The sequence below is a fragment of the Panthera onca genome, chromosome A2, assembly GCF_046562875.1.
Source record: "Panthera onca isolate mPanOnc1 chromosome A2, mPanOnc1 haplotype 2, whole genome shotgun sequence".
Classification (NCBI taxonomy): Eukaryota; Metazoa; Chordata; class Mammalia; order Carnivora; family Felidae; genus Panthera; species Panthera onca.
The window spans coordinates 5220132-5442270 of record NC_138340.1 but is presented as its reverse complement, the minus strand read 5'-3'; the positions used below and the strand labels follow the sequence as shown (position 1 = coordinate 5442270).

The following is a 222139-nucleotide window of genomic DNA, read 5'->3' as shown; positions in this document are numbered from 1 at the left end:
GAACACCTATTGTATGCCAATCACTGTCCACGCCCACCACTGTGTGAGCTCATTGCCTGTAATGATCTCCACTTTACAGATGAGAAAATTGAGGCACTGGGAGGGCAAGAAACTTGGTTTAGCTCCCACCTGCCCGGCAGGGGTGAAGTTGGTATCTGATCCCAGGCAGGTGGGTTTGTTCTAGACACTGGATACATAGAGAGGAGCCGTCCCCTCCCTCCAAGGGCTGGCATTATAATGGCAGAGACAGACACTACACAAATGAGTAAGTGATAGAGACAGTGATAACGGCCCTGAATTTAACACAAAGCAGGATAAAAAGGGGAGAGTGTGAATCAGAGAAGGGGTGTGGTTATTTAGCTTAGGGGTCAGAGGAGGCCTTTCTGCGGAGGTGACTTTTGAGGAGACCTGAAGGATGTGAGGGAGGGATATCTGGTACAGGCAGGGAAACAGCCCATGCAAAGGCCCTGGGGCAGGACTGGGCCTGGCAGTTGGAGGAACAACGCGGAGGTCCACGTGGCTGGAGCAGAGTGAGTGAAGGCGGGAAGAGGGAGGAGGGGTGGAGGGTAGAATTTGGGCTTTTACCCTGAGGAAACTGGGAGTCCCCGAGAGCCGCAGACCTGTCTCAGGTGCTCATGGGCGCCCTCTGGCTGCTGCCGGGGGACTGGGGACCAGGACTGGTCCAGGTAGGGCATGACAGGATGGACCAGGTGGGGCTAAGGAGGGGGAAAGTGGGTTGATCCTGGCTAGCTTTTGAACCGGAGCTCCTAGGGTTTGCTGGGGGATTGGCTATGGGGTGTGGAGAGAGGAGCTGAGGGTCCCCCAGTGCTCCTGGTCTGAGTGAGCAAAGAACGGATGTGTCTGACACTGAGCCGGGGAAGCCAACCAGGTCACGTGACCTTTGACATGTTGCCAGGGACCCCCCGAGGCTGCAAACAGAGGTGTCAGTCTGGGATGGCATGCGGTGATTTTTAAAAAACTTTCGGGGCACCTGGGTGGCTCAGTCGGTTAAGCGTCCGACTTCAGCCCGGGTCACGATCTTGCGGTCCGTGGGTTTGAGCCCCGCATCGGGCTCTGTGCTGACAGCTCAGAGCCTGGAGCCTGCTTCGGATTCTGTGTCTCCCTCTCTCTCTCTGCCCCTCCCCCGTTCATGCTCTGTCTCTCTCTGTCTCAAAAATAAATAAACATTAAAAAAAAATTAAAAAAAAAAAACTTTCAACTTGGTTTTCATCATTGCTTGGTCAGATTTGTCTCGTTCCTCTGGATGTGCAAATGGTTCCAAGCTGGAAAGAGTGTGTTTCAATAGCCAGCGCACTGAGTTTTGTTCTTTTTACATCAAAGGTAACCTCTGCCAACAATTAACGCAATGCCAAGGTCACGACCGTCAGTGTCCCTTTCGCAGTCTGTTTGTGGCACGTGCCAAGCCGAAGGAGAAGTATCGGAAAAGATCTCACACCAGCATAAAATCGTTTAGATATCAGAATGTGGTCCCTCCCTGGTTGTCACTGTTCACGAAAGTTCCTGAAATTGGTATAATTGTGTTTCGATGGAGGATTCAGTGTATTTAACCCATAAGCGATTGTGATGCATTTGCATTTGCTTTTCTCTGAGTTTAACCCGTACCCGTTCTATTTTCCCCAAATGATATCTCTTTTTGAGATATAACTGACATATAATGTGGTGTGAGTTTAAGGTGTGCAATGAGGTGACTTCATACACTTGTATATTGCAGGATAATTACCGTGATTACCCCCATTGTGTTAGCTACCCCCTCCTGCCTCCATCACCTCACATAATTATCTTTTTTTTTGACAGCGAGAGAGTGTGTGAGTGGTGCAGGCAGGGAGAATCTTAAGCAGGTTCCCACCCAGCATGGAGCCCAACTTGGGGCCCGATCTCCTGACTCTGGGATCATGACCTGAGCTGAAAGCAAGAGTCAGATGCTCAACAGACTGAGCCACCCAGGAGCCCCCCCCCCCCCAATTATCATTTCTTACTTGTGGGGAGAACATTTAAGATTTACTCTCCTAGCAAGCGTCCTGCTTGTTAACCAGCCAATGCCGAGGTCACTCTGGCCTCTCCAAGGCCCTGGGTGCTGACGTCAGTGACTACACCTGTGTCCCATCCTAGCAGCCCCTCCCATCCCCAGAGAGTGGGGTATATCGGTGTGCACCAGAGTGCGTGGACAGTCCCCCATTCTCCAGCCTTTGTGACATTTGGAGTTACCGAGTCACCATCCGTGAGGCCTCCGTTTATGGCTGGATGCCCTACAAGGCAAGCAAGGGCTGGGTGGGAAGGGTCGGTGGGGGGTCTGGCTCAGACGGGCACGCTCACGAGTGGCTGCTGGGTCTACGCGCCGGGGAAGGGGACCCGCTGAGTCCCCCGCCGGACCTGGAGCGGAGAGAGGCCCAAGCCAGCTCTCCCCGATGCCTGGTGCCCCGTCAGCTGCTTCCCAGCATGACTCTGGCCAATGCAGCCACATCCAGAGGCCCTCACCCAGTGTGTGGCCTTCTCAACTCCGCACCTCGGGCTCTCTTAGGTCTGTACTCCCCAGCGCACTGCCCGGTGGGCCCGGACCCACACACTCCGTGTGCGGACGCTTCCAGAACCTTTGTGAGCCAGCATCTGCAATCTGTGTCCCAGCAGCTGGCATCCAACACGTTGATCCCACAATGCTTGCACCAAAGCCAGCATCCCCTCACGTGGTACCAACTCTCAGGGCATAGGAGAATCTTCTAGCCTCGAGACTCCTGCTTTCCCATCAGCCAGTGCCAACGCCTTGATACTCAGGCCAGTTCTGAAGACGCCAACATCCCGGGCACGCAGACTCCCCACCGCTGGGCTGGGGGAACCCCAACTCTCACCCCTTCTCATCAGGCAGTAGGCGAGGCGCTCACCCAAACCGGGTGCTGTGCTCTATCTGGCCATGTGACACGTGGGCGTCCCGACACTCGGTCCCTTTTGTGTCCCAGATCCTGGCCGTCCTCTAAGGTGCTGACAGCCAAACACCGAAATAAATGGTCCGGCACATGGACGCCCTGCTGGGCCGTATGTCCCATCTCCAGCGTCTGTTAACCAGCCTCAATCAGAAAGCACCCGGCTCCCCCCAGCAGCCGAGAGGCCTGCCTCCAGCACCCCGCACGGTGCATGGGTATCCACAGCCGTTTCTCTAATCGCCGTCTTCCCACTGGCCCCACGCGCCAACCTTCCACTGGATATGGGACGATGCAGACCGGCGCCTGGCCCTTGGTGTGTATTCCTTTTTTTTTTTTTTTAATGGTTATTTCTTTATTTGTGAGAGACAGAGAGAGAGAGAGAGAGAGAGAGAGGGAGAGAGAGGGAGACCGAGGATCCCACGCAGGCTCAGCGCTGTCAGCACAGAGCCCGATGCGGGGCTCGAAGCCTTGAACCATGAGATCCTGACCTGAGCCAAAATCGAGAGTCGCACGCTTAACGGGCCGAGCCCCCCAGGGGCCCCTCTTTTCCTTTCTCCAGCACTCAGCAGCCGGCTCCCGGTGCCCTGTCGCCCTGACACCCGGTGAGTTCTGTCCCCCAGTCCTCACCGGCCAACCCTCAGTATAGGGTGGCCCCACCATCCATGTCGAGAGCTCCACCTGTGCTAAGTTGACATAGCCGTGGCTGAACTCCCCACTAGGCTAACGTCCAGTGCTCTCACACCCGAGACTCCCTTTGTCACCCAGTACCCCGGCATGCCACCACTTGAGTGTTCGGCTCCCTGAGGGCTGTGCTTTGTTCACGCCCTGGTTATGGCCAGGTTCCGGGGGTGTGGGCTGTGGCCCGACTCTACTTGGTCCTGCTGTCCCCGGGGGCGGGGATCGTTCAGATTTCCTGACGGGGGGGGAGCAGTATAATTTGGCTGGTGAGGCCAAGGGGCCCAAAGGGCTCGGACAGGGGGCCAAGAATACCTGTGTCGTGCCCCAGCTTAACCTTCTCTGCCTCCCCTTAACACCCAGGACTTCACTTTGGCTGGGGCCAGCTCAACTCCTCCCCTCCCCCAGGCTCGGCAGCAGTAAGGGGGATGGCCTGCCAGGGCTCTCCAGGGAGATAAAACCAATAGTGTATATATTAAGATATTTATTTTAAGCAATTGGCCGCAGCAATTGTGGGGGCTGGCAAGTCCAACGTTTGCAGGGTAGGCTGGAGACTCAGGCAGGAGTGGACGCTGCAGTCCTGAGGCAGAATTCCTTATTCTCTGGGAAACCACAGTTTGGGCTCTTAACGCCTTCAACTGATTCGACGAGGCCCACCCATATAGTGAAGGTAATCTGCTTTACTTAAAGGCAGCAGATTGAAGGCATAGCACCACAGCTACAAAATGCCTTCACAGCAACTCATAGATTAGCATTTGATGGATTGAATAACCGGGGGCTTTAGCCTAGCCAGGTTGGCACAAAACTACCCTTCACATCACTCCTCTCTGTCTGGGGCAGGAGGGATGTGAGGGGAGGAAGATCTGGGGTAGATAGGTCCTCTTAGACTCACCCAGGCTGTGTAGCCCGGTCCCACCCTGGTGTTTTGGGGTCCCTCTGGAGCTGAGGGGGTGTTCCTGCTACTGAGGAACGCTCTTCCTCTGGCCACCGAAGGAAGAGGACTCTAGGAGACCCCAGACAACCACTCACAATGCCAAAAATAAATTCAACTTCTGTCTTGTGTGAGCTGCCTCATTCCTCCGCGGGGCAGGGTGATGAGGGAGGGAAGCTGGAAAGAGGGTGGGCCTTGGTGGGGGGGATGATATCAATGAGAATAAATACCCAAAAGCGACCCCTGGGAGGGTGAGGCTGGTTTCCCCACGTCTCTGCTCTGGAATCAACTTGATGTGAAATGTTGGGGCTGGAGTAGAGTAGGGAAACTGAGGCACGGTGGGGGACTCTCCAAGACTCCAGCATGGAACCCATCAGGGCAGGTGAAATAGAGCTAGGACCCTGACTTTCTCTTCTGACCATGCACCGCCCATCCTCGGCTGTGATTGGCTGCAGCCCCAGCTCCCAGCCACTATCTCCTCTTTCTGGCCACAGCCCTTCCTTGGCTCAGGAGCGGGCTTGTAACTCACTCAGAGCCAGTGAGAGGCGAGGAAACTTGCTGGGGATTCTGGGGATGCGTGTCTCCCGCTCCCTCCTTTTTTTCTTTCTTTGGGGCAACTGGAAGAGGCCTTCAATGTGGCCCTAGATAGCGTGGTTTGAGGATGGGGGAAATGGCAGTGGCCATATTGTGGACCACAGGGTTGGGACGGGGGCTTTTGCTGCAGTGTGAAGCCCGAACGTAAAGCCCAGGCAGCCTCAGATAGCAGAGGGAAGACACCAGAGCCTTGGTGATATCATGTGATCGCCTGAATCAAACCTCACCTGCCGCTGTCGGGCTCTCACCTTTATTGTGATAATGAAGATAATGATACATGACATTATGTACCCCTTACTACATCCGGACGTTCATTCCAGCCATTTGGCATGTATGAACCTACTTAATTCTCCCAACAACCCTCCAAGTTAGGTACCGTTATTATCCCCCTTGTGCAGATGAGGAAACTGAGGCACGGGGAGGGGGAAAGCAATTCTCCCAAGGCCACATAGCTGGGGTGGGCAGGGCCATGATGCCTGGGCCCCCCATTCTGTGTGAGATCCAGCCTCTTCTGTCATTTACACCCAAAGGGGTCCCGACTGATTCCAGGTGATGCCAGAGTCACTTCTCTCTTGCATGGGGTCCCCGAGGCCCTACAGGAGGTGGCCCCTGCCACCATCTCTGTGTCGCGTCCCCACCGCTGTCCTTACCTCACTCACTTCCAGCCCCATAGGCCTCCTCCCTGTTCCTCCGAATCCCTGAATTTACTCCCGCCTCAGGGACTCTGCCCTCAACTGCTGCTGTCCCCTCTGCCTGACATGCCCTCTTCTCCTCCTGGTTAACCCAGCCATGTCCTCAGGGCAGTGGTCCTCGACCACCTTTCCCCTGACCTCAATCTAGGCCAATAGAGCCCGGAGGTCAAGAACACATGCCCTGTGGGGTCATAGCTAGTTCCGTCCCTTCCTAGTTGTGTGACCTTGAGCCATTACCTTGATCCCCTTGTGCCTCAGTTTCCTCATCTGTAAGATGGGGTAATGATAGTACCCTGCCTCACAGGTTTGATGAGGAATAAGGTTACAAAGTGTAAAGTGATTAGAATAGTGTGGGACATTGGGAATGCCATCTGGTGCAGCCACTCTGGAAGACAGTCTGGAGGTTTCTCAAAAAACTAAAAATAGAACTACCCTACGACCCAGCAATTGCACTACTAAGTATTTATCCACGGGATACAGGTGTGCTGTTTCAAAGGGACACATGCACCCCCATGTTTAAAGCGGCACCATTGACAATAGCCAAAGTATGGAAAGAGCCCAAATGTCCATCAATGGATGAATGGATAAAGAAGCTGTGGTATATATATACAATGGAGTATTACTCGGCAATCAAAAAGAATGAAATCTTGCCATTCGCAACTACCTGGATGGAACTGGAGGGGATTATGCTAAGCAAAATCAATCAGAGAAAGACAAATATCATATGACTTCACTCATATGAGGACTTTAAGAGACAAAACAGATGAACATAAGGGAAGGGAAACAAAAATAATATAAAAGCAGGGAGGGGGACAAAACAGAAGAGACTCATAAATACGGAGAACAAACTGAGGGTTACGGGAGGGGTTGTGGGAGGGGGGATGGGCTAAACGGGTCAGGGGCATTAAGGAATCTACTCCTGAAGTCATTGTTGCACTATATGCTAACTAATTTGGATGTAAATTAAAAAAAATAAAAAATAAAACAAGTTAAAAATAAAAAAATAATATAAAAATGAAAAAAAAAAAGCAATAGCGTGGGACGCTTAGCAATCATGCAGGCAGCACATAATAATATAATACTAATTAAGATATATATTATATACTAATATACTAATAATGATATTATTATTCATATTATTATTTTGTATTTTTCTGCGACCACTTGGAGATTATATTTGTGTTTATTAAAACAGCAAAGTGTGGGAAACCATGAGATATTTTTCATTGACAAGTGTAAATATTATTTCATACATGAACGATAGTGCTGATGAGTTTGAGTAATATCTTAAACATGGAAAGTTATTCTTTTTATTTCTTTAATTCTCCTTCTTCAGCTTTATCGAGGTGTAGTTGACAAATAAAATTGTAAGGTGTGTGACGTGTACAAAACTTCTTTTCAAGAAATTCTTCCTTGTTGTAACACTAATGAATGAATCAAGAAAATAAAATGTTACATCAGTGCTACGACTTGGTGCCTGCCAAACCTGTACGGCGTGTGGATATTAAAATTCACTTAGTGACTGGCCACTTGTTACGTAAAATATTTTTATTTATTAAAATTTTTTTCTTAAACGTTTATTTATTTTTGAGAGAGAGAGAGAGAGAGCCAGAGCCAGACTGGGGGAGGGGCAGAGAAAGGGAGACGCAGAATCAGAAGCAGGCTCCAGGCCCTGAGCTGTCAGCACAGAGCCCCACGCCGGGCTCGAACCCACCAGCCGTGAGATCAAGACCTGAGCCGAAGTCGACTGACCGCTCAACGGACTGAGCCACCCGGGCGCCCCAACATAAAAACATTTTTATATCGGACACTAATGAACTTTTCACCATCTGCATTTATTTCGTGGCTATTATCATTTTTTCACTTCAGGATTACTGCCGAAGGTGAATTTGTTTTATAGGAGCGGGGAATTAAAAAATAACCCCATTGCGGGGGGGTCACGTACTCCGGGAACGCGGCTGGGGCGGCGGTGAACGTCTGCGGAGTGAACCCGCGAAGGAGGGTGCAGTCCCACACCGTGCCCACCAGGCGGCGCTGTCCCCAAGTCGAGGCCCGCTCGATCCCACCTGGGCGTCAATCCTCAAAACCAGCGGGGTCTGGGGGTGGGAGCGTGCCTCGGGCTTCTGCGCACCTGCAGCCCGCCCCCCGCCCCATCCGGTTCACCCACCCCGGGGGCCACGTGCGAGGGCTTTCCTACCAGCAGCTCTGACCACCTCTCCCAGGATCCCTCGGAAACACGTCCATGCGGATCCTTACCTCTAAGCCTTTGCCTGTGCTGTTCCCTCTGCCTGGAATACCTGCCGTCCTCATTCACTCTTGTCCGCTCAGGAAATTCATACTGAAGTTAAAGATCCGGCTTCACGTTCCCCCGGGGGCACGTTACTAAATTGCTCTGTGCTTGCTTCCTCTGGTAGGTAGACTGGACAGAGGGCGTATGTCTTTGGGGAGAAGGATTAGGAAATCTGAAAGGCAAGGAGGAGCCACAGAGGGTGTTTGAGCAGGGGAGTGTCCTCAGTTGGAAGAGAAAGGGACCTTTGCTTTTGCTCCTCTGATCTTTCCAGAAGGGTCTTAGGGGGGTGGAATGACATTCTGTAGCTTTGGCCAGCCAGACCACCCGCTTGCTGGGCCCCCAGGGGGCAGACCAGCAGGACCCCCCCCCTCCCTTGGCACACGCCTGGTGGTGAGGTTTGCTCCCCAGTGACCCCCCCCACCCCCACCCCGAGTTGAAGCCAGCCCACAAACAGCTGCTCCCCGGGCAGACACCAGGTGGGGGGACCGCTCTGCAGGGAAAGCCACGAGCTACAGGCTGGGGGCCGGGGTGTCACCTTTACGGAAGCGCTGGTGGCTCCCTCCACCGCGGAGGAGTTTGGAGGCCCCACGCGGCTGATGTGGCTCGTGGCTCGCGCAGGACCGGCTGGGGAAACAGCGACCCGGGAAGTGAGCCCCGTGTGCAGGTAGAGGTCCACCTGGGCTGGCCGACATCCAGGGCACCGGGGGAACCCTGGGAACAACCCCCCACCCCCACCCCCAGGCCACCTCCTGCTGCCCATCTCAGTCCCTTTCTCTGTCTTTTTCTGCCCCCCTCCAGCTTTCCTGCCCCAGCTCTCTCTCTTTCTGTGTCTCTCCCTGTCTCGCTGGGTCTCTGGCTCTCTTTGGGATTCTCTCTGGGTGTCTCCCTACCTGTGTATCTCTCTGTCTCTGTCGGCCACATCTCTGTTGCCTCATCAGAGCCGGGCTCAGGGCTGGGTGAGGAAGAACAGGCCTTTCTCCAAGTCAGAGGGACCTGTCCTCCCCCTGCCCCGAGGGAGACCCGGCGTGGCCCCGGGGAAGGGACGGGGCGGGCTGGCCGGCGGGGTGGGGGCCAGGGCCAGCCGTGTGCGGGACCATCTGGCTTCAGACCCCAATGCCCGCCTCCATTTTGGGGGGCCTCCTGCGGCCACCTCCTCTCTGTGCCCCAGCTTCTGCTGGCTTCTGTCCTTTCCCTTTCCCCTCCCGGCTCCCGCCCTCCTCTCTGCTCCTTCCACTCGTGTGGCCCCCACACCCGACCCCTGTTCCCCACCTCAGGAGGCTGACGACAGCTGTTGTCGCCTTGTCAGCACTTATGGGACGAAAATGTACCGGCTTCGTGTAACCCTGAAAAGGACCGGATAGTGCTGGTCCCCATGGGTGGCTACGTCTGTTGGTGTGTGTGTGTGTGGGGGGGGGGGGGGCGCTGAGTGGGAGGTCGAGGTCCCAGAAGAGGATGCCTGGGGACCTGGGAGGGTCTGCTGTGGTGTGGTCGTCTAGGGGTCTGGCTGTAGGAGAGGGTGGGGTTTGTCACGGGGTGAGGGGGGTCCCACGTGTTCCGGGATCTGGTGGTTAGGTGGGTCCAGCAGCCATGCAGACCAGTGTGTGTGCATGTGTGTGTCTGTTGTGGGGTCTGACTGTCGTGGGGAGATGCACGTATGCTAAGGACTTGGGGGAGTTGGGGTCCAGTGGCCGTGGGGATGGGAGTGAGCGTTTGTTGCGGAGTTCGTGGTCACAGACCTCTGGCTGTTGTCTGCTGGGGTCTGCTGCGTGTGTGGGACGTCGTTCGTGGCTTAGTGGCCATCTGTGCTCTCTCTTTCTCTTTCTTTGCTGGCCTCCGTCTCTCCTTCCCTCTCTGCCCTTCCTGCCTTTTCTGTTTCTGTATCTCTTTCTCTTCCTCTCTCTCTCTCTCTCTCTCTCTCTCTCTCTCTCTCTTCTCTGTCCCTCCATAATGCACTTTCATCCACGTGTTTATTGAGCAATTGTTTTGTGCCCACCATATGGCAGTAGCAGGTGCCTGGGGGGCTCTGGGCCCTGCTCAGATGGGAAGAGGAGGCGAGACATGCCGCAACGACCCACGGTTGGCCCTGAGGGTGGAGTCACTTAGCGCAAACCACCTGGATGTTGTGTCTCTGAGACCACGCGCTGCTGGGTCGGGCCTTGTTCCCCAAACTTCAAGTCTGACATAGAGGGGATTAGGTGGGCGCAAGCACTCTGTCCTTCACAGAGGGTTACGGGCATTGAGAGAGGGGATCAGCCATATAGATACTGAAGTGGGAGGGCATTCCAGGTAGAAGGCATATACTGTGCAAAGGTCCTGGGGTGGGACCAGGCCTGGCATGTCAGAGGAACAGGAAGGAGGCCTTCATGGCCCGAGTGGAGTGAGCAAGGGGGGAGATGGGGAGGAACAAGGGCAGGGAGGGAGAGGGGCAGGTGGTACAGTGCCTTCTGGGCCTCTGGAGGACTTGGGCTTTCATCCTATGGGAGGTGGGAGCCCTGGAGGGCTGGACATGTCTGGGGTTCTACAGACATGCCAGCCCATGCTTCAGACATGACCGCTTGCTCTGGGTCCCTCCCTCTCCCCCCCCCCCCCCAGTTTTTAAATATTTTGGTAAGATACACATAACATAAAATTTGCATCTTAACCATTTATAGGCATAGAAGTCAGTGGTATTAAATACGTCCCTAGTGTTGTGCACCATCCGTCTCCAGAACTTTCTCATCTTTCCGAACTCAATCTCGGTCCCCGTGAAACGCTGACTCCCCTTCCCCTCCCCTGCCCCTGGCTCCCACCATCCCCCTTCTGTCTACGTCTCTGGCTACTCCGGGGACCTCATTTCAGTGGATTTATACAGTATTTGTCTTTTTGTGTCTGGCTTATGTCACGGGGCCTAGTGTTTTCTGGGTTCTTCCATGTTGTAGCAGGTGTCAGATTATCCTTTCTTTTTAGGCTAAGTGTTCCATTGTGTGGACGGACCACGTCTTGTTTGTGCATTCATGTGTCGATGGGCGCTGGGTTGCTTCCACGTTTTAGGTATCGTGAACTGTGCACTGAACATAGGTGTGCAAATATTTCTTAGAGTTCCTGCTTGCTTTCTTTTGAGAGAGAGGGAGAGGGAGAGGGAGAGGGAGAGAGACTCTTAAGTAGGCTCCATGCCCAGTACCAAGCCCATCCAGGGGCTGGATCCCACGACCCTGGGATCATGACCTGAACTGAAATCAAGAGTCGGACGCTCAACCGACTGAGCCACCCAGGCGCCCCAAATCCCTGCGTTCAATTCTCTGGGGTATTGACCCCATAAATACAACTGCTGGATCACATGGTGGTTCCATTTTTAAGTTTTTGAAGAACCCCCGTGCTGTTTTCCGCAGCGAACAGCCGTGCCGTTTTATATTCCCACCAACAGTGCCTGAAGGTTCTGGTTTCACAACATCATCGCCAACATTTGTTATTTTCTGTGTGTGTGTGTGTGTGTGTGTGTGTGTGTGTGTGTGTGTGTTTTAACAGTAGCTGTCCTCAGGTGTGTAAGGCCGTATCTCGCACAGTTGACGCTTGAAGACAGGAATTAGGGGCACCGACCACATCCCACAAGCCGAAAGCCCACGTACAGCTTTCGGCTCTCCGAAACCTAACTGCAGTCAGCCTACTGTTGGCCGGAAACCTTAGTGATAATGTGGACGGTCCATGAATGCATGTTTTGTATGTTCCATGTACGTATTTTGTATGTTCGGGTATTAGGTGCCGTGTTCTTATAATGAAGTCATTGTGAGAGAAAAGACAGTGTTGTTAAGGAAGTCATAAGGAAGAGAAAATACGTTTACGGTCCTGGATGGTATTTATAAGCAATTTGCGGGTCAGTGGAACCACGCAGTCCTAACCCGCGCTGTGCGAGGGCCCGCTCCCGTTTTCCTGTGCGTTTCCTGAATGATCAGTGATGCTGAGCCTCCCCTCATGGGCTTACTGGCCACTTAGGCATCTTCTTTGGAGAAATGTCTGTTCAAGCCCTTTGCTCAATTTTTAATTGAGGGTTCTTTTTTTTTTTTTTTTGTCATTGCTGAGCTATAGGAGTTCTCTATATGTTTTGGATATTAATCTATGATTTGGAGATATTTTCTTCCATTCCGTGGGTTGCCTTCTTGCTCTGTGGCTTGTGTCTTTTGATGGTGACTTTCTTTTTGTTCCTTCCTTTCTTTTCTTCCTTTATGTCCTCCTTTCCTTTCCTTTCCTTTCCTTTCCTTTCCTTTCTTTCCTTTTTCTCTTCTCTTCTCTTCTCTTCTCTTCTCTTCTCTTCTCTTCTCTTCTCTTCCCTTCCCTTCCCTTCCCTTCCCCTCCCCTCCCCTCCCCTCCCCTCCCCTCCCCTCCCCTCCCCTCCCCTCCCCTCCCCTCCCCTCCCCTCCCCTCCCCTCCCCTCCTCTCCTCTCCTCTCCTCTCTCTTTTTCTTTCAGCTGAAACAGTGGCAGCTGGGTCCAGGTGAAATCTGTCCGGGGAGCTACTGTTCACAGCTATCCCTGGTTCTGATCAGATGGCCCCGGGCCCAGGCCCAGCCAGTCTTTATCAGTCAGGCTAGGATGTGGCCACTTCTCCCGAAGCAGACTTTCTGCACCACACAATGACATTTGAGGCTGGATAATCGTTTGTGCTGGTCACTGTAGGGTGTGAGCAGCATCCTTGGCCTCTACCCACGAGATGCCGGTAGCATTCGCCCCCTAGTTGTGACAGCCAAATGTGTCCCCAAACTTTGACAAACGTCCCCTTGGCTTTGGACCACTGCCCTAAAGCTGGAGGAGGGGGTTAGGAGGCTGCTTGGGGGGCTGTGGGGGGCAGGCTGTGTAAAAGAGAAGTCAGGAGCGAGCCTCAGTCTCCTCACCTGTAGAATGGGAGCCTGGGGGGATAGTGGGATTCGGCCCAACACTCATTCATGAGTATTTATCAAGCATCTACTATGTGCCAGGCCCTGGAGTGGGGATATATCTGGGGTAAGAAACAGGACTTGGTCCCATTGGAGAAAGAGAGATGTTATTATTTTTTTTTAACGTTTATGTATTTTTGGGGAGAGAGAAATAGCGAGTGGGGGGAGGGGCAGAGAGAGAGGGAGACAGAGAATCCCAAGCAGGTTTGGCACAGTGAGCGCAGAGCCCAGTGTGGGGCTTGGACCCACGAACCGTGAGATTGTGACCTGAGCCGACATCAAGAGTCGAACGCTTAACCGACTGAGCCAGCCAGGCGCCCCAAGAAAGAGAGATGTTAGTGAATAAGTTACACAAATGAATGTAAAGTTGTTTGGGGGAACCCCAAGCCCCACGTGGGGCTCTGCACTGACTGTGCGGAGACTGCTTGGGATTCTCTCTTTCCTCCCGCTCTGCCCCTCTACCTCTCTGTCTCTTCCTCGCTTCTCAAAATAAATAAATAAACTTTAAAACTTATTTGGATAATAAATGCTAAGAAGCAGAAACACCTACTGTTTCTCCCTGACTTCTTTCCTGGGAAGTCAGGGAGAGCTTCTCGGAGAAGTTGGCAATCAAAGGATGAGAATGAGGATACTGGGAGAGGGGAGGCGGAGCGGTCCAGGCAGCAGGCCTGCAGGTGCAAAGGCCCTGTGGTGAGTCCCAGTGGTTGGAGCATGGAGGGGACCAGCCCCATCCGGACTGTGTGGGAGGCCCCGTTGGTAGGGCAAGGGAGTGTGGTCTTGATCTGCGGAGGATTTTGAGCTGGAAAGTGGCATAATGTGATTGTGTGGTGAGGAGATCCCTCTGGCAGATAGTGTCTGTAAAGTGCTTAGCACAGGCAGAGCTGGGCACCCAGAAAGGGCTTGGATGAGGCCAGTGGGTGTTTCAGGAACCCAGAGAAGTCACAGGGTCCAGGCCCTGCCCCCTGAAGGCCCCAGGGACACAGCCTGTCTCCGGGAACCATGGGGTGGGGGCAGGGAAAGTGGGATGTTTCTTTGAGTGCAGTTCCGCAGATAGAGGAGGGAGAGCCACCCCTGGCATGGAGGGCAGGGCTCGCAGAGCCGGAAACTCTCTCAGGGCACCCCTGGGCCCATTTCACAGAAGGGAGCCTGCGGCCCTGGAGCTCCTTGTACACAGAGGGGAGTGGGCCCTGTCATCAGGGGCTAGCATTCTGGTGGCAGACGGACACGGAGCAAGTCAATCGTCACTATTGAAAAAGTAACGGAGTGTGGTAAGCGCCCCGTATAAGCACGAGGCCCGATAAGAAGGAGAGAAGACGGATGGGGTGTGTGGGTGGGTGGTGACTTAGCCTAGGGGTCAGGACAGACCTTGCAGGGGAGGAGAGACCTAAAGATGGTGAGGGAGGTACCATATGTGAGTATCTGGGGGAACAGCATTCTAGGTAGAGGGAACAGCCCGTGCAAAGGCCCTGAGGCAGGACCATGCTTGCAGTGTTGGGAGAGCAGCGAGGAGACCCCGTGTGGCTGGAGCAGAGTGAGTGAGAGCAGCCACAGCCTTGAGACTTGGAGCAGGATTGATGGGATGTGTGGGTAAGGCCTGGTGGGCTTGGATGGTGTCTAGACCCCTGTGTGTGTGTGTGGGGGGCGGGTGGATTTGGGCACACAGGTGCCCAGAAGAGAGACCCTTCTGGCCGGGGGCTGGGTGGGTCCTGGGCTTGGCTGGACACGGGGCACCTCTGGGGTGCTCTCCCTCACCCCTTCCTGGTGACACCACCCCCAGGCTGATTAGGGGGCCTCAAACTTCCACCAGGCAGTGGGGCCCTGGCCTGCCTGGGCCCCAAGGATCTGAAGCATTTTGGGGGTTTGGGCTGGATAGAGCGGGGAGATAGAGCCTGAGGGATCCGTCTGGCCCAGGGCCGAGATGAATTTTGTGCCTCGTCAGTTATAGGAGGTCGATTTCCACTGAGCTGACAGTCATGTGACACTTTCCTGCCATCGGATCAGACCCCCATGAGACCCAGGGACCTCCCTGAAGCTCATAGAGTTGAAGAACAAAACACCTACTATGTTTTGGGACTAAGCACGTAACCAACGTTACTTGACCAACCCGGGCACCAATCTTGTACCCATTTGACAGTGAAGACACTGAGGCTCAGAGAGCAGCTGGCCCTTGTCTAAGGCCACACTGTGTGTCACCAGCACAGGAGGGATGGCAGACACCCTGTCCCCTGGCCCGCCCCCTTCCTGCCTGTCAGTCTGGTCCCCGCTCTGGGACTATAGCGGGGCTTGTGGGTTGGGCACAGAGGTACCAACGGCTTCCGGCCTCTTCCCGGGCCTTGGGAGGGGGCTCAGGGGAGGGGAGGGCTCGCCACAATCCCATAGTGCCTTGCATTTTCCCCTTGAAATCTGAGTTCCCACAGAGGGCTCTCGGTTTTAGAGGTCGGTTTCACTGGGGCTTTTATGAGGCGTGGGTTTGCTCAGAGTGAGAGGGCCCTGGGGCTCCATCGGGCTCCCTGAACCCCGTGAGAGTGTAGCGTCTTGGGACTCTGTGGGCTTTCTGAGGAATGGGCTGGGCTGTATCAGCTCCGTGGGAATAGTCTCTGCGGGTCCAAAGTCCTCCCTGGGCAGTTTTCTGAGTCACAAGAAAGCCCCATGGAACCACTTGGGGAAGAGGGCATCTCCTTCAAGCCCCTCCCCCCCCAATTCTGGCCAGGTAAGGGTGGGGAAGTCACAAAGAAAGAGAAGTGGTTTCCAACCTCCTGCTTGCACACCTCCTGTGATGGGCAGCTCATCACCTATCGAGGCAGCTTCTTCTGCGTTAGTGAGCTGGACTTCTTAGAAAATTATTTCAGACACTGGCTCCAGCCTGAACCTCTACCCCCCTCCCTCCCACCCCAATCTGTGGTCTTGGCTCAACCTTCTGAGACCACACAGAGCACACCCTCTTCTCCAAATATTTCACTTCTATATTTGTCAAGTACTTGTGAATATCTGCAGATTGGGGTGGTGGTGGGGGGGGGACACACCCAGGGTCATCACTGTGGTGGTGGTGGAAATCCACAGGACCCTGGGAGCCCAGGAGAGACTCCTGGCCTAGCGGAGAGGGGTCAGTGTGGTGGGCTTGCTGCAGGAGGTAACACGTAAGCTAAGTCCTGAAGGATGAGTCAGATTTGGCTGGGGAAGAGGTGAGAGAAGGTGCAAGATGTTTCGGGCAGAAGGCACAGCGTGCGTGAATGAAAGAACAGCTTTCTGGGAAACAAAAGAGGTTCTAAGTGGCTGGAATGGTGTGTTGGAGGAGGGATGTTGGGGCTGCTAAGGCCAGAATAGAGAGATGCTTGGAGCAGGGATCCAGGTGGGAGAGAAGTGACATCTTTATCCCTCAAACGGGGTAGGAGTCCAACTCTGCTTCAGATTGCTTAGTTGCTCTGCCAGGAAGCAGCTTATACCTTCTCTTTCTAGGTACACAAGTGCCCATCTCACCACATCCTTGCTAGCATTGGGTTTTATCGTTTTTAAATCTTTGCCCATTTCAGCCAGAAAAAAATGGTATCTCATTGTGTAGGTGAAAACGAATGAGTATTTTTCTTGTTAAGGGAAAGGGATGAACAATTTTTCCAGATGTGAATTGACCACACAGATGTCACTTGTTGCCTGTGAGTGTTAAGAAGGCTTATACCCACCGGAGAGTTTGTGGTCATTTTTAGTTCCCCCATAACACGGTGGAAAGGGAAAAATTGTGGGCTGCCTTCTGACCATGTAGGTGGGGGATTTGTAAGTCAGCCTACCCTCTCTCCTTTGATTCATCTTTTTTTATCACCTATTTTTTTTTTTTTGTCCTTTCAAGGTTTTAAATTTCTCTCCTATGTTGGTGGCCTAAGTGACTGTAGCTTTGTCCTCATCTGGGGTTTCTTTGGGCTCAAAAAAGAGGGTTGTTGAGCCCCAGAAAGGTGTTCCATGGGAGACCTTGGAACGCCAGATGTCTTGTGCATACAACTTTCTATCCTCAAAACATCAGCATGTGACAGGACCCGTCAAAGCCATTTTATAGATGAGGAATCTGAGGCTCAGAGATGTGAAGTCCCAGATGTGCCATTTTGGAGGAGAAAGCTGGCCATTTCTCCATGGCCCCACCCGTTTCTCCATACCCATGGTCCCACCCAGACCAGTCAGGGGATGGAAACTCCGTTCTTCATTAGGGGGGAGCTGCGGAGTTCAGCTCAGCAGCAGTATTATGGTACAGGGGAAAAAAGAAAAAAGAAAGTGGGGGAAGGAATCGCAGAACACCCTCAAAAAGAGTTTCCACAAATGGCCCCAGGACTCAGCTCCCGAGTTTGACCTTAGTTCTGATCTTCTAAAATCTGGGTTCTGTGTTCTGGTACCATGTGCCTCTAAAATCCCATGTGACCTTGGTCAGTCCCTTCCCAGTTCTGGGTCTTGTTTTCTCCTTCAATCAGGCAACTCATTTCTGAAGTGTTTTAGCAATTATATTTTTCTTTTTATTTAAAATTTTTTTTCTAAGTTTATTCACTTTTGAGAGAGAGAGAGAGAGAGGGAGAGCGAGCAGGGGAGGGGCAGAGAGAGAGAGGGAGACACAGAATCTGAAGCAGGCTCCAGGCTCTGAGCTGTCAGCACAGAGCCCGACACGGGGCTCGAACTCACGAACCACGAGATCATGACCTGAGCCGAAGTTGGATGCTTAACCGACTGAGCCACCCAGGCGTCCCTAGCAACTATATTTTTCATATCAGAGCTCTGATTGGTTCTTTTAAAAAATCAACCTGTTTTGGGGCGCCTGGGTGGCTCAATCGGTTGAGCCTCCGACTTCAGCTCAGGTCATGATCTCACAGCTCGTGGGTTCAAGCCCCGTGTCGGGCTCTGTGCTGACAGCTCAGAGCCTGGAGCCTGCTTTGGATTCTGTATCCCTCTCTCACTCTGCCCCTATCCCACTCATGCTCTCTCTTTCTCTCTCTCTCAAAAATAAATAAAGATAAAAAAAATCAACCTGTTTTTGTTCTATAACCTTCTGTTCTTGTCTAATGGCTATCATTCCATCCTTTGTCTTTCGGAGTTCCTCAATCTATTCATTGCACAACTCCTTTCACATCGCACCAGTCATCTCTATTTCCTCTGATGTAAATTCTTCCAGTGGGAGAGTATGTGAGAACTTCATGAAGTGGTTGTGAATTCATGTCTTCAGGATATTTCTCCTTGCTCAGAGTCTTTTGAGAATGTGCGCTCTTGATCTCCTATATTAGGCAGCCCTGTACGTACAAGGGTGGGCACACCCTTGTCATAGGGCACTTCTTCTTTGGTCCCTCATTCAAGTTAACATTTTCCTGTCATTTCTAAGTGTTGAGGGGAGGAATGGGAAGGTCTCAATGAGTACTTGGTGCGCCATCTTGAAAGGAAGTCCAATTTTGTCATCTGTAAACCGATACAGGGTGTTGAGTGGTCTCTGAGGGTTCTCAGAGGTATTTTCGACACAAATAATCGTGGGAGCAGCGTGGCAGAAACCTAGTGGGAGAGGGTTCTAATACCACCATCACATAAAAAGTGGCTGCGTGGCAGAAACCTAGTGGGAGAGGGTTCTAATACCACCATCACATAAAAAGTTAACTATTATTACGTACTGGCTTTTAACACCAGGATCTCTGGGATTTATTCTTTACATGACCAATGAACTAGGTACTGCTATTATCCTCATTTTGTTTTATTTTTTTTAATGTTTTTATTATTTTTGAGAGAGAGCACGAGCAGGGGCAGAGAGAGAGGGAGACACAGAATCCAAAGCAGACTCCAGGCTCTGAGCTGTCAGCACGGAGCCTGATGCGGGGCTCAAACCCACAAACCATGAGATCATGACCTGAGCCGAAGTCGGATGCTTAACAGACTGAGCCACCCAGGCACCCCTAAACTAATTAAAAAAAATTTTTTTAATGTTTATCTATTATTGAAAGTCAGAGAGAGTCAGAGTGTGAGCAGGGGAGGGGCAGAAGGAGAGGGAGACACAGAATCCAAAGCAGGCTCCAGGCTCTGAGCTGTCAGCACGGAGCCCGACGCGGGGCTTGAACCCACAAACTGTGAGATCATGACCTGAGCTGAAGTCGGACTCTCAACCGCCTGAGCCCCCCCAGGCACCCCTATTATCCTCATTTTAGCTGAGGCATCGGAAGCTCATAGAGGTGATGTGACTTGCCCAAACATGCTTAGCTAAGAAGGAGGATTTGAACCCAGTTCAAGCGGGTTTAAGGTCTTAGCTCTGTCCGTCCTTTGTACATCCTGGTGGCTTGTATGCTCATCTAAGTCCCGCCCCGTTGTTAGCTGTGCAGTTTCTGGACCCTTTTTTCCTCTGTGGGTACTGATCTCTACCCGTCAGAGGTGCCGAATGAACTAAAAAATGTGTCCTCAGTGGAAAGAGCGGGAAAGGCCAGGAAGGCTAACCTGCTGTGTTCAGAAGGCGTGGGCCCGGAGGCCATTGCCTGCATTCTGGCCGTGCTGACTCAGGCAGGTCGTCAGTCACCTGACTCCTCAGGGCCTCTTTTCATCCGTCAAGTGAGGGTAATGACCGAACTTTCTTCTTGGAGCTTGGAACGGCGGTAAGTACAAGGTGAGGCGTTCTTTGCGTCTGGCACCTCGTAGGCACTCAGCAAACACGACTGCTTTCCATGGAAAGCAGACCCGAGGAGGGGCTGGGGGGATGTGAACATCCATCTGCCCAATTCTCAGAGAATCTAGGGGCCAAAGGGAGGAGGGGTGTTTCACCAACAGAGAGAATGAATTCTAAGGGAAAAGGTCTAGTAAAGGTGGGTGTTAGTTCTGTTGCAGGGAAACCTGGATGGTGAGAGCTCACCCAGCCTGACAGCAGCTTAAGTTAACAGTGAATGAGCTCCCCGTCACTCCAGAAAACCAAGCCGGGCTTTGACGGCCACTGTCAGGGAAGCTGTGCAGGCTGATGGGGCTGGGGTGGAACTGGCCTGGGCCGTCTTTGGGGGAGACCCCTTTCCTGTTTCCTTGCTCGCCGCTGCCTCAGGCTGTTGCGCACGAGTGCCCCTGACTCACTGCCTCCCATTAGTGCTTCCCCGGTGACCACAGGAAGGTTCAGCCCAGCCCTCGCTGCGTCTTCTCTAAATAAATTCAGGCAGCTGAGCTATCTGCTGCCCCATCTCCCTTTGGGTTCCTGTGGAGGTGGGGGTCGGTGGTTAGGGGGAGCTCAGGCCAAGCCACAGGGAGGAGGAGGGACTCAGGAAGGGAGCTGCACAGTGGCACTTGCCCTCTCATACCCCACTGGCTGGCTCTGACTGCCAGCCCACGCTGTCTTCTTTCTTGGGCATCTGCTGGTTTTGACTTTTCCTTGGAGGATCCCTGGTCTTCGTCTGCTCCCTTTCCAGCCTGTCTGGCCCCTGCTCCAGTCATCCCTGGGTTTGCCTGCCCCCCACCCCCCCCTGCTTCTGTCCTCTCTCCCTGAACCGGGATGGTGCCCACGGGCGCTGGCCCCAGGGCCTTGGGATGTGCTCCGTGCTGGCGCATATTAACTCCTGGGCTCCTGTGAATATCCTTGAAGTTGGAATGGTGCTCAGGACCCCCTCTGAGGCCCCCCCACCCCCTGCCCCGGACAGGGCCAGGTCGGTGGCAGCAGGATGCTCTGGCTGGTGGGACAAAGGACCCTGAGCGAGAGCCTGTCTGGGGGCTCATGTTGGTTGGGTCTCAGATGAGCCGTCTGGGCAGTGGAAGGCCCAGGCCCAGCCCTCTTGGGGGGGGGGAGAGAGGATTCACTCAGGCTTACTGTACCCCACTCTCAGGGCCCTGCCCCTGGGGTATTTCTCTGTCTGCTTGCTCACTCATACATTTTCAGGTCACTCATTAACTGGTTCAAATACTCACGCATCCACTGGTTCATTCCAAAACCCATTCATGCAGCGTCGGCCTCCGTTCGCTCCCCAGCCCCAGGGTGGAGAAGGGGGGGGACCTGAGCTGCACATGAGCACTGTTTTCAGGGATCATTTTGAGTGCTTTCATAAGTGCACCCCAGAGGTTTCTAACCTGAGGGTCAGTGGGGTTTTGAAAAAGACTCCTCTGGGCTGCTGGTGGGTTTGGAGGGACCGGGGTGCAGGCGGGTGTGGACCCAGGGGGGATAGGAGACGCCTGGGCTGCGGCCGGCGCTGCGAGGAGAGCGGAGGGGGTGCGTGCACGTGTGGACAGAGAAGTGGTGGGAGGTGGGGTGAGGGGGCAGGGGTGTCAGCAGTGGCTGTGGGGCTGGGGGTGGTGGTGGTGGCAGTCACCATGCTGGGAGGAAAGGATGGGAGGGAAAATCAGGCCGACTTGTGAAATTGCCGACACCCCCAGGCCAGCCGCGGGAGCTCCTGAGCCTCGGTTTCCTTCTCTGTAAGCAGGACGATGCACTCCTGCCAGAGGGTGTGTTGGCCTCAGACTGCTGAAAGGGGCCAGGGAACGTGGCCTCCTGGACAAGGATGGGATAGGTGGTCTGACCTCCAGGAGCAGACATGAGGACTAGGCAGGTGCAAACCCAGGGCCCCCCACCCGGGTCCTGTGCAGCAGGGTCCACGGTTTGCAGGCGCTTCTCCAGCCCGTGCGACACGGGCCAGCATGGGCCACCTGCTGCAGCAGGTGGGCCGGGGGCCAGGTGGCCCCAGATGCCTGTGGGGCCTCACAGGAGGTCTTGGGCCTCGGTGCTGGTGTCCCCCTCGTAACCAGTTCTCAGAGGGGGTCCCAGGCAGTGGTACTGGAGTCCCTCTGGTGACTAGGGGTTCTTGCTGACTCAGGTGACGGCAGGGCCCCGCCAAGCCTTTTGTTCCAAGCCCAGCCATGACTGCAGACATAGCAGCCCCTCAGACCTGTAAGCAGAACGGACCCACGCATTAGACAGATGGCATTCAAATCCTCATCCTGCCGCTAACTTACTGTGTGACTTGGGCAGATAGCAGACCCTCTCTGGGCCTGTGTTTTCCATTATATCTCACTTACCTTTACCATGTGACTGGGGGCTTTGTGAAGGCACAGGGCTGTTTGATTTTCCTCTGGTAACCATCTTAGGACCTGGCACAGTGCTGTATGAATGAATGAATGAATGAATGAATGAATGAATTTGCATCCCAAGGTGTTTTGTAAAGTAGATATTTTGTGAGTTTGAGAACCTCTAAGTCAAACAAAGTTAAAAAAAATTTTTTTTTTGCAGGACTTCTCAGAGTCTTTAACAATCTTTTAAATGTTTATCTATTTTGGAGAGAAAGAGAGAGTGTGAGGAGGGGAGGGGCAGAGAGAGAGGGAGACACAGAATCCGAAAGAGGCTCCAGGCTCTGAGCTGTCAGCACAGAGCCCAATGTGGGTCTCAAACTCATGAACCACAAGATCATGAGCTGAGCTGAAGTTGGACGCTTAACCGATTGAGCCACCCAGGTGCCCCTGAGAATCACCAAGATTCTCAGGTAGGGTGTAGGATATACAGTATTTCTCAAATGTATTGTATTTTTTTCTCTTTTTTTGGGCAGTGCACCCTTGGCACTGGGGTTCCTGACAACATACTTTGGGAAATGTGGACGTAGAATCATGATCAGAGTTTTGAAGAGTGTTTTCTTTTGATCTCAATGATCTTGTGCAGCCAAGACACTAAGGCCAAGAGCTGTTAGCACAGAGAAAAAGACTAAATTCAAATAATAACACTGCAGAAGAAAATGGCTTTCCCAATCAAGAAGGCTATTATAGCTTATCTTCAAACTGAATGCTGAGTTTCCTGGTGGCCAAAGCAAAAAGGGAAATGTGGTTGGCTTCATGATTTGGGGCTGGCAGTTCAGCAGGAGGACCAAATATTTTCTGTGAACAAAGTTCTGTTTTGGTTCACCTGTTCGTTCATTTGTTCATTCATTCATTCATTCATTCATTCATTCATGTTTATTTACCACTTACAGTCTACAAGCACAACATTAGGTACCAGGATTACAATTGTAGACAAAAAAAGACACATACCCGCCATCATGAAGGTTAGTCATGGGTTCTCTGAGCAAGGATGCCAGCTCTCAATGCCCACTCTTTCTTGGAGCCTGCTTTGACTTCTCGGGCAGAAACCCCGTGTCTTGGGCACACAGATGAATGAATGGATTTGTGGGAGGCTGACTGGTACATGGAGGGATGCTTACTGGATGGTTGAGGGAACGGCCGAGTTGCGGGTGGATGAAGGGGGACCAGTGAATGGATATGTGGATGGCAAGATGGCTGGCGTTCAGTAAAGTTACGTTAGTATTATTAAAAAAATTTTATTATTAAAAAATTAAAAATACACATAAAATAACACTTATTGTTTTAACCATTTAAAAAAAATTTTCAGAGACAGAGAAAGAATCCCAAGCAGGCTCCACACTCAGTGTGGAACCCACAGTGGGGCTCGACCCCACGACCCTGGGATCCTGAGCGGAGCCGAAACCCGGAGTCAGACACTCACCTGACTGAGCTGCCCAGGCGCCCCTGTCTTAATCATTTTTAAGTGTATGGTTCAAGAATATTAAATACACTCACGCTGTTGTGCTACCTCCCGCACCACTCATCCCCATACTGTTTTCATCTTGTAAAGGAGAAACTGTACTCATGAAAGCATAACTCCCCATTTTCCTCTCCCCTCGGCCCCCGGCACCCACCATTCTGTTTTCTGTCTTTGCAATGTTGACTATTGTAAGCACCTCTTATGAGGGCATCGTAGACCATTTGTCTTTTTGTGACTGGCTTATTTCACTGAGCCTCAAACCTTCAAAGCTCATCTGTGTCGTAGCAGGTGTTAGACTCTCCTCCCTTTTAAAGGCTGAATCACATTCCATTGTATGGATGGACCACATTTTGCTCCTCTGTTCATCCGTTCACGGACACTTGGGCTGTTTCCACTTCTGTGAACCTAGGCGTGTGGCCATCTCTTTGAGACCCTGCTTCCAATTCTTCTGGGTGTATATGCCCAGAAGCGGAGTTGCTGAATCACAGGGTAACTCTATTTTTAATTTTTTGGAGGAAACGCCATACGGTTTTCCACAGCGGCTGCACCGTTTCACATTCCTGCCCACAGTTCGCGAGAGTTGTAATTTCCTTACCTCCTGGTCAACACTTGCCATTTTCTGTTTTGGTTTGTTTTAATGGTAGCCATCCGGATGGATGTGAGGCGCTATCTCGCTGTAGTGTTGATTTGAGTTTCCTTTAATGATTAGCGCTGTTGAGCCTCTTTTCACGTGCTTGTGGACCAGCAGCGTATCTTCTGAGAAATGTCTGTTCAAGCTCTGTGACCATTTCTGAATTGGGTTATTTTTATTTTTATCTTGTTGTTGTTGCTAAGTTGTAGGAGTTCTCTGTATGTTCTGGGATATTAATCCCTTATCAGATCTATGATTTGCAAATATTTCCTCCCATTCTGTGAGTTATCTTTTTACTTTGCGGGTGGTATCTTTTTTTTTTTTTAATTTTTTTTAACGTTTTTATTTATTTTTGAGACAGAGAGAGAGACAGAGCATGAACGGGGGAGGGTCACAGAGAGAGGGAGACACAGAATGTGAAACAGGCTCCAGGCTCTGAGCTGTCAGCACAGAGCCTGACGCGGGGCTCGAACCCACGAACCATGAGATCATGACCTGAGCCGAAGTCGGACGCTTAACCGACCGAGCCACCCAGGCGCCCCTGCGGGTGGTATCTTTTGATGCACAAAATGTAAACATTTTTATAGAGTCCAATTTTTTTTTCTATTGTTACCTGTAGGTACAAAATTATAAAAAAATGACTCGGTGAATGAATGGACAGGTAGGTGGATGGGTGGGTGTGTGAGTGGCAGATGTGTAGATGATTCTGTAGTCGGATGGGGGATAGATGGAATGTTTGAGCAGAGGGATGGACAAATCAGATGGTGGGTGGGTGGTTGAGGGGATAAATGGATAGATGGTGAGTTGGTTGAGTAGGTGGGTAGAGGGATGGACAAATGGACAGTTGAGTGAGTGCATAGATGAATAGATCATCTTATGAATGTGTGGGTAGGCGGATGGATGGATGGGCAGATGCAAAATTCTGGCCACGTATCGAGGAGGTCTTGGGACATAACCTAGGCACAATTCAGATGACTACTGGCTTATTTTCTGAACCCAGCTTGACTCAGTTTAACTCCATGGACACACATTCTTTCTTTCCAGGTTCAGCCCTCTTTCATTCTCCCTCTGGGTCTCCAAGGATCTTAACCTAGAGCTCAGACCAGACTGAGCTCTAGGCTTATCAGCTGACTTCTCAGAGGTAAGAACCCCGGGGAAAGAGCCTGCATCCTCTAAGGACACGGTCGGTGTCCCACCGGCTCTCCGTGAAGACTGTGGTCTGCTCCTAAGCTTTTCCCAGCCAAGCGGCCTCTCTGGAAGCCTCCCCCACTCCTCTGCCAGACACCCAATGGTCCCACCAGCTCCTCTCCTCTTCCTCTCCATTACATCCCTCTCTGCTTCCGTCCTGGTCACCCCCCACCCTCCCCGCTCCCACTCCACCTGCGCCCTTACCTGTCTGTGATGGTGGGGTCACAGGATAAATTAGAGGGAGGGCCATCCTGGTCAGCCTCCTGCCTCCTGTCCAAGACCCCTCTCTTGTGTTCCAGGTGCCCCAGGCAGCCATGGACGTGGGTCTCTCCAGCCTGCCAGTTGTATCTCAGGGTTGCAGCAAGACCCTGCGGGGAGCACGCGGCAGGGGTCCGGCCATCCGGAGGCAGCGGGAGTTCATGCCGGAAGAGAAGAAGGACACAGTTTACTGGGAGAAGCGGAGGAAGAACAACGAAGCCGCCAAGAGGTCCCGGGAAAAGCGGCGTCTCAATGACGCGGCCCTCGAGGGCAGGCTAGCCGTGCTGCTGGAGGAAAACGCTCTGCTCAGGGCTGAGCTGTGGACACTGAGGCATCGCTTTGGCCTTCTGCCCTCCGTCGCTGGCTCCCGGGCCCTGCCCCTGCAGGCCATGCTATGGGAGGCCCCCTGGACTGGGGACCCCTGCTCTAGGGCCGAACCCCTCCCCTCCCTCTCTGGCTCCCGTGGCTGCTTTTTGAGGCCATGCGCCCTGGACACTGGGGTTCCGGGATGCGGGGGCTGTCTGGTGGCTCACAAGTGGACTGGTCTGGCCACCTCCCCCAGGTGCCCCCAGGACCCTGCGCCCCCTGCCCCCAAGAGAATGGACATGGCCTTGCAGGCTGCCCTCCCAGCTGCCTTATTCAGTTGTCACCTCCTGGATGGGCATGGGGGGACCAGACCGGAGCTCAGGCCCTTCTGGAGGCTGTGGTCACCCATGCCCACTGGTTACCAGGCTTCGGGGCCCTCAGATATGTTGCTCACACCCTCTGCTGACCCGATGGAGCTGCCTCCTGGGGTGGCCTATCCTGTCCCAGGGAACGACTCTGAGGGTCAGCCCTCCCTGCCCCACAAACTGCGCATCAAGTCCCAAGCCTTGGGCAGAGTGCCTCCAGGGTGGGCGGATGGCCGGGGCCCCCTCTGAGGGCTCCCCGGGGGCAGGGCTGGCCTGCAAGGGGATTTTGGGACTGAACATGGGTTTGTGCGGTGGAAGATGAGTGGCTTGCCCCTGACTCAGCTCCCAGCACTGGGCGAGGCCACGGAGGGGGTCCACTTCTCAGTGTCCAGGTCTGGAGGAGGGGACAGGGTTTCAACTTGGATCATACGTGGTTCCCATCCTGCCTAAAGTATGTGCTTTGGGTAGTCCCTTTCCCTCCCTCCCTTCCTTCCTCCCTTGCCTTCCCTCCTCCCTCCCTCCTCCCACTCTCCTCCCTCCTTCCTTCCTTTCTTTCTTCCTTCCTCCCTCCCTCCCTCCCTCCCTCCTTCCTTCCTTCCTTCTTTCCTTCCTCCCTCCTTCCTTCCTTCCTTCCTTGCCTTCCCTCCTCCCTCCCTCCTCCCACTCTCCTCCCTCCTTCCTTTCTTTCTTCCTTTCTTCCTTCCTCCCTCCCTTCCTTCCTCCCTTGCCTTCCCTCCTCCCTCCCTCTTCCCACTCTCCTCCCTCCTTCCTTCCTTCCTTTCTTTCTTTCTTCCTTCCTTCCTTCCTCCCTCCCTCCCTCCCTCCCTCCTTCCTTCTTTCCTTCCTTCCTTCCTTCCTTCCTCCCTCTCTCCTTCCTTCCTTCCTTCCTTCCTTCCTTCCTTCCTTCCCTCCTCCCTCCCTCCTCCCACTCTCCTCCCTCCTTCCTTTCTTTCTTCCTTTCTTCCTTCCTCCCTCCCTCCTTTCCTCCCTTGCCTTCCTTCCTGCCTCCTCCCACTTTCCTCCCTCCTTCCTTTCTTCCTTCCTTCCTCCCTCCTTCCTTTCTTCCTTCCTTCCTTCCTCCCTCCCTCCTTCCTTCCTTCCTTCCTTCCTTCCTTCCTTTCTTTTTCCTTCCTTCCTTCCTTCCTTCCTTCCTTCCTTCCTTCCTTCCTTTCTTCCCTCCCTTACTCCCTCCCCCCTCCCTGACTTCCATCCACCATTCATTCATTCATTCATTCATTCATTCATTCTCTTACACATTAACTCTCACAATTTCCCCGCCCCCTCACCCGCCCACTCATGATCTTTGAACCCTCCCTCTGTGCTCAGCTTAGTGGCCGGTGTGAGGACACCCTCCCGGCTTTGGGATTCCGATTCCGGAGGTAGTGGTGGGGGTTTGGGGTTGGACATACTGAGGGCCATGCTCAAGAAGGAGGTAATGTCTCAGGATGTCTGAAGCCTTGTGTCTTGGGGGCTTACTTACCAGCTAGTTTGGGAGCCAGACTTACCCAGTTCAGATGGCTTCCCCTTGTGTCTTGGGTCAGGGTCTTGAAGCATCGGAACACGTCAGCAATATCGGGGGAGGGGTGGGAGTCCATTTCTTCTCTCTCCCTGGCTGCCCATGGCCGCTGAGCACGCACACTCCCAGCTGGACAGGAGAAGGGACCATTCTGCGGGGAAGGTCTCCCAGGGACCCTGGAGCCCCACAGCTCATGAAACCTTCCTGCCTCAGTTTCTCACTCAGTTGGATAAAAAGCCCCCAACTTCGACTGTGGGGAGAACTGGGTGGGGGGGGCCCTCCTCCGGGCAGATGCGGTCTCTGAGTCCTGCATGCCCTTGGCTAGCTAGCTCTGGGTCATTGGGCCTCAGGCACCCCACCCCTCTCCCCAGCAGCCTCAGGGGCTGGGCCCTTCTTGGCCACCCTGGGTTTGTCACGGTCACAAATGTGTGCCAGCCGAGAGCACTGCTCCTATACTGGGCAGCGTGGGGGACTCGCCCGTCACTGCCCAGCCCCTCTCTACCTGCTGCCTCATTCGTTCTGCTTCCAGGCCAGGATTGGGCAGGGTCAGCCCACCCCTGCCCTGTGCTCCGCCTTCTAGTGGGAGCAGACAACAAGGGCCCGGCGAGCCTCCCATCCTGCTGGGCACAGCTTGGCCAGCACTGCCCCTCTGAGGAATGTGCTGCTGGCTCAACCACTGCCCTCGGGCACAGACAGGTGGGAGACACCCAACAATGCCTTTGGTCTTGGCTCAGAGACTCACATCTCCCAAGAGTGTCCTGGGGAGGCAGGAAGGAGGGCTGCCTGGAGGAAGCGGCACCAGCCTGTCTCTCCCCAGCCAGTGCCCACAGCTGGGACGGTGGAGCCTGAGCGTGCACAGGAGCTGACGTCCAACGCAAAGGGACCACACAAGCTGTGGCTAATCCTGCACAAAGGCCTTTAGTGAAACTCTGGTCCTGACTGACCAGAGGGATATTTTAAAAAGCTTAAGGGAGAGGGAACAAGGAATGGGGGTGGCTGTGTGGCCACTGCTGGGAGATGTAGGTGGCTTGGTGCTTCCTCCTGACAGGGCCACCTGGTTGGTGTCTGAGGTGTCTGGGACCAGCTCGCCCAGGCCCTGTGGACTCAGGGGAGCGGGGGCTGGCCACCCTTGGGTCACTCAGGCCCCCTTTAACCTCCCAGCCCCAGCTGGAAAAGCCCAGAGAAGAATCTTCCTAAAGCAATTCATAGAATTGCCCTATCAGGAGGGACCCCTGGAGTCTCTTGATGGCTGCTCATCCAGTGTCTATTTGAATACCTCCGGGGATGGAGAACTCACTTCCTCTAAAGCTCATCCCTACTTCTCTAGAGTTAAAACCTGCTTCTTGCACACCTTCGACCTCTGACCTTGCTCTTACCCCTGGGGGAGCGGCTCGGAAGCCCCTCCCGCCCTCCTGCTTCCCTCCCTCGGCTTGGAGGTAGCTGGCGGTAGAAGATAGCTTGAGAAGAGTACATCTCACTTACCGTGTGCCTAGCACTTTATAGGGCGCACGTGTTCAACAAATGTTAACTCCCCTCCCTTCCTTTCTTTTTCAGAAAGCTCTCATGTTCCCAGCCCCAGAGTAGTGCTTTCCTCAGGGAAAATGTCCTCTTGGTCTTTAAAATTCCTTCCCTTTGTCCTGGTCTGCCCCTCCCTTCCCCGCCTTTTTTTTTTTTTTTTTTTTTGGCCAATGCTATTTATATATGACTCTTGGAACTGACTATGAATCATTTCTTCATCAAATACATATTTTTTTCCAAGAAATATATTTTTGAGCTCCCACTATGTGTCCAGTAGGAACCGGAGGAGAGAAACGGTGCTCCAGACTGAAGAGTTTGCCAGGGGAACCTTGCACAAACATCTAGAACATTCACCCGAGTCATGTCGATCACGCTCCTGTGCTGGGCTCTGGGACCACAGGTGTGGCCTCTGCCCTCTGTGAGCCGATGGGCAGCTGGCAGACTTCCATGGGGCTCCAGGGAGCTGCGGCTACAAGAACTTTAGTGCCACCTCCCCCCTGGGGTCTCCATGGGCCCCTTGGGTTATGTCTGTCATGCTCAAGGGTCACTTGGGGGCCAAAGTTTAGGGCACAAGTGTATGTTGTGTTTCCTCTTCTGCCCGTCCTTGGAGGCTAGTGAGATCTACGAATGCTTGAGATTCCCTTCCTGCTTCAGCTATGTCTGACCCACGGCGAGTGTGTGCAATATCCACGGAATGAGTTTCTGCCCGCTTGGCTGGTGATTCCCGGGGGGCGGGGGAGGGGGTGGGGAGGGAAGAGATAAAAGGAGTTGAAGATGCTGATGAGGCCATGTTTCTCTATCTTGTCTATTAAGGATTCACAGACGCATCCTGGCTGAACTCTGTGTTGCCTGGATCCTGGATTCTCAAATTGTGGTCCAGGGACCAACAGCCCAGCATCACCTGGGAGCCCTCTGGAAATGCAGACTCTCAGGCACCTCCCAGAACTGCCGAATCAGAACCTGCATTTTCATGAGATTCCCGAGGAGACTCACGCACACGTGAGAGTTTGAGAAACGCTGGTTCAGAGCAGAGGTTGGCAGATTTTCTTTACGGGACTGGAGAGTAAATGCTTTTGGCTCTGTGAGTCAACAGCCACTGCATTGCTGTGTCTGCTGTGCTCTTTGTAGCGGGAAAGCAGCCACAGACAATATGTAAAAGAGTGGGTGTAGCTGTGTTCTAATAAAACTTTATTTCCCCAAACAGATGTGGTCAGATTTGGCCCGTTGGCTATACTTTGCTGATGGCGTATCCCCAGGAGTAGAACCTAGGATCTTAGGGGTGCTTGTCTTCAACCTTGATATTGCCAAAGTGTTCTGCAGAGTGGCATTGCCCATTTGCAATCCCTTGCATGTAAATGAGCTTTGTTTTCTGCCAACCCTTGGTTTTTGATGGGCTGTTTGATTTTTGCCTATGGGGGGGCACATAAAATGGTTTAACCTGTGTTCCTCTGTTAAACATCTTTGCCAAAATTGGTTGGCCTCTTGGATTTCCTCTTCTATGAATTGCCTGTTCTGTCGGGATAGTTACCTTTTCTTGTTGATTTCTCAGAGCTCTTTATATATTCCAGATATGCTTCTGTTGTCACATATGAACATCACAGACTTTTCATCTGACTTGCCTTTTCATCTTATTCCTGGTGTGTTTTATTTCAGCAAAAGTTGGAAAATGGGATGTAGGCAAATTTATCCATCTTTTTTTCTGGTTTGTACATTTTTGTCTTGTTTATGGATCCTTTCATGTCTCAAGGTCATAGAGATAGTCTCTTAAGTGTTCCTGTAAATGTTTCCAAGTTTTACATTTCACATGCATTTAGCCCAGCCTCTTTCTGTCTCTCTCATTCTGTTGCATGAAGTGCCATTATTCAAACTTCCTTGATCAGAAGAATCACCTAGAGGTGCTCGTTTAGGTTATAGACCTCTTGAATCAGACTTTCCAAGAGACAGGCTTTGGGATCTGTACTTTTTACTAGCATTGAGGTGATTCTTCTAATAGGGAAATGATGGTGCAGTGGTGAGCCAATGGGTTTGGGAGCTGGGCAGCACCCCATCCTGGCTGGGTGGTCTCATACATAGCACGGGGCCTCCCTTGCTTACCAGTAAACAGGGATTCCAAAGGCTTCTTGTGAAATTAAGTGAGAGGCAGTCCGTATATGGCTTGGCACAGGGCTTTCCCCTGGGAACTGAATTGTTTATCCCCATGGAGACTCTAATCCCATTTCTGGTTTTGTTTTGGTCACCAGGGGTTTCGGGGCTAAGCTTATGGCTCAACCAGAACAACCATTCATTCATTCATTCATTCATCTGAAAGATTAGTTTACTCACGTAGCAAATATTTATTGATCATCTACCATGTTCAAAGTGCAGAAAAGAGCAGTAAATAGAATAGATGTGGTTTCTGCCTCCGTGGTGCTGGCAGCCTAGTTGGGGAGACAAATAAACAAGAAAAGTAGGATCCATGCTGGTAAGTGTCATGGAGAAAAAAGAGGCGGGATGGGGGAGCTTGGGAGAGGTGGCAGGTGGATGTGTTACAATAATTGAAACAGGGAGGTGGGGGTCCCTTTTCTCGCTGAGAAGGTGATATTTGAGCAGAGGCTTGATGGACCCGTGTATGTATTGGAGGAAGATCACTGCCCAGGCAAGAGAGAGCGGTCCATGATAAGGCCCTGGGGCAGGGTGTGCCTTGTGAGAAACAGGGAGGAGGCCCGTGGGGGTGAGGCAAGAGTGAGCGAGGGGGAGAGAGGGAGGAGGTGAGGACAGGGAGGTGATGGGGAAGGTCATGCAGAAGCTGTGGGTCGTGGCTTTTTCTGTAAGTGAGATGGGGGTGCCGGGGAGTTTCTGAGTGTTTCTGCTGTAACTGTCCCTCCTCCCCCCTCCCTTCCATCCTGTGGTGTGTGAAGCTGAGTGAAAATAAATAAACCCACCACATCGGTGCAGGGGAACTGGCTCAGTGTCTGAGAAAGGGGGTGACTGACCACATTGTCAGTGTGGCTCATCTCCCCACAGGCAGTCACGTGCTGCCTCCCCTCGGAACCAAGGTGTCCCTTCCATCCCTGTTTCTGAGTCTTTCTGAGATCTGAGGGGTGGGCAGGAGGGCTGCTCCATGGGTGTGTGTGTGGGGGGGGGGTTCATGCCGCCTTCCACTAAAAACCACTTGAGACAAACATGTGGGGACGGGCTCTCAGGCGTGTATGGGGGTACCGGAAAGCCCAAGGTCCGCTGAGGTGGGGGAGGTCAGTGAGGAGGGGACCAGGGACAGCTGAGGTTGAGAGAGGTGCTCAGGTAATCCAGAAGAGCTGGGAATCATCTGGAGATAGGTGGCTCTGGCTGGCGACAGTGGGGAGGACGGCCCTGCAAGGCCAGGAGGTGTGAATGCCCCATAATTACCATGATCCCAGGGGTCTGTCGCTCAGGACAAATGGGCTTGTTTTCTGGCCGCCTGGCTTGAGCCAGTGCCTTGAATTTTGTCTCACTTGCTCTTTGCGAAAGACTTCGTTATTATTATCCTCATTGACAGATGGGGAGACCGAGGCTTAGAGAGGTACGCGCCTTGCCTCGTGTCCTGCCCCGCCTCACTGTGCCCGCATCACGGCCAGCTTTCTCTCCCAAGATCTCTGCCTCAGATCTTGGTATTTGCTCTTCCCTCTGCTGCAATGCTTTTCCCCGCATTGAGTAAGCGCGACTCTCTTTTTCCTTCTTCAGGTCTTGGCTCAAACGCTACCGTCCCAGCAAAGGCTTTCCCTGAACACCCACTCTAACACACCTCTGATGATTCGCATTGACCCCTACACATAGTAGGTGCTCAATGTATATTTGTTGAGTGAGCAAACCTAGCGGAAAGGAACAGTTGATTCTCCCGGGGACAGCTTGGACTGCCGTGAAATCCTGCGTCACCAGGTTTGATGGTCTGTCCCTGCCTGGAGGACAAAGGCACGGCCTCTCTGTTGTGTTCAGTACCGTGCCCTTGGTGTTTGGGATGGTTTGTGGGGCCTGTCACACAGTAGGTGGATGATAAGTACTCTCCAATTGAATCGAGGCTTGACAAGGAAGCAGGACGATGTTACATGGGCGGTTCGTCCATTCATTCATTCACTCACTCATTCATTCATTTATTCGTTCATTCGTTCGCAACTTTCCAGAGAGAATGAAGCGAATCCCTCCCTACCTGTTGGCCCCTGCCCTTTCAGGAAGGAGCTGGACAGACTCTGGGTGAACGGGTAGACGGACAGGTTATGTCAGATGATGCTGAGGGCTGTGAGCTGATGACCAGGACGTGGGGGCAGACAGGGACCGGGGGGCAGTGGTGGTGGTCGGGGAAGCTCCCCTCGGAGGACCTCTGGACTGAGTCCCGGCAAACATGCGTGAAAAGAAAAACATGGGCCCCCAAAGGCCATGTGTTGTGTGATCCCCTTTACAGGAAATTTCCAGAATATGCAAATCCCTAGAGACGGAGCAGTTGGTGGCTGAGGGGGCTGGGAGTGGGGAGCTGGAAGGGGCTGTGTACTTGGTATGACGTTTCCTCTGGGGAGGATGACAGTGTCAGGTGACTGCCCAGCCCTCTAAAGGTGCCGGACGCTGCTGAATTGTTCGCCGTAGAATGGTGAACTTTTTAAAAATAATTTTTTTAAGATTTTGCTTTTTTTAAGTATTCCCTACATCCGACACGGGGCTCGAGCTTACAGCCCCGAGATCAAGAGTTGTACGCAGCTCTTAACGAGCCGGCCAGGCACCCCTAAAACGGTGAATTTTATGTTGTGAGACTATCACCTCAACTTAAAGCAATGCCAGTGACCTGCCATGCCCGAGGACAGAGGACACACGGGCCTCTGGGAAGCGGGAAGGAGAGAGAGACCAGGGACCTGTGCAGCACGTATAGGGGGTGCAGGAGGAGACGCCCCCGACGGACCCCTGATGGACCCCAGCCTGGACACCCGGCCCTCAGGGGGCTGGGGGGAGGCAATCCCGCCCCCTGGCTTTGTGGGGTGCCTGGGTGGCCGGGCGACATGCCTGGGCCTGCCTGGGTGGGGGTCACATGCATGCATGTGCACACTCACGCAGCCTAGCTTGAGTGTGCACGTGTGTGTCATGAGCCACGCATGGACACGTGTCACACTGAGTGTAGCACGTGCATGCACACTTGTGCCAGAGCCCGGCTGTGCAGGGGTCTCCCCATATGCGGCCCCCACCCCCTTCCAGGGATTGGGGTGGGCTGAAGGCTCAAAGATGTGGGAGGATGAAGGGGAGTGGGGGCCCCCACCCCTAAGGCCACAGGTGTGGGCCCCCCATCGCCCACTCTCTCCCCGTTGCTGCGGGCCCTGGGGGCTCCCCCAGCCTCCCCTCCCCTCCTTCTACTGTAAATTCTGAGAAATCCTGTCCGTGGTTTGGCCTTGCCCCTCCCCCTCCCTCTATCAGGGCTCTCCTGGCCACTGTCTTCCTGTCTTGGGGCCTGGGTGGGGGCTGTGAAGGGGTCAAAGGCTAGGAACTGCCCCCCCCCCCCCAGCCTGGGTCCCCAGACCCAGGGCTCTCCACTGCTTCTGAGGCCTCACGTCACCTCTCTGGGCCTCAGTTTCCCCTTCTGTGGACTGGAGATAAGCATTTCGTGCCTCCGAGGGAGGAGTGGAGGAGGTAATAGGGAGGGCCTGACACAGTCTAGCTGCTATTATTATGCACTTCCGGCCTCTGACTTTCCCTGCTCAGCCTCCACACCTTTGTCCCCTCTGTTCCCCAACCCAGAGTGCCCTCACTCCTGTCCCCCGATTCAAGCCCAGGTGTCATTCAAATCCCAGTTCTTCCAGGAACAGAGAGAGCAGTGGCACCAGCAGGGGCTGGGAGGCAGGGAACCTGGGTCTGAATCCTGGTTCTGCCACGGACATGCCGGCCGGCCTCCGAAGGGTTGCCATGTGGCCTGCTGCCTCAGTTTCCCCAGTCTGATGCTTTGTGGTTCTAAGCCTCCCTGATAAACGACCTTCTGGCACCCTCCACCCCCAGCTTACTCTACTTCTCCAGATGCTGGGCCGCCTTCCTTGGCTGTTCCAGCCACAAACTGCGATGCTCTTAGAATTTATGGTGCAGGAGGTTCTGGGACCTCCAGAGACCTGCCTCTAACTCATGCTGTGCCCACTCGTCTCCTAAAACACAGCTTGAATCTGCCTACTTCCCAACTCGGCCACCAGCTTGCATCACCCCAGAGTTTTCTTGAATCCAGTTGGTTGCCCTGATGTGTCCTGTGCCTGCTCTCAGTCCTTCCATGGCTCCCTATTGCTCCTAGAAAAAAAAAATCCAAAATCTTCCCCGCAGCCGTGAGTGAAACACGAATCTGGATTTGGTCAGGAGAGCTTTTATGCAAAAGGACAAAGGAGAGAAAGGGAGTGAGCACTCTGACCACGAGGTCTGCAAGCCTCTCAAGAGTTAGGCACAAAGTGGTTTTCTTTTATAGAGAGGACTGAATAAACACAGCAAGAGCCAGGTGTGGATGTCCCCCTGGGGCCGGCCTGTTCTCTGTGTGTGTGTGGGGGGGGCTGTCTGTTGGCTCAGGTGAAGGGCATCTAAGTTCAGGGCCCCTGGGGAAGGCGAGGAGCTTAGCCAAAGTTTGGTTAAGAAGCATTGTGCTCCAGGGACCTGGTGGCTCGGTCGGTTGAGTGACTCTTGGTGTCGGCTCAGGTTGTGATCTCGGAGTCGTGGGATTGAGCCCCACGTCGGGCTCTGCGTGGAGTGGTGCCTGTTTGGGATTCTCTCTCTCCCTCTCTCTCTGCCCCCTCACCCACCATGCTCCCTCTCTGTCTCAAAATAGATAAACAAACTTAAACACACACACACAAGGGTTGTGTTCTGATGGATCAGTTGGGACAAGCAGTTCGGCGGCCCGCTTTTGAGGCAAAGTAGGAATTTGGATGGTCTACATCTGGCCTTGTCCTAGATGAACAAGGAAATCTGCATTGGGATTCTCCAGAGAGACAGAATGATAGGGTGCCATAGGGTGATGTGTGTATGTATCTCTCTGTGATTCTATCATTCTATCTATTTGTCCATATATCTCTCCATGTATCTATAATCTATACAGTATCTATATGGTACATATATCTGTATATCTACACAGATATATTTAGATCTATAGATATTTATAGATATCTCTATATATTATATGTCTATAATGTCTGTGTGTTAAATATTAGATATTTATAAATCCCTATCTCTATATCTATTTATCTATATGCCAGGCCGCAGATGTCTATCTAGATAGACAGATCTATAGCCAGATAAACATCTATACCTATATCCATCTATCTAGAGGTATACCTATAGCTTGGCATATATCTTTATTATAAGGAATTGGCTCATGGGATTATGGGGACTGTCAAGCTGTAAGATCTGTGGGGTGAGTCAGCAGGCTCGAGACCCAGAAAGAGCTGATGTCTCAGTTCAAGTCCGGGGTGGGGGGTGGGGGAAGCCAGTGAGTCAGTCTGGGGGCTATCAAGAAGGTAGAATTCTCTCTTATTCTGAGGAGGGTCGGTTTTTTGGTTGAGGTCCTCAACTGATTGGATGAGGCCCACCCATGTTCGGGAGGGCAATCTGCTTTACTCAGTCTGCTGATTTAAATGATGATCTCATCCCCAAACACCCTCACCCTCGCAGATACACCTGGAATAATGTTTGACCAAATATCCAGTCAAGGTGACACATCAAACTAACCATCACAGGGGTCTGCCGGGAGTCTAAGTTAAGTCATATGGGAGGCTGTTCCTTGCACTAAGCAGTTTCCCAGAACACAAAGGGTGGGGGATTCCCTAACCTTCTCTGTTTTCTAAGATCGCAAAGCTCGGGTAAAGTTCAATATTGTCATAGCCTGTAAGGCCATCGCCACCTGTCCTGTCCCCTCCCTGCTCTCACCTCCTCCTCTCTCTCCCTCACTGCCTCTGCTGTGTTTCTCAAACACTGCAGGCTGGTTCTGCCTCCAGGCCCTTAGCCTTGTGGTTCCTTCTGCCTAGAATGCCCTTCCCTCATCTCCTCAGGTCCTCTGTGACCACCAGGCACATCGCCCTGTTGCATTTTCTCCAGGGCATTTTTTCACGATCTGAAATTCTTATTTCTTTTTGCATTTATTGTCTTTCTTCTACTGGGCAGAAAGTTCTGAAATCACGAACAGGCAAGTGTCGGTTGAGAACCTATTACATGCCGGTTCCGGCTCCTTCTTGGAAGTCATCACGGATTGGGTCACGCATGCAGACAGAATGTACAATCCTGATGTGAGGTTGGACTGAGGCCTGGTGCTGGTGGGCCTGACCCACCTGGGTGGTCATTCAGGGCTTCCCAGAGGTGAGATCTGAAGTGGGGATAGGCATCAACTATGGAAAGAGGAGGAAAGAAAGTGTTCTGGGCAGTGGGGAGAGCTTGTGCAAAGGTCCTGAGGTGGGCGGGAAAGTGCTAAGGCATGCAGGAATAGACTGTGTCGGGGAGGGCAATGAGGAGCTTGTGAGGGGTTAGCAGGGCTTTGGTCCGGCTGTCAGTGGGATGCTGGGAAACTCCTTTAGCCCCAGGGCTATGGGGAACCAACAAAGGGTATTGAGTAGGGGGGGATCCTGGTTAGATTTGCTTCGTGCAGAAGAAATTTCCTGAGGTTTGAGGTAGGGGGGAAGGCTGGAAGGGGAAGGTGGGGATACTGGGAGCCCGTGGGAAGAAGAGGGTGGCAATCTGGCCTATGTAGCAGGCATGGGCTGGAGAGAAGGGGGTGCAGAGCAAGGCTCAGGAGGTAAGATGAGCCCCCTGTGGGGTAGCTGCCAACCAGCTGGGCCAGCTCCACCTTTCCCACGAACTGCCCAGGGGCTTGGTTAGCCAGGCATCAGCTGGGCTTGGGGGAAATCAGTCAGCTCCTTATCTTGAGCCCCGTCAACCAGCCCAGCCCTCCTTCCCTACTCTTCTCCACATTCGGCGGCCCCCTCTGTCCATGCAGTTTCAGGAGGCCCAGGTGAGGCTGAAGGTAAGGGTGTGTGTGTATGTGTGTGTGTGTGTGTGTGTGTGTGTGTGTGTGTTTGAAAGGCTCTGCTAAAGCCAGGATTCCCTGCCTCTCGGGGATTATGCTTTTCCTCCCCCTGTGCTGGGGTGAGTGTGGGCCCAGCAGCAGGTGCCCCACCGTGGGTGGGGCAGTGGTGTGGGCGATTTCCTGGTTTCCGTGGGAAGCAGGCCCTGCAGCCACCAGTGGTCTCGAGGAGCCTGATCTTCCGGTCTCTCCTTCCTGGGCCAGCCTCACGCAAACAGGCAGTCTCAGCCCCCACCCCGACACATCCCTAGTGTCTCTGTTCGGAGGCTGGGATGGGGGCAAGGTAGGTGAGGCTCTCCTCTGAGCAAAGTTTAAGGGGTACCCCAAATCTCAGTAATCAAAATAAATAATGTTTCGTTTTTAAATTGACATACGTTTGGGGGCACCTGGGTGGCTCAGCTGGTCAAGCGTCGGACTCTTGATTTCAGCCCAGGTCATGATGCCACGAGATTCCTGAGTTCAAGACCCGCGTTGGGCTCTGTGCTGATACCACAGATCCTGCTTGGGATTCTCTCTCTCTCTCTCTCTCTCTCTCTGTCCTTCCCTCGCTCATGCTTGCGTGCTTTCTCTCCAAATAAATGAATAAGTAAGTAAAGAAAATAAATGGGCATATGCCTGATAGATAGCATTGTGTGGATTTAAGGTGCCACATGTTCATTTGATACATTTAGATGTTGTACTACCATATTGGGATGCATGATTCACACCTCTTTAGGTTCGCATAATTGTCATTTCTTCTTGGTGGTTGGAGTAATTAAGCTCTAGTCTCTTAGCAAGTTTGCTGCTTATAATACACTATTGCTGTCTGTTCGCGATGCTGCGTGTTTAGATCCTGAAGGCTCATAAGGCAAATCATACTTCAGTGCAGTGTTTGACGTCGAGATCGTCTCCCAAACCGTATAATTCGCCCTTAGTCCATTCCCAGGGCTGTGCAATCATCACCGCCATCTAGTTCCAGAACATTGCTATCACCCCAAAAGAAAACGTACCCCTGAGTCACTCCCCAGCCCCTGGCATCCATGCAGTATTTAAAAAAAAAATCAAAATGAATGCAAAAATGAACAAAGCTGTCACATTTTACTTTTATTTGTTTATTTAAACTTTGAAAAAATGTTTTATTTATTTTTTGAGAGAGCACAAGCAGGGGAGGGGTAGGGAGAGAGGGAGACAGAGGATCCAAAGCGGGCTCTGTGCTGATAGCAGTGAGCCCGATGTGGAGCTCAAACTCACGAACCGTGAGATCAGGACCTGAGCCGAAGTCGGACGCTCAACCGACTGAGCCACCCAGGTGTCCCAAAGCTGTCACATTTTAAAACACAGACGAGCATTGAGGCTGCCCTTTGTCCCTGTGTCCCTCGCCTGCCTCACCCTAATCCTACCCAGTCTGTGCTTTGCCTGGTGGGATGATCCCACCTCCTCCAAATACATCCACCCCTGGGCCCCCCAAAGAACAGAAGGTCTGGACCTGGGTTGAGACCCTGGCAGTGACTTGGGGGATCCTCTTGTTCAAGCCCTTGAAGGACAGTCTCCAGGCCTTTGGCGGCCAGTTGACTGGTTGGCTGGAGGGCTTGGGGTCTGTTTTGGGCACACTGTAGCTGAAACAGCAGCCCCATCACTATTTATTTGGCCCCAACTGTGTACCGAGCATGTTAAGTTCTTATGCATTTCTAGAGATGGTTTCAAGAAATTATTTTTACGGAGGCATTTGCATTGTAGAACATTCCAATACATTAATACCCAGAGTAAGTGTGAAAGCCCACCTCCACCCCACCCCCCGCAGCCCCAAAGGCACCAGCAGCTTCCGATGTGTCCTTCCACACCTCCCAGAGCACCTGTGTTGTGCTCAATCCTTATAAAGCTCCCCCCTGAAGTGAGCACTGATATCACCCTCATTCTACAGGTGCATTGAGTGAGGCTCAGAGAGGTCAGGTCACTTGTCCAAAGTCATAGAGCATGTGAGGAGGTGTGACGTGAATTCAGGCCTGTCCGACTCCAAAGCCAGCAAAGGAGAGGGAAAAGCCCTTCCACAGGAGGATTCCTCTAAGCTCCGCTGAAATCCTGGTTCACTCATTCAGTCACTCAACAAACACCTTCTGGACTCGATCGAGCGCTGGGTGTGTGACACACACAGGGTCCTGGTGGATGACACCATTAACGAAGCATCAAACAAGTCAGATGATCACCACTGGAGCGAGAGGACAGAAAATGGGTCTGCCCGGGTGGATGCCACAGGAATGTAAAGGAAACATCCATGTTAAAAAAAAAGCATAATCTCATGATTATGAGCTTCAAACGAACAGGCAGTGAGAAATCCCCTTCTCATCTTGCGGCCCAGGTTACCGTCCAAGAGCATCATCCCTCAATGGAGGTGATATTGCCCCCAAGGGGGTAAAAATTAGTTCTGGAGGGGGGTGGGGAAAATGCATTTTCATGTATAAAGCACAGATACACATAGAAATATAAACAGATACAGAGTCGATCTGCGCTGTTAAACTTTCATGGGGGACGATTAGGAAAAAAATGTCTAATAATGGCTGTGCCTTTGGATGGGATTTTGGGAAACTCTTTTCTAGAACAGCCAAAACAGCTCCTTGTGAAATCTTCCAGAGACGTGCTGTGTATTTTCTTTTATTAAAAACATTTTTTTAATGTTTATTTATTATTGAGAGACAGACAGAGCATGAGCAGGGGAGGGGCAGAGAGAGAGGGAGACACAGAATCCGAAGCAGGCTCCAGGCTCCGAGCCGTCAGCACAGAGCCCGACGCGGGGCTCGAACCCACAGGACCGTGAGATCATGACCTGAGCTGAAGTCGGACGCCTAACCGACTGAGCCACCTTGGTGCCCATAATGTTTGTTTATTTTTGAGAGAGAGAGAGAAAGAGAATGCAGAGAGGGAGAGGGAGGGGCACAGAGAATCCAAAGCAGGCTCCAGGCTCCCAGCCGTCAGCCCAGAGCCCGACGCAGGGCTCGAACTCACCAACCGCGAGATCATGACCTGAGCTTAAGTCGGATGCCCAACCGACTGAGCCACCCAGGTGCCCCCGTTCTGTGTATTTTCAAGCAAAACTCATTTATTCCTGTTTTTTTTTTTTTCTTCCCATAAACGCTAACATAGCCTTTTGGGCTTTCTTTTTCTTTTTCCTTTTTTTTTTTTTTTTTTTTTCCACTCAAAATATATCTTGGCGATAAACTCATGTCAGTGAATGCAGCTGGCTGGGGTTCCCTTTGTACAGTCGTGAAGTGTTTCTCTATGTTCGAGGGCAATCGCATTAACCTCTTCTCCTGGAGGTCCCACAACATCAGAAGCACAAAATGTTTCCAATGTTCCGCTGCTACAAAGCACTGCAGGGTACGCGGATAACTGCATTCACGTCATTTTGCACATGAGCGATTGTATCTGAAGGAGAAATTCCTGGAAGTGCCGTAGCTCGGCCACAGGTGTGTGCATGTGTCATTTAGGTAGTGATGATGACTTGTCCCACTAGGGGTGGTACCAGCGTCCTTCCTCATCACCAAGGTAAGAGAATGCCAGTTTCCTCACAGCCTCGCCAATGTGGAGTGTTATCGAGCCGTTTGATCTCTGCCAATCTGATGGGCTAAAAATGGCATCACGGTATAGTGTTCATGTTCATTTCCTTTATGAGACTAGCGTCTTCTCCTGGGTGAGAGAACTGTCTCTCTCTGTGAGCTCAAGTTTCACAGCCTTTGCTAACTTTTCCATGCACTGTTGTAGGTTTTTATTCTTGATTCTTTCCAAGAGTTCTTTACATATTACGGACATTTTCCCTTTGTGTTATGAGTTGTCATTTTCTCCACTCACCGTTTGAAAATTATTTATTATCGGGGCACCTGGGTGGCTTAGTCGACTGAGCGTCCAACTCTTGATCTCAGCTCAGGTCCTTGATCCCAGGGTTGTGAGTTCAAGCCCTGCATTGGGCTCCATGCTGGATGTGAAGGCTACTTAAAAATAAAAAAAATAAAAAACACAAACAAATAAAATAAAACTATTATTTAATTTGTTTTTTAAAATGTTGTCATCTGTCTTGATTTTGTTCAGGGTGAGTTTTACTTTGCAGATTTTTTTTTTTTTTGTGATGTTTACATAAAGTCAACTGCTTTAGTCATTCCTTTTATGGCATCTGAGCTTTGTTATCATACTGAGAAAGGGGCTACCTTTGAGAAGGTGGGAGGTGGAGGGAGCATTCTCAGTACAAAAGCCCTGAGGTAGGAAGGGGGCTTGGCATGTGTCTTAGTCAGGGTTCTCCAGACAAAGCCAACCAAGAAGATGCACGTGTAGCGAAAGACAGATGTATTTTAAGGAACTGGTCACGTGATTGTGGAGGTCGACCCAAAATCTGTAGAGTAGGCTGGGAGGCTGGAGACCCAGGAAGAGCTGCAGTTTGAATCCGAAGGTAGTCGTCTGGCAAAATTCCTTCTTTCTTGGGGGAGGGTTAGTTTTTGTTCTCTGAAGGCCTTCAACTGATTAGACGAGGCCCACCCACCACCCCACGAGGGAGTAACCTGTGTTACTCAAAGTCTGTGATTTCAATGTGAATCTCACCGAAAAAAAATACCTTCATGGCAATGTCTAGAATGGTGTTTGATCAAGGCGTTTGGTCCAATATCGGCACCACAGCCTAGTGAACGTGACACACAAAATCGACCACTTCTTGTCAAGTTGGCACACATCTCCGTAAGCCCTCCTTTTGCAGTACACGATACAGAGTCCCTGCTCCTCGTTCTGGTCTCCCAGGACCCAGGACAGGAATGCACACAGCCTGTGCGGAGGCTCAGGCTCCGCATGGGTGTGTGTGTATGGGGGGAGGGGGGGGCAGATGGCAGGCAGAGTGCAGAGGTTTACCCACAACTCCTGGGAGGAGGTGAATTTCCTAACAGTAGACTTGAGGTGCTCCCTACGCGTGGGGGTGTGCCAAGGTGGGGGCACATGTTAGGAGAGCTGTAGAGAAAATTCCTGCATCAGGGGAGGTTTGGAGTTGGGGAGACCTCAGTCTGGTCTAAATGAGAGTTGACTTAGCAGCCCAGGGGTGGTGGGGGTTTCTGCTTCTCCTCACTTCCTGTAGCATCGGGACCCAGCCTGTGCCACATCCCTTCTTTGTGTGTGTGTGACTGGCAGTGCCCTGACATCGCTGTCGGGGTGGGTCTCGCTTGAGGTCTGGGAGGACCGGTTTGCTGCAGTCTGTATGGCTCTCAAAGTGATGCTTGTTCGCAGTGCCTTGAGCTTGGAGGTGGTGCCCCCTTGCGGGAAGAATGGGAAGTTTCGCCTCAGGACCCTGCGACCCCCTGGCCTGCGCGTTCTGCAGATTGAGGCCGCCCGCCTGGTGACGCGGTGAGACAAGGGGGTCCAACTCTGAAGGTGATTTGGAGATCCTGGCCTGACTGGGGGACTGTCCCCGCAGCTAAGGACCACTTACTGGCCAGGAATGGGACCGGAGCCCCTGCCTAGTCCCCAAGACAGTGGGACAGGGCCGGTGGGGATAACCAGGGCCCTCAATCACCCCCATTGTCTGATGGCAGATGTGGGGGTGGGGGTGGGGTGATGGTCTCAGTGCTCCATAAATAAATGAGGTTCCACTCGTGAAAATTCCTGCATAAGAATAGTGCTGGCAGGTGAGTCAGATTGAGGAAGGAGGAAACAAGTGAGGGAGGAAGAGAGAGAAAGAGAGAGGAAAGAGAAGGAGGGAGGGGGAGGGAGAGGGAGGGAGAGAGGGAGAAGGAGAGGGAGAGAGAGATATCTAAGTGAGCAAATAAAAACCAAAAATAGCCTCAGGGAGACAGAGACAGGCTCAGTAGATACTGACTAATTGGATGGATGAATCAATGTCTCCTTGGAAGAGGACCCATCGTGGACAAAGACAAGCTCTGACAGCTTGTACTTATTTTGTTGATCAAGCTGGGAGGACGCGCCCAGGCTGCATGCTGGGGTTCCTGAGGTTTAGGCTGTGCTGGATGGTGTGAAGGCAGAGGGTCTTGCCTCCAGCAGGGACTCAGCATGGCCAAGGATGAGGTTGGAGGGAGGAGAGGGGACCCAGGGTGGCTTCTGGGGAGAATGCCCAGCCTCTGTGGAGGGACAGCTCAGGACATTTGGCCCCTGGGGACCTGTGTATGGGGCAGGAGGGAGCCAGTGTCCAGGTGGAGCCCAGGTGGGCTGGGCAGCCCTCAGGAATATCGCTGGCTGTTGGGTGTCTCAACTAATGGGGTGGGGTGTGGAGGGGGGCTGGATGTAGGGGGTGGGGTTCTAGGGAGTCTGAAAATCCTGGGGTAGAATGTCCTAGGGGTTCATCATGGGGTGACCCTAGGAGAGTGTCTTTGGGGAGAAACTCAGGGGGCTCAGAACACAGGGGAGGGCCTAGGGCATTAGTGAGGGTGATCATGGGATGGTCCTGGGGACTGGAACCTTCCTGAGAAGATGTGAAGGGCTGAGGAGTGGGGTCAGGAGGTGTGCTGTAAGGCAGGCCATGTGGGAGTATTTCTGGGGGAGACACAGAGCTGAGAGCAGTGGGGCTATCCGGGGGGGGGTCTGGGGGTTCAGAACATAGTGTTCTTTGGGGGGCACAGGTGGGGGGGGGTGTGAGATGGAAGAAAGGAGTCTGGGAGAACAAATCATGCAGCAAGGACAGAGTTATGGGGGAGGATACAATTTGGGGAAAGGGCTTTGGACACCGGAGGATGCTTTGGTGCAGGGGAGACCCTTCAAGATCAGAACATGGGTCTTTGTGGTGGGTGCGGAGTTTCAGCACCTGTGGGGGGGATGCTCGGAATACCAGGGTATGGGAGAACTTGGGATAATAAGACGGGGGAAACCAATGAAGGGGTGGATTTGGGGTGCTTGAACTAGGGGTGTCTTGGTGGGATGTGTTTGGGGATTAGAAGTGGGGCAAGATTCTGAGGGTGCTTCTATTCCATCATGAGGGTTCTGGGGGGTGGGCTGGAGCACCTGGTGCAGGTTCCTTGGGGAGGAGCAGGTTATGGAGATGGGTTGGGGGTCCTTGAGGGGTATAGTAGGGAGTGGACTGGGGCTTAGAGCCTAGGAGAAACTTGGCGGGGGGAGGTCTATATCAAAAGCAATAGATCATGGGGGTGAGATTAGGGGGTGAGAATCTGGGGATGTCTTGGGGGTGGGCTTGGTGAGGGGTCCCAGCCTGAGAGTGCCTTGGGGCGGGGGAGGGATCATGGGAGGTGGGTGTGACAGGGTTAGGACAAAAGGTGGCGCGTTGGGGCTGGATCGTGGAGGGGCGGGTTTCAGGGAGTCCGAACTGGGTGCTTCTGGGGTTGCATCATGGGAGGTGAGTTAGGGCAGGAAAGAAGCAGGATGTCCGGGAGGCACATCTTGGTGGCGTCAGAACCCGAGGTGAGCCAGGGTGGGCGGGCCCGGGAGTGGACCGGGCTGGGCTGGGTCAAGGCAGGACAGAGCCGGCTGGGTATTGGAAGCTTTAGTGCCCCCCCCCGCCCCGCCCCCACCGCGCCGCCGGGGGTCAGTAGCATTTGCGGTAGACGATGTGCGGTCCCTGCTCTTCGTACTGCTCCCGCAGGACCCAGCAGGCCTGGAAGGCGCGCAGCGAGGCCAGGATAGAGCCCCCCCTCCACACCGAGAAGTTTCTGGAAGGCTGCGCCGCCACCACCACGTGGGCCTCCGGGGGCTGGCGGCGCAAAAGCTCCGCCCTGAAGCGGCCCTCGAACCCCCGGAAGAGCGAGGAGCCCCCGCAGAGCAGCACGTTCTGGGCCACGTCCGCGCGCGCCTCCGGGGGCACCTTGTGAAGGCTCCGTCCGGCCATGGCGGGGACGCCCGCGGGCGACAGCCCCGGCATCTCCGGGGGGCTGAACAGCAGCTCGGGGCACTGGAACAGCTCCTTGCCCAGCGTGAGCGTCCGCCCGTCGGGCAGCCTCAGGGTCTGGCGGCACTCCCGCTCGGGTCGCGCCTGCGCCTGGAGGAAGTCGGGGGCCACGTAGCAGTAGCGATGCTTGATGGCCTCGACCGTGTCCAGGTCGTGCTGGCCCGGCGGCAGGCCCGGGCCGAGGAGCGTCTCCGCCAGGAAGGCGGTCAGGTGGGTGCCCGCCAGGTCCAGGCGCTCGGTGGCGTGCGGCAGGTTGTAGCCCTGGAAAACCGCCGCCGCGCAGGTGACGCCGTGGCCGGCGTCCACCACCAGCCCGCTGACCCGCCCGTGCGCGTAGACGGACAGCACGGCCTGCGAGGCCACGTACGTGGCGGGGCAGCGCAGCGACTCGAAGGCCACCTCCACCAGCTTCTCGCGGTTGGTGCTGGGGCTGAAGGGCGGGTCGGAGAACAGCAGCGGGTGGTCCCCCGGGGCCGCCCGGAGGTCGTGCTCCAGCAGGTGGCGCCAGATGAGCTCGGCGGCGTCCCAGTCCACCACGATGCCGTTACGCACCGGCTGCACCAGCGTCAGCTCCGGGCGCTTGCGGGCGGCCTCGCCGATGAAAGTCTCCAGCGCCGCCTGCCGGGGGGAGGACGGCTTCTTGGGCTGGCAGCCCACGATGGTGGCCACGGTGTAGGCGGGCCGGGCCTGGCCCGCGAAGCCCACCTTACAGGTGCCTGTGCCCATGTCGATGACCACCGCGCCGGTCCTTGGTGGCAACCTGTCGCCCACCATGCTGGGGGGCTCCTGCTGCAGGGTCTCGTTCGCCAGGATTGAGCCGGGGTTCGCGCCAGGCCTGGGGGCCTCTGGGGAGGGCTGGGGCTTCGTGCACCCGGAGTGGTTGGCGTCCATGGCTGCGGGTGGCTGGGTGGGCTGCTTGGCAAGGCTGACCGCTTTCCTCTGGGGGGGTGGGGGGCAGGGGTGTGAGGAGAAAAGGCTGAGGCGCGAGCAGGGCAGGCACATGCGGAGGGAGGGGACGGACCAGTGGTCTATGACATCACCCTCATATCACCCTGTCACCCTCGAATCATCACCCTGCTGGCTGCCCCCTTCAAAAGACTTCACAATGCAGGGGAAGGGAAGGGGAAGGGGATGAGCCTATCCCAGAAAGCTGCCAGGATACTCCTCTGTTCTGGGGATGCCCCTCCAAAGCGGCAAGTTTGGAGAAGCAGGCTAGAGGGTGCCCAAGGAGAGACCAGCTCCCTGATCCCAGGAAGACCCAAGAGCCCAGGAAGCCCCAAGAATCCTTCTCTTGGTGCTTCCTTAGAATTTCATCTTAAAATTAATTTAATTAAAAATAGTAACCCTTATGGGGTGCCTGGGTGGCTCGGTGGGTTAAGCATCCAGCTTCGGCTCAGGTCATGATCTCTCCGTGCGTGGGTGTGAGCTGTGCTGACAGCTGGGAGCCTGGAGCTGCTTCGGATTCTGTGTCTCCTCCTCTCCCTGCCCCTTCCCGCTCATGCTCTGTCTCTGTCTCTCTCTCAAAAATAAATAAACATTAAAAAAATAAAATATTGCTTCTTAGAATATTAATCAGAAGGTGACTGGCCAGCTGGTTTGTCCTTCTGGTTTCCTAAAGGAAACAAAAGCCTACCTGGGGTGGGGTGCAAGGAGAGGCACAGACACCCCCGTACTGTCCTTTGATTCTTCTGCTCTTTTCTACACCTGGCACAGTTTCCTTGCCCCATTCCTGTAGACCGGGAATTTGCCTCTTCAAATCGTAGCAAGATGCCACCTCCCCTTGGAAGCCTGCCCTGATTTCCCTTCCCTCTCTCTACCACATGGTGATGGTGATGAAGAGGTGTCTGTCTTCTCTCCAGGGGCGACTTCTGCTTCCCCTCAGTGGGAGGGGTCTCTGTGGGATCCAAAAAGGGAGCTCTCAGTAAGATAAACGGGACAGGGCAGAATCAGGGAATTTCTTTCCTTTTTTAAGGCTGAATAATATTCCATTGTGTGTATACACCCCGTTTTGCTTATCCGTTCATCTGCTGATGCATTTGGATTGCTTCCATGTTTTAGTTATTGTGATTAATGCTGCTCTGAACCTAGTTGTGCAAATATCTCTTTAAGTCTCTGCTTTCAGTTCTCTGGGGTATATACCCAGAATTGGGATTGCTGGATCATAAGGTAATTCTATTTTTAATGGTAAGTATTTTACAATGTACAGATGTATCAAATCAGTGCCTTGTACAACTTAAACTCACTGCAATGTTATATGTCAGTTACATCTCAATAGAGCTGGAGGTGGGGAAGGACCCAGACCCTCAATAAATTGCTAAGTAAATGAACATTTCCAAAAACACGGATCAGACCACAAACAAAATTAAAAACTCGACCTCACTCTTGGGCCAGGATTAAACCTGGACACAACTAGGAGATGAGGCCTTCTTACTTCTATCTTCCTGTGACTTATTCAGCTCTTGTGCTGGCAATTTCTAGCATTACACACACACACACACACACACACACACACACACACACACACACACACACACAATTGATTTGTTTTAACTAACAGATGATACTTAGCACCACCAGAAGTGGGTTTTGAGGCAACTCTCCTGATCCGTTTTGGAGCCGGCTGTCCTTATTTGAGACAATTCCTTCTTCCCCAATGCACCCCCTTCTGGATAACGTATGTGCAAGAAATGAACGCTGTCCGCATTAAATGCCAACTCCCCAGCCCCCCTCCCACCCCTGGCTGCCACCACCTACTTTCTGTCACTGTGGATGGGACTCTTCTAGGGACCTCCTATGAGTGAACGCCTACTGTATCTGTCCTTCTGTGACTTGCTTATTTCACAGAGCACAGTGTCCTCAGAGTTCTGCTATGTTGAAGCATGTGTCAGAATATTTTGAGAGATCATGATATTATTTTCCATAGGGGCCGCACCTCTCCACATCCTTAACACTTGTTTTTGTCTCTCTCTCTCTTTTTTTTTTTTGCTTTTTGATTTTTAATTATAGCTACCGTAACGTATGAGGTTGTAATAGTGTTGTAAGCATCGGCATGTTAGAAAGACATGTTTAGTTCAGACAGACTGTTACATAAAGAACTGAATAGCCCATGTTCAGAGCCCAGCCTTTGGTATCCATGGTGATACAGGTGTGTGCAGAAGGGGAGCCACTTTCCATTTTTCTGCATCACTCAACAGACCTGCAGGATGGACCCTTGAGCCCTTAAAACATACTTTGGTGAATTTAGGGTACAGCCATTGAAGACAAAAATAAACATCCCCCCCTTAAAGAATCATCATGGTGAGTGAAAGGGGTGTTAAATGATAGCTTAGAATGGGGGTCAGGTCAATTGTAACTGCATCTTGAGGGTGCTGGGTTCATTTTTTTCTGATGGGGGAATAAAGGCTCAGAAAGGTGAAGTAATTTGCCCAAATTCACACAGCTGGGATGGTGCAGGGGGCAAGATTTGAACCCAGATCTCTGAGCTACTGCAGTGACCGAAAAGTATCCTGGAAAATTGTGAGGTCTAAGATTCATCTGAAACAGTAGAAGTGGAGGCTGGAATGCATTGGCCTCAGTTTCCCCTATTGCGTCTGACACATAATAGACGCTAGATTCGTGGATACCACGGCAAACAGGACAGCGAGCATCGTGATGAGAGGCAACGAGGCAACGAGGCAACGATGTGGTCAAGACCACCGATCTGGAGCCAGCTGCTGGGGTTTAAGGTAAGAAGGTAATAAGGCTGGAGGTAATAATGGTACTAACTTCCAAGGGCAGCGAAGTAGACGGACGAGTTATTATTTGTGAAGTGTTTAGGTCAGTGGCTGGTACGTCGTAAGCGCTACTGAGGGTTACACAAATCACACGTCTTGTGCGTGTGAGTAACCCAGAGGTGGAAACATCTGAGCAACAGCTCTGCAGGGGAATTAGGGATTAAGATGGGCATGTCTCTTGAAAAACCTTTTTTTTTTTTTTTTTTTTTTTTTTTTTTGCGCCCTCCCGGCTTCAGATCCGGGCCGCGGGCTTATCTGACACCTGCGTGGGCCGCGAGGCTTTCCACCTGCGTCTGCGGTCGCGGGGAGTCGAGTTGTATAGCTTCCTGCCAACAGGGGGCGCCCAAGACCACCAGCTTCTTTTTCCTGCAGCTGAGTCTTTCGTCCAGTTCACAGCCTTGGTTGCAAATTAGGATCGTCAGATGAATTAAAAAAAAAAAAAAAAAAAAAAATCTCCGTGTTCTGGCTGCCCCCCGTCCCCGACCGACTGCATCAGAGTTCTGCAGATGGGGACCAAGCATCCGTGATTGTTTAAAGCTCCCAGGAGATCTTAATGTGAAGCCAGTGGAGATCAGGTGATTTGGATGTTCAGCATTTTGAAATTCTGCTTCTCCTCCTGCCCCCTCCCCTCCCCTCCCCATCCTCCCGTCCTGTCCCCCCTCCCCTCCTTTTTTTTTTTTTTTTTTAAACATTCTCAAATTCTTAATTTCTCCTGACCATCAGAAAGGATGGACCGGGAGTCTGGGGTTGTGAGGAAGTTCTCTTGGATCAGCGGTTCTCATGCTTCAGTGTGTATGAGCATCTTCAGATGGGCTTGTTAAAACACAGAGTTCTGATCCTGCTCAGAGATTCTGATTCAGCAGGTCCAGCCACCCCCCCCCCCCCCCCCCGAATCTGCATTCCTAAGAAACTTCCAAGTAATGCTGATGCTCCTGGTTGGCCGGCTGGACTTTGAGGAGCCTTGTCTGGAGCCTTGCAGACATCTGGGAGACGAAAGGAAAACTCACAAGAAAGTTTTATATAGAGATATGAATGTTATGTAGCCATGAGAAAAAAGGAACCCCTGCCGTTTGCACAGCTTGGATGACACTTGAGGGCATTACGCGAAGTAAGCAAGTCAGAGAAAGACAGACGCTGTGTGATCTCGCTTATATGTGGACTCGAACAAAGCTGAATCTGTAGAAACAGAGAGTAGAATGGTGGTTACCAGGGGCTGGGGGGTGGGGGAAAGGGTGATGTTGGTCAAAGGGTACAAACTTCTAGTTATGAGTAAGTTCTGAGGCTCTAATGTATGGTAGTCACTGTAGTTAACAATACTGTGTTACATACTTGAAAGCTGAAAAGCCAGTGCACCTGTTCTCACCACAAAAACAGTGATGACGTAAAACACCTGGTGGTAACAGTTTTGCAACTGGTAAGTGTATCCGTCATTCTACGCCTCACGCTTTACACAGCATTATCTGTCAGTTATATCTCAATAGAGCCGAAAAAGTACAGAATAAAAGACTGATATAGTGTTCCTATTTGTTCTCCAGGGTTTATAGCAAGACTGCTCAGGCCATCAGTGACTGCTTGTCTTTGTTTATTGTGGTGGTTAATGTTCTACAACGTCACGACTCACACGGAGTTAGTGACTACTGAACTCTGGTTACCTTTTCATCAGCTAGTCAAGTGATCTGTTTAAATTAGAAGGCATGCTTCTTTTTTTATTTAATTTTTTTAATGTTTACTTATTTTTGAGAGCAAGAGAGAGGGAGAACAGGGAAGGGGCAGAGAGAGAGAGGGAGACACAGAATCCGAAGCAGGTTCCAGGCTCTGAGCTGTCAGCACAGAGCCCGACGCGGGGCTTGAACCCACGAACTGTGAGAACATGACCTGAGCTGAAGTTGGACGCTTAACTGAACCACCCAGGTGCCCCTGTGTGTTTCTGTTTAAAGATACATTCAATATACATTATTGACCTTAGTAACACTGAACTCACAGCCAACATCACTCACTATACCTGAAGCCTGAATGAAGCTTGTCTAGCACATGCATTTTCTCTGCAAGGCACAGCACAGCCTTCTTGCACGAGGGAGCTCTAGGCAGCACTATGCTTTGGGCCAATTTAAACAGTGAAACCATGGATGGAAAGTACAAAACTGTGAAACCTGAGGCACTAAACAGACCGTGAAAAGGGCGCTTGTGTATGGTCTGAGAGCAGAACAAGAAAGCACACCATTTGCCTTGTTGGATCTCGGTGGGCAAGAAGCATGTAGGCAACTCAGATTTTTTGTTGCTCTGTGTGTGTCTGCAAATGACCGTGAAAGTCCCAGAAGTACTGAGTTTGCGATTACAAATAAATTCAAGTAGGGCTCCTGGGGGGCTCAGTCGGTGGAGCAGCGGACTCTTGGTTTCGGCTCAGGTCATGATCTCACGGTGCATGAGTTTGAGCCCTGCATCAGGCTCTGCACTACCGGTGGGGAGCCTGCTTGGGAACCTCTCTCTCTCCCTCTCTCTCTGCCTGTCTTGTATTTCTCTCTTTCTCAAAATAAATAAACCACAAAAAAAATCAGTAGGTGGATTCTCAAATGTGGACTCTGAATAATGAGGCTTGACTGAACACACACACGTATACATATACACGTATCTACACACACATTCAAGTGCCTGTGTGTATCCACCCAACACAGGCAACAACACCACAACAAACACAACGGAAGCCGTCTGTGGATCTCTCCCCAGAGAGGATCAGGTTGCTGAGTTGAGCGTGTTGTTCACGTGGGGGAAATGCCGCTTTTGCCGGGACCCAGGCTCCCCTCTCTAGCTCTGTTGAGTGAGCAGTTCTGACCATTCTTCAGTTTGGAGGTACCACTCCCCAGCACTGCTGACCCACGTGACCTGCAGTGGGAACCAAGCGTCACATCGTCAAAAACTCCCAGGTGAATCTACTGTGTAACCCGTACTGAGAACCACTGATTAGCCGAGCAATCTTGCCATAAACCCCGGAGAGCAAATGGAAACATTGTATCGATCATGCCTTTTCATTCTATATTTTTGGTGCTTGGACACCTTGGGGCCTTGCTCACTTGGGAGAGACTCCCCGCCCAGGGCTAGCTAATTCCTAGAGATGGCACACACCTTGTTTCCCAGTGTACCTTTCGTGGGCAAAGCATGCAATCCAGAGCCCATGTTCCCTTCCCCCTCCTCTGCGGGGCTTTCACACTCAGGGCCGCTGTCCTCCACTGACCACCCCAGAGCCAGGTACCAGACGACAAGGGACAGCCCCTGAAATTATTCAAACTAGGGGGTCCTAAGCCTGTCTCCTGCCTGACCCTGGTGCTTCTCTGAGGGGACCCCGATGGTGTGCCACAACCCCTCCCCTTGGGAACTGTGAGTAACAAGGCAGCCTTTCAATGGCGGTGCTCTCCTAACCCATTGGCCTCACATGCCCGGATCATAATAAACCTCTATCTTAAAACAGACTCCTCCCCTCAGCCTTCCACTCAGAATGTTCCGTGGTGTTTGGAGGGCCCTGCCCAGCACCCCTTGGTCACCGATGCCCGTGCTCTCTCCACCATTCCTGTGGCCCATTAAGGGCTGAGTGCCATTGTTTTCTCATGTTCTGCTGGGACAAATTTTAGATATGTGGCACCTGACTCCGCTGTAATCAACGTTCTCTGCAGTGGGAAGGAGAAGCCAGAAGGGGCTTTGGATGCAATGCCTTCGGCCCCTTGACGGGTTGTTCCTCACTGCTTGGATGGAGGAGGAGCTGGTGGGCCCAGTGGGGGGTGACGCATTCCAGGGAGGTGTTATCAGGAATCCCTGTGAGACGGGTCTGCTCCCGGCCCCAGCTCAGTGGACTGCAGAGCGAGGTACAGAAGGAACCAGCAGGAGACTTGCCTTTCACCTTTGTCCCTTGCAAACAGGACGCATAACGCTACGTAGGGGCAGGTCTCGTTTCACCAGCCTGTGGACAAAACATCGGGACGTTTCACGTCATCTTTCTGGGTGAGGTCCATCACACCATGTGGTTTTTAGTGACACAGTCTCTCCAGGGAGGATGGGACCGGTTCTGCCATCTGTGGTTCTTCACGCAGAGCTTTTACGCAGGTGTTGCTGGTGTTGGCAGATGAGTTTTGGCCAGGTGTGCTGGCAAGAAACAGCCTTTTTCTGTTTATGGTTTTGTTTTTTAATCCGAAGCTTTCACATTTATGTAAATGTCTCAAAACTTTCTTTAAAAGAATAGTTTTGAGAGGGAGACAGAGCACGAGCAGGGGAGGGGCGGAGAGAGAGAGAGAGAGAGAGACAGAATCTGAAGCAGGCTCCAGGCTCCGAGCCATCAGCACAGAGCCCGACGCGGGGCTCGAACTCACGAACCGTGAGATCATGACCTGAGCTGAAGTTGGACGCTTAACCGACTGAGTCACCCGGCATCCCATAGGGTACATTCTTTTTGTTTATTCTGCTGAGCAATTTTTTTTTTCTTTACAAAATTTATTTAAATTCAAGTTAGTTAATATATAGCGTTGTATTGGTTTCCGGAGTAGAATTCAGTGGTTCATCGCTTACATAAAACACCCAGTGCGCATCACAAATGCCCTCCTCAATGCCCATCAGCCATTTAATCCACCTGCCCTCCAGCAACCCTCAGTTTGTTCTCTAAGTTAAGAGTCTCTTGTGGTTTGCCTCCCCCTCTGTTTTTATCTTATTTTTCCTTCCCTTCCCCTATGTTTTGTTTCTTAAATTCCACATACGAGTGAGCAGTTTTGAATCTTGAAATTCACAAGTTTCATTCAGGAAACACTTCTTGTCCCATATTTCCATACTTCTGAAATGCCTACTGTTTTGATATTGGGCCATCTGGATTGATTCTCTGATTTACTATTTCTTTACTGTTTTTCTCTGCGTCTTTTTGTTCCTTTGTGTTTTTTTTTTTTGTTCTTTTGTGGTGTTTTCCTATACTATACTATATATATAGTATATATATATATATATATATATATATATACACACACACACAACTATATATATATATATATATATATATATATTTTTTTTTTTTTTTAAATAATTTTGTGAGAGAGAGAGAGAGAACAGGGGTAGAGAGAGAATTCCAAGCAGGCATCATGCTCAGTACGGAGATCCCACGTGGGGTTCCATCCTGTGACCCTGGGATCATGACCTGAGCTGAGTTGGATGTTCAATAGACTGAGCCCCCCCCCCCCCCCCCGCCCAGGCGCCCCCCACCCCCATTTTGTATTTTAATCCTACTATTGAGTTTTTTCATTTCTCATATCATTAAAAAAAATTCTAACAGATCTTTTTCTTTAAAGAAAAAATATATTTTTTTTCACATATACAGTCTTTTTAGTTATACCTCTGGGTTCTAGCCAGTTATAGCTCTAATGTTACTAAGAGTTTCTTTTTGATTTCTTCCCTCAGTCTGTTTCCTCTAAAGTGCTTTCAGTTTCAATATGACTGTTGTGTGGTCTCTGTCCCTTGATACTGTTTGGTTAATTGGGTAAAACAGTGTTTGCAAGCTCTGTGCACACGAGTTAGTCTCATTTACTTTGTTTCTCTATTCAGGGTGATCTGGGTGGGTTATTTCCTTGAAGCTTCCTTAATGGTAGATGTGTTGTTGTTGTTAGGTGTTTGTGTTTTGTTTTGTTTTGTTTTTTGTTTTGTTTTGGACTGGTTGATTCCCAGAAAAGACTCTCTCACAGAAGCCAGTTCTTTGGGTAGCTACCCCGAATGTTGGCTGAATGGTCCAATTCTTTCCCTGCACAGGCAGCTAGGACTTGGGTTGTGTGTTCCACTTGCTCTGTGTTGAGGTAGGTCAAGGTCTGCAGCCAGTGAGGACATACTTGTCCAAATCCTCACCTTTGTTCTCAGTGGCTTTGGATCTAGGCCACCTTCCCACCAGTGCTCAGACTCAGGCATAACAGAAATCAGTCCCTCAGGCAGCCCCCTTCAAATTTTAGATTACAGCCCAGTCCTTTCCTTCCCTCCTCAAGGATCAGAGGGCGGCTGGGGGGCTTCCTCCTGATTGTGTGGTGCTGTGGTCGGGGAGAGATTATGCTGAGAAGGTGCCAGGTACTTTCCTGCTGGCTTCGATGCAACCGGTCTCATGCTTGAGGGGGTGCAGGAGCCCCTCAAGTAGTGTCTGAACTTTTCACAAAGGGACTCAATCCATGTGTGGTTGAATTGGTGTGTCCCCGTGGGAAAGGAAGTCTGAGGCTCCCCATTCTGCCTGCCATCTTGCTGATGTTCTAGCTAATCTCTGGTATAAGGACCCAGGTCTTATTGAATTAGGGCCTGCCCTAATGGTCTCATTTCAATTTAATTAGTCATTTAAAGACCTTATCTCTAAAGACAATCATGTTCCGATGTCCTGGGGGGGGGGGTGGTTTAGAATTTCCACATATGAATTTTAAGGGGATATGATTCAGCCTGGATGGGCCTCAAAAATATTATGCTGAGCAAAAGAATTCAGACGCAAAAGGTCACCGATTGTATGATTCTATTAATATGGAATATCCACAATAGGTAAAATCTGTGGATACAGACAGCAGTCTGGGGTTAATGGGAGTGACTGTTTCATGAGCATGGGGTCTCCTTGGGAGGACAAAAATGTTTTGGAACTAGATCAAGGTGATGGGTGCACAGCACTGTGAATGTACTAAGTCCCGCCGAATTGTACTCTTTAAAAGTATTAATTGTGTGCTTATGTGAGTTTCATCTCAATAAAAGAAGTGTGTGTGTGTTTATGTGCATATAAAGAGAGAAGAAATGGTGAGAGATATATGGATGTGCTTTTCTGCACATTTAAAAATTTTCAGGTAAAAAGTTAGAAAAACTGAGAAAAGACTTGCTGTTTCATAATTATTTTCTAGCGATTTCCATAATCTTAGGCTTATCTCCTCCAAAGAAAAAGGTGATGATGGCTTGTCAACATAAAAGGGCAAATTACTTTAAGCATGGCTCCTTCCTTCCTTCCTTCCCTCCCTCACTCCTTCCTTCCTTCCTTCTTCCTTCCTTCCTTCCCTCCCTTCCTCCCTTCCTTCCTTCCTTCCTTCCTTCTTACCCTCATTCCTTCTTTCCCTCCTTCCTTCCCTCCCTCCTTCCTTCCTTCCCTCCTTCCTTCCCTCCCTCCTTCCTTTCCTCCTTCCTTCTTTCTTTCCTTCCTCCTTCCTTCCTCCCTTCCTTCCTTCCTTCCTCCCTCCCTCCTTCCTTCCTTCCCTCCCTCCTTCCTTCCCTCCTTCTCTCCCTCCCTCCCTCCTTCCTTCCTTCCCTCCCTCCTTCCCTCCCTCCTTCCTTCCTTCCCTCCTTCTCTCTCTCCCTCCCTCCCTCCTTCCTTTCTTCCCTTCCTCCTTCCTTCCCTCCTTCCTTCCCTCCCTCCTTCCTTCCTTCCCTCCTTCCTTCTTTCCCTCCTTCCTTCTTTCCCTCCCTCCTTCCTTCCCTCCCTCCTTCCTTCCTTCCCTCCCTCCTTCCTTCCTTCCCTCCCTCCTTCCTTCCTTCCTTTCCTCCCTCCTTCCTTCCTTCTCTCTCTCCCTCACTCCTTCCTTCCTTTATTCCTTCCTTCCTTCCCTCCCTCCTTCCTTCCCTCCTTCTCTCCCTCCCTCCTTCCTTCCTTTATTCCTTCCTTCCTTCCCTCCTTCCCTCCTTCCTTCCTTCCCTCCTTCCCTCCCTCCCTCCCTCCTTCCTTCCTCCCTTCCTCCCTTCCTCCCTCCCTCCCTCCTTCCTTCCCTCCTTCCCTCCCTCCCTCCCTCCTTCCTTCCCTCCTTCCCTCCCTCCCTCCCTCCTTCCTTCCTTCCTCCCTCCCTCCCTCCCTCCTTCCTTCCTTCCTTCCTTCCTTCCTTCCTTCCTTCCATCCACTCTTGATGCAGTTCAACATGCTAGGTGTTGAGGATTCAAGACCCACTCCCCACTACTCCATATCTTGATTTCTCTTCCCCAAATCCTGTCTGTTCCAGCCCTTCCTGTTCCATAAACATCCATGTGTCCATGTGCTTTGGGTACCAGTGACACAGAAACGAGTAGTCGCAGGAGTCTTGCTGTCAAGGAACTCACGGTCTGTGGCAGTGTTACTCCAAGTGTAGCCCATGAACTGATAGTGGCCCTTGAGGAAAACAGGACCTTGAAACAGACTGTAAATGAACAATATAACTATGATTTAGTTCAGCTGGCATTTCTTCCAGAGGAAGATGTTCTCAGTTAAGGGAGCAGTGTGTTGAATAACTTTCTGGTGCAAACTCCTTGTCTACATACAGACTGTCACAACTGCTTTGAGTACCGGTCTAGTTATCTGCTTGGAAAAATTTCATGGCGAATGTCAAATCCAATTTGTAAGGGCTGACTGTTTGGCATGCCGAGTTGGGAAGCTCCATCCAGGCTCAGAAGTAGAAAGCCATGAAGCCAATTACTAATGCCTGCCATGGGCTTGGGTGTACGGCAGGTGGCACAGCACAAGGAATTGGCTGGTAGTTGCCTCTACTATATATCAAGTCCTTAACCCAGGTCACTCATTCCTGCTTCTATCCTGATTCCACTAGTTTCCATCTTTCTGATTCAGCTTTGGTTTGAGCAACACTCCCGGTCACTCACTTGGCCTCGGGAGGCTTGTCTGTGACTTCCTGCACTGGGCATCCCTGCCTAAGGTAGCTTGGCTCTCTGGGCTCTCCCCTTTCTCTTGGCTCAGCTGTGGATACACAATAAGCTCACAGGCACTAGAACCATCTGTCTTTGGATCATTGCATCTCCTGAGTCTTGGAGGCCCCTAGAGGAGGAAATGCCTCCACCCAGGGAAGTTGCCTCTTGGGCGTTTTACCACCATACCTGCCTCATTATTTAACTCAGAAGAAACCTCCTGGACATGAAAAAGAAATTTTTTTTTTCGAGCATGGGATCCATTTGCAGCAATGGATTCCTCATCTACTCCTCCTGGTTAGACCCAAACAAAAGACTTGGACATCTGTTACATCCATTTACTGACATCAGTGCTGACCATCCTTCCTGTAGTTGAGAGATGAATATTTTTCCACAGCCTCCAGGGACAAAATATCAAGGGCTCTAGGCTCCCACTGCAACTAATTTCCTCTCTTGCAGATAGGGGTTTCTGATGCGACAGGTCTCCATGGAGTCCCCACCCCCAGATCATGACATCTATTCCCCAGATGATGATGTCTGTTTCTGCATAGACAGGCAGCACTGGTTGATGCTGGAATCGAGGGAGATTTTATCAGGGGCTGTCCTAGAATGAGAGGTGTTGACCTGCTTATGGGGTATTGAGAAAGGTCCTTCATACCACATGCAGACCCTGCTGGGTGGGGGGCAAGAACTTGGAGCCCAGGCTTGTGGGGATGTTGAAGCTCCAGGCATGATTTAGAGATTAGACATTGGTGGCAGGATGGATCTGAAGAGCTGCTGATATTGTTTTCCGTAGACTTGTTGGGTTGACGGGCATTGGATGGAAGGATGAGTTCTTGTCCACCTCTTTGACTTTTGCCAACCTGCAGGAAGTTGTTATACTGAGTGTTTATTCTTTCCTTGTCTGTCTTCACTGCTATGAACCCAAGGTGGCCAGGCCTCTAGATGGCAGAAGGTGATCCATGTGGATGTTCAATCCATGTTGAAGGTCATCTCGTGTTGACTTTCCATAAAAGCTGTTGGAAGCAGCCAGACATGGGCCCCTGACCTTGGTCAGAACCACCCATCTGGCATGGGTTGGGGGCACCCTCAGCTTCCCTCCTGAGGACTGGCCATCCACAGCAGGGATCCTCCCCAAAGGAGTTCTCAGTTCTGACTTCCTGGACGCAAGAGCTGAGCATCGACTGCAAGAAAGAAACCACTTCCAGGGATGTGCTGATTCCAAATCCTAGACGGCCCTCTCAGTAGCTGTGTGACTTCCGGTAAGTCACGTCCCCTTCCTCAGCCCATGTATTGGTAGCATTAGTTCCAACAAAAATATCGCTTCCCTTACAGGATGGATACACTCAACAAGTATTTATTGAGCGAGCTCTGCTGTGGATCCTTGAGCTGGTGTAATCAAATGTGAGGATAAACGGACAATGTAAATGGCAGGGTCCTGCAAATTGCATTTGAGTAGCTAGGTTACCAAGGGCCCAGATCATGTCTAGTCATGGTGGGGAGATGGGAAGTTGTATGGGCAACAGGAAGGTGAATAATGCCAGTGTCTTTTCCTTGGTCTCTTGGCGTCAGCAAAGAGACCCCCCCCCCCCAGACCCACATTTTGGCATTACTGAGGACAGTGGGGAAAGGAAGTGGTGAAGGAGCATCTTGGAAACTTGCCCAAAGGGCTTCTCTTCAAGCCAGAAGAAAAGTACTGATTTAAGAGTCCCAGGTGATCCAGCCCAGATTTGAGTAACTCATGGCTACCTCTTCCCACCCCTGCCTGTCTCACTTGCAGGGCAGAGGCTGGGTGGATGGCAATCTTCTTCAGGAAGAGGTCTTGAGGGGAAAGAGTTTGTCAAAAGCTCAGGACACAAGGGGATCACAACCAGAATCTCCAGCCACCAAGATACCAAGAACCCAGGAATTGTTTGCATAACAGGGGGGAACATCTGGGCACCCTCAAAGGAAAGGCTTGTTTGGGGGCACACAGGACTGAGTATGTAAATATGTGTAACAAATTCTGAAATGTGTATTATGGTGCTTGGGGGAGTGTGCAGTATGCAAAGGGGAAAACAGGGACTTTGGAATCAGATTCCTATTCTGTTTAGATTTCAGCTGTTACTTCTTTGCTGGGTGGTGCTGGGAAACTCCCTACACTTCTCTGAACCCACATATGTCTTCTTGTAAAAAAAAATGCAGATAAAACAATGCCTACAGGCAGGGGTCAAATTGTGATAAAATACATGTAACAAATTTACAGTTTTAACCACTTTTAAGTGTACTATTCAGAGCATTAAGTACATTCATATTGTTGTGCAACCATCTCCAAGACTTGAAGATTAAAGTGTGAAGCACACAAAACACTTAGCCAGATGCTTGCTAAGTGAGTCCTTAATTGGACAGTCCTTAATTGGTGTCAGTCAGTCCTTAATTGGTGTCGGTTTCTTTTAGGGTGAGTCTATGTGAATGATAGAGTGAGATCAGGTTCATTTGGACATTTAAATAGCCCTTGACAGGAGCCTGTAGTAAAAGCTATTTCACTGGCTGGGATACTTGGTGTTTGTGGGGGGGGGGGTTGGTTGGCTATAAGATGGCAGAAAAATTGCAAGAATTAATTTTTTTTCTGTAGGGAGTCATGGAAATAGTAAGATATTCCCAGGATTTATGCGGGGTCTGAGCTTAATCTAATTTAAGAATAAACATCTGGAAGAGGAATTGAGGAAAATGTACAGGTTACAATTATCCTGTCTTTAAGCCAGAGGTTCTCAACAAGGGGTGATTCTGCCTCCCTGAGGACATATGGAGCCAGTTTTGGTTTTCATGATGACAGGCAGTGGTGGGGGATGCTCTTGGCATCTCGTGGGTTGAGATCCAGGGATGCTGCTAAACTTCATACAATGCACAGAACAGTTTCCCACCACAAAAAATTATCTGTCCCCAGATAACGCCACGGTGGAAAAACCCTGCTGTAGGCTAATGGATCTGGGGTTGAGTGGAGTTTGGGAGACGCTGCTAAGGGGTCTTAGAGGCCAGAGAAGGGGCAGGTGGGTTTCTACACAGGACGAGGGCATCACAGAGAAGCACTAAAGAGATTGACGGAGCTGGACAGGGTCAGACCATGGAAGGAGCCACAATGTTGAGTGATAATAACAATCAGCCAACACTGAGAAGGTTTTATGTGTCTGGGCTTGTGCTAAGCACGCATCAACTAGCAATCTCTAATGCATTTCCTCTCTAGAGAATTAGTAATAATTCTATAACAATTATATAATTTGTAGATTTTATGTATAATTATATTTATGTAAATTATATCAATTTATATATATTTATTGAGCACTTGCCACATGTCAGACACTGAGCTCTGAACATTCATCCTTTAATCTTTACAACTGTGCTTTAACATAGATTACTGTCATCCATTTGATGGATGAAGAAACTGAGGTTAAGTAGATACCCAAGGTCGAGCCGCTACAAACTAGTTGAGCTGGGATCCAAGCTCATTTTAATCCGACCCTTGGGTACACTCTCCTAAGCAATAATTCTGTGTGGTCTATTTCTTCTGCCTGGAACAACTTTCCTTCTTCTGGCTGCCTGTAAAACTCCTACCTGATCTTCAAAACCCAGCTCCAATGCCTCCTCTGTGAAGTCCTCTCTGACCCCACCCAAGGCAGAATTTCATCCCCTTGGTACCCAAAGCCTCACGCATGTGTCTCCATTATGTTGTTGATTAGACTATTCTGACATGACTTGATCAATGCTCACTTTCCTTCTCAAACTCTAACTTTTATAACCACAGGACTATTATCTTAACTTCCTAACATCATCAACTGACTTTGGAAAATGCTGCCAGTGAGGCAGCCCATTCCATTTTTGGTTGGATTTCACGGTTAGAAAGTTCTTTGTTAGGGTGAAGCACCCATCTGGCTTCACTAACATTCACCTCCCAGTATCAGGAGGCACTTGGTTCTCTGACACAGCATCCCTCTCATAGAAGCTCTTCAGATACTGAGGGCATCTGTCCCAAGACACTTCTCTGACTATGCCCTGTGGTGTTAGCAGTCATTTCCTACAGAACATCCTATTCACTTCCCTCAATGTACTTTCCCTCTATCACAAAGATCTTGTCCATTTATCTCCTTGTTTCTCATCAGTATCCTGATGGAGTATGTGGGGTGCAGGTAGAGGGACCTTGCCTAGGGTGCTTCACCTCTGGATATCTTATGCCCAGCTTATCTTAGGCCCAATTTTATTGAATGCATGGGTGAATGGTAGGTTGGGAGCTTGGATGTGATGGGAAAATCAGGGTGGTGGATAATTAAACAGCCTTTAAGGCCTTCTGAGTGAGGATGGAAGCCTTAGGAAAAAGCTCCAGTGAGGCCCTCTGTAAAATCCACTTGCCCTTAAATGGCCAGTCTTGTTGATTCTCTAATTACCTGCAGTTGGGAATAGACATTCTTTTGGTCTTGCACTGTCCACTGTTGGAGTTGTGGGTGGTGCATGGGATTCCAGGGCAAGCTCGGTTTGCCCGGAGGCTTGGAGGGTGCCAGGAGAATTAAGTATTCCCAGTTTAAGTGTGTAGCTCCCTCTAATCCGTGATCATCTTTTTTGTCTGCCTCATTCGCCCAGGTGATACTAGAGACAAACTTCTAGGCCTGGTACCTTCCTTGAAATTGAGTCAGACTGTCCACAGGTCACTACTCTTCACCCAATGCAACAAAATCACCAATAACAGCTGAGCTGACTGACAACTCCTCTCCCCACCCAACTCCAGGCTGTTTGATTCCCCAACCTGCTGTCACCCATAGCCACCCTCTGTGGCTCACGCCCTCTGGAGATTCATACCCTCAGTTTGACCCAGTACAGACTCATCATTGATTTCTCTTTCCCCTGTATTCTCATCCAGGCTCTTGGACCTAGACCTTTCTCTGTTTTCTTCCTTGGTTTATTGCTTTGGCTCCGTCACCCTCCATTTCACCACCCAGCCTTTTTGGAATCTCACCTCTGCTTTGGCCCCAGGACCATTGGAAGGAGAGGTATTGAAACATTCTACTGGAGCTGAGTTACCATCTTTGACTTGGACTTCAATGTTTGGACCTCAAGAATCAGTGTGTCGCTCTTTACTAGGGTGTGACCAAGTATCTTGTTCAGAGATGCAAGTTGTTGCTGTCCCATCCCATGCCTGTGACAGACGTCATTCACTGATTATGGCATTTCCAACCGCTGATTCTAGCTGTGACCTTGTAATACTTCTCCAGGCAGCCACTACCAAGTGGAGGCAGTTGGCACGTGGGTAGAAACTTATTTGCCATCCCCACTCAGGCATCTTGCCATTGGTATCCTTCCTACAGCAAAAGTACGTTGTGTGAAACATGGGGGATGCGAATCAGTCAGTGACCTCTGACTTCATTCTAGTGGGCCTCTTCAGTCACTCAGGTTCACGTCAGCTACTCTTCTCCCTGGTGGCTGCCACGTTTACCGTGGGCCTCCTGGGAAATACCATTCTGCTCTTCCTGATCCGCATGGACTCCCGGCTCCACACACCCATGTACTTTCTTCTCAGTCAGCTCTCTGTGTTTGATGTTGGCTTTCCCCTGGTCGCCATCCCCAAGATGGCATCCCACTTCCTGCAGGGAGAAGCTTCCATCTCCTTTGAGGGTTGTGCAGCTCAAATATTCTTCCTGACCCTGTTGGGTGTGGCTGAGGGCATCCTGTTGGCCCTGATGTCCTATGACCGTTATGTTGCTGTGTGTCACCCTCTACAGTATCCTGTGCTCATGAGGCGTCAGGTGTGCCTGCTCATGGTGGGCTCCTCCTGGCTGGCAGGTGTGCTCAATGCCTCCATTCAGACCTCCATCACTCTGCACTTCCCCTACTGTGCCTCCCGCATCGTGGACCACTTCTTCTGCGAGGTCCCAGCCCTGCTGAAGCTCTCCTGTGCAGACACCTCCGCCTACGAGTTGGCGCTGTCCACCTCTGGGGTGCTGATCCTTGTCCTTCCCCTTTCCCTCATTGCCATCTCCTATGGCCACGTGCTGGGGGCCGTTATACGCATGCGCTCTGAGGAGGCCAGAAACAAGGCCTTCACCACCTGCTCCTCGCACATCACAGTAGTGGGACTCTTTTATGGTGCTGCCGTGTTCATGTACATGGTGCCGGGTGCCTACCACAGCCCACACCAGGACAACGTGGTCTCCCTATTCTACAGCCTTGTCACTCCCACACTCAACCCCCTTATCTACAGTCTGAGAAATCGGGAGGTGCGGATGGCTTTGGTCAAAATGCTCAGCAGAGCTGGGCTCAGGCCAAAGTGATGACCACCCAGGGGGTTGCTGGCGTGATCCCAGCGGTTCTTCATCCCCCCACTCCCATTTCCCCAAAGCACCAATTTGTGGTCCAGCTACCAGAGCCTTATAGTCAAGGCTAAGGGCCTGTCCAGCTTCTTCCCATCCTATGACTTGTTGGGTTCATGTTTCCTTCCATGGACTTGTGGAAAACAAAGGTAGCTGTCCCAATCACTTATAGTAGATTCTGCCTCTATTCTTTAGTACTATTTACATGAATAGAGGGCCTTGCTTTGTAAAGTTGAGATCTCCCTGTTGATAATTATATTAGTACTAATGAGCACTTGTTGACCATTTTACCTGCTAAATGAATGTTATTCTGTCCTTAACAATGGCTTTTGAGATGTAGGACTTTCATGATGTTTATGTGTAAGAGAAACAAGACTCAAGAGGGAAAATAACTTACAGATGGTCACACTTTCAGAAAGTGGTAGAGCTGTGACTTGAACCCATGGTTCTCTGAGGCCAAAGACAGCCCCCAAGAGACTGTGTGACTATATGAAGCAGTGACCTCCTCATTTTTATAGGTTTAGTGTGTGTGTATGTGTGCTGGGATGGTGGTTGGGCCAGAGAATATATGGAAGACCACCAGATTCTTGAAAATGTGAGTTGCTCCTTTGAATGGTAAGGGGTGTGTGTGTGAAATTTAACAGTATTTATAAAATATTTGTTAACTTTGAGTCTTATGAAGATGTCCGCTCTTGACCAGGGTCTGGTTATTTTGTCAACAAACACTTAATATTTTTTTTGGGGGGGAGGGGTGCTTATTTTAACTTCTTGTGGATAAATATCCAGCTGTTAGGCAATAGTCAACTTAAAAAATACTTTAACAGCTTTACTGAGGTAAAATTGACATACAACAAGGTGGTTACATATTTAAAGTGTAAAATCTGATGAGTTTTGACTTATGTATATGTGTGTACAACAATTACCACTATCGAGGCAGTGAAAGTACACATCACTCCCAATAGTTTCCTTCTGCTTCTTTGTCACTCCTTTCTCCCATCCTTTCCAAGCAGTCACTGATCTGCTTTGTCACCATAGATCAGTTTGCATTTTGTGGAGTTTCATATAAATGGAATTGCAGAGTATATACTCTGTTTTTGTGTAGCTTCTTTCACTCAACATTGTTATTCTGAGATTCATTCTTGTTGTATGTACTCTTAGTTTATCAAGTTTATCATAGATATCAAGCAGTATCTTACTGTATGGATGCATCATATTTGCTCTTAAATATACTTTCTCCTTTATTGATGCAGCTTTTAAGCTTTCTTTTGACTGGTATTAGCATGGCATATTTTGTTCCATAATTTTACCTGTTTATGTCATTCTATTTAAAGTACATTTGAGGCGCCTGGGTCGCTTAGTCGGTGAAGTGTCCGACTTCGGCTCAGGGTCATGATCTCACAGTCCGTGAGTTCGAGCCCCGCATCGGGCTCTGTGCTGACAGCTTAGAGCCTGGAGCCTGTTTTGGATTCTGTGTCTCCCTCTTTTTCTGCACTCTCCCCTCAAAAATAAGTAAACATTAAAGTACATTTATTGTAGGCAGCATCATAGAACTGGGTCTTGTTTTTTTATTCAATCTGACAATCTTTTTTATTCAAGTAGATTTCACATAATATAAAATTAGCCATTTTAAACTGTACAATTCAATGGTGTTTAATACATTCACAATGTTGCACAACCATTGCCTCTATCTATTTCCAAAACATTTTCATCATCCCAAAAGGGGACTCCATGCCCATTAAGCATGCCCATTCCCCCCATACTCTGGCAAGCACTAATCTGCTTTCTGTCTCTATTCATTTACCTATTTTAAATGTTTCACATCAATGAAATAATGCAATATGAAGTGGGCTCTGTGCTGACAGCAGAGAGCCCCACACAGGGCTTGAACTCACGAGCTGTATCATGACCTGAACCAAAGTTAGATGTTTAACCCACTGAGCTCCCCAGGTGCCCCTATATAACCTTTTGTGTCTAAATTCTTTTACTTGGTATAATGCTTTCAAGATTCATCCATGTTGTAGTATGTATCAGCACTGCATTTCTATGGCTGAATAACACTCCACTGTATAGATATACCATATTTGATTTGTTCATTCACCCACTGATAGATATTTGGGCTATTTCCACCTTTTGGTGAGTATGAATAGTGCTGCTATGAACACTCATGTACATGCTTTTGTTTAAATATCCGTTTTTAACCCTTTTTGGTATATACTTAGGGATTGAATTGCTGGGTTATATGGTAATTTTGCATTTAACTTCTTGATGAACCACTGAACAATTTTTCACCCTTGTGAAAGTGGTTGCACCATTGTACGTTTCCACGAGGATTCCAATTTATTTACATCCTAACCAACACTTATTTTCCATTAAAAATATTTTATTTTTAATTTTTTTAATGTTTATTTATTTTTGAGAGAGAGAGCATGAGCAGGGAGAGAGGGAGACACAGAATCTGAAGCAGGCTCCAAGCTCCAAACTGTCAGCACAGAGCCTGATGAGGGGCTCAAACTCACAAACTTTGAGATGATGACCTGAGCCGAAGTTGGATGCTTAACCGACTGAGCCACGCAGGTGTCCCAAAAAAGATTTTATTTTTAAGTAATCTCTACACCCAACATGGGATCAAACTCACAACCCTGAGATCAAGAGCCATATGCTTACCAACTGGGCCAGCCAGGCACCCCTTTATTTTTCATTTTAAAATTATAGCCATCCTAGAGGGTATGAGTGTATGTTATTGTAATTTTAATTTGCATTCCCTTAATGACCAATGATGTTGAACATTTTTTCATGTGCTTGTTGGCCACACACACACACACACACACACACACACACACCTCTTCTTTGAAGAAATGTCTGTTCAAGTCTTTTGTCCATTTTAAAAAAAAGTTTATTATTTATTTTGAGAAAGAGCAAGACTATGAGTGGTGGCGGGGTGGGGGCAGACAGAGAGGAGAGAGTGCAAATCTCAAGTAGGCTCCACACTGTCAGCACAGAGTCCAATGTGGGGCTCAATCCCATGAACTGTGAGATCATGACCTGAGCCAAAGTTGGACACTTAACTGACTGAGCCTCCCAGGCGCCTCTCAAGTCTTTTGCCCATTTTAAACATCTATATCTATCTATCTATCTATCTATCTATCTATCATCTATCTATCATCAAGTTAGCTAACATACAGTGTATACGGTGTGCTCTTGGCTTCAGGAGTAGATTCCCATGATTCATCACTTACATACAACACCCAGTGCCTATCCCAACAAGTGCCCTCTTCAAAGCTCATCACCCATTTTCCCCTCCCCCCACAGATCCCCCCATCAACCCTCAGTTTGTTCTCTATATTTAAGAGTCTCTTATGGTTTGCCTTGCTCTCCGTAACTATTTTTTTCCCTTCCCTTCCCCTATGGTCTTCTGTTAAGTTTCTCACATTCCACATATGAGTAAAAACATATGATGTCTGTCTTTCTCTGGATGACTTATTTCACTTAGCATAGTATCTTCCAGTTCCATCCATGTTGCTGCAAATGGCAAGACTTCATTCTTTTTCATTGCATTCTGTATTCTGTTGTATATATAAACCACATCTTCTTTATCCATTCATCAGTTGGACATTTGGGCTCATTACATAATTTCGCTATTGTTGATAGTGCTGCCATAAACACTGGGATACATGTGCCCCTATGAATCAGCACTCCTGTATCCTTTGGATAAATTCCTAGTAGTGCTATTGCTGGGTTGTAGTATAATTCTATTTTTAATTTTTTGAGGAACCTCCACACTGTTTTCCAGAGTGGCTGTACCAGTTTGCATTCCCACCAACAGTGCAAGAGGGTTCCCCTTTCTCCACATCCTCGCCAACATGTGTTGTTGCCTGAGTTGTTAATTTTAGCCACTCCAACCAGTATGAGGTGGTATCTCATTGGGGTTTTGATTTATATTTCCCTGATGATGAGTGATGTTGAGCATTTTTTCATGTGTCTATTAGCCATCTGGATGTCTTCTTTGGAAAAGTGTCTATTCATGTCTTCTGCCCATTTCTTCACTGGATTACTTGTTTTTTGGGTGTTGAGTTTGGTAAATTCTTTATATATTTTGGATACTAACCCTTTATCCGACATGTCATTTGCAAATATCTTCTCCCATTCCGTTGGTTGCCTTTTAGTTTTGTTGATTGTTTCCTTTGCTGTGCAGAAGCTTTTTATCTTGATGAGGTCCCCATAGTTCATTTTTGCTTTTATTTCCCTTGCCTCTGGAGATGTGTTGAGTAAGAAATTGCTGGGGCTGAGGTCAGAGAGGTTGTTGCCTGTTTTCTCCTCTAGGATTTCCTAGAGGAGATGGTTTCCTGTCTCACATTTCGGTTTTTCATCCATTTCGAGTTTCTTTTGTGTATGGTGTAAGAAAGTGGTCCAGGTTCATTCTTCTGCATGTTGCTGTCCAGTTTTCCCAGCATCACTTGCTGAAAGGACTGTCCTTATTCCATTGAATATTCTTTTCTGCTTTGTCAAAGATTAGTTGGCCATACATTTGTGGGTCCAATTCTGGTTTATCTATTCTATTTTATTCCATTGGTCTGTGTGTCTGTTTTTGTGCCAATACCATAGTGTCTTGATGATTACAGCTTTGTAATACAGACTAAAGTCCGGGATTGTGATGGCTCCTGCTTTGGTTTTCTTTTTCAACATTACTTTGGCTATTCAGGGTCTTTTCTGGTTCCATATAAATTTTCGGATTGTTTGTTGTAGCTCTGTGAAGAATGCTAGTGTTATTTTGATAGGGATTGCATTGAGTGTGTAGATTGCTTTGGGGAGTATCGACATTTTAACAATATTTGTTCTTCCAATCCATGAGCATGGATTTTTTTTCCCATTTCTTTGCGTCTTCTTCAATTTCTTTCATAAGTTTTCTATAGTTTTCAGCATAGTTTTTACCTCTTTGGTTAGGTTTATTCCTAGGCATTTTATGGTTCTTGGCATTTTCCCATTTTTAAATTGGGCTGTCTGATTTTTGTGGTTGAGTTGTAAGAATTCTTATTATACTCTGAGACTAGACCCTTTTATGCTTTACAGATAGTTCCTCCAATTTTATAGGTGGTCTTTTCACACTCTTGATAGTGTCGTTTGTACAAAAGCTCTCAATTTTGATGAAGTCCTAGTTATCTATTTTTTGTTGTTGTTGCTTGTCCTTTTGTTGTCATATCTAAGACGTAAGCAAATATTTGTATAAGGTGTGAAGGAGGGGGTCTAACTTCATCTTTTTATTACTTATTTTTATTTTTGTTTTTTAAATTTTATTTTAGAGAGGGAAAGAGAGCGCAAGCGGGGGAGGGGGCAGAGGGAGAGAGAGCGAAACAAAGAATCTTAAGCAGACTCCATGCTCAGTGCAGAGCCTGATGCGGGGCTTGATCCCATGACCCTGGGATCATGACCTGAGCTAGAATCAAGAGTTGGAAGCTCAACTGACCGAGCCACTCAGTCTCCTCTCCCTTCATCCTTTTAAATGTAGATATCCAGTTGTGTTTGTACCTCTTTTTTTTTTTACAGCTTTATTGAGATGAAATTGACAAACAGCAGTGTGTAAGTATAAGGTATACAGTATGTTGATTTGATACACATATATACTGCAAAATGATGACCAAAATAAGGTTAGTGAACAGCTCCATCAAATCATATAATTATTTTTTCTGGTATGTCGTGACGATATTAGAGAGTCACTCTCTCAGCAACTTCAAAGTATCTAATACAGTATTGTTAACTGTAGTCTCCATGCTCTACGTTAGATTCCCAGAAGGTATTCATCCTTCCCAAAGTCTGTATCCTTTGGCCCAAAGGGTACAATGAGGATCATTTCCCCACTCTCAACCCCTGGGAATCACCATTCCATCCTGTTTCTATGAAATTGACTTAAAAAAAGGTTTCACATATAAGTAATACCATTCAGTATTTATCCTTCTCTGTCTGCCTTATTTCCCTTAGCAAAATGCCCTCCAGGTTCATCCATGCTGTTACAAATGGCAGGATTACATTTTTTATGGCTAAGTAATGTTCTATTATATGTATATATATTCACACCACATCTTCTATATCCATTCATCCATAGGAGGACTTTTAGGTTATCTCCATATCTTGGCTATTGTGAATAAGACTTCAATGATCAGAATAACTTTTCAAGATATTTATTTCAATTCTGTTAAGGCCTAGTTAATGATTTTGGGGCAGATAGCATTTAACTTCTCACTGACAACATGTCCAGACACTGGACAAAGTTTGACTTTATTGAGCACCAGGGACCACACCCCTACCTCCTTGAAATTCTGCTTCTCCAAGGGACGGACTTCATCTTGGATTCTGTATGTTCCCAAATAAGTATGTAGGGACAAAAGGAGCATGGCCATCCCCCAGAGTGGCCAGTGTTTCCTGCAAATCTTCTCCTTCTGCACTTTATTCTAGACTTTAAAAGCCCAACCACCCATTGACTTCGTTCAGCTTATTTTGTTCCAGAGTCTATTTGCTGGGGCTGCAAAGATGAGCCAGTCACAGTCACTACCCTCACCAATACCACTGTCAAGCAAGACCACTAAAGTGTTTCCTCCTTCCTTTATCCTTTTTAGATGAAGCAGGTCCATGAAGATGGGCTGTATGTTTTGATCAAAGAAGATGCAACCCCTTGAGTTACTCCAGGCACAAGACTGTGTCTTTTAGGCTGGATTTCCCCCACCCCAAAATGCTGTGGAGGTAAATGGTCATTTCCTTTCTATCTCTGTCTCTCTCTTCCCATTTCCCCAAAGATACAGGGACCCATCCTTTTTTCCTGTACTTCAACACTAGCCTCCAAAACACATCTAGAAAATTAGCACCTAGGCTGAAACACTATAGAGCCTAAATCCCACTTGCTTAGGCTCTCACACCAATAGTGTGATTCAGTGGTAACTCCTGAGGTCACCCTTTTCCCTGAGACCCATTCTCAGCCCATCCTTTGTTTATTAGAGGATGCCAATGGGATTTCCTGGGGGACCCTCTCAGGCTGGGAAGAAACATTTTGAAATGTTTTCTGTATTAAGTATCAGGAATAAGAGATTTTAGTAGAATTAAACTTTAGTGTGTATATGTGAGAATGTTTACTCTCTGGGTGTTTTGTTTTTCACTTACATATAAAATAATGACATTATTGGATAAGAAATACATAACTGCTTCACATGAAAGTTTTTTATAGCGTGAAGACTTGGGAAGAAAATGTCATATGTATGAGCACGGAATAAAGAGCTAACTAAATGGCTTATATTCAAATTTTAGCTCCACCCCTTAGTAGGTATGGGACTTCGGGTCAGTTACATACCTTGTTTTTGCCTTGATTCTCCCTCTGTCAATTAATTGGTGATTTAAAATTTTTTAAAGAAAGTTTATTTATTTTTGAGAGAGAGAGAGAGAGAGAGAGAGAGAGAGAGAGATTGTGAGTATTGGAGAAGCAGAGAGAGAGGGAGACACAGAATCTGAAGCAGGCTCCAGGCTCTGAGTGGTCAGCACAGAGCCCAACACAGGACTCGAACTCATGCACCACGAGATCACGATCTGAGCCCAAGTCAGAGGCTTAACCAACTGAGTCACCCAGGTGCCCCTGGTAATTTGTTTTAATGTTTATTTGTTTTTGAGAGAGAGAGGAGAGAGAGAAAGAGAGAGAGAGGGAGAGAGAGAATGAAAACGCATGGGCATGGGGGGAGGGGCAGAAGGGAACAGAGGATCCAAGGTGGGCTCCATGCTGACAGCAGAGAACCTGATATGGGGCTCCAATCTGTGAACCCACGAACCTAGAGATCATGACTTGAGCCAAAGTCCAATGCTTAACCAACTGAGCCACCCAGGCGCCCCTGTCAAATGGTGATCTTAAGAGTAGATGGAATGTAAGGTTATTTAGGGTATTAAAGGAATTGATGTTTGAAAATGCTTGGGATACATGACATATCACAAGGTCTGTACCCATGTATCACAAATAAATTAAATACATATATTCTTCCTACACTTTAAGCTCCTGAAACATGTGACTGGCACTCTGCATGAGCACATGTGTAGAGAGACTCCATAACAGTGATGAGTAAACAGATGGGACTACGTTGTTGCACGTATTGCAAATACTCTAATCTGCGCCTAACCATGCATCTCAGACCAACTTATTTAGATTGGCAGGAGCCTTTTCAGTGTTTTGAGGCCAAAGCTTAGGATTTCTAAGTTCTTCCAGGGGGGAGGGAGGGGACTTATCGGGTGGGAGTGGAGATGGTTGTCAGGCTTGGCTGAGCCTTTTCTGCAGCAAGGGGAGGAGCTCTGGGCTGAAGACAGAACCTACATGAGTCCAAGTGTTAGAAGACAAGGCAAGGAGATACTGTTGCTCAGATGCAACAGTCAAAGAAGAGGAGACATTGGGTGTTCATTTCACTAACTGGGTCTCCTATTTGGAAGACCCTGGGCTCTCATCTTGGAATGACTGGCTTGACTTTGGAAACTCAACCTTTATCTTTGGAAAGTATACGTATGCACAATATTTTAAAATACTATCCCATTATTCTACAAGAAGTAGAATCCTGTGTTCTACTTCTTTTATTTCCCCTTGTGCTCTTTCCTATGAGATTGTCAGGTTTTTGATCAAGGTTACAAATGGTGCCAGTACCACTCACATACCTAGATGTTCATAGCAAACACACTCCCAAGTCAAGGACTCCCCTTGTCCTACTTTGCAAATGTATCTTCGTCACAGCCTGGAAGACCAGGTTTAGATTTAGAATTCTAGATTCTACAGGGGTGCCAGGGTGGCTCAGTGGGTTAAGCATCCGACTTCGGCTCAGGTCATGATCTCACAGTTCGTGAGCTCAAGCCCCGCGTCAGGCTCTGTGCTGACAGCTCAGAGCCTGGAGCCTGCTTCGGATTCTGTGTCTCCCTCTCTCTGTACTCCTCCCCCACTCATACTCTGCCTCTCGGTCTCTCTCTCAAAAACAAACAAACAAACAAACAAACAAACAAACAAACAAAAAGAATTCTAGATTCCCCAGCAAGTATACCAGAATGTATTGGCACAGGGAGACTTGACCCACACCAGCCCCTTTCTTTCTACCTCTGTCTCCATCCTGCATCATGAGAGACCTTGAACACATGGAGGTGGATGTCGCAGGCTGCACGTTCAAGTTCTGTGCAAACCCTTGTTAGGAGCCAACACTGGACGCTCCTTGGACCCAAGCATGCAAACACCACTAACATTGAAGGTGGGCACTCACAGAGGTTGAGCTTTGGAGATGTTCCTGTGGCCTCAGGAAAGGGGAAGAGTTTGGGGACAGAATGAGGTCTTGGGGGGGTCCTTCATGTGTTGTCACATGGGGCAGAACCAGCGGATTTGTTAGCAAGGTCTGATGTGATTGGTTGGAGCTACAAGGGCGTCTTAGATTAGCAGCCTCTTGACATTTGAGAAATTCTGATGGACATTTGGGGTTGATCCCAGGCCAATTTAGAGAGTGTGCCTGTGTAATTGTGTTACAAATTGTGTATGTGAGAGAGCGAGCGAGAGCAAATGCTGGTACTTTGAGTTTGTGTGTGCATGCACACATGTACTGGCAGGAGGGCGGGTGGATGGCACTCTCTAGGGGCTGGTAGAACCTCCTTTCCTTTGGGAAATCAACCCTACCCACTCTTGTGGGCTCGGCTATCCTTGGCTTTATCTAGCCAAGCCCAACAGAAATATGACAACTGCTACGCTACGTGTCATTTCCAATTTTTAAGCAAACACATTGGCAAAAATAAACACAAGGTGATCAAGCACACTTTTGAAACATGTTATTTAGCTCAAGAAACCCAGTGTTATCACTTGAATTATAATCCACACCAAAGTGATGAGTAAGATATGTTATAACTTGTCTTCGTTCAGAGCTTTGAAATCCAGTGTGTGGTCAGATACAGTGTATCTGATTCCAAACTTAAATTTGATCAGATACATTTGATCTGTATGTAGATACGAAAAGATTTACTGTTATAAGACTCAGAGCTAAATTTCCCACACTTAATGTATAATCTTTCAAATAGCTAAATCAAATATTAGTATTTGCAGTAACTCTAACTGTACTTAAACTTGGAATCAAATTTAAAAGTCCTGTCCTGGGGCGCCTGGGTGGCGCAGTCGGTTGAGCGTCCGACTTCAGCCAGGTCACGATCTGGCGGTCTGTGAGTTCGAGCCCCGCGTCGGGCTCTGGGCTGATGGCTCGGAGCCTGGAGCCTGTTTCCGATTCTGTGTCTCCCTCTCTCTCTGCCCCTCCCCCGTTCATGCTCTGTCTCTCTCTGTCCCAAAAATAAATAAAAAACGTTGAAAAAAAAAATTAAAAAAAAAAAAAATAAAAGTCCTGTCCTCTTCATTGCTGAGGAACATCCCCTGTGAAGGATGGGTCACCATTTGAATATCCATCCATTTACCCTGAGGGACCCTGGAGTCACATCCTCTGTTGTGAATAAGCTGCTGTTACCCTTGGCATTCGGTGCTTTTATGAACATATGTTTTCATTTCTCTCAAGTATCTCAGAATGGGAAAGGTGGGGTGAACGGCAAGTGTATAATAAATGAAGGAAGAAACTACACACCATTTTCCTTGAGTGGTTGTTCTAGTTTGCATTCCCACAAGGAACGGGCTGGGGTTCCAGCTGCTGTATACCGCCCCCAGAGTGTCCTCCTTAGGGTCATAAGGGCTGGATTGTAGTATCTCACAGTGGATTTCACTTGCATTGGCCTCAGGTGGAGTGACGTTGGACAGCTTTTCAACTGCTTTTCTTGGTGCAATGTCTGTTGAATTCTTTCCTGTATTTTCCCTCTGGGTCTCCCTCCCTCCCTCCCCCCCCCCCCCCCAGCTATTAGGAAATGTTCTCTATTCTGTATATTAGTAGTACTTTGTGATGAATGAGATTTGTAATATTTTCTCCCCAAACTGTAGGTTGTCGTTTTGTTTTTTTTTGTTTTTTTTTTTTTTTTTTTTTTTTTTATCTCACAACAGCATCTGTTGCAGAGCAAAGGTTTGGGGGAGAGTCCCCAGTATCTGCGTCTGTGGTGTCCCTAAGTGCAGGTGATGTGGGGTCCTGTACACCCTGTAAAAGAGGCAGGCGGCTGCTGTTCCTGAAGGGCGTGTGCCAATTCTTGACAGAGGGGTGGATGCTCGGGGGCAATCCCTTTGGAAGAGTCATCTGCAGGCCTGGGAGGGTGGTCTGCGATGGGTCACACCGCAGGTTCTGGGCCCCCGACTCGCCGAGGGAGGCAGAGGTCTGCGCGCAAAGCGGGGCCAGAGCCCCAGGCCCCGGAACGCGCATCCTTGGACTGGGCAGCTGGCGGCAGCCCCGGGGGGTGCGGGGCTGGAGAGAGGCTGGAGGACCGGGGTGCTCAGGGCAGAGGGGGAGATCACCGGGAAGTGGTTGGCTGAGGGTCCCGACCGGGGGAGGGGCTGGTGGCCTCAGGGAGCCTCGCACTCCTCTTCTGCACTGCTTTCTGGGCTGAGACGGATCCCTCTCCAATATTGATTCCCCTCCCGTATTGACCTGATGGAGCCCCTAGGCACCCCCACATCCTCCGTTCCCCTGGGGAGAAAAGCTGAGTCCTCGGCCCCCGGGGGAGGCTCAAAGGGGTGGTGGCTGGGGAAGGAGCTGCCAGCCAAGCCACCCTCCCCCAGCAGCCCTGGGAGCGAGCACCTGCGCTCTGCAGTAACTCGCACAGCCACCTGGAGCCACGGCTGCTGGAAATCCCTGGGGCCTGGATGTGGGGCGCCAGTGTCCAGGGGGCCTTGCCTGCGTGGTCCTGGAGCAGCCGTCAATCCCCACCTGGGACCCGCGGTCCTGGGGCTGTTCCCGAGGGGGCTGTGGCTCAGCGTCGCACTTCTGAGATCGTTCTTACTCTTCAATCCCAGTAATTCGTGCGTTCTTTTGGCTGGAGTTGGGTGGGTGCAGACGCCTGGGAGAATGTCCGTCCCCGCGGACGCACGTTCGATTAGTTTCTAGCCGGGCGCTGCTCAGCCTCCAGCCGCTGGGACCCAACCAGAGCTTGTGGGTTGCGGACGCAGTGCTGGGGACGTGTGTCTACCTGAAACAGCACAGGTGTGCGTATGGCTTCACTGGGTGCTGCTGGTTTTCCAAAGCGGTGCTGCTAATTTAGATTCTCACTCTCCGTGCAGGAATGATCTGACTGTCCCCGATAAGCCCGGGCAGCCTGTAGGATTACGGTTTTTCATTTCAGCGAATGTGGGTCTCATGGACTTTTATTAGCATTTCCTTGAAACTAAACAGGTTTTTTTTTTTTTTTCTTTAAACATGTTAACTCTGTATTTGTTTATCCTTTTTTCATGGGGTTCCTAGCTCTAGGATTTTTGAGCCGTTTTTCTAGTGGGTGTTCAGTTTTATTTTTTATTGGACAGAATTATTTACATAATTCGGCTTGATGTACTTTACCAGATGTGCATAATGCCAATTTCTTCTCTCGCCCAGGTTGTCCACTACCCGTCCCCCGCCCCCCGTCTTACTGGTGAATTTTGATGAACTTATTTAAGCTTATGATTCAAGTTGTATTTTTCCGCTTCAAAATGAAAACATTTCTCCTCATTGTGAAACTGCTCTGCTCTCTTTTCGAAGTTATGTATTATGTTTATGGTAGAACGAAAATGAAGGATTTAAATAATTAAGAAGGAATTGATTCCTTCTAGCAAAACGCAAGATTACTAAACCAGAAGACGGTTCAAGAGCAAATATCCCAACAAAACTACAGGGTGAATGATATTAGTAAGCTCAGGACAGAGTTAAAAGAAAAGCAAGATCAGGAGAGCAGAGAGATCATGGGGAAGGATGAGGTCAGAAGCAAGGACCCACAGTCTGTTCCACGTTGATGAAAGGTATCACCCCACGGATGTAATTAAGTCAACATCATGTAAGCAAAGTCAATACACAGGAGATGCCATTGTCTAAAAACAGATTTTAGAGAAGGCAGAGGCCAAATAAACAAGAAAAAGGCTAACTGGTAGTATTGAAACAAAACTTAAATAAGATCGATATCAACAGAGTACCATTTTAAAAATGCTAAAGAAGGGAGCATGGGTGGCTCAGTGGGTTAAGTGTCCAACTTCTCCTCAGGTCATGATCTCATGGTTCGTGGGTTCGAGTCCCGCATCGGGCTCTGTGCTGACAGCTCGGAGCCTGGAGCCTGCTTCAGATTCTGTGTCTCCCTCTCTCTCTTCCCCTCCCCCGCTCGTGCTCTGTCTCTCTCTCTCTTAAAAATAAATAAACATTAAAAAATTTTTTAAGATGTCTTAAGAAAAACTTTAAAAAATGAAACATTTCATTGTTAGCACACTTGAATTAGAAAAAAATACTAGAGTGAGTTCTTTAATCCAAACAAGTGGAATCCCAGATTGAAAACCAGGATTGCAGGAAGGAACAAAGAGAAGGAAAGGATGATTTATAATTACAAATAAATTAAAAAAATTTTTTAATGTTTATTTACTTTTGAGAGAGAGAGAGATCATGACCGGAGTCCAAGTCGAATGCTTAACCGACTGAGTCACCCAGGCACCCCCAAATGAACTTTGCTTTATGAGGCAATTCTGGAAATCTCTCTTGGAGATTAAAATATATACTGTAGTGGGATTCTCACACAGAGTCGTGATCCCGAGTCTTTTCTTTCCAGGAAGCAACTTTATTCGTGCCAGAACAACTCAGTTGGGTTCGTACCCAAAGAACTGAGCTCCAAACACCACATGGTCATGGCATAATTTTGTTCTACATTTTTTACTTCTGTGTCTCCCATATATGGTAACACACAAACATGTAGTCTGATTAAGTGGTCTCATGTTACAAGGTCATGAGGGATGTTGTTACTTACACATATAACCAGGTTGCCTTGAGGTGTTTGTTTGCTTGTTTTTCTTTCCTTAGGGAGGGGACCCTACCACAATGCAGGATTAAGGTGCCTGAGAACAGCAAAACAAAGTCAGAAAGCTTAAAAATTTAATGGGAAGGGTTGGAAGGTATTAGCATTTGGGGAAGGTGGTAAAAGTAATTATATTAGACTATATTAAATAAAGGAATCATAATTAATCATTAAGCACATAAAGATTTATATATGATTGCAACTGGTAAGTTTATTAAAGGAACAATATAATAATAAAAGAGTTAAACTCAGTAAAATGAAGAGAGTGAAGGAACATTAACTATTTAGGTCAAAGGGTAGGGAAAGTGTAAGGTGGTTGAAATACTCTCAAATTTACTGGCAATAAGATGAATTATAAATGCACAAATTATTAATTTATTTTTAATGTCTTTGTGATATATTCCATAGAATTGTTAATAAATATTTTGGACATACCTTTACCGAGAAACATTTAAACAGTTTCTAATTTTTTCCTAATAAAACATAAGTTGTATGAAAATTTTTATACATAGAAACTTCCATTTCTGTTTTTATGGACTGTATCCATAGTGGGAGGAAACAGGAAACATTAAAATGTGGACAGAAACCACAAGATACAAATGTACCTCACACACAAATGTATTTAATGATTTCATCTACAACAGCTGACAATGTCAATAGCCCCACATCTGTGTGTATGTGTGTGTGTGTGTGTTTAAGGTTTATTTATTATGTAAGTAATCTCTGCACCCAATGTGGGGCTCAAACTCACAACCCCAAGATCAAGAGTCGAATGCCCCTCCAAGTGGGCCAGCTGGGAAACCCAATATTTGTGTCTTTGTATAAAAAGATTTTGCAACTGCTCAACTCCAGTTGATAGGAGACAGGATGTTGCTTCTCCATTATCCACTCATTGGATTATCTACTCCCTTCCTCCATAAAACGGGCCTCAGGCTCAGAGGCAGAAGTCACACATTTTCCAGCAAGCCATGGGTTCTCACATCAGGAGTGGAGGCATCAGGACAACTTGGCAGCCATGGAGGAAACTGTACCCATCTGTTCTCCAGACCAGCCCGTTCTGGTGAGTGTGGAGTCCATATTGTTGACACGAGTGCCCATTGGTATACCAATCCTTGTTTTTTTTTTTTAATGTTTATTTATTTTTGAGAAAGAGAGACAGATGGTGAGTGGGGGGTGGGGCAGAGAAAGAGGGAGACACAGAATCCAAAGCAGGCTCCAGGCTCTGAGCTGTCAGCACAGAGCCCTATGCAGCGTTTGAAGTCACAAACTGCCAGATCATGACCTGAGCTGGAGTCCTACGCTCAACCAACTGAGCCACCCAGGAGCCCTGGTGCACTTCTCCTTCCGTGAAACCTCTTTAAGTGAGCTGACAGGAGATTTTAAAGGAAGAAGATATCTTAATTGAAATCTGTTTCTTAGGTGTTCACTTTTTAAAAGTTTATTTATTTTAAAGTTGGGGAGTGGGGGCAGAGAGAGAAAGAGAGAGAATCCCAAGCAGGCTCTGTGCAGTGAGCATAGAGCCAGCTTGGGGCTTGGTTTGGGGCTTGATCCCACAAACGATGAGATCATGACCTGAGTTGAAACCAAGAGTCAGAGGCTTAACCAACTGAGCCACCTAGGCATCCCTCAGATGTTAATGTTTTTTAAGTAATGTTCAAGGTGTTGCACTATTAGTATTTAGTATATGAAATTTTCTTGGGAAAATAGTCTTAGATGTGTTTGTTTGGTGGTTTTGTTTTAACCAACAATATCACCAGGAAGTGGAAGTAGCCTTTTGTCCTCCACTGTTTACATTGTTCCCCTCTCTGGAAAATTCTTTACCCACATGTGCTTGGTCTTTTTTTTTTTTTTTCTTTTTAATTCAATTCTTTGCTCAAATATGTCCTCAGTTAGTCCCACCTTAATCTCTTCATCAATAATTGTAGTTAATTTCTGGGGTGCCTGGGTGGCTCAGTGGATTAAGCGTCCGACTTTGGCTCAGGTCATGATCTCAAGGTTCGTGGGTTCAAGCCCCGCGTCAGGCTCTGTGCTGACAGCTCAGAGCCTGGAACCTGCTTGGGCTTCTGTGTCTCCCTCTCTGTCTGTCCCTCCCCCACTCACATTCTGTGTGTGTCTCTCTCTCAAAAGTAAATAAACATTAAAAAATTAAAAAAATAATTGTAGTTAATTTCTTTGTCCTGTTATCCCTCCCTACTTTCCTCCTCCACCCCTCTCTTTCTCTACGTCTATATCAGCCTGTTTACCACAGTAGTTAATTATACCTGACATGATATTAGATACTCATTATTCTGTGTATTAACTCTTTCCTCTTACTGAGATTAAAATAAATGGGGGTGGGGTGGGCAGTGATTTTTGTTAAGTTAAATTCTGGTTTTAGTGCACAACTTGGCATATATTAGGTGCTCTATAAATGGGAAGATCAAACAATTTTTCCTCTAAACTGGGACCTCTTGAGTATTGAAAGGGGTGGTATAATAATAATTATGGCAAGACAAAAGCAATGAAATGAGATTTGTGGCTTCCCTTTAAAAATAAATGATAGGTTTAAAAGGAAAGGCATATTGATTAGGTTTGCAGTTTAAACAGATTATTGTGATTAGAGTCTTATATAGCACTCCTCCCATGTCCCCAGGGGACACGTTCCAAGACCCTCAGTGGATACCTGAAACCATAGAGAGTATTGAATCCTATATATGTTTTTTTCCTATGCATACTTATGATAAAGTTTAATTTATAAAGTAGACACAGTAAGAGATTAACAACAATAATAAAACAGAATAATTATAACAATATACTGTAATAAAGTTATGTGAATGTAGTCTCTCTCAGAGTACATAACTGTATGATACTCACCTTATTTGATGATGTGAGATTGATCAAATGCCTAGGTGATGACGTGGAGTGAGGTGAGTGCTGGTAGGCACTGTGATGTAGCCTGAGACTACAACTGACGCATCAGAGGGAAGACCGTTCCTTCTAGACCTCGGACCACAGTTGACCTCAGGTAACTGAAACCTGAAACGGTGGCTAAGGGGAATTGCTATAATAAATTCCAGAGAGAAAGGATTAAAAAATCTCGGACAGTGATGATTTAGTGCAGTATGCCACAAGAGAGATACGTCATTGCAATTGTGGTGGAGTGAATTTATTTAAAAAGTGTAGAAAGTATTTTTTTGAGTTTGAATAATTTCTTTCCATAAATAAATCCAAGTGCCTTCAATGGCGAAACAGTAAGTGGTTATGGATGTAACCACTGCACATGTGTAATTAAACATTAAAGTACACATCTCTTTGCCGAGTATCCAGTTTGTAGAAAAGCAATATGAAAGAAATAGTAATACATATACAAGTAAACACTGAAAAAAATCAACACAGAAAATGTAATTTTGGTTGCTGGATCAGGAAAGGTCACCGGGGATGTGGGATTTTATAGGAAACTGAAAGTCCTCAAGAATTATTCGGAAGTTGAGTCTTTAGGTAAATTCAGGAGGGCGGATATATGGTTTATTGTTAAAAGTGTGTGGTGTGGCCAGAATGACACTCACGTTTACACAGGACATTAGTACTAGCAAGTGGGTTTGGGGACACTGAGATAGCAGTGAATTTTTTGGGGGAATTGGTTGGTTCAACTTCGGAGCTGGTCACTGTTCATGGAGTCATCAGTATCATTACTGATGAGGTGAGTGGGAGAGTGGGTATTGGGTATCAGGGTCAGAGTCAGATCTGCACTGACTCTATGGGCATTTCTAGTTCCATTAATTGTATTTGGAAGCCAGGGAAACGGATGAATGGCCTAGACAGGGGTGCGGATGTGTAACAAATGTGAGAGCAGGATTGACCTCTAAGAAGCATCGATTGTTGTGTTAAGTCAGAAAGAGGAGCTGACATTAACAGGGAGGAGCACGGAGAATGTTCTTGCCAGAACCTTGAAAAATGGTTTTACAATGGAGGTCTTTGTACAAACAAACAAACAAACAAAAATGTGTGATGGGAATATGGTGTTTCTGGTTATTTATTCATGAACAGGAGGATAGTTGAGTGACGATGGGGTTTGAGTGTGCAAGTGAGAGTGAGTGACTATCTAAGGGTTGGGACAAGACAAGGGAGGGACAAGATCTCACTGAGGATGAGGCACTAGAAGTAGGAGAACCAGGTTGTTGTGTGTCCTAGACCCCAGTTAAGAGATACTGCAAGCCTGAAGCCTTGGGATACTAAGAAACCTGTGATCCCTGTGTCCAAATGACGGTGGGTTGAGGGGAGCCAGCATGCGTGTGGTTGACATTGACAAGTGTGGTAAGATGGGCACATCCTACAGGGAAGGTGGTGGAGGAGAAAGGGTCTGGAGTTGGCACTGGGTAATGACCTCAAGCTTTCTGTCCTTGACTCACATCTCTTTGATATCATCCCAGGAACTGTTCTCGCACCAGCATCACCATCACCTGGGAACCCTTAGACATTCAGATTCTTGGCCCCACCCCAGACCTACTTGGCTTGAGGTCCAGAAATCTTGAGTGTTAACCACCCTCCAGATGATGGTGATACAACGGTGCCATTCGAGACACCTTTCTCTGTGGATAAAGGAGGGTGGAAGATACAGATGAGTGGAGACCATTCTTTGTGGTTGGTGGCCTTCATCCCCCATCTTATTCAAATTTCCTGTTTCATTTTGTTTTCAAAGGGGAAGCTCAAAAGAAACATGATGGCCCGGACTTCAGAGAAGAAAAGACAAGTCCATTTAGCTGAGTCCAAGCAGAGGTGTCGTGAAACGGCTGCACTTCCTGTAAGGCGGACCAGCTGCATTTTTGAGAGGCCGGTCACAAGGATAACTTGTCATCCTGGCAATGAGACCAGGTACAATCAATGGGACAGAACCTTGGAGAAGCCCCAGCAAATCTGTGCATACAGGAGACTGCAGGGCCTCCAGGCCTGCAGCAGCGATGGGGAGATGTTAAGTACTTTGGACTTTACAAATACCTTACAGGTAGTTGCGCTGGGTGCTGTGGGTGGTGCTGGGTCTCTACCTGGCAGACCTGAGTTCTGCACAGCGCCATCTTCTGGTTGGGCAGGGACGGTCCCCGGGGTGGGTTTCTGTCCCCCACCACCCGTCTACAGACAACCGGTAACACTCGGAGATATCTGGAGACAGACTCAGAATGTGAGAAAAGCAAGAGACAGGCTGGCTGAGGCCTTGGGGGCAGACAGGCTTGCCAGGGAGGCAGAGAGAGCCAGAAGCCAAGAGGGACGTTCTGACAACTAGAGGAAAAGTAGGAGAAGATTGTGTGAAAGGGTCGAGTGGGGTGGCCCTGGGGAGGGTACTCGCCAGTGAGGCACGTTCCGCTTTCTGTTGCATTGTCAACCCTGTTTCTCGCTCCCTGCCACCATGCTTTGTTATGGTAAGACGGCTCTTTATTAAACTCTTTTGGGACACAAAGACATGAAGTAGTGGGTGGTTTGGTGGGTAAGAGATTGGATTTCATGTGATAAGAGAGAAGACAAAGCTTTGCCAGCAGGCTCAGTGCCTTTGCTCTGGATGAAACTTGTCTGCCTCACAGCATAGGACGTGCTGGAATGATCCAATAAACACTTCATTTTATTTATGGACAATTCATTCGGTCAACAAACGTTGTAATTATTTGTGCCGAACAAATACTTGGTGAAATATTACAGAAGTCAGAGGGGGAGACCTTCTCACTAGGGTCAGGAAGGAAAAGAAGGATCCGGCATTTTCTGGACTTCCTTACACTTTTGATAGAGTAGTTTTGGCAGAGGCGGGGGAGGAAGGCTGATTTCAGAGGGTCAAGGACAGGAACACAAAAGGATAGAGAGTGAGAGGAGGCGGACAGGCATGTCTTGTGCCTCCTACAACAGGCTCTGGATTTAACTTAGTGAAAGTTCCCTCCCAGAGCAAGCAGCTTTGTGGTAGAGGCTCATTCCGGCACAGGACTGGGGCAGATCTGACTCTTCAGGATGAGCTAATCTTCTTATCCAATGTCCTGGGGTAGGAGGACATCTCATGGCCCCACCCTAGCCCAGTAGGATCCAGGCACAGGGCCCTATATGGCACAGGAGTTGGAGCTGGAGTACACAGGGTCTTACCTGCCAGATACGGAGTTCTGGGAGTCAGAGTTGAGTGAGGTCACAGAGGAGGAGTGCCTGCCTGGGTTTGAGTCCACCTGGGAGGAGAGCACAGTAGGGGTGGGTGTGGGGGTTGGCAGGGAAAGACCTGCCCCCACTCATTAAAAAAATTTTTTTTAATGTTTATTTTTTTTTGAGATAGAAACAAAGTGAGAGCGGGGAAAGGCAGAGAGAGGGAGACACAATCTGAAGCAGGGTCCAGGCTCTGAGCTGTCAGCACAGAGCCCAATGCGGGGCTAAAACTCACGAACCGTGAGATCATGACCTGAGCCGAAGTCAGACACTTAACCAACTGAGCCACCTAGGTACCCCTGCCCCCCCTCATTTGTATTCTGCATGTATCTGTGTCTGGACATAATCTACTCTATTCCCATTAACAGCTGATTTCTTCCCTCATTGAATCTTCCCATTTGTATATTCTGTTAAATTGTTTTATCTTGATTTTAGTTGGGTTTTCTCCTCCATGCATTTAAATCATTCCCAGCCGGTTCCCAGATGTAGGCTATGATTCCAGGGAGTTATACTGAAAAATGAATGTGTTCCTTTCCAACCGGGACCTGGCAGAATGGCTCCCACAAAGAAGGGTAGCGAGAAGGGCCATTCTGCCATCAAGGAGGCAGGGTCCAGAGAACACAGCAACATTCACAAGTGTGTTCGTGGAGTGGGTTTCCAGAAGTGTGCCCTCTGGCACTCAAAGAGATCTGGACATTTGCCACGAAGGAGATGGAAACTCCAGATGTGAGCTGAACAAAGCTGCCTGGGCCAAAGGAAGAAGGAATGTTCCATCCTGTATCTGTGTGTGGCAGTCCGGAATACATAATGAGGATGAAGATTCACCAGACCAGCTCTATATGTTGGTTACCTGTGTGCCTGTCACCACTCACAAAAATCTCCAGACAGTTAATATGGATGATAGTTAGTCAGTGATTGTCAAATAAAGGTGTAAAACTGCCAAAAAAAAGTGTTCAGATTGATAACTGGGGACCTGGAAAGTTTACATGATGGCATCGGGCATGGTCACTGATCTCCAGGACATCCGTGTGATAAGCCAGGTGATAATTAGGATTTTAAAGACAACGTACTATCAGCTTTTGATAGTTTGAGTGGGCATAAATGGGGGAGTCCTACAGTCGATTCATGGTTTATCAACAGCTGAGAATCATTCCTTGCCCCTTCCAGCTCCTGGCGGTGCCTACAGTCTCCAGCTTCTGGCGATAGTATCACTCCAGTCTCTGTTCCTCTATGTCTCTGTGTCTTCTCTTCCTACAAGAACACCAGTCGTTGCATATAGGGCCCACTCTAAATCCAGCCTGAGTGCAATGTGCTATCTGCCACTTCTGGAAGCTTTTTGGCCAGGCTAGGCTTCTTTTCTCCATCCTTGACTCTCTCCTCCCTGACCTCAGCTCCCTCTTTCTCTCCTTGTCACTTCTGGACTCTGTAAGGCCACAGTTTCTCTCTGATTTTTCACTGCTTTGGTTCAACCCTCTCTGTCTCACTCTGCCACACCACAGGCATGGCTCATACCATTTTGGCTTGTTGCGTTTCATTTTTTTCTTATTTCAAAGAGGTGAAGGATCTGTAATACTGAAAAGTATAAAACACAGAAGGAAATGGAAGAAGACATACATAAACCGAAAGATATCCTATGTTCATAGATTATGAGATAGTTATTAAAGAGCCCGTTCTGCCCAAAGCCATCTACAGATTCAATGCAATTTCTATCCAAATCCCAATGGCATTTTTCACAGATAGAAAAAACAACTTTAAAATTCATATGGACCTACAAAAAATCCCAAATAGCTAAAGCAATTCTGAGCAAAGAGAAAAAAAAAAAAAAAAAGCTGGAGACATCACACTTTCTGATTTCAAATTGTATTAAAAAAATATAGTGTTCAAAGCATTATGGTACTGGCATAAAAACAGATACACCAATAGAACAGAGAGTCCCCAAATCAACCCATACATATAGTCAACTAATTTTCAACAAAGTAAGAATGCACAGTGGGGAAAGGATGGTCTTGTCTTTTCTTTTAAAAAAAAAAAAATGAGAGAGAGAGCACAGGGGAGGGGCAGAGAGAGAGAGAGAGGGAGAGAGAGAATCCCAAGCAGGCTCTGCGCTGTCAGTGCAGAGCCTGATGCAGGGCTTGATCTCATGAATTGTGAGACCATGACCTGAGCTGAAATCAAAAGTCGGATGCTTAACTGACTGAGCCACCCAGCGGCCCTTGAAATAACTATCTGGAAGTGATATCTGAACTCCCATATTCACTGCAACATTATATTCCCAGTAGCCAAGGTATGCAAACAAAATAAGTGTCCATCAACAGATGAATAAAGAAAATGTGATTATTATATAACCTATGTATATATACATATTTATGAATATTATTCACCCATGAGAAAGAAATATTTGCAACAACATGGATAAACCTGGAGGATATTATGTTAAGTGAAATGTAAAGAAAGGGTAATCACATGCACAACTTCAAGAGACCTTGCCAAGCTGTCCCACCCACTAGTTGTACATCATCAGATTGCTTCCAGCCTTAAAAGCACGTGGTATTGCTTTTGACACAAAAAGCAATTCTATTGACACAGAAAGACAGATACTACAAGATCTCACTTTTATATGGAATCTCAAAAAAAACAGTCAAACATACAGTAACACAGAATACAGTCGAGTTTATCAGAGGCTGGGTTGTGGGGGGGGGGGAAGGGAAGATTTGATTAAAAGGTACAGTCTTTCAGTCATAAGATGAATAAATTCTGGAGACCTAATGTAGACCAAGGTGATTATAATTAATAATTATGTATTGTGCACTTGAAATTCGCTTAGAGAGTAGATCTCAAGTGTTACCAAGAACATGATCGCTAAGTGAGGTGATGGATATATTAATTACTGGGGTAATAATTTCACAATGTAGATGTATATCAAATTGTCATTATTAGACCCCCCTCATACCTAGTCACCAGTTGGGGAATGAATAGATACTGTGGTTTCTGCAGCCAACATGCCTCCGCACAGCCACAGGAATCTACAAATATAACTGACAGAACAGTGGGGATGGAGCTTAGAAATCTAGTGTTGAATCACGCACTGGAGAGTCTATGCTGTGCACTTGCCTGTAAATAAACATATAAATCGGTAAAATTAATCCGTGGTGCATCTTGCAACAATGGACAGCCTTGTGGGAGCAAGGATCACAGCTTGGTTCGCTGTTCACATCACAATGTTTAAAATATTAAACATCACAGGGGCACCTGGGTGGCTCTGTCGGTTAGGCATCTGACTTTGGCTCAGGGCTTGATCTCGCAGTTTGTGAGTTCAAGCCCCGCATCGGGCTTTGCGCTGGTGGTGTGGAACCTGCTTGGGATTCTCCCCACCCCCACTCTGTGCCCCTTCCCCACTTGCACTCTCCTTCTCTCTCTTAAAATAAATAAATAAACTGCAACTTAAAAAAACATTAAACATCACAAATATAAATGAGTCGCTCAGAGCATTTGTTCCTGCTACCCCTTTTTCTTCTCTCAGTGCACGGAGAGATAATGTCTATCCAGAATTGTTATTCTCTTCCTTAAGCTGCCTCCTACTCTTAAGAGCCCATCACCCCATTCCACATTCTTGAATTCCTCGTGCCGCCCACCCCTGAAGTCACCCATCTCAAGGAGCTACTCACACCAGGTGACCCAGAAAGTAATTTAATTGGTTCTTTCTTCACTGATTGCCATGAATTCGCTGTTCTCCAACCTTAATGCTGTGGCTGTCACAATTAGTTGAATATTTATGTCGCCTAGGTAAATTTCAAAGTGCTGTTGCCTTCCACACCCCCTTCCCTTAATCTACAGATACAACTGATCCTGCCTGGGGTCCAGACACCAGTCCTTTCCAATTTTACCAGGTAATTCTAAGGTGCTGCAAAGTCTGAGTAACCCTGAAATGAGAGAAAAGTCCTTAATCTTGTGGTTAAAAAACACTTGGAGTTCTTACAAAATAGATTCTGCTGTCCTGGCCCCTCCCACAGCCATTGTGATACACTTGGTCTGGAATGTGTCCAGGGACCCATAGCATTACAAGCACCCCAGGTGTGTTTCACATAAGTCAAGGTCCCGGACCACATTCCCCCACACAGCTAGAGGAGTGGTTTCTCATCCTTTAGACCCTTGGGGATTTGTAAATCTCCCGTGGACCAGGCTGCATCCCACATCAGCAGAGAAGTGCTGGGACCGGACCCAGCCATCAGTAGTTGTAAACTCTCCAGGTGCTTCCAATGAACATCCAGGCTGAGAACAATTAAAACAGATCATCTGATGTTAATCACAATTAAAATGTGGTGATGCCAGATGATGACTTCGGATCCCTCCATTTCCTCTGAGGTACTGGTAACAGCAGTGGACTCTAAGCGTGAGAGGACGTATACCCAGGTTTGGGGCCAGCTTTTGGAAGGAAGAACAATTTTGGATAACAGGCTCAGCCATCAGAAAGTAAGTGCTGTGAGGGCGGGGCACAGTAGATGTTCCCCTTCGTGAAGAGAGAGTAAAGGGATCTCTGAGAAAATCCCCGAGGTAGGTGGGTTCCTGGGGCTCTCCACTCTAGTTATGTTTCCACTGGCCACTCACTGCCCCAGGATACTCACTGCCTTGAGGCCAAATTCTCTGGATTATCCTGACCAGCACAAATCCTGTCTAAGAATTCCCACCCGCCTGTGGGCTCTTTCATCTCAGGTCAAAGTGGACAGTCTCTCACAGGGTGGCTCCTCCCGTGCTCCCTTCCCCTTCAAGCTGCCTGAGGTCAGAGAGAGGAAGTCTCTCTTCACTTCCATTCTTCCTGGTTGAAGACAGCCGTTGCACCCTGTTACATCTTGGGATGGCCCCATGAGGAAATGCTTCCCAATGCTGTTTGGTAAAGCTGACAAGGCGAGCCGGATCTGTGCTTGTTACAGAAAGGAGTTTCATTTTTGCCTTTGGTATTAAGTGGTAATCGGTGTATCTGAAGTTGAGAAGGGGATGGTCACAGTGTTGGTGTTTTTGTTTGTATCTTTAAAGAAACCGGTTTGCATCATGCAGCGTGATTAGTATCGGCTGGAGGTGGAAAGACCCACTAGGTCAGTACTGGGTCAGTGTGGGAAGGATGGTCCATGTGTGAGCCAGGGGAGAGGTTGGAACCATTGGCAATTGTTCCGGGATCCACAGACTAGGCTTACTCATACTGCTGAATTTAGGGGTTTGTAAAGGTCAAATAACAGTTGCTAGGGAATACTTGCTAATAACTCTTTATTGTTTTAAAAATCTAAATTTACATTTAATATATGAAAAATGGCTACAACCTTAAAAATGTCACTCAGAATACATAATGGCACCTCAAGAGTGAAAATGTTGTAAATCAGTTTAAAAAGCACTATAAGCTATTGGGATATCTTGGGTAATGAAATTGTGTTAATAATTATGTCAGGACAACTGGAATGAGATGAGATTTAGGGCTGCCTTTCTGAAAATAATCTGAGGAAGGCAGAAATTAAGGGCTTAAAAAGAAAGTGCTCTGATTAGATTTGCATTTTAAATGGATTATTGTGGCTAGAAACATAATTGGATTACAGGGAAGGGACATTGGATTAAATCTTAGCAGTTAATTAATACAGGGCAGTAGACCACTCTGAAGATTATATCATTGTGTAATTAGAGTTAAGTGACTTTATTTGAAATGTTTTGTAATTAACTGTAGAGTTGGAATCATTTGTGCTTCAATAAATCACGTGAGCACCTACTAATACAAAGCAATATTTGAATACCTCTATGTAAAACATTTAAAGCCCACACTAGTCTTCTCTTCAAGGTGCATCTAATTTAGTGAGAAAAAGTGTGAAAGAGATCATCATATACATATAAGTAAAAAAAAAATGCACAAAAATCAGGGGAAAATGTAGTATTATAATTTTGATTGTTGGGTCAAGAAAGGACACCCTATGGAAATAATATCTTCTCTGAGATCTGAGAGATGATAAGCAATTATGGGACAGTGAGAATCTTTTGGTGAATTCAGAATGGTGACTGGCTCATCGGTATGAATGTGAGGTGGCTGGGTATCCAGAAAGATGCTCGCATTTAGACAGGGGATCAGTACCAACAAGTGAATTTGGAAACAATGGGGGAGAACTGAGTTATCCAGGAAGGTGTTAGTTCAACTTGGGAACTTGTCACTGAATTGAATGTCGTGGACACTGATAGGGTGAATGAATGGGCAGGTGGATATTTGGGTCCCCAGGTTAAAGTCAGGTTTTGCTTTTGTTGCCTGAGCTTCGACATCCTTTCCAAAATGTCATTGACAAAACCAATGTCAAGGAAAATTTTGTTTTCTTTTTTAAAAAGTTTTTATTGAGATATAATTGACACATATTAGTTTTAGGTGTACTCCATGATACAATATTTATATACATTGCAAAATGATCACCCCAATAATTCTAGTTAACATGTAATATTGGGGCACCTGGGTGGCTCTGTGGGTTAAGCATCTGACTCTTTAAAAAAAATTTTTTTAATGTTTATTTATTTCTGAGACAGAGAGAGACAGAGCATGAGTGGGGGAGGGGCAGAGAGAGAGGGGGACACAGAATCTGAACCAGGCTCCAGGCTCTGAGCTATCAGCACAGAGTCCGATGCGGGGCTGGAGCTCACAGACTGCGAGATCATGACCTGAGCCAAAGCCTGACGCTCAACCGGCTGAGCCACCCAGGTGCCCCATAAGCATCTGACTCGATCTCATGGTTCCTGCCCTCAGGCTCTGGGCTGACAGCTGGAGCCTGCTTGGGATTTTGTCTCTTCCTCTCTCTCTCTGCCCCTCCCCCACTCACACTTTCTCTTAAAATTTTTTTTTTAATGCTTTTTTCTCAGAGAGAGAAAGCGCACACATGAGTGGGGCAAGGGGCTGAGAGAGAGGGAGACCCAGAATCCGAAGCAGGCTCCAGGCTCTGAGCTGTCAGCACAGAGCTCAACGCGGGGCTCAAACCCACAAACCAGGGGATCATGACCTGAGTCGAAGTCGGATGCTTAACCGACTGAGCTACTCAGGCACCCTATATCTCTGTCTTTATCTTTAAAAAAAAAAATTTTTTTTTAAATGTTTGTTTATTTTTGAGACAGAGAGCATGAGCGGGGGAGGGGCAGAAAGAATCTCTCTGTCTTTAAATAAACTTAAAAAAAATCGAAGACCACAAAGTTACACTTTTTTTCTTGTGGTGAGATTTCTTCTTAGCAGCTTTCAAATACACAATACAGTATTGTTAACTATAGTCACCTGCTGAACATTTCATCCTGTGACTTATTTTATAATTGGAAGTTTGTACCTTTTGACCACCAGTATTCACTTCCCTGCCCCTCCTGAGGCCATATGGTGTTTACTTTCTCCATCTGACTTATTTCATTTAGCATAATGTACTCAAAGTCCATCTATGTTGTCACAAGTGGCAAGATTTTCTTTTATTTATGTTTTTAGGTTTATTTTTGAGCCAGAACTTGAGCAGGGGAGGGGCAGAGAGGAGGGAGAGGAAGAATCCCATGCAGGATCTATCTGCACTGTTCTCACAGAGCTGGACCTGGGGCTTGATTGAACCCACAGACTGTGAGATCATGACTTAAGCCAAAGTCAAGAGCTGGATGCCTAACTGGCTGAGCCACCCAGGTGCCACAAGATTTCCTTTTTAAAATGGCTGAAATATTCTGTTATCTATCGACTAATTGATGGATCTATGCCGCATTTTCTCTATCCATTCATCCGTCCATGGACTAGATTGCTTTCCATGTCTTGGCTATTGTAAATTTCCATTTTCTGCTAAGAGTTTTATAATTTGGTACTTATACTCAATTCTTTAAGCCATTTTGACTTAATTTTTGTTAGTGGTGGGTTTGTTGTTTTATTTTATTTATTTATTTATTTATTTTAAAAAATATGATTTATTGTCAAGTTAGTTTCCATACAACACCAAGTACCCTCCTCAATGCCCATCACCCACTTTCCCCTCTCCCCGAAACCCCATCAACCCTCAGTTTGTTCTCAGTATTTAAGAGTCTCCTATGGTTTGCCTCCCTCCCTCTCTGTAACTTTTTTTTCCTCTTCCCCTCCCCCAAGATCTTCTGTTAAGTTTCTCAAGATCCACGTAAGAATGAAAACATATGGTGTCTGGCTTTCTCTGCCTGACTTATTTCACTTAGCATAATACCCTCCAGTTCCATCTACGTTGCTGTAAATGCCCAGATTTCATTCTTTCTCATTGCCAAGTAGTATTCCATTGTATATATAAACCACATCTTCTTTATCCATTCATCAGTTGATGGACATTTAGGCTCTTTCCATAATTTGGCTATTGTTGAAAGTGCTGCTATAAACATTGGGGTATAGGTGCTCCTCTGCATCAGCACTCCTGTATCCCTTGGATAAATTCCTAGCAGTGCTATTCCTGGGTCATAGGGTAGATCTACTTTTAATTTTTTGAGGAACCTCCACACTATTTTCCAGAGTGGCTGCATGAGTTTGCATTCCCACCAACAGTGCAAGAGGGTTCCCATTTCTCTACATCCTTGCCAGCATCTATAGCCTCCTGATTTGTTCATTTTACCCACTCTGACCAGAGTGAGGTGGTATCTCAGTGTGGTTTTGATTTGTATTTCCCTGGTGAGGAGTGATGTTGAGCATCTTTTCATGTGTCTGTGGGCCATCTAGATGTCTTCTTTGGACAAGTGTCTATTCATGTCTTCTGCCCATTTATTCACTGGATTATTTGTTTTTTGGGTGTAGAGTTTGGTGAGCTCTTTATAAATTTTGGATACTAGTCCTTTATGTGATATGTCATGTGCAAATATCTTTTCCTATTCCATCAGTTGCCTTTTAGTTCTGTTGATTGTTTCCTTTGCAGTACAGAAGCTTTTCGTCTTCATGAGGTCCCAATAGTTCATTTTTGCTTTTAATTCCCTTGCCTTTGGAGATGTGTCAAGTAAGAAATTGCTGAGGCTGAGGTCAAAGAGGTTTCTTCCTGCTTTCTCCTCTAGGGTTTTGATGGTTTCCTGTCTCACATTCAGGTCCTTCATCCATTTTGAGTTTATTTTTGTGAATGGTGTAAGAAAGTGGTCTAGTTTCATTCTGCTGCATGTTGCTGTCCAGTTCTCCCAGCACCATTTGTTCAGGAGACTGTCTTTTTTCTATTGGATATTGGATATTCTTTCCTGCTTTGTCAAAGATTAGTTGGCCATACTTTTGTGGGTCAGATTCTGGAGTCTCTATTCCAGTGTCTGTTTTTGTGCCAACCTCATACTGTCTTGATGATTACAGGTTTGTAGTAGAGGCTAAAGTCAGGGGTTGTGATGCCTCCTGCTTTGGTTTTCTTCTTCAATATTACTTTGGATATTTGGGGTCTTTTGTGGTTCCATACAAATTTTAGGATTGCTTGTTCTAGCTCTGTGATGAATGCTGGTGCAATTTTGATTGGGATTGCATTGAATGTGTAGATAGCTTTGGGTAGTTTTGACATTTTAACAATATTTATTCTCCCAATCCATGGTCATGGAATGTTTTTCCATTTCTTTGTAACTTCTTCAATTTCCTTCATAAGCTTTCTTTTTTTTTTTTTTTTTTTTTTTAAATTTTTTTTTTTCAACGTTTTTTATTTATTTTTGGGACAGAGAGAGACAGAGCATGAACGGGGGAGGGGCAGAGAGAGAGGGAGACACAGAATCGGAAACAGGCTCCAGGCTCCGAGCCATCAGCCCAGAGCCTGACGCGGGGCTCGAACTCACAGACTGCGAGATCGTGACCTGGCTGAAGTCGGACGCTTAACCGACTGCGCCACCCAGGCGCCCCTCCTTCATAAGCTTTCTATAGTTTTCAGCATAGAGATCTTTTACATCTTTGGTTAGATTTATTTCTAGGTATTTTATGGTTCTTGGTACAATTGTGAATGGGATCAGTTTCTTTATTTGTCTTTCTGTTGCTTCATTATTGGTGTATAAGAATGCAACTGATTTCTGTATATTGATTTTTGTATACTGCGACTTTGCTGAATTCATGTATCAGTTCTAGCAGACTTTTGTTGGAGTCTGTTTGGTTTTCCATGTAGAGTATCATGTTGTCTGCAAAAAGTGAAAGTTTGACTTCATTTTTGACAATTTTGATGCCTCTTGTTTCATTTTGTTGTCTGATTGCTGATGCTAGAACTTCCAACACTATGTTAAACAACAGCAGTGAGAGTGGACATTCCTGTCGTGTTTCTGATCTCAGGGAGAGAGCTCTCAGTTTTTCCCCATTGAGGATGATATTAGCTGTGGGATTTTCATAAATGGCTTTTATGATGTTAAGTATGTTCCTTCTATCCCAACTTTCTCAAGGGTTTTTATTAAGAAAGGATGCTGAATATTTTGTCAAATGCTTTTTCTTCATCGATTGAGAGGATCATATGGTTCTTATCTTTTCTTTTATTAATGTGATGTATCACATTGATTGATTTGTGAATGTCGAACCAGCTCTGCAGCCCAGGAATGAATACCACTTGATCATGAATAATTCTTTTTATATGTTGTTGAATTCGATTTGCTAGTATCTTGTTGAGAATTTTTGCATCCATATTCATCAGGGATATTGGCCTGTAGTTCTCTTTTTTTGCTGGGTCTCTGTCTGGTTTAGGAATCAAAGTAATGCTGGCTTCATAGAATGAGTCTGGAAGTTGTCCTTCCCTTTCTATTTCTTGGAACAGCTTGAGAAAGATAGGTATTAACTCTGCTTTAAATATCTGGTAGAATTACCCAGGGAAGCCATCTGGTCCTAGACTCTTATTTGTTGGGAGATTTTTAATGACTGATTCAATTTCATCACTAGTTATGGGTCTGTTCAAATTTTCTATTCCCAGTTGTTTTGATATTGTGTGGGTGTTTAGGAATTTGTCCATTTCTTTCAGGTTGTCCAGTTTGTTGGCATATAATTTTTCATAGTATTCCATGATAATTGCTTGTATTTCTGAGGGATTGGTTGTAATAACTCATTTCATTTGTGATTTTACTTTTTGGGTCCTTTCTCTTTTCTTTTTGAGAAGCCAGGCTAGAGGTTTATCAGTTTTGTTTAGTTTTTCAAAAAACCAACTCTTGGTTTCATTGTTCTGCTCTACTGCTTTTTTGGATTCTATATTGTTTATTTCTGCTCTGATCTTTATTATTTGTTTTCTTCTGCTGGGTTTGGGGTGTCTTTGCTGTTCTGCTTCTATTTCCTTTAGGTTTGCTGTTAGATTTTGTATTGGGGATTTTTCTTGTTTCTTGAGACAGGCCTGGATTGCAATGTATTTTCGTCTTAGGACTGCCTTCGCTGTATCCCAAAGCATTTGGATTGTTGTATTTTCATTTTCATATTTATTTCTTCTCTAATTGCCTGGTTGACCCATTCATTCTTCAGTAGGATGTTCATTAACCTCCATGCTTTTGGAGGTTTTCCAGACTTTTTCCTGTGGTTGATTTCAAGTTTCGTAGCCTTGTGATCTGAAAGTGTGCATGGTATGATCTCAATTCTTTTATATTTATTGAGGGCTGTATTGTGACCCAGTATGTGATCTATCTTGGAGAATGTTCCATGTGCACTCAAGAAGAAAGCATATTCCATTGCTTTGGGATGCAGAGTTCTAAATATATCTCTCAAGTCCATCTGGTCCAATGTATCATTCAGGGCCATTCTTTCTTTACTGATTCTCTGTCTAAGTGATCTGTCCATTGTTGCAAGTGGGTATTAAAGTCCTCTGCAATTACCACATTCTTATCTATAAGGTTGCTTATGTTTGCGATGAATTATTTTATATATTTGGGTGCCTCCAAATTCAGTGCATAGACATTTATAATTGTTAGCTCTTCCTGTTGGATAGACCCTGTAATTATTATGTAATTCCCTTCTTCATTTCTTGTTACAGCCTTTACATTAAAGTCTAGTTTGTCTGATATAAGTATGGCTACTCCAGCTTTCTTTTGACTTCTAGTAGCATGATAGATCTCCATCCCCTCACTTTCAATCTGAAGGTATCCTCAGGTCTAAAATGAGTCTCTTGTAGACAGCAAATAGATGGGTGTCTTTTTTTTATCCATTCTGATACCCTATGTCTTTTGGTTGGAGCATTTAGTCCATTTACATTGTGTTGTTATTGAAAGATACGGGTTTAGAGTCATTGTGATGTCTGTAGGCTTCATGCTTGTAGTGGTGTCTCTGGTATTTTGTGGTCCTTGCAACATTTCACTCACAGAGTCCCCCTTAGGATCTCTTATAGGGCTGGTTTAGTGGTGATGAATTCCTTCAGTTTTTGTTTGTTTGGGAAAACCTTTATCTCTCCTTCTATTCTAAATGACAGACTTTCTGGATAAAGGATTCTTGGCTGCATATTTTTCCTGTTCATCACATTGAAGATGTCCTGCCATTCCTTTCTGGCCTGCCAAGTTTCAGTAGATAGGTCTGCTACTACCCTTATGTGTCTGTCTACCTTTGTATGTTAGGGCCCATTTATCCCTAGCTGCTTTCAGAATTCTCTCTGTATCCTTGTGTTTTTCCAGTTTCACTATGATATGTCATGCAGAAGACCAATTCAAGTTATGTCTGAAGGGAGTTCTCTGTGCCACTTGGATTTCAATGCCTGTTTTCTTCCCCAGATCAGGGAAATTCTCAGCTATGATATGTTCAAGTACACCTTCGGCCTCTCTCTCTCTCTCTCTCTCTCTCTCTCTCTCTCTTCCTCTTCTGGAATTCCTATGATATGGATATTGTTCCATGTGATTGCATCACTTAGTTCTCTAATTCTCCCCTCATACTCCTGGATTTTTTATCTCTCTTCTCAGCTTCCTCTTTTTCCATAATTTTATCTTCTAATTCCCCTATTCTCCCCTCCACCTCTTCAATCTGTGCGGTGGCTGCCTCCATTTTATTTTGCACCTCATTTATAGCATTTATTAATTCATCATGATTATATTTTAGTCCCTTGATCTCTGTAGCAATAGATTCTCTGCTGTCTTCTATGCTTTTTTCAAGCCCAGTGATTAATTTTATGATTCTTCTAAATTATTGTTCAGTTATGTTGCTTATATCTGTTTTGATCAATTCTTTAGCTGTTGCTACTTCCTGGAATTTCTTTTGAGGAGAATTCTTCTGTTTGGTCATTTTGGCTAGTTTTCTGTCCCTTATGTTATGTGCTCTGCACCTGTGAGCACTGCTATATTAAAGGGGGGATGGTCATACACTGTCCAGGGCCTGGCCCTTCAAGAGGTATTTTTTGGAGAGTGTTACTTGCTCTCTGTTGTTGTGACTTTGGTTATTTCATTTCCCTACTCGTAGTGATGTTTTGGACCCTCCACCAGGTGTGCTTTGATTTGTTCCCTTGAGTAGCCCTGGAAAGGAAAACATACAGACAAACAGGAAACAAAGACACACAAACAAACAAAAAGAAAAACCAAAAAACTAAAGACAATCCAAAAGCAAAAAATCAGAAACACTAGCTACAAGTAAAGAAGAAGAAATGACAGGGGTGGGGAAGAAGAAAAAATAAACATTGACCAGGCAGAGAGACTAGAAGGCTTAATCCAGAGAGACAGAAAGGAAAATAAGGAAGGAGGTGGGGGAAAAAGAAACAAAGATAAAGTTATGCAGACAGAGAAACTATACTGCTTGATTATTCCAGAGAGAGAGAATGGAATGTAAAGAAGGGGGCGTAGAACATGTATCAAGAGAATGGATTAAATATGTCTGTTTAAACAAACCAATAACTGGAGTAACCAGCCTAGAGGACGGAAGAGATAAGAAGGAGAAATGGATGGGAGAATATATCTTTGTAACAAAAATTGTCCCAGAATTAATCCAGGCAATGCAGCAACACTGGCCAGGCGGGGGGGGGGGGGGGGGGGAGGGGGGGGGTCTGTCTGGTTCCACAGCATCTATCCCATTCCAGTAGATATGGAAGTACCTAGCATAGAGGGGCGTGGTTTGGTGTAGGCTGGTCCCGCCTCTATTGTGGGCCCCATGGACCGATCCCTGAGGCCCCGTGTTGGTGGTGGTGGGGAGAAAAATGGTGACCCCTCAGTCTCTTCTCCACAACCCGGTGTCCCAAATCATTCCTTTGGGAATTCCTTTGGGCTCCTTTGGAGCCGTCCTCACTGTGCTGAGGGGAGAGACAAGGCTGGCTGTCTCGCTCTGCCAACTCCTTTGCCCCTGTGCTTGGCTGGCATTTAAACTCCCACTCTGTGCACCCTGGTATTGGGGAAGCACCTCCTGATATGAGGTCCCAGCTGGTTTTGTCCTGTGCCACAGCACTTCAGAGGAGGGGACTGGTTTCTCCTGCAGACTGTGCCCCTGATCTCCCACTGAACCCTGGAGCGGCTCCTCTCCTCCCCAGGTGTGTGAACAGGGCAGCCAGCTCCAGTCTGAGGATGGGATCTGCAGTTAGAGATCCCTTTAACCTGCACTTAGAGATGGGATCCCTCTCCATCCTTGTCTGAGGTTTATCTCTTGTCCAGATACAGTCCTACGCTGCTCTTTCCAGCTGCTCTTTCACTTGCCTTTGTCTCTCTGCAGAAGAGGATCCCTCCCCTCCGTGCCTACATGGCCCATTTTATCTCCCCCAGTTCGCAATCACCCACCTATGGCCCATCAGGTTGTACCAGTTTCTCCCTGGTAGACTCAGTCTCTTTTCCTCCAGACTCTTGGGGTTCAAAGTCCTTTGGCTTCAGCCCTTCTTTGTTTGAGAGAAGTGGGAAGTATGGATACCCCTACTTCTCCACCATGTTGGCTCCTCCTCTCAATACAAATTTAATAAAATAAGTTTCTAGTCGGCTGCTTTCTGGAAAGGGAATCTTTTTTTTTTTTTTTTTTTTTAATTTTACGTGGGTCTGTTTCTGGACCCACTTTTACTCCCTTGATGTATAAGCCTATTTTTTAAAGTTTATTTATTTTGAGAGAGCAAGCAGGGGAGGGATAGAGAGAGAGGGAGAGAGAATCCTAAGCAGGCTCTGCACAGAGCCTGATGTGGGGCTCAAACTCATGAACCAGGAGATCATGACCTGAGCTGAAACCAAGAGCTGGATGCTTAACCACTGAGCCACCCAGACACCCCTTTGTGTGTGCCTATTTTTATACCAATACCACAGAATTTTGGCACTGTAGCCTTATAATAAGATTTGAAATTAGGTATTATAAATATTCCAACTTTGTTACTTTTCAAGGTTGTTTGTCTATGCTGGTTCCTTTCCATTTGCATGTGAATCAATTTATCAATTTCTACACAAAAATATTGTATATTTTTATTGAGATATTGAATCTATAAATTTGTGGAAACTTGGCATCTTAAAAATACTAAGTTTGGGGCACCTGGGTGGCTTAGTTGGTTAAGCGTCTGAATTCAGCTTAATGAGTTCGAGCCCTGCATCTGGCTCTGTGTTGACAGCTTAGATCCTGGAGCTTGCTTCAGATTCTGTGTCTTACTCTCTCTCTGCCCTTCCCCTACTGGGTCTCTCTGTCTCTCAAAAATAAATATAAAAAAATATTAAGTTTGAAGATGATTGTGTATTTTTTCTCTTTTGATCTCTTAAATTTTTAAAATGTTTATTTATTTTTGAGAGAGAGACAGCATGAGCAGGAGAGGGGCAGAGAGAGAGAGGGAAACACAGAATCTGAAGCAGGTAGGCTCTGAGCTGTCAGCACAGAGCCCAACATGGGGCTCAAACTCGTGACCTGTGAGATCATGACCTGAGCTGAAGTCAGGTGTTTACCTGACTGAGCCACCCAGACACCCCCTCTTTTGATTTTAAGGTGAATTAAGTTGATAGTTTGTGTTGAATCAACCTTGTGTTATGAGAATAAACCCAATTTGGTTGTGATTTATTACACCTGTTATGTATTGATGGATTTTGTTTGCCGACATTTTGTTTATGATATTTGGATCTATGTGTGTAAGGGATATTGGGTTGTAGTTTCATTGTGATGCCTTCTTCCTGGTTTTGGTGGCAGTGTAACACTGCCCTCATGTAATGAGTTGATAAGTGTTGACTTGTCCTCTGTATTCTGGAATATATTGTGTAGAATTGGTATTGTTTCCTTCATAAGTGTTTGGTAGAGTTCAACAGTAAAAGCAATTGGGACTGAGATTTTCTTTTTTGGAATGTTTTGACTACACATTCAATTTTCTCATTGATAGAGGACTATTCAGGCTATAATTTTTCTTTAGTGAATATTTATAGTTTGTGTTTTACAACAGTAAATTTCACCTAAGATGTATGTAAAACATATGGGCAGAAGGTTGTTTGCAGTATTTATTTTCTTTATAATGTGGTGTTGGATTTTGTTTGCTATTGTTTTATTGAGGATTTTCATTTCTATTCATAAGAGATAGTGGTCTATAGTTTCTTGTTCTTTTCTGGCTTTGATATTGAATATTGGCCTCATAGAATGATTTAAGAGGTATTTCCTCCTGTCATTTTTTTGGAAGAATTTTAGAAGGGTTGGTAACTCTTCAATTTGTCAATAATACAGCTTGTGCTGAACTTTGCATTGTTGGGAGATTTTTGATTACTGATTTAATCTCTTTACTTGTAATAGGTCTATTCAGATTTTTTATTTCTTCTAGAGTCAGTTCTGGAACTCTGTGTTTCTCGAAATTCATCCATCTCATGGAGGTTATATACTTTGGTCAGAATATTCTCTAATGATACTTTTTGTTTCTTGTACTGTTGGTAATTATGTATCCATTTTCATTTATGATTTTAGTTATTTGCATTGGATTTTCTATTTTCTTAGTACATTTAGTTAAAAGCTTGTCAATTTTGCGGATCCTTCCCAAAAACTGACTTTTGCCTCCATTGACTTCCATATTGTTTTCCATTCTCTTTCATCTACCTTGACTCTAATCTTTGGTTTTCTACTTCTCCCGTCTACCTTGGCTTATAGTTTGCTCTTTTCTAGTATCATAAAATGGGAGATTATTGTACTGATTTGAGATCTGTCCTTTTTCTAAACATAAGCATTTATATCTTTAAATTTCCCTCTGTGCACTGCTTTCTCTTTCTGTTCTTCAGATTAGATAAATTTCCAATTGTTTTAATTTTAAGTTCATGAATTCTTTCTTCTGCCTGCTCAAACCTGCTGCTGAATCCCTCTAGTGAATTTTTGCCATTTCAGCTATTGTACTTCCAACTCTAGAATTTCTATTTGTGTGTGTGTGTGAACAATTTCTGTAATTTAGTTGATATTCCATATTCATTCACATCTTCCTGATTTTAATTTTTTTCCCATGATTTCCTTTAACTCATTTAGCATACTAAGACAGCTGAAGTGGCATCACCAAGATGGTGAAGTAGGAGGCCCTAGCTTCTGTTTTCCCACAGAGATCTACGATTAGCCATCTACCCACAAACAAAAAGCTCTCTGGGATAGCTCAGGGGTCCACTTAGGAAATAACAGCAACACAGTGGGGAAGAAAACCCTGAGCATAAGTGCACACAAAGGGAAGGAAAAATATCTTAATTTTGCTTGCATCACTGGTCTTCCGGTTGGGTACTGCTCAGTGCCAAGCAGGAACACTCTGGCCAGAAAGCATTTCCCTAACTGGAAAAGGGAGAGCAGGGTGACCAACCAGTTTCTCCAGGCTTTTGGGGCACCACACAAGGGACCTACTTCTGTTGCACTTCATTCAGACACTAGCAAACCTGAGATGTACAGAGAAGGCTAGGAACAAAAAAAGAAGAGCCTTGGCTACCAGTAACAGTCACACAGCAGGAGCGACATTGGTTCCAAGTGATTTGCTCTCCAGAGGACCCCAGCAGCTCTCTCAAACAACTGGCCAGCACAGTATCTGAAAACCCAAAGATATTCACATACTTGTGTAGAGAGACAGGTCCTGAAGGTGTGATGATGAGAGAATTACAAAGCAGGGGGCTGAGACTCTCCAGGAGCCAAAGCATTGGTCCCCTGGCTCAAGCCTCTTTTATTTTTGCAAATTGTCTGGTAACAGCAAGCCATTACAACATAGTATGTGGCATCTTGACAGGTTGTGCACCTGCAGTGTATTCCATACTGGGTCATGAGTACATCTGGTGCCAGACAAAACATTCTTATCCCCAGTCCTGGCCACTCATATGATGTCCTTCTGGAGAAAATGAGCAGTCCCGGCGGCCTTCCGTCCTGGGGATAAAACTGCTTTCGGTTCCTCGCTGCTCTGTCCCTTTCCTTCAAGACATCCTTACAGTGCCTCCGGCTTCTTGTTCTCCAACATCTCCCCCTTTTTGTTTGTATACAATGGGCTGTAGGAGGACATTGTATAACCCGAGCTGTCGGTCCATTGATAGGCTCATCGTCCCTGGCAACAGACTGCACATGCAAAGATAAATATACTGCATATTAATACAAACAGAATAGCAGCAGAGAAACTAAAAATCCCAATATTCTCTATAGCATTTAATTTTCCCAATCCCTCTGATATGCTTTCTAAGATCTTAGAACCAGATAACATGTCCAGATTTGTTTTGGAAGTCTCCTATATCCCTGCTTGCAGATGTTAAATGTCCATGGACACGTTTGATTGTCTGAGTAAGTGTCTCTTAATGCCATTCCATGGAAATTTAGTGTTATTAAACAGCAATGGGGTTACACATTGGTGTAGTGTTCCAATAACATTTTAATGATCTTTGCCTTTGTAGGCTCACTAATTGATCCCCAGCAATATTACAGCCTGTTGTAGGTCTGCAATCCCACTGGACCATCTACTGTCAATGTCCTGCTGTGTCTTCCAAGGTGGTGCAATTTCTCATGCCGTTGTTGCACAAATTGTACCATCTGCACAGATTGGTGCAACGAGACAGCTGCAGTGGCTATGGTGGCAGCCACAGCAATAATGCCTATGAGAGCTGCAACAAATATTCCAGCAAACCTTTGGGATCGATGAAGAACTTGCTGTAGAGCCTGGTCCATCAGATACATTTCTGGAGAATGTTGTTATGGTTGAGACATGCAAACCAGCAGCCACAGGCCAGTGCGTGCTCTAAGTAAATATAAGCTTTTGGATGACATAGTAAAGGGTATAGAATTAAGACAGGTGTATAATGAGCAGTTAACACAAGTTATAAGTGCCTCAGCATCATTCCAAACTATCTGTGCTTTTAATAGTACGTATGGCAAATGGACACAAGCCAGTATGTACCGGGTACTATTGACCGTGAAGGATAGAGTAGAAATAGTGCTGGAGCTGTTTTTATAATATGTGCCCTTGCAGGTATGTAAAGGGTGGAGGGCAGCAGTTCATTTCCATATATGCTTTTGTAATGGTCCTTGTCGTAAATGAGGGCTGGGCGCAGAAAATCCCCCACCATGCCAAACGACTGAGTCATTAGCAGTGGTGCTGATAGTATGATTATGAACACACCATCGTAGATTTTGTAATGAGTTTTTAAGGGGAACTGAGCCCAGAGGGCTCCAACCAACGATGCTTCCATAGGAAGTATTTAAAAGAACTCACCCTATCTCCCCTCTACATGCTTCCCAAGTCACCCATCCATCCCATTCTGACAATGCACGAGTAGCACAAGACAGAAGCATTGGAGGAGTGTCATTAAGATTGGAGCCAATCAGAGAATGGGCTGAGACTAAAAAACAGGGCCCAGCACAAACCTATTTTCTAATAATAGATAGCCATGCTTGAGGCTTACTTTTGAGGCAGTGTTTCCTGTAACCAAAACATATAGGAGGACCTTCAGTCCCTATAGCATAATTATCCATAACAGTACCTTCTTCATTGGGCCTATGTGTTTCTCTGCTGTCAAATGGCCCAGGTGTCCATTCAGTGTCATTTGTATATACTGGCATGGGGGAGTTGTACCAATTTATGCCGATTGAGAGGTGGATGAGGGATATAAGCCCAGTAAATATAGTTATCAGTGCTTACTGTAGTAGTGATAACCGTGAGCATCGCAAGGAAAAGGTGAGCAGGAGTTTGTGGGCTGTGAGTCTGCATCAAGATTTTTTCAGCAGCATGCATCAACCTCTTAACTTGTCCCCGAGTAGGAGGCTAAGAGGTCCTAGTGCTCCTCAGGAGAGGGTGTGGTGCATTGGGCACAATTATTGGTTTCTCAGTGGACATTCTGTGAAACTCTTTGGTGGGGTCATGGATCAGCTCATGCCTGGGTTTCAACCGGTGACTGGGTAACCACTGGTAGCCTTGATCTGTAAAGACATAAGCATACCCTTTGCCCCACACAACAATTTCTCCCTTTTCCAAGTGTCCCTTCTCATCTTTCCAATATACTGGCTGGTAAACAGGGGTGACCTTTTTCTTGTACCAGTGTATCTCAGCAGAAGGACATGTATGGGGTCCTCATATGTCCAAGAAACTTAAAGTATATAAGGCCGGATGTAATCGTTCCTGTGGCGTAGGTCTAAGTCCTTCTTCTCCCCCTTTTTGTTTAATTAGCATGTTTTTAAGTACCTGATGAGTATGTTCTGTGATCCCTTGACTGTGAGAGTTATAGAGAGTGCCAGTAAGATGAGTAATTTGTCAGGCTGCAAAGAAGTAGGCTACTTATGAGATACATATGCAGGGCCATTATCAGTTTTAATGTGTTGTGGGATACCTAGAATTACAAAGGTTTCAAGAAAATGAGCACTAACATGCCTAACCTTTTCTCCGGTATATGCCGTGGCCCAGATCTATCTGGAGAAGGTATCCACAGTAACATGCACATAAGAGAGCTTACCAAAACCAGGAATATGGGTAACATCAGATTGCCAAAGTTCATTTGCCTGTAGTCCACGAGGATTCACTCCAGAGGTATGTGGAGCCACAGTGAGGGGGTTGCAACAAGGACAGGCACTAACGACGTCTTTTGACTCAGCATGTGTTATAGTGTCTATGGGCAAGTCCTTGAGCATTAGTATGGTGAAGCATATGCTCCTGTTGTGCCATTTGTAAGGTGCCTTGTAATAAGTCATCAGCAACGGAATTTCCTAAGGATAATGGGCCAGGAAGGTTAGAATGACTGCGAATAGGAGTGATACATAAAGGGCGTTGCCTATGCCATATTAATTCTTATAAATGCAAAAATAGATGATGTAATTCATTTCGTGGCACAATATGTACAGTTTCAATATTTAGGACTGTGAACCATGCATATTGTGAATCTGTCACTATATTGAGGGAGGCAGGTACAAGATGCAACAATCCTATAATGGCTGCTAATTCAGCTTTTTGGGTAGATGTATAGGGTGTCTTCCAGTCCTTAGAGATAGGACCATGTATAGAAGCTCTATCATGACCATTTCCATCTGTAAAATATGTGTCAGCATCTGCTAAAGGCCACTCTCGAATTATCTTTGGCCAAATCCATGATGTAACCTTGAGAAATGACAAAATTTTTTTTTTAATTTATTTTTTTTTTTATTTTTTAATATATGAAAATTACTGTCAAATTGGTTTCCATACAACACCCAGTGCTCATCCCAAAAGGTGCCCTCCTCAATACCCATCACCCACCCTGCCCTCCCTCCCACCCCCCATCAACCCTCAGTTTGTTCTCAGTTTTTAACAGTCTCTTATGCTTTGACTCTCTCCCACTCTAACCTCTTTTTTTTTTTCCTTCCCCTCCCCCATGGGTTTCTGTTATGTTTCTCAGGATCCACATAAGAGTGAAACCATATGGTATCTGTCTTTCTCTGTATGGCTTATTTCACTTAGCATCACACTCTCCAGTTCCATCCATGTTGCTACAAAAGGCCATAGAGAAATGACAAAATTTTTGTTCCTCGGACAGTGATTGTCTAATTTCCCTACGTAATCAGGCAAAGCTATTTGTCATTGTATATTAGTTTGGTAAGCCATGTCAATTTGTTGATATGATAAGGGAATAATTATAGAGGAGGGATCGCTACCATTAAGCACACATAATCAGGATCGGCTTCTCCAAATTACATTCCCAATTTTATCCAGATACATGGTAAGAATTTTAGAGTCCTTACTTGGTAAAAACAGCCATTCAATGATTCCCCCATCCTGCCTACGACCGCAGTTGGAGAATGTGGAGTAGGAAAAATCAATAATTGAAGAGGAACATTAAGTCAAACACAAGTGAGCTGACAATTTTGAATATGATTTTCAATCCACTGTAATTCAGCTTCTGCCTCTTTTGTGAGGACCCTAGGGCTGTTAAGGTTGGGATCACGGGCTTATGTTTGGAAAGGATGAGATAAGGTATAAGTCGGGATTCCCAAAGCAGGTCGCAACCAATTTATATCTCCTAGTAACCTCTGGAAGTCATTTAAAGTTTTCAAATTATCTCAGCCAATCTGTACTTTTTGGGGAATGATGGTTGGCTTGTGAATTTTTGCATCAAGATAAAGAAAGGGATCTTGGGTTTGCACTTTTTTGTTGTTGTTGTTACTATTAGGCTGTATTTGGGTACAATAACCCAGCGGCCTGAAAAAGATCTTTTATCTGTGTAGGTGTTTCTGCAGCAAAAAGAATATCATCCATGTAATGGATAATCAACACCTGTGGGACCTGAATACGTAATTGTGAAAGTGGCTGATTAACAAAATGCTGACACATAGTAGGGCTATTAAGCATACCTTGCAGAAGCCCTTTCCATGGATGGCATCGCACAGGAACCATATGATTGTCTGAAGGTACAGAACAGGCAAATTTTTCTCTATCATCTGGCAGTAGAAGAACGGTGAAAAACAATCTTTTAAATCTACTATAATTAATGACCAGTTCTGAGGAATCATAGTAGGAGATGGGAGCCCAGGTTGCAAAGCAAAGGTCCCATAGATCGTATAAACTCATTTACCTTCCTTAAGTCAGTCAACATTCTCCATTTCCCAGATTTTTTCTTTATCACACACACACAAGAATTCCATGGACTGGTGGGCATTTCTACATGACCTGCATTCAATTGTTCTTGCACTAATTGTTCTGTTATGCCCAGAATTCGTGATCCCCAAAGACCACTAGGGAGCCGAGTCTGATGCAAAAGCAAAGAGCCTTTATTCGAGCTAGCTCGAGCTCAATCCCCTACCTGCACCAACGCAGTGGTGAGATACCAGGGAGAGAGAGCGAGTTTCAAAAGGACAAAGGTTTTATTGGGGCCTAGGGGCAGTTGGTGAGGTAATGGCTATGGCCTCAGCCGATTGGCTGGGGAAGGGTCCTGGGGAAGGGTCCGAGTCCTGTTAGGCAGGTGAGGGGGGGGGGGTTACTCAAGGGGAGGAGGTGTGGTCAAGGTGAAGGACACAGAACAAGATGGAGTCGGCCGGCATAGGCCCGCCCTTTCATTCCCCCCTTGTCATGTAGCTTAGGGACCCAATCATGGGACTGGCTGCATTTATGGTGACAAGGGGAACAGAATTTGGAGGTTTATGCAAAGTTCTGGGAACCAAGTGTCCCTGGGGTGGCTCTGGGACATCTGATTAAGTATTGTCCCCAAGCTTGTGTCTATAATCTGCCAGGTGATGTTTTGGGGGGCGTGGGGACTCCCGGCAGCATAAGCAATGACAAGCAGAGTTAACAGAGTTACCAATATTAGGTGGGTCAAATGCACTGTAGCTTGAGCTTGAGTGGGTTGTGTTGGTCCCGACTGATGGCCCATCGCGTGACAACGTCCTTCCGGATCGAGGAGGGGTCCGCTGGCCGAGCGTGGGTGTGATGGACCCAGGTCGCGATGCCGTCTACCATGAGAGCGGTGGGGGTTGTCAACACCACGATGTAGGGTCCCTTCCAGCGTGGCTTGAGAGTCTCTCAGTGGTGCCTCTTGACGTAGACCCAGTCTCCTGGCCTGTACTGATGAGGTGTCGGGATTGGGCCAGCCTCGTAGATGGCACGGAGGCACGGCCAAATGTCCTCATGTGCCCTCTGGAGCCCGCTCAAGGAAAGAAAAAGTTCTTGATCTTTAAACTCAGCAATAAGTTCAGCTCGAAGGCTGGGAATAACAGGGGGTGGCCTGCCAAACATGATCTCATAGGGAGTAAAACCCAGAGTGTAAGGAGTGTTTCTAACCCGGTAAAGGGCGTACAGTAGGAGAGTCACCCAGTCCCCTCCAGTCTCCATGGTTAATTTGGTAAGGGTCTCTTTTAGGGTTCTATTCATTCTTTCTACCTGTCCTGAGCTCTGGGGCCTATAAGCACAATGTAATTTCCAGTTTGCCCCCACTGCCTTGGCTACTGCCTGTGTTACCTGCGAGATAAAAGCTGGTCCATTGTCTGATCCTACCATGGCAGGAAAACCATACCTGGGTAAGATGTCTTCTAGTAGCTTCTTAGCCACCGTCTGAGCCATTTCATGCTTGGTTGGGTATGCCTCCACCCAGCCAGAGAAGGTGTCTGTAAATACTAAAAGATATTTAAAACCATACTTTCCTGGTTTGACTTCAGTGAAGTCGACTTCCCATTGGGCTCCCGGTCTGGTGCCTCTGAGCCTGGTTCCTTTTTTATTTGATGTGGCTCTCGCTTTGGTGAGTTGGCAGGTCTTGCAGGCAGATACAACTTGCTCTATTTTGGTGTCCTGTTGGTGAATCTTGATTCCGGCATGTTGGATTAAGTCTTTTAATTTTCGGGCCCCCATGTGAGTAGACCGATGCATGTGCTCTAATATTGAGACTCCGAGCCGGTCTGGCAGCACAAGCTCCTTGTTAGGTGTATACCACCATCCCTTTATCTCCTGGGCCATGGGGAGTTTCTTGATCTGCTGTAACTCCTCCTGGGAGTATTTGGGCTGGTCTGGTAAAACTGGGTCTCCAGGGTCTGGTAGTTGTATGGTCATGGTGGGGATTGAAGTAAGGGCTACTGCCTTGGCTGCCTGGTCAGCCTTTCGATTACCTCTAGCTACTGGGTTATCAGCTTTTTGGTGCCCTTGGCAGTGGATAATGGCTAGCTTGGCAGGAAGCCATAAGGCCGTAAGCAGGTTAAGTATCTCCTGCTTATTTTTTATAGTCCGTCCTTCTGCCATCAGTAACCCCCTCTCCTGATAAATTGCCCCATGAATATGAGCTGTGGCAAATGCATAGTGGCTGTCTGTGTAGATGTTAAGCCGTTTTCCAGCTCCCAGCATCAGCACCTTGGTGAGGGCTATGAGCTCTGCTCGCTGGGCTGACGTTCTGGAGGGTAGAGCCTCCGCCCATACGGTGTCCGTTTCAGTGACCACCGCTGCACCCGCATACCTGTGTCCGTCTCGCACAAAGCTGCTGCCATCAGTGAACCAAGTAGCCTCGGCATCGGGGAGGGGCCGGTCGGTCAGGTCCGTCCGGAATCCATGTACTTGTTCCAGGATTCCCGCACAGTCATGTAGTGGAGCACCTAGGTCAGGGTCAGGCAGCAGGGTTGCAGGATTGAGGGCTGCACTGGGGTGGAACCGCACTCGTGGAGGGTTGAGTAGGAGGCTCTGGTAATGAGTCATACGTGTATTGCTCATCCATCTATCCGGAGGCTGTTTCAGGACCCCTTGAATGGCGTGTGGGGTCGTGATCCAGATCTCCTGTCCTAGGGTCAGTTTGTCTGCATCCTTGACTAGGAGTGCTGTCGCTGCAATAATTCTTAGGCATGGCGGCCAGCCGACAGCCACTGGGTCTAGTTTCTTAGACAGGTAAGCCACTGGGTGGTTCCAGGGGCCTAAGGCTTGAGTTAGAACCCCTTTTGCTATTCCCTTATGTTCGTCTACAAAGAGGTGGAAGGGCTTCGTAATGTGTGGTAGGCCCAGGTCTGGGGCACTTAGGAGGGCCTTTTTTAACTGATTAAAGGCAGTTGCTTCTTTTTCAGCCCATTTAAATGTTTTCCCCTCTTTGGTAGCTTCATATAGGGGCCTGGAGATCTCAGCAAAACCTGGAACTCAGAGGCGGCAGTAGACGGCTGATCCTAGGAATTCCCTCACTTCTCTTTGGGAGGTGGGAGTAAGGATCTTTAGGACAGTTTCTTTTCTGGCATCTGATAACCGCCGCTATCCCCCCTCCAGGATATATCCCAGGTAACTTACCCTCTCCCTGCATATCTGAGCCTTCTTCACGGATGCCCTTTGGCCTTGTCGGCAGCAATCAGGATGTCATCTATGTACTGTAGGAGGGTGAGGCCAGGGTGCTCCCTTCTGTACTCACCCAGGTCCTCGTGTAGTGCCTCGTCGAAGATGGTGGGTGAATTTTTGAATCCCTGAGGTAGCCGTGTCCAGGTGAGTTGCCCACTATAGCCCTCCTCCGGATCATGCCACTCGAAGGCGAACAAGGGTTGGCTCTGGGGTGCCAACGACAGACTGAAGAAGGTGTCCTTTAAATCTAGTACAGTACACCAGACCCTGGAGGGCGCCAAGGAGCTCAAGAGAGTATATGGGTTGGGAACAGTTGGGTGTATGTCCGCGACCCTCTTATTTACTTCCCGGAGGTCTTGTACCAGTCGGTAGTCATTTGTGTGAGGCTTTCTGACCGGCAGTAAGGGGGTGTTCCAGGCAGACTGGCAAGGAACTAGTACCCCTAGGCTTCGTAGTCTCCGGATGTGTGGCTGGATCCCCTTCCGGGCCTCCTGTGACATGGGGTATTGTTTGATCCTTACCGGACTCTCTCCTGGCTTGAGCTCTACCAGGACTGGGGTCCTATGAGCGGCTAGTCCCATCCCCCCCCCCCCCCCCCCCCGTCTCTGCCCAAACCGAGGGGAATTCTTGTAGCCATCTGTCTGTATTATTCTCTCTCAGGAGCGCCTCCTGGTGGAGGAGGTATTCATCCTCCAGTTTCATGGTCAGGACCTGGATGGGGTGGCCCTTGCCATCAGTGACCTGAGGCCCCCCTTGTCTGAAAGTTATCTGAGCTCCAATCTTGGTCAGTAAGTCCTGTCCTAACAGCAGGTAGGGGCATTCTGGTATTACCATAAAGGAGTGGGATACCCGGCCTGTTCCCAAATCTACTGTTCTTCGGGTAGTCCATGAATACTGGCTCATACCAGTTGCCCCTTGTACCCAGGACTTCTTGCTGGCTAGTTTTCCTTGTGGGGTGTGGAGGACCGAATGTTGTGCTCTGGTGTCGACAAGGAAGTCAACAGGGGTCCCCTCCACTTTAAGAGTTACCCTGGGTTCGGGGAGAGGGTCCGAATCCCGACTCCTCTAATCACTTAGTTCATCTAGCTCTAGGACTTTTACTCGATCAGTCTTGCTTCCCTTCCCGCCGGCCCTTTTCGGACAATCTCAGGCCCAAAGCCCTATCTCCTTGCAGTATGCACACTGATCCTTCTGCAGCCTCTGCTTCCCCACCTTGGTGGTTCTTTTGCCTTTTCTTGCGTCGTCTGCCAGCTGCCGGACTCGGTGGTTTCATTCCTCGGGGAAGTCAGCAGTGGTAGCTAGTAGTATTCTGGCCAGGTCTCGAGTCTGCTTACTGCTGGCAGCCGCCATAGCACGAGCCTGCTTGTCCTCAGGAGGCTCCCGGTTATTATATACCTTTTCGGCTACCACCAGTAAGTCCTGCAGACTTTTTTCTCCTAGTCTATCTATTTTCTGTAATTTTCTCCTAATGTCTATGGCTGATTGGTTTACAAAGGCCATGATAACAGCTGCCTTGCTTTCTGGAGCCTCTGGATCCATGGGGGTATAGGTACAGAATGCCTCCATGATCCGTTCTAAAAAGGCAGCCAGAGATTCATCTTTTCCCTGTTGTACATTTCCTACCTTGGCCAAATTGGTTGGCTTTCTAGCAGCCATTCGGAGACCACCCCCCCCCCCCCATTAGAGTCTGGCGGTAGACCCAGAGCCTCTCCTTACCTTCTGCCGTGTTGAAATCCCACTGGGGCCGAGTTAAGGGGAAGGAGGCATCTATCTGAGCCTGGTTGGTGGTGGGATTCCCGTCTGCACCCGGAACTAGTTTTTGGGCCCCATTGAGGATTCTTTCTCTTTCTTCAGTCGTGAATAGGACCTGCAAAAGCTGCTGGCAATCATCCCACGTGGGCTGATGGGTAAAAAGAACAGAGTCTAATAAATCAATAAGCCCTGCCAGTTTCTCAGAAAACTTAGGATTCTGAGCTTTCCAATTGTAGAGGTCACTAGTGGCAAAAGGCCAATAGTGATGGGGCTGATTCCCCTCCGCGTCTGGGGGTCCGGTGGCTCGCAGGGGCAGAATAGTGGAGTTGGTGGCGGAGGCAGATTGCTCCCTCTGAGCCCTTTGTCTGGTAAAGGGCGGGCTTGCCCCTGGAGCGTTTCCGCCTCCCGCTCTCGGAACAGCGTCTGCCTCCCCCGGAGGGGGAGGATGGTGTTCTTCCAGCATCCTAGAGGGGTTATACGGGGGAGGAAAAATTAATTCTTCTTCAGTACCCCCCTGTAGGACAGGGTAGAGGGGTGCTGAAGGCTGGGTAAGACTTTTCCTCTTCTCTGTCTCCTGCAAAGGAAGAATGGGTTTTGGCTCCAGAGGGAGCGGGGCTAGGAAGGGCTTAAGCCAAGAGGGTGGGTCTTCTACAAGGTCCTGCCAAGTGATAATGTAAGGGAGCTGATCAAGATGGCCCGTCTTAGGCTGAGAGATGATACTCCTGACTCGGTGGATGGTAGGGAGGTCGAAGGTCCCCTCTGGTGGCCATCCGACATTGAAAATTGGCCACTTGCTAGAACAAAAAAAACTGCAACCGACCCTTTCGGACTTCCACACTGAGGTTGTTAGCTCTTCCCCTCACATCCTTAAAGTGATCAATCATAATACTTAGAGGAGTAGTCTGAGTCTGTCCCGTAACGTCCGTCCAGTAAGTCCACAGAACAAAACAGAGAAACACAAAAACAGACAAACAGAGGGCCCCTAGAAAGTCTTCCAACTCCATGGAAGCAAAACTGAGAGCTAGCTTAGACATTTGAGGGGATTCCACGTCCCTCCAAAGACGACGGCCTCACGCCGACCAGCGGGAGCGACCCGCCTCGTCTCAGACCTTTGAGGGGATTCCACGTCCCTCCAGAAGGGAGGATCGGAACGTCTTCCGAAACTCCCGGCCCGTGGTCCTCCAGTGTGTCCACTTAGACCGTGTCAGGCACTACCAGAATTCCAGAAATGAGCTCACACAGAAAAGACAGAACAAACAGACAGACACTAACCATGGCCAGTCAGGCTCTCCGGGTCAGGGGTCCCTCGGGGGTCTTGGGGATCCCGGATGAGCCCCCAAATGTTATGCCCAGAATTCGTGATCCTCAAAGACCACCAGGGAGCCGAGTCCGATGCAAAAGCAAAAGAGCCTTTATTCGAGCTAGCTCGAGCTCAATCCCCTACCTGCACCGACGCAGTGGTGAGATACCTGGGAGAGAGAGTGAGTTTCAAAAGGACAAAGGTTTTATTGGGGCCTAGGGGCAGTTGGTGAGGTAATGGCTATGGCCTCAGCCGATTGGCTGGGGAAGGGTCCGAGTCCTGTTCGGCAGGTGAGGGGGGGGGTTACTCAAGGGGAGGAGGTGTGGTCAAGGTGAAGGACACAGAACAAGATGGAGTCGGCTAGCATAGGCCCGCCCTTTCAGTTCTCGAGCCTCTAATTTCTCCTTTGGAAGGGGCCACGGTTCCACCCACACCAGGGCACTTGTTAACCATTCTAATGCTAAGGCATAACGTTGTTCAGGAACAGTGGCTCTTACACTAAACCTGAATTCTGTACAGGACATCCCAGTCCCACACAAGGTGGCCACATTTCAGCAGTAATTGTTCCCATACGCCCATTTTCTTGTCGTCCAAGCCCTTTTAATGGATTATAACTCACTTTGGACATCATATTGGTTGCAGCAGGGGAAAATAAGGAATATTAATACATGCTCCCCATTGACTTAGGTCTCTTCCCCATGGATTAATGGCTGTATCAGTAACATAAGTCTGGATAGTAGCAGCCTGGCCTTCAGGCCCTTCACATAGAAAACTTTCAACACTCTGTTGGATGTCAGTAGCTTTTCCTACATCTGTAAAGACTGTGGATATGGGTCGGAGTGGCCAATTCTTAGGCCAAAACTTAGAAGCAATGATGGTGACATCATCAGCTCCTGAGTCTACCAGGCCAGTAGATGATTTTCCATTAATTTGTAAGGTCATCTCAGGCCTTTGTCCTTTAGAAATGTTTGCCAAGATATCTGTTTGCCCTTAGATCCAAACCCTCCCTGCTGGTCTATTGGTGTGGAAATTAAAGCAATGTAAGGCAACAACGGTAGTTGGGCAATGCGATCTCCTGCCAAGACATGATAAGGAACTGAAGTACTAATCATTACTAAAACTTCATCCTTAAAATCAGCTTCTATAATTCCTAAGTAGACATGAACTCCCTTGGACATAAGACTACTTCGTCCAATAAGAAGGCCAATGGACCCTGAAGAGGCCCGTAAATCCCAGTTTTAACCTTATAAATTTCCATGGAGGGTTTGAGGACCAGAGACTCTGGGGCAGGGATATCTAATGCAGCACTCCCTCATGTGGCATGAAGAAGGTCATGGACAGATTTGCATGGTAAGTCCCGTAGCTCACAGGGTAATAACGTGGAATCTGATTCCCTGTATTATTTACATTCGGGCCCTGGTGGGGGGGGGGGGCGTTATCCCTGTCTCCCCCACCAAGATGGCAGGGGAGCTCCATTCTTATGGAATTTAGATCTACATTGATTTGCAAAATGATAGTCTTTATTGCATCCAGAGCATAACCCAGGAGGCTTAGAATTTCATTCTGGGGGCGAGGTAGATCATGGGAGTTGCTACAACTCAGCTGTCAGCAATCCCTTTTATAATGTCCCAATTTGCCACAGCAAAAACGCTTGGACTGTTCGTAAAGTCCAGGGGCTGCTGGCAGTGGCTATTCAAGGCACATTTTATAGACTTCTGAGCTGATATCTTGACAGGCCTTTATATAATCAGTTAAATCACCTCCTTGAGACTTCACTGGGTATAAAGCTTGTTGGCATTCCTTATTAGCATTACCAAAAGCCAGCAGCTGTAAGAGGAGATCGGTAAGGCTGCCTGAGAGATGCTTTTTATAATAACATCCTTTAGCCCTGCAATAAAATCTACATAGGGCTCATTAGGACTCTGTTTGACCTGAACGAAAGAGGGTGTAGCCTGTCCAGGGGTAGCTATTTTCTCCCAGGCATTCAGGCAGCACAATCTAACTTGTATCACTGCTTGAACATCATACTGAAGCTGAACCTGTATGCCAAACCCTCGTCTGCTCCTGGTAAGTTGTTTTCCAGTAATGGGCACAGGAGGATTCAGGGCGGCATCATGCCGGGCCTGTATCTGTGTTTCTTCCTCCCACCAAGTCCTAAACTGCAAAAATTCAGAAGCGCTTAGGACAGTGCGACCTAGGACCGCCCAGTCACATGGAATGAGTCGCTCTGAATTGGCTAAACCAGACACCAATCCCAGCGTATAAGAGGAATTAACACTGTATTGCGTGCAAGCCTGTTTCAAGTCATTAATTACCTTAAAACCGAAAGGAACCAGATAAAATCATTGCCCTCCCTGAGGATATTTCTGATTAGGAGGAATTTGGGTAATGTTGACAGGATAAGCTGCAGGCATACTAGGTGTTAATTCAGTGTCCCCCGCAGCCTTAGTTTGTTGAAGCACCTGCATTAAGGGGGAAACGAATTGTGATACTATGAGTGGAGATACCAAGAAATGGGTTTTTTGAATAAGCGGAACATTTAGTTTCCTCAAAGGGATGGATGGGTTCAGGGCTGTGGGGCAATGAGGGAGGCAGGAGTACAGAAGCCTGAGCTGCGACTATCTCTGGGCCATGAACCTGGGACCTGTAGGTTTCTATTCCTCTGGTGGTGGGATACGGGCTCGGGCCCTGAGTCACTATCTACAAGCTCATGATCACTTTCAGCCAGTGAGGGGTTGTGATGACCAATGTCCCCTTCTTCCCCTGATTCTGACTGCAAGGGCTGCAAAGCCAGGGAACTTAAATTACATAAAGACCATAGGGAGAGAGGGATGGCTTCTTGCTGATAAGCGTGGCACAAAGCACATAAAACCAAGTTCCATTGTTTCTGATTCAAAGCATCTTTGCCAGAGGCATAAACTGGTAACAATGTTTCTTTACTAAGTATAACAAATCCTGAAACGCCGATCGTTTCACTTTTACTCCTGAGCTCTTTAATAAAGTCTGCAAGAGTTGAATATGTAAGTCATAACTAGATGGGGTGGAATCCCCTGTACTTACCCTGCAGAAATCCTGAAGGATGAACTTCCCCGGCTCCAAAGTTTCCTTCGGTTCCGTGGGCCCTTCTTCAGTGGTGCTGCACACATCCCCCTTCAGGTTCCCTGTTCAGGCACCAGCTGAAGAGAGGTCCTAAAGGTGAGACTCTCCAGGAGCCAAAGCATCGGTCTCCTGGCTCAAGCCTCTTTTATTTTTGCAAATTGTCTGATAACAGCAAGCACATACGACATAGTATGTGGCGTCTTGACAGGTCGTGTACCTGCAGTGTTTTCCATACTGGGTCATGAGTACATCTGGCACCAGACAAAACATTCTTATCTCCAGGCCTGGCACCCATATGATGTCCTTCTGGAGGGAGCGAGCAGTCCCGGCAGCTTTCTGTCCTGGGGATGAAACTGCTTTCGGTTCCTTGCTGCTCTGTCCCTCTCCTTCAGGACATTCTTATGGTGCCTCCCTCCGGCTTCTTATTCTCCGACCTACTTGGACACCAGCCACCAGGATACCTCCCGTGCCCTCCTCCGTGTACCTGCTGGAGCCTGGGATGCATGTTGGAGCCCAGCTCAGGCCTCTCTCTGGAGCTGCTGAGTGCATGACACCTGCCTAGATCCCTGCAGCTGACCCCCCAACACACAGGTGCTAGCTCCAGCCGTGTCTTTCGTGCTGCTGGCCTGACGCTTGTCCCAGGCCTCTACTGCCATTTGCATGCCCCTGGTGATAGCCTGTAGCCACCCAAGTGCAGGCCATAGCCAGACCCCTATAGCTGCTTGTGACCCAGATTCAGCCCTATCTCCAGTCACTAGCTTGCACCTCTGTGCTCACCTATAACTAGCCCCTCCAGCTGTGTACCTGCACCCCGCTAGCCTGATTCCTACTACCTGCATCCACTGCTGTGTACCAGACAGCCAGGACCCCCTTAGCTACTTGTGGTCTCAGCTTTGTCCCTGTCTCTTGTCACTGACTTGTACCCCTATGCTTACCTGCAGCTGGCCTTTCCAGCTATTCACCTGCACGCGCCCAGCCCATCTGTTTTCACTGCCTCTGGTGCCCTGTATACACCCCTGGAAAGACCCTCTACAGCCTCAAGAGTGTATGCTGACTGCCAGAACTCCTACAGCTACCAGTGCACCGGTGGCTGGCCAGACTTCCATCACTGCATGGATGTCTGCAACCACTCCTGGGCACTACACAGGCCTCTGCAGCTGGACCCTCCTGCGGAGCGTGTGCATGCCCCAGACCCTGCCACCACTGCTCCCTGACCCAAGCTGCTGGACCAGGAGGGGCCATTGAGGTCCTCTACAGCCCTTACAGCCACTGTGAACCCCCTGCATTACTTTCCAAGGGCCACACAGCTATTGATGGTGTGGATCTCAGCAGCTTGAGCTGACGAGACATCATGTGCCTGCCTCATGCCCCCGACCCCTGATCCAAAGCTAGCACACGCTCCTGCTTGAAGGTCTTCCCCCTTTACTGCAGTTTGTCCAAGTCTAGAAGAGGTTATTGCTCATTCAAATGTGCAGACACTGATGCAAGGCTACAGGGATCAAAAAGAATGAGCGAAACATGCCCCCACCAAAGGAACACAGGAAACTTCTAATAACTGACCCCAAAGAAATGGAGATACGTACATTTCCTTAAGAAGAATTCAAAGTAATTGTTTGAAAGATACTCAGAAATGATGGTTACCAGAGGGGAGGTGGCTGGGGTGAAATGGGTGATGGGGATCAAGGAGTGCCCTTGTGATGAGCACTGGGTGATTTACGGAATTGTTGAATCACTATATTGTACACCTGAAACTAATATAACACTGTATGCTAACTGGAATTAAAATAAAAACTTAAAAAAAAAGATACTCAGAAAGCTACAAGTGAACACAAGTTACTGAAATCAGGAAAACAAATAGAAGGACAAAGTGAGAAATTCAACAAAGACAAAGCATAAAGAACTAGACAGAAGTTTGGAGCTGAAGAATACAATGGCTGAAGAATTCAACAGAAATCTTCAACAGTAGACTGCGCAAAGCAAAAGAACGGCCAATCTTGAGGACAGATCATTTGAAATATTCAAAGAGAAGACAATGCGTAATAAAGGAAGCCTTCAGGATCTATGGGACACAACTAAAAAAAGAAACCAAAAAACCATCTACACCTCACTGGAGTCCCAAAGGAGAAAAGAGGAAGAAAGAAGCAGAAAGCTTATTTTAAGACATAAACTGCTGTATGGGACGTCTGGGTGGCTCAGTCGGTTGAGCGACCGACTTCGGCTCAGGTCATGATCTCACAGTTTGTGAGTTTGAGCCCCACGTTGGGCTCTGTGCTGACAGCTCAGAGTCTGGAGCCTGAGTTGGATTCTGTGTCTCCCTGTCTCTCTGCCCCTCCCCCACTCATGCTCTGTCAAAAATAAACATTAAAAAAATAAAAGAAATTGAAGAGGACATAAAGAAATGGAAAAACACTCCATGTTCATAGATTGGAAGAAAAAGTCTTGTTAAAATGTCTGTACTAACCAGGGGCGCCTGGGTGGCTCAGTAGGTTGAGTGTCCGACTTTGGCTCAGGTCGTGATCTCACGGACGTGGGTTCGAGCCTCGCGTCAGGCTCTGTGCTGACAGCTCAGAGCCTGGAACCTGCTTCGGATTCTGTGTCTCCCTCTCTCTCTGCCCCTCCCCTGCTCACGCTCTGTGTCTGTCTCAAAAATAAATAAACATTAAAAAAATTTTTTTTAAATAAAAAGAAATAAACTGCTGTAAGATAGCACCCTTGTTGTTGTAAGACACCCTTGTTTTTTCTCCTCTTCCTGCACTCCAGCCCCCTCCTCCAACACAAATCCAGCATCCATTCATTAACAAAAGTAGCTTGTAGGAGCTGGGGGGTCCAGCACCATATGCCAGGGGATCTGTGAGGCGTCTCACTCACCTTTGCATCAGGTAACAGACAGACATACCGTGGTCCCAGCTGTGGTCGTTGCAGTGGCCCATTAACTTGCTGCAGTCCCTTTTAGCCATAGTCCAGGAGACCTTGGAAAACACGGACTTAGACAATCACCCATGTATGAGAGAACCTTCATGGAAGTCCAGATTTCTACAAGTGCCCCATTAGAGAGAAAAGAAAAAGTACTGAGTTAGAGTACCAAATCAGGAGTTCCAGGATTGGGGTAGGGTGTAGGGGGGTGGGAAGAGCTTGAAAGAATGGCAGAGGGGCGCCTGGGTGGCTCAGTCGGTTAAGCGTCTGACTTCAGCTCAGGTCACGATCTCACGGTCTGTGAGTTCGAGCCCCGCATCGGGCTCTGGGCTGATGGCTCAGAGCCTGGAGCCTACCTCCGATTCTGTGTCTCCCTCTCTCTCTGCCCCTCCCCCGTTCATGCTCTGTCTCTCTCTGTCTCAAAAATAAAATAAAACGTTAAAAAAAATTTTTTTTAAATAAAAAAATAAAAAAAATTAAAAAAAAAAGAATGGCAGAAAGGAATCTCAGAATACATGAGGGGGACAGCTCCTACTCACTGTGTTGTGGAAACCATCAAGAAGTCCACTCAGGAGTCACTGGGTGGCCCACAGACACGATGAGTATTCTGTATTCCTCACCCTCACTGCCCCATTCCGTGGTCAGCTCCCTTTGCCTGCTTCTGAAGAGAGCAGTGAGAGTAATCTCTTGCAGACAGGGAGAGACTACAACTTTAGCAGCAGCAGGTAGTGTTACCTTTGGGAAAAGCAAGGCCAGAGTCTGTTAGCACTTGGTCTGGTGCCTGGCAGGGTGGGGACAAAGCACACAAACATAAGAATTGTGCCACAAGAGGGAGCAAGAGGCATGGAGCTGGCAGGACCCCAGAAGATCCGAGGAAGCCTCGATCTCTAGCTGGGCTGACAGGAGGTATTTCTCCATGGAGGCAGTTAGCAAAAACTACAGGACGTAACTACACTTCATATGCAAAGACAGCAAGGAAAAACTTCAAAGAAACATGAAAACAATAAGGGAACATGACTCCACCAAATCCTACCAATAATATTCCAACAACCAAACTCAAAGGATTTATCTGGAGAAGAATTCAAAATAGCTGCTTTAAGGAAAATTAATGAGATAAAAGAAAACACAGGGAGGGACCAGGATGGTAGAAGAGCATGGAAAGTTTTTTTGTGTGTGTGTCTCGCGTCCCTGAAATGCAGCCAGATCAACACTAAACCATCCTGCACACCTAGTAAACTGATTTGAGGATTAACAACCCAAACCAGAGAACTCAACAGGTACATAGCATGGAGAGGTGAACTGGGGGAGAAAGCTGCAGAAGGCAGGGAGCTGTTTTTGCTTGTGGAGAGAGGATGGAGACAGGAGGAGAGAATGGAAAGCATCCCCCCGCCCAAAGCAGCTGGAGAGAAAAGAAAAAGTATGCAAGGGACTGAACAAAAAAGGGAGAAAGGAGAGGTTTTAAATTCCATGAAGACTCTACGAACGGGGAGCACAGAATCTGAAACTCTGCAGCTCTTTACCTGGCAGTGCTCGGGTGGGAAGGGCGAATCCCCAGGAGGAGAGAGTGAGGTCCTTAGGCCACATGGGAAGAGGCAGTTCCCCTCCAGGGGGGAAATTTGGTAGAGGCTGTGTGGCCACCCCACAGGCAAAGGTCCCAGCAGACCCCGGAGAACAGCCACATTTGCTGGTGCTGGAACAAGGATGTTAAGGTTGAAGCCTGGTGCCAGATGTTGTGATTTTCCACAATCCCTGAAATGCTGCTGCTACAAGATTGCATGAACTTTTGGGGGGGCAGGCTGGCACCCAGCCACGGTCTCTGGGCATTGAGAGAAGCACGGTCCTGCGAATGTTCCTGGGTGTGGCCGGCACCCGGCCATTGCTTGGTGAGATCCTCCTGCAGGGGTCAGAACAGGTCAACACCACAGTCCCTCAGAAGTGAGGGGTTGGGAAACGGCCGCATCTGAGATAAAACTCAGCAGGGAGGTGCCACCTGCAGCCTGCTGGCTTGGTCACGGACAGTGCAGAAGTGGGGAGTGGATGGAAGCTGGAGACAAAGGAGGGGTGCATGATAGCTGATCAGGGAGACCAGAGTTCCCATACTAGAGACTGGGTAGCTGGGTGATGCCATTTTCACTCCTCCCACGCATGCGCATACACACCTACACACGCTACAACAGTCCACCCAGTAAGCTAAGCAGCGCCATCTAGTGGAGAATAGCTGTTACACTAAGCCCGCCCAACTGGGCCAACCTCGCTCTTCAGGAACACAAGTCTCTCTGCCTGCATAGTTTATGGACTATAAAGTGCTACATAGTCCAACTTCTAGGGGAAAATGATGTGATTTCAATCGTACTTCAGTCTGTTTGCTGGTCCATCTATTCAATTTTTTTTCTGATTCTTGAATACAGACACAGAAACAAATTATCTCTATTTTTCATTTCTATTAAATATATGTGTCTTTAATTTTTTCTACTATATATTTTAGTAAATTTTTTAAATGCTGTTTTTTGCTTCCATTATTTCATTTTATTCTATTTCATTGTATTCATTTTTTCAAATTTCCAACAGTTTCCTTTTTTCTTTTTTATCTTTCTCTTTTTTTCTCTAATCTATCAACCTCCTTTCAAAAACAGACCAGAACACACCTAGGATCTAGCATCCTTTATTTGACTTTTTTGTGTTGTTTTTAATTTTAATTTTTTTCTGTTTCTTCCTTAAAAATGATGAAACAAAGGAATTTACCCCAAAAGAAAGAACAGGAAGAAATGACAGCCAGGGACTTAATCAATACAGCTAAAAGCAAGATGTCCGAACCAGAATTTAGAATCATGGTAATAAGAATACTAGCTGGGGTTGAAAACAGATTAAAATCCCTTTCTGCGGAGATAAAAGCTAGTCCGGATGAGATAAAAAATGGCATAACTAAGCTGAAATCTTGTATGAATGCCACGGCAGCAAGGATGGATGAGGCAGAGCAGAGAATCAGCGATCTGGAGGACAAACTTATGGAGAATAATGAAGCAGAAAAAAAAAAAAAAAGAGGGAGACTAAGGCAAAAGAGCACGATTTAAGAATTAGAGAAATCAGTGACTCATGAAAAAGGAACAACATCAGAATCGTAGGGGTCCCAGAAGAGGAAGAGAGAGAAATAGGGGTAGAAGGGTTATGTGAGCAAATCATAGTGGAAAACTTTCCTAACCTGGGGAAAGACACAGACATCAAAATCCAGGAAGCACAGAGGACTCCCATTAGATTCAACAAAAATCGACCATCAACAAGGCATGTCATAGTCAAATTCACAAAATACTCAGACAAGGAGAGAATCATGAAAACAGCAAGGGAAAAAAGTCCCTAATCTACAAGGGAAGACAGATCAGGTTTGCAGCAGACCTATCCACAGAAAATTGGCGGGCCAGAAAGCAGTGACAAGATATATTCAGTGTGCTGACTCAGAAAAATATGCAGCCAAGAATTCTTTATCCAGCAAGGCTGTTATTCAAAATAGGAGAGATAAAAAGTTTCCCAAACAAAAATTAAAGGAGTTCATGACCATTAAATCAGCCCTGCAAGAAATTTTAAGGGGGACTCTCTGAGGGAGAAAAGATGGAAAAAAAAGACCAAAAGCAACAAAGATTAGAAAGGACCAGAGAACACTATCAGAAACTCCAACTCTACAGGTAACATAATGGCAATACATTCATTTCTTTTCAGTACTCACTCTAAACATCAATGGACTAAATGTTCCAATCAAAAGAATAGGATAATAGAATGGATAAGAAAACAAGATCCATCTGGGTGCCTGGGTGGCTCAGTCGGTTAAGCTTCTAACTTTGGCTCAGGTCATGATCTCATGGTTCATAAGCTCAAGCCCCACGTTGGGCTCTGTGCTGACAGCTCAGAACCAGGAGCCTGCTTCAGATTCTGTGTCTCCCTCTCTCTCTGCTCCTCCCCCACTCATTCTCCCTCTTTCTCTCAAAAAATAAAACATTAAAAATATTTAAAAATAAAAGAAAACAAGATCCATCTATTTGCTGTTTACAAGAGACCCACTCTAGACCTAAAGACACCTTCAGATTGAAAGTAAGGGGATGGAGAACCATCTATCATGCTAATGGTCAACGAAAGAAAGCCGGAGTAGCCATACTTACATCAGACAATCTAGACTTGAAAATAAAGACTGTAACAAGAGGTGAAGAAGGGAATTATATCATAATTAAGGGGCTATCCATCAAGAAGACATAACAATTGTAAACATTTATGCTCCAAATGTGGAAAACCCAAATATATAAATCAATTAATCATAAACATAAAGAAACTCATTGATAATACCATAATAGTAGGGGACTTCAACACCCCACTCACAGCAATGGACAGATCATCTAAACAGAAATCAACAAGGGAACATGGCTTTGAATGACACACTGGACCAAATGGACTTAACGGATATATTCAGAACATTTCATCCTAAAGCAGCAGAATATACATGCTTCTCCAGTGCACATGGAATGTTCTCCAGCATAGATCACATACTGGGACACAAATCAACCCTCAACAAGTACAAAAAGATCAAGGTCATACCATGCATATTTTCAGACCACAAGGCTAGGAAACTTGAAATCAACAACAAGAGAAATTTTGGAAAGGTAACAAATACTTGAGACTGAAGAACATCTTACTAAAGAATGAATGGGCTAACCAACCAGTTAAAGAAGAAATTAAAAAGTTTATGGAAGTCAATGAAAATGATAGCACCACAACCCAAAACCTCTGGGACGCAGCAAAGGCGGTCATAAGAGGAAAGTATATAGCAATCCAGGTCATCCTAAAGAAGGAAGAAAGATCTCAGATACACAACCTAACCTTACACCTTAAGGAGCTGGAAAAAGAACAGCAAATAAAACCCAAAACCAGCAGAAGACAGGAAATAATAAAGATGAGAGCAGAAATTAATGCTATCAAAACCAAAAAAAAAAAAAAAAAAAAAAAAAAGTAGAACAGATCAATGAAACCAGAAGCTGGTTCTTTGAAAGAATTAAGAAAATTGATAAACTACTAGCCAGTTTGACCAAGAAGAAAAAGGAAAGGACCCAAATAAGTAAAATCAAGAATGAAAGAGGAGAAATCACAACCAACACAACAGAAATAAAAACAATAATAAGAGAATATTATGAGCAATTATATGCCAATAAAATGGGCAACCTGGAAGAAATGGACAAATTCCTGGAACATATACACTACCAAAACTGAAGCAGAAAGAAATAGAAAATTTGAACAGACCCATAACGAAAAGGAAATCGAATTAGTAATAAAAAATCTGCCAAAAAACAAGAGTCCAGGGCCAGATGGCTTTCCAAGGAATTCTACCAAACATTTAAGGAAGATTTAACACCTATTCTCTTGAAACTGTTCAAAAAAATAGAAATGGAAGGAGAACTTCCAAACTCTTTCTATGAGGCCAGCATTACCTTGATTCCAAAACCAGACAGAGACCCCACTAAAAAAGAGAACTATAGACCAATTTCCCTGATGAACATGGATGCAAAAATCCTCAACAAGATACTAGCCAACCGGATCCAATAATACATTAAAAGAATTATTCACCACGACCAAGTGGGATTTATAACTGGGATGCAGGGCTGGTTCAATATCCGCAAAACAATTACGTGAGTCATCACATCAATAAAAGAAAGGACAAGAACCATATGATCCTCTCAATAGATGCAGAGAAAGCATTTGACAAAATAGAGCATGCTTTCTTGATAAAAACCCTCAAGATAGTAGGGATAGAAGGAGCATACCTTGAGATCATAAAAGCCATATATGAATGACCCAACGCTAATATCATCCTCAATGGGGAAAAACTGAGAGCTTTCCCCCTAAGGTCAGGAACAAGACAGGGATGTCCATTCTAGCCACTGTTATTCAAAATAGCATTGGAAGTCTTAGCCTCAGTAATCAGACAACATGAAGAAATAAAAGGCATCCAAATCAGCCAGGAGGAGGTCAAACTTTCACCCTTTGCAGATGACATGATACTCTATATGGAAAACCCAAAAGATTCCACCAAAAACTGCTAGAACTGATTCATGAATTCAGCAAAGTCGCAGGATATAAAATCAATGCAGGGAAATCAGTTGCATTCCTATACACCAACAATGAAGCAACAGAAAGAGAAATCAAGGAATCGATCCCATTTACAGTTGCACCAAAACCCATAAAATACCTAGGAATAAATCTAACCAAAGAGGTGAAAAATCTATACACTGAAAACTATAGAAAGCTTATGAAAGAAATTGAAGAAGACACAAATGGAAAAAGATTCCATGCTCCTGGATAGGAAGAACAAATATTGTTAAAATGTCGATACTACCCAAAGCAATCTACATATTTAACGTGATCCCTATCAAAGTAACACCAGCATTCTTCACAGAGCTAGAACAAATAATTCTAAAATTTGTATGGAACCAGAAAAGACCCTGAATAGCGAAAGCAATCTTGAAAAAGAAAACCAAAGCTGGAGGCATCACAATCCCAGACTTCAAGCTATACTTGAAGCTGTAATCATCAAAACACTATGGTACTGGCACAAGGACAGACACTCAGATCAATGGAACAGAATAGAGAACCCAGAAATGGACCTTCAAACGTATGGGCGACTAATCTTTGACAAAGCAGGAAAGAATATCCAATGGAACAAAGACAGTCTCTTTAGCAAGTGGTGCTGGGAAAACTGGACAGCAACATGCAGAAGAATGAACCTGGACCACTTTCTTACATCATAACAAAAATAAACTCAAAATGGATGAAAGACCTCAATGTAAGAAAGGAAGCCATTAAAATCCTCAAGGAGAAAGCAGGCAAAAACCTCTTTGACCTTGCGCGCAGCAATTTCTTACTCAACACGTCTCTGGAGGCAAGGGAAACAAAAGCAAAAATGAACTACTGGGACCTCATCAAAATAAAAATCTTCTGCACAGCGTAGGAAACAATCAACAAAACTAAAAGGCAACCGACAGAATGGGAGGAGATATTTGCAAATGACATATCAGATAAAGGGTTAGTATCCAAAATCTACAAAGAACTTATCAAACTCAACACCCAAAAAACAAATAATCCAGTGAAGAAATGGGCAAAAGACATGAATAGACACTTCTCCAAAGAAGACATCCAGATGGCCAACCGATACATGAAAAAATGCTCAACATCACTCATCATCAGGGAAATACAAATCAAAACCACAATGAGATACCACCTTACACCTGCCAGAATGGCTAACATTAACAACTCAGGCAACCACAGATGTTGGCGAGGATGCGGAGAAAGAGGATCTCTTTTGCATTGTTGGTGGGAATGCAAGCTGATGCAGCCACTCTGGAAAACAGTATAGAGGTTCCTCAAAAAACTAAAAATAGAACTACCCTACGACCCAGCAATTGCACTACTAGGCATTTGTCCAAGGGATACAGGTGTGCTGTTTTGAAGGAACACATGCATCCCAAGTTTATAGCAGCACTATCAACAATAGCCAAAAGGTTATCGAAAGAGCCCAAATGTCCATCGATGGATGAATGGATAAAGAAGTTGTGGTGTGTGTGTGTACACACACACACACACACACACACACACACACACACACACACACAATGGAGTATTACTCGGCAATCAAAAAGAAAGAAATCTTGCCATTTGCAACTACGTGGATGGAACTGGAGGGGATTATGCTAAGTGAAATAAGTCAGAGAAAGACAAAAATCATATGACTTCACTCATATGAGGACTTTAAGAGACAAAACAGATGAACATAAGGGAAGGGAAACAAAAATAATATAAAAACAGGGAGGAGGACAAAAGAAACTGGAGGGGTTGTGGGAGGAGGGATGGGCTAAATGGGTAAGGGGCATTAAGGAATCATTGAAGCATTGAAATCATTGCTTCACTATATACTAACTAATTTGGATGTAAATTTTAAAAAATAAAAAATAAAGTTAAATAAAAAAAAGATTCAGAGATCCTTGGGAAATTAATAAATGCCCAGATAATTTGTGTGAAGCTGCAGTTTGCAAAAGTTGAGCATCACATAAAAATCATTATATCGTAGCTACCACATCATAACGCATAAAATAATGCCCCTCTAAAAATCAACATTTGATTCTTTTTTCATTCTAAGAAGTAGCCTGCATTTACAATTATAAACTCAGTTTCAAATATAACAACTCAGACTTGTTTTCATAGCTTAGGGATTTTGCCTAGTTAAGTCCTAAGCAAGGCTTCCCCCACCCTGCCCCAGAATTTAGTATGTTTTCCTCATTTGTGATTTTTTTTTCTCATTGTCAGATAATGTAGACCTTGTATGGCTCTATCCAGTTTCTGCTGCTTCAGTGCAAATTCAAATGATTGGAAGCAAGAAAGATAAATCCTGAAAAGGTGGTCTCTGGGACAAACATTATGATATGGAAGAAAGAGCCCCGTGCATACACACATACACCACCATGCAAGCAATGGAGAAGCCCAGGAGACAGAAAATAGTAAAACATGAGACACCGAGGGGCCATGGAACACGGGGAGGAGACACTGGTTTACCTTGTGATTCAGAAGGCAGTGGACCAAGTAGACATGGACGCCCTGGAGGATGCTGATGATGGTGAAGGTCATCACCAACCTGACAGGGTCGAGCACTCCTTCCACCAGAAAGAAGCCAAGGCCCCAAGAAGAGCCCAGAATGAAAACGTGAGCAATGGCTTTGAACGTCAGCATCCTGCCAAAACCAAGAAGCAGAACAATGTCAGCTCTATGGCTCACGGCAACACTTTCTATCACATATTTACTCTTGCTTCAAGGCTTGGGACTAAGAATGTCAGACCGTTAAACATGGTAACCTCTGGCATGAGTGTTAAAGGGATCACTGATATGTAATGTTAGCATCGTATAATGTGACTGTGATATAATTTATGCCATCTAATTATTTATAGAAAGTAATACATATACACAAAAAGTAATTTATGTTTGGTATAATGAAATGGGAAATGTTCCAACATTCATAATATTAACATAATGGCATTTATTATAACTATATACTATAAGTGTATTAACTATGTTTTTTTATTTTCTGTATTCAGTTGCTGTCACAACTGGAATCCTACTGACCCTGTGGAGGGACTGCCCCTTATGGGGTTAGTCAATTCTTAGAGTGTACCTTTCAAATGCAAACCAACCAACCCAGGGCCCACACCCTCAACCACCTCCTTTATGGGGCTCTCACACTCTAGGCCACTATCCACCTGCCTTAACTACCCCAGGACCAGGTACCAGACAACCCAGGACAGCCCCTATACCCAGGAGCCCACTGGCTATTCAAACTAGTCCATCCTAAACCTGTGTACCCTGCCTCACCTCCTTTCCACACACACCACAATAAAGGTGCTTGCCTACAATTTCCCCTGTGCCTCTGCCTGCTAGCCAACTCCGGTGTTTCCCCCAGGATATCTCCCCACTCCTGACACAGCATTCCCTTCCTTTTGGGGTCTGTGATTATAACATTATCTTTTCAATGGCAGCGATCTCCCAATCTATTGTTCTTTCTACGTACCTAAATGACACCTGTGTAAAACAATAAGTTAATACAATATATATTTCATACTATTAAGTACTGAAAATGATTCCTAGCAGAAATACATCCTTAGAGGTTCATATACTGGATAAATTTTCGTTTTCACCTGGACCATATAAATTCCCCAAATTATAAAAATGGCAAAACTGAAAAAGCATTATTCTCCTAACTCAGGGTTTCTCAGCCTTGGCATTCCTGACATTGGGGGCGGATCACCTTTTTTAAAAAAAATTTTTTAATGTTTATTTTTGAGAGACAGAGAGAGACAGAGCACGAGCAGGGGAGGGGCAGAGAGAGGGAGACACAAAACTGAAGCAAGCTCCAGGCTCTGAGCTGTCAACACAGAGCCCAGCGTGGGACTAGAACACACAAACCAGGAAATCATGACCTGAGCTGAAGTTGGATGCTTAACCGACTGAGCCGCCCAGACGCCCCTCAGGGGGGGTCATCTTTGTGGCGGGGGCTGTCCTGTGTGTTGTAGGATATTTAGCACCATCATTGGTCTCTACCATCTAGATGCCAGTAGCAACCTTCCCCTCTTCACCCCCCCATCCCATATTGCCATAACCAAAATCGTCTCCAGAAAATAGCCCCCAGGTTAGAATCACTCACTTTAGGCAGTGAAAAAAACTCACTGCCCTCACTTTAGGCAGTGAAAAAAAACAACCCCCCCCTCCGGTTTTCCAGCTCTGTGCCCACCTACCTTGTGTTCTGCATCCCAGATACTTCATTATTGAGGGACTTAAGTTGGTCTTTTAAAATCCATAGGGTGGTCAAATAGAAGGACAAGATGATCTGTGAAGTGACATGAAGGGCAGAGCTTAAAGTAGGCTAAGACCCAATATTTTTAATTAAATAGGAAATGACAGTTATTCATTCTCAAAACTTATAAAATATGTTTAGGATTTCTAAAACTCAGTGGGTATACACCTTGATTTTTTAAAAATTAGCTTCCATTTTTTTTTCTGATCAGAGAAGCAACATATGGTCATTATCCAAAATTAGGAAAATGCAGAAAAACAAACAGAACTTATCTGAAATTCCAGAGAAGAAATTCACACACACAGATAAGCACTATTCCCATTTTGGTGCTTATCTTCTCTAAGGTTTTGAGGGTTTTGTTTCCTCCCCCATTGGCATGCCTTGTGTATAATCGTATTTTAAAATCATGTACTAAATGTTTTTCAACATCTTGGGGTGCGTGGGTGGCTCAGTCAGTTAAACGTTCAACATCAGCTCAGGTCATGATCTCCCAGTTCATAGATTGGGAGCCCCACATCGGGCTCTGTGTGGACAGGTCAGAGCCTGGAGCTTGCTTTGAGTTCTGTGTCTCCTTCTCTCTCTGCCCCTCCCCACTTGCTCTCTGTCTCTCTGTCTCTCTCTCCCAAAAATAAATAAACATTAAAAAAACCCTAATATCTTTAGGGAAAGCTGAGTGAAGGGTATGTGGGACTCTGCACTATTTTTACAACTTCTTGTGAATTTTAAGTTATTTGAAAATGAAAAAGATAACAGGTGTTGGGAAGCATGTGGAGAAATTGGAATGCTGTGTGCTGTTGGTAGAAATACGTTGGTGTAGCTGCTGTGGAAAACAATATGGAGCTTCTTCAACATACTAAGAATATAACTGACATATGATCCAACAATCCCACTTCTGGGTACTTATCCTAAAGAATTGAAATCTGAATCTCAAAGAGATACACATACTCCTATGTGGGGAATAACAGGAATTCCCTGAACTTGCACTGATGGGTTAACAAGGCATAAAGAAATAGAAAGTCACAGGATGCATGCATCCAAGATCAGGTAAACAAGGTTAGGTAAACAGGGCAAAGGCCCCCAGTATAGGACACAAAGGTACAGGAATAAGAAATCTCAGGATGGAAGCATCCAAAATGAGGTAAACAAGATTAGGTATTCAGGGCAGAAACGCCCCCCAGCTTAGTACAATAGCAGAAAGTTGCTTTTACAGGAAGGAAGAACGAAAATGGGAAAAAGGGACTTTAGATCAGCAGCGAAGTCTCCCAGAGCCTGAGCTAATTAACAAAAGAAAGATGCCTTGTTGACCCTGAGGTAGCATGCTCTTTCTTATCCCCTAGGCAAGTTTAGGTAAACAGAGGTGGGGCCTCATGTCTGCTGTAAACAACCATCCACCTGGGGCCAGGAGTTTGTTCTGTATTAACCCAACCCCCTAACACCACATATCTTCAAAATCCCCTTTCCCCCATGCCCATGAGTTAATGTTCACAGTTTCATTGTCTCTTTGTGCTTATAAGCCTTCTGATCCTAACAAAAATGGAGCAAGGACCCTTACTCAGGGCTCTTGTCTCCTCCCAGACATTAACCTCTCTTGCATTTCAATCCTGCATTGCTGGACAGGAGAGAACTCCAGACCCAGAGTCTATGACACTCCTATATTCATTGCAGCATTATTCACAATAGCCAAGATGTGCAAACAATCTAAGTGTCCGTTAACAGATGAATGGATAAATAATTTATGATAGAAATAGCTAGTTGGATAATCAGATGGACACAGTGGAATATTATTTAGCCCTAAGAGAGGGAAACCCTACAATATGTGACCACATGGATTAACCTTGAGGACGTTACACTAAGTGAACTAAGCCAGTCACAGAAGGACAAATACGGTATGATTCCACTTACATGAGGTACCTAAAACAGTCAAACTCAAGTCAAATTCATAGAAGTGGAAAGTAGGATGGTGGTCTCAGGAGATGGTGAGGGGGAGAGAGGCTATCAGGAGTTATGATTCAGGAGGTATAAAGTTTGGGTCATGCAAGGTGATTATGTTCTAGACCTCTGCTGTATGACATCATGCTTATGGCCGACAACACTGCATTTTACACCTAAACTTTTACTAACAGGAATAGAGCTCATGTTAAATATTCTCATTATAATTTCAAAAAGGTGATTGACCTTGGCCAAAATTATTTCTTTTGGTTTTGAACTTTAAAAAAATATTTATTTTTATTTTTGTAAACATAATTATTGTCAAATTGGCTAACATATAGTGTGTAAAATGTGCTCTTGGTTTTTGGGGTAGATTACCATGCTTACATACAATACCCAGTGCTCATTCCAACAAGTGCCCTCCTCAATGCCCATCACCCACTTTCCCCTCTCCCCCATCCCTCCTCAACCCTCGGTTTGTTCTCTGTATTTGAGTCTCTTATGGTTTGCCTCCCTCCCTCTCGGTAACTATTTTTTTCCCCTTCCCTTCCCCCATAGTCTTGTTAAGTTTCTCAAGATCCACATGAGTAAAAACATATGATATCTGTCTTTCTCCGACTGACTTGGCCAAATATTTTTTAAAAAGCCACATCATCAGTGGTGCAGGCAAGATAAACATCAGAAACTTTATTTCATGTGATGTCTCAGTTTCAACTCAGATGTGACTCTTCCCACAAGAAAAGGGTCTACAATCTCTTGGCATATTCTGCCTTAAGTTCAAGGACTCTACAGAAAATTTAAATAGGTCATTATCAAATTATCCCTTTGTCACATCAGTGAAACATATTTTCTACATTCAAAGTAATGACAAAAATTATAAACCACCAAAATAATAACAAAAACAGGCCCCATGGGGCTCAAAGGAAGCTGATCCAGCAGCTGAAAAAGAGAATAAACAACTTTCCAGATCTTCATAAAAAGAAGAAAATGCACTTAAAAAACCTTTCCCTAAACTGAAACATTGGGGGAAAAATGGGTACAGGAACTGGGTCAGGGGGAAACAAATAATATAATAGGTGACAACCATTAACACTGAGAAAAAATTAACAATGATTAGCATTCATGGAAGACTTACCTTCTGGGCATTGTAACCCCTGACATTCAGTTAAACATAGAGGACTCAATGAATGCCACCATGTCCTTCCGCTATCAGAATTCAGTTACAAACTCAGAGCAGGGGCTTTGAATAGACCAGAGCTCCCCTGCCTTGGCTCTACTGGCATTTTGGGCCCGTGGTTCTTCACTGTGCAGTTGGCCTGTGCATCACAAAACATTTAGCAGCATCTCTGGCCACCCCCTCCCTCAAGTTGTGACAACCAGAAAGGTCTCCAGACACTGCTGAATGTCTCCTGTGGGGCATGAAATCACCCCTGGTTGAAAACCACTGGAATGAACCAAAAATAGGATAAATGTATATTTGGCTTTCAGTAACAAAAATATTTAGTTTCAACTCCAATTTTTATCCATAAATGACAGTGCCTATTCCTCAAGTTGTATTTCAAAAGGAAGTTGTTCACTGCTTAGTTCAATGGATACTCTTGTGCGTTATTCCTTTTCCAAAAGTTATCAACACCTTAAACCCAGGATTGCCCACTTGTTACTAAATTTAATTTTGCAAGATAGAAGAAATTAAAAAAGAAGGTCAATTTGTAGGTGTGATAGGATAATGTGAGCCTCTCTCCACCCCCAAAATATCCATGTTCTCATGCTCAGAACTTGTGAATTTCTACTTTGTGAAACAAAAGGGACTCTGCAGATATGATTGAACATAAGGATTTTGGAATGGGGGAGATTATCCTGGGTTACCTGAGTGGATCCAATGTAATCACAAGTGTTTTTACAAGGGGAAAGGGGAGACAGAAGAAAGTCAGAAAGAGATGTGAAGGATGGTCAGAGACGTGCAATGTTGCTGGCCCTGAAGATAGAGGATGGGGGACATAAGCTGAAGAATGTGGGTGGCCCCCAGAAGCTGGAAAAGCCCTTAGAACCTCAAGAAGGAATGCACTTTGCTGGAACCTTGATTTTAGCTAAGTGATATCCGGTTGGACTTCTGACCTACAGAATTCAAAATAAGATAATAAACTTGCATTGTTTTAAGTCACCAAGTTTGAGCTAACTTGTTAGCACAGCAATAGGAAATTAATACAGTAAGACATCTAAAAAGTCAAATAACATATGACATACGAAGTTTACCTCTCAGTCATTTCCCTGACCACACTATTTAAAATTATCAGCTCACATATATTCCCATTTCCCTAGTTTGCCTCTCTGTGGTGGCACCTATTGTAGCCCAACATCATATTCCATGTCTATTTGCTTATTGTCTGCTTTGTTTCCTGGGGTGCCCACAGCACCTACAACAGAGCAGGTAGTAGATGTTCAATACATGGGAGTTCATACATATATTATTACTTCCTCATGACAAAGACACCGTGCTTACTTAGTATGTATCCCATAACTGCTGTGTCCAACACCTGTAGACACAGCTACAATCAGAGCTGGGACCCCGTAGCCAAAAGGATACATGAACTTCTTGAACTTCCCTGTAATTATGTAGTTGGCCACCTTGAGGTTTCTGACAGTTAGGAAAAGCTGTAGCCCTTCAAGGAGCATCCAGGTGAAGGAGGCCAGGTAGAGGTAGTGTAGCACGCCAGCAATGATGGAGCACAGCACCTGCAGGGGAGACAAGGGTTGGGAGAATCTGATGGGTGCACAGAGAACAATGCCCACCATTCCTTGGGGAAAGGGGGATGCGAGGTAAACAGAACACAGTTGAGCAGAGCAGGATGCTTAGGTTGACTCCTGATACTTCTCTGCGTCAGCTCATGGTAGCAAACTCAAATGCCTGTGGAGGGTCAGGCAGGCAGCATGTATCTGTCAAACAGGCCACCTTTAGGGAATGAATAAACAGGGGGTGGAACTGTGCCACGTGACCCATCTGGAAAGCCACATTACTTTCAGCCCCAGCAATGGTTTCCACACAAGAATGTGAGCTCAATATCGCCAGTGCTTCCATTCTTAAAAAAAAAAAAAAAATCAAAATACAAAAACCTGGAAATCTGGATTGTCGTGCAAAATCTCAGTTTTTAAATGCTGGCAGCTTTTTTTGTAACGTGGTAAAACATACAGAGCACAACACAAAATTTACCATCGTAACCATTTTTCAGCAGATGGTTCTCAGTCCAGTGGATGCTTATGAATCTTAACCACCCTACCTGACTGTGTGTCTCACTTGTAAGGTAAATGAGAAGAGGAAGGAAAAAGATCATTTTTGATGTCAAGGCAATGTGATTTCCTGGAGAAGAGACTATATCTGTTGAATTCCCAACTAATAGTTCTTTTCTCCCTTGTAATTGTCCTCATCACCATCACAGATAACGTTGACAGATATCTACATTTGCAGGCACCATTGTACAGACTCGACATAGAATAACTCGGTTGACCCCCACAGCAATCTGTGGTGTAGGTTCTGTTACTGTCCCAGATTTATGTGTTAGGGGACAGAGAAACAAAGAGGTTAAGTAACACCCTTCCCCCAAATATAGTATGTACACAAAAATGTTGGATGACTGTTCTTTAAATGACACATAAAAAGATTTGCCCTATCAAGCTTTACTATAATGAACAACTTTACTATAATGGACCCCACTGGGAGGTATAAATAGGGCCAAAATACTTTCACACAGTCATTCAATCATGCCCACAAAGTTTGATTACATGCTGGAGACAAAGTCTGTTTCTCTCCTTAATCTAGGTCTAAGGGTGTTTGTAAGAAAAAAAAGATATCCTATGTTCAGCCAGGAGCTGGAAAAGAGGGAATGGTGTCTGAATACTGCTTAGGAATATCTTTGATAGGAAATAAAAGGGCAGCAAAAATATATTCTAAGTGCTCACCACTGCTTGTGTCCTGAAATTCCCATCTAATTGCATTTTTTTAAAAAAATCAAAGGTCAAGCCTAAAAAGTAACAGTATCTTAAGTTTGGGGATGCTTACCATGTGTCAGACTTTTTTTAAAAAAGCTTCTATTATGGTAAAAAAAATGCATAACATAAAATTTACCATCTCAACCATTTTTGAGTGGACAGTGAAGTAATGTTAAGTATATTCACATTGTTGTGTAACCCATCTCTATAATTTTTCCATTCTGTAAAACTGAAACTCTACACCCATTAAAACACAACTCTTCATTTCTCTTCCTGTACCACCTGGCACACACCCTTATACTTTCTGTTTCTATGACTTTGACTACCCTGGGGACCTCATGCAGGTGGAATATTACAGTAAGTAAATACTGTCTTTCTGTGTTTGGCATATTTCATTTAGTGTAGTGTCCTTAAGGTTCATCCATGTTGTTGCATATATCAAAATTGTGTTTCTTTTTAAAGTGAAGTACTATTCTGTATTATTTCATATGGCAGTACTAGGTTCAAGGTTTTGAGGAGCCATCATACTATTTTCATAGTGGCTGTGCTATTTTATATTCCTAACCAGCACTACACAGTGGTTCCAGTTTCTCTATGTCCTCACGCTGTTTTTTTTAATATATATAATATCTATACTAATGGGTGTGAGGTGATATCTCATTGTGGTTTTGATTTACATTTACCTAATGGTTAGTAACATTCAGCATCTTTTCATGTGCTTCTTGGTCATCTGTATAGCATCTTTGGAGAAATGTCTATTCAGATTCTTTACCCTTTTTTTTTTTAAATCGAGTTATTTTGTTCTTGTTGAATTGTAGACATTCTCTATGTATGCTGGATACTAATCCATTATCAGGTATTTTCTCCCATTCCCTGGGATACCTTTTCACTCCATTGACTGTATCCTTTGACATGCAGAAGTTTTTCGTTTGATATACTCCTTTTGTCTATTTCTACTTTTGTTTCCTGTTCTTTTGGGGTCATACCCAGAAACACTTGTGGAATCCAATGTCATCAAGCGCTGCTGTCATGTTTCTTCTAGGGGTTTTATAGTTTTAGGTCTTACATTATGTCTTTGATCCATCTTGTGTTCATGTTGTATATGGTAGGTGTCCAACTTCACTCTTTGGCATGCAGATATCCAATACTCCCAGTACCATTTGCTGAGGTTGGTTAGTATTTTAAGGGCTTTATATACATTGACTTATTTGTCCCACATGTCAACAATGCATGTTGCTATTATCAGTAGCAGAACTGCAGCATTCTGGGCTGAACTCAGCATGGAAGGCTGGTAACTTTCCTAAGAAGTGAGTGGGAAGGGAGGTGGGACTTGAATGCATACTGTTCAGCTCCAGAAGCTATAATCTCCCTTTAGTGGTTTAAAAAATGTCCATCAATTCTTGGGGCACCGGTGTGGCTCAGCTGGTTAAGCATCTGACTCTTGATTTCAGCTCAGGTCATGATCTCATGGTTTGTGCGATTGAGCTCTACGTCATGCTCTATGCTGACAGTGTGGAGCCTGCTTGGAATTCTCTCTCTCCCTCTCTCTCTGCCCCTCCCACCTCCAAAATAATAAATAAATAAACATTTTAAAAAAAGAAAAAATGTCCATCAATTCTTTGGCACTCCCATCAAAATGCCAAGCCTAATTCCACTCCCTTAAGTACAGTCTCTCACAGAGCACTCACAGAAGCCAGCTGTCATGCCATGAGGACATTGAGGCAGTTCTTAGAGAGCCCCAGGTGGTGAGAAAGAGGCCTCAAGCCAACAGCCACATGGGGGAACGACCTTGAAAACAAAGCCTTCAGCCTCAGTGAAGCTTGCAGGTGACAAGCCCCAACCAACATCTTTACTGCAACCTGATGAAAACCCTTGAGCCAGAACCATCCAAAGAAGCCATTCTGGATTCCTCACTCCCAGAACCGGGTGAGATGATAAATGCATATCATTTTAAGTCGCCAAGTTCTTGGGTAATTAGTTACACAGCAAGTAGAACCCCTTTGAAGAAAGCAGAATCATTTTTAATTTTGGCAAAGTTCTGAAACCTAGAAACTCTTCTATTGAAATGTGCCTGGTATGATGCCTGCTTGTGGCACTTAAGAAGCAACTCAAAAATACCTAAGGACTGTCACTCATCTCCTGTGCTAGCTCTGGATTGGTGCCTTCTTAAAACCTGACCACTTTTATTTGGACCAATTTGACCAGTCAGATCGGTCCAGAGCCTTGGAGGACAGTTGAGGGGCTGATTCTGAAGTTATCTCCCCAGTTCAGCTCATGGGTACCCCAATTTCCAAGGCAACCACATCACCTTTGGCTCATTTTGGATTTTGCAACACCATGTCTCATAGATGAGTGACACTCTTTTTTTTTTTTAAATAAGTTTATTTATTTATTTTGAAAGAGCACAAGAGTGCAAATGAGCAGGGTAGAGGCAGAGAGAGAGAGAGGGAGAGAGAGAATCCCAAGGAGTCTCCTCCCTCTCAGTTTGGAGCCTGATTTGGGGCTTCATCTCACAAACTGAGATCATGACCTGAGCTGAATTCAAGAGTCAGACATCTAATTCACTGAGCTTCTCATGTGCCCCAAGTGAGAATCTACCTCATTTTTAAAGACTTCTCACTGGTGAATTCATCAGCATGGAAATATTCTCATTTAATTACAAAATGCCTCTGGATGTAATAGAGTAACCTGGTTGTCACACACTTTTCATGGTAAAATGCGAAATTAATGGATATGGAGAGTGAGGTGTTCTTCCTGGATCTTGTTGTACCACTTACTACCTTGGAGTTCAGGTAGAAATTATGCAACTTTTCCTTCATCATTAGGTTTTCCTCAGATGCAAAGCTCTCATCAATTATGGGGACCAATAGAAGCATAAGATATAAATGCAACAGCACTTGGGATAAAGAAGAAAACTGCACCTAGTTTCAATGATGCCCATTTGATGGCAAAATAAATGATGTAAGGGATCATCTGTGTTAATGCTCATTTTTGAATAGGATGCTAGCCCATTGGAAAAAAATAATTTTTGCTCCCATTTATTTAGCCTTTTGGGACAATTTGTTGAGCCATTCACATAAGTCATAATTATTTAATGTTTAATGTATTTTTTGTTTTAAATGATAATTTCATCCTTACTACCACTCTTAAGATAAGCATAGGCATAATTTTCTTTGGCATTTTACAGTCAAGGAAAAGATTAAAGATATTAAATAACTAACTTTATGTTGGAGCTAGGAAAAGGTGAAGTCATTATTATATTCCCGAAAATTTTCGACCTAAGTCAATGAATCAATGGAAGGAATGAAGGGAGAGGGGAAGGAAAAAAGGAAGGAAGGCGAGAAAGCAGGAAGGTTAGTAGATAGATGAGTGGGTAAGTAGATGGATAGCAGAATGGATAGAGGCATGGGTGGATGGATGGATGCAGGGAAGAATGGATGGATGGATGAATGGGTGGATGGAGAGAAGGAAGGAAAGGGAAGGGAGAGAAAAAGAGGAAGAAAGAAGGAAGGAAGGGAGAGAGAAAGAAGGGGATACAGGGAATAAATGAAGGAGGGAGCAAGGAAGTGAATGAGGAGGAAAAGACTGCTAGCAGGTAAATTCTACTCAGGTAAATTCTTACTCAGGAGAGTAAGGTCTTATGAAAAGTAGTCAAAGAAAAATCATAAAGGTAATGAAAGACTATGCACAGTTTTAAAAATGAGCTAGACAAATATAAAATCATTATGATGTACACTTGAAACTAATATAATGTTCTATGTCAATTATACCTCAAGTAAAAATTTTTAAAAATTATGTTTTTATTTCTATGTATTTTTTAAGTTTATTTATTTATTTTGAGACAAAGGGGGGGGGAGAGAGAGAGAGAGCCCAAGCAGGCTCCCTCCTGTCAGCGTGGAGCCCAAGGTGGGGCTCGACCCCACCAACAGTAATATCATGACTTGAGCTGAAATGGAGCCAGACACTTAACCTACTGAGCCACCCAGGTGCCCCCAAAATTTTTAAAAATTGTAAAACTTAAATAAAAAAATAAATGCATAACATATAAACACAGATATTCAGAAGTTGAAATAAGAGAGTGCTAAAAGGTTTGTCAACTTTCTCTAGGAAATTGGGAGCCATTCACTGTTCAGGTGCAAGGAAAAGACATTCACGTTTAAGAAAACCAGCCTTGAGCAGGGTAGAGGCAAGTTAAGCCAGGAACCAACCTGGGAAATCATTAATATCCCCTCTAGTCTCGCTGCAACACATCCCAAGTAAACAGAATAGGAAATTGGATGCTTTTCTTTTTCTGGCTATGAAAGCCCAATGCGAATCTCCCAGACTCTGGCTTTACATTGTCATTGCAGAACTTACTAAGTAACAATAAAGGGCTTCGAGGAAATGCTTTATAGGAGCAACATGAAATTCCATTGGGAAGATTCTTGGACTACTGTCTAAATTCTAGGGCCACCATTTACTCTACCTCCCAAGCTTTCCTGCTCAATGGTGGTTCAGTGAACATCCATGGTCTGTTTTTCTGCCTTCAGCCTGAATGTCTTCTTCAGTGTGCATTTCTTAAGCCTTCCTGTTTCAATGGCTAAAACACAGAGAATGTTTGGTCAACAGCAACATCCACTTGCCCACCTGCTCCAATATGATAATCCTCTGCACCGGACACCAAAAAGAAAAGCCTGAATGCTCATGGACTGACTGCTCCTGATTAGTGTGGAAAAAAAAGGCCAACCCCCCTGGGCATTTAGCCAAGTTCAAAAAGTAAACTAGGAATTAACCAGCCACCTTCACTCTTTATTACTATCGTGATAAAATACACATAACACGAAATTTACCATTTTAACCATGGGTAAGCACACACTTCAGTGGCATTAAGCACATTCACATCCTCACCATCCATCTCCAGAACCTGTTCATCTCCCCAAATGGAAACTCTGTTCCCAGCAAACACTAACTCCCCTCCCCCAGCCTCTGGATCCCACCATCTACTTTCTGTCTCTATGGATGGATCTCCCTTGGGGACCAACTATGAGTGGGATAATACAACATTTTTTCTTTTGTGTCTGGCTTGTTTCACTGGGCATAATGTCCCCAAGGGCCATCTGTATTGTAGCAGATGTCAGAACGCCCTTTCTTTTTAAGACTGAATAATATTGCATTGTCTGGATGGACCACATTTTGTTTCTCCATTCATCTGTCCATGGTCACTTGGGTTGTTTCCACCTGTTGGCTACTGTGAATAATATTGCTGTGAACATGGATGTATAAATATCTCTTTTAGTTCCTGCTTTCAGTTCCTTGGAGTGTATACCCAGAAGTGGAATTTACGGGTCGTATGATAATTCTGTGTTTAAGTTTTTTGAGGAACCAAAAAAGTTCTATCTAGTTACACCATTTTACATTCCCACCAGCAATGCATAAGGGCTGCAATTTCTCCACATCCTCACCAATGTTTGTTAGTTTCTGTTTTCTGATACTAGCCTTCCAAGTGGGTGTGGGCTGTTGCCCTTTGCTCTTCAACCCAGCACTGAATCACAGGCCAGGAAGGGAAGGCAGAGCAGACAGAAAAATTTCCAAATCACCAAGAGAGGCAGTGCATTCAAAACGATGTTGGCAAGAACCATGGTGTTTGGGATTCAGATTGCTATGTGTGAGGTGCTATGGGTGACCTGGGGCCAGTGGCTTAATCTTCCCTATCTCCAATTTCCTCATCTACAAGATTGGGATAATAATAGCGACTGCCTTAAGGAGTTACCATATGATTACAGGAAATCATTAATGCACATACCCTTTGGGCACCTATTATGAGCAGAGCCATAGCAGTGAATGAGACTGGTGAGGTCCCTCAGCCTCATGGATTGCAAAAATATGCACTCTGGTTTAGCTCCCTTGCGTTTTTTTTTTTTTTTATCAGCATACACTCCATGAAAAGGGAAAGAGTGTACTCAGTGCTTCCTTTATGCACACCTTGATTAATGTCAGCATCAAGCTCTGAGAGAACCTTCCCACCCAGCTGTAGGTAACTGAAGTTTCCCTACGCCCTCTGCTGTCTGAGCCTAGAGCCATGAGGAACCACAAAGGACTCAAAATAATATACCCCCCATGGAATGAAATACCAGCATCTGCACACATTCGTATCAAAAATCAACCTTCCCCGGGGCACCTGGGTGGCTCAGTCAGTTAAGTGCCTGACTTCGGCTCAGGTCATGATCTCCCAGTTTGTGGGTTCGAGCCCCGCATCGGGCTCTGTGCTGACAGCTGGGAGGCTGGAACCTGCTTCGGATTCTGTCTCCCTCTCTCTCTGCCCCTCCCCTGCTCTCACTCTGTCTCTCTTTCTCTCTCTCAAACATATATAAACATTAAAAAGAATTTAAAGGGGCGCCTGGGTGGCTCAGTTGGTTAGGTGACTGACTTTGTGGGTTGGAGCCCCGCGTCGGACTCTGTGCTGACAGCTTCTGATTCTGTGTCTCCCCCTCTCTCTGCTCATGCTCTGTGTCTCTCTGTCTCTCAATAATAAATAAACATTAAAAAAAAAAGAATAAAAAAAAAGCCACTTCCATCCTTAACATTAAGAGTAAAGTCACATTCTTGGCAACATTAGTATATTTAAAATAGGAATAGCATATTTTACACACATACACACACAAACACACACAAAATAAAGATCACATGAATGGTGTCACTGCAAATTTATTTTTTTTGAAGAGGAGGTTAGGATATCTTTACCTCTATATATGTGTGTGTGTATGTGTGTGTGTGTGTGTGTGTGTATATATATATATATATATATATGTATATATATAATATACAATAATATACAAGTATAACATATACACATATAGGAGCATATGTAACTTATATGTATTTTATATAATGTATAATTATATATTATATAACATTTATATAGACAAGATTTCCAGGTATAGAAACAGAGACTTAGTGAGATAAAGATACTAACCCAAGGCCATGCATCTACCAGCTGTTCTTTTAAACCCAGGTCAGTCAACTAGGTCTGGCCCTTAAGCAGTATACCGAGTACTTCTCAACCCAGGCAGTATATCAGAATCGCTTGGGGAGCTTTAAAATTACTGATGCTCAGGCTCTGTCCCCAAGTGGGTCTTCCACTAGTATTTTCCTTTTTTTAATGTCCCACATGATCCTAATGAGCGTCCAATGCAGGAACCACCTCACTGAGCATGGTGGAAAGACTAAGAGGGCACTCCATGACCCACTCCCCAGTCTCCTGGTATCCACACCTTAGGAAGTGCTTCCCTTTATATTTGGGCTGGTCTGGCAACTTGCTTCTAACCAATAGAATATGGTGAAAGTGATGGGGTATCATGTTCACGATTATGCTACGTAAGGCTATAACTCCCACCTTGCTAGCAGACGCTTTCTTACTGACTTTGATCAAAAAAGCTGTCCTAGAAAGAGGCCCACGTGGGCCTGGGGGAGGCCTCCAGCCTCCAGTCAGCAAGAAACCAAGGCCCAAGACATCCCACAAGGAACTGAATCCTGCCAACAAACCATGTGAGCTTGGAAACAAATTCTCCCTTGTTCATGCCTTCAGATGAGACTCCAGACCTGGTCAACACTTTATTTCAGTCTTGTGAGACACCCAGAAAAGCCATGCCCTGACTCCTGACTCATGGAAACTATGAATTATAAGTGTGATGTTTGTGGTCCCTTGTTATGCAACAATCCCTAACTAATACATTAAGATAGAGTAGCTTTCTCTGACTCTCCAGAATCATAGATGGTTTATATTATCTTCTTGCTGACCTGTATTTCCTCGAAAAATTTTAAGACATAAAGAGATGTCTCTAATCTAAAATTAAAGCCACATTCTCTTTATTTCTTCTGACATCGTAGTACCTAATGAAATTGGCTAGGTCCAAACTTTGGACTGTGGGTCCATGAAGAAAACAATAACATCAATGAAATTCCAGAATGACCAGCTGTTTGTGTACTGGTTGAAAGAAGGATGCACATTTGGACCAAGTTGGAGAGTCCAATTCCTGGCTCTTCCAACATTTAGGAGGCCAAGACCTTACACACTTTTTTCTGAAATAGAGGTGGGAACATCTATACTCCAGCACAGCCAGGAGGATTTTGTGGGGTGATGTACAAACTTGTCAGAACAGACCTGGCAATGGGCAAGGGGAGATGTGCTTACCAGCGTTGTGATTCCTGACTCATACTGCCTTTCCACCTTCCGTGTTTCTTCCATATCTCTGGATGCAGCTGCAAGGACAGCCCTCCTCCACACTCTGCAGGTAGAGCCTAACTAGCACTGCTTTCCCTTTGTGCTTTCCAGCGGTTAACTGGGAAGTGAGGTTTGTGAGAACAAGGTAGGAATCCCTGATGCCCTGTCAGAAACAAGGCTTGTTATATGAAGGGAAGCCTTTGCAAGGTCAACGTCCTTTACTCAAACAAATGTGAGCTTGCATTTTGGCAGGATAAATCTACCAATAGCCCGGAAGCCCAGTATCAGGCACTGGAAAAGCAAAAGCATGCTTGGTTAACACTTATTCCATAATAAAACCGGTTTGCTCCTCTTAGACTTCTGTGGCACATCTTTCTGGGTTAAGATTTTTGCTTTTCATTGCCTTTCCCCAACATTAAGCCATGTGATAAAGAAAATTTGACATGAACCATGAAAGAGGAGGTACTTCCTCTCATTGACAGAGGTTTGAGAGGGCTTAAAGCTTTTCTGGGACTGTCCCACACCCCCCTATGTATGAGCTCCGAAGTATCTCTGTGAAATAAGATTCCCCTGAATTTGCAAACCCCACTTGAGACCAATTCTGAGAATCTTCACTTGACTCATATCCTAAGAAGGGAAGTCTCAGTAGACTCAGTTCCTTAGCATGTCTGTCTTTCAATACTTTCCAGTATTATAGTAGTTTTTGGGTTTTATTTGGTTAAGTATCCATCTACACTGGTCAAATATTCCAAAGTTGTAGTTATGTAGGATGAATAAGTCTTGACACCTAATGTACAGCATGATCACTTTAGTTAATAATACTGTACTATATATTGGACATTTGCTAAAAGATTTCAGGCACATTCGCATGTGTGCACACACACACAGGTAAATGTGAGGAAATGGATACGTTAATTAGCTTGACTATGGTAATAATTTCATTATGTATATGTATATCAAACTATCATGATGTACTCCCTAGATATATAAAATTGTTGTTAAAAGACATTTTAGGGGTGCCTGGGTGGCTCAGTCAATTAAACATCCAACATTTTGATTTCAGCTCAGGTCATGATCCTAGGGTTGTGGGATTGAGCTCTGTGTAGGGTTCTGTGTTGGGCAGGGAGCCTGCTTAAGATATTTTCTCTGTCTCTCTCTGTCTCTGTCTCCTTCCCTCCCTCCCCCTGTGCTCTTCCATGCCCCCACCTCAAAAAAATAAAAGGACATTTTAAACAGCCCATATGGATGAGTTTTAAAAAAATTTTTAATGTTTATTTATTTTTGAGAGAGACAGAATGTGAGCGGGAGAGGGACAGAAAGAGAGGGAGACACAGAATTCGAAGCAGGCTCCAGGCTCTGAACTGTCAGCACAGAGCCTGATGCAGGGCTTGAACTCATGAACTGTGGGATCATGAGCTGAGCGTAAGTTGGACGCTCAACTGACTGAGCCACCCAGGCACCCTTTATAGATGAGTTTTTTAGTGTAATTTTAGGGTGGTGAAACTATTATTTGTTACTATAACAGTGGATACACGTCATCATACATTTGACAAAACTCATAGAAGGTACAGCATCAAGAGTGACCCCTAATGTCAACTATGGACTTTGGGTGATATTGACATGACATTGTAGGTTCACAAAAGGACCATCTGGTGCCAGATGTTGATAGTGGGTGAGGCTGTGCAAGGAGGGGGTGGGGGTATATAAAAATTCTCTATTCCTGCTAAACTTTGTTGTGAATCCAACACCGCTCTAAAAAACAAAGTCTACTTGGGGCACCTGGGGGGCTCAGTCACTAGAGCATCTGACTTCTGCTCAGGTCATGATCTCACAGTTTGTGAGTTTGAGCCCTGTGTTGGGCTCTGTGCTGTTGGCTCAGAGCCTAGAGCCTGCTTTGAATTCTGGGTTTCCGTCTCTGTCTCTGTGCCTTCCTCGCTTGTGCTCTCTGTCTCTCAAAAATAAATAAATATTAAAAAAACAAATTAAAAAAAAACTCTTAAAAAAACACAACAAAGTCTATTTAAAAGGTGGTGTGTGGGGATGTTGGTGGAGAAAGCATCCATTTGCAACTAGAGCCAAAGGAAAGAGCTCAGACCTGCAAGGACAGAGTGATGTTTCCCTCTCCACAGCTGGGGGACAGCCTTGACAAATGGGCACAAATCTGTCTGCTGTTGTTTGGGAACTGCTCCCTCTTAATATCCATCACAAATCTAGCCCATCCCCCCCACCTCCATAAACCCCCAGTTTGTTCTCTATCTTTAAGATTCTCTCATGGTTTGTTTCTCTCTCTTTTCCCTCCACTACCATATGTTCTTCTGTTTTGCTTCTTAAATTCCACATATGACTGAAATCACGTGGTGTTTATCTTTCTCTGGCTGACTTATTTCACTTAGCATAATTTGTGTAGAACCACAGAAAGCCATGAATAACCAAGCAGTCCTGAAAAAGAAAAACAAAACTGGAGGCATCATGATTCCAGATTTCAAACTAAGGTATAAAGCTATAGTCATCAAGACAGTAGGGTGCTGGCACAAAAACAGGTGCATAGATCAATGGAACAGAATAGAGAACCCAGAAGTGGACACACAACTATAGGGTCAATTAATCTTTGACAAAGCAGGAAGAATATCCAGTGGGGAAAAAAAAGACAGTCTCTTCAACAAATGTTGGGAAAACTGGATGGTGACATGCAGAAGAATGAAACTGGACCACTTTCTTACACCAAACACAAAAATAAATTTAAAATGGATGAAAGACCTAAATGTGACACAGGAAACCATCGAAATCCTGGAGAACACAGGCAGCGACCTCCTTGACCCTGGTCACAGCAACTTCTTAGTAGACACATTGCCACAGACCAGGGAAACAAAAGCAAAAATGAGCTATTGGGACCTCACCAACATAAAAAGCTTCTGCACAGGGAAGGAAACAATCAACAAAACTAAAAGGCAGCCTACAGAATATTTGCAAATGACATATCTGATAAAGAGTTAGCATCCAAAATCTACAAAGAACTTATCAAACTCAACACCTCCCAGAAAATAATACAGTGAAGAAATGGGGAGAAGACATAGATAGGCACTTTTCCAAAGAAGACATCCACATTGCAAATGGACACATGAAAAGATCCCCAACGTCGCTCATCATCAGGGAGATACAAATCAAAACCACACTGAGTACCACCTCACATCTGTCAGAATGGCTCACATTAACAACTCAGGCAACAACAGATGTTGGCGAGGATGCAGACAAAGAGGAACAGTGTTGGTGGGAATGCAAATTGGTGCAGCCACTCTGGGTAACAGCATTGGAGGGTCCTCAAAAAGTTAAAAAATATAACTACCCTAAGATCCAGAAGTTGCACTACTATTTACCCAAAGGATACAAAAATGCTGACTTGAAGTGGTACATGCACCCCAATGTTTACAGCAATATTATCAACAATAGCCAAATTATGGAGAGAGCCCAAATGTCCATTTACTAATGAACAAAGTTCTGCTTTTTAAGCAAAAAGTTTGATTGCCTTAGCAGTTAAACCCACCTTGGCTTTTTTGTATGAGTCAGTTCTGGTTGTTTGATGAAACCACTAGGACCCAGACTTTGCTTCTATTTCTTAAACCTGCCAGCTCAACTGTTGGGGAAGGTCATCGAAAAGACGTGACCACAGATTGACCCATGAGCAGAAACCAGGCACTCAGAGCCTCCTTATTCCGACCCCTTTCCTTGGAATATGGGTTCCTCTTGCCTTTCCTACTTCCAGAGGGTGTTCTAAGGACATAGCCTTAGGATATTGATGTGGTCTATGTGTGACTGAACCCAGTTAAGGCCTCCTCTCTTTCTATAAACTTACAAGATTTGGCAGATGAATGTTGGGATCCATTTGTCTTGCTACTGCCCAAGACAAACATCATATGTAAGCTCCCTTTGCTTATTAAAACTGTGACCTCCATACCTGAAGGGGCCTACCTCTTTCTGCAGTGTCTCCCTGCCCTCGAGCAAGGGAGCTGGTTTCAGATCACACCTGGGAACTTCCCAAGTGGGTTGTGAACCAACATCAACTCCAAGGTCAGCTTAAGGGGAACAGCCCCCTCCCCTATACCCCAGAAACTAGGGGCCAGCTCAAAGATCCTGAGAGGTAGCAGGACCCAGGTGGTCAGTCATGGATGTGGTTACTGCAGACCTCAAGTGCCTTCCCCAGAAGGAACTAAAACAGCTTGACCACTCCCTAACACTTTCATCCCTGCTCACCTTGCCCTGTAACTCTGGCTTAGATTTTACCAGGGGGGAGGGGAAAGAAGAGAAGACACAATAGGAGAGCAGAGGGGAAGGGGGACCATTTGGACCCATCAACGAGGGTGAGGCTCCTTAAACGCTGAAGAAGCAACATGTCCTCTCCTGAATGTAAGACCGTGGAATCCTGTAATTCTACCTCTCTGTTTAAGTCTATCTCCTACCAATCCAATTCAATAGTGGTGCTGAAATTGACCTCATAAAACCAGACAGTTGAATGGTGGCTACCAGGGATGGGGGTGTGGGGTGGAAGTGGGGAGATGTTTATGGGCACAAACTTGGAACTAGTACACAGGTGAGGTCTGTGATGTAATGCACACCATAGTGATGATAGACAACAACGCCACATTATATACCTTAAAGCTGTTGACAGACCACATCTCATTTGTTCCTGCAACAAAATAGAAATGTAATTATGTGATGCCATGGGAGTTTAGTTAAAGCTAAGGTGGTTATTCCATTGCCATATATAAGCATATGAAACCAACATGGTATACACCTTAAAGTTATACAATGTTATGTGCCAATTATGTCTCAATAAGTTTTAAAAAATTAAATTTAAAAATAGTGGTTTTGATGTGGACAGCTACAACAGATGGTGCAGGTACACAGGGAAGGAGTATGACCAACAGTGATAGCCAGGGCGAAGTAACCATTTACCCCTGATAAGCACCTTCCAGGTAGAGTATCTCATGGATTCCCCCCTGACATTCTCAAGAAGCAGAGCCTCTTATCTGCCCCATCTTACAGCAAAGGAATCTGAGGGTCATAGTGGTTCAGGAACTTGCCCAAGATAACACAGCAGGTAAGCAACAGAGCCCAGCCTGTCACAGTGCTACACCCCCACCAGGCTTTTTTGTTAAGCGCTCCTTCACAACCTTAGTTTCTGAGATCTTTCCCCTTTTATTAACACTGTGATTACTACACCAACTGTCCCGGGGACCCAAAAGTGTCCTGTTTTGTGCCATAGAGAGAGGAGAGAAAGAGAATGGTAAGATTCCCTCACTGCCCATTTGGAACAGATTCTTTTAACACTACACAGAGAATTCAATTCTCTTCCAACTCCATTTAAATGACTTGGGACTCCCTGAAGAGCCTCATGCACTGGCTAAAGCTGTCTCCAAATTCCAAATCCTCTGTCACCTTCTGATTTTCATATAGACATGCTGACAAGCCCAGAGAAGCAAGATATGCTATACTGAAACTTAAAAAAAAAGGTCAGCCATATTAGTGGTCAAAATTTCATGGAGATTTTGACTTTTTGGCGGATAAATTTTTCTATGAAGCTTCCTGCCCCCATTTGGCAGGTTTTTGTTGTTATTGTTTTAGCTCGTACCATTAAACTTTTTTTTTTTTTTAATTCTCATGTCTTCCTTTAAGGTAAGGTGTCTCAGCCTTATCACCTTAGCACATTTTAGGCCTATGAAGCTTCCTGCCCCCATTTGGCAGGTTTTTGTTGTTATTGTTTTAGCTCGTACCATTAAACTTTTTTTTTTTTTTTAATTCTCATGTCTTCCTTTAAGGTAAGGTGTCTCAGCCTTATCACCTTAGCACATTTTAGGCTGGATAATTCCTCATCGCAGGAGCTGGGCTGCACTGGAAGGTGTTAGGTAACACCCTTGGCCTCCACCCACTAAGTGACAGGCACACTGCCACCCCAGATCATGACCACCAAAACTGTGTGCAAACATTACTGTCTGCTGTGGGGGTGCCAAGTGGTCCCCAGTTGACCACTACTTTTGATATTCTTTGTACCTCTAAGGACATTGGACTTTGTATCTTCAAGCAAATAAAAACAATTTAAAAACTGACTGTGCCTATGTTAACACAGTCTTAGAAAGTTGGACATGCCCCTCTCAGGAACTGCCCCTCAGGCCAGCCCTCCATCAGATCCAATTGAATACTATAGCTGTTCTAGAACCAAAGAAAATAAGATGTTTAACACTCACCACACAGGAGAAAGTTTCTCCTCTTGGTCATAGCTCCCCCACCTTCTAACTGATAACAGAGAGGGAACTGTAGAATCTTATTTCCTATTTCTCAAGGAGTCTTGGAGGTTTCAAGAGGACCACAATTTGTTGGTGTAATTTCCACAGGTCAGGTCAAAGTCTAATTAAAGGCAACATCACAAATACAAACTCTATACACCATGGGAATCCACATCATGCTCACTGCAGAATTCTCTGGTCACTTAATCACTCGTGGGACCCAGAAATAAGGACTAGGCAAGTAGAGCATTGCTGGCGTTGGGGCACTAATGAGCCAAGGCAGCACTCACCATGCCAAAGCTGCATGCTTGGCAACATGTAAAACATACCTGCACTCCTATGTGCATTGCAGCATTATTTACAATAGCCAAGATATGGAAACAACCTGAGGTCTATCAAGGGATGAGTGGATACAGAAGATGTGCCATATATATATATACATACACACACACACACACACACACACACACACACACACACACGTCATCCTGAAAAGAGAAGGAAATGTTGTCATTTGCAACAACACGAATCAATCTGGAGGATGTTATACTAAGTAAAATAAGCCAGTCACAGAAGGACACATATGGCATGATCTCACTTATATGTGGAATCTAAGAAAGTCAAGTACCTAACAGCAGAGGGTAGGACAGGTCCAGGAGCTGGGGGCAGGGAGAAATGGGGAGATACTGGTCAAAGCATGTAAAGTTTCAGTTGTGCAAGATGAATGAATTCTGGGGGCATGGAGACTAGCGCTAACAATACTGGCTTGTATACCTGAAATATGCTGACAGGGCATCATCCGTGTCCTCGTCAAAAACAAAAAAATGGTAACCATGCGAGGGGATGGGTGCGTTAATTAGCTTGACTGTGGTGATTGTTTCCCAGTGTCAATGTATATCAAAACATCACGTGGTACATTTTCATTATATATAACTTTATTTGTTGACCATACCTCAGTAAAGCTCGGCAGGGAGAGAAAAAAAAATGAACTGAATCAAAACCACAGAACTAGATATAAAATATTAACATGTGAAATTTAGTGTAAGTAAATGCGAGAATGAGTTAACAAATAATAGTAAAATAGGAACATTTCAGTTCTATAATTCAGACTTTTAGGATATGATCTGTGAAGTAGAGAAGTGACTTTTCTTCCTGCTTTTCATGGTATTTTTGCCATGCAGAAATTACATTGAAATGGGTTTTCTTATCCTCTCCCTAACCCTGACCCTGACCCTGACTGTTGAAAGCAGACATACAAATAAGACTTGTCCTATTTCCTAGTTCCTTACCCTCAAAGGGCTCACTTCTTAGAACTTCCCTCTGTCTGATCTCACCCGCCGGGTAGCCCAGATCCCCATTAGAGATACCTGCTGCCAGCCTCCACTTCTTGCTGAAGAGTGGATGATTTTTCTAGTAAGTAAGCTAAATTAAACATCTTGTCTATGTCCTAGGTAGTGAAATCTGGAGTTGACATCAATATTGAGGGAATACTGTGCTATTCCAAGAGGAGAACTGAGAACTTAGAGATTTCATACATTGTGGCAGGAGAAGGGGGAGAGAGGGGTTAGGAGGGTTGAGCAACTTTCACCAGGGTCTGTTGAAAATGGAATTCCCCACTTGGGTACCTCTGTCAGCTCCAGCCATTAACTGCTGTACTATAGAGTCATATGTTTACTGTTCCTTTTCCCTACAACTTGGTTCAGTTGTCTTCACTCTGAAGACTTTCTCGAAATGGTGAACAGGGTCCCTGATGGCCAACTCAATGGGACTTCAGAGACTCTCTTCCCGACCTCAGCTAGACTAGGTTAAACCCGGGCTTTCCTCTCTGTCCTTATAGAATCCAGTTTGAACAAGAGTCTTCCTAAATCAATTCAGCAGACATCCCCCACCCTTGGTGTCTGAACACCCTCCTTATCTTACTATCCTCACTTGCCCTGGGTAAGAATGCCTCTGACTCCTGATGTTTCCTCTTCGTAATTTTCCATTCCCTGACCCTGATCCTTGTATATAAATCTCCACTTATCTCTGATGGAATCAGAACTGAGTCCAATCTCCTTCCCCACTACAAGACCCTATTGCACTGGTCCCTACACCCATTGCAAAGTTCTCCCTCTTGAAAAAAGTCTGCCTTACTGTTCTCTAGCAAGTGTCTTTAAATTACTTTCTCTTTAATAGTTAGAATAATATTGTTTTTTGAACACCCACCAGGTCCATTCTGGTCTCTTTGTTCAAATGTTTAAGAGAGGAAATCTGATTGATTAGACAAAAAGTCAATGACTTGACCCCTCCTGGGTGGCCACACTATTGCACCTGGCAATGGCCAGTGGGGATAAAGTTATATGGCACGTAGGGTGCACTTTCTGTGCCAAAGGGACAGGTATCATGGAAGAAAGCTGACACACTAGCAATGTTGTCTTCTAAATGTAGCCATCAACAAGATTTTTGTCTTTTCTATCAGGTAAATATCGGTGTGTAAGCATAAATATAACATAAATAAAAGGAGGCATGGGGATGAGAAATGGTGATCAAGACAGATGGTAGCAGAAAGTGTAAGAACTAAACCAGGAACAGGATGGACCAATCAGCAAGTTCATCATACACAAGAATATTTATTGAGCACGTACCATGTGCTAGATACTGTTGTAAGCACTGAATATACAGCAGTGAATGAAACAAACAAAACCCCTGTCCTCATGGCATGGACACTCTGGTAGAGTAACAGAAGAAGTAAACCAAATAAGTAAAATGTGTGTTTAGCAGTGCTGAGTACTGTTGAGCAAGGAAAGGTGATAGAGAAATCTGGGATCATGAACCATCAAACAACCAGGGACAGCTTCATTGTGAAGGTGGTGTTTGGAGAGAGACTTGAAATGCACATGAATCATGAAGACATTAGGGATATTCTGAATTAGAATTAGAAGACATTAGAATATTCTGGGAGGGAACAGAAAGCCCTCTGCCATTCCTGAGGCAGGAGTGAGTCTGTTCTGTTTGAGAAGGAGTGAGGAGAGCAGTTCAGCTGGAAAGAGAACTACAAGGAAACTAGGAGGAAAACAGTAGGATGCTGACTCCCAGAAGTAAGGGTGGTCAAGTGCCTGATTCGTGGAGATGCTCCATGACCACTCTGGATTTTGATTATAGGAACTCAGATTTTGAAAAGAGGAGTAACCTGATCTGACTTCCGTATTGAAGTGAGTTCAGGTGACCAACCATCCCAGTTTTCCTTGCGCTGTCCCAATTTTAGCACCAAACTTCCCACATCTGGGGAAACTCTTCAGTCCTGGGAAAAACGGGACAGCTGGTCACCCCAGCTGGATGCCACATTGATAAGAGACATGAGAGCAGATGTTGAGGAACCAGTAAAATGGCTACTGCAGTAGCTCCTTCTTTACTCTTTGAATGTAGACTAGTTGCCAGGATATTCTCCAGCTGCTTGTAATAAACATTTTAATGTAATGGAAAAGGCATGGAGATTGTGTCTTTGATGACCTCATCAGGATGCTTCACCAGACTTCAATTGTTCACACTTGGACTCCTTGTCATGCGAGATCATTAAATGTCTTTATGCTTGAGGCAGTGCCTCCCAAGTGTGAATGAATATTCATAACTACTGAGAGTCTTGTTACAATGCAGGTTTGATTCAGTAGGTCTAGAGTGAAGGCTGCAATACTGAATCTCTAACAAGTGCAGTCCATGCTTGTGCTGCTGGCACAAGGACCATGCTTTGAGTAGGACAGTGTTTCTCAAACTTAAATATACATAAGAATCTCCTATGCCAGAAAGGATTGGCAGGATATATTCAACGTGCTGAATCAGAAAAATATGCAGCCAAGAATTCTTTATCCAGAAAGCCTGTCATTCAAAACAGAAGGAGAGTTAAAGAATTTCCTAGACAAACAAAAACTAAGGAGTTCATGACCACTAAACCAGCCCTGCAAGAAATTATAAGGGGGACTCTGAGAAAAGACAAAACAAGAAAGACCAAAAGCAACAAAGACTAGAAAGGACAAGAGAACATCTCCAGAAACACCAACTCTATAGGCAACACAATGGCACTAAATTCATATCTTTCAGTACTCGCTCTCAATGTCAGTGGACTAAACGCTCCAATCAAAAGACATATGGTATCCGAATGGATAAGAAAATAAGACTCATCTATATACTGCTTATAAGAGACCCATTTTAGACCTAAAAACACACGCAGATTGAAACAAAGTGGAGAACCATCTAGTATACTAATGGTGATCAAGAGAAAGCTGGAGTAGCCATACTTATATCAGACAATCTAGACTTTAAAATAAAGACTTTAACAAGAGATGAAGAAGGATATTATATTATAATTAAGGGGACTATCCACCAAGAAGATCTATCAATTGTAAATATTTATGCCCTCAATGTGAAAACACCCAAATATATAAATCAACTAATCATAAAGAAACTCATTGATAATAATATCATAATAGTAGGGGACTTCAACACCCCACCTACAGCAATGGACAGATCATCTAAGCAGAAAATCAACCAAGAAACAATGGCTTTGAGTGACACACTGGACTGATGGAGTTAACAGATATATTCAAAACATTTCATCCTAAAGCAACAGAATACACATTCTTCTCGAGTGCACATGGAACATTCTCCAGAATAGACCACATACTGGGACAAATCAGCCCTCAACAAATACAAAAAATAGAGATAATACCTTGCATATTTTCAGACGGCAACACTATGAAACTCGAAATCAACCACAAGAAAAAATTTGGGAGGATAGAAGATGGCAGTGTAGGAAGACTCTGGGCTCACCTTGTCCTGCTGATCACTTAGATTCCACCCACACCTGCCTGAATAACCCAGAAAACCACCAGAAGACTAGCAGAACATACTTTATGGAGCCAAGCATAGACAAGAGGCCCGCAGAAGAGGGTAGGAAGGGCGGAGAGGCAGTGCGTGCTACACGGACTGGCGGGAGGGAGCTGGGGCCATGGAGGGGCAGCCTGCTGGGCAAGGCAGAGCCCCTGAGTCTGGCTTGCAAAAGTGGAGGGGCTGGACTCCGTGAGTTCTGACAGCCAGTGGGACTTAACATCTGGAATCTTAAAAGTCAACAGCTCTGCTCTCAGAGAGCAGGGAAGGCAAGAGGACACTGGGAGGGAGGGTTGTTGAGCCCTAGAAGACAGAGCTCAGCTTGGCAGGGAACAAAGGCACTGGCAAGCACCATCTCCCTCTCCTATCCACCAGCCAAAATTCCAAAGGGAACCAATTCCCATCACCGAATTTGCTTGCACTGAGCAAATGCCCAACGCTGTGCTTCTGTGGATCCATCACTCCAACGGGTCGGCCTCCCTCCTGGTGCTGCATGGCCCCTCCTGCAGGGGACCACCCATGGCAAAGCGAGCTAAGTCTGCCCCTCCTGCCTCTGCACCTTGCGGATCCACCCTGGCTAATACGCCAGATCCCATCGAAGCAGCACCACAAGACTGACAGTGTGCAAGTAGCCCAGACAGAGGCCACACCACTCCACAGTGAGTCCTGCCCCTGGGAGAGGGGAAGATAAGGTGCACACCAGTCTGACTGTGGCCCCAGCAGTGGGCTGGGGGCAGACATCGGGTCTGACTGCGGCCCTGCCCAGAACACAAGTTACTCCGGACAGCACAGGGGAAGTGCCCTGCAGTTCCGCGCCACTCCAGGGACTATCCACGATGATGAAATGGAAGAATTCTCAAAAGAAACTCCAGGAAGTAGTGACAGCTAACGAATTGATCAAAAACAATTTAAGCAATATAATGGAACAAGAATTTAGAATAATAGTCATAAAACTAATCTCTGGGCTTGAAAAAAGGATAGAGGACAGCAGAGAATCTATTGCTACAGAGATCAAGGGACTAGGAAATAGTCTGAGGAACTAAAAAATGCTATAAATGAGGTGCAAAATGGAGGCAGCCATAGCACGGATTGAAGAGGCAGAGGAGAGAATAGGTGAATTAGAAGATAAAATTATGGAAAAAGAGGAAGCGGAGAAAAAGAGATAAAAAAAATCCAGGAGTATGAGGGGAGAATTAGAGAACTAAGTGATGCAATCAAACGGAACAATATCCGTATAATAGGAATTCCAGAAGAGGAAGAGAGAGAGAAAGGGGCCGAAGGTGTACTTGAACAAATCATAGCTGAGAACTTCCCTGATCTGGGGAAGGAAACAGGCATTAAAATCCAAGAGGCACAGGGAACTCCCTTCAGACGTAACTTGAATCGATCATCTGCACGACATATCATAGTGAAACTGGCAAAATATAAGGATAAAGAGAAAATTCTGAAAGCAGCTAAGGATAAACAGGCTCTAACTTACAAAGGAGACCCATAAGACTAGTGGCATACCTATCTACTGAAACTTGGCAGGCCAGAAAGGAATGGCAGGAAATCTTCAATGTGATGAACAGAAAAAAATATGCAGCCAAGAATCCTTTATCCAGCAAGCCTGTCATTCAGAATAAAGGAGAGATAAAGGTCTTCCCAAACAAACAAAAACTGAAGGAATTCATCACCACTAAACCAGCCCTACAAGAGATCCTAAGGGGGACTCTGTGAGTGAAATGTTGCAAAGACCACAACGTACCAGAAACATCACTACTAGCATGAAACCTACAGACATCACAATGACTCTAAGCCCATATCTGTCAATAACAACACTGAATGTAAATGGACTAAATGCTCCAACCAAAAGACATAGGGTAACAGAATTGATAAAAAAACAAGACCCATCTATTTGCTGTCTATAAGAGATTAATTTTAGACCTGAGGACACCTTCAGATTGAGAGTGAGGGGATGGAGAACTATATATCATGCTACTGGAAGTCAAAAGAGAGCTGGAGTAGCCATACTTATATCAGACAAACTAGACTTTAAATTAAAGGCTGTAACAAGAGATGAAGAAGGGAATTATATAATAATTACAGGGTCTATTCATCAGGAAGAGCTAACAATTATAAATGTCTATGCACCGAATACGGCAGCCCCCAAATATATAAAACAATCACAAACATAAGCAACTTTATTGATAAGAAGGTGGTAATTGCAGGGGACTTTAATACCCCATTTACAACAATGGATAGATCATCTAGACACAGGATCAATAAAGAAACAAGGGCCCTCCCTGAATGATACATTGGATCAGATGTACTTGACAGATACATTTAGAACTCTGCATCCCAAAGCAACAGAATATACTTTCTTCTCAGGTACACATGGAACATTCTCCAGGATAGATCATATACTGGGTCACAAAACAGACCTTAATAAGTATAAAAGAATTGAGATCATACCATGAACACTTTCAGACCACAATGCTATGAAACTTGAAATCAACCACAGGAAGAAGTCTGGAAAACCTTCAAAAGCATGGAGGTTAAAGAACAGCCTACTAAAGAATGAATGGGTCAACCAGGCAATTAGAGAAGAAATAAAAAAATATATGGAAACAAATGAAAATAAAAATACAACAATCCAAATGCTTTGGGATGCAGCAAAGGCAGTCCTGAGAGGAAAATACATTGCAATCCAGGCCTATCTCAAGAAACAAGAAAAATCCCAAATACAAAATCTAACAGTACACCTAAAGGAAATAGAACCAGAACAGCAAAGATGCCCCAAACCCAGCAGAAGAAGAGAAATAATAAAGATCAGAGCAGAAATAAACATATAGAATCTAAAAAAACTGTAGAGCAGATCAATGAAACCAAGAGTTGGTTTTTTGACAAAAATAAACAAAATTGATAAACTTCTAGCCTGGCTTCTAAAAAGGAAAAGGGAGATGACCCAAATAGATAAAATCATGAATGAAAATGGAATTATTACAACCAATCCCTCAGAAATACAAGCAATTACCAGGGAATACTATGAAAAATTATATGCCAACAAACTGGACAACCTGAAAAAAATGGACAAATACCTAAGCACCCACACACTTCCAAAATTCAAACAGGAAGAAATAGAAAACTTGAACAGACCCATAACCAGCAAAGAAATTGAATCAATTTCTTGATTCAATTTGATTACCAAAAAATCTCTCAACAAATAAGAGTCCAGGACCAGATGGCTTCCCTGGGTAATTCTACCAGACATTTAAAGCAGAGATAATACCTATCCTTCTCAAGCTGTTCCAAAAAATAGAAAGGAAAGGAAAACTTCCAGATTCATTCTATGAAGCCAACATTACTTTGGTTCCTAAACCAGACAGACACCCAGCAAAAAAAGAGAACTACAGGCCAATATCCCTGATGAATATGGATGCAAAAATTCTCAACAAGATACTAGCAAATCGAATTCAGCAGCTTAGAAAAAGAATTACTCACCACAATCAAGTGGCATTCATTCCTGGGCTTCAAGGCTGGTTCAACATTCACAAATCAATTAATGTGATACATCACATTAATAAAAGAAAAGAACCATATGATCCTGTCAATCGATGCAGAAAAAGCATTTGACAAAATTCAGCATTCTTTCTTAATAAAAACCCTCGAGAAAGTCGGGATAGAAGGAACATACTTAAACATAAAAGCCATTTATGAAAAGCCCACAGCTAATATCATCCTCAATGGGGAAAAACTGAGAGATTTCCCCCTGAGATCAGGAACACGACAGGGATGTCCACTCTCACCACTGTTGTTTAACATAGTGTTGGAAGTTCTAGCATCAGCAGTCAGACAACAAAAGGAAATCAAAGGCATCAAAACTGGCAAAGATGAGGTCAAGCATTCACTTTTTGCAGATGACATGGTATTATACATGGAAAACCTGATAGACTCCACCAAAAGTCTGCTGGAACTGATATATGAATTCAGCAAAGTAGCAGGATATAAAATCAATGTACAGAAATCAGTTGCATTCTTATACACTAACAATGAAGCAACAGAAAGACAAATAAAGAAACTTATCCCATTCATAATTCCACCAAGAATCATAAAATACCTAGGAATAAACCTAATCAAAGATGTAAAGGATCTGTATGCTGAAAACGATAGAAAGCTTATGAAGGAAATTGAAGAAGTTACAAAGAAATGGAAAAACGTTCCATGCTCATGGATTCAGAGAATAAATATTGTTAAAATGTCAAAACTACCCAAAGCTATCTACGCATTCAATGCAATCCCAATCAAAATTGCACCAGCATTCTTCTTGAAGCTAGAACAAGCAATCCTAAAATTTGTATGGAACCACAAAAGACCCCGAAGAGCCAAAGTAATGTTGAAGAAGACCAAAGTGGGAGGCATCACAATCCCAGACTTTAGCCTCTACTACAAAGCTGTAATCATCAGGACAGCATGGTATTGGCACAAAACCAGACACATAGACCAATGGAATAGAGACTCCAGAATTGGACCCACAATTGTATGGCCAACTAATCTTTGACAAAGCAGGAAAGAATATCCAATGGAAAAAAGACAGCCTCTTTATCAAATGTTGCTGGGAGAACTGGACAGCAACATGCAACAGAATGAAACTAGACCACTTTCTTACACCATTCACAAAAATAAACTCAAAATGGATGAAGGACCTGAATGTGAGACAGGAAACCATCAAAACCTTAGAGGAGAAAGCAGGAAAACAAACCTCTCTGACCTCAGCCGCAGCAATTTCTTACTTGACACATCTCCAAAGGCAAGGGAATTAAAAGCAAAAATGAACTATTGGGACCTCATGAAGATAAAATCTTCTGTACTGCAAAGGAAACAATCAACAAAACTAAAAGGCAACGAATGGAATGGGAAAAGATATTTGCAAATGACATATCAAAGGGCTAGTATCCAGGGGCGCCTGGGTGGCGCAGTCGGTTAAGCGTCCGACTTCAGCCAGGTCACGATCTCGCGGTCCGTGAGTTCGAGCCCCGCGTCAGGCTCTGGGCTGATGGCTCGGAGCCTGGAGCCTGTTTCCGATTCTGTGTCTCCCTCTCTCTCTCTGCCCCTCCCCCGTTCATGCTCTGTCTCTCTCTGTCCCAAAAATAAATTAAAAAAAAAACGTTGAAAAAAAAAAAAAAAAAAAAAGGGCTAGTATCCAAAATCTATAAAGAACTCACCAAACTCCACACCCAAAAAACAAATAATCCAGTGAAGAAATGGGCAGAAAACATGAATAGACACTTCTCTAAAGAAGACATCCAGATGGCCAACAGGCACATGAAAAGATGCTCAACGTCACTCCTCATCAGGGAAATACAAATCAAAACCACTCTGAAATACCACCTCACACCAGTCAGAGTGGCTAAAATGAACAAATCAGGAGACTATAGAGGCTGGCGAGGATGTGGAGAAATGGGAACTGTCTTGCACTGTTGGTGGGAATGCAAATTGGTGCAGCCACTCGGGAAAACAGTGTGGAGGTTCCTCAAAAAAGTAAAACTAGATCTACTCTATGACCCAGCAATTGCACTGCTAGGAACTGACCTAAGGGACACAGGAGTGCTGATACATAGGGGCACTTGTACCCCAACATTTATAGCAGCACTTTCAACAATAGCCAAATGATGGAAAGAGCCTAAATGTCCATTAACTGATGAATGGATAAAGAAATTGTAGTTTATATTCACAATGGAATACTACACGGCAATGAGAAAGAATGAAAGGCTTTTGTAGCAACGTGGATGGAACTGGAGAGTGTTACGCTAAGTGAAGTAAATCATACAGAGAAAGACAGGTACCATATGTTTTCACTCTTATGTGTTTCCTGAGAAACTTAACAGAAGACCATGGGGGAGGGGAAGGAAAAAAAAAGGTTAGAGACGGAAGGAGCCAAACCATAAGAGACTTTTAAAAACTGAGAACAAACTGAGGGTTGATGGGGGGTGGGGGAGAGGGGAAAGTGGGTGATGGGCATTGAGGAGGGCACCTGTTGGGATGAGCACTGGGTGTTGTATGAAAACCAATTTGACAATAAATTTCATATTAAAAAAAAGGAAAAAATTTGGGAAGACAATGAATAAATGGAGATTAAAGAGCATCCTACTAAAGAATGAATGGGTTAACCAATAAACTAAAGAGGAAATTAAAAAGTACATGGAAGCCAATGAAAATGAAAACACGACAGCCCAAAACCTCTGGGATGCAGCAAAGGCGGTCATAAGCGGAAAGTATACAGCAATCCAGGTCTTTCTAAAGAAGGAAGAAAGGCCTCAGATACACAAACTAACCTTACACCTAAAAGAACTGGAAAAAGAACAGCAAATAAAGCCCAAAACCAGCAGAAGAAGGGAAATAATAAAGATTAGAGCAGAAATCAATGCTATCGAAATTAAAAAAAAAAAAAACCCAAAACAGTAGAACAAATAAATGAACAGGAGCTGGTTCCTTGAAGGAATTAACAAAATTAATAAACCCCTAGCCAGATTGATCAAAAAGAAAAAGGAAAAGACCCAAATAAATAATTCACGAATGAAAGAGGAGAGATCACAACCAACACCGCAGAAATACGAACAATAAGAGAATGTTATGAGCAATTATATGCCAACAAATTAGGCAATCTGGAAGAAGTGGACACATTCCCAGAAACATATAAACTACCAAAACTGAAACAGGAAGAAATAAAAAATTTGAACAGAGTGGCGCCTGGGTGGCTCAGTCGGTTGGGCTTCTGACTTCGGCTCAGGTCATGATCTTGCAGTTCATGAGTTCAAGCCCCGCATTGGGCTCTGTGCTGACAGCTCAGAGTCTGGAGCCTGCTTTGGATTCTGTGTGTGTATGTGTGTGTGTGTGTGTGTCTGCCCCTCCCCTGCTCACCCTCTGTCTGTCTCTCTCAAGAATAAATAAACATTAAAAAAAACATTAAAAATTTTTGAACAGACCCATAACCAGCAAAGAAATGGAATCAGTAATAAAAAAATCTCCCAACAAACAAGAGTCTAGGGCTGGATAGTTTTCCAGGGGAATTCTATCAAACATTTAAAGAAGAGTTAACTCCTATTCTTTTGAGGCTGTTCCAAAAAATAGAAATAGAAGGAAAACTTCCAAACTCATTCCATGAGGCCAGCATTACCTTGATTCTAAAACCAGACAAAGACCCCACTAAAAAAGAGAACTACAGACCAATTTCCATGATGAACATGGAAGCAAAAATCCTCAACAAGATACTAGCAACCATATCCAACAATACATTGAAAGAATTATTCACCATGATCAAGTGGGATTTATGCCTGAGATACAGGAATAATATTTGCTAATATCATCTGTTTTCCCCCTAAAGTCAGGAACACAACAAGGATGTCCACTCTCATCACTGGTTATTCAACATAGTGTTGAAAGTCCTAGCTTCAGCAATCAGACAACACAAAAAAATGAAAGCATACAAATCAGCAAGGAGGAAGTCAAACTTTCACTGTTCGCAGACGACATGATATGCTGTGTGGAAAATCCGAGGACTCCATCAGAAAACTGCTAGAACTGATCCATGAATTCAGCAAAGTTACAGGATATAAAATCAGTGTACAAAAACTGGTTGCATTTCTTTTTTTTTAAATTTTTTTAAAGTTTATTTATTTTTGAAACAGAGAGAGACAGAGCATGAACGGGGGTGGGTCAGAGAGAGAGGGAGACACAGAATCAGAAGCAGGCTCCAGGCTCTGAGCTGTCAGCACAGAGCCCGATGCGGGGCTCGAACTCATGGACCGCGAGATCGTGACCTGAACTGAAGTCGGACGCTTAACCGACTGAGCCACCCAGGCGCCCCAAAACTGGTTGCATTTCTATACACTAATAATGAAGGAACAGAAAGAGAAATCAAGGAATCAATCCCATTTACCATTGCACCAAGAACCATAAAATATCTAGGAATAAATCTAAGCAAAGAGGTGAAAAACCTATATGCTGAAAACTATAGAAAGCTTATGAAAGAAATTGAAGAAGATACAAAAAAATTGAAAAAATATTCCATGCTCCTGGGTTGGAAGAACAAATATTGTTAAAATGTCGATACTACCCAAAGCAATCTACATATTCAATGCAATCCCTATCAAAATAACACCAGCATTTTTCACAGAGCTAGAACAAACAATCCTAAAATCTGTATGGAACCAGAAAAGACACTGAATAGCCAAAGCAATCCTGAAAAAGCAAACCAAAGCTGGAGGCCTCACAATCCCAGACTTAAAGCTGTATTACAAAGCTGTAATCATGAAGACAGTATGGTACTGGCACAAAAACAGACACTCAGATCAATGGAACAGAATAGAGAACCCAGAAATGGACCCACAAACGTATGGCCAACTAATCTGTGACAAAGCAGAAAAGAATATCCAGTGGAAAAAAAGACAGTCTCTTCAGCGAATGGTGTTGGGAAAATTGGACAGCAACATGCAGAAGAATGAAACTAGACCACTTTCTTATACCACAAAAATGAAATGGATGAAAGACCTAAATGTAAGACAGGAAGCCATCAAAATCCTAGAGGGGAAAACAGGCAGCAACCTTTTATGAGGTCAGTTGCAGCAACTTCTTACTTGACGTGTCTCCAGAGGCAAGGGAAACAAAAGTAAAAATGAACTATTGGGATTTCATCAAGATAAAAAGTTCTGCACAGTGAAGGAAACAATCAGCAAACTAAAAGACAACCGACAGAATGGGAGAAGATATTCACAAATGACATATCTGATGAAGGGTTAGTATCCAAAATTTACAAACAATTTATCAAACTCAACACCCAAAACACAATCCAGTGAAGAAATGGGCAAAAGATATGAATAGACACTTCTCCAAAGAAGACATCCAGATGGCCAACTGACACATGAAAAAATGCTCAACTCACTCATCATCAGGGAAATACAAATCAAAACCACAACGAGACACCACCTCACACCTGTCAGAATGGCTAATGTGAACAACTCAGGCAACAAGAGATGTTGGTGAGAATGCGGAGAAAGAGGAACCCTTTTGTACTGTTGGTGGGAATGCAAACTGGTACAGCCACTCTGGGAAACAGTGTCGAGTTTCCTCAAAAAGTTAAAAATAGAACTACCTTATGACCCAGCAATTGTACTACTAAGTCTTTATTCATAGGATAGAGGTATGCTGTTTCAAAGGGGCACATGCACCCCAGTGTTTATAGCAGCGCTATCAACAATAGATAGCCAAAGTATGGAAAGAGCCCAAATCCATTGACTGATGAATGGATAAAGAAGACGTGGTGCCGGCGGTGTTGTGTGTGTGTGTGTGTGTGTGTGTGTGTGTGTGTGTGTGCGCGCGCGCGCACACACGGATTACTAGTTGGTAATCGAAAAGAGTGAAATTTTGCCAATTGCAAAAACATGGATGGAACTAGAGCGTATTATGCTAAGTGAAATTAGAGAAAGACACATATCACAAATGTGGAAGTTAAAATACAAAACAGATGAACATAAGGGAAGGGAAGCAAAAGTAATATCAAAACAGGGAGGGAGACAAACTGTAAAAGACTCTTAAATACAGAGAATGGAGGGTTGCTGCAGGGGTGTTGGGTGAGGGGATGGGCTAAATGGGCAAGGGGCATTAAGGAGGACACTTGTTGGGATGAGCACTGGGTGTTACACGTAAGTGAAGAGTCACTCAATTCTATTCCTGAAATCATTGCTACACTAGATGTTGACTAACTTGGATTTAAATTAAAAAAAAAAGGCATAATCAAATTATGGAAAAAGCCCAAATGTCTATCGACTGATGAATAGATAAAAAAGATGCGCATGCACACACACACACACACACACACACACACACACACACTCTGGAATATTACTCAGCCGTAAAAAGAATGGAATATTGCCATTTGCAACAGCATGGATGGAGCTAGAGTGTATTATGCTTAGTGACATAAGTCAGTCTGAGGAAGACAAATACCAGAAGATCTCACTCATATGTGGAATTTAAGATACAAAACAGATGAACATAGGGGAAGGGGAAAAAAAGGGAGACAACCCCTGAGAGAACAAACTGGGGGTTGCTGGAGGGAAGGTCGGAAGATGGGCTAAATGAGTGGTGGGTGTTAAGGAGGGCACTTGTAACGAGCACTGGGTGTAGTATGTAAGTGATGAATCACTCAGTTGTACTCTTGAACCCAATATTATACCACATGTTAACTAACTAGAATTTAAATAAAAACTCAAAACATAAAAAAAGAATTCCCTGTAGAGTTTGTTAAGCCATGGATTCCTGGGCCCCCAACTGTAGGGATTCTGTGTCTGGTGGTGATTCTCAGGTGACATCTGAGATTTGCATTTTTAACAATATCCCAGGCCATGCTGATGATGCAGATCCATAGACCACAAGTTTCTCAAACTTTGACTTGCATAGAATCTCCTGGAGATCATGTTAAAAAGAAGGGTCCTATTCACTGGATCTGGGATGGAACCGAAGATTCTGCATTTGTACCAAATTTCCAAGTGATTTGCATGCCACTATGCTGCTGATTTTCAGGCCACATTTGGGCAGCAAGACAGAGCAGCTAGATTTCTATTAGTTGCAACTGAGAACATCCATGATTCATGCACTGCCTATATGTATTTTTGCAGGGAAAAGACTCACTTTTTAAAAATCTGACTCTCAAAGTATTCTGTGATGCAATAAAAGAAAATCTTAAGAGCCCCCGGCTTGGAGTCTCTTAATTTTATTTCCTCTCCTCTGCAGCACAAACCCAAGCAGGGGACCCTTCTCAGCAAAAGTACATGTTGCAAAGAAGCAGATGTGGGTTTTGATGAATAGTCTCTGCCACAGCGAGGTGGGCAGTTCCCAGAAAAGAAAGCTGGCCAGACAAGAGGTGTTCCCCATACGTACCACCCCCTTGGAGTGCAGAGCATGTGCGTAATAACCACATTCTGACTGAGTATTCATTTCCTGGAACAGCTGGGTGACCACAAAGGACTTTTTCACTATGAACTAATGCCTAAGCCAGTAATTCTCAATAAGATCACTTCTGTTCCCAGGTAGCAATGTCTGGAGACATTTCTGATGGTCACAGTGGGTGTGTGTGGGATGGGGGAGGTTACTGGCATCTAGTGAGTAGAGGCCAGGGATGCTGCTGCAAATCCTGCAATGCACAGCAGCTCCTGCCCGCAAAAAGAATTATCCAGGCCAAAATGTTAACAGTGCAGAGCTTGAGAATTAATGTTCTAGGTGGAGGCAGGGAAACTATCACTTACCACCTTGCAATTGATCATTAAAACATCTATCATTCTTGCCTTCCAGAAGTTTATAATCCAGGCAGGAATGATTTACAAGCACACACGTATCACGTGTGCAATAGCACACAAAATATAGGGTAAGTCACGTCATACTGACGGTAATAGAGTAAGGAATTTCACTGAGGTCTAGAAGAATAAAGGGCTCTCAAAGGATGAAGACACAAGTTCTTAAAGAAAGCGAAGGGGGTGAGCAAGGCAGATAAGAGAAAGAAAGCAGACTTGATGTTGGGAGGAAGTGAAAATATTGAATAGAGAGGTCCAAACCCGAAGCGCCTAGAACATTTGGCTTGTTTATTCACTTTTTGCAACTGTTTTGGATGCAAAAACAGCAGCGACATTAGCGGGGCTTAAGCACAAGGATTTGTCAACTGCCCAGGAAGGTTGCATTTCATGCAAGTTCTATTCGTGTATATTTGAAATTGCAGGATTTAAAAAGTCACACCGCAGGCATGCATTTTGAAACCATGTGAATCTCCCCAATTTGTCTCCCTGAGACGAATCACATAATTTTAAAGCCAGCAAGTGGAGTGAATCGTGCATTCTGTTTGCATCGCCACCATGTGGAAGAGACACTTAAGCTGATTAAGCAGAAAAAGGGACAGTCTTTGGTTCATGCCTTAAAAACTGCACAAGAAATCTCTTCAAATGAATCAGGGTGAGTCTCAGCTGCTATTTTTACATTTCCTGCTGTTATTATTTAAAGTTGCTTTTAAAATACTGTCTGGTAACAAAGTTAGCCATACATTTATTTATTTTGGTGCCGAAAAACACACTAAATCCAATGACTTTGAAAACAAAATTAGAAATGTTAAAACTAAATACATAAGGCCAAAGGACTGCTGTGACACCCCCCCCCCCCCCGCTGCTATTGGTTTGGCAGTATTTCCATGAGGACATGATGTGACATTAAATATATGTGCTACTAAAGCGAGTGCTTGAGATCACACTAAAATTAACCTGAGTATATGAGTAGGTTTGAAAGTCATCAAGCAAAGAAGACAGTGCTGGTCTCCTGACCACTAGACATTTCCTTAGGACGCCCTCCTGAGTGGGATGGAGGTGTATTTTTACAATGCAAGAATACAACCCTGTTTTTAATATTTATTCATATGGGAGTTATTGAACTATGAAAATGTTGAGTGATGCAAGATCTTCAGGAGTATAAAGTGGAGCCAAAAATTCAGAGAGAGAAATCTGCAAGCTGAATCCAGATGTTGGCCAATAAATCCTGGGCAAGGTAGTATTAGCTGGAAGATGAAAATCCCCTTATTTCCCTCGTTGTTAAAAAGAATTCTCTGAGCATTTAATGGCACACGATATACACTTCTGGGTTTGGGGGTCTCAGTAGTCTCTCGACACCCCTTTCTTTCTACGGAGACAGAAGCCAAAAAGGGAAAAGAGTCACGACTGCTTTCAGGAGAAAGACAGATGGTGGCATTTGTCCCATCCATGTGTCACCACAGGGGGCGCTGTCCACAGCAGCTCAGTTTTCTGGTTTTAGCCAAAGAGCAGAGATCAGAGTCTGAGGCTGTGGTTGAACAGACGCAGCGTCTCTTCTGCGATAGAATTCTGATGATGTTGTTGCTTCCTCCTATTTGGGGGGAAATAATGTGTAGAAAAAGCTGAAGAGAAATTAGCACCTCAGAAATTACCTAGGACTTCCAGCAGTGCCTAGATAGAACAAGCAAGAATTTCTCTAAGGTCCAAAGCTCAGTAAAGAGGTCCTAATATATGGCTTACAGCCTCTCCCGTACCCAAACACCATCTGCGATGGTCTTTTTATTTGTTTGATCTTTTCACAAACATTTACAGGGTGTTTACTGTGGACCAGGCAGCGTCCTAAGCTCTTAGCACATATGACCTCACTTACTTCTCATGATGAGATAGATACTATTGCCATCGTCATTTACAGATGAAGAAACTGAGGCACAGAGACATTAAGTGGCTAGCGTAAGCTGATGCAGCCTGGAACTGGTGGAGTTGTCACTTGAACCCAGGCACGTTGGCTCCATTCAAACAGTGACGAATCGGGGCACCTGGGTGGCTCAGTCGGTTAAGCGTCCGACTTCGGCTCAGGTCATGATCTCGTGCTCCGTGGGCTCGGGCCCCGCATTGGGCTCTATGCTGACAGCTCAGAGCCTGGAGCCTGTTTCAGATTCTGTGTCTCCCTCTTTCTCTGACCCTCCCCTGTTCATGCTCTCTCTCTCTCTCTGTCTCAAAAATAAATAAATGTCAAACAGTGACGAATCACTTAAATGCTACAGAGGATCAGTAATGACTGTAAGGATGGATATGTGCTTTTTAGAGAGAAAAGTGTTGTCCAAAGATAAGGGGACAAGATTACTGTTTGGGGCCTTCTATGTAGCTGACTTTTGATAATTTTGTATTAATAAAAAGCAGCGTTGACATGGTTCAGAGTAGAGCAAAGTGCTTTCATGTACATTGTTTCGTTCCTCAATCAATTGGGCATTTCAATGATGAATGAATTGAGGCTCAGAGAAGTTAAATTATTTGCCCATCATCTACCACCTAAAACCTGAAAGAGTCAAAATACGAACTCAAATCTGGCGAACCCCAGAATCCACACTATGGATTCTACTATGTGACATGTTTTGGGGGACTACAAGCATTGGGAAAGTTCTTTTACACAGTTCAGGTTGACATATCCTTTGGCCGCTGCTGATTCTAGCCAAGAGGTGAACCTGTGGCATACACTGATAGGACATAGTCAGCAGCCACTAAGCAGAATTGTCCTTAATATGAGAGTGCATGTCCTATCAAGCTGGTCCCAATATTGTTGACAATCTGGGGTGACAACTCTGGTGACAACTAAGGAAAGCTGTCAACTTTCAGAGAAAAACAGACCCAAGTTGGAACCCTCTACCCAGCTGAGTAGCTTTGAGCAAATCATGTGGACTCTCCCAGTCTGTTTGCTCATCTGTAAGCAAGGAATTTAGACACTCAACATCTTTTGTGGGCCAGGCATTGCTCTAGGTAGAAGGAAAACAATAGTGACCACAACAGTGAAACTTACAGGGGAGCAGAAGCTGACCAAAAGCAAATACTTCAATGTTTTTAAGACTAAGACAAATATCATACAGAGAGGCACATCATACAGAGAATTAAAATAGAATGTAATGACAGAGACTGTGAAGGGCTGTCACCGTGACCACCTTACTGAAAACCAAACTCCCCTCACCCCGTGCGTCCTGATTTCTCTTCACTGCTCTGTATTTTTCTATAGCACACATCACTTTGTGATGTACTGTATAATCTACACTTGGGGGTTTATTGTCAGCCCCCCCCCCCCACCTCACTCCAACATCAGTCCTGTGAGGGCAAGGATTTTTGTCAATGTGTCCACTGCTGTTTCCCCAACACCTAATACAGTATCTAGCATGTACTGGATAATCAATAAATATTTGTTAAATGAATGTTGTTAAATTATCATTTGGATATTTGTGGAATATCCAAATTTGTGGAAAGACTGGGGAGAGGGAGAGAAAGAGAGAGAGAGGGTGAAAGAAAGAGAGAGAGAGAAAGACAGGGATGGAAGGAAGGAATAAAGGAATGAATAAAGGAGGGAAGAAGGAGGGAAGGAGGGATGATAAAGGAGGGATAGAGGATAGGGAAGGAAGGAGGAAGGAGGGATGAAGGAAGAAAGAAAGGGAGGGAGGGGAGAAGGAAGGGAGGGAGGGAAGGAGGGAGAAAGGGAGAGAGAGAAAGCAAGCAAGCAGAACTCCACTGGTTTTGGTCTCAAAAACCAGAAACCAGCAGCATAATGCAGGAAGCTAATGAAATTTCTCTTTTATTTTAGATCAAGGACCAGGAAGCTCTTGGTTGTAGGAGACGTTGGGTTTAGCAAGTACACATCACTGCAGAGAAGCTGGTCTTACTTACCATTTTGGTTTGGATCGTAGAGCGAGATACGTCAAAGCTTTCAGTCTCAGTTGCTTTCCAGATCCCACTAAACCACTTCTTGTATTCCATTCGCACCTGAGGAATACAGAGGTTTGTGTCATGTCCAGAGCTTGGTTAGAGAGAAAGGACCCCAAATAGGAGACCAAAGATATAGATGCCAAGCCCTATGACTGCCTTTTCATTACTTTTCTGTATAGTCCTCTTGTTAATTCATTCTGAAATTCAACTTTCTCATTGTGGAAAAGGCATTTACTAGATGTTGGGCACTACAAAGTCTCTACAGAGAGGTGAGACTTTGAACCCAGTGGTTCATCAAAGTGGTGGTTATGATGATGCTGAGAACAAGGAGGAGGAGGATGGTGAAGGTGATGATGGTGATGCTGCTGGTGGCGATTATAAGGATGAAGCTATGTTCAATACACTTTGCACCATATGCAATGTCATCTTCCATAAACCAAAGGAGAAAGGCTCTTCCCTTATCAGCAATTGAAGGTAAAGAATCTGAAGCTTGTGGAAGTACATGGACTTGCCCAAGGTCATACAGACAGAATTCAACACCTCATGATTCTTACTCAGGGCCCCAAACTAACCACTACGTACAAACACCCCCTGTGATTACATGGATTCCCTTCATGTAACTTGCTTAACATGTCTGAAAAAGATATTTAAATACTTAATACTCAACATTATTTTACCAAGACACTTAAGTTGTACTTCATTTTTGGGTGTGAGGAGTACAAAGCATTGAGAAGGCACTAGAAGACGACAGAGAAATTAATAAAGTGTTACGATGGTCTTTTTGCCACAAGCATCTTAATTGATGGTAGTTCCACTCAATAGCAAAGGGAGTGTGGGGAAGTCAGGAAAATTGTTTCCAATATTCTATGAGGAGTAAAATTATAATAATGACCCTCACAAGAACTGCGTGAGGAGATTCATATTGCATGATCTCATTTAATTCTCAACCCTGTGAGGCACGTATTGCCATATACACAGATGAGAAGATTGAGGCTCAGAGAGGGTAAGAAAGCTGCCCACACAGCAGCCTACTCAGTGTAAAACCTAACACTAGAGCTGAAGTCTCTCTGTTTTTGGCATATTATGCCAAATTTTCCAGTGCCCCTCCCTAAAGTGCACTACACTGTAAGAGGATTATGAGTCCTCTTTCTGGTGAACTCAGGTATGGCCACATGACTAGCTCCAGCCAATGAAAGAGAACTAATTCAGGTACAGTTGGCCAGGATCTCCTTTCCCTTTGCCACAAGAATACCAATATTCCAGATAAGGGCTGCCCCTTCAGCCTGTATCCCAGAGTGAAGACAATGTAGATCAAGACACAGTTATGTAGCATGAGCAAGAAATAAACTTTATTGTTGTCACCCACTGAAATTAGAGGGTGGTGGCTATTTGTTACCACAGCATAATCTCCCTTAACCTGACTGATAAATTCTCTGCTATGGACTAAGTTGTGTCTCCTCAAAATTCATATGTTAAAGGCTTAACCTCCCAGGATGATTGTATTTGAAGATATGACCTTTATAGGAGTGACTAAGAATAAATGAAGTCCTAATGGTAGAGCCCTGATCCAATAGGATTAGTGTCCTGTTAAGAAGAAACAAAAGCTCTCTCTCCTTGTCTCTCCTATGGAAGGACACAGCAAAAAGGTGGACTTCTGGAAAAAAAAAAAAAAAGAGCATTCTCACCAGAACCCAACTGCACAGTCACCCTGACCTCAGATTTCCAGCCTCCAGAATTATAAGAGATATTTCTGTTGTCCAAGCCACATGATCCATGATATTTTGTTCTGTCATCTCCAGCTGACAAAAGCACACTCTTAAGATAGAGATTGGAATGTGAAATTTAGTCAGATGCACCCAGAACACACAGCATACCCAAGCAGCACCTAAACCTTTTTCCCAGAATCAAGGCAACCACAAGATACAAATATAAAAGATCAGAAAAGGGTGAGAATGTGAATAGCCATTCAATAAGATGGTGGGACTCAGCTGGTGATAAATAAAACAATTAGCCTTACCTGGTGATTAAGGAGACAGTGTACCACAAAGAGCAAAACCCCCTGCAGGACATTGATGATGGTGAATGTGTAGGCAATGACTGATCCGATCACCTTCCCGAACTCTTCAACCATAAAATAGCCAAGGCCCCAAGAACAGCCCAGTATAAATAGCTGAGCAATGGCTTTAAATGTCATGACTCTGGGAAGGAACAGGAGTAATAATAACTATCACTGATCATTATATGTTGGGCACTGTGCTAAATGCTTTGCACACATTACCTGATTTAAACTTAGCATCACCTCATGTGCTTAAGTGACTCATGCAAAGTCATACTACTTGAAGATGAGGCAGAACCCATGCTTTCAATCACTGCTTCTGAGAATAATGCTTTCTCCTATTCTTGGAAATGATTTATCTGAACCTATTGGAAGATGTGTGGAAAGTGCCTTCTAGAAAGTTGTACTGAAAATGTGTACTGATGATGATATCATGACTTCAGATCATAGCATGCTGTTGGGCTTCTTCAAGAAAATTGTGTTTTATCAAATAGAAGGGTTGTTGATGGCAACTGTCTGGGACAGCTGACGTGTGTGAGTGTGTGTGTGTGTGTGTGTGTGTGTGCATGCACATGGTGTGTGAGCCTACACTCATCCACACATGTGTAGAAGGATGAGGAAACACCAAGAAGGGGGACACTCTGACCCGCTAGGGCAGAAAACACCAAAGCTAGGAGATGTTGGTTTGTATGATAAGTAGAGGAGATCAAAGCCAGGGTCTGAAGTTGGAAAGATGCTCCTTAAGTTTTGTTCATCTGACTCACCAATGCACCTGACTCTTGCCCACTTTTGGGTAACATGAGTACCTGCTCCTCATATCAATGGGGAATAGTAGTCATGCCCACCTCATAGATTGGAGTTATAGGCATTCAGTGAAACAATATTGGTAAATTCCCATCATCTATCAAGTTCCTAGTTAATATTAGTTGTTCTTATTATTTCCAGTTATTTAGATCAGTGCCAGTAAGAACTGAGTGTCTACACCCAAGGATAATGGAGCCCCCAGAAGTGGGTGGACTCACGAGGTTGGGGAGAGATGATAATATTGATACTCTTGGCATGAATTTCATATGAACAGTATGCTACACACAGGAGCACCCAATGAATATTTGTTGAGGAAAGAGATCAAGGAGTACATTAAGCTACCTGAAAATTATAGTTTTTACTTTTAGAAATTGTACCCCACTTACACTTTATCCAGTACCAGGATATTTTATATTAGATTTTTATATGGGTTTTTCATTCCCAGTCAGAAAGAAAAGTAGTCCTGTAGGAAAAAATCTGTGGATACCACGGATTCTAGGGCCTTCTTACCTGGTATCCTGAATGGTAGAAACTTCTTTGTTGAGGGAGGAAAGTTTACTTCTCAAAATCCACAGGATTTGAAAGTAGAACACCAAGTTTATCTGTGGACACAGAACTAAAAGTTGACTTGGAATTTTCTCTGGAGTCCAGGTCATGCAACCTAGTTTGAGTTGGACCTAAGAATCTTTCCCCAAAATATACAGGCCTCGTTGGATGCTATGCTATGGTCTGGTCTTTTATACAGCACATTGTGTATATATGAACTTGTGGCACTTGGTGCTTGATTAGGGTGACTATATAATTTATCATTCAAACCAAGACACCTAGAAAGTGAAAGAGTACTCTTGATAGCTATACCAGGACAATGATCTGATCAGGAAGCTGCTGACAAACAGGAAAACATATCACTCTATGAAGAGTAGATATTTGTTGAATATTTGTTAAAAATTTTTTAAAATGTTTACTTATTTTTTTTAAAGAGAGGGAAAGAGAGTGCGAGTGGGGGAAGGCCAGAGAGAGAGAGAAACAGAATCTGAATCAGGTTCCAGGCTCTGAGCTCTCAGCACAGAGCCTGATGTGGGGCTCAAACTCACAAACTACGAGATCATGACCTGAGCGAAGTTGGATGTTTAACCGACTGAACCACACAGATGCCCCACTAAATAGTTGTTGAATGAACAAATGTGGGATTTTTAGAAGAATCTCCAGCAGAGGGTTATATTACATCAGAGTAACAAGTGAACCAGGAGGGAGCCTGGGAAAGAGATATGAAGACAGTGTTTTCAGGAAGAGGGGTAAATCACATTAGACTATATTTTCCTTATCTTCACCTCACTTCTGCTTTAACAGAAAGAAACACACTATGCTTGGCAAACCCAGGGCAGGCACATCAATAACTATCACTAGTCACCCACCAAGATAATGACTGCCACTGGTCCCATAAAACTCCAGATGAACGCTTTATCATGCTTGAGCCAGCAGCTGTTGAGAGAAAGGTGTGCATTAGCTATTTCTCAGAAGGCAAAGGTCTTGAATTCAGACTCCTATAGCAAGATCCAACCAGTGCCAGGAATCATTTAATTCAGAGCCTGGACTTTAGATGGAATCAGACATGGTCCTCATCTGACATAAGCTGTGCGCTCTAAGCCTCAGTTTCCCCAAGTGTAGAGTGGGGGCAAACAGAAGGATTAAAAGATTAAATAATTACTGTGGTTATATGCAAAGTCTTGAAGTCAGGTAGGGTCACTCCTATGACTTTGTTCTCCTTCAATATTGTGTTAGCTATTTAGGGTCTTTTTCTTCTCTGTACAAACATTAGAATAATTTTATCAATATCTACAAAATAATTTTCTGAGAATGTGGTTGAGAATGCATTCAATCTACAGATCAAGTTGGAAAGAACTGACAGACTGACTTCTTGACAATATTGAGTTTTCCTATCCATGAACATGGATTATCTCTCCGTTTATTTGAAACTTCTTTTATTTCTTTCATCAGGATTTTGCAGTTTTCCTAATATAGATCTTGTAGGAAACATTAAAATGAGATAATGTATATATAAATTTGAGTACAGTTCCTGGCAGAGGTAAGGCTCAATAAACAGTACCCTAATAATGATTGCTATAAGAAAGAGAGTAAAAATATTAACAGCTACAGCAAGAAAAACTACCAACACAAATTAAATATGTTCCATATACCAAATACTCAGCTGCCCAAATACCTTTTATTATGTCATGGCTTATGTTGGCAAAGTTAGCATAATTTATTCTAAACAGAGACCTCACAGCATAAAACTGGTCAATTTAACAAGCAATTGCCAACACTGAGTGGGCAGAAAAGCTCCCACACTTAAATTCTATTCTAAGGGTTGTAAACAATAGCCCACAGGGCAAATCCAGTCACCCCATGTTTTTATAGATGAAGTTTTATTGAAACACAGCCACACTCATCTATTAACATATGGTCTATGACTTGGCTTCTCTCTCACTACAAGGACAACACTGGGTAATTGCCACAAAGACCATACGACCCGTAGAGACAAAAACAGGTACAATTTGGCCTTTTATAAAGTTTACCAACCCCTGATCTACCCTGCCACTGTATCTCCAGAATCATTCTGGCAGGATGTATGGTTCAAGCTGGAGATGGGGCTTCTTTTTTTCAAGAGGGACACCTTCGTACATGATACCTTAGTACATGCATACCTACTTCCTAACCTAAGCCCCATTGCCAATATACTAGCTTCTTCAACTAACTTTATGGAGCTTTCTAAACTTCTTTAGTCAGGCTAAAAATGCTGCCTTGGGAATTCTGAACTTACTCTCTTTTTAGCTGTGACCTTGAGAAAGTTTCTTAGATGGACTAAGTACCAGGTGTCCTGTGTATGAAGTAACGAACAGTGCTGATTCCACAGGGTCATGGGGAGAATAAGAAAATACTGCGTTATCTCTGATACAGAAGAGGACCTCTAGATTTATTGCTATTGTTGTTACTCTTTACATTTGGGGGATTAACCTCAACCTATTCAACCTACTCTTTCAGAATCCTACAGAACATAGAGGCCACAGGGGGGCTTTTATGTTCCTGAGTTTCCCAAATGTGCTTTTCTTTCTCCCTAATTTCCTAAACTGAATTCAAAATTTTATGTGTAAGTACATTTGTCTGAAAGGTACATTTCCCTATTTGGGGAAATAGGCTCTAGGTTTTACCAAAGTTCTTAAGAGGATCCAACCCCAAAGATGCTGAGAACCATTCCTCTAGGAATTTTGAAGAGAAAATAGAATTCTGGCTCAAAAAAAAAAAAAAAAAAAAAAAAGGATTGGTTTGATGTATAGCTCACAACAGCAAATGTGCTGAAATATTTTTTGATTTCAGATCTTGCATCAGCCATGGGCACAACTTCTACCCTAAAGGCACACATCATTCTTACCGATCACATGTTCCATAATTTTGGGGTCCTACTATTGCAGACACAGCCACAATCAGAGCTGGAACCCCATAGCCAAAAGGGTACATGAACCTCTTCTTGAATTTGCTTGCACTGGTGTAATTGGCCACCTTGAGGTTTCTGACAGTTAGGAAAAGATGTAGCCCTTCAAGGAGCATCCAGGTGAAGGAGGCCAGGTAGAGGTAGTGCAGCACACCAGCAATGATGGAGCACAGCACCTGCAGGGGAGACAAGAGTTAGGAGTGTTGTCTCCACCTGATCTAATCCTCAGCAGTTGACATTTCCTGGATGTTGACCTGCATTTTCTTTTTATTTAATGTTTATTTGCTTTCGAGAGAAAGACAGACAGAGCATGAGTGGGAGAGGGGCAGAGAGAGGGAGACACAGAATCTGAAACAGGCTTCAGGCTCTGAGCTGTCAGCACAGAGCCCGACATGGGCTCAAACCCATGAACTGCGAGATTGTGACCTGAGTCGAAGTCAGAGGCTTAACCGACTGAGCCACCCAGATGCCCCCTGCATTTTCAATCCTAACACCTATGACATTTTGCCTATGGGCAACACATTTTGGGGAGCTCTCACTGGCCCATGCTTACCCCATGGATGGGGCAGGCCAGAAGTGCTGAGGAATAAATACCACACAAACAGTCCTCAGATCCATGATGGATCAGAGTTGGTAGATGAATATTCCATGGCCCTTATCCTTTGGGTAGGTGAGATGCTTAATTTTTTGTGTTAACTCAACTGAGCTAAGGGAAATGCCCAGATAACTGGTAAAACATTATTCCTGGGTGTGTCTGTGAGGGTGTTTCAGGTATATATTACCATTTGAATCAGTAAACTGAGCAAAGAAGATAACCCTAACCAATGAGGGTGGGCATCATCCAATCAATGGAGAGCCTAAATTAAATTTTTATGGAGGAAGAGACAATTTGCTCCATCTATTTGAGTTGGGACATCTCTCTTCTCAAGCCCTCAGACGTTGGTAGTTATGGTTCCAATAAAAAAAAAAAAAAAAAAAGACTATTTTGCAAAACAGATTTTTTTTTTTTTTTTTTACAAAAACAGAAGGTAGGCCTGACTCAGCCTCAGCACTGTCATTTGCCAATCTCTGCCCATTTTCTAATGAGGAAACTAAAGCCCAAAGAGATTAAAATCTCACCCAAGATCATACAACTAAAAAATAAAAATGGATTTGAAATGCAAACCATCTTTAAAGACTATACTTAATCTTTTTAAATTTTTCTTATTGCTTATTTATTTTTGAGACAGAGAGGCAGAGTGAGAGCAGGGAGGGGCAGAGAGAGAAGAAGACACAGAATCCGAAGCAGGTTCCAGGCTCTGACATGTCAGCACAGAGCCCAATGCGGGGCTTGAACTCATGAACTGTGAGATCATGACCTGAGCCGGAGTCGGATGCTTTAACTGACTGAGCCACCCAGGCACCCCAAGACTATACTTACTCTTTTTTAAAAAATTTACATCCAAGTTAGTTAGCATATAGTGCAACAATGATTTCAAGGGTAGATTCCTTGAATCTGTGCCTCTTACCCATTTAGTCCATCCCCCCTCCCACAACCCCTCCAGTAACCCTGTTTGTTCTCCATATTTAAGAGTCTTTTCTGTTTTGTCCCCCTCCCTATTTTTATATTATTTTTGTTTCCCTTCCCTTATGTTCATTGTTTTGTCTCTTAAAGTCCTCATATGAGTGAAGTCATATATTTGTCTTTCTCTGATTTTGCTTAGCATAACACCCTCCAGTTCCATCCACATAGTTGCAAATGGCAAGATTTTATTCTTTTTGATTGCCAAGTAATACTCCATTGTGTATATATACCACATCTACTTTATCCCTTCATCCATCGAGGGACATTTGGTCTCTTTCCATTCTTTGGCTATTGTTGATAGTGCTGCTATAAACATTTGGGTGCATGTGCCCCTTTGAAACAGCACACCTGTATCCCTTGGATAAATACCTAGTAGTGCAATTTCTGGGTCATAGGGTAGTTCTAGTTTTAAGTTTTTGAGGAATCTCCATACTGTTTTCCAGAGTGGCTGCACCAGTTTGCATTCCCACCATCAGTGCCAAAGAGCTCCTCTCTCCCCGCATCCTCGCCAAAATCTGTTGTTGCCTGAGTTGTTCACATTAGCCATTCTGACAGGTGTAAGGTGGTATCTCATTGTGGTTTTGATTTGTATTTCTCTGATGATGAGTGAGTTGAGCATTTTTTCATGTGTCGGTTGGCCATCTGGATGTCTTCTTTGGAGAAGTGTCTATTCATGTCTTTTGCCCATTTCTTCACTGGATTATTTGTGTTTTGGGTGTTGAGTTTGATAAGTTTTTTATAGATTTTGGATACTAAACCTTTATCTGATATGTCATTTGCAAATATCTTCTCCCATTCTGTCGGTTGCCTTTTAGTTTTGCTGATTGTTTCCTTCACTGTGCAGAAGTTTTTATTTTGATGAGGTCCCAGTAGTTCATTCTTGCTTTTGTTTCCCTTGCCTCCAGAGACGTGTTGAGTAAGAAGTTGCTGTGGCCAAGATCAAAGAGGTTTTTGCCTGCTTTCTCCTCGAGGATTTTGATGGCTTCCTGTCTTAGGTCTTTCATCCATTTTATTTTTGTGTATGGTGTAAGAAAGTGGTCCAGGTTCATTCTTCTGCATGTTGCTGTCCAGTTTTCCCAGTACCACAGGCTGAAAAGACTGTTTATATTCCATTGGATATTCTTTCTTGCTTTGTCTAAGATTAGTTGGCCATGCATTTGTGGGTCTATTTCTGGGTTCTCTATTCTGTTCCATTGATCTGAGTGTTTGTTCTTGTGCAAGTACCATACTGCCTTCATGATTATAGTTTTGTAGTACAGCCTGAAGTCTGGGATTGTGATGCCTCCTGCTTTGGTTTTCTTTTTCAAGATTGCTTTGGCTATTCAGGGTCTTTTCTGGTTCCATACAAATTTTAGAATTATTTGTTCTAGCTCTGTGAAAAATGTTGGTGTTATTTTGGTAAGGATTGCATTGAATACGTAGATTGCTTTGGGTAGTATTGACATTTTAACAATATTTATTCTTCCTATCCAGGAGCATGGAATATTTTTCCATTTTTTTGTGTCTTCTTCAATTTCTTTCATAAGCTTTCTATAGTTTTCAGCATATAGGTTTTTCACCTCTTTGCTTAGATTTATTCCGAGGTATTTTATGGTTCTTGGTGCAATTGTAAATGGGATTGATTCCTTGATTTTTCTGTTGCTTCATTGTTGGTGAATGGGAATGCAACCGATTTCTGTGCATTGACTTGATATCCTGCAACTTTGCTGAATTCATGAATCAGTTCTAGCAGTTTTTTGGTGGAATCTTTTGGGTTTTCCATATAGAGTATCATGTCATCTGTGAAGAGTGAAAGTTTGACCTCCTCCTGGCCGATTTGGATGCCTTTTATTTCTTTGTGTTGTCTGATTGCACAGGCTAAGACTTCCAATACTATTTTGAATAACACTGGTTAGAATGACATCCCTGTCTTGTTCCTGACCTTAGGGGGAAAGCTCTCAGTTTTTCCCCATTGAGGATGATATTATCAGTTGTTCTTTCGTATATGGCTTTTGTGATCTCAAGGTATGATCCTTCTATCCCTACTATCTTGAGGGTTTTTATCAAGAAAGGATGCTGTATTTTGTCAAATGCTTTCTCTGCATCTATTGAGAGGATCATATGGCTCTTGTCCTTTCTTTTATTGATGTGATGAATCACGTTAATTATTTTGCAGCCTTGCATCACAGGTATAAATCCCACTTGGTCGTGGTGAATAGTTTTTTTTTAATGTGTTGTTGGATCCAGTTGGCTAATATCTTGTTGAGGATTTTTGCATCCATGTTCATCAGGGAAATTGCTCTATAGTTCTCCTTTTTAGTGGGGTCTTTGTCTGGTTTTGGAATCAAGGTAATGCTGGCCTCATAGAAAGAGTTTGGAAGTTCTCCTTCCATTTCTATTTTTTGGAACAGCTTCAAGAGAATAGGTGTTAACTCTTCCTTAAATGTTTGGTAGAATTCCCCTGGAAAGCCATCTGGCCCTGGAATCTTGTTTTTTGGCAGATTTTTTATTACTAATTCCATATATTTACTGGTTATGGGTCTGTTCAAATTTTCTATTTCTTCCTGTTTCAGTTTTGGTAGTGTATATGTTTCTAGGAATTTTTCCATTTCTTTCAGAATGCCCATCTTATTGGCATATAATTGCACATAATATTCTATTATAGTTTTTATTTCTGTTGTGTTGGTTATGATCTCTCCTCTTTCATTCTTGATTTTATTTATTTGGGTCCTTTCCTTTTTCTTTTTGTTCAAACTGGCTAGTGGTTTATCAATTTTGTTAATTCTTTCAAAGAACCAGCTTCTGGTTTCATTGAGCTGTTCTACTTTTTTTTGGTTTTGATAGCATTAATTTCTGCTCTCATCTTTATTATTTCTTGTCTTCTGCTGGTTTTGGGTTTTGTTTGCTGTTCTTTTTCCAGCTCCTTAAGGTGTAAGGTGCATCTGAGACCTTTTTTCCTTCTTTAGGAAGGCCTGGGTTGCTATATACTTCCCTCTTATGACTGTCTTTGCTGCATCCCAGAGGTTTGGCTGTGGTGTTACCATTTTCATTGGCTTCCATATACTTTTTAATTTCCTCTTCAACTACTTGGCTAGCCATTCATTCCTTAGTAGGATGTTCTTTAGTCTCCAAGTATTTGTTACCTTTCCAATTTTTTTCCTGTGGCTGATTTCAAGTTTCATAGCATCGTGGTCTGAAAATATGCATGGTATGATCTCGATCTTTTTGCACTTGCTGAGGGCTGATTTGTGTCCCAGTATGTGGTCTATTCTGGAGAACATTCCATGTGCACTGGAGAAGAATGTATACTCTGCTTCTTTAGGATGAAATGTTCTGAATATATCTGTTAAGTCCATCTGGTCCAGTGTGTCATTCAAAGCCATTGTTTCCTTGTTGATTTTTTTAAACGTTTATTTATTTATTTATTTATTTATTTATTTATTTATTTATTTATTTATTTGAGACAGAGACAGAGCATGAATGGGGGAGGGGCAGAGAGAGAGGGAGACACAGAATTGGAAGCAGGCTCCAGGCTCCAAGCCATCAGCCCAGAGCCTGACGCGGGGCTCAAACTCACGGAATGCGAGATAGTGACCTGAGCTGAAGTTGGACGCTTAACCAACTGAGCCACCCAGGCTCCCCATCCTTGTTGATTTTTTGATTAGATGATGTGTCCATTGCTGTGAGTGAGGTGTTGAAGTCTCCTACTATTATGGTATTATTATCGATGAGTTACTTTATGTTTGTGATTTATATATTTGGGTGTTGCACATTTGGTGCATAAATATTTACAATTGTTATGTCTTCTTGGTGGATAGACCCCTTAATTGTGACATAAGGACCTTCTTCATCTCTTGATACAGTCTTTATTTTAAAGTCTAGATTGTCTGATATAAGTATGGCTACTCGGGCTTTCTTTTGTTGACCATTAGCATGATAGATGGTTCTCCATCCCCTTACTTTCAATCTGAAGGTGTCTTTATGTCTAAAGTGGGTCTCTTGTAAACAGCATATAGATGGATCTTGTTTTCTTATCCATTCTGTTACTCTAAGTCTTTTGATTGAAGCATTTAGTACATTGACGTTTAGAGTGAGTACTGAAAGGTATGAGTTTATTGTCATTATAATGCTTGTAGAGTTGGAGTTTCTGGTGGTGTTCTCTGGTCCTTTCTAATCTTTGTTGCTTTTGGTATGTATGTATATATGTATGTATGTATGTATGTATGTATGTTTGTATGTATGTATTTTCATCTTTTCTCCCCTCAGAGAGTCCCCCTTCAAATTTCTTGCAGGGCTGGTTTAGTGCTCACAAACTCTTTTAATTTTTGTCCATTTGGGAAACTTTTTATCTCTCCTTCTATTTTGAGTTATAGCCTTGCTGGATAAAGAATTCTTGGCTACATATTTTTCTGAGTCAGCACATTGAACATATCTTCCCACTCCTTTCTGGCCTGCCAAGTTTCTGTGGATAGGTCTGCTACAAACCTGATCTGTCTTCCCTTGTAGGTTAAGGATTTTTTTTTCCCCTTGCTGCTTTCATGATTTTCTCCTTGTCTATTTTGTGAATTTGACTACAATATGCCTTATTGATGGTTGGTTTTTGTTGAATCTAATGGAAACTCTCTGTGCTTCCTGGATTTTGATGTGTCTTTCCCCAGGTTAGGAAAGTTTTCCGCTATGATTTGCTGACATAACCCTTCTACCCCTATTTCTCTCTCTTCCATTTCTGGGACCCCTATGATTTTGATGTTGTTCCTTTTAAATGAGTCACTGGTTTCTCTGATTCTTAAATCGTGCTCTTTTGCCTCAGTCTCCCTCTTTTTTCTGCTTTATCATTCTCTATAAGTTTGTCCTCTATAACGCTGATTCTCTGTTCTGCCTCATCCATCCTTGCCGCCGCAGCATCTGTACAAGATTACAGCTCAGTTATAGCACTTTTTATTTCATCCTGACTAACTTTTACTTCTTTTATCTCCGCAGAAAGGGATTCTACTCTATTTTCGACTCCAGCTAGTATTCTTATTATCGTGATTCTAAATTCTGGTTCAGACATCTTGCTTGTATCTGTGTTGGTTAAGTCCCTGGCTGTCATTTCTTCCTGCTCTTTCTTTCGGGGTCAATTCCTTTGTTTCATCATTTTGAAGGGAGAAAAGGAATTAATGAGGTAGAAAAAATTAAAATGAAAAAGTAAGAAAATATTAAAATTAAAAAATTAAAAGCAAACACACACACACACACAAAATCGAATAAATGATGCTAGATCCTAGGTGTATTTGGTCTGGGTGTTGAAAGTGGCTTGATATATTAGTGAAAAAAGGAGGGGGAAAAAGGAAATCATTTGAAAATTTGAAAAAAATGAATACAGTGAAGTAGACTAAAATGAAATGATGGAAGTAAAATAGAATTCGAAAAAATTACACAAAAGTAAAAAATATAGTAGAAAAAAATTAAAGAAAAATATTTTTAATAAAAATTGAAAATAAAAATGAATTTTTCTTTCTGTATTCAAGAAAAAGAAACAAAAAAGAGAAAAGAAAGGAAGAAAATTGAATAGTTGTACTGACTAACAGACTGAAATATAACTGAAATTACTTCATTTTCCCCTAGAAGTCAAACTATGAAGCACTTTATATAGTCTATCAGCTAAGCAGGAGGTGAGACTTGTGTTCTTGAAGAGCGAGGTTGGCCAAGTTGGGCGGGGCTTAGTGTAATGGCTCTGTTCTCCACTAGTCGGCGCTGCTTAGCTTACTGGGGTGGATTGTTGTGGGGCTTGTAGGTGTGTATGTACATGCGCAGGAGCGGTGAAAATGGCGCCACCCAGCTACCCAGTCTCTAGTATCGGAACTCTGTTCTCCCCAATCAGCAATCGCACACCTGTCCTTTGTTTAGGCTTCTGTCCACTCCCCACTTTTACATTGTCCATGACCAAGCCCCAGGCAGCACCTCCTCCCAAGTTTTGTCTCAGATGCAGCTGTCTTCCGTGGCCCCCCACTTCTGAGGGACTGCGGCTTTGACCCCCTCCACCCCTCACCAAGCAATGGTCGGGTGCTGGCCACATCCAGAAACGCTTGTGGGACCATGCTGCTGCTGATGCCCAGAGACTGCGGCCAGGTGCCAGCCTGCCCAGAAAAAGTTCACAAGACAGTGTAGCAGCAGCACCTCAGGGATTATGGAAAATCACAACACACATCTGGCACCAGTCTTCACCCTTAATGACCTTGTTCTAGCACCAGAGAATGTGGCCGTTCTCCAGGGTCTGCTGGGCCCAGGTGGCCTCACAGCCTCTATCAAATGTCCTTCCAACAGTGGAGCCACTTCTCCCTGTGTGGCCTGAGAGCCTCCCGGGCCCCACTCTGCTCCTGGGGATTCGCCCTTCCCACCAGAGCACAGCCGGGTATCGAGCTGCAGAGTTTCAGACTCTGCACTCCCTGTTTACAGTCTTAATGGAATTTAAACCCTCTCCTTTATTCTTTCTCCCTTTTTAGTTCAGTCCCTGAGGCTGTTTCCAACTTTCCACCTTCTCTCCAGCTGCTTTTGGGGAGGGGCGTTTTCCCCATATTCTCCCCCCATCTCCATCCTTTCTCTGCACACAAAAGTGACTGCCTGTCCTCTGTGGCTTCTGTCTCCCCCGGTTCACCTCTCCGTGCTGCATCCTGCTGAATTCTGTGGTTCATATTTTGCAGATTGTTGTATTAATCTTCAGATCAGTGTTCTAGGTGTACAGGATGGTTTAGTGTTGGTCTGGCTGTATTTCGTGGACGCGAGACACACAAAAAACTTCCATGCTGTTCTGCCATCTTGGCTCCTCCACCAAGACTATACTTACCCTTAACTGTAATAATATACTGCCTCCCCGGGAAGGGGGGAAATAGTACTTTCATAACCTTCTAGCTGTGAGATCATAGTCTTTTAGAGTTAAAAGGAGCTTTGGAAAACATTTAGCTCCAATTCTTCCTGAATATGATGATGAATGTAATCATGATGAAGACAAAAGCTAACAGTGGCAAAGCCAATGTCCACCCGAAATTCAAGACTCACTCCACTCCTGATTCCAGACTATAGACATGTCACTGGGATGGGACTTCCCAGCCAGAGACTACATTTCCCAACACCCTTTGTATTTGGGTGTGACAACATCACTGATTTCTAGCCAATAGGATGTGAAGGGAAGTGATGTGCACCATTTTCCAAGATGGCCCATATAAACTTCCCTCACGGGACTCTGCCTTGTTCTTTTCTCTTTCCATTTGGCTAAAATGGAAAGGACTCTTGGATGACCTTGAAAGCTGTGTATGGTAGATAAAGAAGTCTCCATCAGCCTGAAGTTGGAGGATAGACACCCTTCAAACCAGTTTTCTCACCCTCTGTGGATACATAAGTGGGAAATTAACCACTCTTGTGCTAAGCCACAAACATTTTGGAGTTTCTTTGTTACAGCAGGTACTGTTACCTTGGTTAATGCTATCAGTCTGACTCTCTATCAGCTTGCTAAATGGCTTCTCAGAAAGTACCGGTCTTATTCAGAGTTACAGATGAGGAGAATTGAAATGGAAAGTTGTTTTTCCCCCAATACTATCACTGCTGATTCTTGTCTCCCTCCCCATCCTTCCTCAAGACAAAATGGCTAGATTTGATTATGACAACAGACAAAATAGCACCTACCTCAGGCTTAGTTTGGTCAATCCCTGTTAGGAAGAGCAGATGGGCCAGGAAGAGACAAATGGAAAGCTGCAGGTGGAGGAAGGTGCTGGTGTTCTGGATGGGTTGGCACAGGAGGAAGGTGAGGGCTGCCAGGAGGAGGCACAGCAGAGAGAGGCTCAGCCCCACATAGGTGATCATAGTCAGCACAGGATCCACCTATGAGCCAAAGTGAAGAATCTGTTATAGTTTCCAGCTCTGTGCTTATGTGCCTGATGGAGAGTTATATGGGTGTCCCAGTTCAGTCTCTCCAACAACTGACTTAATCTAAGAGTTGATATTCCCATCTTCAAAATGGGTGCATTTACCACACAAGGTTATTGAAAACCCAAAACAACTAGCCTTGTGCTGTTCAACAGAAATATGTGAGCCACATGTGGAATTTAAAATTTTTTAGTAGCCATATATTTTAAAATGTGAAAAGAGGGCGCCTGGGTGGCTCAGTCAGTTGAAGGTTGACTTCAGCTCAGGTCATGATCTCACAGTTTGTGTAGTTTGAGACCTGCATTGGGTTCTGTGTTGACAGATCAGAGCCTAGAGACTGCTTTGGATTCTGTGTCTCCTTCTCTCTCTGCCCCTCTACCCCCCTCAAAAAATGAATAAACATTAAAAAAATGTTTAATGTGCAAAGATTCAGCTCCAATTAATTTAACAGTGTATGTTCAAAATATTATCAGTCCAATGTACTATATATAATATGACCAATATAGCAAAAGTGTAATCAGTTTAAATTACAATCAATGTAAATAAACTATTATTAATGAGGTCTTTGGTATTTTTTTCCACATGAAGTCTTCAAAATCCAGTGTGTACTTCATACAGAGAGAGAGGGAGACACAGAATCAAAACAGGCTCCAGGCTCCGAGCTGTCGCACAGAGCCTGACGTGGGGCTCGAACCCACAAGCTATGAGATCATGACCTGAAGGGAAGTCAGACGCTTAACTGAGGCACCCAGACACCCCCAGATCCTATTATTTTTGATGATAGAAGTGAAATGAAGTCCTGCCAATGAAGTTGTGTTTAATGGAAAAACATTTCACACTGCTTCTTAATTTAAATAAATTAAAATTAAATAAAATTTAAAATTTAGGGAGGGGCACCTGGGTGGCTCAGTCAGTTGAATATCCGACTCGATTTTGGCTCAAGTCATGACCCCAGGGTCATGAGATCAAGCCCTGACCCATGCTCAGCACAGAGCCTGCTTAAGATTCTCTCTCTCTCTCTCTCTCTCTCTCTGCCCCTCTCCCTTGCTCACACACTCTCTAAAATAATTTTTTTTAATTAAAAATTTGGGGGGCACCTGGGTGGTTCAGTTGGTTAAGCTGACTTCAGCTCAGGTCATGATCTCACAGTTCGTGGGTTCAAGCCCCATGTCAGGCTCTGTGCTGACAGCTCAGAGCCTGGAGCCTGCTTCAGATTCTGGGTCTCCCTCTCTCTCTCTCTGCCCCTCCCCTGCTCACACTGTTTCTCATTCTCAAAAATAAACATTAAAAAAAAATTTGGTTCTTCAGTGACACTAGCCACGTTTCAAGTGCCCAATAGTCACATGTGGCTGTGATCTTATTGGACAACAGGGCTCTCCAAAGCCATCTGAAGGTTGGGATTTATCTGTTTTGTTCTTTGCTGTATCCTCAATGCCCAGAACAGCATCTAGCATATAGTAAGCAGTCATACACGAATTTGTTGAGCGAATAAAATGAGGTCATGCATTTAAATGTGCAATATAATGCATGACCTCATTTTATCATGCAGTCATCCAGTAACTGTTCAATAAATGAGAGCTAAAAAATGTTTTGTGATACAGTAACTGTTCAATAAATGAGAGCTAAAAAGAAATAGGGGAAGAAATTAGGCAAATTTCTTTAAACGTGGCTTATCGTAGCTGTAGTTGGGACCTGGGAAGTTGAAGGAGCTATGCTTTTTCGTTAGTGATAGTCAGTGGCTTTCCTTCCCATCTCACCAGCTGTAACCACTGCTTGCAGAATGGATGTTTGATTCCAGATCATCTTAGATTCCACCCAACTGTCCAATGTTTGACAGGGGCTGACAATCCAACTGTCCAATGTTTGAAGGATTTACCTGATAGCTTGAGCTTACTCTGCTCATGCCCATGGAAATGCCAAAATTAACAACCCCTGGGTGCAGCTTTCAACCAATGCCTGAGAGGAGGTGGTGTATAAATACCCCTGCTCTCCCACTGTTCAGTTAGGATGACTCAGGTGTGTCTCCTACACTGATTCCCAGAATACTCCAGAAGGAATTAAGTTCCAGATGCCCACGGTGGTAACTGGCTTGATAATGCTGTCCACATTAGCTTGATTTTTTTTCTTTTCTCATTTCACTTCCCCAGTCCCTTTACTGGTGCTTCCTGGAATTACCTCTCAAGGGAGCCACTGCCACTTGATTCCTTATCTTAGAGTCTCTTTCTAAGACATGGAGAGGACGACCTCACCCTTTGTAGGACACAGACTCCAGGAGGGGGCCATGAATCTTGGTACCTTGGGAACAAGAGCCATGAGAACAGCAAAGCTGGAAAGGTGGAAGCATTTGCATCGGGTGTGTGAATCGTTGCTGCCCACATGAGAGCAGCCCTCCGTTGACCAGGCGCCCCCCTCCTCTGATGCATTCCAGGAGACACAGAAATATTTTGCTCTTGCACCACCAGGCTGGAAAGAGAATAGCATGAGAGTAGAGCTCTTTCTGGTTTGATTATCTCAATTTTATAGGTTAGTCATGGATGCATTGCTTTGGAAACTGGAATCAGAGAAAATCCTATCGTGGAGAACACTTGTGGGGAAGACTTTCATATGACCACATTTACTGTGGGGTTTATTCTTCATTTATTCTGCCATTCTCTGGTCATCTCAGAGCCCCAGGGACTGACCCTTATGAACTGCTTTACCCACGTTCCTTGTCGTTGGGACAACCAGTGAGAGGTACCAGTGAGAAGTCCTTAGATGAAAGGAGGAGGTCAGGTGTTTTGCTAGATGCTTCTTCTGTTCCAGGATGCCTCCATCTCCAGCAGGGCAACCCTCCAGCTTTCCTTGGGCTCAATAATTCTCACCCTTCCATTGCCTTTTGAGGCTTAAATATGATAATAACTTCCCTTGGTGGCAATCTCTGGGTGCCTTAACATTTCTTGTTGGTTCTCTTAACTCTGAATAAGCAGAGTTGGATTCAGTTTCTTGCCAGAACCCTAATAACATACCTCTTTGAGGTAATGCACAGAGATCCAGCCCTGGAGTTTGCTCACCTGTATATTTTGGAAGGTCAGGAACACAGGTTCAGAGAGATATACTTTTTCCTTCATACCAATGGTGCCACTTGTGACACGAGAGTTCACTTTCACCCCCTGTGTCCCTCTTCCATCATTAAAAAAAGATCCATTCAGAATATCCCCAAGAGATTGATAAGTGATAAGTGCAACTGCACTTCTATCTGAGAAAACAGAAGAGAAATCGCTTTAGAAAGCATCCATATTATGGGAAATTGGTACACTAGTATCTTGTGTGAGAGTCATAAGGCAAATGTTACATACAGTCAAAATTGCCCTTGGAAAGCTCTTATGTTGCCCCATCAATACATTATGTGTGGTTTCAGGTATAGCACTTTGTATATGTAGTACATATTAATATACATACAAACATAATTAATACATATCAAAATGCACCACACATAAGAGATATACATGCAACATATCCAGTGATGTATTGTAAAAATATACATGAGCACTTAGATATCAAAATCAGAGCCATGAGGCCAGATGTTTGTCCTCAGAAAGGCAGGTGGCACTCAGGTAGGATGAGGAAACCACACCTTCCCATTGTCCATCTCAAGCTCACTCTGGGATATCCAATTTAGAAAAGTATGGGAAGATATGCAGGATGATGCATTCTATTTAATTCATTCTCTCATTCTTCCCTCTTTCTGTTTCTCTCTCTTTCTCTCCCTCCCATCCTCTTCCCCTCCTTTTTTCATGCAAAAAGAATTTAATTCACAGAAGGTAAATGCACATATGATGCTCTGTAGCATGATGTAGTATTTCTTTTTTTAAGGTTTATTTATTTATGTTGAGAAAGAGTGCATGTGAGCATGAGTCGGGGAGGGGCAGAGAGGAGACAGAGAATGCCAAGCAGGCTCCATGCTGCCATCACAGAGCCTGATGCAGAGCTTGATCCCATGAACCATGAGATCTTGACCTGAGCTGAAATCAAGAGCTGGACGCTTAACTAACTGAGCCACCCAGGTACCCCACATGATGTAACATTTCTTAAACTGCAATTATTCATCAGCCACCATCCCAGTTTTAGTCAAATCCACTTACCACCTATATTATTATTTACTCCATTTAAAAAATCAACTCATTTTAAGATCTTTTCCCTCTCCCTTCTCCATCAAACAGCTCATAATAAGGAGTGAAGATTAATCACTGTGGAAAGCTGGGGGTTTTCTGAAGAAAATGCAGCTGGTATTTCACCCTCTCCAGAGAGCCAGGTCTTTCTCTTTGAAATATTTTTTCATGCATTCATTCATTAATTTATTCATTCATTCATTCAAATATTTATTGAGCATCGAGTGTGTGCCAGATAGTGTTTTAGGCATTATGATACAACAATGAAGAAAAGAGGCTGAGTTTCTGCCATCAGAGAGCTGATATTATAGCAGGAGATGAGCAACAAACTAATTAAGAAAATATTACATAGTGTGGATTCTGTGCGGAAATTTAAATAAGATGATGGAATAAAGGAGGGGTGGCAAACTATGACCTGAGAGTCAAATCCAGCCTACTACTGGTTGTTGTACATAAAGTTTTATTAGCACACTATCATACCCTTTTATTTACATATCGTCTATCGCTGCTTTCCCACTACAACGTCAGGCTTGAGTAGTTATAACAAAGATCACCTTGCCTAAGCAAGGCCAGGGAAACAAAAGCAAAAATAAACTATTGGGATTTCACAAAATAAAAAATCTCTGCACAGTGAAGGAAACAATCAACAAAACTAAAAGGCAACCTACAGAGTGGGAGAAGATATTTGCAAATGACATATCAGATAAAGGGTTAGTATCCAAAATCTATAAAGAACTTATCAAACTCAACACCCAGAAAATAAAATTCACTTAAAAAATGGGCAGAAAACATGAACAGACATTTTTCCAAAGAAGATATACAGATGACCAACAAACACATGAAAAGACGCTCCACATCACTCACCATCAGGGAAATACAAATCAAAACCACAATGAGATACCACCTTACACCTGTCAGAATGGCTAAAATGAACAACTCAGGCAACAACAGATGTTGGTGAGGATGTGGAGAAAGAGGATCTCTTTTGCACTGCTGGTGGGAATGCAAACTGGTGCAGCCACTCTGGAAAACAGTATGGAAGTTCCTCCAAAAGTTAAAAGTAGAATTACCCTATAATCCAGCAATTGCACTATTAGGTATTTACCCACAGGATACAAAAATACTGATGTGAAGGGGTACATAATAGTTAAATCACAAAAAGAGCCCAAATGCCCACTGACTGATGAATGGATAAAGAAGATGTGGTGTGTATGTGTGTGTGTGTGTGTGTGTGTGTGTGTGTGTGTGTGTGTGTGTATATATAATGGAATATTAGTTATAAGAATGAAGAATGGAATCTTGACATTTGGAAAGACGTGAATGGAGCTACAGTGTATTATGCTAACAGAAATAAGTCAGCCAGAGTAAGAAAAATACCATATGATTTCGCTCATATGTGGAATTTAAGAAACAAAATAGATGAATACAGGGGAAAAAAGAAAAAAAGAGGGGCAAACCATAAAACAGACTCTTAACTATGAAAAACAAACTGAGGGCTGATGGAGGAAGGTGGGCAGGGGGATGGGTTAAATGGGTGATGAGGATTAAGAAGGGAACTTGTGATAAGCACTGGGCATGTATGTGATGAGTCACTGAATTCTACATCTGAAATTAATATTACACTATATGTTAACTAACTGGAATTTAAACAAAAACTTGAGAAAAAAAATTTACTACCTGGTCCTTTCACAGAAAAAGTTTGCCAACTCGTAGTACAGAGGAAGACTGGGGGACGATTTAAAATAGGGTGATTATAAAGTACTTCTCAAGGGAAAGAGCATTCAAGGTAATAATCATCTGCCACCTGCAAGTGCTGTCTTTTCAGACCATCATATGGAAACCAAGCATACATCAGCCTGTCCCTTTTAAGGAAGCATGTCAAGGACACCTGTATGAACCTCAGTGTGTCATAAAGTACACACACCAAGTGTGTCCCTCAAATTGCCTGGTTAGTGACCACCATGTAGAGTCCCCCCTGCCTCAAAAACTTTAAGTCCCCACCTCCTGCCCCAGCCACCTGGAAATGAGACAACAGTGCCTAGAATTTGGAGGTCAGGAGAATCCAACTTGAACACAGTACCTCCTATGGTTCCTTTGAAAGCATCAGTACAGTTGATATCCATAGTGTTATTTCCAGCCTCCAGAAGAGTCTTCTCACTTGTGTCATTGCACCTCTTGGTTTCATAAACTGGAAACATTAAGAGAGTCCTGCTTTGTTCACTTCTCACACATATGAAATTTGTTGAAGAACTAACTCCCTTCTTTGAAAGGCACCCTACTGGTGATTTCCTTTTCTGTATGCAAGGTAGGCCAGATGGCACTCCCTTCCACATCTCTGGCTGATAGGGATGAGATGGTCAAAATGAGCTAAGCAGCACGCACTGGCCACGGCCACCCAGGGGAAGAGAGGAGATGGCCATGCTTCCTGAAGCTGGAACTAGGGTGAGCAATCTCAGACTTTACATACAATATTTAAAGATCAGGGTGTTGTATGGAAACCAATTTGACAATAAATTTCATATATTGAAAAAAATATTTAAAGATCAAAAAATTTTAAATCATCTTATACTGGAGTACCTGGTAATGGGGGGGGGGGGGACTTACTTTTTTTAAGCAAGAGAAGCTAAACATTTAAAAGTTTTCCCAGAAAAGTCACTTTGGAACAGGTCTGCATTTGGGAAAAATCCCTTGAATTCTCCATGTCACATAAACACATAAACACAAAGTCTGACAAAAGATCACACTCATAAAATTTTTTTGGTCATAAGGAAAATGCTCTGTTTCTTACCTATACCAAGCGTAGCATTCTCATACTTTCCTGGAAAAGCTAAAGTCTCAGTCCATATGATCAGTTCCATGTCTTGAAGTACTTGGGTTGCCACTTTTGCAATGTGATTTTTGCTCCCATTGTTCACCAGAATTTCCTTGCAAAGAAATAAAGCTAATTAGGTAGACTCGTACTAGAACTTAAGAAAGCAGGAATTTACTTGAGTGTGGTTGGGTGAGCCTAGAAGGCAAAGCTCTGTGCTTTCAACCTGGAGCTTGTCTTCTCATTTATCATGCACAGCCCTGTGAAGGGAGAATCATTCACTCCATTGTATTTATGGGAGCACGAGGGCCTAAAGGGTGAGGTGTCTGAAACTCACGAAGAGTGCTTTACAGAGGAAGACAGGGATGGAAGTGATGATAGGGGTGGAATGAAACTCGAGATGTCTGGTGCTGGTCTTTGAACAACAGCTGAGGCACTAAAAGCCTTTCCCATGGTTTCTCAATTTCTATTAACATTTGGGACCAGATAATGTAGCATAACAGCATGCCTGGTCTCTACCCACTCAATGCCAGTAGCACCCTAGTTGTGACAATCAGAAATGTCCCCAGACGTTTTCTGAGGTACCCTGGGAGAGAGGACAAACTCATTCCTATGTGAAAGCTGGTGTGTCCTAAACCAGAGGGAACACTGGCAGAGGGAACCATGGTAGTTATTTAAATGAGAGAATAACATGGAAAGATTGGCCAGATGTCTCCCAGACCTAGGCTTCACTTTACTCACCTGAGTGCCCCTTGAGACCTGTATCTCCTCACCAGTGGCCTCTGAAAAGAAAAGTAGCCATTGAGTGGGATGTGGGAGATAACATGCCTAGCTCACATCTCTCTTCCAAACACTCTCAAGTTGGGTCTTTCTCTGATGCTTCCCATCCTTGCCCAAGTCCCCTCTAAGAAGTCCCAAATATCTTCTACAGTAGAATTTAAAAGAGAATTAGGGTGGAGCCTCCAGTTCAATAATTCAGTCAATAGTATTTTTTGCACAGCTACTAAAAGCCAAGAACAGTATTGAACCTTATGGGTAGAAGTTGATAAGGAGACAAAGAAGTTTGAAGTCTGGTGGGAAAGTCACTAGGTTAATGAAAAAAAATGATTAAGTCATCGCAAGGTACCAGCATGTTCTTAATAGGATGAGATATCTTGGGAGTGCACAGAGAAGCTCCAGCACATGTGGGGTGCAGAGAAGGCTTCCTGAAGGAATGGGTATTAACTGGGCTAATATTATACAAGCAATAATAGTACGGGCAGTTGTATACACAACATGGTATATAAAGTGCCTTAATACACACTATTTCGTGTAAAGAAACACAGAAGGTTCCAGAACAGGGTCATGTGACTTAATATTTATTGAGCCTTCCTAGGTACCTAGCACTGCACTGAGTATTTTACACATCTTAATAATCAAAATAGGTACGTGAGGTGTGTTAGTTTCCTAAGGCTGCTGTGATAAAGTACGACAAACTGGGTGGCTTAAAACAATAGAAATGTGCTTTTTCATGGTTCTGGAGGCTTAAAGTCCAAAATCAAGGGTTATTGGCAGGGCCACACTCTCTCTGAAGGTTCTAAGGAGGATCCTTCTTTGCTTCTAGCTTCTGGTGGTTGCAATCTTCTCTGTTCCTTGGCTCCTGGCAGCAGAACCCCAGCCTCTGTGTCTGTCTTTGCATGTCTGAGTGTATGTGTCTCTACATCCAATTTCCCTCTTTCTTTTTTTTTTTAAGTTTATCTGTTTTTGAGAAAGAGAGAAAATGTGTGAGTGGGGGAGGGGCAGAGGGAGGAGGAGAGAGAGAATCCCAAGCAGTCTTTGTGCTGTCAGCACGGAGCCCAGTGCAGGGCTTGCTCTCATGAACCACAAAATCACGACAGGAGTCAAAATGAAGAGTCAGGTGCTTAACTGACTGAGCTGCCCAGGCACCCCCAAATTTCTCTTTTCTTATAAGGATAGCAGTCATATTGGATTAAGGGCCCACCCTCATCTGGTACGACCTCATTTTGATTTTATTAGATATGTAGAGACTTTCTTTCCAAATAAGATCATGTCTCTAGGTTCCGGATAGGCATAAATTTGGAGAGATTCTGTTCCACCCAGTACATGGGATAAGCAGGTGTCTGAAGGGACTCTCAGTGATCTCTGCCATTTGGATCCCTCCTCCCCTGATCAGACCCCTGCTAATGAATAGAACTCAGCAAAAGTGATAGGATGTCACTGCTGAGACTGGGTCATAAAAGACTTCAACTTCTCTTTCATTTGTACTCTCTTTCCAGCTATTCTTATGTGCTTGCTATAGCAAAGCAAGCCAGAGAGGCTGACAGCTTCTCACCAGCCACCAGAAAGGGACAGAGGCCTTTAACCCAGTAGCCTTTAAAAAACTGAATCCTGCCAGCAGCCACGTGAGTGAGCTTGGAAGCAGATTCGCCCCCAGATGAGCCTTCAGATGAGACTGCATCCCTGCCCAACACTTTGTAGCTGTGAGAAACCTTGGAACAGAGGACCCAAGGGAGTTATGTCCAGATTCCTGGCCTACATACACTGTAGGAAAATAGGTGTTCTTTTAAGTCATGACCACTGGGGTAATTTACTATGCAGCAACACATCACTCGTACAGTAGGTGTTATTGTTATTCCCATTTACAGGTGAGGCATATAGAAGTTAGGGCATTACGCAAAAGTCATCTGGTTCAGTGGTAGAGTCAGAAGTCCAATGTATTGAACTCAAAACAAGAATGAGCATATTCTGGTGAGCGAGAGCCAGGTTCTTGTGTCAGAGAAAGTTACAACAAAGGACAGAGGGAAGGCTAGAGCAAAGCCCTGATGGGTGAGAATTGGAGGTGTCCATGTGAACTTGCAGGGTTTAGTACATAGATAAATATAGAAATTGAATTTAAAGTAAGCAGAGGAGAGGGGCGTCTGCGTGGCTCAATCAGTTGAGCATCTGACTTTGACTCAGATCATGATCTCACGGTTCATGAGTTCGAGCCCCGTGTTGGGCTCTGTGCTGACACCTCTGAGCCTGGAGCCTGTTTCAGATTCTGTGCCTTCCTCTCTCTATACCCCTCCCCTGCTTGCTCTGTGTCTCTCTTGCTCTCAAAAACAATAAACATTAAAAAATTTAAAAAAATAAAGTAAAGCAGAGGAGAAACAAGTAGGGAAGTCCAGCAGAAAATCAGAGATGTCATTTTGGAAGCCCAGGAAAGAGACCCAGACAGGAGACTTACTCTTACAAGGCAGCTACACAGGGATGACGATTGGTGCTGGGGGCTTGGGTGGTGCCTTCTGAGAAAAGATTACCAGGGACAACAGGGGGGATGCAGGACGAGGGCCAGGACATATCTGTTCTCTTGCCCTGGCCTGAAATGAATGGAGCTTTCAAAGTCTTCCCTCACCCCTCCTTTTTTCACAGTGGAAAGAGTATTTGGAAATCCTTACCATAACACTCTTTATAATCTAATTTAAACAAGCCAGCCACAAAGTTGAAGACAGAATTTGGGATACAGCTGCAGTAGTAACTTCCAATTTCATTTCCGCAGTAGGATTTCTTCTTGCACTTTGCCAGACCAGTCTCACACTCATCGATATCTGCAAATCAAGAGGAAACATCCCTTTTTTTGTTCTCAAACTATACCATCCTCCCTTGTACATGGAGTCTCAACTACCCAGCATCATTTATAAACAACACCTGTTCTTGGATAAGATGACTCAGTATCATAGAGGTGATAGTTCTTCTCAAGTTAATTTATAAATTAACTAGTGAAAAACATCTACCCGGACTTTAAGGAGTAAGGCAGTGGATACAATCATGCAAGAATAGCCAGAAAAACTCTGCAGTGAGGATTTGCCCTACTAGATGCTAAAATCCACTTTAAAGCCTCAATAAAACGAGGGCTGGTGCATGAACCAAGAAGTAGGCTAGTGCAATGGACAAAAGTCCAGCAACAGACACTAGTGCATATGGAGCTTTGATGATGGTGGTATGTCAAAACACTGAAGGAAGGAGGAGTGGTTCTTTCAATTCTTGGATCACACAGTTTGCTATGTCAACTTAAAACACACAGCAAGGAGCAAGGGGAAAGAGATAGGGCAGGTGCACATGCCTTTAAGAAATGGTACAAGTGAAGCATAAGGCTCACCTTTTGCTACCTAAGTCCTGGCACGTGCAATATTCACACATCCTGCATCTATCTGCCACATCTATCTGACGGACCAGAGTTGCGACTCAAGCAAAGGGACTCACAGATGGAAGGTGCCCTGAGCCAATCAATGACTCACACTTGTTCCCTCTGTGGGGAGGACTCAGGACAAGCACACTTAGCTAAAAGCTGCAACTTGCCTATTAGTCTATTATGGGTTTTATTGGTCTAGGGGTGTGTGTGTTGGGTAGAGGGTACATGGGCCAGAATGGTTATCACTAATGAGTAACTGAGTTAAGACCTCATAAATATTAAGTGCTTGTGTATATTTTGTTTATATTGTACATCTTGGGCATCAAATGCCTCTTATTTATGTGCTATGAACATTTAGCACCTACGTTCTTTGAGTATATTTATTATTTCATGAATACTGTTGTTCTCTCCATTCCATTCTATGTTTAACGCACATATGTTCTACCCACTAACTACTTACAGCTATTTTTTTAAGTGTTTTTATTTATTTTTGAGAGAGAGAGAGAGAGAGAGAGCATGAGCGGGGAAGAGGCAGAGAGACGGAGACAGAGGATCCAAAGCTCACTCAGCACTGACAACAGAGAGCCTGACGTGGGGTTCGAACCCACGAACCATGAGATCATGACCTGAGCCAAAGTCAGATGTTCAACCAACTGACCCACCCAGGCACCCCACTACTTATACCTATTTTGACACATCTTATGCATTTCACATATCCCATTGGATTTTTTTCTGTCTTCTGCCACAGAACCAAATAGTCTCAAACAGTCTAACAAGTGCACATTTTACCTTTGTACATTTCCCTTCTTTAAACGGGGTTCCCCTTCATCCTGGTTCTGGATCTTATTAAAAAATAAGATAAAATGAGACCTGGATCTCATACAATTCTTAAGAATAAACTCTACGTGGATCAGAGATTCAAATGTAAAAATGGAGCCATACAAATACTAGAATTAAACAGAGGTGAATTCTTTGATCTCAGTGCAGGGGAAAACATTTTAATGAAGACTTAAGTGCCTTAATAAATTTGCCTATATAATTTTTTTAAAATAGTTGCATGGCTAAATAAAATACATAAACAAAGTCTAAAGACAATTGACAAACACGGAGAAAATATTCTCCATGTATACTACTGACAAGGGACCCAGATCTCTAACCTATAAAGAAATAAAAATTGGGAGAAAAAGAAACACTCAGTAAAAAATATAGGGGAAAGATGTGAACAGAAATTCAGAAAGAAGATACAAAAATGATCCACTAACATAAAATGTTCAAGATTGTTCATAACTAGGGGCACCTGGCTGGCTCTTGATCTCAGGGCTGTGAGTTCAAGCCCTACATTGAGCATACAGATTACTTTAAAAATTGTTTCATAATTAGAGATGACCATGAAAAATCTACTGAGATGCCATTTCTCACCTAGCATACTGGCAATGCATTCTGAAAACATGTTCTGTCGGCAAGATGGTGGGGAGACAGGTGCTTTCATGCAATGGTGATGGGAATGTCAATTGGTACAACTCTCCTGGAATTAAATTTGGGGTAGCTAATCAAGGTACATATGGATTTACCTCTTAACTAAGCCACCTCACCTCCAGGACTCTACCCTGAAGACACATCTCCCACAAATATTGGAAAGAGCCTAAGTATTCAACTAAAATGCCCTCACACACAGAAGAGGGTTGAATAAACTATGGTTTACCCACACAGCTACGTAAAAGAGTGGGGAATATCTCTACATGAATTGGAGTAATTTCTAGGATATACTGTTAATCAAGAAAAAAAAAGCAAAGTGCAAAAGGGCATCTCTGGTGTCCTACCAAACGTGTCAAAGTCATGGAAGATGAGAAAAGGCCAAATATCTGTCACAGATTGCTGTCTCAGGAGCATGGCAACTAAATAGGATCCTGAAATGGTTCTTGAAGCAGGAAAAAAGGACAATGGGAGAAAAATTGGTGAAACTGGTAAAAAAAAAAAAGTCTGTGGTTTATTTAACACGATTAGACCAATATTAATTCCCTGGTTCTCATCATTGTAGTATGGTCATATTGTTAGCTAACCTTAGGGGAATTGGGCAAAGGGTAATACAGAATTCCCTGAGCTGTTTTAAAAACCTTTACAAATAGATACATCCAATGTTTTATGATTCCACTTATAGGAGGTCCCCAGTGGAGTCAAATTAATGGAGACAGAAAGTATGATCATGGGAGCCTGGGGAGGGAGAACGGGAAGTTAATGTTCAGTGGGGACAGAGTTTCAGTTTTGCAAGATGAAAAAAGTCCTGGAGATGGAGGGTAGGGATCGTTGCACAACATTGTGAATATACTTAATCCCAGTGAACTGTACACTTAAGAATAGTTATAGTGACTCCCACCTGTCAGAATGGCTAAAATTAACAACACAGGAAACAACAGATGTTGGCAAGGATGTGGAAAGGGGAACACTCTTACACTGTTGGTGGGAACGCAAACTGGTGCAGGCACTCTGGAAAACACTGTGGAGGTTCTTCAAAAAGTTAAAAGTGGAATTACCCTATGAACCAGCAATTACACTACTATTTACCCAAAGGAAACAAAAGTGCTGATTCAAAGGGGCACAAGCATCCTGATATTTGTAACAGCATTATCTATAATAGCCAAGCTAGGGAAAGAGCCCAAATGTCCTCAGCTGATGGAGGGATAAAGAAGATGTGATATCTATATCTATATCTATATCTATATCTATATCTATATCTATATCTATATCTATATCTATATCATATCTGTCTATCTATCTATATGATATATATATATGTATATATATATATATATAATTATGCTAAGTGAAATAAGTCAGAGAAAGACAAATACCGTATGATTTCAGTCATATGTATAATTTAAGAAACAAAACAGATGAACATAGGGGAAAAAAGGAGAGGCAAACCATAAAACACACTCTTAATGACAGAGAATAAATTGAGTGTTGGTGGAGGGATGGGGGTTGGGGGATGGGCTAAATGGGTGATGGGGATTAAGGAGGGCACTTGTTGGGATGAGCCCTGGGTTTTATACATAAGTGATCAATCACTAAATCCTATACCTGAAACTGATATTATACTATACGCCAGCTAACTGGAATTTACATAAAAATTTGAAGAAAAAAACATACCAAAACAAAAACAAAAAATGTTTCACAAGTAAAAAAAAAAATATTTACAGTGATAAATTTTGTTGTGTATATTTTACAATTAAAAAATTAATTTAAATAAATAAATCCAGTATTGTCTGATTTCACTCACAGGAGGTCCCTAGAGGAGTCCCATCCACAGAGACAGAGAGTAGATGGTGGGAGCCAGGGGTGGGGGAGGGGGTGGGGAGTCTGTGTTTCATGGGAACGGAATCTCGGTTTGGGAAGATGAATAGGTTCTAGGGATGGACAGTGGGGATGGTTGCACAACAATATGCATGTATTTAATGCTTCTGTAAGATACACCCCAAAATGGTTAAAGTGGTACATTTTACATTGCATATATTTTGCCACAATAAAATAGAGTAAATCCTAAGTCATCTACCATGGTTCGCTTTGCCTTCTGAATTTACACAACTCCACCAAGCCATTATCCATTTCTACTGGTCAGATATTCAGGAGTGGTTTTTGTCTTTGGTGTACTCAAATAGACCTTTAGAATTTGTGGAAATGAGAAAGGCTTATTTAGGCTGGAGCAGAAGGGAGCAGTGAAAAGGGAAACTGAAATACTAAGCTGGGGCCAGATCATGGAAGATATTGTCAAGATAGTAAGTTATTCATTTGTTCTCTTGGACTACACATTTTTTTTGGGTCTCTGTTATGTGACATTATTCTCTGTCCTCAGCATACAGCAATGAACAAAACAGATACGGTCCCCACCCCTGTGGATTCTCAGACAAACAAACAAAAACCAGTGCTTGAAACATCAAGGGTCCTGGGAACTCTACCTTCCTCTAAAGAAAAACATGAAGCCAGCCTCAGAGAGAGTGAGGGGCACACAAAGGGTAGGGACTTCTCTAGGGGCACTGGGACAGCCCTGACATTTCCATCCTGTAGCACAACTTCATCTTTACGTCACTGGCACACCCATAGAACACACATGCCCCTGCCTCGTCCAGGGATTCCAGGATGATGTGGATTCCATCATTACCTTCACACTTCTCATGGGGCTCAATGTACTTCCTCCCAGACACGGACTGAAATCCATCTTTACAAGCACAGTGGGTACTGTTGGAGCAGCTGGCATTTTCAGGGCACTTGGGACAGAGACCTGCAGAGAACACAGGATCATTCCATTCATGTACTCATTCATTCAAGAAATATTCCTTAAGCCCTTACGATGTCTCAGATGCTGTGGTCAGCGGAATAGCGCTGTTAGCCTCCACTGCCCACCCCTCCTACTGCTGAACACAGATGCTTGCATTGTCTGCCCCACACACATCCAGCCTCAGCCACCAGCACCACTTATGCTCAACAGAACTTCCCGCTGTCAGCACCTGAGTTTCTCTACCTGAGGGCTTTCTCTGGCCACCAGAGTCCTCTGTGCTCACAAGGCAGGTTAGCAATGGAGCAGATCCCTCAATCAATGACTGACATGAGTCAGGGTGTTTAAAAAAAAGGTGTGTGTGGGGGGGGTGCCTGGGTGGCTTAGTCTGTTGAGCATCCAATTTTGGCTCAGGTCATGATCTCACAGTTCATGAGTTCAAGCCCCGCATCAGGCCTCATGCTGATGGCACAAAGCCTGCTTGGGATTCTCTCCCCCCCCCTCTCTCTCCCTCTCTCTCTGCCCCTCCCCTGCTCATGCTCTCTCTCTCTCTCAAAACTAATAATTAAAAAATTTATAGAATTACCATATGATACAGCAATTCTATTTTTAGGTATATATCCCAAAGAACTGAAAGCAGGGGTTTGAAGAGATATTTGCACACTTGTGTTCATAGCTGCATTATTCACAGTAGCCAAAAGGTGGAAACACCCCACGAGTCTACTGACAGATGAATAAACACCATGTGGCCCATCCATACAATGGAATGTTATTCAGCTTTAAGAAAGAAGGAAATTCCAACACCTGCTACAACAACATGAGTGAGCTCTGAAGACATTACGGTGGGTAAATAAAGCAGTCATCAAAGGATGACTACTGTTTGATGCTACATACAGGAGGTCCCTAGAGGAGTCGAATTCCTAAAGACAGAAAGCACATGGTCGATCCTGGGGCTGGTGGGAAGGCAAATGGGGAATTGTTCAATGGGGAAGAGTTTCAGAAGAGGAAAAATGTTCTGGAGGTGGTTGGTGGGGATGGTTACACAACAGTGTAAATGTGTTTGGTGTCACTGAGCTGCACATTTTAAAATGATCATGATGGTGAATTTTATGTTATGTATATTTTACCACAAGTTTAAGAAGATAACAGCTTCCTTGCTCATCAAGGGGAATAACGCTGGGGTGCACACTCCTTAGTACATCCCAGCTCCCATTGTTACGTGTAACCTGCTTGACAATGGACCCTTATGGCTCCTCGCCTTCCCAGGTAATTTCCCACTCCCACCTGGCACTTCCTAGAATCACCTCTGATGAGGGAACATACGGCAAGCTGACAGGCCACTGCAACCCTCGCCTCCCCACCAGGTGCAATATATGTGTGATATTCCTCTGGCTCTCCTGGCTGCCCAAGAACAAAGGGAAGGGGAAAAACACAGGGTTAACTAATCGAGATCATAGTCCTGCAGGACCTAAGTCTCCATCACCCCTCCATAGTGATGTGGGAAACAAAGGCAGAAGGAAATGGAAGATACAACTAAATTTCCTTATAATCTGCAGCCCATTGACAAATACTTGAGGCAGGCAGAGTAAAATGTTTCTACAGGAACTTCTTACTGTCTTAATGCTAATACTTTGCTAGAGGGAAAAACAACCTTAGCCTGACAATAGCTAGGCCTCCAGTATCCTGTGAGTCTTCTTAGGAAATATGAAAATCTCACTATAAACTTCCCCTGGACTAGACCTCCTACAACCCCATAGTATAACACCAGTTTCTCCTCATGGTCCCGGGGCAGCTCTTCCTGCCCAGGGGTCCTGTCTCCGTGCTTCAATAAAATCACCTTTTTTGCAACAAAGATGTCTTCAAGAATTCTTTCTTGGTCGTAGGCTCCAGACCCCATGAACTATCACCCCCCAAACTCATCAACCTCCCAGATAAATGACTTGTTCTCAGGTCCTTTTCTCAGGGTGTGCTTCTGGAGGGACACAACCCAGGACATGGGGAAAAGCAAAAGTATCTCCTGCCATGACTTGGACACAGGCTCTGGGAAAGAAAGGGCAGAGTCCACCATCTACCAGCTGTGCGACCTTGAGCCAGCTACTTCTCCAGAGGGCCACTGGTCAAGTGAGGATACGGTCAGGACCTTCTCTGTAGGAATGTCAGGATTGCATGGGATCAGTGTGCAATGTGCTTAGCATTGAGCCTGGTGCAAAGCACGAGTTACATAAATGGCAATGATGATGCAAGGGGTGGGGGGGGGCAGTCCTTGGGAGCTGCAGGCAATAGGAAGAAGGCAGCAGGATTTATGTGGTCTCCCTTGAAAAGGGCTCCTTCCCTCTCCTTGAGGCAGGTCGCAGACCCTAATTTCCGTTCCCTGGAATTTGACAATGAGTAAGCTCACCTTCAGAATTTTTGACATGTGATCCTGACAGAGCCAGCAGGACAGTGAGACCTGGAACAGAGAGAGGGGGACAGTTCAGCTTGGCTGAAGCCCAATGGGGATAGGGCCAGACATACCCTGCCGACTTCATTGCAGATTCTTCCAGGCAGATTACAAAGGTGAGGGTCAGGGAGGGCATCATATACTAGTGATGCGGGCCAGGGCCATCTGATTGCAGCTGTAAGAGGGTCTACACCCAGTTTCAATGTGCGAAAGTTTGTGTGGGGGGTGGGGGGCGTTTCCCACACCAGCAATCAGTGCTCTGACACCAGCTAGGTGTCCTACAATTCAGCTCAACTTCTGCACCATCTACCCAGAGACAGCATCAGATCCCACAGGTTAAGGGCTTGCTCCCACAAGCCTGCCCCCCCTCCCCCTTCAGAAACCATAGAAAGCCTAAGTTGTCACCTCCCTCTCCTGCTGCATTAATGCTCTGGAGCAGCTCAGAGAAACATTGCAGTTACTAGATTGCTGACCTGTTAGGAAAAGGTATCACTCAGGAACACTGGATGGAGGAGGGATGGGGCAAGATACAGGGGAAGGGCGCAGAGCCTCCTTGCCCTCTCCGGGAGGCCACTCTCCGCAGACCAGCTTCACCAGCCCCAGCAGCCTCTCGGGTCTTAGAGAGACTTCCTCACACAGGCAAGATTGATTAGACCTTTGACCCTCGGCTGGCTACTCACCCTCCAGCTCTTCGCCCCTCCCCGAAAATCAGGAGGTGGGGCTGAAAGGGGCTAGCCTGCTGATTACGTGATTGGCTCCCCGGCCCCGGCCCCGCCCAACCCTCCCCGCCCCCGCCCCGCCCCCAGCCCTAGCCCCGCCCTGCCGTGAGTTTCCCAAATCACCTTATTACCATAACAGGAGACACCTTTTTCAATCACTCTCCTCAGGGAAATTCCCAAACGGGGACAACGCCCAAAGACGTATATCTCATTATAAATCACAATATCATTAGCTGTGCGTCCCGATTTCTGAAAAGTCAGCGGCTCATAAAGCTTTTCTCCAAGCGTAGCACCGAAAGGCCAACTGCCAAACTCCTTTCCACATGCAACAGTGCACCTAGACCTGTCTAGACTTCTAGCCCCACACTGTCCGAGGGAGATATAATGTGAGCCACGTGGGTCCTTTTAAATTTGCTAGTAGCTGTGTCTTTAAAGGCTGAGAAAAACAGGTGAAATTAATTTTATTATTGTGTTTGACCCAGTAGAGTCAAGATGTGATCATTTCAACCCGCAATCCAGATGTGACAAATTATTCATAAAGTGTTTTGCATTCTTTCCTGCGTGTAAGATAGTCTTTGAGACCAAGGATGTGTTTCACACGTGGGGCCAATCTCCACTCAGGCTGGCCTGTTCTCTAGTGCTCAAGACCAACACGTGCCTGGTGGCTATGGTACTACATAGCCCAGGTCTAACTCCTAGTAACCAGTGCTTTCTCTGGAGTAAGAGGGGATCTGAATAGCACAGACCATAAGAAGCCTCAAAGTCCAAGACTGTGGGAAATTTGGAATGGATGAGCATGTTTGGGGCATGGTCCATTTTGAGGATGACTTAAAAATATCTCCCACATTTTTAGATGAAGCTTTATATGAAAGTTGGGGTGGCTCAGTCAGTTAAGCAACCGACTTCAGGCTCAGGTCATGATCTCGTGGCTTGTGGGTTCGAGCCCTGCATCGGGCTCTGTGCTGACAGCTCGGAGCCTGGAGCCTGCTTCAGACTGTGTCTCCCTCTCTGTCTGGCCCTCCCTTACTCATGCTCTCTTTCTCTCTCTCAAGAATAAATAAACGTTAAAAAAATTTTTTTTTTAAAGTTGGGGATGAATTTAGAAATGCGGAAAGCTTTCCACATGTTTCCTAATATCACTCCCTCAAGGTACATATAGGTGGCAAATAACCAGGCACTTGAAAAATGTTTTTTCTTGGATTTTTTTCTCTTTCCTCACAAGCAGGCTGTGCTGGGATCCTTTGCTAAAATCTGGAGGCATTGGCTTTCACAGCTAACACCAGCCCCCAGGTGATTTAAGTATGGCAAGTAAGATGGAGGTAATTTGAATTTGTACCACACGGAAGGGGGAAGAATAAGAAATCTGCCCATGGCCCGTTTGGGTGATCACAGAATGAGACAGATCCCTTGGACAAGATAAGGCTCTTTCTGCCTCCTCTGTAATATTTACTATGCTTCATATTATGGGTACTGACAAAAACATGACCTTTAAGGATTCATGATAACAGGCTGAATCATATGACATGGCCATTTCTGTAAATCAAAAAAAAAAAAAAAAAAAAAAAAAAAGCCCAAATACCAGCAATTTCCTTGTGAATGCTTTCTTCACAAAAAAGAAATATTACTTGGTTCCTATGGGGCAGGGGTCAGCAGACTATGGCCCACAGGCCAAATTCAGACCACTGCTTGTTTTTATATGGCCTGTGAGCTAGGAATGGTTTTTACAGTTCTTACATGGTCAATATAAATCAAGTTTTATTGGAACACAGCCATGCACATCAGTTGGAGGAAGGCTTGGGGGTACTCTTGTATGACAGTGCAGAGTTGAGGCATTCAGAGGGAGACCACATGGCCCACAAAGCTGAGAACAATAATTATCTGGCCCTTGATAGAAAAAGTTTGCCCACCCCTGACATATACTGGACATCACATGCTTGCTAATAAGATCGTCTAACAAGCCTGGTTTAACCCATACCTTGCAGATTCAAAATCCCAGAGCAGAAGGGTAGGTATAGGCCCAGGTCATTGTACTAAACTAAAGTAGTCCAACCCTGGACCCTCTTGGTGGTTGATCACTATAGCAGACCTTTGAAGTGTCTCCCTATGGTCTTCCCCTGAAAAGGCTCCTATCCATACAGATAACTTACTCTGTCTTTCAGTAGGAGAGCATTTTCTGCAGCCTGTGGGGGACAAGCCCCAAATGTTCAGAAGTTATGCTGGAGTGGCTATCTAGCTGTGAGAGATGAGGACCAAGGGTGTATAGCCCAGTCTCCTTGCCCTGCTAAGGCACGTTAGGTGTTCCCTCTTGGGGGCTCCCCAGCAGTGTTGAATGGCAGTTACCCACAGAGGTAATTCATTGTTAACACATCCTTCATCTGCTCTTGTCTCTGTCCCATCTGGCATCCTCCACTCCCTCCTGTGTGCCTCCTGGGATCCCTTCCCAAGTGAACTACTTACATCCAAGTCTTTGTCTTAGTTATGCTTGGGGAGAGCAACTAAGAGACTCAGTGTGCGAGTTTCTAATCGGACTGGCTCACACAGTCATTTCTGCACAAAGAGCCAAATTTGGGGGAGCAACCCAAACTGGGATACCAGGGTCATGGGGAGAAGAGAGAATTCTTTGTTGCACTCACCTGAGAGCAGGGGCAGACACCTGCTTCCCATAGCACTGAGATATCAGAAGCAACAATTGAGAAACACTCTCAAACAGGACGTGCCAAGGGTTTCTGGAATGAATAAACCCCATGAAAGTCAATTTCGGATGGTCACAGACTTCAGGGGCCAGGTGGCCAATGCTTCTCAAAACCTTTTGATTTCTGCCTTTTTTTTTCTTTTTTAAATTTTAATTAGTTAACATACACTGCAATATTGGTTTCAGGAGTAGAACCCAGCGATTCATCACTTACATACAACACCCAGTGCTCATCCCAACAAGTGCCCTCCTTAATCCCCATCACCTATCTAGCCCATCCCCCACCCACCTCCTTCCATCAACCCTCAGTTTGTTCTCTATTGCTAAGAGTCAGTTATGGTTTGTTTCCCTCTCTCCTCTTCCCCACCTCCCCTTCCCATATGTTCATCTGTTTTGTTTCTTAAATTCCACACATAACTGAAATCCTATGGTATTTGTCTTTCTCTTATTGACTTATTTCACTTAGCATAATACATTCTAGCTCCGTGTGTGTTGTTGCAAATGGCAAGCTTTCATTCTTTTTGATGAATATATTTACACTATATCTTCTTTATCCATTCATCAGTCAATGGGCATTGGGCTCTTTCCATCATTGGGCTATTGTTGACAGTGCTGCTATAAACATCAGGGTGCATGTTCCCCTTCAAATCTGTACTTGGTGTCCTTTGGGTAAATACCTCATAGTGCAATTGCTGGACTGTGGTAGTGGTTATGGTGATGATGGTGGTGGTGATGACAATGGTAGTGATGGAGGTCTCCCATGTCTCTTTCCTGACACCAATTATAACCACGACTTTGTGTGATAATGGATCAATTATCAAGAGGCGTTGAGAATTCACAGGGTCCTGTGAAGCTCCCCCAGGAACAAAGTAGTGGCCTCAGAAGGCCCCTTTCAGAAAAAACTCTTAGTCCCGATGGCCTGAACAGGCTAGTCACACATTATGTGCTGGCATCTAGCATGCAAGTCAAATTTTGCTGCACATACTTCTGTTAGCCTTCTATTCTCACGTCCCCAAAACATTTATGGAACTTCTGTGGTGGGCTAAGTCCCTTACCAAGTGTTTTGACACTATTGTTTCATTGAAAGCTCACAACCACCTTGTGATGTAGATCATATAATATCTTCCCACTCTTCCAGTGATGAAATTGAGGCTTGAAGAGAGTCTGTCACCTGCTCCAGGTGGCACTGCTAGCACAATGCAAAGCTAAGACTTGGAAAAGTCAGGCTGAGTCCAAAACCCACATATAAAGTACAATGAGATACTAAGCCTCAGCGTTTCCTAGGTGCAAAACATGTAATATAAATAAGCAAGGCCATTTTGGGGAAGCAAGGAGGAGTGTGGAGAACTGAAGATTTTGGGCTCTATCTAAAGACATACAATTCTACTTTTTCCCTAATTGCAGAACCAGTGGGCCACCAGCTTGCAATATCTGCAAGGGATAAATCATATAATTGCAAGTCAAATTCTGTACCTGGGAATCTTGGAGGACTTATACTTGTAATCTCCTGGATGCTTTCCCTTCTCTCAACATCCATTTCCTTTTTTTGATTCATGGCTCTCTTCCCTTCCAAAAACCTACTTCCAAAATATACTGTGGAAACTCTTCGTGTGAAGAAATTATGTCTACGGGCACCTAGCAGGTTCAGTTAGTAGAGCATGTGACTCGATCTCAGGGTCATGAGTTCAAGCCCCATGTTGGGCATAGAGCTTACTTTTTATCTTTTTTTATTTTTTTTCAAGTTTCAAACATTTATTTATTTATTTATTTATTTATTTTTAATATATGAAATTTATTGTCAGATTGGTTTCCATACAATACCCAGTGCTCATCCCAAAAGGTGCCCTCCTCAATACCCATAACCCACCCTCCCTAGAGCTTACTTTTTAAAAAACTAAAAAAAAAAAAATCATGCCTAGATGAGGATAATTCTTTTCTGAGGCCTCTTTTGAAACTGGTTTAACTAAAATGAGCATTTTATGTGAAAGAGGTGATCATGTTTTTCAGAACCACTGAAACCTTTAGCAATGCTGATTTGGTTTTTTGGGTCTTCTTTTAAATGTTTGTTTATTTTTGAGAGAGAGAAAGAGAGCATGAGCCAGGGAGGGACAGAGCGAGAGGGGGAAGAGAGGATCCAAAGCAGGCTCTGCACTCACAGCAGTAAGCACAATGTGGAGCTCGAACTCATAAACCATGAGATTATGACCTGCGCTGAAGTCAGATGCTCAAACAACTGAGCCATACAGGGGCACCTCTTTTGGGTTTTTTAAGAGCACTTTACTGAGGTATGATTGGCATGTGAACAGCTGTACATGTTCAATGTGTGCAACTCAATGAGTTTGGGCTTAAGTATATACCCATGAAACCATTGCCACCATCAAGGCCATAAAGATATCCATCACCTCCCAGAGTTTCCTCCTGCCCCTTTGTGGTTATTTGTGTGTGTTTATGTGTATGCACACATACATGTGTGATACAAACACTTAACATAAGATCTATCCCCTCAGCATATTGTAAGTATATAATAGTGTTGTTAGCTATGGGCGCCATGTTGCATAGTACATCTCCAGAATTTATCATCTTGCATAACTGAAATTTTGTATCCATTGACCATCACTTCTCATTTCCCCCATCCCCTAACCCCTGGCAACCACCGTTCTACCCTCTGCTTCTATGGATTTGAGTATTGTAACTCCGACATATAACGGAGATCATACAGTATTTGTCTTTCTGTGGCTGGCTTTTTTTTTTTTTTTTTTTTACATACCTAGAATGCTGACTCGGAGAGATTTTTGACCATGACCCACTATAAGAAATACATTTTCATTAGAGAGAGAGAGAGAGAGAGGGCAAACTGAACCAAGTTTCACAAATTAACATGCTACATTTGATATTTTATAATTATAGTCCCTTGCATTTCTTTTAAAATGCTGGTTATAATACCCACTAAGTTGGTTTCATGACCCTGCCCCCCTCCAGTGGGTCACAAACAGCTGGAAAAACACTGACCTGTACAGTGAGTCACTTTGGCCATGAACGAAATAGACAATCCTTTGACAGTGAGCCTTGCATTTAATTGTGCTGATGTGTTTATCGTGGAGGTGAGGCGTGCGGAGTGACAAAGCTTGTTAATTCACTATGTGACCTCAGTAAACATATTCGTCTTTCTAGGTCTTGTTTTCTTCATTTTCAGTAACAAATTGGTTGTATGCTACATCTGCTTCAGGCTCGTTTCTTGAAACTTTATTACAGACATACCTCAGAGATATTGCACAGTGGGTTCCAGACCCCCTCAATATAGTGAGTCAAATAAATGTTTTGGTTTCCCAGTGCATATAAAAATATGTGTACATTATACTGTAACCTATTACATAATGCAATAGCATTATATCCATATAAAATGTACATCTGTTACGGAAAAATCGCTTTATTGCTGAAAAATGCTAACCACCATCTGAGCTTTCAAGAGTCATATTACTGATCACAAATCACCAAACATAATAATAATGAAAAATTTGAAACACTGCTGGAATTACCAAAGTGTGACACAGAGACACGAAGTGAACAAATGCTGTCCAACAAATGGTGCCAATAGATTTCTTGATACAAACCTACAAGTTGTAAAAAAAAAAAAAAATGCTGTATTTGCGAAGTGCAATTAAGCAAAGTGCGGTAAAACAAGGTATGTCTGGATTTTAATTCACCTGAAGCCCCTTAATACACAATTCATCATCTGTCGACAGCACCGAGGCATTTCAGTATGTTCTGCACTACCACATGTTGCACGACCGGAAGCTAGAAAACGATCCCTACAATAGCAGCTTTCAATAAACAAAGCAACAGGACATAGAACGAGGTCCCCTTGAACATTTCTCCAGTACCAGACATTTTCCTAGACCCAACATCACCTGTGAGACATTTTCTATTTTCTATGGAAAGACACTAATCAGTTCTTACTCACCCACAAGATGAAAAGTTCTTGCTTCTTACCCTGGCAGCTTATCAGAGCTAATGAAGAAGGAAGTACATTGCTTCTTATCTGGAACTCCAATTTCTCAAGGAGTCTCGTGGGTGGATGAGAAGGCTGGGGGTGTTGACTGGGCAGCTTGCATAATGCAGGGTCCCTTAGTTCTCTTTTCATTTGGGTAATTTAAATAGTGCGTTACGTTAGGGTGGATCATATTGAAGTGTCTCAGAAAATGAGTTTGGAAATGATGATGGTGTTCCGTGTGGAAAATCAGGTAATGGAGAACGGCATCAACTTCCATTTACACCAAGAAAATGGATCCAACTTTGGAGAGGCTTCTTTAATTTGGTGAACTTCTTAGCAAGAGAGAGAAGGCCAGGCTGTGGGAAAGTGTATCCCACTGTGCCAGTGTATCTATGTACCATCCAGTTCCTTATTATGGTGTCACTTCTCAGTTTACCATCTTGGGAAAATGACATACCCATATTCTTGGACTTTGAGATAGGGTCACTCATCCCGATTATACTCATCTACTAGGCTGATGAAAGTCTTGATTGGTCCCACTAGCATGGTGTCCTGAAATTTTCTTCTATTTCATATTAGAAGAATCTTTCTAAGAGCCAGCACAGGTACGGCAAAAAACAAAAACAAAAACCCTAGTTTAACAAGTCCAAATACACACAAGGAGTAAATCCTTATCTAGTGATTTACCCCTTATCTTGATTTTGTTGCATTTATCAAGTATCACCTTATTATCCCTGACATTTATTTTGTAAATTAATTAGAGTCAATGCAGTAAAATATTCAAATAATCATTTAGATATGGTCCACAGGCAGTTAGCCCCTCCATGTAAGACTCAAAATATCTGCACCATGTGATACTGAGAATGTTTCTTTTGACAAATGAAAGAGAGCTTAGGTTTATCACTGTCAGCTGAGGTAACATGAAAAGTATCTGAACGTTAACCTGAAATGCCTGACCCCAAGAGAAGTCCCTGAAATTCTGAGCATTTTAAGTGCTTGCAGCCTGATTCTGCATATGACAGACTATTTGCACAAACATATGCAAGAATACTCCATCTTTGTGCATGGTCCTCCTATGCTGACTCTAGACTTGACCGTGTGGCTGGCTTTAGCCACTGGAACAACAGCCAACAGGATGGAAACAGAGATTTGAAAAGTTCTTGCCTATTGGGGCTTGCCCTCTCTTGCTGCACTTGATTCCCAAAATCTTCATGTGAAGGAGCCCAAGCTAGTCTACTAGAGGATGAGAGGCCATGAGGAAGAGAGTGAAGGCTCATTAGTTAGCAATCCACCACTCTGGTTGTCAACCTGCCAGTGACAGAAGTAGGAGTAGGGCTATGCTAGATCATCCAGCAACCAGCTGACCCATCAACTGACCACAAATGCATGAAAGAGCTCATCAGAGACCAGTCAGGCTAGACTAGACCAGAAGAAATGTCTAACCAACCTACAAAATCATGAACAAAACAATATGGTTGTTATTTGAAGCAAATGAAATTTGGGGGCGGTTTGTTACACAGCCAAGGCTAACTGATACACTTCACAAAGTGGACTGAAAGAAGTTTTTACACACGTTGTCAGGCATGGTACTGTGTGACTTCACCTTCTAACCACAATTGATGGGACCATTTAGCACCAACAACCTATGAGGTGGCCCAAGCAGAGAAATCTACCTTAGAGTATTTCTCCATATTGAATGCTGACTGGCCAATCCATTCAGCTTCTCTCTTGGAGAGTTTGAATGTGAAGCCCCAGAGAGGGACACAGACAAACGGTAGAGTGGTCCATGAGGTGATGAACAAGCTGGGAAACAACAAAAGCAGAAGCCATCAGACACAAGAATCCATTGATGAACTTCTTTAATCCCTACTTAGGATATCTCAAATTTCCTTGATGGAACAGTAGGTTGTCACCACAACAGAATCCCAGTCTGTTCCACAATCCAATCCAAAGAAGGAAATACCTGGCCTAGGGAACAGTTTGGCAGGGTATGGCTGCTGCTCAAACTTTAACAAGCTCATAACAATTCATTCTGGGTGATTGTGAAAGAATCTGTTCTCCATCCTTCTTCACCCTGCTCTGTGCCCTGAGAGGTTGTCCTGCAGGGACTGAATTACCAGGCTTCTCTTGTGCTCTGTCTCCAACCCAGTTTGACCAATGGTAGCAGTGGAAGGAGAGAATAAGGCTGGAGGAGAGAGAGATGGGAATCTTTATTTTCCAAGCTCCTCCTCTCCTGCAGAGATTGCTCATTAGGGCAATGATTAGATTCTTCTGTCACAGGGTGAGGCATTTTCCAGATTCTCCATCCCCTTGCCCATTTAAGCCAAGGACTGAAAAGACTTCCCTCCTATTGCTAGCAACTTCTCCCCCCAATCCTTTGTTGGTTTCCTTTAGCTCTGCTGTGACATTGTGATTTGTAATAAGAAATACATATTTGGGCTTCATCCTGTTTCTGGCACAGAGCTCCTAAAACCCTTGGAATTTCCTGAGCAGTAAAAGCAATGGGAACATCTTTTGTTATATTCGTAGACACTGAAATGGGTGTCTTGTTATTCATAACAAGAACCTTGTCACCACAACTGGGTTTAAGCTAATGAGGTGACTTTTGAAAAGCACCTAAGGATGGGGGCTGGTTGCCAGGGGGAACCCACCAAAATAGAGGGTTGGAATTTTCAGTCCCATCCCCCAACCTATTGGGAGGAGAGAGGGGCTGGAGATTGCATTCAACCACCTGCCCGCAACGATTTGATCAAGCATGCTTGTGTAATGAAGCCCTTATAAAAACCCAAAAGGATGGGGTACAGGGAGCTTCCAAGTTGGTGAACACGTGGGGATTTGGGGAGCTTGGTGGTGCACCTGCAGAAGGTGGGGAACCCCTTCCCCACATCTCACCCTGTGCGTCTCTTCCGTCCAGATGCTCCTGAGTTATATCCTTTCTTTTTAAAAAAATTTTAATGTTTATTTTTGATAGAAATTAACAGTGCAAGCAAGGCAAGGGAGGGGCAGAGAGTGAGGGAGACACAGAATCTGGAGTGGGCTCCAGGCTCTGAGATGTCAGTACAGAGCCTGATGCAGGGGAGGGTGGGGGGGCTTGAACTCATGGACCATGAGACTATGACCTGAGCAGAAGTTGGATGCTTAACCAACTGAGCCACCCGGGGGCCCCTATATCCTCTCATAATGAGCTGGTGATCTAGCAAATACAATGGCTCTACTCATTCTAACCAGAAGCCAAGTCTTTCTTATTAACTGTCTTGCAAGGGGAAGCCACATTTCAAGAAAAGAAGGAAACATCATCCTTTACCAACATGTAGAGCTGAAGCACAAAACTTAATGCCACTTCCCCTTTTGCTGCCGTTTAACCACTGCTAGTTTTGTAAAGTCTTTATTTTATTTATTTTTTTTCATTTAAGCAGTTTTTTAAAGTTTATTTTTGAGGAGAGAGAGAGAGCAAGCAGGGGAGGGGCAGAGAGAGAGGGAGAGAGAGAGCACCCCAGCAGGCTCCACACTGTCAGCACAGAGCCTGATGTGGGGCTCAAACCCACTCACCCATGATGTCATGACCTGAGCAGAAATCAAGAGTTGGACCCTTAACTGGCTGAGCCACCCAGGCACCCTGTTTTTTTTTTTTTAAGTTTAATTAGCTAACATACAGTGCAATATTGGTTTTAGGAGTAGAATTCAGTAATTCATCACTTATATATACCACCCAGTGCTCTTTAATTTTTTTTTGTTTTTAAGTAGGCTCCATGCCCAAGGTGGGGCTTGAACTCATGACCCTGAGATTAAGAGTCACATGTTCTTTTGACTGAGCTAGCCAGGCACCCCTTTGTGCCCGTCATTTTAAAACAGTTGTTTCTCTGCAAACTTCCCATACTTTGAAATGGCGGTAGTCCATAGGAGCATTGACTGGAAATACAAAACATGGTGAGGCCCTCCACCCTGCAGGAACAGGACACAAGAACCAAGCAGAGCCCAGTGTTTGTGCCGCATCAGAACAGGAGCCTGGACTTAACGCTGAAACAGTTCTGGTCAGCACCTGGTTCCCTGGAAAGCAACCGAACCTTGCCCTTGGAATACGCAGTCGACCTTGGAAACAACACGGCTTTGAACTGCGTGGGTCCATTTACACGCAGATTTTTTTTCTAGATATAAATACAGTACGATACTGTAAATGTATTCTCCTTATGACTTTCTTAATGTTTTCTTTTCTCTAGCTCACTTTATGGTAGGAATGTGGTCTATAATGTATATAACATACAGAATATGTGGTAATCGATTATTTATGTTATCAGGAAGGCTTCCGGTCAACAATAGGCTGTTAATAGTCATGACTTTGAGGAGTCAGAAGATATACACAGATTTTCGGCTGCATGGGGGTCGGTGCCCCTAAACCCTGTGTCGAAACTACTGTTACTTTTGTTTCAAACAAACCTGTCGTGCCCAATGTGCTTGTCACCAGACACGGTTTAACGTGGCCCTGCAGGGTGGCAGTGACACATTTTGACTGTCGTAAAAGCCCTTGAACTATACGCTTTAAACACAGTTGAAATGTGAATTTTATGTTATGTGATTTTAATCTCAATAAAAAATGAAGAAAGGAAGAAATTACTGGTCCCATTCAAGTTTAAACAGGGAACCTGGTTGAACGTGTTTGGATTCTGGCAAAATCATATTCCTACCCATGGATTTGTTGGACCTCAGTTTCCATAAAATCCAGACAACACTGGCCTTTTGTCTTATCTTTATGGTGATCGTGTGGTGATCACAGTGTGTGGGGAAAGCAGGACGTGCAAAGATGAATATTAATTCCCTAAATTTCCTAACTGAAGCTTTCTAAATTCTTTTATTTTATGTGGAAATAAAATCACAGGATAGGCTTTGGAGGCTTCAGAATTACACATGTAAAGCTTTTGAGAAAATTTAAGCATGGACATGGAGTAAGAAATTGTGATTGATGAGACTTAGTGTACCAGCTCATGGAGCTCTGTTCTTCATTCAAGGGACAGACAGCCCATGGTGACCCGCAGGAAAAGAGCTAAGAGAACAAATACTCTGACCTCACTCTCCTCCCTTTTCCTGATATCTGTTGGTGTTTCCCATTGGCTAAAACCAATAGGAAGCCAGTAGCCAAGGAAGTTTATCATTATTCTCCAAAGGCGTCAGCATTCTAGGCAGACAACTGGATGTATTTGGAGGGATCAACAGAAGACATCCAGCCCACTCAGAAAAATAAAAACTAAAAAATTTGATGCGTTGAAAAGATGTCTGCAGTGTGACAAGTGAAAAAATAAAGATTTCAAATATTTCACTTTCTCATTTGTTGAATCTCTCCCTGCCATCAGAATGTAAATTCCATGAAAGGAAAGGCAATGTACGTCTTGCTTAGTATCATAGCCCCAGTCTCTAGAGAGTGGAGACTTAATAAATATTTGTAAGATGAATAAATGACATTGCACAAATTCCTTAACATCTCCAAGACTCCTGAGTTTTCTTATCTATGACTTCTTGGGTGTTTGGGCTGGACAAGACGTAGAATTTAGATGCTTTTGGCAAACAATTGGGATATACCATAACAATACCTCCACAACACCTACCTGCACGAATGGACATGCATGGAGGTTTTGAGAAGAATCCTCTAGGAGGCAAAAAGAGAGAAGACACAAAGGTGGAGAGTACTGTGTGTCCAGCAGACCTATGTGGGTACTTGGAGGTCCTTTAAGTGAAGAGATAGAATGAGGCAGCTAGATGGTGCCATGTTTATGGGTCAGAAGTGACTCTGTGCCCAAGTAGAACAGCTCTGGGGCCCAGGAGACAATGACAGCCCCGAGCCGGGGAGAGAATATATGCTTCCTACAGCACAGGTCAGGATGAATCTCAGCATTCTGTGGATTGCACCTGGCATGGGGGTGGATCGCTGTGACAGGCAGAACAGATACTTGGGTAAAGCCTATGAGGAACTTGGACGAAGAGGTCAAAGTAGAGAAAGATGGGAGAAAAACATCCTGAGCAGAGACCAGAAGTCACTTTAGCAGCACCCACAAACTCCCAAGGAGGAATTTTCTGAGAAATGGGGAAGAGGAAGAAAGACGATCTGTGGTCAAAAAGCTTGATATGTAAACCGAGCCAGCCCATGTTTATAGTACAGGCAGATGCTGCTTGAGAATTTCAAACAGCACAGTTTTATCACAGTTGGAAATTACTTATGAAATAAGGTCATGGAAATGAGACATAACCAAGACTGGGTACTGATTATAAAGTGAGGTAATATTCAGGGAGGAAAGTCTCTCATGCTGTACGTTACAGGATTTCAGAGAGAAAGCGTCCCCCCTCCCCGGATAAGCAGTAGAAATGTCTCCTTCTAAAGCTTTTCTTGTTTTTTTTTAAAGATGAAAGCACTTGATATGTTTTGGTATATTTGGAAATGTAGACACGATTAAATTCTAGGGTCAATAAAGCCAAATGACAATGGTAAATTGTCAAGGAAGACACATTTTTAGTGATCTTTTAGTAAGTGGAAAGTTTTACCAGAAAGTCTAAGGAGCTGCAGCATCATTTGAAACAAACCTTTTGAAATGCAGTTCAAAATCTCATTAAAATGAGCTTTGAGCAAGTATCGAAGTGATTAATCCAACTTTCTTTTTTATATTTGATGGTCATGGGGTTGGGGGGAAGTAGTCGATATTGTTGATGTCTGTCCTTAATCTCCTTTTTTAGGCCAGCTGTCCTTTCTCCACATTGGCCTGAGCCAAACAGGAACTATAACGCACCTTCCCCCCACCAGGAGAGCAGCACACAGCCAGTGACTGACAGACACAGGGGCGTGAAAGGCTGGGCACCTTGCCTCAAAGGGGGGCCAACCCTGAGGTGCAATACAGGCATCAGAGCTCAATGTGGGATTGGGCTGAACCCAGGTCCCTCTCCTACCACATCCTGCTTCCCTCCCTTTCTCTCTTCTCAGAGCACTCCCTCAATAAATCATGGACACCAAAATCCTTGTCTCAGGCTCTGCTTTTAGGAAACCTTCCCTAAGTCACCTATTGTCATTTTAGAAATAGTGCTCGTAATGGAATTAGCATGGAATTGTTACTGGAAGCATAAAAGGGTCCTGTTTTAGTTGTTGGGCAAGAGCAGGAAATGATTTGGAAAACCCAGAGAACTTGTCCTTCAGAGGCCAGAATATCAGAACACTGTCCTGTTACTGTGGAGCAGCACACTCTCTTGGTGCATATTCACTCAACAAACATTGTAGATTTGATCTGTGAGCCCAATCTTCTGCTGGGTCATAGGCATACAGAGATAAATCAGACAAGGGACTCATAGGATAGTCAGAGACAAAACACGTGAACATCTGATTATAACAGACCAAAGTTGGTAGCCTTAGCACAATAGAATGGAAAGGTTAAGGCAGGGAGGTGACCAGATGACTCAGAAATGATGACGGAAAGCTTCTCTATGGGTACACCCTAAGTAAACTTCAAATTACTGTGTTTCTAATGGCTTTTTTGATGGTTTGGGAAAGTTTTGATGGCTTTGGGACAGTTGTGTTTGTTTGTTTTTTTCAACCAGACATTAAGGAAGTCATACAAGCTTCTTTCCATGCACAACCTCCTAGTAACCCTTAAAAGCACTTAAGTAGTAGACCATTTTAAATTTAGCTCAAAGACCTTCCTTAAAGCATTGTTTATACTGAAAACTTGGAGATGACAGAGCTCAGATCAAATACATGATGACACATGTATACCACAGATAACCATACAACCATCAACACAAAACAAAAGCCTTTTAAAAAGGCTTGATGAATTGAAAAGATGTTAACAATGTGACAAGTGCAAAATAAATAATAAATAAATATTTCACAATAGCATAGGCATACCTGTTCTAGGTCACCCTGGGGTAGGCATGAGACAGCTGTCATGGTCACATTATGGCTTTCCCTTTACATACAGGCAGGTGTGACTAACAGAGTATTATTAATAATCAAGTGTTTTTAAGCAAAACGTGCCAAAGATATCCCATTTCTTGAGAAACTAGCTATAAATCTCGCCCCCAAATGGTCAGGTCACAGTCAGGGCCAGCACAAATGTGAGGAGAAGACAACACTCATCTCAGCACAGTCTTGAAGAAGGGAATCCCTTCAGGAATCGAGAGAAATACTACAACGCAACACTTCAAAACAGCAAGAGTCAGTGCAAGAAAACCCATGATAAGCATCCAGAATACCCAGTACTGTGCCTGGTCATAATGGAACCAGAGGCCAAAGAGAAAAATGTGTGCCCTTACATACACTTTCTTGATGTACTTTTTATTAACTTATTTAAAAATTTTCTTCAAATGTTTTATTTTATTTTTGAGAGAGAGAGAAAAAATGTGAGCAGGGGAGGGGCAGAGAGAGAGAGAGAGAGACAGAGACAGAGACAGATAATCTGAAGCAGGCTCTGTGCTGATGCGGGGCTCGAACCCACGAACCGTGAGAGCATAACCTGGGCCGAAGTCAGAGACTCCACTGACTGAGCCACCTACCCCCCCCCCCCTTTAGTGTACTTTGATTTTTGGAAATATTATTGAGTTTACTTCCCTTAAAACTAAGAAAGTAAAATTTTAATAAATTCTGGTTTGGGCAAAATTAAAATGTTTAAACTGTTTTCAGCTCCAATACCCTTAACTTTTCAGTTTTTCAATCGTTTTTCACCTACTTTAATGTTCTGGGGGGAGCACACTGTAGATGGTCAACAAATATTTCTTGAATGATTGGATTTTATGTTTATGGGATCTGAGGACTGTGCAGGTTTTGAGTCCCTTTTGTCCCTCTAGTGGAGGTACATGAAGTTGCAGGGGGCAAAGGATTGTACCAAATGTAGCTTGATACGGAAGAAAAATTCTTCCCGTGAAAGCCACAGCTTTTACTTACCTTAGAAATATAGGGTTCCTTAAGGTGACTGTATTTTAGAGCAACATGTAACACTGTCGTAATGACAAAGCTTTGTGCAAGTCTTGTATCAGAAAGAACTTTAAGCATCACAAATGTATAGGTCCTGATAGCGAAGAGGAAATGAAGACCCAAATCCTTCTTCTCGTAGGTTCCAAATTGTTGCAGTTAAATACAAAATGTTGATGATCCATTGGTTACTGTATTTGCAGTGTGATTACTACAAATAACACTTCAGAGCAAACCACTTGTGAAACTCCATGCCTTAAAGCGATGATACTTGCTTGCTACTCCTGAGTCTATGGGTTGGCTGAACAGCTCTGCTAATCTTAGCTGGGCTCACTCACGTGGTTACAAGTCAGCCAGCTGGCTGACTGAGGACAGCCCCAGCTGGTATAACGGGATGATGTGGCTCTCCTCCATGTCTCTCACACCCCTCCAGCAGGTGAGTGGGGTAGTTCTCAGGGCGGAGGCAGGGATGCAAGAACAAATAAAACTAATCATGTCGAGAGCAAGAAGGAATGCACACCCAATTTCAAAACCCTCTGTCTTTGATCATTCTCTTGACCAAAGCAGGTGTTAAGGCCAAGCCAGAGTGAGAGCAGAAAGAGGTTACAAAGTAACGGGGAAGGGGTGTGAAGAGATACAGGCCACCTCTTGAGGCCATGGGTGTGATCAACCTACCACAGGTGGTGTTGGGTAGGAGTCCTGCCATCTCTTGCTTCAACACCCCTTAGAACTGTCGCCTCTGTATTGAACACTATGGACAAGCCAAGCCATGAAGACCAACCTACCTTAGATGAACTCATGTATCAGCTTCCTTCTCAAACTGTGACTGCCATAAATAATAAAGACTGAGCCTCCGGGCACCTGGGTGGCTCAGTCGGTTGAACATCTGACTTCGGCTCAGGTCACGAGCTCACGGTTCATGAGTTTGAGCGCTGCGTTGGGCACTGTGCTGATGGCTTGGAGCCTGGAGCCTGCTTCGGATTCTGTGTCTCCCTCTCTCTCTGCCCCACCCCCAATAGCACTCTGTCTCTGTCTCAAAAATAAAATAAACGTTAAAAAATTAAAAAAAATGAAAACAAACATTAAAATTTGTTTAATGTTTGTTTATTTTTGACAGAGAGAGAGAGAGAGAGAGCATGAATGGGGGAGAGAGAGGGGGAGAACCAGAATTCGAAGCAGGCTCCAGGCTCTGCGCTGTCAGCACAGAGCCCGAC

At 45.1% G+C, this 222139-nt stretch overlaps 4 protein-coding genes and 5 long non-coding RNA genes across 11 annotated transcripts; 4 read left to right on the top strand and 5 right to left on the bottom strand.

The window, feature by feature from the left end:
* The first annotated feature begins 8618 nt into the window (after positions 1–8618).
* On the top strand, positions 8619–26878 carry NFILZ (NFIL3 like basic leucine zipper). The gene is made up of 3 exons (XM_060630024.3): positions 8619–8782; positions 25189–25285; positions 25632–26878. Exon 3 carries the CDS (start codon positions 25647–25649, stop codon positions 26508–26510), a length of 864 nt encoding a protein of 287 aa, XP_060486007.1. The 5' UTR covers positions 8619–8782; positions 25189–25285; positions 25632–25646; the 3' UTR covers positions 26511–26878.
* An 18918-nt stretch (positions 26879–45796) lies between these two features.
* ACTL9 (actin like 9) lies at positions 45797–47169 on the bottom strand. The gene has a single exon (XM_060630023.3). The coding sequence runs from the start codon at positions 47070–47072 to the stop codon at positions 45822–45824; it is 1251 nt and encodes a 416-aa protein (XP_060486006.1). The 5' UTR covers positions 47073–47169; the 3' UTR covers positions 45797–45821.
* Positions 47170–63572: 16403 nt separating this feature from the next.
* OR2Z1 (olfactory receptor family 2 subfamily Z member 1) lies at positions 63573–64878 on the top strand. Its single transcript, XM_060626754.2, has one exon. It carries the CDS (start codon positions 63937–63939, stop codon positions 64876–64878), a length of 942 nt encoding a protein of 313 aa, XP_060482737.2. The 5' UTR covers positions 63573–63936.
* A 6609-nt stretch (positions 64879–71487) lies between these two features.
* On the top strand, positions 71488–83592 carry LOC132678088 (uncharacterized). Its single transcript, XR_009609481.2, has 4 exons — positions 71488–71649; positions 79770–79897; positions 81726–81841; positions 83516–83592. It is a non-coding gene; the product is annotated as an uncharacterized LOC132678088 (long non-coding RNA).
* Positions 75876–78957, bottom strand: LOC144614182 (uncharacterized). Its single transcript, XR_013551792.1, has 2 exons — positions 78790–78957; positions 75876–77127 (listed from the first exon to the last, which is right to left on the bottom strand). It is a non-coding gene; the product is annotated as an uncharacterized LOC144614182 (long non-coding RNA).
* A 2-nt stretch (positions 83593–83594) lies between the features above and the next one.
* LOC132678087 (uncharacterized) lies at positions 83595–88939 on the bottom strand. The gene is made up of 3 exons (XR_009609480.2): positions 88650–88939; positions 84934–85010; positions 83595–83672 (listed from the first exon to the last, which is right to left on the bottom strand). It is a non-coding gene; the product is annotated as an uncharacterized LOC132678087 (long non-coding RNA).
* A 119-nt stretch (positions 88940–89058) lies between these two features.
* On the top strand, positions 89059–129065 carry LOC132678086 (uncharacterized). The gene is made up of 2 exons (XR_009609479.2): positions 89059–89454; positions 128404–129065. It is a non-coding gene; the product is annotated as an uncharacterized LOC132678086 (long non-coding RNA).
* LOC132676374 (uncharacterized) lies at positions 102209–117246 on the bottom strand. Of its 2 annotated transcripts, none has more exons than XR_013554333.1 (4): positions 117118–117246; positions 107570–107685; positions 104895–105172; positions 102209–103324 (listed from the first exon to the last, which is right to left on the bottom strand). It is a non-coding gene; the product is annotated as an uncharacterized LOC132676374 (long non-coding RNA). The 2 variants fall into 2 exon arrangements; XR_013554334.1 differs by having other exon boundaries at positions 107570–107620.
* LOC132678085 (putative adhesion G protein-coupled receptor E4P) lies at positions 128716–212508 on the bottom strand. 2 transcript variants are annotated; one of them, XM_060630014.2, is made up of 19 exons: positions 211958–212508; positions 207938–208030; positions 204544–204594; positions 202032–202151; positions 197142–197291; positions 194446–194486; positions 193684–193819; positions 192976–193083; positions 189798–189982; positions 189043–189210; positions 186508–186702; positions 177243–177478; positions 175228–175294; positions 174323–174414; positions 172970–173150; positions 170914–171009; positions 133253–135100; positions 130380–130471; positions 128716–128824 (listed from the first exon to the last, which is right to left on the bottom strand). In XM_060630014.2, exons 2-17 carry the CDS (start codon positions 207966–207968, stop codon positions 134864–134866), a joined length of 2094 nt encoding a protein of 697 aa, XP_060485997.2. In that variant the 5' UTR covers positions 207969–208030; positions 211958–212508; the 3' UTR covers positions 128716–128824; positions 130380–130471; positions 133253–134863. The 2 variants fall into 2 exon arrangements, with proteins under 2 accessions (XP_060485997.2, XP_060486003.2); XM_060630020.2 differs by lacking the exons at positions 128716–128824; positions 130380–130471; positions 133253–135100 and adding an exon at positions 167690–168604.
* Between the last annotated feature and the right edge of the window lie 9631 nt (positions 212509–222139).

Coding starts and splice junctions, on each gene's coding strand:
- NFILZ (XM_060630024.3), top strand. CDS start 25,647: ATGGACGTGGGTCTCTCCAGCCTGCCAGTTGTATCTCAGGGTTGCAGC.
- ACTL9 (XM_060630023.3), bottom strand. CDS start 47,072: ATGGACGCCAACCACTCCGGGTGCACGAAGCCCCAGCCCTCCCCAGAG.
- OR2Z1 (XM_060626754.2), top strand. CDS start 63,937: ATGGGGGATGCGAATCAGTCAGTGACCTCTGACTTCATTCTAGTGGGC.
- LOC132678085 (XM_060630014.2), bottom strand. CDS start 207,968: ATGGGAAGCAGGTGTCTGCCCCTGCTCTCAG. Junction 193,084..193,683: donor GAATGCTACGCTTGGTATAG/GTAAGAAACAGA, acceptor TAATGTTTCCAG/TTTATGAAACCAAGAGGTGC. Junction 189,983..192,975: donor TTTCAAAGGAACCATAGGAG/GTACTGTGTTCA, acceptor CTGTTTTCTCAG/ATAGAAGTGCAGTTGCACTT.